The 247,530-nt window shown below is 47.4% G+C and overlaps 5 protein-coding genes and 1 non-coding gene across 7 annotated transcripts; 2 read left to right on the top strand and 4 right to left on the bottom strand.

Moving 5' to 3' along the window:
• Nucleotides 1–5,012: 5,012 nt before the first annotated feature.
• SGCA (sarcoglycan alpha) lies at nucleotides 5,013–27,313 on the bottom strand. Its single transcript, XM_056864618.1, has 9 exons — nucleotides 27,304–27,313; nucleotides 24,159–24,284; nucleotides 21,659–21,813; nucleotides 20,353–20,425; nucleotides 18,619–18,817; nucleotides 16,941–17,103; nucleotides 16,617–16,825; nucleotides 11,478–11,504; nucleotides 5,013–5,205 (listed from the first exon to the last, which is right to left on the bottom strand). The coding sequence occupies exons 1-9, from the start codon at nucleotides 27,311–27,313 to the stop codon at nucleotides 5,013–5,015; spliced, it is 1,155 nt and encodes a 384-aa protein (XP_056720596.1).
• A 22,409-nt stretch (nucleotides 27,314–49,722) lies between these two features.
• On the bottom strand, nucleotides 49,723–49,791 carry TRNAT-GGU (transfer RNA threonine (anticodon GGU)). Its single transcript has one exon. It is a non-coding gene; the product is annotated as a tRNA-Thr (tRNA).
• Nucleotides 49,792–60,799: 11,008 nt separating this feature from the next.
• Nucleotides 60,800–139,721, top strand: PPP1R9B (protein phosphatase 1 regulatory subunit 9B). The gene is made up of 10 exons (XM_056864758.1): nucleotides 60,800–62,233; nucleotides 109,286–109,418; nucleotides 110,497–110,617; nucleotides 114,158–114,262; nucleotides 121,546–121,681; nucleotides 124,012–124,164; nucleotides 132,503–132,556; nucleotides 133,365–133,594; nucleotides 136,184–136,280; nucleotides 139,654–139,721. The coding sequence occupies exons 1-10, from the start codon at nucleotides 60,800–60,802 to the stop codon at nucleotides 139,705–139,707; spliced, it is 2,517 nt and encodes an 838-aa protein (XP_056720736.1). The 3' UTR covers nucleotides 139,708–139,721.
• A 19,724-nt stretch (nucleotides 139,722–159,445) lies between these two features.
• SAMD14 (sterile alpha motif domain containing 14) lies at nucleotides 159,446–187,916 on the top strand. Its single transcript, XM_056864762.1, has 9 exons — nucleotides 159,446–159,497; nucleotides 169,741–169,898; nucleotides 172,475–172,784; nucleotides 174,686–174,773; nucleotides 176,044–176,118; nucleotides 181,097–181,256; nucleotides 182,900–183,019; nucleotides 185,835–185,990; nucleotides 187,704–187,916. The coding sequence occupies exons 1-9, from the start codon at nucleotides 159,455–159,457 to the stop codon at nucleotides 187,857–187,859; spliced, it is 1,266 nt and encodes a 421-aa protein (XP_056720740.1). The 5' UTR covers nucleotides 159,446–159,454; the 3' UTR covers nucleotides 187,860–187,916.
• A 9,812-nt stretch (nucleotides 187,917–197,728) lies between these two features.
• LOC130490811 (Golgi-associated RAB2 interactor protein 5A-like) lies at nucleotides 197,729–201,534 on the bottom strand. The gene is made up of 3 exons (XM_056864619.1): nucleotides 201,436–201,534; nucleotides 199,767–199,945; nucleotides 197,729–197,999 (listed from the first exon to the last, which is right to left on the bottom strand). Exons 1-3 carry the CDS (start codon nucleotides 201,532–201,534, stop codon nucleotides 197,729–197,731), a joined length of 549 nt encoding a protein of 182 aa, XP_056720597.1.
• Nucleotides 201,535–211,892: 10,358 nt separating this feature from the next.
• Nucleotides 211,893–238,652, bottom strand: PDK2 (pyruvate dehydrogenase kinase 2). Of its 2 annotated transcripts, XM_056864759.1 has the most exons (12): nucleotides 238,523–238,652; nucleotides 230,750–230,891; nucleotides 226,535–226,606; nucleotides 223,890–224,074; nucleotides 223,569–223,658; nucleotides 222,197–222,274; nucleotides 221,123–221,152; nucleotides 219,493–219,569; nucleotides 217,682–217,780; nucleotides 215,979–216,086; nucleotides 213,857–213,970; nucleotides 211,893–212,066 (listed from the first exon to the last, which is right to left on the bottom strand). In XM_056864759.1, the coding sequence occupies exons 1-12, from the start codon at nucleotides 238,641–238,643 to the stop codon at nucleotides 211,926–211,928; spliced, it is 1,257 nt and encodes a 418-aa protein (XP_056720737.1). In that variant the 5' UTR covers nucleotides 238,644–238,652; the 3' UTR covers nucleotides 211,893–211,925. The 2 variants fall into 2 exon arrangements, with proteins under 2 accessions (XP_056720737.1, XP_056720738.1); XM_056864760.1 differs by lacking the exon at nucleotides 221,123–221,152.
• Nucleotides 238,653–247,530: the final 8,878 nt, after the last annotated feature.

The following is a 247,530-nucleotide window of genomic DNA, read 5'->3' on the forward strand; positions in this document are numbered from 1 at the left end:
AGACGCAATATGTAAAATTGTCCTTTAATCAGTCCAACCCTGACGACGAGTCCTGTGGAACATGAAGGCTTGCTTGCACATATCTGCTCTGTTTGGATAACTGAAATAAAGAAATCCCTTTGCCTGTTTTGTATATTCTGTCTTTATAGATTAAAAAAATAGGGAATGTGGAGCTGGGGTGTTTGATGAAAAAGGGCTTCTCTTGTATTATTATGTAATAATATACAACATTATACACACTCACACACTTGGCAGTAAGCAAGAGCACTGAACGTTTGAAAGGACTCTTGGATTTGCACTCCTGTTCATCTAAGGAACGGCTGTGTCTGGCTTAGGTGTGTCCGTGGATACGGGTTGGATCCGACCATATTTTTCTGCTGGTGAAAAAAGTAAGGCTATGCTGAGAATCATGGAAACTACATGTACAAAAGCCATATGAAACGAGGGCTGTAGTGTGGAAGGGAATTAGGAAAGATTAAGTGAAAAAGCTGGCTGGATCCAGTCCTATGTGTTGATCAAAGGTGCCAACCAAGGCTTTCTTTCTGCTGGGGGAAGGGCCATAGATCCAGAGCTGCCATTTTTGTGTCTGTGTGAAAGACGAGGGTGTGGTACGGACACTGCATGTGCTAATGATGTGTGGATGATTTCTTCCATACCATTATGTGCCCATGTTGAAAGCTGTTGCTCTCTGAATATATATTTGTTTAAAATTATAGTAATGGCCGTGGCGCAGAGTGGTAAGCTGCAGTACTGCAGTCCAAGCTCTGCTCACGACCTGAGTTCGATCCCAACGGAAGTCGGTTTCAGGTAGCCGGCTCAAGGTTGACTCAGCCTTCCATCCTTCCGAGGTTGGTCAGATGAGTACCCAGCTTGCTGGGGGTAAAGGGAAGATGACTGGGGAAGGCACTGGCAAACCACCCCATAAACAAACTCTGCCTAGTAAACGTCGGGACGTGACGTCACCCCATGGGTCAGGAATGACCTGGTGCTTGCACGGGGGACCTTTACCTTTTAAATGGTGAATGTATAGGTTGAAGCTGTGTGTGTGCTAAATAGGAAAGCAATTATTTGAGGATACATGTGCCTGTTTGAGAAACATGAGACTGGCAAAAGGGTACATGATCATTGTTGCACCCACAGATAAACAGTTAACCTGGCTGTCAGCAAGACCTGTAAGTCAGCCAGACAGACATATCTATCACCCCTACTGCTGCATGCAGTCTTTCTCTAATTGTATATCAGGGTTTATATGTTGACAGAGGCAGCCTGTTTCTGCACACACATTAAGAACATAAGAAAAGCCCTGCTGGTGTGATTCCAGGGGATCTCCAGGTTATACCTGGAGGCTAGGCAACCCTAACCTTCTCTGTCATCTCCCTGTCTTCCTTTAACAATCCCTTCATGCCTGGTTCATGCAAAGGCCCAGCTGCCTCTCCAGCTGGTTTCCCACTCCACAGGTATTTAAAGAAATGTTTAAGGTTTGCCTTGATGTTTTCAGCAACCTACTTCTCAAATCCTCTTTTTGCATGCCTACTTATCGACTTACGAGCCCTGTGGTGCAGAGTGTTAAGCTGCAGTACTGCAGTCCAAACTCTGCTCACAACCTGAGTTCGATCCCAACGGAAGTCGGTTTCAGGTAGCCGGCTCAAGGTCGACTCAGCCTTCCATTCTTCCGAGGTTGGTAAAATGAGGACCCAGCTTGCTGGGGGTAAAGGGAAGATGACTGGGGAAGGCACTGGCAAACCACCCCGTAAAACAAAGTCTGCCTAGTAAACGTCGGGACGTGACGTCACCCCATGGGTCAGGAATGACCCGGTGCTTGCACAGGGGACCGTTACCTTTTTACTTATCAACTTACATTTCTTTTGCCAGAGCCTGTGGTCCCTTCTGGTCATTTCGTTGGGGCAGACTCACAAGAGGCAGCGTGCAGCTAGGAGAAGCAGCCCTAGGGTTGCCAGGTCCCTCTTCGCCACTTGTGGGAGGTTTTGGGGGCGAAGCCTGAGGAGGGCGGGGTTTGGCGAGGAGAGGGATTTCAGTGTCATAGAGTCCAATTGCCAAAGCGGCCATTTTCTCCAGGGGAACTGGCCTCTATTGGCTGGAGATCAGTTGAAATAGCAGGAGATCTCCAGCTACTACCTCGAGGTTGGCAACCCTACGCAACTCACCCAACTCACCCAAAGGGGAGGTGGTGCCCTGTCCACCCAAAGCCCACACAGCCTGGGAAAGGTGCTGCCCAGCCCACCCGTCCTGGGGGAGGCAGCAACCAGACCACCCAAAGCCTGTATGGTCCATGGAGGTGGCCCCAGCTTGCCCCTGGCCTACATATTATTGCTGTTTGCAAGTAGATATTTTGAAGCTGTGTTATTGAGGGCCTTCTACTAAATAATCTCATTTGTCTGTGCCTTGTGGGCAGCTACCGTGATGGTTCCTGCCATGTCTTGCATTTTTCCTTTATCAAGGAATCTGGTCATCTAAATCCTGTTCTTCCCAGCAGTTCAGGCCATTTATGCACGGGAGGTTTTTGCCTTGGATTTGCCTCTCTCTTAAATACACATTTTCCCCATCCGAATTCTCAGAATTCCAAAATAAGCCTTCATGCAGAGTTTTGAGAATTCAGATGGGGAAAACATGCATTTAGAGAGCGGCAAATCCAAGGCAGCCCTGACATGGATGGCCCAGGCTAGCCTGATCTCGTCAGCTCTCAGAAGCTAAGCAGGGTCAGCCCTGGTTAGTATTTGGATGGGAGACCACCAAGGAAGACCAGGGTGGCTGTGCAGAGGAAGGCACTGGCAAACCACCTGTTAGTCTCTTGCCATGAAAACCCCAAAAAGGGGTCACCATAAGTCAGCTGCGACTTGATGACACTTTACACACACACACAAATCCAAGGTAAAACCTCCCATGCATGTGGTTAGCTCACAGCCTATTCCTAGGAGCTATACCATTAAAGGAATCTGAATCCTGTTCACTGGGGAAAAAAAAGAAAAGAATACAGAAGAGAAGGTTCAACTTTTTTTAATCACTCCATGGTGCAAAATGGAAATCAAAAGGTATATACACTTGGGGAAAAAACTTCTGGAAGTTTTAACTGCCATGGCTTTACCTAAAGAATTTGGAGATTTGTAATTCTGTAATAGCTGGCTAGGAATCTCTGACATGTAGTGATATTGCATTAGTAGCTCCAAACTTCCTATTGTTCAGATGACTGGGAGTCACCTGAGTCAAAATGTTCGAGGGAACCAAAATATTCCAAGCCAATTTTACAAAGATATACAAAAAATGACCACATCAGTCCCTCCCATTCTTCACCCCAATCACTACAATTCTCAAAATGAAAATGTGGAACAAGGCAAAACCCACCATCCTCCGTTCTCATCCAAGCCAACAAAAATGATCGCGGTACTGAGATACAGGAAAATTCTCTTCAGTTACACTGGGATTGACCTATCGGAGAAGGGAGAGGAGAAAAAAATGAAGTTAGCACCAAAGTTCCTTTAATTAAAAATGGAGGGCATTACAGGGTTGCCTGGAACAGACCACGTCAGACTGTACATTGAAAAAAAGAAACAGACTCTGAAAAGGGCTCCTCTATATGCTACCTTGCAAGGCACTATCTCCTGATTCCAGGGATGTTTGAATTGGGGTGATTTTGGGGTGCAGCAAAGCAATCTAATTGGGTGTTGGAAGTGAAGGACTTTGCGCTGTCTCTTAACCTCAGACTCCAGAGGGGGACAAGACTAGTGAGTCAGAGAGATAGAGGGGACAAGACACTGGGGCATCCTTTCTCTACTGCTCTGACCTATACCTTTGATGTGTAGATTGCTACTCTGAAATTTCCTTCCTTCTTGCTTCTTCCTCACCTCCTCTCACACACTGGCACTCTTCTCCATCTTGCCACCATGAAAGAAGGACACATGTCCTGGATCTCCCTCCATCCTAGTTAGTTAGAATAGATAGGCAACTATATTCTACTCTATCCTATCCAGAAATGGATTTCCTAAATGAAATATATTAGTTAAATAGACAAAAGGCTCCTAGCAGTTTGTTCCTGGCACACACAGAGGTTTGGATGAGCTTCTCTGTGCACAACAGCCTTTGTGCACTCTGCTAATTTAACAGGGATTTGGGCATAACAAAGCCCTCATAATCCAACATTGGGGTGATTTTGGGGTGCAGCAGAGCAATCCAATGGGATGTGGGGGACACTCTGTTTTCGAGGGCTTTGCACAAAAAGCAAGTTTCAGGCCAGGCACTAGCTTATAGACCTTTGCAGGGCACTGTCTCTCATAATGAGTGAGGGTGGGCCAAAGCTTATTTTAGGGTGCAGAGCTATTTAAACCATCAATATTTGTGGTTGGAATGGAAAAACAAAGAACCAGGAACTGTAAATACGGAATTGGGAGCTGCCTTCAGCTTTATTAACAACAGAAATCTATAATTATGGGCAATGGAAGGTCAGAAAAAGTTATTCCTAGGCAGATTTGAAAACAACACCTTTTGGAAGCCTTCCCTTCCTTACTTCCACTTGACCCCCATCCATAGAAGAAGAAAAAGGAGGAGTTGGTTTTTATATGCCGACTTTTTATATCACTTAAGGAAGAATCAAACCGGCTTACAATTGCCTTCCCTTCCCCTCCCCACAACAGACACCCTGTGAGAGAGCTCTAAGAGAGCTGTGACCGGCCCAAGGTCACCCAGCTGGCTTCATGTGGAGGAGTGGGGAAACAAGTCCAGTTCACCAGATTAGCCTCCGCCTCTCATGTGGAGGAGTGGGGAATCAAAGCCGGTTCTCCAGATCAGAGTCCACCGCTCCAAACCACCGCTTTTAACCACTACACCAGGCTGGCTACACCATAGTCTTAATTACTGAGCTCCACCATCCCTCCGGTTCCCATCAATTACCCTGTGCAAGCACAGTAGGGGCCATCTTGCTTTTGTACAGTGCTTTGTGTGCTGCAAGCAGTAGATCGACATGATACTGCGGCAGTTGCCGTACAAACCTGAGCAGAGGTTCACTGTTGAGCCAGAATGAGAGGCACCTGGGCGCTGTCATGGCGGCTGCGCTGCATGGGGTTGATCCGCTCACCCGTATGGATGTTGAACATGGGCAAGGTGGAGAGGGGCCGGGGTACGTCCCGGCCCCTGGCCATTTCCCTCAGTTCCTCCGTATTGCCGTGGATCGTGTGGTGATGCACCATCTGGATGCTGAAGACCCCCCCAAAGGAAAGCAGAGAAAAAGCTGCTCAGAAGGAAGGAGGGGAAAAGGCAGCTCTGTGTGTGTGTGTGTGTGTGTGAAGTGCCTTCAAGTCGCAGCTGACTTACGGCGACCCCTTTTGGGGTTTTCATGGCAAGAGACGAACAGAGGTAGTTTGCCAGTGCCTTCCTCTGCACAGCAACCCTGGTCTTCCTTGGTGGTCTCCCATCCAAATACTAACCAGGGCTGACCCGGCTTAGCTTCTGAGATCTGACGAGATCAGGCTCGCCTGGGCCATCCAGGTCAGGGCTTAGGCTGGGTAGGAATCAATAAAAGGAAGATGACCTCGATTGTAGGACAATTCCCCACACACACATACACACACACAAACATGCATGCACAAAAATTATACACTCTTTTCTTAAACAAAGCATATACAAAGGTATAACTTACAAATTTAAAACACACTCTCTTTTTCTTGACAGCACATATGGAAAAAAACTTACCGCACAACGCTAACCGGGGTGGGGGGGAGGGAGAGATAGAAGGGGATAGTTCCATAATGTGGAATAAAAAAGGGCAATTCGATATCACTCGTCTCTTTTCGAAAGCCTGGCATAATTTTTTTTTAAAAGGAAAAGGGTTTAAACAAGAGGCCTCAGATCGATCAAAGACGAAGCCCTGTGGTTATCCTGCGGAAGAGGATTTCGAAGGGGAGGGCAGAAAAACTCCCCGGGGGGTTGTCAGTCTTATACTAGAGGCAGGCACCCGTTGCAAGATTCAGATTTATATGTGCAGGATTTTAAAAAGAAATACTTTCTGTATGGAACAGCAATCTATCGAGAGAATCCCAACCCAGCATCCGAAGCATCCTGACCCAGGCTTACCACCTCATTCTCCATCTGCAAGAACTATCCATCGGTCCTCTATAGCCGCTTTTTCTTCAGTTGATATATTTTTGTTTTTTGCTGAAGACTTTTTTGTACACGTTTGAATGACAGGCACTCAGTCAAATGCCTGAGTTCTGTCTACTGCCCCTCTCCCAAAGGAGCATGATTTGGGGGGGGCCCTTTTGGGGCGGTTGCAGGAAAGGGGTGCAAAGAAAGTTGCACTCCATGGCTGGAGGTCCTTGCAGCTGTTGAAACACTGAACTGGAGCCAACTCAAGTAGGGTTGCCAGCCCCTAGGTGGTGGCTGGAGATCTCCCGCTATTACAACTGATCTCCAGGTGACGTAAATCACTTGGAGAAAATGGCTGCTTTGGAAGGTACACTCTATGGCATTATACCTTGCAAAGTCCCTCCCCTCCACAAACCCCACCCTCCTCAGGCCCCACCTCCAAAATCTACAGGTATTTCCCAACCTGGAGGGTGCCGAGTTGTTTTCTGTTGCTCCAGAAGGTCGGACCAGAACCAACGGGTTGAAATTAAATCAAAAGAGTTTCCGTCTAGACATTAGGAAGAATTTTCTAAGTTAGAGCGGTTCCTCAGTGGAACAGGCTTCCTCAGGAGGTGTTAAGCGCTCCTTCCCTGGAGGTTTTTAAGTAAAGGCTAAATGGCCATCTGTCAGCAATGCTGATTCTGTGAACTTGGGCAGTTTATGGGAGGGAGGGCACCTTGGCCATCTTCTGGGCATGAAGTATGGGTCACTGGGGGTGTGGGGGGGGAGGTAGTTTGGAATTTCCTGCATTGTGCAGGGGGTTGGACAAGATGACCCTGGTGGTCCCTTCCAATTCTATGATTCTATGAAAGTCGCAGAAGGGGGACACTCTTAGGATTTTCTCAACTTTTCCAACTTGAGATGGCCATCTCAGATCCCAATAATCAGCACTCAAAACCAGATGTTTGAAATAAGACAATCACTTTATTATTTTTCTGACACAGAGCTTTGGAAATCTCATGACTCTTTGCAAGTCAGATAGTTAGCTTAGGTTTCCTGGGATTTCTGGCTGCAATCTGTGTCAGGTTGGGTCTTGCTTTTTCTCTTCTTTCAGTTGCTGCTCTTGCAGACTCTCTTTTTCTTGATATATCTCCTCCGCCGCCTCCGCCTCCTCCTCTTCTTCTTCTTCTTTCTCACTACCTTCAACATGAGCTTGCTAATTGCGTAGGAGCCTGTAAGTCCCTGGCCGGTAAGCTTCCTCAACAAACCCCTGGCCAGCAAGGCCCGCAAGACCCTCTTGAAGTAATTCTTCCGCTTCTCGAGGTCATAGCCGGTGGCCGCGATGTTCTTCTTAAGAGCCTGCAGGGATATGCCGGTGCGTTTGTCGGTGGAAGCTACCATCCTGAAGATCATCTTGGAGATGCCACGCTTCGGTAGCAGCAGTTTCCAGAGGAGGAAAGCGTTCACAGTGGTTTTAGCCTTCGACTTGGAGGCGAGCTTTGTCTTGGAGCTGAGGCCCGAGCCCGAACACGATGCCTGAGGGACGTCGGACTTCAACTTCTCTTGTGCTTGTGGGACAAAGGTTTCTGCACAGACGGAATTCAACTTCTCTCCACCGGGACGTTGTGCAGGATTGGGGGAGAGAACGACAGGTGTTCTGCGGCGCAGAGCCATTTTCTGACGGCAAAGCTGCGAGTTGCCACTTCCTCCTCCTAGCCTGAGTTTCAAAAGCTGGAGTCAACCTTGAAATCAAAGGCAAGATGGGCGCTTGATCACAGCAACTTAAGTGGGGGCTTCTTGAGGTAGACAGATCTCCATGTGAGGACAGGATCTTCCTCTGAATCATACAAGCCAAACCAGGTCCGAAGTTCTCAATAGCATTCACCAAGCTTGAAGAAGCGCCCCCGTATTTTAACCCTGACCACTTGCTTATGACCCTTGCTTGTCTTGGCTGCTCTTCGTTTAGTTGCTGAACCCTCCTGAGCTTAAGGAGTTTTGGTCCGATGGTTCTTCTGACGGCCCCTAGGCTGCTTGTCTCACAGCAAGATGTTGGGTGGGGCTCCTCTACCAAGCAGTTATGATCAGGCTGGTCACTTTGCCCCAGGTTTTGAAGGCCCAGGGGGAGGGGCTTGAACCAAAGGTTGCCGTGGGAACAGCTTGGAGGATTATGGGATCACAAAGTGCCCTGTGATGTCTCTGTGTGTATGTGTGTCCTTGTGTGATTGCCTGGGACAGAACAGGCCAATTCAGAACCGATCTTATCAAAAGACAGAATCCGTATGCTTAGGATCTGTTGAGGGCTCATTCACAAGTTACAAAGTATACATGTCCCTGTATGTCCTTGCTTTGACAGACAAGTTTTGGGCGTTTCCCAGTGGGAACTTAATTCCCAGGTGTGTGTGTGAGCTCGCTTCAGATCGGGAATATGGTACCCGGGGAAAAGAGGTATTCTTCCTAAATTTCCTGACCTAAAATGGCCCCAGGGAAGCTGCTATTTGCCTTTTGGGGGAACAGTCACATACTGATGGACTACACATACATTTCCACAATAGGGTGGACAACGGTTTCTTGGGGCCATTTCAGTTGGGATAGGCATTCTGGTGTACAAAGAAGAAGAGAAGAAGACCCTGCAGGGGTGGCAAGATGGCAGCTAGGTAGGATAGTGAGGTCAGCACCTTCTCTACTGTTGAATGTCATTCAGAAGAACATAAGAAAGGCCCTGCTGGATCAGACCAAGGCCCATCAAGTCCAGCAGTTTGTTCACACAGTGGCCAACCAGGTGTCTCTAGGAAGCCACAAACAAGACGACGGCAGCAGCACCATCCTGCCTGTTGTCCACAGCACCTAAGATAATAGGCATGCTCCTCTGATCCTGGAGAGAATAGGTATGCAGCATGACTAGTATCCATTTTAACTAATAGCCATGAATACCCCTTTCCTCCATGAATATGTCCACTCCCCTCATAAAGCCTTCCAAGTTGGCAGCCATCACCACATCCTGGGGCAGGGAGTTCCACAATTTAACTATGCATTGTGTGAAAAATACTTCCTTTTATCTGTTTTGAATCTGTCACCCTCCGGCTTCAACAGATGACCTCGTGTTCTAGTATTATGGGTGAGGAATGTCTTCATATTGCTACTCTCAGGGCAATGGACTGTTCCTTCTCGGAAGCCCTAGACTTTCACACATACTGTATAATGCACTTTCAATCCACTTTCAATGTACTTTAACAACAGTTTGCAAGTGGATTTTGCCATTTCACACAGTAAAATCTGGCTGCAAAGTGCATTAAAAGTGGATTGAAAGTGCATTATTTGGCATGTGTGAAAGCACCCAGAGTCTCTGTCTTGCAACTAGTGATGTAGTTAGGACACTGTCTCTGTCTCTCCTCTTCACTACCAAGTCTGTTAGTTCGTGAATAAAGCTTTTTCTAAACTTAATCAGGCTGTTCACCTTTTCTGTGTTAATTACTCTGCCGACAATTTCAAGTTGGGAAAATGGGACAGTGGGGAAGGCAGCATCCTGCCTGTGTTCCAAAGCACCTAATATAATAGGCATACTCATCTGATCCTGGAGAAAATAGGTATGCATCATGACTAGTATCCATTTTTACTAGTAGCCATGAATACCCCTCTCCTCCATGAACATGTCCACTCCCCTATAAGAACATAGAAAGGCCAGTTATAATAGTGGCCCAGATAACATCAGTAACTGTCCACGGTGCTCCAAAATGGCTGTCCCAGGAGGTGGAGCCAGTCTCAGAATGATTGCAATAGCTTTATTTCAGTCACACACTGAAGATTCGTGTGCCGTGGTGGCAGCGGCTGCCAAAGCAACATTTAAAAAAAAAACATGCACCGCCAATCAAACCTCCAACAGCCATTCAGAAGGCTTGCCAATCAAAAGCCCTACCTGGCCCTGCCTACTTCCTAAAAAAAACTTGGGGGTGCCAAAAAAAGGTGTTGGCACCCTTTTTATTGAATATCTATATTGACATGCTTATCAAACGGTTGTTGAGCTCAGACATTCACGCTCCAAAATTAGCAGAAAAAAATGCTACCAATACTTCTGTACACCGATGATGCTGTGATTCTTTCACAAACTAAGGTAGGACTAAAAAAAAGCCTTTGGGGTTTTGGCAGTGCATTGCTAGGAGGAACAGTTGGTTATTAACTATGCAAAAACTAAAATTATATGTTTTAATAATAGGGTCAAAAACTATGCTTGGGTTATTGATGAGCATCGAATAGAGCAGGTGAAATGTTTTAGATACTATATTTTAGTATAGTGTCCAGATCACGTGAAGTGATCGTATCGCTTTACTCTGCTCTGGTTAGACCTCACCTAGAGTATTGTGTTCAGTTTTGGGCACCACAATTTAAGAAAGATGTAGATAACCTGGAACGTGTCCAGAGGAGGGGAACAAAGATGGTGAGGGGTCTGGAGACCAAGTCCTATGAGGAAAGGTTGAAGTAGCTGGGTATGTTTAGCCTGAAGAAGAGAAGACTGAGAGGGGATATGATCACCATCTTCAAGTACTTGAAGGGCTGTCATATAGAGGAGGGTGGTGGCTGGAGATCTCGCGCTATTACAACTGATCTCCAGGCGACATAGATCACTTGGAGAAAATGGCTGCTTTGGAAGGTACACTCTATGGCATTATACCCTGAAAAGTCCCTCCCCTCCACAAACCCCGCCCTCCTCAGACCCCACCTCCAAAATCTCCAGGTTTTTCCCAACCTGGAGGGTGCCGAGTTGTTTTCTGTTGCTCCAGAAGGTCGGACCAGAACCAACGGGTTGAAACTAAATCAAAAGAGTTTCTGTCTAGACACTAGGAAGAAGTTTCTAACAGTTAGAGCGGTTCCTCAGTGGAACAGGCTTCCTCGGGAGGTGGTAAGCGCTCCTTCCCTGGAGGTTTTTAAGTAGAGGCTAAATGGCCATCTGTCAGCAATGCTGATTCTGTGAACTTGGGCAGTTCATGGGAGGGAGGGCATCTTGGCCATCTTCTGGGCACTGGGGGTGGGGGTGGGGGGAGGTAGTTGTGAATTTCCTGCATTGTGCAGGGAGTTGGACTAGATAATCTTGGTGGTCCCTTCCAACTCTATGATTCTATGATTCTACCTTGGTGTGGTTTTACAACATAACGGAAGGCAAATTGCTCATGTAAGTCATGTAGTTGATGTTGCCCAAAGAAGCTCAAAGGCCAAAAAAGGTGTTGGTGGGGCACCCCAGTTGCCCACGGCAACAAGGTGAGAACCCCTATAGTAGATGATTTAAAGGAGTGAGGAACGGAGAAGGGGAGGGGCTGAAGTGGTAGAAAAGGATTCATAAATAAAAATGACAGTTGCGCATTCCATGCAAGCGTGGGCTGTTCACAGAACAATAAGGGTCGCACATCACTTACTCTGAAGTCTTCATGTCTCTTCGTTGCCTACAATTAAAGGGGAAGAAAAGGGCAGGGTTTAGGTGCCGTTAGACAGACCGTTCGACTGTTGCTTTCGCACACATGCACTCTCGATGCGCTATAGCAGTCCTTTGCAATTGAACGTTGCTGGTTTCACAACCAAAAAAAGTGTGAAAGCAGAGTGTAATGTAGATAACAGGTGTCCATGCTTTCAGATTTTAACTAATCTAGAAATGGGAGATAAGGGGGGGAGAATTACACAGGGGCTTGTACAACTAAGCTCCCCTGTTTTCGCCATGCTGAAGAATCCTAGGAGAAAAGCAACCAAAGGCTGGTGATTCCCAAGTATTTGAAAAAGTCACCGAAAAGTCAGAGATGCAAATTTTATTTATTTAGCGCTTATTTGGTTTTTTATTTAGCACTTCATGAGAGCCAGCGTGGTGTAGAGGTTAAGAGCGGTGGTTTGGAGCAGTGGGCTCTGCTCTGGAGAACCGGGTTCGATTCCTCACTCCCCCACATGAGCAGCAGCTGGGTGACCTTGGGCTAGTCACAGCTCTCTTAGAGCTCTATCAGCCCCACCTACCTCACAGGGTGTCCATTGTGGGGAGGGGAAGGGAAGGTGATTGTCAGCCGGTTTGATTCTTCCTTAAGTGGGAGAGAAAGTCGGCATATAAAAACCAACTCTTCTTCTTTTTAAGCCCGTCTTCCTTCCAAGGAGCTCAGGGTCCCTATATATTGGGTTGAATCCAGCCAAGTTTTCCACTCTAGCTGGTGCGGTTCTCCTCCTTACTAAAGTTCCCCCCCCCACAACGCTTTTTTGTCCATGCAGGCCCCATGATTCCCAGCACAGCCTTTTTGGGTGGTCACAGAGGAACCCCCTCTTCTCCTTTTTGTTCACAGAAAAGCTGGCAAGATCCAACCCATTGTTCTCCCCCTTCCATTTTCTCCTAACAGCAACCCTGTGAGGTAGGCTAGGATGAGTGTGACCAGCTTCCCAATCCACCAACCAAGTTTCATGGCATAGTGGGCATCTGAACCTGGGTCACCCAGATCCCTGCCCGGTGCTCCAACCATGAGACCGCATTGGCTTTTCTTGAAGAACAGTTGCCCCTTGTGCTCGTGCCTAGCACAGACCACTGTTTTACTACCCTCAAATCGACCTTCCCAGAGCAGGTGGAACAACAGTATGAAAAAAGTGGGCTTGTTCTTGGGATGGCCTATTCATCATTCTAGTCCACAATGAACACCTGTTGGAGAAAGGCTGAACAAAATGCAGGCTTCAAGTAGGCCAGAAACACTGCACTCATGTAACTGCACTCCATGGTAAATAAACAGAAGCAAGAACACCTCGGAGAGCAATCATCCGAAGCATTGTTTCCATGCAATGGGTGTGTGTGTGTGTCTCTGTATGTGAGGGCACATAAAGCCAGAGCGGGTATCTTTTGAATTTTCATTACTGGCCTTGTATGCATGGGCTGCTTCAGTCGCAGTCACCCACCGACTACTTCGGGGCTTTGTTTTCATTATGCACGTTTTCTCCAACCTTTAAAAGTCGTCTCGCTTTCCCCCCTGCGTTTTCTGGGTGCTGTTTTAGCCCGAGTTTAAAGTCTGCCTCAATTCCAAATCGAAAGCCAGTCCTGTGCATACTTGTCAATTGGGGGTTTTCTCCCCACACCCATTCTCGCTTCTCCCTCCCACTTCTCTTTCCCTCTCATCTAACCCCTTCCCTTGAAGGTGGAATACTATGAGGCTGCTTATTTGGTCAATTTCATAGTGAGTGTTGATCAGTTTCAGACCTCCGGATGGAACAGAGCCCAGCTGATTTGCTGCCTTCCCTTTATACGGGTCCTCTTTAGGATAACCACAAAAGCCTTTTTTGTTTGTTTGTTTGTTTGTGAATGCAGGGCTGGTGATATAACACTGGAACAGTCACAGACAACCTATGAAGCTGCTTATTTGGTCAGTTTCACAGTGACTGTTGGTCAGTTTCAGACCCCTGTTCAGAGTGATTTGAGAATGCGACTGCAAATATTATGCATTGAAAGAGCAGCATATCCAATGGAAATAACCCGTGCATAAAAGGATTACGTGTGATCTTTCCAAGCTCATTTGGTTGCCACAGAGCTGTGTCATGTCCTATCTTCCCTTCCTAGAGTGATGGGTTTTATTAGTTTTCTGGTTTATTGCCTTTTTCCTGAATGAGATTTGTTTTATTTTGGTTTACTGCTCTCGATGACTTTATTGCTCCCCTGTGGATTCATCAACCCTTCTTGGCTGGTATGGGCTGGAAATGATTCTTTTAAACATCTTTTAATCGACTGGTCTTGTTTCCTGCGGTTCTGTTGGGGGTGGTTTATTGCATTTTAATTATGATGCTTTCCAAAATCTGTAGGCAGCCACCTCAAGAGCATACACTGATAGTGGAATATATGTTTGAACATGACCTTTTTAATCTCGATTTTTGGACCAGAATAAATTATGCAAATGTACACAATTTGCATAATTGATTCCCACCCTGTGATCTGGATTTCCTGGGGGATAAACAGTTTATAACAGATCCTTAATGCCTAGGGTTGCCAACAACCAAGAGAAAAATTGTCCTGCCCCTTTAATGGAGGTTTAATGACCTGGATAGTCCAGGCTCGACTGATGTCATCAGATCTCAGATGCTAAGCAGGGTCGACCCTGACAAGTATTTGGAGGGGAGACCTCCAAGGAATACCAGGGTCATGACATGGAGACAGGCAATGGCAAACCACCTCTGAATGTCTCTTGCCTTGAAAACCCCGCCAGGAGTGACCATGGTCTTTTATGCATGACTGTTTCCTTCGCCGTCAACCCTCCAATGACTGTGGGTCTTTGGATTATGCATGCCGTTTCCCACTGTCAGAGGTCACCTCTCTCTCCCCCTGTGTTTCCCCGCATTTTGCTCGTGTTTTCAAATTCGAGATAAAACAAGTCCCTCAAAATGTGGGGAAAATGCGGGGAAACACAGGGGGAGAGAGAGGTGACCTCTGACAGTGGGAAATGGCATGCATAATCCAAACAAAGACCTGAAGTAATCGGATGGGTGATGGTGAGTGAAACAGCCATGTATAAAACACCCATAAGTCAGATGTGACTTTACAGCATAAAAAATAATAAATGGGTAGAAACAGGCAGGTAAAGCTTTTCACGGCATTGGGTAAATAACTTCACCGGGTAAATAACATCCCATTTTCTCTAGGTTTGTGGCAACCCTATTAAATTGCTCTTTAAATTCTTAGTCCGGTCCTCTTCAGGTTTCATTTTGCGCTGGCAATTATGCCTTTATACAAAATATTCACATATAAATCGCAGCTCTTGCTGTGACTATAATCCTCAACAAGGGCTCAGGTCTTGCCAATCTGCCAATACCATATCCCTTCTGCACAGCCGCAGTCTACATACATAAGCCACATTCCAAAATAATGGCATCTTTGTGCATTTCGTATCATGATGCTATACGAATAACCAAGTTCTATCCATGAGCCGTTCATGATGCTTTACAGAATTTGATAACTGACAACTACCAAAATCTTTGCCCCCAAGGAATTTGTAGTATAAATTTGGACAGTGGGGAAGACAACAAAGGAAGGGGGGGAGGCGGGGGGGACTGGAACAACCTAAGAAAAATATGAGGAGGAGGAGGAGAAGAAGAGTTGGTTTTTATATGCTGACTTTCTCTATTACTTAAGGAAGAATCAAACCAGCTTACAATCACCTTCCCTTCCCCTCCCCACAACAGACACCCTGTAAGGTAGGTGGGGCTGAGAGAGCTCTAAAGAGCTGTGACTAGCCCAAGGTCACCCAGCTGGCTTCGTGTGTAGGAGTGGGGAAACAAATCCAGTTCATCAGATTAGCCTCCACCACTCATGTGGAGGAGTGGGGAATCAAACCCTGTTCTCCAGATCAGACTCCACCACTCCATACCACCGCTCTTAACCACTACACCATGCTGGCTCTCTGAGTAGATGCAGTTTCTGGTACTTGGGATTGAATGCAATTGGGGATCACATTTGGGGGAGGGGAGAATTAAGAAAGGCTACACTTACAAGGTATGCCCTGACCTGGATGGCCCATGCTAGCCTGTTCTCCTCAGATCTCAGAAGCTAAGCAGGGTCAAAATATTGTCGAAGGCTTTCACGGTCAGAGTTCATTGGTTCTTGTAGGTTATCCGGGCTGTGTAACCGTGGTCTTGGAATTTTCTTTCCTGACGTTTCGCCAGCAACTGTGGCAGGCATCTTCAGAGTAGTAACACTGAAGGACACTGTCCTTCAGTGTTACTACTCTGAAGATGCCTGCCACAGTTGCTGGCGAAACGTCAGGAAAGAAAATTCCAAGACCACGGTTACACAGCCCGGATAACCTACAAGAACTAAGCAGGGTCGTTCCTGGTTAGTACTTGGATGGGAAACAACCAAAGAATACCAGGGTCATTATGCAGAGGAAGACAATGGCAAACCACCTCTGTTAATCTCTGGACTTGAAAACCCTACAGGGTTGTCATATGTCGGCTGCAACATGACAGCACTTTACACACATATGTAGGACATTGATTTCCAAATCCAGAAAGTAACAGATGAATGCCCAGAGAGAAGATTTAATGGGATGAAGAAGTAGGACTATGGACGTGTCTTCAGACAGTGGTGTACACCATCTATTTCAGAGTTTTGGTTAAGTGTTGCCAGTAGTGTTCTGCTCACTACAAAGTGAAGGACAACTCCTGCTCTTGAAAGTACAGCTGACAACTCTGGGATATCATAGAATCATAGAGTTGGAAGGGACCACCAGGGTCATCTAGTTCAACCCCCTGCACAATGCAGGAAATTCACAACTACCCCCCCCCCACACACACACACACACGACATCACTGAATAAGACCTTACTTGTGGGGAAAAGAGAGGGGAAGTGTGAATAGAGTACCAACTATCCTGAGTAACCCCTACATAATGATGATCTTTGCTGGCATAAATACCCCTGGCTCACATAATTTTCTTGGGGTTTTTTTAAAATGTGGAGAATACATGAGAATTCTTTGTGGATTGTCTACCTGTCTCTACTAGAACTCACATATCTTACACGCATTCTGCTCCAACCCTAGGTAAATGCCCAACTTACACGCCTTCCCGCCGGCAGCACATGATGTAGGCCAGAATGAGACAGAGGAGAAGGCCCAAAATAAGAGGGAGAAGAAAGGTGAGCAAGAAGTCGTAGAAGAACACCCTATCGGGGGCATCGTCCGGAGGATTGAATTCTGGGCCAGGCTCGAGCACCCCGTCACCGTAGATGGGCACCATCTCTGTGGAGTTTACATCTGTGAGGTCTATCTAAAGGATGCAGAAATGAGAAGGACAGGAAATCAGGATTTCCTCATCTTGGTATGGCTACCCAAATATTCCTACATGCCATCCCCTCTATGTCCCATGCATCCCCACCTCTCACCAGGGTAAGATTGCACCAATCCACTTTGAATCTGGGGCTGAAGCTGTCGTAGCAGGTAATGACTGGCTGTTGCTCCAACTTACACCAGTAACGGTTTTCGAGGGACTTGGCTTCTGTCAAGCACTTGGTGAACGGATCCTTGGAACCCACCTTGATGTAAACGCTGAGAGGTGGAGGAGGAAAGGAAACCAACAGAGGAAAAGGAAGAAAGACTAATCCTGTAGAATCATGGAGTCAGTAAGCAACTCAAATGTCTTCCGGTCCAATACACACATGGTAGCGAGGCAAAATACTTGTTAGGGAACAGTGAGCTAGAACTTGGCCCTCCAAATACATGGAATTCCATAACTGGTATTCTAAACATGCTGTTTAAAGGTAAAGGTCCCCTGTGCCAGCACCAGGTCATTCCTGACCCATGGGATGATGTCACATCCCAACGTTTACTAGGCAGACTTTTGTTTTACGGGGTGGTTTGCCATTGCCTTCCCCAGTCATCTTCCCTTTACCCCCAGCAAACTGGGTACTAATTTTACTGACCTCGGAAGGATGGAAGTCAACCTTGAGCCGGCTACCTGAAACCAACTTCCATTGGGATCGAACTCAAGTCGTGAGCAGAGCTTGGACTGCTGTACTGCAGCTGACCACTCTGAGACACACGGCTTCTAACATGCTGTTTACCCCTAACAAAACCAACTGTAGAAAGAGAGGGTGGGATCCAACCAGCTTTTCCATAGGTGAAAAAGGGAGGGGTCCATTTGACAGAAGAAGAAGAAGAGTTGGTTTTTATATGCCAACTTTCTCTACAACTTAAGGGAGAATCAAACCGGCTTACAATCACCTTCCCTTCCCCTCCCCACAACAGACACCCTGTGAGGTAGGTGGGGCTGAGAGAGTGTTCCTACCCCAACAGAGGAAGGACCATCCCTTCCTACCTGCCCCCATGCACCAACTACAGTTCTCAGGAGACACCTGCTTCACATAGCCTGCCTGGCATTGACCAGAGCATGGGCATTTTCTGCCATAGCCCCCACCCTATGGATCAGGCTCTTTGAGTAGGTGGGATGCCGTCTCCGGAATTTTTAAAGAAGGCGCTCCAAAGCTATTTAATGGAGTGTAGACTGTGGGGTTGGGGGTACTGTATCATTTATGTTCTCAGTTTGGACTTCTAAGCCACCTTAATCCAAAAAGGAAAGAGTATAAATCTTTTAATTACATAAGAACATAAGAACAAAAGAAAGGCCAGGCTGGATCAAACCAAAGTCCATCAAGTCCAGCAGTCTGTTCACACAGTGGCCAACCAGGTGCCTGCTATTACAACTGATCTCCAGCCGATAGAGATCAGTTCACCTGGAGAAAATGGCCGCTTTGGCAATTAGACTCTATGGCATTGAAGCCTCTCCCCTCCCCAAACCCCACCCTCCTCAGGCTCTACCCAAAAAATCTCCAAGTATTGCCCAACCCAGAGCTGGAAACCCTATTTATACACCTTCACATTGCCATGTGAATGCTATTGGGTGAAGTCACCTTGTACATTTTGTTTTCACATTCAAAATGGTGTAACATATACTGAACTGGAACGGAATCCAGGGATAATGAGTGAGGGAGCCATCGTAGAAACATGGTCCTTGACAGTTGTCAGAATCATTTCCATGCTTCACAAGAGGCTCCGTTTCCTTACCCTTCCTTCCTGTTCTCAATCGGCAAAGGCACACGGCCTCCCCGGTCCAAGGCTGAGGAGATATTGACCATCACCAAGCCTTCTTGTTCCCACATGCTGTCCACGGCTTGCTGGAAAAGTTCGTGGACCTCTGTCGGTAGCACTTCCTCGACGTTCCAGTTCTTCACAAAGAAGTCCGCTTGATACGGCATCTCTCCGTCTGCAGAGAAGGGGGGGCAGGAAAGGGGTCATGGCGGGGACCATGCTAGGTCTCAAGGTTAGTGGCACTGGGTTCAGTTTGTGTATCTTCAACCAGGCCATTGTATCCCCAAACCAGGGTTACGCCCTTAACCCGAGAAAAGAGAAAGTGGGAACATACAGGCCCTCGATGCTGTCTGCCAATATGTGTGTCAATGTGACAATCAACTCAGGCAGGCTTGCTCATAGTAACCAAGCCATGCCTTTGTCTTATTTATTTTATTTTATTTTGGTACGCTGCCTCTCCAGACTCCAGTTCAGGCCAGCTTGATTGGTAGGGCTGCAGTGTCAACCTCCAAGTGGTGGCTGGAGATCTCCCGCTATTACAAGTGATCCCCAGGTGACAGAGATCCGTTCCCTTGGAGAAAATGGCCGCTTTGGCAATTGGACCCTATGGCATTGAAGCCCCTCCCCTCTCCAAACTCCGCCCTCCTCAGGCTCCGCCCCCAAAATCTCCAGGGATTTCCCAATCTGGAGCTGGCAACCCTACTGATTGGACTGTTCGGGAGAAGCAGCTCCCTCAAAAAGGGGCACTGCAGAAATCCCTGTGGTTGAAGGCAGTGGTAGGCTGCTAAATGAGGTAAGACATGTAATGGGTGGGGAGCCCCAGGTGTCGCCTACTACAAAAAATGTCAGCATAATTAGGATCCTCTCACTGCATCTGAGGAAGTGGATTCTAATCCAGGAAAGCGGATGCCGGAGTAATCTACACTCATCTTTAAGGAGTAGGGCATTCCAGTGACCAAAGTTGGGGGGCGGGGACAAGATCTTTGGCACAGTGCCAATGCGCAACATCACTTCTGGTACAAAACCTGAAGTGACTGCTGCAAGAATTTTAATAGCTAAAGTTTGGAAGCAAGTGAATAAACCTTCAATTTGGGACTGGAGAAATTATGGATGTATATGAGGATGGCCAAATTAACCGAATTCCTACATGGAAAAGATATGGAAGAATTTAAAAAAACTTGGGCAAAGGCCATCACATATTGGGATAAACTGGCAAAAATGGATTTTACTACTTTAATTAGTGAGTTATAGAAACTAGTCTTAATATCTTTATATTTTATTGTTAATAGATATTTTTAAAACTGTTAAGACACTTCTTCAGAAGTCGGTTGACGGGTCACATTTTTAAGGTGGGTGGAGGGGCAAAGGGGTATCTTTTTGGTCTTTATAACTTTGTAACTATGAATGTATTAATAAGTATATACAGATTTTGTATTTTGTATTTTCTTTTGTTATTTTTTTATATTATTTTTATTGTATCTTTTTGTTTTTTGTTTTATGTTATAAAAATTAATAAAAAATTATTTAAAAAAACAGAAGTGACGTTAGTGCTTTGGGGAGACACTCTAGGATTCCGCCAAAACTCTGTGGGAGTCCTGGCCTCTCGATTAAGGAGCCACACACCTCCTGTTTGTTTGTTGTGGCTGCCGTGTGTTGAGACGGCTACCCCTCTGGAATTAAAACCAGCAAAGAAACCCATGAAAGGTTTACCTGGAGATGGGACAATACTTATAACCATGGTTTGTCTCACAGTCTCATAGGTGTACCTATTATATGCCGTCACCTGTCGTAGAAAAAAGGAGAAAGAGATTTGGTTGCTTCCGTCCCTGTCTCAAGGAAGAAACAAAATGGCTGCTGGTCATGCCAAGGAAAAGCGCCGGGAGCGCAGAAATGCAGACTGCCGCAGGCTGACCGCTATCCCTAAAGGATGTGGTTCTTCAAATCTGGCACTGAGGTGTCTGGCGACAGCCAATCTGAACAGCAGGGTCTCAAATCTCATAAAGGACTCAAATGAGGGCTCCAACGTGTGCTTGTCGAAACGAGTCACCCGCACTACAAAAAAGTATACATTGCAACAGTTGCCGCCACAACACAGAAGTGTCTTTGCTGGGTATAAGTTGCAAGTACATCGGAATATTTAGGCAAAGTTTAACTTCATGCTTTAGAACAGGGCTTCTTAAAAATTTTCCATTCGCGACCCCTATCCGCCCGAGAAAGTTTTAAGCGACCCCGGATATATAGGTATATAAAATAGGTATACAAATCAAACATTTACTGATAATAAATCATAAAGAAATTTATTTTAAAACAATTATTTGGTATACATATATTTTTTTTAAAAAGGTAAAGGTCTCCTGTGCAAGCACCGGGTCATTCCTGACCCATGGGGTGACGTCACATCCCGACGTTTACTAGGCAGACTTTGTTTGTGGGGTGGTTTGCCAGTGCCTTCCCCAGTCATCTTCCCTGTACCCCCAGCAAGCTGGGTCCTCATTTTACCAACCTCGGAAGGATGGAAGGCTGAGTCAACCTTGAGCCGGCTACCTGAAACTGACTTCCGTCGGGATCGAACTCAGGTCGTGAGCAGAGCTTGGACTGGAGTACTGTAGCTTACCACTCTGCATTACAGGGCTCCATTGATTAAAGACACCTTTTATTAAAGAAACCTTTTACTGTTGCCAAATTTTTCACGACCCCACATTCAGTTACGCGACCCCATATGGTGTCGCGACCCACAGTTTAAGAAGCTTTGCTTTAAAACTAAAAAAAAAAGTCCTGGCTTTCCTCCTCATTGGAACAGGAGCTACTTCAGAGGACCCCAGAACGCATCACCTTTGGGTCTATCCGTTCAGAAATAGTTGCCCCCATCATAGGAGGATGCTGGGCTTTGGACCTCCCAACCTTTGCTTACTACCCTCATGGCAGCCTGCTACCTTTTCTCAAGGTTTCAGAAGTGCTCACAGTTTTTCTGCCCAGAAAGGAATGGGGGTTGTTGTTGTTCTTGTTTTAAACACACCTCAATTGTCTGTGTGCCAACTTCTTTGTCTGTGGCGGACCCATAGAGATAGCCCGTCTGGAAAGGAGTGCGTTGGGTGTAGCGTAGCCACTTGGGCAAGTCCGGATGATCCAGCAGGTTGGCGTGGAAGGTGACGGGGGGATCAGCCGTCGGCTCTGTAAGATTTCAGACTCAGAACAAACATTGTGATTTTGTGAGCAAAGAAAAAGCCATTGTGGTGTGTTGGGTAGAGTGTGGGACTAGGACTGAGGAAGCCTGGGTCCGAACCCCCACTTGCCATGAAACTGACCTTTGGCCAGTCAAATTCAAATTTATTAATGCGGTCGACTGACCGATCACGTGCCAACACATCAAAAGTTCCAGACACAATCGTTTTGCACTGCAGAATCACAGACTGCCCGTACCTATAAAGGTGTAAAGTCAATAAAAGCAACCCCTGGTTAAAATTATCATCTTAAAATTGTAAAACATTCTAATGACCATTCTCTAATAAAGTTCTGCATATTTTAATAGCAACAGCGCAGAACTTGGCAGTGTGGAGAGTAAGCGGAGGGTCGTCTCCTAATAGGAGCTGCTTTGCCAAAAGCTCAACTGACTCATCAGGGAATTTACCAGGCAGAGGGGAAATAAGCTTTGATCTGACTTCGTGGTAGAATGGGCAACATATCAGTGCATGTTTGACGGTTTCAGTGTTCCCTGACCTTTTGCCAATCATTTTCTCTCATTTTTTGTAATAAATTATATTTTCAAAAGAATAAAGGAATGAACATAAAAGAAAAAGGGATAAAAGGGATAAGGGGGGAATAGGGGATTACAACGTTTCAAACATCTTATACCTACTGTTCAATTATACACACATATATATATATACATACACACTGTTGTCCCAATTATGTCCCAATTTAATCTCTAACATTCTAAAATATAATATATTTATTACATTTTCTCTCAACCTACCCTACCTCACAGGAGTGAGGATAAAACAGAGGAAGGTAGAACTGTGTGTGGTGCCCTTGCAGGAAGGATGGGATAAAAATGTACTGAATAAGCAAGTCTTATTACAGGGGTGGGGAACCTTTTTTCCGCCAAGGGCCATTTGGTTATTTATAACCTCATTTGTGGGCCATACAAAATTATCAACTTAAAAATTAACCGACCAAGCCCCAAGCAAGCAGCTGCCCCGGATGACCCCCCCGGGGGGGGGGGGCACGGGCAAGCAGGCAGGCATCCAACCGGTGACATACTCACCCACCTGGTAGCACAGGATGGGCGAGTGCGGATCGCCAGTCTTAGATCCTTCAGAGGTAGAGATCTGTCAGGACCCACGGAGGGCCAGACCAAATGGTTTAGCGGAGCTTAAACGGCCCCCGGGCCTGATGTTCCCCATCCCTGTCTTATAATATTCACACCACAGAATCTGATCCTCAAAAGGCCAGTATGTATGCAGGCTCTCTCTGCAAAACCAAGGTGAAGAATGGAATCTGTGTATGAATCCTATGAGGAGCTGCTTGGATTTGATAGGCAGAATGACAAGTTTTGTTCCACTATTTATTTATTTTACCAGATTTACATCCCTCCTTTCTGCCCCCTCCCAAGGGCCACCAAGGCTGCTTGGTTTTTCTGACCATCTGTTACTCTCTGAGGGAGGAACGGGGTGGGGGGAGATCCAGATGGTGGCTCTGGTGTTGGGGAGGAGAGTTAACTCTTTCTTCCTTTGCTGTTTTCCTGATTTAAACCTGCCCTCCTCCCAGATTGCCCTGCAGAGGGAACCATACAAGAATTATACAGGGTTGGACTGAGAGACAGATAGTAAAACTGAAACAGATAGCTTAGTTCCAAGAAGACAGCTAAGAAATTAATTATGCACAGCGATGGCTGCATGGATATATGGCTGCTTTATGAAGAGAGACCAGGTTATTGTTTTAGGATTTATGGATGTGGAGTTTAATGGATGGATGGATGGATGGATGGATGGATGGATGGATGGATGGATGGATGGATGGATGGACGGGTGGGTGGATGAGTAGGCTTGCCAACCTCCAGGTAGCAGCTGGAGATCTCCTGCTATTACAACTGATCTCCAGCCAATAGATCAGTTCACCTGGAGAGGATGGCCGCTTTGGCAATTGGACTCCATGGCATTGGAGTCCCTCCCCTCCCCAAACTGCGCCCTCCTCAGGCTCCACCCCAAAAACCTCCCACTGGTGCCGAAGAGGGACCTGGCAACCCTACAGATGAGAGCTATTCCAGAGAGTCTGGGGTCAGTCTGTGCCTAGACAAAGGGAGAGTAGCCTGCTCATTGGGGCCTAAGTTGTTTTAGACTGTGTGTTTAATGTTTTGCATACAATGTTTTGCTTTATTAAATCATTTTGATTATTTTAAATTATTGTTACCTTCCTTGGGTCGCAGGATGCCTGGGAGAAAGGCGGGTTACAGAGGTATTTAAATAAACAAACACAATATTTTTTTTTAAAAAAAAAAAACACGGCAAATCCCTTACCCTGATGGTCAGTGAAGTAGTCCTGAAAGCCATCTCTTTCCAGTTCGTGGATGAAGATTTCCCCAACCACCGCACGCAGCTGCAGGATGGGTAGACTGGCAGCCAGGATCCCACTGAACAAAACCACTGGCAGGATATAAAGAGGACCTGGACTTAGACACCTGAACCCTGATTCCACTGCACTGAGAAGAAACTCTCTCTTCTACCCCTCATCTCTAGCATCCCGCAAGCTTCTTTTCCCACTCAGCCCGACCAAGTTTTACTTATTTATTTATCTATTGGATTAATTCATATTCCACCATCCTCTCCTAAAGGGGACCCAAAGCAGCTTACATCATTCTCATCTCCTCTGTTTTATCCTCATAACAACCCTGTGAGGTAGGTTAGGCTGAGAGACAGAGTATGACGGGCCAAAGGTCACCCAGCGAGTTTCCATGACACTAGTGGGGATTCGAACCTGGGTTTCCTAGAGATGAGTCTATCGCTCTTAACCACTACACTGCATCGGTTACAGCACATGGTTTCCTGGGGCAAGGCAAGACACATTGGAGATCGGTTATTCTAGAGCAGGTTTCTCCAACGGATAGCTTGTGAGCTACCGGTAACTTGCCAGGCACTGCGTGGTAGTTCAGGCATCCCCTAGGAGACCCAGCAAAAGATTTGCTCTAGGCCAGGAGTGTCAGACATAAGGCCTGTGGTCCAGATTCGGCCCCTTGAGCCCTCTTATCTGGCCCGCAAGCCAGCCACCCCCTCCTCCGGCCCTTGTAAGAACTGAGTTAAACCCCCCTGCTCTAGGCTTTTTAAAATTAATTAAAAAAAACTTTTTAAAAATACACTTTTATTTATAAGATTTTCCTCTGTGCTGCTGAACTGATGGCTTCATTTCCGGCGCTCTTCCTATAGCCCTATTTCTAGGACAGAATAAAAGTTGATAATGAGGGGGAGAGTAGTTTGAGATACTTTTCCATTACACAGAAGTAGGTCTCGTTAAAGAAAAAATTGGCGACCCCTAATCCAGAGAAGCGGCCAAGCCCAAATGGATGGAGAACAGAAAAAACTTTATTCCTAAAATCAGTTATGAACTGAAATGCTAACTCACACAGTACCAACTATAGTCATAACAATAAGGTAATAGTTAAAGATAGTCATTAAAGAGACCTCTTTCCCAGACATGCCAGCACCCAGTGTAGGATACTGTAGGATTAAGATCTGGGAGACCCCAGTTCAAATCCCCACTGGGCAGTGAAGATTACTGGGTGATCTTGGGCTAGTCACACCCTCTCAGCCTCACCTACTTTACAGGTGTGTTGTGAGGATAAAATGGGGAAGCAAGAAGACCATGAATGCTGACCTGAGCACCTTAAAGGAAGGAAGGGATAAAAATAAATTAGACAGATAGAATCCCACTCATGAAGCTTCCTGAGTCTTTAACTAGTCCTGGAATAAGAATCCGTCTGAGGTTCACATTCATACATGAATTTGTAAACCAAGCAGCAGCTGGAGGGAATGCAGTAGTTTACAGTACAGCATGATATAAAGCAGAGGTTCCCAAACTATTTGAGTCATGGAGCACTATTCAGTAGAGAAATTCATCACGGAGCACTAATTTTCACCTAGCGCCTATATACTAAACCAAATGACAGTAGTATTTTTCTTTCTAATCTCTTCACAGAGCATTAGGAGATGTTCCACGGAGCACCAAGTGCTCCACGGAGCACCATTTGGGAACCTCTGATTTAGAGTGTTGAATTAAGATCTGGGAAACTCAGGTCTGAATCCTCACTCTGATTACTCTCAGCTTAACCTACTCCGCAGGGTTGTTCTCAGGTTTGCCAGGTTCCCACTGCAGGCTTGCCAATCCCCCCTGCCCCTGTGGGGTTGGATGATGACTTGCCCCCCAGCTCCTGTTTCCCACTGATGATTCTGCAGGGTGGGAGAAAAATAATGAAAAAAGCCATTGGCAACAGTGTGACGTCACTTCCAGGGAAAATGCTAAAATTACAAATATATAAATTTTAATAAGGTGCACAATCAAGTTAAAAACATAAGGCCTCTAGCATAGGCAAGACTTACACATTCAATATATAAAAACATAAACACCTGCGATGTACAATCTTACATTGACCAAAGTAGGATCCAAAAAGGACCAAACGCGTTTCGCCCTAGAAGGCCTTCCTCAGCGGTCAGTCATAGAGTTATAATTTAGCACACATCCTAATAATATAATTGTGTCATACTGAACAGTAAAAAAAATGTATAAAAGCCCTTCTAGTATAGTGAAGCTCCCTGTAAGTTTATTTATTCCTTATATACTAGAACATGGCTTCCATGTCTCACCTTCTTTTACATGCCGGGCTCTTGAGGATGTGTATACATCAAGCAGTGTATTAGTTCAAATGGCAAACCCAACAGTGGCACCAGTCCTCTCTAGGAATTGCTGGAAACTCTGTTGGTTTACCATAGAGTTTCCGGGGATTCCTAGAGAGGCGTGACATCAATTCTGGGCTTTCCCTGAAAATGCCATCACGCCTTCACTGATGGCACCCCTCCTTGTCCCTGTCTCCCAACTGGCAACCCTAGGAGGAGAATATGATGTAGTACGCCACTTGGGGTCACCTCTGGATATAAAGGGCAGCCTTCCATCCTTCCGAGGTGGGTAAAATGAGTACCCAGCTTGCTGGGGGTAAAGGGAAGAAAACTGGGGAAGGCACTGGCAAACCACCCCGTAAACAAAGTCTGCCTAGTAAACGTTGGGATGTGACGTCACCCCATGGGTCAGGAATGACCCAATGCTTGCACAGGAGACCTTTACCTTTAGAAATCTAAAAATAAATACATAAATACGTAAAATAAATATAAATCTCACAATAGAAACAGGCCGTTAAAAGATCATAAATCGAGGCAACCTATTTGTGAAGGGAAGGAAGCTGAAGTTCAGCTCAATTTGTTTCCTCCCCCACCTTTAAAGCTCCAGATTTACCAAGGCAACCTGTTTTGCTTTATCTGCTTCTTTGCTTTCGAAAGGATCCCAAACGGTGTTACAGCCGTCTTCTCACCCTGGCTTGTTACATTTCAAAAAGTAGCACTTCCCACCCCCCTCTTTGCTTTTACTGCCTTCTCCCTGGAGGGAATTTGTCACACTTGCCTGGCACCATCAAGGCCTGTTTGTAATTTAATTAAGAAACGCCTCTGCCTGCTGCTTTGTCTTCAAACGGCTGCCCCATGAAGCTCAACACCTCCCAGCCAAACAATGCAACCGCCTAACGTCTAGCCTGCCTCCTCAAACAGACATCTGTCTCTATAAAGACAGAGAGCTACTTTCCACTGCCTGGTTACGTCAATCTTCCACTGGTGTTTGCTGCAGAAAACGCAGCAAATATGAGGCGGGAACATAAGAAAACCCCTGCTGGATCAAACCAAGGCCCATCAAGTCCAGCGGTCTGTTCACACAGTGGCCAACTGGATGCCTCCAGGAAGCCTACAAGCAAGACGATTGCAGCAGCAGCATCCTGCCTGTGTTCCATAGCACATACCGGTAATATAATAGGCATGCTCCTCTGATACTGGTAGGGTTGCCAACTGCAAGATAGTAGCAGGAGATCTCCTACTAATTCAACTGATCTCCAGCCAATAGAGATCAGTTCACCTGGAGAAAAATTGCCGCTTTGGCAATTGAACTCTATGGCGTTGAAGTCCCTCTCCTCCCCAAACCCCGCCCTCCTCAGGCTCTGCCCCAAAAATCTCCCACCCGTGGCAGAGGGACCTGGCAACCCTAGATACTGGAGAGAATAGGTATGCATCATGACTAGGAAGAAGAGATGAAGAGTCCCATGTTACTTAAAATCTTGCTTACAGAATTAATTACCTAGTAATTAAATGAACAACCTAACAAGTTAAATAACGCAACCTAACAGAGTGTTCTTCAATCTTTTCAGGCCCAAGACCCAAAAATATCAGAGCCACTGAGCTGCGAGCATCTGACAGGGAGTCATGGTACATCAAAATCATGTGACGGGAAGAGGAGGAACGCGAGTTATGACCTCACTGGTGCCAAGGCCAGGACTATGAGCTGTAAATGCAAGACAAGTGTCAGGAGCTCCACCATACAAGCCAAGGGTGAGAGACCTGGAGGCATCGTCTCCACCACTCAGTGACATCTTACTGTCGTGCTGCACCTCTCAACAGCTACATAAAAAGAGGCAGGACGCATGCAGCACACTTGCAATTTACATAGCAGGCTCTTCTGAGAAGCAGCCAGGAAAAAAAAAATTAACAGTTGATTAATTAACACAAGCTCACAAAAATGGCAGGTGGCAGTAGGGTTGCCAACCTCCAGGTGGTACAAAAAAGTGCAATTGACTATGCCGTCCATTTGGTGTGACTGACGCTGGATTCTCCACTTCATGGATGTGCATTTCGCACCAGTTTATGATTTTGAGTGGCAGACCACGACCAGGACCGAAGAAACCTCCGTGAAAAGGGACTTTTACTGGAACCCCTTCTCTTCGTTAGTTGGTCTCACTATGATTTTTTTCTACGTGCTTCTGCTTCCAATTCAGGATGTTTATATAGCGCTGAAACCTATTGGGTCACCGTTTGTACGCTTATGGACGTTGTCAGTGTCAATTGCAGTTTGCAAAGTTGTTTGCCATAATTTGTGTATGCTTGTGTGTTATTTGTTGTAGCCTTGCACAATAGCAAGTGTGATTTTCTAAGAGCACATATGTTGCATGATTATGACAAAATCAATATACACAATCGTGGTTTAGTTATAGAATCAGAATCAGATAACCTGATTCGAAGAGACATCTTATCCAGCTGTCCGTATATATATTGGGAAGGTACATTCCTTTGTCTTCTGAATGAAGCTACACGCACATGGAGGAATTTAAAGCTTGAAAGAAATCTCTATGAAATGGGAATTTCACTGGAAGCCCATTGCGCTATATTCTCGTCCTGTGCTTTTTTTTCTATATATGGACTTTCAGGATTTGTGAGCATTTTTACACCTTTTATACTCATTAACACCTCGAGTTTCTATTTATTGTAAAGTTTGGACTTGTGTCCTCTTGTTCTTCGCAACTGCGGTTGTCGCTTTGAGGTTTTCCTCACAATGTACTTATTATCAGCATTTCTACTGTGAATATTATTTATTTGCCTATTGGGGCTTGTTTGTACTGGTGCTTTGCTTTGATTTCTAACCGCCTGGAGGTTGGCAACCCTACCAATCAAGCTGGCCTGAACTGATGTCTGGAGAGGCAGCATACCAAAATAAATGTAAATGCAAATGTAGGCAGATTCAGTCAACTGACTCAAACTGATAGGGGGGAGATTCTTTTAATCAGGTGACCGTCTTGGTTACCTTACCTGCAGTTCCCTGTGCGGCTGGGCCCTCTTTTCCCTCTTGCCCTGACTCAGGATTCTGTGTAATTCAAAAGCCTGCATGCATTACACCAACAGCTATTACCCTACCTATTGCCGTAATCTCCAGTCCGCTGGAACAAACACGGCAACAGCTGACTCCACTCCAAGCAACAAACAAAAGGGAGGGCGGCCTCACGCTAAAATTAGAACGTGTCAGAGAGAGACGGGAAGAGATGAGGCTGCCTTTTCGATTCCCAGGAATCTCACCCTTGACTTGCTCAGAATGGTGCCAACGTAAATAAAGAGAGTGAGCATAAGAGCAGAGGGTCACTCCTCCCCTGAGTGGGGCAGTTTATAAAAGAATAAGTTAGAACTAACTTTAATAAGTTAGAGCTAACTTTGCACACACCAGATTTCGACCTCCCTCCCCCTTGCTTCTCTGGGTCTTGAAATCCCCCTTCTGCAACAGGGCCATCTTAACAGCATTATGGGCCCCTGGGCAAACCAGTGTGCTGGGGCCCCTGCGACAACCACTCACAGGAATAAAAAGTAAATGGTCGATAATAGTATTTATTTATGGCAAGTCACTTAACATACACAGATTAGCATAGAGCCCCTATGCTCGTGGGGCCCCCGGGGAAGTGCCCATCGGGCCCATGCATTAAGATGGCCCGCAACCTCCGCCCCCCCAGTTCATACAAGTGGCATGTACAGATGAAACGCACACACACACACATACACACCCGCTGTAGCGTACAATCCCACCCGCCCACGTAAAGCTGGAACAAACTTGCCTGCAAGGAAACAGCTCCCAGTCAGACCCTGCCCTGCCATCTTGCCATCGGACAGAAGTGATTGACAGAGGCAGGCTGGCATGAAAGCCTGTGGAAGGCAGCGGGCTGTGGGTGTGAGACTGTGCGTACGCACCCATATATAAATATACATACCAACTGAAGTTAGAATATGGCAGCTGAAGTTCACAAAGCAATGCGACGGCCTCACGGGGGCACTGCAAGCATGCAGAAAGAACCGACCGGGAGTCGCTCTGGTGAAGAATCTGTAGTGTTTTGGAACCCACACTGTTGCTGCCTGGATATGGCTTTGGTTCAGGGCCAGTTGGGGACAGGGGAAGGAGGACCCTTTGGCCTGGCTGGGCAGGGGGGCTCCAAATTTGTGAATTGTACGAATTTATTATGAATTTGTAGGGTTGCCAATCTCCAGGTGCTCAGCACAGGAGCGAATAATTATTGCAAATGTTCCCCTTCTTTTGTGGATGTCTCTTCTTGGCCCCTGGCTGAAGGCCTACAGTGAATAAGAGGAATACATAACCAGTACAGAGTTAGGATTTCTTACCTGTTTGGATGCTAATAAGCATTACATGGACTGAATCATAGCTGGATGCACGTTATACTTAATGGACTGATTCATATGGCATATTTGACTGTAGGTTGTATATTATTAGGACTGTATATTGTATGTATTTTGTAGCACCTTAATAGAGTTTTTGCACCTTTGCAATGATTATTCGCTCCTGTGCTGATTTTCTAATCTTTGTGATATGTGCACAGTGGTGTCTACTTTCTAGTTAATCTCCAGGTGGTGGCTGGAGATCTCCCACTATTACAACTGGATCTCCAGGCGATAGAGATCAGTTCCCTTGGAGAAAATAGCCGCTTTGGCAATTGGCCTCTCTGGACCCCTGAGCGGGCCGGATTACATCGAACGCTGAGGACTGTGTATCTCGACGAAGCCACAGAAACAAAACACGGATGCTGGCAGATCCCTGTGACATTGCCATTTGGGAGGAAAAATTCCAGAAGGGAAGTCCCTTGCAAGAAAGACCATCAAAAAGTATTGCGGCACCTTAAAGGTGAATAGATTTATTGCATCCGAAGCTTTTGGGGATTCATTTAGAGCAGGGGTGGGGAACCTTTTTTCCACCAAGGACCATTTGGATATTTATAACATCATTCGCGGGCCATACAAAATTATCAACTAAAAAATTAGCCGACCAAGCCCCAAGCAGGCAACTGCCCCAGATGACCTCCCCTCCGCACGGGCAAGCAGGCAGGCATCCAACCGGTGGCACACTCACCAACTTGGTGGCACAGGATGGTCTGTTGCACCAGCGGGGCGTAGCCGTCCAGCCGCACGCTGGAGTTGCTCCTGCTCTGCATGGTTGGGGCCAGATTCTACAGCCGGCTCCTGCTACCTCTGCCTGCAGGGATGAAATGAGGACACACTGGCTAAAAACTCCCCCCCCCCTGCATTCTGGCCCTGCCCCCTTTAACCCCTCCATTGTCACCATTTCTGCCCCAGTACAGAGGGAATACATTTCTCCACAGCCCGGGTGGTAAAAAAGGGGTAACACAATTTCTTGGGCGGTCCTAGCAGCTCCATAGCTAACAACTCTTCTGCAAGGGGGAAAAAGGGTTCCTTTTCTCTGCAAAACAAACTCACATCCTCCTTGAATAGAGGTTATTCCTGTGGGAGGGGGCAGATCGCCAGTCTTAGATCCTTCTGAGCTAGAGATCTGCCAGGACCCACGAAGGGCCAGATCAAATGATTTCGCAGGCCTTAAACGCCCCCCCTCCCGCCTGATGTTCCCCAACCCTGGTTTAGTATATGCTCATCAGAGGCACTGGACTCTGTGTATTTGCAGATGTGGACTCTGGTACGTGAAGGCTTCTAAATCAGGTTGCCAACTCATGGTTCGGAAATTCCTGGAGATTTGGGGAGTGGCCTGGGGAAGGGAGGGGAGAGACCTCAACTGGAGGGGGTTATCTCAGTTGCACAGAGGACCTCAGCAATTGCTAGAATCAGCCACTTTATTGGGGGTGGCGGCAATGCATTACACAAACCAGAATGTCTCGAGAGCTGAAAAACAAGATAGAAATGGGCAGATCATGTTTTTATTATTGTTATACTTGTTTAAAAAATCAAACCCAGGCAAGCATTTAATCGGCATTTACTATAGAACATAAACATGCTGCCCCCTGGGGTTAAAGATACAGGTCCCTGGTCTGGAAGGGTTGAAGACCACTGCTACAGTTTACACATGGAGGTACTATTAGGGAGAATGAGGGACTCCTTATGGGGGCTCTTCATATAGCCACTCCAATTTGCAGGATGGTAGCTGAAGAAAGGGTCTTTGCAATCATACAGATCATGGCAGCTACATAGAAAATGCCCACAGTTCTCTACAGAGCCAGCATGGCGTAGAGGTTAAGAGCGGCAGATTCTAATCTGGAGACACAGGTTTGATTCCCCACTCCGCCACATCAGCAGCAGACTCTAATCTGGAGAACCGGGTTCGATTCCCCACTCCTTCACATGAAGCCTGCTGGGTGACCTTGAGCCAGTCACGGTCCTCTCGGTTCTCTCTCAGCCCCACCTACCTCACAAGGTGTCTGTTGTGGGGAGGGGAAGGGAAGGCGATTGTAAACTGCTTTGAGACTCCTTAAAGGCAGAGAAAAAGCAGGGTATAAAAACAAACTCTTCTTCATCATCATCCGCACAAAGAGCTATGAGCCTGATGCCTTCGTCAGCTGTTCTAGGAGTGCCCTTACAGATAAAACAGACATCTTTCTCTGACTTATAAGCCTGTAAAGAGATGGATATCTGCCTGCGAGAGCAAAACACTTTGATATCAAGCACGTACCGGTGAGAAAGGAGTTGCAGTCTGACCTGGAGGAACATTACAATGGCTCCTTGCCTTTTGCGGTGGCCTTGGCGGAGGTCCTCATATGGTGCTGCGTTGTTCTATTGTATTACGACAAGAGCTAGAGAGGTCCCAGGCTGTGCTCAAGAGCTTTCACGCCGAGATAAGAGTTTTTGAAAGAAAGGGGGGGGGAGAGATAAAATTAGACAAGGTGACAGGTAAATCCAGCTGAACGAAAAGGACATGGCAAAAATTCAAGGGCATTCCAAGTATAATGAGAGAGGCAGGGAGCAAGGGGAGGGAGGAGTTGAAAAGATCTGGCTCAAATCTAGGACATCCCCGACAAGCAAGGGCATCTGAGGGATAAACCTGTGACGAACGTGTTTGGTGTTACTTCTTCTGATGTACATGTTAAGGCTCAGAATGGAGTACATCCACCGCCCGCACCCCATGAGAGCCCCTCTTGCAGCAACTTGCAAAAAAGTTAGAGCTTGCCCTAAATATTTCAAGCGCTCTGGCTAAATTCTTGTTCTTTAAAAAGGTTTTGGCCCTGGGAATCTTTTACAGCTCACCTCTTGGAATGCAGTGCCTCGGGGCTGAAGGGAAGGATCTCTGCATGTGTTCAGAGGCGTGCTTGTCATAACGTCATACGTTGTAGATTGAGGTGGTTGGTAGTAAAAAGATTCCGGGACGAACATCGAATGAGTCCAGGCTCAAAGGCAGCCATTTTTTATGGTGAGGGTGGGGGGTTGGATTTAGCCTCCTTCCCCATGCCCAGCCACTGCTACCTCCTAGGGCTGCCAACTCTGTAGGGTTGCCAACTGCCAGGTAGTAGCAGGAGATCTTCTAATTCAACTGATCTCCAGCCGATAGAGATCAGATCACCAGGAGAAAAATGTCCGCTTTGGCAATTGGACTCTATGGCATTGAAGTCCCTCCCCTCCCCAAACCCCGTCCTCCTCAGGCTCCGCCCCAAAAACCTCCCGCCGGTGGCAAAGGGGGACCTGGCAACCCTACAACTCTGGGTAGGGAAATTCCTGGAGATTTGGGGGTGGAAGAAAAAAAAAGGGGAATTAAACCCAACCTAAAAACAAAAGCTGGGTACCCGAGGTTGGGTGAGAGGAAGATTTATATAAGTCTATGCTTCACCAGGTTGATATCTGCTTCACCAGGTTGATATCTGCACCCAAAATATACGAGAGACTTATACTAACCAGTACTACAACAACAACCCAATATACCAGTTGTTTGAATAATTGAGAATAAACTTTACAACATATTCACTTACTTGGTTGGGTTTTAAACTGTTTGTATTTGCATTTGTTTACATCATTGTATTTCTATATATGTGTGCAGACTTAAGAAAAGATTTTAACTAACCACTGATGAAGGCCCTAGAGGCCGAAGCGCGTTTGGGTTTGTGGTTATAGATATCAACCTAAGTTTTGCCACTGTGCTATTTTAATGCTTTTAAAGAATTTAAAATTTTGCATAGCGCTTCTAATAAATTATATTTGTAATATTTCTACATAGACTTATATAAATCTTCCTCTCACCCAACCTCGGGTACCCAGATTTGGGGGTGGAGCCTGGGAAGGGCGGGATTTGAGGAAAGCAGGGACCTCAGAAGGTATAATGCCATAGGGCCTTATCCTCAAAGCGGCCATTTCCTCAAGGGAAACTGATCTCTGTCATCTGTAGCTCCAGGAGATCTCCAGGCCCTACCTGGAGGTGGGCAAACCCTCATCTTCCACCATGCAGTAACAAGTGCAAAGGGCTAGTGCTTTTCCTTCAGCGCTACCATAGCACCCCCACACACACACCCCTAACATCTGAGATGGCAAATTGGGAGGGAGGGTGATTTCACTTCTGGACAGGGTTGCCAGCCTCCAGGTGGGCCCTGGAGATCTTCCAGAATTACAACTCATCTCCAGACTACAAAGTTCAGTTCCCCCTGGAGAAAAAAGGCTGCCTTGGAGGGTGAACTCTTTGGCATTATAACCCGCTGAGGTCCCTCCCCTCCCCAAACTCCACCCTTCCAAGGCTGCACCTAGGGTTACCAACCTCCAGGTACTAGCTGGAGGTCTCTTACTGTTACAACTACAGCCTATAGAGATCCGTTCACCTGGAGAAAATGGTTGCTTCGGCAATTGGACTCTATGGCATTGAAGACCCTCCCCTCCCCAAACCCCGCCCTCCTCAGGCTCCACCCCAAAAACCTCCCGCCGATGGCAAAGAGGAACCTGGCAACCCTAGCTGCACCCCCAAATTAAGGAATTTCCAAATCTGGCGTTGGCAGCCCTAAATTCTGGAACAATGCTAAAGAGCAAGAAAATCTGGCTGAAGGTCCCAGGTTCAGTCCCCGGCATCTCCAGTTAAAGGGACTAGGCAAGTAGGTGATGTGAAAGACCTCTGCCTGAGACCCTGGAGAGCTGCCTGAGTAGACAATACTGACTTTGATGGACCGAGGGTCTGACTCAGTATAAGGCAGCTTCATGTGTTCATGTGTTCAAAATACAAATATATCTCTTAGAAAGGGATGGAATTCTGTGTGTGTGGGTGGGTGGGTGTGGGTGTGACGGATTGATTGTAGTTGGATTTATCAGATTTACACTATGAATAACTGATCTCCCTTCCCTTCACACCTCTCCCAGTGGAAACCGCAGTCTCCCCCCCACCCTTTTGCACCTTCCTTTACCGCAAGACATCTATATTTAGGTCAGCACATTTCCTCCCAACTGTTAAGGAGGAATGTCACTACCGGGCATACTTCAATGTAGCCAGGCCAAGCCCAGAAATGCCAATCTACCTTTACAGGAAGAGATCAAGGGAGGGGGCGTGCAGGGTCCTTCCTGCTGTCTGTGAGCAAGCCAGTAGATCTGCCAAAAAAAAAACACCCCAAAACACAATGCAAATGCCAACCTTTGTGCCTCTATCCTCTGGACACCAGAGGGCACCACTAGAAAATCACACACTATTTTTTTTGTGCAGTCTCAAAAAAATCTCTTGGATGGCTAAAGAAATGAAATCAAATTTGCCATCAACTGTACAGGCTTGGGCAGAGTTGAGTGTGCAAAGTCACTACCACGCTGTAGTCAGATGCACAAAATGCAAAGCAGGCCCTCTCCACACACACCAGCGTTATTCAAATCAGCGGATAGACAATGTCTTAAATGCCACCCATTTCAGCCCAGAGGGCACCAGATACTACTATGCAAGCCGGATCTCAGCCCGCTGCAAGCATGGGTAACAGACTGCCTGAGAAGCTCACGTCTAGAATGGGAAACAAATGCAACCAATAAAGAGAAAAACAAACAGACCCTGCCGTTGGCAAGAGAACTTTCTTTCATTGGAGGCCTTTTATCACAGCTACCTGGATCCCTATGGGTAGGGTTGCCAACCTCCAGGAGGTGGCTGGGGTGGAGAAATCCCACTATTACAACTGATCTCCAGCTGATAGAGATCAGTGCACCTGGAGAAAACGGCCGCTTTGGCAATTGGACTCCATGGCATTGAAGTCCCTCCCCAAACCTTGCCCTCCTCAGGCTCTGCCCCAAAAACCTCCCGCTGGTAGCGAAGAGGGTCCTAGGGACCTGGCAACCCTGTCTCTAAGATCAGAGTGGCATTGTTGGAGACAGAGGGGTGGAGTAGGTTGGCCTTTAGTGTGATTCAGAAGTAGGGTTGCCGTCCTGCAGGTGGGGTCTTGAGATCTCCCAGAATTACAACCAAACTCCAGACAACAGGTATCAGTTCCTGTAAGAAAAGTGACTACTTTGGAGGGTAGATTCTATGGCTTTATATCCCACTGAGGTCCCTTCCCTCCCCAAACCCCACTTTCCCAAGGTTTGACCCCCAAATCTCCCGGAATTTCCCAATTCAGAGCTGGCAACCCTATCGAGGAGAAGGAATGCTGAAAGGGATTTGACTAATGCTTTCATGGGCCGTGGCTGAGGTGGAATTTGAAACAGGTGACTAAAACAGAGGACGAGGGCACTTAAAAAAAAAGAGGAATAAAATGTGCACAACATTTGTGGGTGCTAATTTACTTTCCAAGATGCAAATGTACACATAATTACTATAATTTAAATCAAAATACAGCTCAGCGTAATCTGTCTGGAGCAGCAGAGCTCAGTTCCTTGAGTGACAGCATGTCACTCAAATGTTTCCCAAAAAGCTTCTTTAGCTGAAAAATAAATAACTAAAGATCATTTCTCTGATTTTTTCAGAACAGAACCGGAACCCTAACATTTCAGAGGACAAGGCTCAAAAAAGAACTCCAACCTCTGAAGAAAAGAAAATACATCTGGCCCCCCTATAAACTAAAATTCCATCCATTTGTTTTATTTACTTCATTTATGCCCTGTCTTTCTCCTCAATGGGGATCTGCCGCAGATTACATCGTTCTCCTCTCCTCCATTTTATCCTCACAACAGCCCTTTGAGGTAGTTTAACCTGAGAGTGTGTGACTGTCCCAGCAATCTTCCATGGCTTAGTGGGGATTTGAATCTGGGTCTTCCAGATCCTAGTTTGACAGACTAAACACTATACCACATAGGGCTGCCAAGTCTTCCCTGGGCCCTGCTGGGGGATGGAGGGGTAGGGTTGCTATCTCTAGGTTGGGAAACTCCTGGAGATTTGAGGATGGAGCCTGGGGAGGACAGGGACCTCAGCAGGTTCAGTACCATCGAGTGCACCCTCCAAACTAACCATTTTCTCCAGGGAAACCTATCTCTGTACAGCTCTGGAGATGAGCAGTAATTCTGGGAGATCCCCAGGCCCCACCTGGGGGCTGGCATCCCTACACACTATGAGAGTCCTGCATTCAAATTTCTAAAGTTCACCCTATACTGTTGGGCACATCACTTTCTCAGCCTATCCTTCCTTACATGGCTGTGATGCTGGTAAATATGCCCCTATGGGTATAATATATCCGTAAAGGTAAAGGTAGTCCGTAAAGGTAAAGCACTGGGTCATTCTTGACCCATGGGGTGACGTCACATCCCAATGTTTACTAGGCAGACTATGTTTATGGGGTGGTTTGCCTTCCCCAGTCATCTACACTTTACCCCCAGCAAGCTGGGTACTCATTTTGCCAACCTCGGAAGGATGGAAGGCTGAGTCAACCTCGAGCCGGCTACCTGAAACCAACTTCCGTTGGGATCGAACTCAGATCGTGAGCAGAGCTTTGGACTGCAGTCCTGCAGCTTACCACTCTGCGCCACGGGGCTCTTAATATATCCATGTAGACTGTATCTATCAAGCCACATACTTTCTGAGTGCTGGCATTCTCCCCGCACCCCCCTGATCCAGATTATTCATTTTCCCCGAGAACAGCAATGCGTAAGCAAGCCATTTGGAGCTGTTCTTTCCTCAAGCCTATTATTAAAAACACGACAGGACTGCTCTACAGAACCTGCCACCCCCTCTGTATTTTGCAGAGTGTCTCGTTTGGCTCATGGAGATTATAGGGGTGTCCGGAAAGCAAATGAGATCTGGGGTGGGTTTGACAAACCAAATGTCACGCAGGAATGTTTCACTGTGTTAGCGACACCCTTTCTCAGCCTACATCTGACCAGAGATGGTTTTCCCGGTAGACAAAAGCTCAGCACACAAGTCCTTAAAGGTCAATCTAAAACAGTATAACACTATAACAACCGGTTAAAATGTCCAGAACCAGAACCATTAAAAGAATACAAAAATTAAGAAATTAAAATACGCCCATTTGGCTCTATCTAGCTTTACCCCCTTTTGTGATTTGCTTTGCCCTGATTTTCTTGGCCACCGGGCCAAGTCCTTAAAGGTGAAGTCCTAACAAACTAGGGTTGCCAAGTCTCTCTTCGCCAACGGCAGGAGGTTTTTGGGGCAGAGCCTGAGGAGAGCGGGGTTTGGGGAGGGGAGAGACTTCAGTGCCATAAGAGTCCAATTGCCAAAGTGGCCATTTTCTCCAGGTGAACTGATCTCTATCGATTGGAGATCAGCTGTAATAACAGGAGATCTCCAGCTAGTACCTGGAGGTTGGCAACCCTATAACAAACCCTTCAAAAAAACTAGAGTCCTAGCAGCTATCCAACAGCATACAAAATCCTTCATTCTCACACTGAGTAGTAAACTAGAAGGATCTTCAGCTGGGAATAGGTAAAAAAATTAACAGTAATTTAGCTAATTTTCCGGCATGTGCATGCAATCGCAAAGCCAAATATCGGTGATCTCCTCTCAAGTTACTGCTCAAACATAAGAGCAGCCATCTTGGACAGTAATAGACCCATGCAAAAGGCATCATTCCAGTTGGGATGTTTAGGTTAAGTCTGACTGGTGTTTGTGGAGGCAAAGGGAATTTGGGAGCTTTTGGCAGCTGTCAGTCACCCTGTGGTCATGGGTGTTGAGTCTGGTTCTTTCCCCACGTCTAGCAAACTAAGCACATACAAGAAGACTGGCTTGATTCATACAGTGACACCAGCTTACAAAATGTGCCGTTTCCTGTCACAAATGGTGGTCATGTTATTGTTTGCTCACAGTGGATACAGTTCTGTTTTGTGACTGATCAGAAGGCAAAGGAAACATTATTTTTTTTAAAAAACTCTCGTGGCTGAAGTTTGAAGGCAATGCTCTGATTTAAACTTGACCAGTTTGGCATAAACCCTGACTTGGGTGCCCCGGGCTAGCCTGTTCTCATCTGGTTTTGGAACCTAAGCAGGGTTGGCCCTGCTTAGTCCTTAGATGAGAGACCACCGAGGAAGTCCAGGGTTGCTACACAGAGGCAGGCAATGGCAAACCACCTCTCATCGCCATTTGCCTTGAAAACCCTACAGGATCGCCATAGGTCGACGGCAAAAAATAAATGTAAGGCTGCTGTAAAATAGATTTTGAGAGACTTGAATGCTGACTGAGTCAACTGAAAGGAAGAAGGCGGGGGGGAAACAGAGGACCTGTCATTAGGGTTGCCAACCTCCAGGTACTAGCTGGAGATCTTCTATTACAACTGATCTCCTGCTATTATAACTGATCTCCAGCCGATAGAGATCAGTTCACCTGGAGAAAATGGCCACGTTGGCAACTGGACTCTGTGGCACTGAAGTCCCTCCCTTCCCCAAACCCTGCCCTCCTCAGGTTCCCCCCCCCCAAAAAAAAACACCGGTGGCAAAGAGGGACATGACAACCCTAACTGCAAAAGACATTTGTGTCCTCCTCTGTCTGGTAGCTCATATTCATGCTTCACAGAGGCACATAATACAGTACGGAGACCTCCCTTTTCATTCTTCCTCTGCCTCTTTTGCTGGCGGCTGCCAGCGTTTCATGCCCACTCATCAATGAAATCTCTGCCTTGCTGCTCACGCAGACTCCCATTCACCACTGTAATTCTAATACCCATTTTGGAAGCATGCAGCCTAAGTGGTTTCCCCTTTGGGCTGCTCAGCAAGTGTGCCAAGCAGACAGGGATATATGTTGTGTCAACCCCTGAAAGGCTGTTTTGCACATAACCTCTTTTCCTACATGGGTGCAGGAAAATGAAGCGCACATCTGTATGGACCTTCAAGTAGGAAAATAAAGCGCACCGCTGTACATCACACATCTATGTATGCCACCAAGCAGGAAAACTGCACCTATTATATTGCATGTACACATGGCTGAAATTCGCTATGTCTATTTTCCTTCCATACCCATGTGGGGCAAGTGTAGGGTTTCCAGGTCCCTCTTTGCCTTCCCATCCTGATGCTGTTTTCCCGTTCCAAAGTGGACACAACCTTCATGTACCAGTACATATGGAATCTAGGGTTGCCAACCGCCAGGAAGTGGCTGGAGATCTCACACTTTATACAGCGACAGAGATCAGTTCCCCTGGAGAAAATGGCCACTTTGGCAATTAGACTCTTTGGCATTGAAGTCTCTTCCCTCCCCAAACCCCGCCCTCCTCAGGCTCCACCCCCAAAATCTCCAGGTAATTCCCAATCCCGTGCTGGCAACCCTAGGAATAGATCTTCGTTGTCTGCTGATCAGTTGTAATGCTGGGGGGTGGCAGCCCTATGCCAGAATGCATGTGGGGGGAGGGTTCCCATTTTTGCATTGTCTACTGGCATGGTCATGGAAAAACCAGGCCTGAAGCTTTCCCCCAACTCCTAATTTTCTACACGATGGGCATTGCCTTTGTATAAAGGAGTGCTCCATTGCATAATCCCCTAACTTGTCTGAAGCGGCTGGTTCCCCTGTCAACTGCGGTTAATGGAAAGTAGGCCTTCTTCTGCAACTTGCTTGAATTCCTCCTGTAGAGTCAATTGCCTTTGGAATTCTTCATTTCCTGATTTCAGTCTACATGGTGGGGATGAGAAGGGAGCTATGGACAGAAGAGCCCTCCAGCCTGTTCATTTGTTAAAACTGTGTGTATAAAAGGAAAAAAAAAAACAATATGTTTTGTGCTCATGGAACCTAAGGCTATCTATTCCTTTTTACACTCCTTAGAGTTTGAATTATCTGAACCTGGCGTGAATGTATTTGGCCTGCAAAGATTCTGGTTTTTACTTGGGCAGGGAGCTGGAAAAACAAAATCACAGAGAGGAGTAGATGTAAAAGATATGGAGAATGGGCAGCGATGAAACAATTACTGGATCAGAGGACAGTGGCTGTAGGTAGGGTTGCCAAATCCAATTTGGAAAATACCTGGACATTTGGGGGTGGAGCCTGGTGATGGTGAGGTTGAGGAGGGAAGGGACCTCAGAGGGGTATAATGCCATACACTAGGGTTGCCAACTTCTAGGTACTAGCTGGAGATCTCCTGCTATTACATCTGATCTCCAGCCGATGGAAATCAGTTCACCTGGATAAAATGGCTGCTTTGGCAATTGGACTCTATGGCATTGAAGTCCCTCCTCTCCCCGAACCACGCCCTTCTCAGGCTCCGCCCCAAAAAATCTCCTGCTGGTAGCGAAGAGGGACCTGGCAACCCTACCATAGACTCCACCCTCCAAAGCAGCCATTTCCTCAAGGAGAACTGATATCTGAATACTGGAAATCAGTTTGAATTCCGGGCGATCTTCAGGCACCACGTGGAGACTGGCAACCCTAGTCTTGTGGCATCTTAAAGAATAACACATTACACAAGAACATGAGAAAGGCCATGCTGGATCAGATCAAGGTCCATCAAGTCCAGCAGTCTGTTCACACAGCGGCCAACCAGGAGCCTCTAGGAAGTCCACAAATGACGACTGCAGCAGCATTATCCTGCCTATGTTCCAATGCACCTAATATAATAGGCAGGCTCCTCTGATCCTTGAGAGAATAGGCATGCATCATGACTAGTATCCATTTTTACCAGGAGCCATGAATAGCCTTCTCCTCCATGAACATGTCCACTTCCCCTTAAGCTTTCCAAGATGGCAGCCAGCACCACATCCTGGGGCAGGGAGTTCCACAATTTATTTGATGATGACCCTTATGCGTATTGACTCTTTGGCTATCCTTACACAAGCCGGCACTTAAAAGTAAGAGGTATTGACCCTTAAAAACTTCACTTCTGGTGTTCAGTAATCTGGGATTACTGTCAGGACTTGATGTCCAGAGGCGCTAAAAGCCAGTGGCACCCTACGGGGACCAAAGTCTCATTTGTTTCTCCCCCTCCAGACCCCACCCCAGAACAGCAGGTTTTACACCACCAAACAATAATAAAGGGGCCCATTGCTGAATCTCTTGAAATCTGTTACCGAATTGGGCTGAGGTAGCACGGGCCATTTATGCAGGGCTGTTTCCCCACCGTCACCCCTGCCAAATTGCTTCAGGGCTAGGGTTGCGAGGTCCCTCTTTGTCACTGGCTGGAGGTTTTTGGGGCGGAGCCTGAGGAGGGCGGGGTTTGGGGAGGGGAGGGACTTCAATGCCATAGAGTCCAATTGCCAAAGCGGACGATTTCTCCAGGGGAGCTGATCTCTATCGGCTGGAGATCAGTTGTAACAGCAGGAGATCTCCAGCTAGTACCTGGAGGTTGGCAAACCCATTCAGGGCTTCCTTTTGATTATGCATGCCTTTCCTGACCATCAGAGGTCGCCTCACACTCCGTGCTTGTTTCAACACCTTTTGCCCATGTTTTCCGGATTCTGGCTACCGTGTCCGGTTGAGTCTCCCAGGACCAAACCAACTCTCTCCACTGTTCTGGACTTTCTCAGCGAGGTGCTGGCCAGAGGCACTCTTTCTTTGCTACCTTTCCAAAGGTGCAAGTTGCCAGGAATGTATTTTTTTCCCCTGGTCTTCGGGATGTCAAAATCAGAAGGTTCCTTTTTTTCAACAGACTCTCCTGGGCTAGAGGCAACACAATTTGGTCTTGGGGAATTAAGGATCTTTCGAACAGGAGGATTGGTGTCTCCCCGGTGAGGTGGGGGGGGGGGGAACTGTTGTGGCAGAGAAACGGTTGCAACTATTAATAACTAGTTTAATAATTAATCGCAGTCCGTCGCCGTTTATCTCAGCCCTTTCATCTCAGCATCCCCCCTGCCTAGCAAGCTGTCTTAACAAACTGTTTTGCATCCAAGGGATGTTCAATCTGTCTTTCGCTCCCCCCGCCCCGTGTGTGTCATTTCTCGTATCCTCCAGAGGGCCTTAATGACTGGTGTGGTTTCTGGGTGAAGACGCTGTAATCTCAGCGCGGAGTAGTTGGGGAAAATCTAGGACTGCGGTGGTAATCTTTTTTTCATCTCCCTTGCCAAAAAACTGGTTAGGAAAAATTAAACACTTGGTTAATTTTCAGTTTTGCTGTGTGAGACACAATACCACTACTAGAGACAATACCACTACTAGAGTTGCTTGCTCTAGATTGGGAAATACCTGGAGAATTTGGGGGTGGAGCCTGAGGAGGGCAGGGTTTGGGGAGGGACTTCCATTAGGGTATAATGCCTTAGAAACCACCTTCCAAAGAGGTCATTTTCTCCAGGTGAACTGATTTCTGTGTCCTGGAAATCAGTTGTAATAGCTGGCGATCTCCAGCCGCCACCTGGAGGTTGGCAACCCTACTACCACCCCGCTTTACCCGGCCTGTGTGTATTCTTTGATGATACCATGAATGTCAGTGTGGGATATGTGCAGTAGGGTTGCCAACCTCCAAGTGGTGGCTGGAGAGCTCCCACTATTACCACTGATCTCCAGCCGATAGAGATCAGTTCCCCTGGAGAAAATGGCTGCTTTGGCAATTGGCCTCTATGACACTGAAGTCCCTCCCCTCCCCAAACCCCGCCCTGCTCAGGCTCCACTGCAAAAGCCTCCTGCCAGTAGTGAAAAGGGACCTGGCAACCCTAATAAAACTGGTCCCTGAAAACATGGAAATAAGCCCCATTGAATAAAAGGCTTACTTCTGACTAAATATGCATAGGATTGTACTGTCAGCTCATGCACATTCACTTTTTTCACCTGCGCATGTGCGCCAGCCGATTCATGGATTACAGAGTATACAGGGTGGGGACCTCAGTCCCAACCTGCATATTCCATCACTTGTGGGTCATCTGAGTGCAGATGTAACAGGGGAAAAACGTGATCTGGGGTCTCAGCCCTGTGTAACAGTTAAACATGAGTTGGGAGTTCTCCTTGATTCCTGCATGTAAGGTGCCCAATTAGAATTGGGACCACAGCTGCATAGAGAAGGGGCTTCAGCATTCCCCCTGTGCTGTGCTATTAGGCTTGCGGGGAAACACAGTTATTCCCAGCATTCCAATGCATGACAAAGCAGGGGGGGGAGGAATAAAAGAAATGCTGGAATTATTTGTAGCACTGATTCACTGGAAGAATTTCAAACGCTGTGTAAGGCGGGACTGCTCTGATGTTATCGCACCGTTTCAAGTTCCAGTCCAGCAATCTCTGAGAGCTGCTGTGTGAACACAGAAACAGAGCCAAGCGCACAAGCTGCTATCGAAGGACCTCAAGGGACGATGTGGCCAGGGCGGTGTATAGGCGGTGCGAAATGACAAGAACAGCACAAATTGTGCGGTAAAGGAGTGTTTGATTTGGTAACTGGAATGTAGGGTTGCTAGTGTGATTGGGAAATTTCTGAAGATTTTGAGGGGTGGAGCCTGGGGAGGAAGAGAAGAAGAAGAAGAAGAAGAAGAAGAAGAAGAAGAAGAAGAAGAAGAAGAAGAAGAAGAAGAAGAAGAAGAAGAAGAAGAAGAAGAAGAGGAGGAGGAGGAGGAGGAGGAGGAGGAGGAGGAGGAGGAGGAGGAGGAGGAGGAGGAGGAGTTGTTGGTTTTTATATGCCGACTTTCTCTCCCACTTAAGGAAGAAGCAAACCGGCTTACAATTGCCTTCCCTTCCCCTCCCCACAACAGACACCCTGTGAGGTAGGTGGGGCTGACAGAGCTCGAAGAGAGGAGTGAGAAAACAAATCTAGTTCATCAGATTAGCCTCCACCGCTCATGGGGAGGAGTGGGGAATCAAACCCGGTTCTCCAGATCAGAGTCCACCGCTCTTAATCACTACACCACGAAGGCAGAGTTTATGGAGGGGAGGGGCCTCATCAAGGTAGAATACCATAGAGTCTACCATTCAAAGCAGCCATGTTCTCCAGGGGAACTGATCTCTGTCATCTGGAGATCAGTTGTAATTCTGGGGAATCTCCAGGCCACACCTGGAGGTTTGCAACCCGAGCGTCTGCCCCTCTTTGCAACACAGAGATCCTGGTTAACAGGACTGATTTGGGAGCAGCAACCCTTCCCCCCCACTAGGGTTGCCAACCTCCAGGTTCTAGCTGGATCTCCTGCTATTACAACTGATCTCCAGCCAATAGAGATCAGTTCACCTGGAGAAAATGGCCGCTATTGGACTCTATGGCATTGAAGTCCCTCCCTTCCCCAAACCCCACCCTCCTCAGGCTCCGCCCCAAAAACCTCCCGCCAGTGGCAAAGAGGGACCTGGCAACCCTAACCCCCCCCCCCCACTTCTCTCCTTCTTAAAATAAGAATAATCTTTACTTTGCCTGGCACAGCATGTGCAGCAAGCTCCATGGAGATTTTTTGTGTTTCAAATGTCTGTCCTCAACACAGATGGCTTGGGCAAGAATGTGAACAGTGTGTACTCTTGCACAGAGAACCTGGATGGTGGGTGATTCTGGGAGGGCATGTTCCTTTCCCCCATTGCTCTGGAAATGCCAGCAGCCCTCTGCAAAAATGTGGAAGCTCCTCTTCCAGTGAAGAATGCAGCTCGTGGCTTCCCTTCTTCCAAAGCCTTTCTTTCTGCAAAGTTTTGAAAACTTTCATCTGAGGAAACGCAGAGCGATACCCTTTGTGACAAGAAGAGCAATCCTGCTGATGTTTACTTAACATTCATCCCCCTAAACATTATTTACTTCCAGGTAAGTATTCACAGGATTGCAACTTTTAAAACTGTTGAAATACAAAAGAATTGAAGCTGACAAGGGTCACACAAAGTACCCCTCAAGGGACATCTTCATGCTGTATTTTTTTTTAAATTTAGGGAACATTTAACTGCATTCTCCAAAAAAGGGGACTTGCAGTTAGCAAAAGCAGAATGCAAACATAAAAACAAATCTCCTAAAATGACAAACACCTGCAAAACAATAAACAACCGAGTCAAAAACACCGATGCAATGAAAAGCAGCCAAGCACCAAAACTTTCTAAACAAGGGCACAGTATTCCAGCCGGCAAGATAAAAATATCAGAACATAATTCGACACAAAACATAATTGTCAGGCAGCTACCCAGAAAACCTTCCTGTGCCTTCCGGAAGCTGAATGACATTAGGGTTGCCAACAGGCCTGGAGAAAAGTTTCCTGTCCCTTTAATCGAGGCTGCCCGTGGAAAAGGGCAGTTGTAGCTTTTCATGGCATGGAGGTAAATTACATCCCACCAAGCCAATGCTTGATTTTGTTAATCAAACCCAGTTTCCTTTAAAATGGTAACAGTAGAACAGGCGAAGGAGCCCCGTGGCGCAGAGTGGTAAGCTGCAGTACTGCAGTCCAAAGCTCTGCTCACGACCTGAGTTCGAACTTGACAGAAGTCAGGTTCAGGTCGCTGGCTCAAGGTCGACTCAGGCTTCCATCCTTCCGAGGTTGTTAAAATGAGTAGCCAGCTTGCTGGGGGTAAAGGGAAGATGACTGGGGAAGGCACTGGCAAACCACCCCGTAAACAAAGTCTGCCTAGTAAACGTCAGGATGTGACATCAATCAACCCATGGGTCAGGAATGACCCGGTGCTTGCACAGGGGACCTTTACCTTTACATTTTAGAACAGGCGAATTGGTTTAGAATAGCAAAATGGAGTGGAAGCTGCAGGGTTAAAGCTCCTCTCTCTTCCCTGCACAGCCTCAAGGCATACCGAGGCTTTTTTATTACAGCTGATCTCCAGCAGATAGGGATCAGATCACCTGGAGAGGATGGCTGCTGTGGCACTTGGGTTCTATGGCGTTGAAGTCCCTCCCCTTCCCAAACCCCGCCCTCCTCAGACTCCGCCCCCAAAACTTCCCACCGGTGGCGAAGAGGGACCTAGCAACCCTAATGATGCATCCAGGGGCACCGTTGAAGCAAGAAATGTCCATTAAATTGGGTTGGGAAAAGGATCTTAGGTGGGCTCCATAATTGATATAGTCGTTGGAGCCATTCTGGGGCAAACTGGAAAGACAGCGCTTAGCCTTAAAGCCTGTTGTTCACCAGTTTAGTGGGAAAGGCAGCCATCGGAAGAGTGTTTGTGTACAGACTGATCCAGGTTTTGTCTTCTGGTGTACTACTGCTGAGCTTTAAGCCCTGCCTGTGTGGGGGCGGGGGCTTGGAGTATGAAAACAACCACAGGGAAAATGTAGGTAGGTTCCATTCTATTATGGAGAAGGGTTAATCCCCAATGTATTTTTAGATTTCATATTCTTCTGCAAATTGTTGTTCCAAGGTTCCAATTTCTGGATTTAAGTATTCACAGATTTGGGTATGTTGAGAATTAGATATACTGATAATGATAGGAAGGCTTTCTAGTTTGACAATAACATTCTAATGCTCAGGGGGTATTTTGCTTACCGTATTTTTTAAATAACTTTTTATTTTCAAATGACATAAAACAACACATACAATATACCCCACACATTCCATTACGTAATCAAAACTTCCTACCAACGACAAGATCTTCGTCTAATACCCTATAATGCGGAACTAAGTCAATTTATATTGTCTAACGCTAATCTTACAAATAGATAGATCTTTACCAGAACAATATATAAAATTGTACTCTAACAGTGGCCTTCGTACAAACGAACTACATTACAAAACTTAAATGATGTTATCTTATACTTATGTCATTTGCTAAGCCTCTCAACCACTAAATCTAGAAAATGGATAGCACTGCATATTTGTTTTAATTAATTCTAACTAGAATGTAAAGGTAAAGGTAGTCCCCTGTGCAAGCACCAGGTAATTCCTGAACCATGGGGTGACGTCGCATCCCAACCTTTACAAGGCAGACTTTGTTTATGGGATGGTTTGCCAGTGCCTTCCCCAGTCATGTTCCCTTTACCCCCAGCAAGCTGGGTGCTCATTTTACCAACCTCGGAAGGATGGAAGGCCGAGTCAATCTTGAGCCGGCGACCTGAAACCGACTTCCGTAGGGACTGAACTCAGGTTGTGAGCAGAGCTTTTGACTGCAGTACTGCAGCTTATCACTCTGCGCCACGGGGCTCCTAACTAGAATGTACCTGTGCATATATACCTATTAAAAATGCTCCATTTTGAAATCCAAATGTCATTTTTTTAATTCAGAGGGGTGTTTTTGTTTTTTTTGTAATTCCTTTCTCCAGATTTCATTCCATCTCTTGTTTATTCATACAAGTAGCCGTAGTAAAAATCCAAATAAGAATGTTTCAAGGACCGCCTGTGACAACCTGCGACGAACACACCGCTCATACCACACTGTGGTGGAAACGAGTTATAATTAAACTGTATTCTGGAACTTGGCGTGAAACTTTATTCTCCTTTTCCATTGCAAAATATCACTTTGGGTGGGTGGGAGCCAGGGTGTGAATCAGCACTGAGTCAACGCTTCGATTTGACTCCAGTCTTCCGGCCCCTTTCTTAAGGGTCTCTCTTCCTAACACGGACGGACCCAAATCACACTGACGAAGCTGTCTTGGCTGTAAAGCAGGTGTACAGCAGCTAGGGCTGGGTGGATGGGTCTCCTTATAGTATCATTCTATTCCAAGCCCGGATTAATACGCCTTAATCTGAACACCAAACACTTGCTATTCTAGGGACCTGTTTCCCAGGGCATTTCACTCTTGACCTAAAAGCCAATCTTGAGCCCATAATTCTGTCCGTCAACACACAACCACCCCAATTCAGAAGCAGCTAAAACCACATGCGTACTCTGTCTCATTCAGCCTGACTTCTTATTGATGTGGGAAATTCAGAGCAGCGTTTTAAAGCCCATATCAAGGTCACAAGAATACATGAAGCTGCCTTATACGGAGTAACACCCTTGGCCCAACAAAGTCAGCACTGTCTACTCAGACCGGCAGCGGCTCTCTAGGGTCTCAGGCAGAGAGAGGTCTTTCACATCACCTGCTTGCCTAGTCCCTTTAGCTGGAGATGCCAGGGATTGAACCTGGGACCTTCTGCTCACCAAGCAGATGCTCTACCACTGAGCTACGGCCCTTTCTTGAGGGTCTCTCTTCCTTCAGGTTAGAAGGCCTGGCAATTTCTTTCTCTCAGACATATGGTGGAAGGGCAAGTCAACTGCCATTTGGGACCACTGCAGTGTTTTGTTCCACATGCCCCCCCCCCAAAAAAAATATTGGGCAAAGCAGGGGTACCCACTAGGCCTCTGGGCTCATATAAACGTGTGGTTTTCCCAAAGGTACCAAAGTGAAAAGTGTGGCCAAGGTGTAACCTCCCCCCCATCATTCCAGAAAGGAAGAAAATTTCTGCATTACTCTATCTGTACATAGTTTCTGAGGGTAGCCATGTTGAACACATGAAGCTTCCTTCTACTGAATCAGCCCCTGGTCCATCAAAGTCAGTATTGTTTACTCAGACTGCAGCGGCTCTCCAGGGTCTCAGGCAGAGGTCTTTCCCATCACCTCCTTGCCTAGTCCCTTTAACTCAGGGATGGGGAACATAAGGCCCGAGGGCCATTTAAGGCCCACAAAGTCATTTGGTCTGGCCCTTCGTGGGTCCTGGCAGATCTCTAGCTCAGAAGGATCTAAGGCTGGAGATCCGCCCCCTCCCGCGGACAAGAATGGCCTCTATTCAAGGCGGATGTGAGTTTGTTTTGCTGAGAAAAGGAACCTCTTTCTTTCTTGCAGAAGAGTCGTTAGCTATGGAGCTGCTAGGACCGCCCAAGAAACTGTGTTAACCCTTTCCAGCCCTGGCCGTGCAGAAACATATTCCCTCTGTACTACAAGAGGGTTGGGGGTGGAAGTGACGACAATGGAGGGGTTAGAGGGGGCAGGGCCAGAATGGGCAGGGGGTGAGTTCTTCGCCAGTGTGTCCTCATTTCACCCCTGCAGGCAGAGGTAGCAGGAGCTGGCTGTAGAATCTGGCCCTGACCACGCGAAGCAGGAGCAACTCCAGCGTGCGGCTGGACGGCTACACCCGACTGGTGCAACAGACCATCCTGTGCCACCAGGTGGGCGAGTGCACCTCTGGTTGGATGCCTGTCTGCTTGCCCGTGCCGGGGGGGGGGGGGTCATCTGGGGTAGCTACCTGCTTGGAGCTTGGTTGGCTAGTTTTTAAGTTGATAATTTTGTATGGCCCACGAATGATGTTATAAATATCCAAATGGCCCTTGGCGGAAAAAAGGTTCCCCATCCCTGCTTTAACTGGTGATGCCGGGGATTGAACCTGGGGCCTTCTGCATGCTGAGCAGATGCTCGACCACTGAGCTGCGGCCCAGTGGTCTGCAACAGAACTTCTGGATATCCTGAAAACCTTGTTGGTCTCTAAAGTGCTGCTGGACTTGAATCTAGCTGCCCCAACTTTGGACAGAAATCTTCTGCAGTGATGGAATGCAGGACTTTATCTTCCCTGATAGCTCTGCCCCTTTCTTTGGAACCAAATTTATTGTTGTTGTTATTACCACTATTATTATTGCAAACATTTGTGTAAGAATTGAAACGTAACAGCAAAAGTTGTGGAGGCCTCTTGGGAGAGGAAGGGCAGATGGGAAATGCGTCTATGGGGAAAAGTAATCCGATAGTAGATAAGGGTTGCCAGGTCCCTCTTCACCTCCGGCTGGAGGTTTTTGGGCGCAGCCTGAGGAGGGCGGGGTTTGAGGAGGACAGGGACTCCAATGCCATAGAGTCCAATTGCCAAAGCGGCCATTTTCTCCAGGGGAACTGCTCTCTATCGGCTGGAGATCAGTTGTAATAGCAGGAGATCTCCAGCTAGTACCTGGAGGTTATATGCAAACAATTACCTATGCTGTAATAGAACTAGCTAGTAGGAAAAACAGCACAAAGGGCTCTATTAATAAACAAACCAAAAAACGTTATGAACTCTATATCCAAATTTATAAGTATATAATATACATCTATTACCCTAACCAAAAAATAACAATTGTTCAACAATATTGTTGACCGTTGGTTCTTGTAGGTTATCCGGACTGTGTGACCGTGGTCTTGGTATTTTCTTTCCTGACGTTTCGCCAGCAGCTGTGGCAGGCTTCAGAGGAGTAACAGAATGTTACTCCTCTGAAGATGCCTGCCACAGCTGCTGGCGAAACGTCAGGAAAGAAAATACCAAGACCATGGTCACACAGCCCGGATAACCTACAAGAACCAATGAACTCTGACCGTGAAAGCCTTCGACAATATTGTTGACCGATTGTTATTTTTAATATAGATGTATATTATATACTTATAAATTTGGATATAGAGTTCATAATGTTTTTTGGTTTGTTTATTAATAGAGCCCTTCCTGCTGTTCTTCCTGTTACCTGGAGGTTGGCAACCCGACGATCGATGTGCCAGAGGAAGCAATCATCAAAACTGCAGGCACGGTTTTTCCAGTTTCCACCTCAATAAGGAGCAGGTAGCCCTGACCTGGATGGCCCAGGCTAGCCTGATCTCGTCAGATCTCAGAAGCTAAGCAGGGTCAGCCCCGGCTAGTATTTGGATGGGAGACCACCAAGGAATACCAGGGTTGCTGTGCAGAGGAAGGCACTGGCAAACCACCTCTGTTAGTCTCTTGCCATGAAAATCCCAAAAAGGGGTCGCCATAAGTCGGCTGAGACTTGACGGCATTTTACACACACAACCCCGCCCTGAACGTCAGAATTCAGTCCTGGGGTGAAAACACATGGTCGCTTTATCCTCCTTTAATCCCTGTTTTAGCCAGGATCGAACGCACGTTAAGTGAAACGCATGCGTTCGATCCTGGCTGAATCCTGGCTGAAACAGGGATTGTGTGTGTGTTAAGTGCCGTCAAGTCGCAGCCGACTCATGGCGACCCTATGAATGAAAGTCCTCCAAAATGTCCTATCTTTGACAGCCTTGCTCAGATCTTGCAGATTGAAGGCTGTGGCTTCCTTTATTGAGTCAATCCATCTCTTGTTGGGTCTTTCTCTTTTCCTGCTCTGTGTGTGTGTGTGTGTGTGTATAAAGTGCCGTCAAGTTGCAGCCGACTCATGGCGACCCTATGAATGAAAGGCCTCCAAAACGTCCTATCTTTGACAGCCTTGTTCAGATCTTGCAGATTGAAGGCTGTGGCTTCCTTTATTGAGTCAATCCATCTCTTGTTGGGTCTTCCTCTTTTCCTGCTGTGTGTGTGTGTGTGTGTGTATAAAGTGCCGTCAAGTTGCAGCCGACTCATGGCAACCCTATGCATGAAAGTCCTCCAAAATGTCCTATCTTTGACAGCCTTGTTCAGACCTTGCAGATTGAAGGCTGTGGCTTCCTTTATTGAGTCCATCCCTCTCTTGTTGGGTCTTCCTCTCTTCCTGCTGCCCTCCACTTTTCCTGGGATTAAACAGGGATTAAAAGAGGATAAAGTGACCATGCGTTTTCACCCCTGGCGTTCATGCACAGGGCGAGGTCGCCCCCGAGCATGTGCAGAGCGCGCCTCTGCCGCAGATTCTCAGCCCAGCCAGCTCCCAGCGCATCCGGAGGAAGAGTAGGCTGATCCTCACCCTCCGTAATAGGTTTCGGCGTCCCTCTACCGGTCAGAGCCGCTGCCCTTCCTGCCGGAGAGGTTGCACCAGCAGCAGCATCGCAGCTGCAAAGAGGGAGGAGGGTATGGGGGGGGGGGGTTTCGGCTAGGGATGCTTTACGCACAGTCTGAAGATGCAGCAGGAAACCGCGTAGCCCAAAAGGGAACGCTTCGGGCAGGCCCGTTCCGCTGGGTCCTAGCGCCTTCCCTCGCTCTCCCCGCCTCCTCTGCAGCCTCGGGGCTGGGACGCCTCGCTGTGGCTGAACTGGAGTTTATTGGTTCTTGCAGGTTCTCCGGGCGGTGTGACCTGTGGTCTTGGTCTTTCCTTTCCCGAAAACAGGACACAGGGTCTTATTCCAAGGCACGGAAAGACTGGGCAATTCTACCAACTCTTTTGTCAGATTGCCCCACGAAGCCGTTGACATTCATAAACACCAGCACAACTTGAACAGAAAAGAAGAGAGTTTAAGAATGAATAAGGCTTGGCTTCCTGTCCTGGAAACCTCCAGTCTAACAAAGACTACAGTCCACAATAGCCATGCGGATTAGCTTTGGATTTCACACATTAACAGATCGCTTCAGGATACAATGGTTCCATATACCACACCCTCATTAGCATATTATCTTGATACTTACAAGACAATGATTAGTACATTACTTTTGATACTTTTTGCAGGACAATGATTCAGCTCAACCCCCCCCCTTTCTGACTATATATTACTCTTCCTACCTCCAGACTAACAAAGACTACAGTCCACAATAGCCATGCAGATTAGCTTTGGATTTCACACATTAACAGATCACTTCAGGATACAATGGTTCCATACTAACATACCACGCCCTCATTAGCACATTATCTTGATACTTACAGGACAATGATTTGCACATTACCTTTGATACTTTTTGCAGGACAATGATTCAGCTCAAACCCAACCCCTTTCTGACTATACATTACTCTTCCTACACACTTGACACTGAGAGACACTGTCCTTCAGTGTTACTCCTCTGAAGATGCCGGCCACAGATGCTGGCGAAACGTCAGGAAAGAAAATACCAAGACCACGGTCACACAGCCCAGATATCCTACAAGAACCAATGAACTCTGACCGTGAAAGCCTTCGACAATATTTTGAACTGGAGTTTATTTTCACCTGGAGGCGGGGGGGGGGGGAACCCCAATAAGCCTTTTTCTCTTTCTAGCGACCAAAGCTTTTGTGGTCGCTGTCCCCTCAACCCACCGCCACCATCAAGGATTGCCAACCTCCAGGTGCCAGCTGGAGATCTCCTGCTATTACAGCTGATCTCCAGCAGATAGGGATCAGATCACCTGGAGAGGATAGCTGCTGTGGCACTTGGATTCTATGGCGTTGAAGTCCCTCCCTTCCCCAAACCCCACCCTCCTAGACTCCGCCCCCAAAACCTCCTGCTGGTGGTGAAGAGGAACCTGGCAACCCTACCACCACTGCATGAAGCAATGGACCCAATTCAGAAGAAGAACTTCCATTTATGCGCGGGAGGTTTTGCCTTGGAGTTGCCTCTCTAGATGCACATTTCCCCCATCTAGGGTTGCCAACCTCCAGGTAGTAGCTGGGGAACTCCCGCTATTACAACTGATCTCCAGGCAACAGAGATCAGTTCACCTGGAGAAAATGGCCGCGTTGGCAATTGGACTCTATGGCATTGAAGTCCCTCCCCACCCCAAACCCCGTCCTCCTTCAGCTCTGCCTCCCAAAACCTCCCTCTGGTGGCGAAAAGGGACCTGGCAACCCAGTTCTCAAAACTTTGCATGGAGGCTTATTGTTGAGTTTTGAGAATTGGGATGGGGGAAAATGTGCATCTAGAGAGCGGCAAATCCAAGCCAAAACCTCCTATGCATAAATGGCCCAATGCCATTGAAGAGTTGGTTTCTCTACCCCGCTTTTCTCAACCTTTAAGACATCTCAAAGTGGCTTACAATGGCCTTCCCTTCCTCTCCCCACGACAGACACCCTGTGAGGTAGGTGGGGTGAGAGAGTTCGGAGAGAACTGTGACTAGCCCAAGGTCACCCAGCTGTCTCCGTGTGCAGGAGTGGGGCCAGGCCCTCCAAGGAGGATGAATCTTGCGTTGGTGCCATTGAGCTGTGTCCGCCTTGTGAACGAGCTGGGGGTGCTAGGGGAAGCACATGTTCGGCCAAGCCTACCTCACTGGGCTGTTGTGAGGATAATATAATGGACACAGAGCCATGCATGATAGGCAGGCAGGCAGGGAGGCAGAGATAGATAGATAGATAGATAGATAGATAGATAGATAGATAGATAGATAGATAGATAGATGCATGAACATGTTTCCAAAAAAGACTGCATTCTTTCTGCTAAGTTTGGACTACATTGCATTCCATTGGATTAGGGTGAACGTATGTGTATAAACTCCAAGAAGATTGATAGATGCCAACCACTAAGGAAGACAAAATCCCTAAGAGCAATGGAAGCAGCTGCCTCAAGAGGATTTAGAATCTCCCCCCTCGGAGGGTTTCTAAGGCCAAGGGACTTTAGGCAGCTGTGGAAAATGTAGAGTGTGAAAGCAAATATATGTTTGCAAACACACACATAAGCACACTTCTTAAGACCTTAGCAGATGTTACAATAACTTATACCAGGAGCCTACCCAACCACATGTTAACCAGAGCTCGTGTTATCCATCATCCTTCTGATATGCTCAGTCGGCATGTTGTGTGAGCAGGCTGAAAGCACGTAAGTACCACCGTCAGTATGCATGAATGTGAACTCCAAAAAACCCAGTTCATGAAGTACCAATCAGTGAACGCTCATGGTAAATACGCACATGGTCTCTGTCCTCATAACATGGGAATCACACATATCAGGAGGATCGTGGGTAGTTAACACATGATTGGTGAACTCCTAGTTCATGTTATAAAGGACTGGCTGCAAATTAACCTTGGGGCAAACCTGGTTTTGCTGCTGCGTAATGTAGTATAATAGAACAACCAAGGAGGATGCTTTTATATGAGAATAGGGTTGCTGTCTATTGTGATGTTTATTGTATGTATCATCCGGCTTTTCCTGTATGATCTTCCACCTTTGTAATCCGCTTTCTGCATCGCTTTACGGTACACCACGCCTCAGACCATTTCTTGCTTGCGCGGTTTCCTATTTCTGTAATCCTAGTCCTATTACATTGTTAATTGGGTGTTTTATGCTCTCTGAATGCCTTGATTTTAAAATTTTGTTATCCGCCCTGAGTCTCAGCGAGAAAGGCAGACTTATGGATAAAGGAACTTAATAACAAAATATGTAACTGATGCGTGAAGAGAACAGTCAAGTCCAAAGAGCATTCGGTTTTTGGAAAGGAGCCCTCTTCCACTTATTTTATTTATTTACTTTGTAGTCCTCCTTTTGCGGTGAGACTCAAGGTGGATCGCGGGTCCTCAAGCGATGCAGTCAGATGGAGTGCCTACTGTATGTAGCTGCCCTTCAGGGCAAGCAAACCAGAGAAAATATCAATGCTGGGGCAGGCTGGATAGCTCTTTTACCGAGGCACTGTTGCAAAATATGTCTTGGTATGGCCTCTCTCCTTGCCAGGGTATAGAACAAATGAAGCTGCCTTATATTGACACAGCCTATTGGTTAATCTAAGAGCCCCGTGGCGTAGAGTGGTAAACTGCAGTACTGTAGTCAAAAGCTCTGCTCACGACCTGAGTTCGATCCCGACGGAAGTCGGTTTCAGGTAGCCGGCTCAAGGTTGACTCAGCCTTCCATCCTTCCCAGGTCGGTAAAATGAGTACCCAGCTTGCTGGTGGTAAAGGGAAGATGACTGGGGAAGGCAATGGCAAACCACCCCATAAACACAGTCTGCCTAGGAAACGTCGGGATGTGACGTCACCCCATGGGTCAGGAATGACCCAGTGCTTGCACAGGGGACCTTTACCTTACCTATTGGTTAATCTAATTTTATAAACTAGGGTGGTGGAGTGATTAGAATCCCAGACGACAACCAAGTGGATCAGGGTTCAAATCACCACTTGATTATATAAGCTAGCTAGGTGACTTTAGCCCTGACCTGAATGGCCCAAGCTAGCCTGATCTTGTTAGATCTCAGAAGCTAAACAGCTAAATGTCCAGGTTAGCATTCAGATGCTTCTCAGCCTAGCCTTCCTCACAAGGTTGCTGAGAAGGTAAAATAGAGGAGATCAGTGTATCCCTGAGCTGTTTGCTTTCTCAGATCTTTTTACCGGAGATGCCAGGGATTGGATCTGGGATCTTCTCCATGAAAACCAGGCACCCTGTCTCAGGGGCTCTCAGGAAACAGAAAACTGCAGTACTGACACAACATCCATAGAATCATAGAGTTGGAAGGGACCAGCAGGGTCATCTAGTCCAACCCCCTGCACAATGCAGGAAACTCACAACTACCTCCCCCCCACACCCCCAGTGACCCCTACTCCATGCCAAGAAGATGGCCAAGATGCCCTCCCTCCCATGAACTGCCCATGGGTGCATTTTACAGGTCAAGCGGTTTGTGCAAAGCACTGCAAATGATAAGTAGTTACCGTTGTGTGACCACAGAGATACAACAGGGACGTTTAAAAAAAAACAATACTACAACACATCATTCTTTAGCTGTAATTCTTGTAATCTCTACAGTAGGTGTCAGATAGACAGGCAGACAGAACAATATGTTTTATAAATACTATGTATTCTCCATAATACATTAAAACACATTAAAATACATTAACACTTTCAAATGGTGGAATCGCCTTCTTTCTTTTATCTGTACAGCAACAGCCCTGTGAGGTAGGTTGGGCCATTGTCCTAAAATCTCATATTCCAATAGTCAAGAAATAAAATCCATTTTTGTAAGAACTTTTTGTCTGATTTTGAATCGGTCGCATATCTCAGTTCACCAAGGAGACTAGTTGGTTGCTAGAAGCTGTCATAGTCCAAGGACTTCCTTCTAGGGTTACAGCACAACCCTAGATCAATGGCCTTCATATATGATGAAGGGGAGCGTTGACTCTCAAAAGCCAATTCCCCGGAAATTTTGTTGGTTGTCTTAGGCACCAACAAAATTTCTGTGGTATTTGTTTTAGAATCTAAGGTGCTACTGGACTTGAATCTAAATAGCCTTTGAAGGGTTGTAACTCCGTTTAGGATTGCACTGCTAATGAGAGTGAATTAAATAATGGTTGGCAAATAATTTAAATGCCATAGAATAATTTAAATAATTTAAACACTATACACTAAAACTACCACAACAGCAGTGCAGTTCTAAGTTAGTGCTGCCAGCTCCAGGCTGGGAAATACCTGGAGATTTTGGGGCGGAGCCTGAGGAGGGCAGGGTTTAGGTAGGGAAGGGGCTTCAATGCCACAGAGTCCAATGGCCAAAGCGGCCATTTTCTCCAGGGGAACTGATCTTTCGCCTGGAGATAGTTGTAATAGCAGGAGATCTCCAGTCACCATCTGGAGGTTGGCAACCCTATTCTGAGGACACTTTCCTGGGAGTAAGCCCCATCAAACAGACACTAGTAACATTCTGTGTATACCTGCTTAGGACTGCGCTGCTAAATGATATCCAGGACTCGTCGCAAAGATACCCTGCACCATCCTTCGGCAAAGAGTCCTGGGGGATCCGAAAGCTTGAAGCAAGCTGGAACGTGTCCAGAGGAGGGCAACAAAGATGGTAAGGGGTCTGGAGACCAAGTCCTGTGAGGACAGGTTGAAGGAGCTGGGTATGTTTAGCCTGAAGAGGAGAAGACTGAGAGGGGATATGATCATCAGCCTTCAAGTACTTGAAGGGCTGTCATATAGAGGAGCGTGCTGAGTTGTTTTCTGTTGCCCCAGAAGGTCGGACCAGAACCAACAGGTTGAAATTAAATCAAAAGAGTTTCCGTCTAGACATTAGGCAGAATTTTCTAACAGAGCGGTTCCTCCATGGAACAGGCTTCCTCGGGAGGTGGTAAGCGCTCCTTCCCTGGAGGTTTTTAAGCAGAGGCTAGATGGCCATCTGTCAGCAATGCTGATTCTATGACCTTAGGCAGTTCATGAGAGGGACGGCACCTTGGCCATCTTCTGGGCATGGAGTAGGGGTCACTGGGGGTGTATGGGAGAGGTAGTTGTGAAATTCCTGCATTGTGCAGGGGGTTGGACTAGATGACCCTGGCGGTCTCTTCCAACTCTGGGCACTTTAGAATTAGAATCACAGAATCATGGGCACTTTCACACAGCCCGAATAATGCACTTTCAATCCACTTTCAGTGCACCTTAACGACCGTTTGCAAGTGAATTTTCCCAGTAAAGCCCACCTTCAACGGGCACTGAAAGTGGATTGAAAGTGGATTCTTTGAGGGGATTATATGGATGTTAATTTGATAGAGGAGGGGAGAGTCAGGAAAAAGTCAACATTGATTAGGCTGATTCGTTTGAAATTGTTTTATTTTATGTAACTCTGAAGATGACCACATTGAAATTGTATGTGACTTAACAATAAAAAAGAAAATAAAAAAGAAAAAAATAGAAAGTGCATTCTTTGAGCTGTGTGAAAGTGCCCGCGGCTCTATGATTCAAATTCACCATCGGCAGCCCCAAGAACAAAAGGCAGTTGTGGATTTTATTGTTCTCTTTGCACCTACGAAGTCCTGGTCCTCAATGCTCCCCCCCCCCGCCGCCTGCGATCCTGAGCCTTGTTTTGCGCTCGGAGGGGATCGGGTGTGTGTGTGGGCGCATCCGGCTTCCCCTTTCCCTCCCAGCCGCCGGCACGAGGAAAAGGTTGGGTTACATTGTTTTTGTCGTTGTTATTTTTTTAACAATCCCTCGGCCGGGGGGTTCCCTGCCTCCCTCCCCTCCCTTTAGCCATTGGGTTGACGCGTTCAGTGGGGGTTTCTGTTGTCTGCTGGGAGGGGAAGGGGGAGAGAGAAGAGAGCGAGGAAAGGAGACGCCCCCTGCCGCTCGCGCTCCCTTTTCCCCGGCGCGGCAGCAAAGAGGCTGGACCGGGAACCCGATCGCTTTAGGACCCGGCGGGATTTTCCCCGCCGATGCTCCCCCCCCACACCTCGATTTTCCTTTCCTCCTTTTTTTCCCCCCCTAGGCTGTTTGCAGAAGCGCTCGGTCTCTATCACCGAGTCTGCAAAAAAAAAAAGAGGGGAGAAAAGAGAGGAGGAGGAGGAGGAGGAAGGCGGTGCACATTGGTGGATCGCGGCCCACCAGCCTGCCGGAGTGGGCCCGACCGGATCGCAGCCCCCCCCCTCCCGGGAGCCTCCGCCTGCCGCCGGGTAAGCGAGCCCCGGAGCCCCCCTTTCCCCTCCCCCTTCTTCTCCTCCGCCCCCACCGACCGCATCTCTCTCTCCCCCTCTCATTTGACACAATGAAAGGCGCCTGGTAGCGCCCCCTTGGCCATCCTCGCGATGTGAGTCCCTCTGCAGGGTGCTGGTGGTGGGGGGCACCCAGGCGAGAGAGGCATTGGTTGGCGAGGAAGGGTGGGGGCTATGTGGTGTCCGCGACACCCCAAGATCCGCTGAACCATGATGAAGACCGAGCCCCATTCCAGTCCCAGTGGTGGCAGCAGCGGAGGTGGTGGCAGCAACGGCGGCGGAGGTGGTGGCAGCAACGGCAGCGGTGGCTTGAGGAGTGCCTCTCCTCACCGGAACGCCTATGAAGCCGGCATCCAAGCCTTGAAAGCCACAAAGGATGCCCTCGGCGACCCCGAGAGCGAGGAGGCCAAGAAAGCCGCCCGCCACAAGAAGTATGGCTCCAACGTCCACCGGATCAAGAACATGTTCCTGCAGATGGGGACGGCGGCCCCGCCGGCCGAGGTTGGGGCGGTGGAGCTGGCCAAGATGAAGGAGAAGCCCGTCCGCCTCTCCTTGCCCCGGGCCAGCAGCCTCAACGAGAACGTGGACCACAGCGCCCTGCTGAAGCTGGGCACCAGCGTCTCCGAGCGGGTCAGCCGCTTCGACTCCAAGCCGGACAAGCCCCTGTCCAAGCTCCAGGAGACCCGCAAGATCTTCGAGAGGAGCCTCCAGGAGAAGGAGACGACCAACAAGCTGCTGCTGAGGAAGGAGCGGGCCGGCTTCCAGGACAGGAAGCTGGACGTGGTGGTCCGCTTCAACGGCAGCACCGAGTCACTGGACAAGCTGGACGCCGAGGCCGTCTCACCCACTGTCAGCCAGCTCAGCGCCGTCTTCGAGAAGGCCGATCTGAGGAACAACCTCCACAAGGCCCCCAGCAAAGTTGGGCCCCTCAACTCCAAGATAGTCACCAAGAGGTCCAGGGTTTTCCTTCCGGCTCCGGAAGGGGCCAAGGTGGAAGGACGGGGTGGCGACGGGCCTACCCTTCAGGGAAGGGGCAGGTTGCCTGAGGGTGACAAAACACAGGCCAAACTTCCTGCCGGCGGATCAGCAGCTGTCAAGCCGGGTGACAAGGACGGTAACGCGGGCCTGCGTCCCCAGAAGGTCCAAGAGGTGCGGAAGATCAAGCCCGTGGAAGTGGAGGAGAGTGGGGATTCGGAGCAGGAGTTTGAGGCGGCAGAGGTGGCGGTTGCGGCGGCCGAGGAACGCGGCAAGGCCTCCAAAGGGTCTGATACCAACAGGGCCGAAGTGATCCAGGCCGAGGTCACGGTGCATGCGGCCTTGGAAAATGGCGGACAGGCTGGCGAGAGGCACCTAGAGACTCCGGACCTCTTGGCGGACACTTACGGTGAGGTCAAGGCTGAGGGACCAGAGGAAAACGACCTGGGTGAAGAGTCGAAAAAGGAGGACTTCTCTGAGGCTGACCTGGTGGACATTAGTGCCTACAGCGGGCTGGGGGAGGACTCGGGAGGGAGCGGGCTGGATGAAGACGAGGATGCCGATGGACTGTATGCGCCGGAATCCAGCTGCGTGGAGATCCCAGGGCTGTCGGAGGAGGAGGAATCGGCCCCCAATCGCAAGATCCATTTCAGCACGGCACCCATCCAGGTAAGCCTTTGGGTGTAATGTCACTAGCAGCACTGACCAACCAGCCTTGAGAGGAATGATTGTACGTTGGGGTCTGAACTGAGTTACCCCTTGGAGTAGTTATATTCTCCCTGGAAAAGGGGAGAAGTAAAAATAAGCAAAATCCACTCTAGCATCTTCCAACTTTGACCCGGTTCTCAGAATCAGCAGCCGATGGGGTAAAATTATGTCTGGACTGTACCACTTCAGGTGGGAACTCATGTGATAAAATGCTTCTCCCTACCAACAAATTCCCTTGCATGTAAATACCTCAATCATGGAGAAAGATTCTGATCTAATCTTCTCCCCGACTTGCTAGGTTTTGAGGTACAGGGTTTATTTTTTAATGAACAAACATTCAGTAATGGCAAGTCCATACCTGTAGCCTGAAATGGTACAGTCCAGGCACAGGTATACCAGCTCATCTGCTGCTGGTGAGATCTAGGCTTATCTCGCTACACAAGGAGAGGTCTCTTCTTCTGTCCCCTTCACAATAGGATTTCCTGTTGAGGCCTGGATTTCGCAAGGCCTCTGACAAATTTGCGCCTTCGCTCACGAGGCCTAGACAGAATGACAGGAAGGGAGCTCGAGTTGTGTTTTGTCTGCATTTCATTCTTTTTTCCGGCATTCACGGAAGGGATGAAGCAGCCTGCCGGAGAAGAGCGCTGCATATCTCCCCCACCCTAAAAGCAGGCGGGTGTGTGTTTGTGGGGGTGGGTTGGCTTTATGACAGGATGGGGCTTCTCACTGAAGCTGGGATTTGAACCCGTGAATCAAAGGAATGGAGAACCTGGGCAAATGGGTGCCTGACAGCAGCGGAGCAGCCGATGTCATAGCAGACAGCGCCAGCGTTTCGAGGCCCCCTCTCTGCTTTCTTTTTTTTTTTTTATTTCCAGTGCAAAATCCAGAAAAAGGAGGGAAAGGGTGGGGTTGCAAAAGATCATTGTCGTCCCCTCCACCTGACAATCCAGCAGCTGGAGAGATGCTGAGGTGGCTCGATTTTGTAAAAAAAGAAGAAAAAGAGGCAGTTCTCCATCCCTGCCTTTTTTCCTTATCCTGAAAGGCGTTGCTTTTACGAAAGCCGGAGGCGAGGGAGGGATTGTTAATGAATCCTTTTACAGCTGGCTGCTGGTAGTAAAGAGAACAGCACATCTGATGTGAATCTCAAATCTCAGTTTCCAACACGGCCATCCTGCCTCGGCTGGGGGCTGCAGGTCTCCCGGAAAAGGAAGAAGGAAAAAAAGATGTCTCCGACACAAATTAGGGAGAGATACTCGGTCGCCATCTGTTCTCCTCCAGCCCTTCCCCCTGCCTTCTGCCCTAGTGGAGCAGATTGGCCACCTTCCTGCCCCCCCCCCAAACACCTTGTAAGGATCAAAGACACCTTGGACACAAGTCCCAAGAGTTAGCTGTGAAAGGCCAGTTGCCCAAAGGACGGCACGTTTGAAAGCTCTCCCATCTTCCACAGGTGAAAAGGCAGTCATGAAGAGAAGCAAATCAGGCTTAGGGGAGATGCAACTGGGGGGCTATAGGTTCCTAGGCATCCAAGGAAATTTCATGATCACCTGGTTATTTTTATGTCCGCCAAAATGTAGTGACAAATTTTAGCTGTAATAACGCATCATCAGTGAAGCCAGTAACACCAACCCATCCCCCTGCCTGCTTTCCCACTGAGCAGCGACTACAGGCTTATGGTGCATTAAATACTAGTCAATTGGTACTACAGTCCCACCAGATTTGTCTACGTTTTTTAGTGGATGGTAGGACCCCCCTCCTTGAGCTCCAAATTTGGCATACTACCGTTCTTAAAGGCCCAACTAAAAATCAAAGGCTCATCTATTGTCCTGAGATCAGTTGAAAGCTTAAACTGCTCTTTTAGGGCAAGAAGATGATTGTTATCATTTGATGGCCCAGTTATTCCAACTTTGATCACCCAGTTAAATCTGTCCATGAGAACATTCTACACATACCAGCTCCCCTTGCCCATCAGTCCCCCTCTAGCCCATGTTATGTAGTGGCAGGAACGTTGGGGGTTTAGACTAGGGAGAGCCAGGATCCGATCGCCGCCCTGCCGCAAAGCTTGCCTTGTAACCTTGGCCTCATCGCCGTTTTTCAACCCAGCCTACCTTGCAGGGTTGCTCTGAGGATTAAAGAGGGGGAGCTCTGTGGAGGAAGGGCCTGGATACCAACGTAATCTAAAAATAAAAGAGATTAGAATGTGGGTTAGTATGCCATGGAGCAGATGGCGGGAGCCGACGAGGCGCCCCGGGCCAAAGGTCACATTTCCTTGACCTTTCGGCACACTCCCGTCCTCCTAGCAAACAATCTCGGATGGGGTGGGTGGGAAAGAGGTCACAGCTCTCCTTCCCCAACCCCCAGCAGGACTGGCTTAATGAGTATAGATTCCCAGGAGACATTACCCCCCCCCCCCATACAGGGTTCACAATACATTTCTCTCTTTATTCTGAGTAAGCTGGGTACCCAAGGTTGGGTGGGATAAACAAAATATATCGATAATGAAAATGTCATTTATTTAAAATGCTATGTCAAGACAAACATTATTTTAAAAAACGCATTAAAACAGCACAATGGCGTTTCCTAAGGTTGAGATCTGTAACCACAAGCCAGACGTGTTTCGGCCTGTTTGGCCTTCCTCAGTGGTCAATTGAAACCCATGTAAAACGTACACACATTTACAGATATATATACACATGTACAGACATTAAATATCAGACCAGGTATGTGTATTGTTTTACCAGGTTGAAAATTGCACACATTTTAAATGGGAGACATATATATATATATAGTTTATCCCACCCAACCTTGGGTACCCAGCATCTGTTTTCTAGGTTGGGTTTCATTCCCCTCTTTTTTCTTCTTTTCTTCTGAGTAAACCATTTCGACTTGCAGTCGGCAGGCTTGAAGGGTCGCATTTTTAAGAGCCTGCGATGATTCAAAACCACTCACCCTCGCTGGCTTGTCGCTGCCACCGCATGCACAGACTGCAATTTGCATGCCTGCGTACTGGCTTCCGGGTTGCAATGGCGGGGTCGGGAGACAGGCGCTCGTTCAGCTTGGCTTTATCTGTAGGCATTTGTGGGGAAAGGAGAACAGGCGAGGAGGAGGTGGGCGCCGGGTGATGTCAAGGGCATGGAGGGCTGCTGGAGCAAGTGACAGCACCCCGGGAGGTGGGAGTGCGCTTCCTTTTAGAGAGATCGGGTGGGTGAGGTGCCAAACCAGAAGGTGCAACGTATGCCATGTTTGAGGGAAAGCAGCCATAGGCCACAGGATGGATCCTACCAGCTTTCCTGCTTGCCCGATCCCCCTTCTCACTTCATCTCCCTCCCAAGTAGCGTTTGTTCATGCGGGATCCACGATCCCCAGCATGGTCCTTTTTCATGGCCCGAACTTTCCTCTCTCTTTCACCAGTAGAAAAGCAGGCTGGATCCCGTGACTCAAAGTGGGGCTGGGCTGACCTTCCTCTGAGAACGCAGCGCTTGGCTAACTTGCCAGCGCTTTAGATCCGCTGGCACTGTGTTCACCCTTCTTTACCAGATGTAGGTTAATCTGTCGGGTCGGGAGGGTGCGCTCTGGCTTCTGGAGGACCTCACCCTGGAACGAGGGCCTTCTGGTTCCAGCCTCTATGATTCTAGAACACCCTCTCCTCCATCCTCTCCCCCAAACACTAGTTATTATCACATCGCTGCTGATGCTGCATGTTCGACCCCTTCCACCCTGAATGGGAAATGCAATAGAGATTGTAGGACGAGGCCGTCTCGAAGAATGCTCAGCTCCTGCGCATCTTCTGCTATGGTTGAAGTTTACAGAATGCTGGATGGAGTCCCAGAAGGCAGAGCCAGAGTCTAGCTGAAGGAATGATGCCTTGCTGGGTTTCTTTCTTCGGCTAAGAAGAAGAAGTAGAGTTGGTTTTTATATGCTGACTTTCTCTACCACTTAAAGGAGAATCAAACTGGCTTACGATCGCCTTCCCTTCCCCTCCCCACTACAGATATCCTCTGAGGTAGGTGAGGCTGAGAGAGCTCTAAGAGAGCTGTGACTAGCCCAAGGTCACCCAGCTGGCTTCATGTGTAGGAGTGGGGAAACCAACCCAGCTCACCAGATTAGCCTCCGCCACTCATGTGGAGGAGTGGGGAATCGAACCCGGTTCTCCAGATTAGAGTCCACTGCTCCAAACCACCGCTCTTAACCAATACACCACACTAGCTCTAGCTAGCCATGGGGAGCTAGCAATGGGGAGAGTCAAGGCTTTATGAAGCTCCAGGCACCCCTTGGAAGCCACAGTGGTGAAGTGTTTAGAGTGTTTGATTAGGACGTGAGAGTCCCAGGTTTGAATCCCCACTCCTGCCATGGAAGCTTACTGGGTGAACTTGGGCCGGTCACTGTCTCTCAGCCTAACATACTTCACAGGGTTCTTGTTGAGCACAAAATGGAGAAGATCAGAACTGGGGTATGCCGCTCTGAGCTCCTTGAAGGAAGACTGGGATAAAAAGGTAGTCAATGAGGAGAGATGGAAAGGATGGATTCCTTGCCCAAAGTGATTATTGCAGGGGTGTCAGACATAAGGCCCTAGGGCTGGATCCAGCCGCTTGAGGGCTTTTACGTGGCCCGTGAGCCAGCCGAGGCAGCCGCCCACCCCACTCTCAATCTGGGTTGGCGAAGCATGGCCCGGCTTGACCAAGTGACTTTTATGTCATATCCGGCCCTCGTAACAATTGAGTTTGGCACTCTTAGAACATAAGAAAGGCCATGCTGGATCATACCAAGGTCCATCAAATCCAGCAGTCTGTTCACACAGAGGCCAACCAGGTGCCTTTAGGAAGCTCACAAGCAAGACATCTGCAGCAGCATCTTGCCTGTGCACCTAATATAATGGCCATGCTCCTCTGATCCTGGAGAGAATAGGTATGCATCATGACTAGTATCCATGTTGACTTGTAGCCATGGACTAAGTGTGGTGTAGTGGTTAAGAGCGGTGGTTTGGAGCGGTGGACTCTGATCTGGAGAACCAGGTTTGATTCCCCACTCCTCTACATGAGCTGCGGAGGCTAATCTGGTGAACTGGATTTGTTTGCCACTCCTACACATGAAGCCAGCTGGGTGACCTTGGGCTAGTTACACTCTCTCAGCCCCACCTACCTCACAGGGTATCTGTTGTGGGGAGGGGAAGGGAAGGTGATTTTAAGCTGGTTTGAGTCTCTCTTAAATGGTAGAGAAAGTCAGCATATAAAAACCAATTCTTCTTCTTCTTCTTCTTCTTCTTCCTCCCTTCCATGAACATGTCCACTCCCCTCTTAAAGCCTTCCAAGTTGGCAGCCCTCACCACATCCTGGGGCAGGGAGTTCCACAATTGAACTATGTGTCATGTGAAGAACCCCTGTATTTGTATCTACATTAGATGTGACAGGAGCACAAAAAACGGTGTCCAGTTTTTAAAAGAAGAGGTGCTGGGTTCCAAGTTGGCTAGAAACTCCTGTTCCTTGGTATCAGGTTTTTGCTTGTAATTATTAGAAGCGTGGGAGGCATACCTTTTTATTTATTTATTTATTTATTTATTTATTTATTTATTTATTACAGTTGTAGTCGGCTTTTCCCACTGAGACTCACGATCGGTTGCCCTGTAAATGGATGCTATCAGTAGGACGAGAGATCTGATAAACCATGTAATAGGACTAGGATTAGAGAAATCTGATGGAGTCTCTTTAGTTCAGCTGCCTTTCTCAATGGGTCTCTGGGGCAGATAAAGTCCTGCAATTGTTTGCCTTCTTCGAGGACAACCAGCAAACGGGCACTTCAGTGACAAGACCGCCCAGGAATCCCTGTTGAAAAATGTTCGGAAACGGAAAGAATGGTGCGATTGGTTTTTTCTGTCATGCACAACTCTGGCTCTCTGGTCTTGGAAGGCTTTAAGAGGGGAGCGGACACGTTCATGGAGGAGAGGGCTATCCATGACTACTAGTAAAAATGGATGCTAGTCATGATGCATACCTGTTCTCATCAGGATCAGAGGAGCAGGCCTATTGTATTAGGTGCTGTGGAACACAGGCAGAATAATGCTGCTGCAGTTGTCTTGTTTGTGGGCGTCCTAGAGACACCTGGTTGGCCGCTGTGTGAACAGACTGCTGGACTTGATGGGCCTTGGTCTGATCCAGCATGGTTTTTTCTTATATTCTTATGGAGGAGAGGGATGTTCATGGCTTCTAGTAAAAATGGATGCTGGTCATGATGCATACCTATTCTTTCCGGGATCAGAGGAGCAGGCCTATTATAGTAGGTGCTGGGGAACACAGGCAGGATGCTGCTGCAGTCGTCTTGTTTGGGGGCTTCCTGGAGGCACCTGGTGGGCCACTGTGTGAACAGACGGCTGGACTGGATGGGCCTTGGTCTGATCCAGCATGGCCTTTCTCATATTTGTATGGAGTAGAGGGCTATTTATGGCTACTAGTAAAAATGGATACTAGTCATGAGGCATACCTATTCTCTCCAGGATCAGAGGAGCATGCCTATTATATGAGGTGCTGTGGAACACAGGCAGGACAATGCTGCTGCCGTCGTCTTGTTTGTGGGCTTCCTAGAGAGACCTGGTTGGCCACTGTGTGAACAGACTGCTGGACTTGATGGACCTTGGTCTGATCCAGCAGGGCTTTTCTTATGTTCTTATGCGCCAACGAGAAGGGAGGTAATATACCTCCAAGGGGTGTGATGCTGGTGCCAGAACTATCCTGCAAAAAACATGACAGTGATAGGGGACTGCCAGTGAGGGCTGCTGTAAAATGACTTTTTTTTTCCAGTTTAAGAGACAAGGTAGAGTTAGGCATACTAACCTCTAGGTAGGGGCTGGTGATCTCCCAGAATTGCAACTGATCTCCCGACTACACAAATCGCTTATTTCTTTATTTCAAACATTTGAAGAAGAAGACGAGTTGGTTTTTATACCCCGCTTTTCTCTACCTTTAAGGAGTCTCAGACCGGTTTACAATCACCTTCCCTTCCCCTCCCCATGACAGGCATCTTGTGGGGTAGGTGGGGCTGAGAGAACTGTGGCTAGCCCAAGGTCACCCAGCAGGCTTCGTGTGGAGGGGTGGGGAATCAAGCCTGGTTCTCCAGATTACAGTCCGCCTCTCTTAACCACTACACCACGCTGGCTCTCAACCACTTGTACCACTTCCCCTGGAGAAAGTGACTGCTTTAGAAGGTTGACTGCATGGCGCTATGGCCTACCAAGGTCCCTCCCATCCCTAAACCCCATTCTCCCAGGCTGTACCGTCAAATCTCCAGGTACTTCCAAACCCAAAGTTGGCAACCCTGGTTAGAACTTGCTGTTAGAAGAAAACACTGCTTCTGTGTTTCGTTCACAGCATGGTATTTCCCCTTTAGTAGTTTCTGTTTCAGCCACAATGGGTATATGGGAGTATTCCTAAAGCAATAGTATGCCAGGGCCCAAAATGACTTTCCAAAGTTAAACAAGTTGAAGACCCATCAGTATGGTGGAAGAAGATGTGTTGACGATCAGCATTGTTCCAGCTAGGTGCTACTGAGTTCAGTTGCCTGGGCTGATTTGTACCTGTAGGAACGTCACATTCATTTTGCGCTGCAAGAGAAACGGCCTGGTGTCTTGAAATGCAAACGGAAAGGAAACACTATCTTTACATTCTTCTTGCTGCAGCCTTGACTGTGGAAAGAGGAAGTCAGCTTGTTTATGTATGTGCACCAGAGAGAGAGAGAGAGAGAGAGAGAGAAATCTACATAATGATGTACCTGTAAGTTAACACCACTTATGTACCAAAGTCATGTCAAGTCACAGCCGACATGGCAACCTTAGCAAGGGGCTTTCAAGGCCAGTGAGAAGCAGAGCTGGTTGGCCATCGCCTTCCTCTGCAGAGCCTCCCTTGGTGGTCTCCCATCTAAGGACCGACCCTGTCCGCTGATCAATTAGGGGAGCAAATTTTGACCTGTGATTAAAGCCCTAGTTGAAGAAGGTGCTGACGAAATCAGTTTAACCTTCCCAAATCAATCCTCATCCCAAAATTAAGAATCGTAGAGTTGGAAGGGGGCATGCAGGCCGTCTAGTCCAACCCCCTGTCTAATTCAGGATCAGCCTAGAGCATCCCTGGCAAGTGTTTGTCCAGCCTCTGCTTAAAGACTGCCAGTGAGGGGGAGCTCACCACCTCCCTAGGGAGCCGATTCCACTGTCGAACAGCTCTTACTGTGAAAATCTTTTTCCTAATATCCAGCCAGTACCTCTCCTCCTGCAATTTAAACCCATTATTGTGAGTCGTATCTTCTGCTGCCAACAGGATGAGTTCCCTGCCCTCCTCTAAGTGACAGCCCTTCAAATACTTAAAGAGAGCAATCGTGTCTTCTCCAGACGAAACATTCCCAACTCCCTCAACCTTTCCTCCTAGGGCTTGTTTTCCAGGCCCCTGATCATCCCCATCACTCTCCTCTACACCTGCTCGATTCTGTCCACATCCTTTTTGAAATGTGGCCTCCATTGTTGCACACAATACTCTAGGTGTGGCCTGACCAAGGCAGTGTACAGCGGAACGATGACATCTTGCGATTTGGATGTTATGCCTCTGTTGATGCACCCCAAGACCGCATTAGCTTTTTTTTGTCGCTGCATCACAACATCACCACAGACATCTTGTGAGGTAGGTGAGGCTGAGAGAGTTCAAAGAGAGCTGTGACCAGCCCAAGGTCACCCAGCTGGCTTCATGTGGAGGAGTGGGGAAACCAACCCAGTTCAGCAGATTAGAGTCTGCCGCTCATGTGGAGGAACTGGGAATGAAACCCGCTTCTCCAGATTAGAGTCCACTGCTCCTAACCACTACACCACGCTGGTCACTCGTGGCTCTTAGGGTTTCTCTGGACAACTCCTGCATTTATTGTTAGCATATTTTCAGAGGCCTACCAGCTAGCTGCCATTCCTGGAGCCAGCTCTTTCATAGCAGGGGCTATTGGATTTTCCCCGTATGCAAACTGCAACCTTGGGTCCACAGGAAACCCCGTGGTGCAGAGGGGTAAGCTGCAGTATTGCAGACAAAGCTCTGCTCACGACTTGAGTTCGATCCCAATGGAAGGAGGTTTCAGGTAGCTGGCTCAAGGTTGACTCAGCCTTCCATCCTTCCGAAGTTGGTAAAATGAGTAGTAGAAGAAGGTTGGTTTTTATATGCCGATTTTCTCTACCTTTTAAGGATAATCCAACTGGTTTACAATCTCCTTCCCTTCCTCTCCCCACAGCAGACACCTTGTGAGGTAGATGGTGCTGAGACAGCTCAAAGAGAAGTGTGACTAGCCCAAGGTCACCCTGCTGGCTTCATGTGTAGGAGTGGGGAATCGAACCCAGTTCTCCACACCACGCTGGCTCTCTCAGTATCCAGCTTGCTGGGGGTAGAGTGTAGACGACTGGGGAAGGCAATGGCAAACCACCCCATAAACATAGTCTATAAACGATAAACGTCGTTATGTGACGTCACCCCATGGGTCAGTAATGACCCGGTGTTTGCACAGGGGGACTACCTTTACCTTTTTACCACATTTCTGCAGAACACACAGAAGAGCAGGCAGAAGATCACAACACATAGTGTAGTAAGGTTTGTGTCACTGCTCCCATCGATGCCCTTGCTGATTTTGATAAATCTTTTGGTTTTTTAAAAACGTCTCTACAATATAATTTATTCACTTCTGCTAACCTATTATCTCTGCAGCAAAGCTATCTGTTCCCTTACACCACAGATAATTTATTAGATTTTTAAAAATGTACCTTTCCTCCAAGCAGCTCAGAGCGGTGCATATGGCACTCCTCCCCTTTTGTTGTTACCATGACCCTACAAGGTAGATTGGGTTGACAGACAATAACTGGCTCAAGGTCCCCCAGTATGTTTCATGGCACAGTGCGGGTTTGAACCTGGGTCTTGTCTGTCTGGTACTCTGGCTGTTATACCACACTGGTTCTTCAGTGAATGAACCAGGTGGGAGGAGCCGTGGCTCAGTGGTAGAGCATTGGATGGACCAAGGGTCTGATTCAGTATAAGGCAGCTTCATGGGTTCATGTGGATATATTGTTTAAATGGGACTGGTTTTTGGGGAGGGGCTGTGGCTCGGCGGTAGAGCATCTGCTTGGCATGCAGAAGGTCCTAGGTTCCATCCCCGGCATCTCCAGTTAAAGGAACCAGGCAAGTAGGTGATGTGAAAGACCTCTGCCTGAGACCCTGGACAATACTGACTTGGATGGACCAAGGTTCTGATTCAGTATAAGGCAGCTTCATGTGTTCATGTGATTTCCTTCACAGAACTAAGAGCGAGTGTGGCTAGAAGGTCAGTGTAGGATCATGGAGATATTATTTCAAATCCTGCCTCCTTCATGGAGCTGGATGGGTGAACATGGGTCAATCTTTCTCTAGGCCGAACCTGCCCCATAGGTAAGACCAGTTCTTCAGCCCAGCCACCTGTCTGCAGGGGCGGCACAGTGAGGAGGCCGCTGATTCTCCAGGGGGACTCAACTTCCTCTTGGCCATTGGTGCTGTAGGAGGCAAAAGGCATCATCTCATGGACCTGGCCTGTGCATTGCTCATGATAAAATATTAAACAAGGCCAGAGTGATCTACATCCTCAAGATATCAGAACGTAATCGACTTTGCATTACCAGACGTCCCTCCTCAGCTTCCCAAGGGGAGACCCAAAGCAGATTACATCATTCCTCCTTCCTCCATTTTATTCTCACAGCAGCCCTTTGAGGTCGGTTAGGCTGAGTGATAGTGTTTGGGCTACGGTCGGCCAGCAAGTGCCTGTGTCAAAGTAGGGATTTGAATCTGGGTCTCCCAGATCCTTGTCCGACACTTTAATCACTACACCACACTGGCCCTAATCTTCACGCGTCTCTATAAAGAATTTGTCTGCCCGTGTGTCTATCTGCTTGTGTATCCAGCCTTATAAAAATGTTGGATTACTATTTAGGACATCCTGTTCCCCTGTGTCCCTCACACTTGGGGATCCTGACTTATGATGTGCAGACCACTAAGCCCTTATTTCAGATTTTGGGGCAGAATTGTGTAAAGATGCAAAATAAAAATCTGCAAGAGGGCGAGCTGAAACACCCTGTGGTTCTTTATTTTTGTAGACAGTGTGGTTGGTTCTGTCGGGATAATAACTGTGGGAGAAGAAGACTTAGGCCTTTTAAGCAGGGACGCTTCCCCATAGTCACCCCCGCCGACTGCTTCGGGGCTTCCCTTTGATTATGCATGCCTTTTCTGCCCGTCAGAGGTCACCTTGCTCTCCCTGCGTGTTTTGCTGGCATTTTCCAGATTCTGGCTAAAACAGCATCTGGAAAATGCGGGCAAAACATGTGGGGAGAGCAGCCTTTGGAGGTGACCTCTGACAGGTGGAAATTGTGTGCATAATCAAAAGGAAGCCCCAAAGCAGTCGGCGGGGTTGACCGCAGGGAAACGGCCCTGCATAGAAGGCCTTAGTAAGTGGTCTCACAGCAACATGACAGGGTGCGGATGCAAACGTGGGTCTCCCAGATTCTAGTCAAGCACTCTAACCACTGAGCGCACTGGCTCTCAAGTTAGTCATGGATCTTTTTGCGGAACAAGACTGAATGCTCCCGTTTGAAAGGGAACTCTGGGAGAACAGTACGAATTTCTGGGCCTCTGGCAGGCCAGCCTCAAGGGCAGCATGCAGACCCCAACATGTGTGATCAGGTGAGAGTCCAGCCATGGGAGGGTGCCATGCATTCACGTGGACAAAATGCTTGTTCTGCTGTCTTGGCAAATTACCCCCTGGACAGTCTCTTTTGACGGTCAGTATATGCTTGTTTGTCATTTTTATTCGGGCATCTAGCCCCATATCTCTGGAAGGATGACAAGATGCTCATTAAAAAAACATTTGTAACAATGACTCTAAGTTTTAAATATTCCTCCTCCCCCGGCTTTCGCCAACACACACACTCCCTTAACCCCCCCCGCCTAACATCTGTCCCAAGAGCTTTTCTACACGCTTGAGCTAGAACTCTGGCGAATCTCCAGGAGAACGGAATTCCAGAAATCTAGAGCAGCTGCCAAGAATGCAGTGACAGGCTTGTTGCATTCCAACATGTGGCGTAAACAGTGTTGGCATTCTCCTCTGCATGCATCAGGGCATCATGCGCTGGAAGACGGGAGCGGGCACGTGAGCGGTTATCTACCTGCATGAGCATTCTGCAGTTGCAGCCAATGTTGCTCTGCATAGGAGGCATCAGAAAATTCCTCTGTGGCTGATGCTTCTTTTTAAAAAAATGGAATGATCTGTAGCCTAAAGGAGCCCCGTGGCGCAGAGTGGTAAGCTGCAGTACCGCAGTCCAAGCTCTGCTCACAACCTGAGTTCGATCCCAGCAGAAGTCGGTTTCAGGTTGCCGGCTCAAGGTTGACTCAGCCTTCCATCCTTCTGAAGTTGGTAAAATGAGTCTCCAGCTTGCTGGGGGTAAAGTGTAGATGGCTGGAGAAGGCGATGGCAAACCACCCCGTAAATACAGTCTGCCTAGGGAACGTCGGGATGTGGTGTCACCCCATGGGTCAAGAATGACCCGGTGCATGCACAGGGAACTACCTTTACCTGTAGCCTAAACAGGAGATTGTGAAGCACTAGAACCTCGATGGACAGCCAGAACAGACTTTTTTGATGTGCGTGGTGCCTATTTTAAACTATTCTCCTCCTCCCCCCTTTTTTTGATAAAGCTGTTCGATTTGGAGATGCCTCTTCTTTCCCCAATTCATGAGCAGCCAACCTAAAAATTTAGCCCAGCACCATGTGGGCTCGGTGCACATAGAATCATAGAGTTGGAAGGGACCACCAGGGTCATCTAGTCCCACCCCCTGCACAATGCAGGACATTCACAACTACTTTCCCCACCACACCCCCAGCAACCCCTACTCCATGCCCAGAAGATGGCCAAGATGCCCTTCCCTCATGATCTGCCTAAGATCATAGAATCAGCATTGCTGATCTTTCTCTGTTTCTGCTCAGCCAGCGTCTGCACACTTAGCCTCCACGGGGCTCTGCTGTATTGACACGTCTGCCAGTTCTGGTTGCTAGAAAAGCTGTACAAAGCTGTAGCGAGACCACACTTGGAAAACTGTGTACAGTTCTGGTTGCCATACCTTAAAAAAAAAAAAGGATATTGCAGAGCTTGAGAAGGTGCAAAATAGAGCAACCAAAATGATTAATTAAATTGTGGAACTCCCTGCCCCAGGATGTGGTGATGGCTGCCAACTTGGAAGACTTTAAGAGGGGAGTGGACATGTTCATGGAGGAGAGGGCTATCCATGGCTACTAGTCAAAATGGATGCTGGTCATGATGCATACCTATTCTCTCTGGTATCAGAGGAACATACCTGTTATACTAGGTGCTGTGGAACACAGGCAGGATAATGCTGCTGTGGTCGCCTTGTTTGGGGGCTTCCTAGAGGCACCTGGTTGGCCACTGTGTGAACAGACTGCTGGACTGGATGGACCTTAGTCTGATCCAGCATGGCTTTTCTTATGTTCTTAAATAATAAGAGGGAATACCTTGATACACTGTCAGAGCTGAAAGCAGTGCAGAACGTGCGCTTAAGAGCTTTTGCGCAAGCGGAAATGCAAAAACATAACAATAAAGACCTTGGTAGCCACCTGCCCTAACAGTGCAATCCTATGCAAAGGTAGTCCAGTCTAAGCCCACTGAAATGAATGGGCTTAGACTGGAGTGACCCTTGCATTTTTACTTGCATAAGATCTTAATCAATCAATTCATTTATTGCATTTATACATCCTGCCTTTCTCCCCAGCAGGGACCTGAAGCAGCTTAGGTCGTTCTCTTCCCTCCGTTATATTGTCACAACAACCTTGGGAGGTAGTTTAGGCGGAGAGCTTGGGACTGGCCCCTCATCACCCAGTGAGCTTCAGTGGCAGCGTATGGATTTAAATCTGGGTCTTCCAGATCCTAGCCTGGACATTCTGACCTCTACATCATACTGGTTCTCGAGTTTCTGGGTCCTATCATATGTAGGAGAGCCAGTGTGGTATAGTGGTTAAGGTTCCAGACTAGGGACTTGGAAACCCAGGTTCGAATCCCCACTCTGCCATGGAAACTTGCTTGGTGACCTCAGCCCTGTCAAACACTCTCAGGCTCGACCCTAGCAAATATTTGGATAGGAGACCTCCAAGGAATGCTAGGGGTATGTCTTGGAGGCAGGCAATGACACCACCTCTGAACGTCCCTTGCCTTGAAAACCCTACAGGGACGCCACAAATCAGCTGTGACTTGACACCATAAATCAACTGTGACAAAAAATATGTAGGGAGGAAGGCACAAGATCTTGTAGGTGTTGCACAATATCTTGTGCAAGCAGAACTGTGCTCAGTCTGTTTATGTTTCTGCTTGCACATCACTGGATCCAAGCCAGTAGGGATCCAAGCAGACACGGGGGTCAGTGATCTTTCCCCACCCCTTGGAATCTGTAACAATCGCAGAGAAAGTGGGCTTATCCCCATTTTTAGAAGAATAAAGGGGTACATAAGTGAAGAAGGAGTTGGTTTTTATATGCTGACTTTCTCTACCACTTAAGGAAGAATCAAACCGGCTTACAATCACCTACCCCTCCCTGCAACAGACACCCTGTGAAGAAATACCTGGAGATTTGGAGGGTGGGGTTTGGGGAGGGGAGGGACTTCAGTGCTATAGAGCCCACCTTCTGAAGTGGCCATTTTCCTCTAGGTGAACTGATCTCTGTCGCCTGGAGATCAGTTGTAATAGCAGGAGATCTCCACCCTCCACCTGGAGGCTGGCAACCCTACCTCCCTTCCATTATTGCCCTGAACAGAAGTAGTGTGGAAGGAACTGTGTGGCCCGTTGCAGAAGACCACATGGCCGCATGCTCATTTGCAACGGGTCAAATAAATCCCCCCCACGGACTGTTTCTGTTTGGGGTAAGATGGGGAGGAGAGGAGGATGGGGTTCCTTCTGCCCTGCACCTTCTTCCTGATCCAGAGCAGGAACAGGGCATGTGGGAAGACACCCCAACCAGCCCCCACTCCGTCGAGGATTAGCTTGAAGGATCTTCAGTGCAGAAAGACATCTGTTGCCTGCTGTCAGTCTGGAAGGGCCCCTAGCCCCAATGGCTCAATCGGAACCTCCACATTCAGGGGCAGTGAGCCTGTCACTTTCCACGTCACTTATTACAGACAACATAGTCCTTTCAAGCCATGAAATCCTGCCAGATACGATCTACCAGTGGCTTTCTGGCAGTCTTTGCAACAGCCCTGGATTTGCCGGAGGCTTACCAGGGGCTCTTCTAGGAGAAGATCAGTAAAGCTGGCCAGCCTTGCCTGAACGACAGCTGCTTTGCCATTGCTAATCTTCCTCTGCAGTGTGCTCTTGCGAGGGAATGTTGATATGTGTTCTAGGGCACGTTGCCAGTTCACAGTGAGTGGTACAGTGGTATAGTGGTTAGAGTGTTGGACTAGGCCAGGCAAGGCCCAGATTCTTCCAGCTACGTTCAAATCTAGTCGACATTCCCTCCTCAGCAGTGCCCGCAGGGATCTTGGAACTCCGCCCTACTCCCAGCAGCAGTGGCCCCTTATGGTATTTTGGGCCTTGGGGTTTGTCAGAGCCGTGTTATTGTCTTGCCTCCAGCCCCCCGCTGCTATAATCCTCCCAGCCCCCCTCCCCAGAAGAGGAAGCTCCTTGGTGGTCTCCATTGTCAGGCTGCTGGGCCATCTGCTCATCCCTCTCTCCAGCGCATCAGGTGGACTGTGCATGGAAGACAAGAGACAAACAAGGGAAATTATTAGATAATGCCCCTTTTTTGAGCCAGCTAAATGCAGGACGAGGTATTTTGGAGTGACACCCATCTTCTCTGCCTGTCCCTCCCGCCGTTCTCGAACACCCAGCCGCCTGGCTGCTCGGCTGGCCCGTGCCAGATGGCAGAGACGTGTGAATGAATGGGAGTTTGCTCTAGGAAGAAGAAGAAGAAGAGTTGTAGTGGTTAAGAGCGGTGGTTTGGAGCGATGGACTCTGATCTGGAGAACCAGGTTTGATTCCCCACTCCTCCACATGAGCGGCGAGGCTAATCTGGTGAACTGGATTTGTTTCCCCACTCCTCCACACAAAGCCAGCTGGGTGACTGTGGGCAAGTCACTCTCTCTCAGTCCCATCTACCTCACAGGGTGTTTGTTGTGGGGAGGGGAAGGGAAGGTGATTGTAAGCCAGTTTGAGTCTTCCTTAAGTGGTAGAGAAAGTCAGCATGTACAGACCAACTCCTCCTCCTCCTCCTCCTCCTCCTCCTCCTCCTCTTCTTCTTCTTCTTCTTCTTCTTCTTCTTCTTCCTTTCTCTACCACTTAAGGAAGAATCAAACCAGTTCACAATCACCTTCCCTTCCCCTTCCCACAACAGACACCCTCTGAGGGAGGTGAGGCTGAGAGTGTGACTAGCCCAAGGTCACCCAGCTGGCTTCATGTGTAGGAGCAGGAAAACTAATCCAGTTCACCAGATTAGCATCCGCCGCTCATGTAGAGGAGTGGGGAATCAAACCCGGTTCTTCAGAGCATTGGAGCATAGAGGTGGGAAGTCCAGGGTTCCAGAGTGCCTGGCCGCGGGGGCTGGTACCATGATTCAAACCACCTCCAAGCTGACGATGGGGATTCACAGTGATTGGCACAAGCAGCGAAGATGGTCTGCTTGGCAGTGCGGCACTAGCAAGTGGTTACAGATCTGACCAGAAATGTAGGGGAACATTTGCATGTCTTGACCCACAAGAACATGGCAGATGCATAGGGCCCCTTAAGTGCATTCTTATATCTGAATCAGGCCTGCAGAATTACCCAGAACTAAGAGATCAAGGGCAGTGATCCTGTACTTGGGAGTCCACTTGGCTAGTGGCTAGAGCCAGCGTGGTGTAGCGGTTAAGAGCTCAGGAGCCAAAGCAGATAACGTTCCTTTCTCCAGGTGGTGTTAAACATAGCAACCCAAGCCACGCACACCCAATCACATTTCCCCAGCTCTCCCCTACTGTACATTTGCAGCAACTTGGAAGGCTTTAAGAGGGAAGTGGACATGTTCATGGAGGAGAGGGCTATCCATTGCTACTAGTCAAAATGGATGGTAGTCATTATGCATACCTATTCTCTCCAGCATCAGAAGAGCATGCCTATTATATTAGGTGCTGTGGGACACAGGCAGGATAATGTTGCTGCAGTCGTCTTGTCTGGGGGCTTCTTAGAGGCACCTGGTTGGCCACTGTGTGAACAGACTGCTGGACTTGATGGGCCTTGGTCTGATCCAGCAGGACCTTTCTCTTGTTCTTAGCAAGTCATGCAGAATTTATGAATGGCTGGGGAACCAGGAGAGGAGGAGGAGGAGGAGGATGAGATGCTCTGGCTCCTGGGTGGGGAGGGGGAAGTGGAGCCGGGGGTGGTGGTGGCTGGGGGCAATGATAGTGGAAACAGAGTCGGCTGCTCCCCAGAACCCACCGCCTCAGGTCTTTGTATGGTTCAAATGGCCCTGTGATTTCATCTGCACTACAGCCCGGTTGGCGCTTGGATGCTAGTGATGCCGGCGTTCAATTATAGACAGTTTCTGGCATCCCAGAGAATCCAGGTCGACTGTTCAGGAGGAGTAGGGAGCTATTACTGACCTCCTGCCGGCCAGAAATGGAAGGATAATGGAACACCTTTTCCCAAGGCAGCTTCCTGTAGTCTGTATTCCCTTATGCAATCAGAGATAATGTAGGGGAGCTGCTACTCTTCTTCTCAGCTGGTGGGTCGCGCAAAGAGGAGCCCCTGTGGAAGTAATATGGAGTGGCCAAGTTGTACCAAAGGGCTTGCTTGGGGAATGTAAAGTGGTAATCTTCTACTGCTATCTGATCCTATGAACTGGAGATGCCTGCCTCTGCATAGCAACCCTGGCCTTCCCATTCAAGTACTATTCAGGTCCTACCCTGCTTATCTCCTGAAAGCAGACGAGATCAGGCTAGCCTGGGCAATCCAAGTCAGGGCAATAGAGGCTTAAAGGAATGTTATTTACCTACACGCCATGAAAACCTAGAAGAAGAAGATGAAGAGTTGGTTTTTATATGCCGACTTTCTCTACCACTTATGGAAGAATCAAACCGACTTACAATCACCTTCCCCTCCCCACAACAGACACTGGTGTAGTGGTTAAGAGCGGTGGTTTGGAGTGGTTGACACTATTCTGGAGAACTGGGTTTGATTCCCCACTCCTCCAAATGAGCGGTAGATGCTAATCTGGTGAGCTGGGTTGGTTTCCCCACTCCTACACATGAAGCCAGCTGGGTGACCTTGGGCTAGGCGCAGTTCCTTAGAGCTCCCTCAGCCCCATCTACCTCACAGGGTGTCTGTTGTGGGGAGGGGAAGGTGATTGTAAGCTGGTTTGATTCTTCCTTAAGTGGTAGAGAAAGCCGGCGTATAAAAACCAACTCTACACCATGCTTTCTGTAAAGTGCTGTCAAGTCGCAGCCGATTTATGGTAACCCAGCAGGGTTTTCAAGACAAGGAACTAACAGAGGTGGTTTGCCTTCCTCTGCATAATGACCCTGGTATTCCTCGGTGGTCTCCCATCGCACTACTAACCAGGACCAACCCTACTTAGCTTTTGAGATCTGACGAGATCAGGTTAGCCTGGGCCATCCAGGTCAGGGTGACCTGCCTATACTCTCTGCCATTTCACAGATGTAAATAGGGACACATGTATAGAAACGCTTTCATACTCCAAATAACTTCTTGATTTCTGCACCCACATGTGGTTAGACGCTGCTGAGGGCTTCGCTCTGCCTTCTTCATGCTTTATTCATTTACACCATGGCTGCCAGTTTTTATAGAATCATAGAATAATAATAGAATCATACAGTTGGAAGGGACCCCCAGGGTCATCTAGTCCAACCCCCTGTACAATGCAGGAAATTCCAAACTACATCCTCCCCACACACCCAGTGACCCCTGTTCCATGCCCAGAAGATGGCCAAGATGCCCTCCCTCTCATGATCTGCCTAAGGTCAGAGAATCAGCATTGCTGACATATGGCCATCTAGCCTCTGCTTACAAACCTCCAGGGAAGGAGAGCTTACCAGCTCCTGAAAAAGCCTGTTCCACTGAGGAACCGCTCTAACTTTTAGAAAATTCTTCCTAATGTCTACAGAAACTCTTTTGATTTAATTTCAACCCATTGGTTCTGGTCCGACCTTCAGGGGCCACAGAAAACAACTTGGCACCATCCTCTACACGACAGCCCTTTAAGTACTTGAAGATGGTTATCATATCGTATTTTCCACTGATTTAAAAGCCAGGAAGAGAAGTTCTTCGGGTTCAAGACATACCAGCAAAACGTAATGGTCCTACAGCAGGCTATCAGCGCTTCCATGGGTTTCTTGGGAGCCACAGAGTGTGATCTTTCAGTCTGTGCACTGAATGGTACCCTTGGGCTCATGCACAACGATTGGCCCTAGAGATGATTCATCCGGTCACCCACATTGCAGTTGAACATGCGGAGACCCTGGGGAGGAACCTGAACCCAGAAGGATGAGTATTCACGCTAAAAATAAACAGGACTCTTGCGGCACCTTAAAGGCGAATGCAAATTTATTCCAGCCTAAATTTGCATGGCCTTCCCCTCCTCCAGATGTGCTGAGTAGATTCTCACTGTGCAGACGTTTGAGGATCCACTCAGAGCATCAGAAGGAGTGGGCAGTAGACGGCCACGGAAGCATCTGCTGGAATAAAATTGTGTTAGCCTTTCAGGGCCTCAAGACTCTTGCGTATCATTGCGGCAACAGACAAATGTGGCTGTATTTCGAGAATTATTCACACTGAAAATTTTAACAAGCTGTCTCTGAAAGATAAATATGAGATGAAACGGGATTTACCTTTGGCTGGTACTAGGAAATAGTACTTATGTGTAACTTTTGGGACTAGCAGAGTAATGCCTGGTAGCCTAGGAGGACTCTGATCTGGAGAACCGGGTTTGATTCCCCACTCCTCCACATGAGCAGCAAAGGCTAATCTGGTGAAGTGGATTTGTTTCCCCACTCCTACACGTGAAGCCAGCTGGGTGACCTTGGGCTTGTCACACTCTCTCAGCCCCACCTACCTCACAGTGTGGATTCTTCCTTAAGTGATAGAGAAAGTCGGCATATAAAAACCACCTCTTCTTCTCCTCCTCCTCTTCCTCCTCCTCTTCCTTCTTCTAGGTAGCATGGTGGTTAGGCAGGTGTGCTACAGATCAGAGAGCCCCTAGATGGAATCTTATTCACTAGCAGGGTGGATAAAAATAAATGATTTTTTTTAAAAAAAAAATCGGATTTAAAAAAATTTAAATCAATTTTTTTATTTAAATTGGATTTTTAAAAAAAATAAAATGTGTTTTGTGGAAAAATCTATCTAAAGTTTTTTTTAAGTTACATTATAGTCCAAAGGTTATTCATCATGAAATAAGTATTAGTTTTTTTAATTAGGTAGCATGCGGCTGTATATTCATGCAATGTTTAAATTTTTTGGTAAATGAATTCCATTAATCCATTCACAGTGTCATACTCTTCCAGAGGTTTCTGTAAGATTATTTTGGGCAATTTTTCTATCTAGATTATCACAGATGCTTGGCTTGGTTTTGCAGTTCTCAAAATTATGCATTTGTGTCTGCAGAGATAACATGCCTCTCCTGCAAAAAAAAAGAAACATACAAAGTTCAGAAAAAGACCTTAATCTAGTATGGCCATTCTTTAAAAGGGGGTGTTATTGTTACTAGCTTGTATCCAATGAGATCTGCTTGCAGAGAGGACTTCAAGGATGTCCCTTTCCTGCTTTCCCCTCTGGCTTCAGCCCACTGAGCTCCCCCCACCCAATTTTGCTAACAGTAAACCAACCCTTAGGAACAGCATAGGGGGAAACTGGGAATCTGCAGTGGGAGGAGAGAATTGACAGAGATCATAACCCCCTATTTCTTTAAATCTTCCAAACTGGCCCTTGTTTCCTGAAATAACAGTGCAATCCTCAGCAGCGTTACTTTAGAACATAAGAACATAAGAAAGGCCATGCTGGATCAGACCAAGGCCCATCAAGTCCAGCAGTCTGTTCATACAGTGATCAACCAGATGCCTCTAGGAAGCCCACAAACAAGACCACTGCAGCAGCATTATCCTGCCTGTGTTCCCCCGCACCTAATATAATAGGCATGCTCCTCTGATCCTGGAGAGAATAGGTATGCATCATGACTAGTGTTCATTTTGACTAGTAGCCACGGATACTCTCCTCCATGAACATGCCCCCTCCCCTCTTAAAGCCTTCCAAGTTGGCAGCCATCACCATATCCTGGGGCAGAGAGTTCCACAATATAACTATACGCGGTGTGAAGAAATACTTCCTTTTATCTGTTTTGAATCTCTCACTGTAGTCTAAGCCTGTTAAAACCAATGGTTTTAGACTGGGGTAACGCTGCAGAGGATAGCACTGTGAGCCAACCATTTAAGGTCCCCCTCACCCAATTATTTATTTACGTTATTCATAGTCCCCCTTTCTCAGAGCTGATCGCACAGTGTAGGTCAAAAGAATCAATGGGATGAGACATCCAATAAACAATGCAATAAGAGTTGGACTGCAGAAATCCAGAGCCAAGCGAAGAAAGTGGGATGGCTGGGTGCATAAAAGACATGTGCTTTGCTACTAAGGCACACACTGCTGTCCACAGAGGGACTACTTGAAGACATGCGCGCGGGGGATGCTGACTTAGGTGGAGAGGGAGCACAGGGAGACCAGGTGGAGAATGGGGACTTCGGGGCCGCCTCTTTATTCAGTGTGTATTGGGGAGGAGGCCGTTAAGATGTATAAAACCATTTCTCTTTGTTGCCAGGAAAGCGGGGCAGGTGTTCCGCATGAATGAAGGTCGTTGCAAAGAGGAACGGCAACAATTGGAATACACAGAGGGAGAGGAGAGATAAGGAAGTGTTGAGGGGAGGGTGAGAAAAAGATCCCCGTCAAGGACTTTCGGCTTTCTTCTTCCAAACTGAGGGCAGATCTGTAATGAGGCCGCATGGCTTTCCTGGAAGCGCAGAAATGTAGGAAGAAACCACAAAGCAGTTCAGTTAACGAGCCCCTCCCCACACTTTGAATGACAGCGTGGTGTAGTGGTTAGTGTCAGATTAGGGTCAGGGAAACCCACGTTTGAACCCCCACTCTGCTGTGGAAGCTTGTTGAGTGACCTTGGGACAGTTGCGTCCCTGCAGCCTAACCTACCTCACGGGGTTGTTGTGAGGACAGAACAGAGGAGAGGAGGATGAGGTAAGCCTCTTCGGGGTCCCATTGGAGAGAAAGGCAATGAAGTGAAGTAAATTGAGATAACCATGGTGGAATCACTGCTGCTGGAAATGCAATGGGTTGGAAATCCACGCTGTCCCATCCTGTTTGTCTTAACTAGGGTTTTGTGTGATGTCTCAATGCAGACAACCTGGCTTGTTCTCTGGCAATATCCTTCCAGGCAACAGAGAGATGAAAATGCAAGCAGCATTTGTTGAGGCTGTGGGAGGAGCTCTGCTTGGCATGCAGAAGGTCCCAGGTTCAATCCCCGGCATCTCCAGTTAAAGGGACTAGGCAAGGAGGTGATGTGAAAGACCTCCGCCTGAGACCCTGGAGAGCCGCTGCTGGTCTGAGTAGACAATACTGACTTTGATGGACCAAGGGTCTGGTTCAGTATAAGGCAGCTTCATGTGTTCATATGTTTAAGGCAAGCCAGGATCTGAAGGATTGTCCCCAGACAGTATCTGTCAGTGAGTCAGTGAAATTTGATGGTAGGGAGCCCTGTGATGCAGAGTGGTAAGCTGCAGTAGTCAAAAGCTCTGCTCATGAGCTGAGTTGGATCCCCGTGGAAGCTGGTTTCAGGCAGCCAGCCCAAGGTTGACTCAGCCTTCCATCCTTCCAAGGTTGGTAAAATGAGCACCCAGCTTGCTGGGGGTAAAGTGTAGACGACTGGGGAAGGCGAACCACCCCATAAACATAGTCTGCCTAGTAAAAATATGGATTCGATGTCACCCCCTGGGTCACTAGTGACCCGGTGCTTGCACAGGAGACTACCTTTACCTTTTTAATTTGATGGTTAGTATAAGAGTTCTGGAGCCAGCGTGGCATAATGGTTAAGAGCGGCAAATTCTAATCTGGGGAACCAGGTCCGATTTCCCAGTCCTCCGCATGAAGCCTGCTGGGTGACCTTGGGCCAGTCACTATTCTTTCAAAACTCAGCCAACCCGGAGGAAGGCAATGGCAGCCCACCTCCGAACATCCCTTGCCTTGAAAACCCCAAGGGGTTGCCGTAAGTCAGCTGTGATTTGATGGCGCTTTCCACTCACATAGAAGTTCTGGGGCTCAGGGTGGAAGTCACACCCTCTATGCACTTTGGCTGAATCCAGTGAAAGGTCACGTGGAGATAAGCTCTGGGAGAAAGGAACTCTGCCTGTGCTCAGAATCCCTCTTTTTTTGGATTCTGATTTTGTATTTCACAGCTGACATTTAAAACAGGTTCTGCATCCAGCTCTGATGGCCAGTTTGTTTTTAGTGGGAGCTTCTGGGATCAGACCTTCCTTGCAAATCATGCCTATTAATCTGAAAGCCCCTTATCCTAGACCCAGGTGGTAAGAACATAAGAACATAAGAAAAGCCATGCTGGATGAGACCAAGGCCCATCAAGTCCAGCAGTCTGTTCACACAGTGGCCAACCAGGTGCCTCTAGGAAGCCCCCAAACAAGACAACTGCAGCAGCACCATCCTGCCTGTGTTCCACAGCACCTAATATAATAGGCATGCTCCTCTGATCCTAGAGATAATAGGTATGCATCATGACTAGCATCCATTTTAACTAGTAGCCATGGATAGCCCTCTCCTCCATGAACATGTCCTCTCCCCTCTTAAAGCCTTCCAAGTTGGCAGCCATCACCACATCCTGGGGCAGGGAGTTCCACAGGGAGTGAGGACTGTCTTGTGGATATCAAGGAAGTAAAGGCATTCCTCAGAGAGCTCATAGACCCCCTCTTTCTTGGCGAGTGGTCCCCTAAATGTGTCTTATCTCTGTTTCAAGTGTAGAACAATATTTTTGGGCTCGATAATCTTCGTTGGAGAGAGACCTCTGGGGTCCTTGCGGTCTGTTTCTTGACAAACGGGCATGCCGTTCTCACGAAACGACGGACCCTTGGAGTGGTTTCCAGATTAAAGGATGCCGCTGCTTCATCTTAAGCAGAAAGTTTCCCTGATTTGCTTGCAAGGGGTAGTGATGGGGAATTAGCTGTATTAGATGGGCGCACGTTGTAACAGCTGACTGAGATCAATACCCCCCACCCTGTCTTGTAACCTTTTGTCTGGGTTATGTGCAAAGCATCTGTCAAATCCAGCCCCGCTTCCCCCTCCCCATGTCGCCGGCACGCGTGTGTCCAATTCTGGCTCAGCTGTTTTAGGAGAGGGACGGCGCTCTCCCACCGACAAAAGCAGGCGTGGAGAAGGGGTGTGGAGGGGGCGTGTAAGGAAGGTCACGCAGCGGTCATCCGATGGGCTATCAAAGAACTCTTCACTCATCAAAACGCAAGGCCAGCAGTGTGGGCGCGCAGTGTTGTGTGGGAAGTGTGGCGGGTGGGTTCCCCCCCTCCCAACATCTCATCAGTCCTCGATAAACTAAAGCTACATCTTGCAAAGCGAAGCGACTTTCTTTGTGGGTGGTGACCTTCGAGATGTCGTTGCAGCCTCCGTTTGCAACAGACTGGGAGAAAGGGCATGAAAGGGATGCAGGACAGAGGACGTTGGAGGGGAGCGATCATTTTGGTCTGCGAAGGCACAGGCGGACATGCATGTGCAGGTTGAAGGGCCTGATCAGTGCATTTGGGGTCGGCGCATGATATCTTCACTATCAGTGTACGCAGCTTTGGTTGCATGTACGGATGACTGTTCCAGATAATGTAAATGTCCACTCTCTCGTTTTTTTTTTATTTAAAGAAGAAAACACAAAATAACAACATCAATACAACAACACCAACCGCCAACAAACAAACAAACAAACAAAAACTGAAAAAAACACAAAACATATACAGTTGAATCATTATTGATCAAGGGCTTAATATTTGATACATATTCTCGTATAATTTACAATTACCGATAGGAGAGGAATACATTAATGGCATAGGTGATTCGAAAGAGAGAGAGAGAAAAAAGAAAAATATTAAAATGAAAAACATAAGGGTGGGGGAAAGGATCGTTATATTTTTAACTTTAATTCCTCTCCCATAATCTGCGGAATGGCTTAGATGCATGCTGAATATCTTTCTCATTTGTATATGAAATAAAATCATGCCACTTTTCATAAAAATCTAATGTATTGGCTCTACCTTTGATTAAGCTGGGGTGTCAATTTTTTTCCAGTAGTGCTATTTGCCACAATTTGGAGTACCAGCAATGTAATGTTAAGGATTCTGCCACTCTCTTGTTTTAAACTACGCTTGCAGGAGCTCACATCCGGAATGCATGGTAGCCAGTGTCCGGAGGTCATGAATGACAGGAGGAAGGCTAAGCTCTGCTTCCCTTTTTTCCTTCCTGAGATGTACACTCCAGTACTAGAGAAGGAGGAACACACTTTGCAGAGGGGAAAGTAAACAGTGGGGCACAATGTATGGGGAAGCTGTGGCTCTCTCGGCTTTGCCACTTGTTTTTGACAAAGGGCTTCATTGTACATTTAAACCGCAGCATCCTGGTCCTATATATAGCCCCGATCGATGCTAGGGTTGCCAGCTTTCAGAATGGAACTTCAAGTCGTCCCTTTAAACGCCAGTTTGATCAGTCAGCAATTAGTCCACAACAATCTACAAAAGCTCTCAGTGAAGAAGAAGAACAAGTAGAAGAGTTGGTTTTTATATCCCACTTTTCTCTACCAAAAGGAGTCTCAAAGCGGCTTGTAATCACCTCCCTTTTCCCCCTGCACACACAACAGGTACCTTCTGAGGTAGGTGGGGTGAGAGAGAGCGGAGAGAACTGTGATTGGCCCAAGGTCACCCAGCAGGCTTCATGTGGAGGAGTGGGGAATCAAACCCAGTTCTCCAGATTAGAGTCCGCCACTCTTAACCACCACACCTCGCTGGGACAGGCTGTGAGATGAGCTGAGGCTTTGTAAGGGTTTCATGAAAATCAACTCAGCCAGGTGGACCTTAGAGAGGACGGGCCTTCAATTCCTGCAGTCGTTTCAGGGAGATCTGTTGGATTCCTTCTTTGTGCAGAGTAGGGGCTGTGGCTCAGTGGTAGAGCATCTACTTTGCATGCTTATGGTCCCAGGTTCAATCTGAAACATCTCCAGTTAAAGAGGTCAGATGGGAAAGACCTCTGCCTGCAGATTTTGGCGAGCCACCGCCTGTCAGACCGACAAGATTGTAGTTCAAGAGTCTGTCTTGCTATAAGGCAAATTCATATCCAGACAGCTGAAAAGGCATTCAGACACAGATATATTCTTGATCACTCATCCCCAGCTTTCTAACTCTTTCCCCTCCCCTGGGGGCATTCAGACTTTTCTGAATGGTGTGCTAGGGTCTACTTTAATATCTGATTGCTTGCATATTTGCTTTTGAATACTGGTACTCATCTACTGAGGGGAGGCAGCCTGGTATAGCCCAATCTCATCAGATCTTGGAAGCCAAGCAGGGTCAGTAGAATCATAGAGTTGGAAGGGACCACCAGGGTCATCTAGTCCAACCCCCTGCACAATGCAGGAATTTCACAACTATCTCCCCCCCACACACACACACCCAGTGACCCCTACTCCATGCCCACAAGATGGCCAAGATGCCCTCCCGCTCATGAACTGCCTAGGGTCAGAGAATCAGCATTGCTGACAGATAGCCATCTAGCCTCTGCTTAAAAACCTCCAAGGAAGGAGCTCTTACCATCTCCTGAGGAAGCCTGATCCACTGAGGAACCGCTCTGTTAGAAAATTCTTCCTAGTTTCTAGATGGAAACTCTTTTGATTTAATTTCAACCAGTTGGTTCTGTTCCAACCTTCTGGGGCAACAGGAAACAACTCGGCACCCTCCTCTATATGACATCCCTTCAAGTACTTGAAGATTATTATCACATCCCCTCTCAGTCTTCTCCTCTTCAGGCTAAACATACCCAGCTCCTTCAACCTTTCCTCATAGGACTTGGTCTCCAGACCCCTCACCACCTTCGTTGCCCTCCTCTGGACACGTTCCAGCTTGTCTACATCCTTCTTAAATTGTGGTGCCCAAAACTGAACACAATACTCTAGGTGAGGTCTAACCAGAGCAGAGTAAAGCGATACCATCACTTCATGTGATCTGGACAGGAGACTGTGGCTCAGTGGTAGAGCATCTGCTTGGCATGCAGAAGGTCCCAGGTTCAATCCCCGGCACCACCAGTTAAAGGGATGAGGCAAGTAAGTGATGTGAAAGTCCTCCGCCTGAGACCCTGGAGAGCCGCCGCTGGTCTGAGTAGACAATACTGACTTTGATGGGCCGAGGGTCTGGTTCAGTATAAGGCAGCTTCGTGTGTTCATGTGTACATAAGTGTACAAAGCATGGTATATCACTCTGCAGAGGAAGGAAATGGCAAACTACTTCTGCTTAATCACTTGCCCGGAAAACCCCTTGCTGGGGTCTCCATAAGTCAGCTGTGACTTGATGGCACTTTACACACACACACACACTGATCTTCCCTGGGTCATCTGTATAGGGTGGGATCAAAACCGAGGCCAATAAATAGCATCTGTTACTGCTGAGTCATCCACATCAAATGGGCAATTTGGTGCCTTGGCAGACCAGTTTCTATTTCTTGCGAGAGAGTTGCAGGTTTCAAACAGTGCAGTGGTGTTTCTCAGGATCCCAAAGGCTTTGTATTCAAAGGAGCAAGGCTATTTACTAATGAACACTGTTTGGTCACTTGGGAATACAAAAGAATCACACTGATATCGTGAATGAGCCAAATGTCAAGTGTGGGCGTCTGCCTGCTTTGAAGGCATTCAGACTAAATGCTTCATCAGACGGAGCGGGAAACTAACCGAGGCCAGACCACAGTTTTCCTTTCTAGTTGCAGCGCCAAAGGAGGCAGCCAGAAACCACAAAAGGGCAAAGATCCCACCTGTCCCCGAATGCACGTCAGTAATGCCCCACGCTCTTTATGGGAAGCCAGGAGGCCAGTGTGGGTTGAATTGATATGCGCGTCTAGTCTGCAAGACATTCGGAAATTGCGCCCCTTATGCTAGACGTGCCTTAATTCTCTACCTTACAAAGGCGGTGTTTAGTAGTGGGAGTGCTCTAGCCACTGGAGAGCAAAAGGGGCCAAGGGGGGTGACATTGAGGGAACCCGCACTCGACGCACCGGGTGATGAAAGCTGCCATCTTTAAACTGTGGAACCCTCCCCTAGAATTTAATGGTAGCCTTTCATTACAGGCCTACCGGTGGATTTGAATGGCTCATTTGTTGTGGAAAGCCTTTAAATAGACTTCTTTGTTCTCCTTGGGTTTTGCAGAATGGGCTGCCCTTTTAGATAGATAGATAGATAGATAGATAGATAGATAGATAGATAGATAGATAGATAGAGACAGAGACACAGAGACAGAGACACAGAGACACAGAGACAGAGACAGACCGACAGACAGTATATGTTGTAATTTTTGCAAGGCTTCTGGAGTGTGCTTTATAGATAAGAGAGGTGGGGTATAACCTTATTTAGATAAAAGAAATGGGTGAGTTGTTCTTCCTAAACCGAACCTGTGTGGATAAAGGAAGATGTTAAGGGTTGCTTTTTTTTAAGAGCTTCAGCGTGGCAGAATGGAAAAGCTGGCTCATACTCAGGTGAAATAAAGGATAATTGGTTATTTTGCTCACACAGATACTTTAACAAGTGTCTGAGAAACATCTTCCTATGTTCTAAGTATAGGGCCAAATCAAGGTAGTTTGTCTCCTCGAACGATGTACACTCATCGCCACAACAAAACCTAGAAACCTTCCACCAAAATTTGCCAGCATGGTGCCGTAGCTTGATCTATTGTCAATTAGTGAACAACACAGTTGAAGGGGCCCACCTCTAGCACCCCCCTGCTGCCCCCTTGCCTCTTAGTGCCCCTCTAGGTAATCCCAGGGGCCCCCATGGCGCAGAGTGGTCAGCTGCAGTACAAAAAGCTCTGCTCATGACCCGAGTTCGATCGCAAAGGAAGTTGGTTTCAGGTAGCCGGCTCAAGGTTGACTCAGCCTTCCATCCTTCCGAGGTCGGCAAAACGAGTACCTGACTTGCTGGGGGTAAAGGGAAGATGACTGGGGAAGGCACTGGCAAACCACCCCGTGAACAAAGTCTGCCTAGTAAACGTCGGGATGTGACGTCACCCCATGGGTCAGGAATGACCTGGTGCTTGCATAGGGGGCCTTTACCTTTAGGTAATCCCACCACCCCCCAGGGGGTGGTACTGCCCGCTTTGGGAACCACTGCTTGAGAGCATTGCCCAAGTAGATGGGGGTGACTTCCCAGGATGGAATTGTCGCTGGGCTCTGTCCCTCTGTCCCTGGTTGCTGGTGACCAGCTGCTTCTGGGGCAGGGGGGCTGTCTCTGCAAATCCTGGGAGGGGCCAGCTCCTTAAGTATCTCGAGTTATTTGTTTACGCCGTCGATATCGCCGTGCCTAGTCATCGCCAGCATCTGCGAGTGGGAGTGGGTCACACCCACGCTGACTGGAGCTTATTCATTTGGTTGGATTCGGCATTCGTTGGCGCTCTGCAGAGGGCTGTGACACATGTACTACTGTCTCTTGCGTCGCTCGCAATGTGAGCCTAACTTAAAAAAAAAAACACCCTCCCCTTTTCCCCCTTCTGTCTGTTCTTAGGGTGTACCCGTCTGTCTACCGAGGAGACTGCTTCTGACAAGGTGGGCTCTAGACACATGAAAGCTTGTGTGTGTGTGTAAAGTGCCGTCAAGTCGCAGCCGACTTATGGCGACCCCTTTTTGGGGTTTTCATGGCAAGAGACTAACAGAGGTGGTTTGCCAGTGCCTTCTACTGCACAGCAACCCTGGTCTTCCTTGGTGGTCTCCCATCCAAATACTAACCAGGGCTGACCCTGCTTAGCTTCTGAGTTCTGACGAGATCAGGCTAGCCTGGGCCATCCAGGTTTGACATGAAATTTGACATGAAAGCTTACGTCACATTAAATGTTAAGGAGCCGCAAGATGCTCCGCTGCTTTTCGTCCCAAACTAGGAGTGGTCCTGCTGTATCAGGCCACTGGTCCATCTAGTCGAGTGTTCTATTTCACAATAGAAGCCAAGACCTTCCTCTTGGAGCCAGCGTGGTGTAGTGGTCAAGAGCTAGGGTTGCCAGGTCCCTCTTCGCTACCGGCGGGAGATTTTGGGGGCGGAGCCTGAGGAAGGCGGGGTTTGGGGACTTCAATGCCGTAGCGTTCAGTTGCCAAAGCGGGCATTTTTCTCCAGGTGATCTGATCTCTATCGGCTGGAGATCAGTTGAATTAGCAGGAGATCTCCTGCTACTACCTGGCAGTTGGCAACCTTATCAAGAGCGGTGGTTTGGAGCGGTGGAGTCTGATCTGAGAACCGGGTTGGATTCCCCACTCCTCCACATGAGCGGTGGAGGCTAATCTGGTGAACTGGGTTGGTTTCCCCACTCCTCCACATGCAGCCAGCTGGGTGACTTTGGGCAAGTCATTCTCTCTCCTCCTCACCTACCTCACAGGGTGTCTGTTGTGGGGAGGGGAAGATGATTGTAAGCCGGTTCGAGTCTCCCTTAAGTGGTAGAGAAAGTCGGCATATAAAAACCAATACTGCTGCTTCTGCTTCTTCTTCTTCTTCTTCTTCTTCTTCTTCTTCTTCTTCTTCTTCTTCTTCTCCTCTGATATTGTCCCTTAGCACCGATGTTCAGATGTTTACTGCCTCTGAACATGTAGGTTTAGTTATCGTGTAAGCACCTCCTCCTGCTAAGGGGTGCCCATGAAGGCAAGGGGGGCAAAAACTGGCATAAGAGCAAGACACGGCTCCCCACAAAATGGACGCCTCTCTGAGAGTTCTGGGATCCATCTTGTGTGTCAAGCCTGGACAGGAAGGTGGTTGGCAATTGTATTTTTCCCCTGGCCCTAAGGTGTGCCTGGCTACACAATGGGGCTAGCTAATCTCCACTGTGTCACCCTAAGGTGATTTAATCAGCGCTCTGATCAGACCATTACTTACCCTATCTGCACCCATCCCAGCAAACAACCAGGATTTGAGAGAATAGTCCCGGCATTCTCTTGGGTCCTGACAACTCATCAAGCCTCTCCAATTTTATTGTTCGGACCCCTGGTAAAGCAATCAATTATTTGTTGCTGGTTTTCTGGTTTACCTCATACTGCCTCAGGGGTATAAATGTTGGTCCTTTGGCCATTCATACTGTGTGTGTTCTGGATCCATGCGCACACCCCCACTTGTGTGGGGGCTCTTCTTTTTGCTCCTGGAAATACTTGCCATTTTCCTCTTCAGTGCTGCTTTCCTTGGGCGTCCCCATCAAGACTGGTAACTATCACCCATCCCTGAAACCCTATCCAACTTCCTCCCTTTTCTCTTGTATGCTTTGTGTGCATTATGTTCATTGCTTAAAATATATTTCTTGTTTTACTATTTTTATTCTGTGATAAAACTAATTTTAATTGTTCCACCTCCTGCTCGTTTGAGAGTTTTCACCCAGGACTATCCTGGTGTGCGTAGGTTATCGATTCCAGTTATCCCCTCTCGCTCTGTCTCCCCAGCCAATTCCCCCAACTTAAGTGGAGACTGCTTGCTTAGGGTAACAGTCATGGCTCGCCACCATTGATGAACATCTCCTCCATGAATCCCCTTTTAAAGTCATTCTGCCTATTATATTAGGTCCTGTGGAACACAGGCAGGGTAATGCTGCTGCCACCTTGTTTGTGGGCTTCCTAGAAGCATCTGGTTGGCCACTGTGTGAACAGACTGCTGGACCTGATGGACCTGGGTCTGATCCAGCATGGACTTTCTTATGTTTTTTTTGTATGTTTCTTTCTTATGTTCTTATGTTCTTATCCTCTTTTAATGCCATCTGTGCTCATGGCCATCACAATGGCCACTGGCTGTGAATTCCACAGCTGAATGCGTTGAGTAGAGAAGTTCTTCCTTTCAACCATCCTGAATCTATTGCCTTTGACATTAACTTGGAGTCTTTCAGACCAGGAGGTGCCCACACCTGTTTGTTTGTTTGTTTTTAAGTGGGCAGCCAACCAGGAGCCTGGATAGCCTCATCCCTGTGTGTGTGTGAAGTGCTGACTTATGGCAACCCCCTCAAGGGGCTTTCAAGGCAAGTGAGCGGCAGAGGTGGTTTGCCATTGCCTTCCTCTGCAGAGTCTTCCTTGGTGGTCTCCCTTCCAAGCACTGACCCTGCTTAGCTTCTGAGAGCTGACGAGATCGGACTATGCTGTGCCGCCTTCCCTACCAGCCTCATCCCTGTGGGGGAAAGTGCCCTCAAGTCACAGCTGACTTATGGCGAACTCGTAGGGTTTCCAAGGCAAGAGGCCTTCAGAGGTGGTTTGCCATTGCCTGCCTTGCATCACGCCACTGGTATTCCTTGGAAGCATGCCTATTATATTAGGTGCTTTGGGACACAGTCAGGATAATGCTGCTGCAGTTGTCTTTTTTGTGGGCTTCCTAGAGGCACCTGGTTGTCCACTATGTGAACAGACTGCATGTATGGAGAGAGTGAACAGGGAGAAGCTTTTCTCCCTCTCTCATAATACTAGAATGCGGGGTCATCTGCTGAAGCTGGAGGGTGAGAGATTCAAAACAGATAAAAGGAAGTATTTCTTCACACAACATCCTGCCCCAGAATGTGGTGATGGCTGCTAACTTGGAAGGGTTTAAGAGGGAAGTGGACATGTTCATGGAGGAGAGGGGTATTCACAGCTACTAGTACAAATGGATGCTAGTCGTGATGCATACCTGTTTTCTCCAGGATCAGATGAGCATGCCTATTATATTAGGTGCTTTGGCACACAGGCAGGACAATGCTGCTGCCGTCATCTTGCTTGTGGGGCTTCCTAGAGGCAGCTGGTTGGCCGCTGTGTGAACAGTCTGCTGGACTGGATGGACCTTTGCCTGATCCAGCATGGCCTTTCTTATGTTCTTATGTATGTTCTTAAGTCTCCTATCCAAATCGTAGCCAGGGCTGACCCTGCTTAGCTTCCAAGATCTGACAAGATCGGGCTAGCTTGAGCTATCCAGATCGGGCTGAGCTCTCCTCAGATGCAAATCCAATCTTGTGCTGATGGCCTTTGCTCCTCAACCCAGAAGATTGGTTCAGTTGACTGGTCAGATCAGGGAAATGTCACTTCTTTTTGCAACATTAAAACCACTGATTTAAAATGACAATGTTTAATTACAAAAAAAGGAATTAATTTTCGGTACATTGGGGGCCTTCCTAGGTTCAGCTGGCTTGTCTTAGGTTCGGCTGGTTGGAGGGCCTTTTCTGCAATTTCCCTTCCTTTTTAAATTTTGTTTTATTTAATTTGATTTCTACACCATCCCTCAGTCCCTGTTCTAGCTGGCTTATCAGCGGCCAGAGTCAGGATATAGCATCTCTCAGGAACAGGGCTGGGGAAATTCAGAAGCAAAGTCAAACAGTCCGAGGCCAATAGGGAGCCAGCGGAGTTTCCAAAGCTGGTTATCAGTCCAAGGTCAGGTAAGTTCAGGAATCAATCACAATGGGTCAACAGGTTACACGTGTGGCGAACAAGTTGCAACCACACCCTGCAACTCCCTCCCGGGAGCTTTGTAGCTGATGGCTGCCTCTAGGAATCATCCTGCCAACACTCTTCATCCGAGCTTCCCCCATGTAGCTTATACCTGGCAGCCAATCTCGCACTGTGCCGGCGTTCCTGCATCTCTGTGCGTAGTCTTCTGCGGCGCCCTTCCACGAGGGCTGGTGACCCTGGAGAGCTGGGGCCAGGGTCTGGGGCTGCTGCCCCTGGGGTAGGAGGTGCCTCTGGGCTGCCTAGTGGCTGCACCTCCAAGAGTGTCTGGATCTGGTCTTCCTGCTGGCTCTCTGCAGACAGCCTTGGGCAGGGCCACACAGGGTCCCTCTTCCTCCGAGGAATCCTCACTACCATGGAGCGCAAGCTGGACAGTGACAGTCCCCAACCGAAGCCGGGCTCCGGGTGGGTTACAACAGTTCATTACAATAAAACAATTAAAATATATCATCTCTTTATTAAAATTAAAACAATAAGAATAATTTAGCCTAAATACAAAAATGGTGCTCAGTCAACAGCGCAGTTGCTGAATAATTCAAAAACCCACACCATCAAACCAAAAGTGTAGGGGAGACAGGGGGAGGAATTCCTTCTATGGAATACCCTGAGTGGGTATTCTTTGGAATTTTCTAGGTAGTTGTAAAGACCTGCATATTCCTGGGGCCTTTGACTTGGTTTAAGAGGTTTTTTTTTAAATGGATATTTATATTTTACAGCAGCATTGTAGGGAAGAGGCTTCACTGTTGGATATTTTAGAACTTTTAAAAAGTTCTCGTTTTTATGCTGATCGTTGTGTTCTTTAATCTGATATTACCTCGAGGACCTGTTTTGTTGGGCACCGGCTGGCTAATAAGTGCTTGAAATAAAATAAATATTAATTAAAGGTAAAGATGCAAGCCCTGGGTCATTCCTGACCCATGGGGTGACGTCACATCCTGATGTTTACTAGGCAGACAATGTTTATGGGGTGGTTTGCCATTGCCTTCCCCAGTCGTCTACACTTTACCCCCAGCAAGCTGAGTACTCATTTTACCGACCTCGGAAGGATGGAAGGCTGAGTCGACCTTGAGCTGGCTACCTGAAACCGACTTCCGTCAAGATCGAACTCAGGTCGTGAGCAGAGATTATATCAGCATGAAAAAGCTGGTTAGGGGCAGTGGGTTGTAACTCAGCGGTGGAGTGTCTGCTTCGAAGGTCTCAGGTTCAATCCCCAACATTTCCAGCTGAAGGGTAACAAGTGATGTGAAAGTCTGAAGACACAGGAGAGTTGCTGCCAGTCAGAGTAGACAGTACTGACCTTGATGCACCAATGGTATGACTCAGGATAAGGCAGCTACAGGTATGTGTTTACCTTTGTGGTAGTAAACCTGGCTGATCTTTACCTCCAATTAAATGCTTGATTCTCCTCCCTGAATCCAATCTATTCCAGATATGAAAATCCACCTCTGGATTATTATCTTCTATCTGGTAGAATCGCTTCCTTCAAACAGTTGTTTTGTTCTGTCATCTTGGAGGAGTTAGGCGGAAATCCTGGCTCGAATTTCTACAGATGTCCTGGCCTTGGCGTGACTTCCACCATATGTTTGCCTGCTGAATCATGCGCTGCTTGGTAGGTTAGCACACTCGTTCATGGGGCTTCGGCAGCTTGTGTGTGGGCAGAGTTCTCTGGTACAGCTCGGTTCAATTCTTAGTTCCTTGGTAGAATGGCAGGATAAATCAGCTGTTGGGGACAGGGGTTGAAGACAAGAGGGGTGGAAGACTAAGGACAATCCAGCTATCTCCAGGTCAAGTTGACCAGATGCAAAAGAGGCCAGGTCTTCCGTATCTTTCAGCCTGGTGTAGAAGAGGGAATTCCTGCGAGGACAGTTTTTCTCACCCTTGCGGGACAAGCTCCTCCTGGATTCAGAGAAGCTGTTCATGCTTCGCTTGAGAAAAGGTCCCAGGTTCAATCGCAGGTAAAGAATTTCAGGTAGCAGTAATTTGGAAAGAGACTGCAAACTGGTTTATTTCTCCTTAGAAGGTAGAGAAAGTCGGCATATAAAAACCAACTCTTCTTCTTCCTTTTCTTGCCTGCACGGGGGGGGGGGGGGTCATCTGGGGCAGCTGCCTGCTTGGGGCTTGGTCGGCTAGTTTTTAAATTGATAATTTTGTATGGCCAGCAAATGATGTTATAAATATCCAAATGGCCCTTGGCGGAAAAAAGGTTCCCCACCCCTACTCTAGACTGTGGTGGAAAGGAGGAGATAACAAGGTAGTGAACTCCCCTGCCCTCTCAGTTCTGGTTGGCCCTGCTGATGAGGGGCGCAGGGAATACAGGAAAATGGAAAGAGAGGCCATAGAGCCCCCCACCCCAACAAAGATTTGATCGGAAAAACCTATTGCAGGGGTGTGTTGAACTCATTTGTTAAGAGGGCCGGATATGTCATAAATGTCACTTGGTCGGGCCAGGCCATGCCTTGCCAGCCCAGATCGGGATTGGAGGGGGTGGCTGCCTCGGCTGGCTCCTGGGCCGGATAAAAGCTCTCAAGGGGCCGGAACTGGCCTGCAGGTATTATGTCTGACACCCCTGGCTTATTGCATAGGACTAGCATTCTGTATCCCTCTCTGCAACCCAGAATCCTGTTGAATGCCTCCAAGCATCTCAATGTGCATTCTCTGTTTGCATGGATATTATGCTTTCTTCCTAAGTACATGCACCAGTCCTGGATCACCTTGATTTGTGATTGAGTGAGATGGAGGCACATGACGTCCCTCTGCTCAGGCCATGGTAATGAGAATCAGGGCAGAAAGGAAACGGTACCTCTGCATTCTTAAAACAAGTTCTTTAAAGCAAGCTAAAATCAAAATATGAAAACGTTCATCGCTTTCAGGCTAATACCATCCTTGTTTGCCTCTAATAATTGCTTATAAGGAACTTCAGACACTAACCATGGATTGTGAAGATCAACTATAGTTTGGCCCGATATCTGGATTGATAAAACACGGCTTGCAAACAAGCACTGGTAACTGTGGTTTGACAAGGTTTTGCAAACCATGGTTTATGCTGAATGAGATTTGGTGTGATGTCTGAATTGGCAAACTGTGATTACTTCATTGCTCTGCTTCTGTGCGGTCTTTGCATGATGGATATGATCCCAGCACTTGCTTTTCAGAGGTCGACTGCCTCTGAACACAGAGGTTCCATTTAGAAGAAAAGGAAGAGGAAGAGTTGGTTTTTATATGCCGACTTTCTCTACCTTCTAAGGAGAAATAAACCAATTTGCAGTCTCCTCCCCTTCCTTTCCCCATGACAGACACCTTGTGAGATAGGTGGGGGCTGAGTGAGTTCAGAGAGAACTGTGACTGACCTAGGGTTGCCAACCTTCAGGTACTAGCTGGAGATCTCCTGCTATTACAACTGAATTCCAGCCGATAGAGATCAGTTCAGCTGGAGAAAATGGCTGCTTTGTCAATTGGACTCTATGGCATTGAAGTCCCTCCCCTCCCCAAGCCCCACCCTTCTCAGGCTCCGCCCCAAAAACCTCCTGCCAATGGCGAAGAGGGACCTGGCAATCCTAGACTGACCCAAGGTCACACAGCTGGTTTCATGTGTTGGAGTGGGGAAACCAACCTGGTTGACCAGATTGAAGTCCTCCACTCATGTGGAAGAGTGGGGAATCAAACCCGGTTCTCCAGATTAAGAGTCCACCGTTCTTAACCACTACACCACGCCGGCTGTCAATGCTGATAGTCTACCTCTGAAATGCTGGTGGTTTACCTCCATAATTTAACAGCTGCTTTTATGGGGCTGGCCCAGGCTAGCCCAATCTTGTCAGATCTCGGAAACTAAGGAGGGGGGGTCAGCCCTGGTATTTGGATGGGGAGACCACTAAGAAAGTCCAGAGTCACTACGCAGAAGCAGGCAGTGGTAAACCAACTCTGAAGTCTCTTGCCTTGAAAATCCTACGGGGTCACCTAAGGTTGCCAGGTTCGTCTTTGCCAGTGGCAGGAGCTTTTGGGGGCGGAGCCTGAGGAGGGCGGGGATGGGGAGAAGGACTTCAATGCCACAGAGTTCAATTGCCAAAGTGGCCAGTTTCTCCAGCTGAATTGATCTCTATTGGCTGGAGATCAGTTGTAATAGCAGGAGATCTCCAGCTAGTACCTGGAGGTTGGCAACCCTAGAGTCACCATAAGTCAACTGCAACTTAACAGCACTTTCCACCACCACCATGTGCCGTTAACAGCTCACGCCAGGGATCTGCCTGTTTGAGCTTTGTAACGTAAGAGGGAGGAAGTTAAGCAATTGCGCCAAGCGAGGAAGTCCTCCCTGCTCACAGAAGTGCGTGGCATTGCGCAAGTTTAATTGCACAGCTCCTGTGAGTAGACTGCAAGCATCAGCTGCTAAACGTACCCAGTAGTGAGTTAACCGAATGTAGAGAATGTCGTTGGGCTGCTCCGTCCAGCCTTGCCCAGGAAACTTTTTCCAATCTAAGAGCCAGCCCCAAAATTTAGAAGCCAGACTCCATTTTCCACTGACGGATGTCATGTTTCCATGACCCCATTTCCTAAAGCTTGCAAAACCTAATCCTATCGTTTCAGCACGGATTTTTTTGGGGTAAATGTGTTAATGCAAACAACAAAGTTCTGTCATAGGGGAGTGGGGCTGTTGGTCACCATTACAAAAAAAAAAGTTAACTTCTAATTCAGATCTCAAACACTTGTTTAGAAAAAACTGCAGAACTATAAAAAACAAAAACTCAAATAAGTCCGAGGAATTGACTAAAAACTACGCACAAGGAGCTGCGAGGATCTCGATAAAGCCGTTCTTGGGACAGAGATACTTCTTCAGGGACCCGGCTAACGGTTCTTAAGATGCATGAATGCCATAGGAATGTTAAATTATTACTAACCCCCCACACACACACACACCAATACCTTTTCTGGCACCCGCCAAGTGTTTTTAGGAACTGGGTGGGGTCAGGTAGGGCTCTTGCCCAGCAAGGCTTCTGATTGACTATTGGAGATTTGATTGGCTGTGCAGATTTTTAACAGTGTTGCTTTGGCAGCAGCTGCCTCCGCATCACGAGGATCGGTACTGTGTTACTGAGCTTAAACACACAAAGTGTTTGCATTTGTTGAAAACACTAGGCGCTGCTATGAGTTCTTTAGGTGCCAGTGTGGCCCGGCGCCTGGGATTTGTCCAGCCCAAGGATAAGCATGGCCTCAAATTCACCAGAGATTCAGCGGACAGGTCCCTTTGCCAGACCCAGCTTCCACAGCTTCATGCAGCATTGGTCAGACCACACTTGGAGTATTGTGTGCAGTTCTGGAGGCCTCACTTCAAAAAAGGATGCGGACAGAATGGAGCGGGTGCAGAGGAGAGTGACGAGGATGATCGGGGCCAGGAGACCCAGCCCTACGAGGAAAGGCTGAGAGAGTTGGGAATGTTTAGTCTGGAGAAGAGGAGGTTGAGGGGGGACATGATTGCTCTCTTGAAGCATTTGAAGGGCTGCCACTTAGAGGAGGGCAGGGAGCTGTTCCTGTTGGCAGCAGAGGATAGGACTCGCAATAATGGGTTGCGGGCGGAGAGGTACCAGCTGGGTATTAGGAAAAAATTTTTAGAATAAGAGTTGTTCGATAGTGGAATCAGCTACCTAGGGAGGTGGTGAGCTCCCCCTCACTGGAAGTCTTTAAGCAGAGGCCGGACAAGCACTTGTCAAGGATGCTCTAGACCAGGGGTGGGGCACCTTTTTTCCACCAAGGGCCATTTGGATATTTATAACATCATCATACAAAACTATCAACTTAAAAATTAGCCGACCAATATGCTTCTCCATGGCCCGGGTGGGAAAGGGTTAAAAAGGTTTTCTTGGGCGGTCCTAGCAGCTCCATAGCTAACGACTCTTCTGCAAGGGGGGGAAAGGTTCCTTTTCTCGGCAAAACAAACACACATCTGCCTTGAATAGAGGTTATTCCTGTCCGCGGGAGGGTGCGGATCACCAGTCTTAGATCCTTATGAGCTAGAGATCTGCCAGGACCCACGAAGGGCCAGACCAAATGATTTTGCGGGCCTTAAACGGCCCCCGGGCATGACGTTCCCCACCCCTGCTCTAGACCAGAGGTGTCAAACATAAGGCCCGCAGGCTGGATCCAGCTCCTTGAGAGCTCTTAACCGGCCCGCGAGCCAACTGAGGCTCTTCCACTCTCGATCTGGGCTGGCGAGGCATGGCCCGGCCCGACCAAGTGGCATTTATGTCATATCCGGCCCTCGTAACAAATGAGTCTGACACCCCAGCTCTAGACTGATCCTGCATTGAGCAGGAGGTTGGACTAGATGGCCTGTGTGGCCCCTTCCCGGTGTATGATTCTATGATTCTATCCTGTGGGATGGAATGTCTGCCAAATACATCCAGCCAATGTCGGCTGCAAGAAAAGCCTTGATACACAGTGTTGGGTCACAGCTACTTCATCCTGCTGTAAGCCAGCCATGTGCGTCTGCTGGCAGCGAGCAGGATCTGCTCCAGAAGCAGCGTCTGCAGCACCATGCCAAAAGCTGAATCCGGTAAGTCCTGGCAGATTCCGGGCAAACAGCTAGTGCAAGTCCCCCAGGACTCAACTTTGATGTTACTTCCTGAGCAGATCCCCCGACTAGCTCCCCCAGGATTGGAACCGACACACAACAACACAGGCAGGTCATTGTACTCTGATACGCTCACGAGAACCAAGCCCACTGAAGGTTTATGTGGAATACCTAGCCTCTTCCTCAGAATGGAAGAGGCCAACCCTAAGTGGTAGAGCTCTTGAAAGCCAGGGTGGAGTAGTGGTTAAGAGCGATGGACTCCAATCTGGAGAACCGAGTTTGATTCCCCACTTCTCCACATGAACTGTGGACTCTAATCTGGTGAATCGGGTTGGTTTCACCACTCCTACACATGAAGCCTGCTGGGTAACCTTGGGCTAGTCACAATTCTCTCTGACCTCTCTCAGCCTTACCTATTTCACAAGGTGTCTGTTATGGGGAGAGTAAGGGAAGGAGATTGTACACCGGTTTGATTCTCCTTAAAAGATAGAGAAAATTGGTATATAAAAGCCAGCTCTTCTTCTTCTTCTTCTTCTTCTTCTTCTTCTTCTTCTTCTTCTTCTTCTTCTTCTTCTTCTTCTTCTTCTTCTTCTGCTGCTGCTGCTTCTTCTTCTTCTTCTTCTTCTTCTTCTTCTTCTTCTTCTTCTTCTTCTTCTTCTTCTTCTTCTTCTTCCAGAGTGTTTCCCTTGCTGTCTCTGTTCACAAGCACTGCTGCATAACTTACATGCCGAGAAGCAGACAGAGACAGGCAGAGCAGATCAGTGTTTCTTGATGCCTTTTTTTATCTCAGAGAGACAGACTTCCTCAGAGGCTGACGATGGTCCATAGAATCATGGGGCTGGAAATGTAACCCCAACGTCATGTAGCTCAGCCCCATCCACTCCAAGGCTGGAGCATTCACGTACATTATGCAGATGATCTCTCGGCAGGATCAATCCACACAGTTTGTGCCCTGAGCCAAGAACGGGAGGGAAGAAGGAGTGTTTACACAGAGGTACCTACAGAGCAAAGAGGTGGCTCAAATGAGTGAGCCCAGTCACGCTCTTACCGAAAAAGAGAAGAACCGGAAGGGAGGGAAATCCTGGGGGGAGGGGAATCATTAGCTAATCTGGCCACGGAGAAATTCCCTTTCTGACCACAGCTCACCAATCAGGAGGGATGTGTTCTTATAATAAAAGGGAATGGACATTTTAGAAAGACTTTTTTCAGTACGCCACAGTCTACTTAGGAAAAGTAGGAAATCTTTGTGTGTGCGGGGAGGGGGAAAGAAATTACACATATTTATCTACCAAATGCTGCTTTCTTTTATTCTAGCTGCGTGATCGTGTCAAGGCGGTGTATAATTATTTTGGGGGGATTGTTTCCAGGCCCCAAGGACATATCCGGGCTTTGGTGCTGAGACTCGAATCAGTGGTGGAGGAAAAAGCATCATGATCTCAAACTTCCATTTCTTCCCACACACAAGATCCATAAAGAAAGCGGGTGCGCGGGGACGCGCTTCCCCATTTTGTGCCTTCAGCATTTCCAGTGGCTCCGTTTGAAGCGAGCATGTGGGGGGACCTGTACCCCTGTTCCTTTGCCAGGCTTCCCAGGTGGCGCCAAGGCAGGCGGGTGGCCACCCTGGCAGCTTAATTAGAGTCGTCAGGAGTTTCGGAGGGGGGGGCGCAGCATTTTCGTGCTTTGTTTCTCCGGCTGCGACAGGCTGAGTGGTTCGATTACAGGATAGAGTGAGCGTGAGAGACGGAGGGTGGGGGCGTAAGAGCTTAGCGCCTGCTTCTATGGATGCTGCACAGAGCAGGGGGGGGGGGAGAAGGCAGGATGCTGGAGCCGGGTGGGAGTGATTCTCCCAACAGGGGACGGGTACACGTGGGGGTGGCTGGTAAATCAGGACTTGGAAGGGGGGCAGGAATCAGGGGCAAGAGAGGGAAGCTTTCTGGGATCCAGAGAACGGGGACTGAAAGGGAGAGAGAAAGGATGGAGTCAAACAAAGAGGTGCCAGGGGTGGGGGTGGGGTCCGGTCTAAGAGACGAAGGAAGTGGAATCCAGAAGGAAACTCTGGCGGAGATCATTTGCTTTTTAAAGGGAAATGTGTATATTTGCAGAAGGTGTTTATTTAGATAAGAACGTAAGAAAGGCCCTGCTGGATCAGACCGAGGCCCATCAAGTCCAGCAGTCTGCTCACACAGTGGCCAACCAGGTGCCTCTCTAGGAAGCCCACCAACAAGACGATTGCAGCAGCACCATCCTGCATGTGTTCCACAGCACCTAATATAATAGGCATGCTCCTCTGATCCTGGAGAGAACAGGTATGCATCATAACTAGCATTCATTTTGAATAGATATGAACATAAGAGAAGCCCTGCTGGATCAAACCAAGGCCCATCAAGTCCAGCAGTCTGTTCGCACAGTGGCCAACCAGGTGCCTCTAGGAAGCCCACAAACAAGATGACATCTAGCAGCACCATCCTGCCTGTGTTCCACAGCACCTAATATAATGGGCATGCTCCTCTGATCCTGGAGAGAATAGGTATGCATCATGACTAGTATCCATTTTGACTAGGAGCCATGAATAGTCCTCCCCTCCATGAACATGTCCCCTCTTAAAGCCTTCCAAGTTGGCAGCCATCACCACATCCTAGGGCAGGGAGTTCCACAATTTAAGATATTTATACCCCACTTTTCTCCCCAGTGGAGACCCAGAACAGCTTACTGGCTCCCCTTTGTCCTCACAGCAACCATGCTGTGACTAGGGTTGCCAACCTCCAGGTGGTGGCTGGATATCTCCTGGGATTACAACTGATCTCCATGCGACAGGGATCAGTTCACCTGGAGAAAAACACCACTCTGGAAGGTGGACTGTATGGCATTATACCCCACTGAAGTCCCTCCCCTCGGCAAACTCCGCCCTCCTCAGGCTCCACTTCCAAAATCTCAAGCTTTTTCCCAGCCCACAGCTGGCAACCCTAGCTGTGGGGGGTAGGTTAAGCTGAGAGTGTGGGACTGACCCAAGGACACCCGGCAAGCTTCCGTAGAAGGGTGGATTCGAACCTGGGACTCCCAGCTGCTAGTGCAACACTCTACCCACTGTAACACGCTGGCTCAGGATAGATGGTAACCAAAATGGGGCCCCGGCAGCCACCTGTGCCTGCAAAGAAAGATGCAGAGTTGATGGATGCATGAAGAAAAGGAGAGGTTCAGAAGACAAGAGTGTGAGCCTTTGTGAAGAAGAGCTGGTTTTTATATGCCGACTTTCTCTACCACTTAAGGAAGAATCAAACCGGCTTACAATCACCTCCCCTTCCCCTCCCCACAACAGACACCCTGTGAGGTAGGTGGGGCTGAGAGAGTGTGACTAGCCCAAGGTCACCCAGCTGGCTTCATGTGTAGGAGTGGGGAAACAAACCCAGTTCACCAGATCAGCCTCCGCTGCTCATGTGGAGGAGTGGGGGAATCAAACCCAGTTCTCCAGATTAGAGTCCCTCTCCAAACCACCGCTCTTAAACCACAACACCACACTGGCTCTCACTGAAGGTGGGGCTGAGAGAGTGTGACTAGCCCAAGGCCACCCAGCTGGCTTCATGCGTAGGAGCGTGGAAACCAACCCGATTCACCAGATTAGAGTCCGCTGTTCATGTGCAGGAGTGGGGAATCAAACCCTGCTCTCCAAAGCACCAGAGTCCATCGCTCCAAACCACTGCTCTTAACCACTACACCACGTGGGAAGAGTGTTAGACTAGAATCGGGGAAACCCAGGTTCAAATCCCCACTCTGCCAAGAAGCTTAATAAATTAACTTGGGACAGTCTGTCTCTCTCTCTCACACACAGCCAGTATGGTATAGTGGTTAACTAGGATCTGGGAGACTCAAGCTCGAATCCCCGCCCTGCCATAAGAACTTGCTGGGAGACCACGGCCAGTCACACACGCTCAGCCTAACCCACCTCATAGGGTTGTTGCGAGGGTAAAATGCAGGAGGAGGAGAGTGACGTAAGCCGCTTTGTGTCCCCATTGGGGGGGAAAGGCAGGGTATAAACGAACTAAATTTTTTAAAATATTTTTTTTATTTTTTTTCTTAATTTCATTAACATATATATATAAACATCAGTTATTTAAGATCAAACATAGTAATAAAATGTAAATGATTATGGTAATTAAAATATAAAGCGACTCCCCCCTCACCCTCTTCCATCCTAAGCTGATTTTTATATACTTTTGCTAACAACTCTTTTGCTAACAAAGTATATAAAAATCTAAGTTGATTTTTATATACTTTTGCTATCCAGTTAACTCTTTATAGTTATCCTGACTTATCTCATCAAATTATTCATTCAATATCTTAATATTAATAAATTCATAATTCAAAGTTATCAAAGGGATTAAATCTAAGAATATCCTTTAAGCGGTCCCGTTAAAAATAAACGAAGTAAATTAACCGTTTTTAAAATTTATCTCATGAGGCTATTGGTGAGGATAAAACGACGAAGGCAAAACCTTGGCAGAAAGGTGGGATAAAAATGTATGCGGCAGCTTTCATGACCCTGTTGAGGAACTTGGACTCTACAGACAGGTCCACATGGACAAAGGGGTTTTCGCATGTGCTCATGTGTCGTACTTGAGCCCCACAAGTCACATGAAGCCCCACGAGCCCATGGAGAACTCACCTAATTCCCCCACAGCAAACCTAGAGGCACCTGGTTGGCTTCTGTATGGACAGACGGCTGGACTTGATGGACCTTGGTCTGATCCAGCGTGGCCTTTCTTACGTCCTTACGTTCCAACATCCACATGGGTGACATATTTTACCCAGAAAATATGACACAGATGGGGCATTCTTTTGCCTCTGGCTTCTGGCTGTACAACGAAGCGCCCAACCTTGGCCACAGGGACCCATCTTGTATTTCTTTGGAAATGTTCTCCTCACCATCACGTGGAGACTTCCACCTCTCTGCGTCCCGAGCTGCCGGCAGTCAGCGAAGCTGGCAGTACGCGTGGGAACAGACACGGAGGAAGCGCTGAGGGGGGCGAAGCCATTAGTTCGGTGTGGTAATTACAGGCATGTCAGCAAGCAAAGAGGAGACACCTTCTCCCTTATTCATGACTACGCGAAGGCTTTCCGGTAACCAGAGACCTGGCCATTCAAAGGTGGCTTGGTCAAAACCAATGGCTGCTGCTTCAGGGGAGACCTGGTGCCTTTTGAACCGAGTAACCCACCCCCAACACAAACACACACACGGGCTTTTAACTCAATCGGGCCAAAGTCTGAGGGGAAGTTGGCCGGAGTGGCAGCCATCTTGCCACATCCTGATAAGGGCGCTTCAGATTACTGCAATCCTATCAGATAGACAACAATCGACTTCGGCTACTTCTTTTTTTTTTTAATTACTTTTTATTATTTTTTCCATAATAACAATGAATCTTCTTCAGTATTTCATAAAGCTTATCATTCCATATGTTAGTAAGTAGCGATATATAGCTTAATGTATACCTTCAATGTTAAATACATCTAATAGTTTGGACTTCCCCCCCCCCCAGCTTCCTCTAACCTATTCATAATCTAGTCCTTCCTTTATAGTAAATATTATCTATTCTTACTAGACTAGTATATAATTATTTATAATTTTCCTATTTATTCCTAATGTCCATTATATACCCATTGTCTTATATAATCTAATCACCGATATTATCAATTAAAATTTAAAAAAAATTAAAAATGCTAATAGGTTACATAATAATTCCCAAAAAAAGGATAGATCTATAAATTCTTTACATTAATAAGGAAATTAAAAATTCATAGTTATTTCCCCACACCTCCCCTCTCTCCCATCATTTCAGTACCCTCCAACCCTTTAACCCTTCTTCTTGAACGACTTTTTCTGTCTAGGATTTCTGTTGGTTTTTTCTTGTTACTTCTGCTTCGAGGAGTTGGTTGCCAGTAAGGCGCTGTACAGCTGTGCTTATCAGATTTACAGAAAAAGACAGAGGTGTGGAGAAGGGATCAAGGGCTTAGAAAGGGTTGTGGGGAGGCCGCTATGGGGAGAAACTCTGATTATAACACGCAGGATGGATTCGTATGGCCAGGTTGCTGTGGTAACTGGCACGGAGTCCTCATGCTGTGTCTCATAGCGAGACAACAGATAATCTGAATATTCTAACACATCGTGCATACGTGGTGAGCTTGGGACTTGCCGCATGCTGGGAAATATATGCGGCCTGGATTGCGTCCAAGATCTCATATGTGGTGATCTTGCCTCCACATCTATGGCAGTGACAAGAGCCGTTCACGTTGCATTCAGTCGCTTTGCCGGATCTCCCCACGATGCCTTTGTTCCATCAGTTGCCATGTCAAAACTGGTTATCCCAAGATTCCCTTCCCTTTCTGGAAGGGACTCTGGCTGCATCCAAGTTTTATATACGTACAACAGGAAGGGAAACAAATTCCTCCTAGATGTTGTGCCGCTGATGAATTGTGTCCGGCAGTGGCAGTCAATGTTATTTGTTTAAACTAGCAAAAATGTCTTCTCCATCCTTCACGCTAGTCGGGATCTTGATGCTTCATACGAAATTGGCAAGGCAGCATCAGGTAAAATGCATTATGGTAATCTAACCTGAGTGTTAGCTACGTGCTCCAAACCGTGACCAGATTTTACTCCTCTCCTCTCTCTTTCCAGGTTTTCAGCACTTATTCCAATGAGGAATATGACCGGCGGAATGAAGATGTCGATCCGATGGCGGCCTCGGCAGAGTATGAACTTGAAAAGCGAGTGGAGAGGCTAGATCTCTTTCCTGTGGAGCTTGAGAAAGGTAACCTGTGTGTCTTTCCCCTGTGGAATATACAGCACGTGGTGCAAGATTTGGCTTGCAGGAAATGGGAAAGGGTTCAACACTCCACTGTGTTGTTTTTCCAAACTGGCAGACTGTCAATACTCCCCATAGCTGTATTTCACGTTGTTATTTGGGGGGGGGGGACAGGCAATGGGTTATGGACCACCCACCATAACTTATTGCTTGGGGTTTACCTGTAGTAATCAAGTGTATAGTAATAGCATGCATGCATGAACTGTGTTTGAGCAATATGGACATATAGCCATTTGTCAAACTGAATAGTTCACACAACTGAGAGCCAGCGTGGTATAGTGGTTAAGAGCAGTGGTTTGGAGCAGTGGACTCTGATCTGGAGAACCGGGTTTGATTCCCCACTCCTCCCCATGAGGCTAATCTGGTGAACTATATTTGTCTCCCCACTCCTACACACAAAGCCAGCCGGGTGACCTTGGACTAGTCACAGCTCTCTTAGAGCTCTCTCAGCCTCACCTACCTCACAGGGTGTCTGTTGTGGGGAGAGGAAGGGAAGGTGATAGTAGGCCGATTCTTGATTCTTCCTTAAGTGGTTGAGAAAGTTGGCATATAAAAACCAAATCCTCCTCCTCCTCCTCCTTCTATTTGTTCACTACAATCAGTATCAACTCTTCTGAATTCTCATTTCCTCTTCTTCCAACTCCTGCCTATCCAAAACACTCTTTCATTCACTTCTCTTTTTCAGATAGGCGGTCCTTCCCAGTTGCACATTAAATTCCCACACAATCATGCACCAATCATTTTCCTGCCATCTGTTTCCCCCCTGCCCCTGAGTATAAGTGTTCCTCTTCTCACCCACCTGGCTACGTGTTCTCTTTTTGTCCCCTGGGACTGGAAGCTGGAGATGTACCTTCCCTTCGGAGAACCGCCAGGGATTCCTTCAAATCCAGTGATGGATTTCCTGACACTTGGCACCAGATTCCAAAGGCAAAAATCCATGCTCAGACCCTGGTATCCTCCAAACAGCTTCAGACTGGATGCCATGCATTTTAACAAGCTCTGCCCTTCCCCTTCTTGTGCGCAGATTCTGAAGGACTCGGGATCAGCATCATCGGGATGGGGGCTGGGGCTGACATGGGCCTCGAAAAACTTGGCATCTTTGTCAAGACGGTGACGGAAGGAGGAGCAGCTCACCGAGACGGCAGGTCAGCCCTGTTAACGTCAAAACGTCATCAGAACAATTTTTGTTATTAATTATGCCTAACTTTCCCAGAAAAGACTCCCAGAGACAGGGAAAGCCCTTCTAGTTGAAGTATGCAAGAATACGTTTAGCTTTCTGTAGACTGGAGGTCTCCAACAGATAGCTCGTGACCTACCAGCAGGCTTGCCAGGTCCCTCTTCGCCACTGACGGAAGATTTTTGGGACGTAGCCTGACGAGGGCAGGGTTTGGTGAGGGGAGGGACTTCAGTGCTATAGAGTCCAATTGCCAAAGCGGCCATTTTCTCCAGGTGAACTGATCTCTATTGGCTGGAGATCAGTTGTAATAGCAGGAGATCTCTAGCTAGTACCTGGAGGTTGGCAACCCTAGCTACCAGTAGCTTGCCGGTTGATGCAGAGTAACTTACGCTTCCCCAGAAGGCCCAACAAAAGATCTCTAGGCTTTTTTTTTTAAGGAAGCTTTTATTTCATAGGGTTTTCCTCCATTCTCCATACCTGATAGCAATTTCTGATGCTCTTCCTAATCCAGTAACCAAATCAACAGCACAATGGCCAAACTATATTTTCCTAATCCACCATTGTTTCCAGGACAGAACAAAAATTTGGTAACATGCTGGGGGAAGGAGGAGAGGTGATTTCGGATATTTTTCATTACTCAGAAGTAGCTCTCATTAAAAAAAAAGGTTGGCCACCCCTGGTGTCGAAAGTGATCCGTTCTCTGCACTATGAAGAACACGGCTGGCAACAAGGAAGTAAGCAATGGTTTTAGCATGGTTAAGACGCTAATCCGGAGAACCAGGTTTGATTCCCCACTTCTCCACATGAGTGGCGAACTCTAATCTGGTGAACCAGGTTGGTTTCCCCACTCCCACACATGAAGCCGGCTGGGTGGCCTTGGGCTAGTCACAGTTCTCTCAGAACTCTCTGAGCCCCACATATGTCACAAGGTGTCTGTTGTGGGGAGGGGAAGGTGATTGTAAGCCACTTTGAGACTCTTTAAAGGTAGAGAAAAGTGGGTTATAAAAACCAACACCTTCTTCTATTAGATTCTGGCTATGTGTTGCATTTATCACATCGGGAATGTGGGGAGTTGTGGTATGTTCTTCCCAAAAACAGGCTGAAAAAACTAGTGGGGATTAAATCCACAAATTGAGAGTTCAAACAGATGGACAAAGCTTTCAAGAATACGTACCCTTTAAAAAAAAGTGCATCTTTTCCTTTAAAATGTGAACAGAGCGGAGCAGGGGAGCTGGTTTCAAATTGCAAAACTGAATGGAAGTTGAAGGGTTAAACCTCTCTTCCCTCCCTGAATGGCCCCGAGGCAAACTGAGGTTGCCTGGATCGTCATCTTCTCCTCTGATAGGAGAACTAGCTAATTTTCTCCAGGAATTGAGAAGGAGGATTAGCGGGGGAAATTAGCCACTAGGCAGAGAGATAAGGGGAGTCCAGAGCTGCTTCGTGGGTATCATTTCTACCCACTCCATTTTTTTTTCTGCCGGTGAGCCTCCTTAGCAGAGCAGCAGTTTGAACTGGTTCCCCAGATCTGAGTCTCACTTTGGCTCTTAATTCTCTAATAATTTTAATGTACTTTCACCCAACATGAGACTATATGATACGGTATAGTGTAAATTAGGATAAATAATCCACAGACATGATATTAACAGCCCTGACCTGGATGGCCCAGGCTAGCCTGATCTCGTCAGATCTCAGAAGCTAAGCAGGGTCAGCCCTGGTTAGTATTTGGATGGGAGACCACCAAGGAAGACCAGGGTTGCTGTGCAGAGGAAGGCACTGGCAAACCACCTCTGGTAGTCTCTTGCCATGAAAACCCCAAAAAGGGGTCGCCATAAGTCGGCTGCCACTTAACGGCACTTTACACTCACATGATATTAACAAATCTAATGTACCGTTGCCCATCTTTCAGATGGTGCTGGCCTTGCATTTAAACAAACTAGCCAACTCCGTCTCTTTGCTGGGCTCTTTGCTGGGGGGGGGGGACTGGAACGGAGCGCTTCAATGTTCTTTGTGCGTTTTCTTGGAGTTGAGATTTCCAAAAAGGAAGGTGGGGGAAGAAGCAACCCTGGTACGAAATGCCAGCAGGGCTGCTGCTTGCTACCATGGCAACCATCATGGCTCCCTGCCCAGCATCAGGGGCACCAGAGAAATATAAAACGGGCCTTTATGAGAGGAAAACTCAGTGGGATCACATAAACCTGCCACCTAGTTGCCTCTGGTGGGACAGGGTCTCTTCTACACCGAGGCGTCTTTACTGTTGGTCAAACCACCCTAGAGGAGCCACCTTCCCCCCCCCCACCTGCTCTCTTTTTCCCCTTTTTATCTTTTTTATAAATATTTTTTAATTGATTTTTGAAATTTTATGGATATACAGGAAGAGAAAAAGGGTAAGGGAAGGCATTAACAAAAAGAAAATACATTACTCCCTAATATAGTTTACAAAGTCATCATTTTTTTTAACAAACTTTATATAAACACCAGCATCATTTTCATAACATTTAAACGAATTGTTTACTGTTTTCTGGTTTTGATAAATTCCTGAATAGTTCATCATTTATCTTTATTTAAGTTTTAGATAAGTAAATAAAATATTTCTGTTGGATATTCTCATTTTTTTGATAAGCTATATTTAATCACTAGCTTTGTTTTCATAATAGAGGATTTTATTATTGTTTTCCCTTTTTATCTTGAGGGAAAAACATTGTCTTAGAAAGGAAGTCATCGTAACTGTGGCCTGCGGCCTCCTCCACAGAACTCTTTTAACTGAGGGCTCTCCCTCACAGCACACCCAAGAACACCCCAGTGGCATTTTAGTAGGGTTGCCAGCTCTGGGTTGGGAAATACCTGGCGATTTGGGGGGAGTGGAGCCTGGAGAGGGTGGGGTTGTGGAGGGGCACTGTGGAAGGTGGACTCTGTGGCCTTATACCTTATTGAAGTCCGTCCCCTTCCCAAACCCCACCCTCCTCAGGTTCCACCACCACCCCATTTTCAGGTATTTCCCAACCTGGAGCTGGCAACCCTACCGTCTCCTTTCAGCTCCAGTCCCACCTTGTTTTTTGTCCAGGTGGGTCCCACTCATCTCAGCATAGCCTTTTCAGGAGTCAAAAGGTACCCCTCCTCCCTTTTACGTAAGTGGGAAAGCTGCAGGGATCTGACTTATTGTATGTTTGAAACTGCTGTAGAAAGGGGAAATTTAAAAAAGTCACTGTATATGTCCAGTGTCTTTCCTTTCTCCATAAGTGGGAGTGTGGCCACTACTTTCCATGTGAACTGGGAATATGCCTAAAATATCCATAGTATAGGAGTGTTATCCAGTCATTATAGCATGCAAAATGTCCCCTGCTTTGTCTTTATAGTATACAAGCTTGACTTTATAGCTTACGTCAAAGGGGAAATCCAACTATCTTCTTCCTCCAACTCTGGGGGTTGGACTGGATGACCCTTGTGGACCCTTCAAATTCTATGATTCTATTCTATGATTCTTAACTTCCTCCTCTCTTTCGTTTTCCAGGATCCAAGTGAATGACCTTATCGTCGAGGTGGATGGCACCAGTTTGGTGGGCGTGACCCAAAGCTTTGCGGCCTCGGTGCTGAGGAACACCAAGGGTAGAGTCCGGTAGGGGAACGGTGTGCACCCCAACATTGTGATAGAATCAGAATACCTAGTCTGCCTGTCTGTCTGGAGACCGGCTGTAGAGAAGTAGGAAGAACTGCTTCATAGGGAGTCCACTTGCATGGTGGGAAAATAAGGTTATTAGGTTGCCCATCTCAGCGAGTGACGTCCTGTCCCCATGCTGCGGCCCCCACCCTCAATTAATGGAGCATGAGGAGCTAAATTGGGAAGGGGGTGACAGCGCGGGCGAGGCTGTGGTACCATTTCCGGGTGGGTACCTGGAAGTGGTATCACAGTGCCAGCAATGCTGTAGGAATTTCCCCAATCTCTGTGGTTTTTACAATAGAGATATGGAGGATTCCTAGAGCACTGGTGTTGCTGCCTCATTGTTTTCCCAGTCTCCACCCCTCAGATGCTCCCACTCTCCAAACGCTGTCAGCTGACAAACCTAAGTGAAGATGTTCTGTGCAAAGAGTCATTTTGTTTCCCCCAAGGTCATTGCGGAAGGAAGATGGCTGTCAGCCGTGTTTTGCTTATTCTGTTATCTAGAGATAAGCAGATACAGGGACCGTTGCCTTGATGAGTTCATTAGTTACGGGAGACTCTAGGGGCTACTGTCTTAAGGGTTCTCGAGCAGAACGTCTAGTGTCCCTGGCCACAGTTGATAGCATGCGCCACAACCAAGGCGAAAGCAGTGGCCATACGTAGGCATTCTTGTAAAAAGCAAATAAAACATGCCAACCCCCTCCGCCCCCCGCTGCAGCTTTTTGGGATGGCATTTTTGTTTTTTTTCTTGGCATGGTTTCTGTGCTTTGAGAGGCAGAAATTCAATAGAAGATGTAGCCATGAGAAAGGCTTCCTGTTGAGTGGATACACGTCACCTAAAGTTTTAAAAGCAGAATAAGGTCATTTCAGTACTCCTTTTCAGTGAAGTATTTCAAAGGCACTGTGGGCGGGGGGAGGGAGGGAGAGAGCTTCATAAGGTTACATAAAAAAAACCTGTACCTCCAAAAGCCACGTTATAAGCAGATATAAGCAGTTTTTCTCCTGTTGATGTGGATGGATGGATGTAGGCTGCACCTGTTGGATGTAAGCATGTTATATAACAGTCTTTAAAGGCATGGGAGATTTCCCCTGTTGAAGCCCAACACTGTACCTGAAATGTTGAAGCATCTTCTCATAAACAATATATGACACTGGAGTTCCACACCTGGAACCTCTGATATATTCTTTGGCCTTAGAAAGCAGCCATGACGAAGTCCTGAACTGGGACCATAGCACTGGGGGAAGAAAGGGTCACCTCCCTTCCTTGCTGTTTTTCTAACAGAAATAGCCCCCTCCCCTGTCTTCTTTAAGACCCAGCGGGGAGAAAAGTCACGTACCCCTAGGATTTCCAGGTCCCTCTTCACCACATGCAGGAGGCTTTTGGGGCAGAGCCTGAGGAGGACGGGGTTTGGGGAGGGGAGGGACTTCAATGCCATAGAGTCCAATGGCCAAAGTGGCCATTTTCTCCAGGGGAACTGATCTCTAGCGGCTGGAGATCAGTTGTAATAGCAGATCTCCAGCTAGTACCGGGAGGTTGGCAACCCAACATACCCTCCCATTGATGTTTAATGCTGTCCATGGTGGGGGGGGATCAGTTGGGGGAAATGGTGGAAGGGGGAAAGAGTCCCCCCCCCCAGTGCTGTGGCCTAGATCCAGATGACCACCACCGCAGTTGATTTTATAGGGCAAAAATAGCATCTCAATAGTTCTAATCATGGCATTCCAGCGTGTAATTTGGCCCACAGCAGGTCCTTGCATTGCGGTATAAAACCTGCTGCTTCGCTTCTGACAGATTGCAGGGAAAAACATGAGTCTCTTATATTGGCATTTTTGTGGCCAGATATGCCCTTTTCGTTTTGCGGATTCTTCCAGTTCTAACTGCCTGGTTCGGATCTCTACCCCCCCCACCCCAATCACTCCTTGGGGAAAGGGGCCTTCAAATTCTGCTGGTTGGGCAGCATTTCTCGGTGAGGCTCATTGAGCTTCCCTAATATCTATTCTTGGAAATTCTCATTTATTAAGAGGTGAAATCAAGCACACAAATGCATAGCCCGTTTTCTTCTTTCCCACCCTCGCCAACAGCTAAAGGGACCTTGTTTTCTTTTTAAAGACCTCAGATTCTACCCCAACAGTGACAAAAGAACTGGGGGTGGGGGAGAGGACAGGATTACTTAAGAGCAGTTCAGTAAAAAGGACCTTTCTATCCTCCCATCCCAGCTGCTGGTTTTACTTAGTGTTTTACTACGGTTTCAGGCCCAACACTGCTATGAAGCAATATCCAAACACTGCCAAGAAATATCCCCAAAATACCTTGCCAACCAATACCCACCCCTGCAGATACATAGCAAACTATTTAAGTATATGGTGACAGTGGCAAGAGTATAGGGCTGCCAACCTCCAGATACTAGCTGGAGATCTCCTGCTATTACAGCTGATCACCAGCTGACAGAGATGAGTTCACCTGGAGAAAATGTCCGCTTTGGCAATTAGACTCTATGGCATTGAAGTCCCTCCCCTCCCCAAACCCCGCCCTCCTCAGGCTCCACCCCAAAAACCTCTCACTGGTGGCGAAGAGGGAACTGACAACCCTACAAGAGTATGCAACAAAATGGAAGGTAGAGATATACCCAGATTTGACTGAATGGATGAATAAGCTAACAGAATATGCAACTATGGTAAAACTAACGTATTTTATACATAATTGACCAATTTCAGGAAAAATGGAATTTCTTTAATTATATAGCTAGGAATTAAAAATAGAATTAAATCAAAACAGATTAAGAAGGATTTAGGTAACACATTTTTATAATAAATATATTATCAGATATGAAGATATATTGAGAATATATAGTATTGTAATTCAAAGAAGATAATTATTAAAATGTAATTTCAAAAAAAGTGAGCTCTACAGTGAGGGGAAAAAGTATTTGATCCCCTGCTGAATTTGCCCGTTTGCCCTCTGATGAAGAAATGACCAATCCATAATTTTAATGGTAGGTTTATTGTAGCTGTGAGAGACAGAATAACAACAGGAAAACCCCCACAAACCCAGAAGACAAAAGTCAGAGATTGATGTGCATTATAATGAGTGAAATAAGTATTTGATCCCTTTGCAAAAGATGACTTAGTACTTGGTGGCAAAACCCTTGTTGGCAATTACAGAGGTCAGACGTTTCTTGTAGGTGGCCACCAGGTTTGCACACATCTCAGGAGGTATTTTGTCCCACTCCTCTTTGCAGATCCTCTCCAAGTCAGTAAGATTTCGAGGCTGATGTGTAGCTACTCGAACCTTCAGCTCCCTCCACAGATTTTCGATGGGATTAAGGTCTGGAGACTGGCTAGGCCACTCCAGGACCTTAATGTGCTTCTTCTTGAGCCACTCCTTTGTTGCCTTGGCCATGTGTTTTGGGTCATTGTCATGCTGGAATACCCATCCTCGACCCCTTTTCAATGCCCTGGCTGAGGGAAGGAGGTGCTCACCCAAGATTTGACGATACATGGTCCCGTCCATCGTCCCTTCGATGCGGTGAAGGTGTCCTGTCCCCTTAGCAGAAAAACACCCCCAAAGCATAATATGTCCCCCTCCATGTTTGACAGTGGGGATGGTGTTCTTGGGGTCATAGGCAGCATTCCTCCTCTTCCTAACACGGCGAGTTGAGTTGATGCCAAAGAGCTCGATTTTGGTCTCATCTGACCACAACACTTTCACCCAGTTCTCCTCTGGGTCATTCAGATGTGCATTGGCAAGAGAATGAATGATTTATAAAGTGTGGCACTTTCATAAAAGTTCATATTTTTTAAAAAAGTTTGCTGCATGTCCTTGGGTCAGTCACACTCTCTCAGCCTAGCCTACCTTACAGTGTCGTTATATGGATCAAATGAGGAAGGCACAGCCATGTATACAGCCTTAAGCTATGTTGCCCAGTGCTCCTTAAAGGAACAGCAGGATAAAAGTGTCCTGGATAAATAGACACACACACACCCAATAATGCCAACAAATTTCCACTGCCTGTGCAGACCTGTCTCTGTGTGTATGTGTTTTAAGGTATCTCTTTGAGTAGAGTGAGCTGTGAATAGTCGTGTCGCCAACCTCAAGGTGAGGCCTGGCTTTCTCCCAAAATTAAAACTGATCCCTAAACTACAGACATCCGCTCCCCTGTAGGAAACAGCTATATGGGACAGGGGACTCCATGGCATCACGTCCCTGCATAGCCACCTCCCCTTCCCAGGCACCACTCCAAAATCTCCAGGAATTTTCCCAGACTAGTGTTGGCAACCCTCGCGAGCAGGCATTTGGTTTGCCTGCGTAATAGGCGGCGACCAGGGCTGCCCAACAGTTCTGGAGAAGGGAAAAAAACCCCGCTCCCTTTAACATAAGAGGTTTAATGGGATGTTTCTCCAGGCCTGTTAGCAACCTGACCTTGGGCAAAAACGCACGGTCGCTTTAGCCTCCTTTATTCCCTGTTTCAGCCAGGATTCAGCCAGGATCGAATGCACGTTCAGTGAAACGCATGCGTTCGATCCTGGCTGAACCCTGGCTGAAACAGGGAATAAAGGAGGATAAAGCGACCATGCGTTTTCGCCCTTTGTCTTTTCAGTATGGCATTCTCAGTTTTGGTCCCGTTTTATAGAAGCAGTGTGACTACTGTGCCCCAATGCATCGTGGGGAAAGTGTTCAACACGCTCGCCCTTTCACTTCCTAAGAAATAAATGGAAGATTTTTGGACTGGGGTTGGGCGAAGGATGGAGGGGGGCTCAGAACTGGCAGGGTTTTTCCTGTCAGCTGTGGTTCCGTTTTGTCTTTTCTCCCATACAGCTGTCTCTTTGGCCTTTTAAAAATCTCACCAGAGGCATTTGGCCCTCCTTTCCCTGGCAGCATTAGGAACAAGAGGCTTGGCACTCCCCCAGAATCCGTCTTGTGGGGTTTTTTTAAACTCAAAATAATGGGCTGCTTGAAGACGGGTTTGCGACCAAGTAGATCCAGTACAAACACACATGCGCACGTCTGCGCCCAAATGTCCGCGGACAGAATGGCTTGTGGAATGTACAGGGTGAGGCCTAGAACTAGGGTTGCCAACCTCCAGGTAATGGGGGAGAAAAAGGCACCACTGTACTAATATCAAGGAGATAAGGAATTCAGTACAGAGGCAACATTATATGCAAAAGTGAAAACAGTATTTATATAGTGATAGCTTATACAATTGAAATACAAAATGACTATACAAAGAGAATAGTATTCCAATAATTACAAAATTCATAAAATAGTTGAAAATCTCATGAGAGTAAAGCCAGTCTTCAATTGCAACAAGTCCAAGAAGCGAAGAGGGATTTGTAATGAGGAGACGATCGTTTCGAGTTCCAACAGAGACTCTTCCTCAGTCCTACCTAATTATTATACAAAACATGTATTCCGGACTATGCATGCAATACACTCACATTACATATCAAAAATTATACAAGATAGAAGAGGTCCTTGTGAGTATATTTGTATAATTTTTGATATGTAATGTGAGTGTATTACATGCAAGCCACGGCATTCTGCAGCAGTTGGGAGTTTCCGAATTGATTTTGAGGGGAGACCAATGTACAGTGCATTACAGTAGTCTAGTCTCAATGTTACTGTGGCAGGGATCCAGGGGGCTAGATCAACCATATGAATTAAAGCCAGAGTGGTGTAGTGGTTAAGAACAGTGGTTTGGAGCGATGGACTCTGATCTAGAGAACCGGGTTTGATTCCCCACTCCTACACACGAAGCCAGCTGGGTGAACTTGGGCTAGTCACAGTTCTCTTAGAGCTCTCTCAGCCTCACCGATCTCACAGGGTATCTGGTGTGGGGAGAGGAAGGTGATTGTCATCCGGTTTGATTCTTCCTTAAGTGGTAGAGAAAGTCGGCATATAAAACCAACCTCTTCTTCTTATTCTAAGCACAACAGAGCTTGGCTTTTTGTTTCTGTGCTCCTGGGACAGCCGTGACCTGTTTATTTGAGCCTGCCTTTTCAGCTTGAAAACATGGCTCAGCACCTGGTGGGAGCTCAGAAAGACCAAGACGGGCTTCCACTCAGCAGAAGAAAGTCAAATTGGGAGGCTTCAGTTCTCAGCCCCGCTTTGCGGTGGGAGGGCAGCATATCAATGGAAATAAATAAACCAGTATACAGCCTCTTCTCCACAGCTGATAAAAGCATTTTTTAAAATTTAAAAATAAGCAAACACATGCACGTGTATTCAGCAGTCAGAATCTAGCTCTACTAGATGCAAATCTGAATTGTTTGGAGCACAGTACTCTTAAAGCCTGGGTTAATAATATGGCTATGCATTTGCATGCTAACTAATTGGAGCAGTATACAATTTTAACACCACTATAAGTAATCCGAACTGGAAAATGAACCCCGCTTGCTGATATTCAGAAACAGTCAAATCTGGATGTTCCAGTGCCATTCTAAGCAGAGTTAAACTTTTCTTATCCATTGAAGTTGATAGCTTTAGAAGGGTGTGACTCTGCTTAGGATGCCACTGTTATTCTTGTACCTGGCTGCCTGGCTTAGAGATCAAGAAGGAAATTAGGAAGGTCTGTAAACAAAAATTGAGTACCTGGATAAAGGGAGCTAAACTCTGCCATGTATAATTTATCCCTCCCTGCCTACTCTTTGAGCCAGAATTCCAGTTTCCAGTTTTTTAAAAAAGCATGCTGTTTTCCTGTCTGCTTTGGAAAATTGGCAGTTGGAAGATCTGAGGTTTCTAATTCGATAAGAATGTAAGAGCAGCCGTGTTGGATGTGATCAGTGGTCCATCGAACTCAGTATCCTGTTTCACACAAAGATCATCCAGTTGCTCCCGTAAGGCCTTTAAGCAGGGCACGGAGCCCAAATCCTCTCCTTGTTTTTGCCCTTTTCCCCCCACACTGGTTGTATTCAGAGGTATACTGCCTCCAAATTTGGAGGTTCTATTTCCAGCTGATAGCCACTGATGGATCTCCAAGGATTGAACCCCATTGGCATGGCAATGGGAGAGAGTTACAGCCCCATGATGTATTTCCCATTGAAACAAATAGAAGCAAATAACTGGTACAGTTCATTAAAACACATAATAAAGGAAACGAAAGAATAAAATGTTCAAAAACTAAAATAAATGGGAAATAGGGAGAAACAAAATATATACATTCCTCCTTTATAGAGCTCCTGGCATGTTACTCCATCTCTTCAAGATTCTGACTGTTGCTTTTGTTCCTTTTTGTTGTGTCTAGATTCCTGATCGGCAGGGAGAAGCCAGGAGAACAGAGTGAGGTGGCACAGCTGATCCAGCAGACCCTGGAACAAGAACGGTGGCAGCGGGAAATGATGGAACAGAGATACACTCAATACACCGAGGAGGACGAAGAAGTAAGTAGGATGCATTTCTCGTTGGTAAGGCAAGCGGGAGTCTGTCCCTTGTCGGTAGGCTAATCCAGTTCCTAGTCTGCCCCCTCTTCTCCCAGCTGTCCTCCTCCATCTCCCTTTCCATGCTTCCTTGTTTTCCTGGTCGAGCCATTCCCTCTTTTTGCCTTCAGCAGTGGAATCGGCTGCCTAGGGAGGTGGTGAGCTCCCCCTCTCTGGCAGTCTTCAATCAGCAGCTGGACGGACACTTGTCAGGGATGCTCTAGGCTGATCCTACACTGAGCAGGAGGTTGGACTAGATGGCCTGTGAGGACCCTTCCAACTCTATGATTCTGCATCGCTGTTTGTTAAAGGACCACAGATAGTACAAAAGATAACTGCACCTATTTAGTCTATGATCCCCTTTTTGGGTATATCACCTTTAAGATGACGTACACAAAGGAGTTACGGATTACAGAATCACAAAAATCACACAAGGTTGGAAGAGACCACAAGGGCCATCCAGTCCAACCCCCTGCCATGCAGGATCCCACAATCAAAGTTCTCCCAACAGATGGCCATCCAACCTCTGCTTGAAGACCTCCAAAGACGGGGACTCCACACACACACACCCCGAGGTAGCGCATTCCACCGTCGAACCGCCCTCACCGTCAGAAAGTTCTTCCTAATGTTTAGGTGGAATCGCTTTTCTCTTAGTTTAAATCCATTACTCCGTGTCCTAGTCTCTGAAGCAGCCGAGAACAAGCTAGTTCCCTCCTTAACATGGCATCCCTTCAGATATTTAAACATGGCTATCGTGTCACCCCTTAACCTTCTCTTCTCCAGACTAAACAAACCCAGCTCCTTAAGTTTCTCCTCATAGGGCATGGATTCCAGACCCTTGACCATTTTGGTCGCCCTTCTCTGGACACGCTCCAACTTGTCAACATCCTTCTTAAATTGTGGAGCCCAAAACTGGACACAGTATTCCAAGTGAGGTCTGACCAATGCAGAATACAGTGGTAGAATTACTTCCCTTGATCTAGATCTAGAATCATGACAAAATAGTATGCAGGTGAACAAAAATGCATCAAACCTGACCCAAGAATCTGGTAGCTTCCCTGTCTCCTCTACTTCAGACATTTCTGTAAGATGCCGAAGATACCACAAAGTTTCATTAGTTTCTGACCAACCCGGCTTAGCTGCATTGGCTCAGTTGGGATTTTCTCCAGTTGGTATCGTAATGCAAAAGTCATTTTCTCAATATCCTACATCAGTTCCTGCAAGCTGAATAAAGAGTCTTTCTGGAGCAGCCACGTCCTTTGCCACTGTTCACTGTTATTTGTAGCCATTGTGCTGTTTCATGCTATGGAACATAGGCAGGATGGTGCTGCTGCAGTCGCCTTGTTGGTTGGGCTTCCTAGAGGCACCTGGTTGGCCACTGTGTGAACAGACTGCTGGACTTGATGGGCCTTGGTCTGACCCAGCATGGCTTCTCTTATGTTCTTATGCTCAGCTCCTGATGTTCCAGGATCAAGCTGGGTCAAGCAGCCTCCCTAGAGCACTGGCATAGGAGCAATGATCAAGCAAAGGCTGAGGGAGTTGGGGATGTTCAGTCTGGAGAAGAGGAGGTTAAGGGGGGACATGATTGCTCTCTTTAAGCATTTGAAGGGCTGTCACTTAGAGGAGGGCAGGGAGCTGTTCCTGTTGGCAACAGAGGATAGGACTCACAATAATGGGTTTAAATTGTGGGAGGAAAAGTACCGGCTGGATATTAGGAAAAATATTTTAGACTAAGAGTTGTTCGACAGTGGAATCAGCTACCTAGGGAGGTGGTGAGCTCCCCCTCACTGGCAGTCTTTAAGCAGAGGCTGGACAAGCACTTTTATTCTAAGCATCATCACCATCAGCTTTATTACAGCCAAAGGCCAGCATAAAATATACATCCTATGATAAAACTATACAGGTCCTTCTATTCTAAGCTTAGGCCTCTGGTCAGGGCTGCAGACTGGGCCTGAGCTGAGCAGAGCCTTCTGCTTCTGTGGTGCCTACGGACATGACGGTGATGTAGGGCAAGAGGAAGCGTGATTAAGCTGCACTTCCTGTTTTCTCATGGCCGGAGAAGCATCGAAAACGCATAAGGTCTGGATGTGGAATGAGTGTATCTGTCTCCCACTCCCTTTATATTGTTTACTGAGAAAAACGGAAGGGTCGCTCACTCATACCTCCCCCCACCCCGTGTCTCAAGCTCTCGCCTCTTGAGCTATACGCCTCATTCTGTCTGTGCGGCACCGAGTATCCCGCGGCCCTAGCTTTCAGTTCCAAATAATAGAGCTGCCGTGCCTTGCAATTTGCAGACGGGTGAATACGCGACGGACGAAGACGAGGAGATGAGCCCCATGTTCCCCAGCAGCGAGATGGCCATCGAGGTCTTTGAGCTGGCCGAAAACGAAGACATGCTGTCTCCCGTTGAGATGGACCCAGAAAAACTTGTGCATAAATTTAAGGAGGTAAGTCAAGTGCTGCTTGGGAGATGGAAGCACCAGCAAGACCTTGTTCCTAAATTGATACAGCCAATATGTTCCCCTTTGCAGCCACCAAGGACTAGAAACCAGAAGCATGGCATATGGTGAAGGTGCCTGCAGAAACACTCAAGTGCGTGGGTTAATGATAATAAAATTAATATAATTTATTGCAGTCATAGACCAGTAAATATAATATTGCATTGCTATGCTACAAATCCAAAATCTCAAACTTTACATTTAAAAAACTGGTAACAAGACAAATAAAAAACAGATAAAATACTATTCGCAGTATAAAACTTGGAGCAGAGTTTCTATACTTATTAAATTTCCTTATCCTTTCTATTGGCACTTTTCTTTTTAAAAAAAATATTTTATTAAAATTTTCAGGAAAAAACAAACAAACAAATACACATACATTCACTCAGTTTATACTCCTTCGGGGAGTCTATTTCATCTTACATTTGAAAACATCTTGTACATTGTCATTATATTCTACATTTTAAGTACAAATTCCTTCTGTCCTAAGTAAAGAATCTAAATAGCAATCTATCTTTTTTGTTTAACATAATCCAAATAGCTTTCCCAATTCTGTTGGAATTCTTCAGTCGTCTTCTCTTTCAACATACTGGTCAATCTGGCCTTCACAACAAATTCATCCATTTTTTGTTGCCATTTATCTAAATCTGGAATGTCTCCTGTTTTCCAAAATGTTGCCAATACTTCTATTGGCCCTTTTCTTGTTCTGGGTTTTAACACCAGCTCAAAAACTGTCCACTTGTTTTGAGATCGTAGGGTTTTCGTCAATTAATAATTTATCCATCCATACCTGTCCTGGACTTTCTGCAAATTTAACTATTATAGGATGGACAAACTTAACTCTCAGACCACTATAATATGGGCATCGGAAAAAGACATGCTTCATTGTCTCCACCTCTCCCATGGAACATGGGCAGAGTCTCTCTAGAACTGTGTGGGTTGCGTTTTGCCTCTCTTAGAGGAAGGGGGTATACAAATTGAACATCACCTGGGGCTGTACGAATGCTGAGACTGCATCTAAAAGTGAAATTTTAGAGCAGCAGGAGAGGAAAAGGAGTCAGAAACCACAGAGGCTCAGGGTGTGTGTGGTAGGGCTCTGGCAACAGCTGGGCAGGCAGCTGATCCCCTCTTTCTTTTACGGCTCAGAGAATATTGTCTTGGGAAGCTGTGGACCACCTGCAGATTCCCACATTAAGGAATGCACAGGTTGGGTCGGGGCCCCCACCTCGCGTAACAGTTAAACAGGCGTTCCAGGTTCTCCTCCGTCTGATTTGGAAAACGGTATGGGGAAGGAATGTGGTGTTGGAGGAGAGTGTTAACAGATACCGTGGACTACCCAAAAACAACAACAAATCTGGGTTATAGATCAAATCAAGCCTGAACTGACCCTAGAAGCTAAAATGACTAAACTGAGGCTATCGTATTTTGGTCACATTATGAGAAGACAAGAGTCACTGGAAGAGACAATCATGCTAGGAAAAGTTGAGGGCAGCAGGAAAAGAGGAAGGCCCAACAAGAGATGGATGAACTCAATAAAGGAAGCCACAGCCCTCAATTTGCAAGACCTGAGCAAGGCTGTCAAAGACAGGACATTTTGGAGGACATTGATTCATAGGGTCGCCATGAGTCGGAAGCGACTTAATGGCACTTAACACACACATGTGGAAAAGGGGCGACATCCCTTCTTTAAGTGTAACATGGTCCCGATCCAACTCAGGCACCATGCATGCGGGAACGGAGAAAAACCGGCAACTCACATCTGACTGTTACGCAGAGCGGGGGTCCCAGGCCCAGTCTGCGTCCTCCATAATGTGTAAATTTGCCCCATGTCAGCACGTGGGAGTCCATCTGTCGGTTGAAGGCAACTTCTGGCTGAGCTGATAAATCTACAAGGAATAAAGAATAAAACTGCTGCTATCATACTGCCCTTGTACAAATCTATGGTGAGACCACAATTGGAATACTGTGTGCAGTTCTGGTCACCACACGTAGAAAAGGATATTGCAGAGCTTGAGAAGGTGCAGAAAAGAGCAACCAAAATGATCAGGAGGGCTAGAGCAACTATCCTATGAGGAGCAGTTAAAACGCTTAGGGCTGTTTAGCTTGGACAGAAGGCAGTTAAGGGGAGACATGATAGAGGTCTGTAAAATTATGCATTGTATGGAGCGAGTGGACAGGAAGAAGCTTTTCTCCCTTTCTCATAATACTAGAAAGCAGGGTCATCTGCTGAAGCTTGAGGGTGAGAGATTCAAGACAGGGAAAAGTATTTCTTCACACAACGCATAGTTACATTGTGGAACTTCCTGCTCCAGAATGTGGTGATTGGCTTTAAGAGGGGAGTGGACATGTTCTTGGAGGAGAGGGCTATCCATGACTATTAGTAAAAATGGGTACTAGTCATAATGCATACCTATTCTCTCCAGTATCAGAGAGAATAGGTATGCATCATGACTAGTATCCATTTTTACACCTAATATATTACACATAGATACTAATGATGCATGACTAGTATCCAATCCATGTGTAATAAATTAGGTGCTTTGGGACACAGGCAGGATAATGCTGCTGCAGTTGTCTTGCTTGTGGGCTTCTTAGAGGCACCTTGTTGGCCACTGTGTGAACAGACTGATGGACCTTGGTCTGATCCAGCATGGCCTTTCTTATGTTCTCTTGTGATCAGTACTGCATGGAAGGGAGGGAAGAGAAGCCACTGCCTGCTTCTTGAGATCTGGGGCTGTTACAAGAATTAGAGTGGACCAGATCCATACGAAGAAGTGAAGGAGCGCCAGGCCTCCTTCCTGCAGGCATCGATTTGGCCACCATAGGAAAGAGGATGCTGGAGTAGATGGACCTTTGATCCAAGATAGCTGGGCTCTGCTTAAGAAGAAGAGTTGGTTTTTATATGCCGACATTCTCTACCACTTAAGGGAGACTGAAGCTGGCTTACAATCACCTTCCCTTCCCCTCCCCACAACAGACACCCTGTGAGGTAGGTGGGGCTGAGAGAGCTCTAACAGAGCTGTGACTAGCCCAAGGTCACCCAGTTGGTTTCATGTGTAGGAGTGGGGAAACAAATCCAGTTCACCAGATTAGCCTCCGCCGCTCATGTGGAGGAGTGGGGAATCAAACCCGGTTCTCCAGATCAGAGTCCACCGCTCCAAATCACCGCTCTTAACCACTAACACCACGGTGGCTAACAGAAGCTAATGCGTAAAGATAGACAAAAGCATTAAAGAACTGATAGCCTTTCAGGCAGAGAGGAGGAAAAGGCACGTGAGGAAAGAAAGGGGTCAAGATGGAAGGGCCCATCTGCCAGGAAGCACCTTGCGCCTGCCAAGCATCCGTGCTTGTGCGTGGGCATCCCTGGTTTAGGCGGTGTGCCTTTGCTGACTCCTAGAGGCAGTCATGGCCCTCTGTTTCTAGGCGGTGGTGGAACAGTTCACTGGAGGGGGTGGACCAGCTCCTCTTTTAGCTCAGCTATGCAGAGGTTGTGACGGCCGGGCGAGGGTGGTGTGACACAAGCCTTCTAAATTTGCAAGGCCACACCCCTGCCAGGAGGAATAACCCTTCCCTTTTGGGCAGCTCCCTGGGGGCTGCTTCATGCATTACTACTGCCGGTGCTAAAAATGTACCATGTGTCGTCTCCTTTCTCTCCTGCAACATGTGACCCAGTAATATTAAAAAAAAAAAAAAAAAAAAAAAACCACCACGGGAAGATTGTGGAAATACTCTGCGAAGAGCTGCACCGGGCCCCAGCTCTCCTGCACACACTTCTCCTGCTTATTTTATTTTATTTCTACCCCTCTATTCCCAGCTCTTTTCTTAGAGGTGGCAGTGAAAATATACACACACCAAAGGTGTGCGCATGACAGACGGAAAAGCACTGCATGTTGAAAGTGTAGGTTTTTCTACTAGCTCAGGTGAAGCGGCATTCAGTCGCCCCCGGAGCAAGCGTTAAAAAAGCTTCTTGCCAAGCAACCCCAAAGATGCCACTTTAATGCTCGGTTACTGGCATTACATGCCAAATTCTGAGCATATGTCAATCTGCTTCCACACCATCTGGGAAGGTGTGTCTTCACCATCCTGTCCCCCTCCCCCTTCATGGGGGGAGGAGTGAGGAACTGAACCTGGTTCCCTAGAACATAATCCACCACTCATGTGGAGGAGCGGGAAACAAACCCGGCTCTCCAGATCTGTCAAGTCAAGTTTATTAATACAGTCGACTGACCAATCACGTGCCAACATATCAAAATTTCCAGACACAATAGTTTTGCACCGCAGAATCACAGACTGCCCATACATATAAAGGTGTAAAGTCAATAAAAGCAACCCCTGGTTAAAATTATCACGTTAAAATGGATAAAACTGTAAAAACATTCTAATAAAAATATTCTAATAAAGCTCTGCGTATTTTAATAGCAACAGCACAGAACTTGGCAGTTTGGAGCGTAAGCTGAGGGTCTTTCTCTACCACTTAAGGGAGACTCAAACCGGCTTACAATCACCTTCCCTTCCCTTCCCCACAACAGACACCCTGTGAGATTCATGGGGCTGAGAGAATGTGACTAGCCCAAGGTCACCCAGCTGGCTTCGAGTGTAGGAGTGGGGAATCAAACCCGGTTCTCCAGATAAGAATCCACCGCTCCAAACCAACGCTCTTAACCACTACACCATGCTGGAAAGCCACTTTGTCCTTTGCAGGGAAAATATCCTGCATCAGCAGACAAATGCAGGTTTCCCGTAAGGGCTCATAAAAGGCACAATAAAGCAACACGTGAGCCACTGTTTCTGGTTGGTCCTGTGAGCATGGGCAGGTCCGGTTACAGACAGGGATGTTCTTAAATCTACCCCAAAGAATTTCTGTTGGGAGGGTGTTCAGGCGAGCTGACTTATAATGATCCAATTTTGGGAAAGGGTATCGTAGGGCTAGAAGATCACTGCTCCAAACTTTGTCTCAGGAGGTTGTGGCCAGAACTTGCTCTAAATTTGGGTGGTCCCTGGCCTCGCTTGGGCCTCCCCATTCACGAATGGGTCACCTCACATAGAGGGAGAATGGGACTGAGCAGAGCACCGCTGCGAATGCACGGGCTGATCCTGCCCCATCTGCGCGTTTGATAAGAACAAAGGGGGCCCAGTCAACTGTGTAATGGGCGCAGAGAAATAAACTGCCAAACGAAGGATGATAAAATATGTTCTTGTGTCTTTAACACTGTGAATCCATCAAAGGTACATGTATCAAATCCTCAAGGAGAGTTGCATAAAAAACAAGCCTCCCACAAATGTGAAACCTACACAAATGTACAAATTGTATTAACAATTCAAACTGCAGACAAGGGATACAGTGTTATAATAATCATGGGAAAGTAGAACGGGAAAGACAACGGAAGGCGCTATCTTCTCGTTTTGTATGTCTTCATCAAGTCTCTCCTCGTACACAATGTTTTGCAAACAGCACTCTCTTATAAAGGCATAAAGGTAAATTAGCACACATACGGCATGGCTTGGTGTTGATAAACATATTACTGATTGACGGCCAAGTCTGACTTACCCCAGTACACATGGAGAAAAACTTGGAACATCTGACTGTTCTAAAGTCTGTCTTCTTGATAAATTAAACCTGCAACAAATTCATACTATTAAATAGAATCAAAAGCTGTTTTTTAAACCTAATTAGACTAAAAAAAACTTGCACTGACCAACATGGGTAACACCTCTACATGTTCCCCAGAATGCAGGCACAGTACCTTCTTGCGTGTGTACAAATTGCACTTTGCTCCCATTTCTCTCGTGCATTTGCAGTGGGCCCCGGTGACAGTTGGGCCCTGGCCAATGGCCATTTTTGCCCCTGGGTAAAGCAGTCCTGAGAACCAGCATGGTATAGTGGTTAAGAGCTGCATGCTTTGATCAGGAGAACGGGGTTCGATTCCCCACTCCTCCCCATGAAGCCTGTTGGGTGACCTTGGGCCAGTCACGGTCCAAACCCTCTCAGCCCAGGTAGAGGCAGGCAATGGCAAACCACCTGCCAACATCTCTTGACTTGAAAACCTTACGTGATTGCCGTTTCAATTTCTCGTAGACTCTAATGACTCGAATTAGATCTCCTATATAGAATCAAAAATTTGGTCTCTTGACATTACTATAGACTCCCTTCTTCTAGTTTCTGAATCTGCGGCCTTCTCAATTATAAGAGCTAAATTACTTCGATATAAGCGCCATTTATTATATGAGTCCGCTACTAAGACATGTTCACCTCTTTACCATGGAATATTTCCTAAATCTGGTGAAACTGCCATGTATTTACATCAACTGTATACTCCAGACGAACGCAGGGCTTTTTCTCTAGCCAGATTTAATGTACTACCGTCAGCCTTATTAACTGGTCGTTATACTGGTGTTCCCCTCCCCCACAGATTGTGCCCTTACTCTAATGAAGAGATTGAAACTATTCAACATGTTCTCCTTCGGTGCCCTTTTTATCCAATGTGACGATTAAAACTCCTAAATCCTATCCTGATTCAGATGGAGGGACTTTCTAATTATTAAAAAAGTTCTCACCCTTCTTAACAACCAGGACCTTAAAACCATAGAAATTGTAGCTAATTTTTTTGTTGGTGTGATGGCAATCCGCTCTTCCTTATAATAAGCTACGTTATCTGTTTAATGTACTTGGATAAATGTTGGATATGCCAATACAGGTATCTGAACTGAATTGTGGTTGCCGTAAGTCAGCTGTGATTTGAGGGCCCTTTCTACCACCACCATATGCCTTTGAGCATGTGCAGAGTGCTTATTGCTTGCTGCTGATTAAACGAAACCACCAGGTCAGACAGCCAGGTGATAGAGCTGAATGCCTCTTATTGTTAAAACAGAAGAGATAGAATAATTTTCGTAAGACTCAACTGAAAAGTCACAAAACAGCATGCAGCATCCTCTAAATCTTTTCATCATACTGGCAGCTCAATGCAAAGAACAAAAAAATTGGGAGGAGCTGTCTGGCGCATAGAGACAAGGACCTAAGTGGTGTAGTGGTTAAGAGCGGTGGACTCTAATCTGGAGAACCGGGTTCGATTCCCCACTCCTCCCCATGAAGCCTGCTGGGTGATCTTGGGTAGGCAATGGCAAACCACCTCCAAGCGTCTCTTGCCTTGAACACCCTTCAGGGTTGCCATAAGTCATCTGTGACTTGATGGCACTTTCCAACACAAAGCATCCCTGGTTGCGACTAAACAGAACACCACTCCTACTAGGCCTGGGATGCTTTGCCTTGTTGGGTGCTGGAGAGTCATCCCAAATTTAGTACAGAGCATGTGTTTCTTTTGAGAATTAGATAACCCCTTTTTTCTTGCTTCCTCTCTCGGCTGGTTGTTGGGGCTAGGTAAAGGTACATGGGTGATAGCATCCTCAATTCAGGCTAAATATTCCAGAAATTATGTTGCCAAAACAAACGCTTTTTCTGTGTGGCTGGGCAGAAGCTCACGGGATATCAGTGGCTACCAAACAGATAAAAAGGTGGAGAGAAGGCCAGCTTTGGCCCATGAGCTCGAGGTTCCCCATTCTTGACCAGCAGAGGGCAATATCCTCCCAAACTACTTGTGCTCACAAACACCACGCCAACACACTACTCATCTCTTAGGGTGTCTCACTGTGCCCCCCTTCATGATCCATAACTTTCTCAACTGCAGTCCTCAGCCATTCAAAGGAAGTTCAGTTTCTGCCCAGCTAACTGGTGGTTCTCGTGTGCATGTGTTAAGTGCTGTCAAGTCCCTTCCGACTCATGGCGGCCCTACGAATCAGTGTCCTTCCTCAGGTCTTGCAAATTGAGGGCCATGGCTTTCTTTATAGAGTCAATCCATCTCTTGTTGGGTCTTCCTCTTTTCCTGCTGCCCTCAACGTTTCCTAGTGACTCTTGTCTTCTCATAATGTGACCAAAGTATGATAGCCTCAGTTTAGTCATTTTAGCTTCTAGGATCAGTTCAGGCTTGATTTGATCTATAACCCATTTATTTATTTATTTATTGGCAGTCCACGGTATCCATAACACTCTCCTCCAACACCATATTTCAAAGGAATCTACTTACTTCCTATCAGCTGTCTTCATTGTCCAGCTTTCACACCCATACATAGTAATGGGGAATATGATGGCGTGAATTATCTTGATCTTGGTGGCCAGTGGAACATCCTTACACTTGAGAATCTTTTCTAGCTCCTTCATGGCTGCCCTTCCTAATCTCAGTATCCCTCTGATACAAAACCACAATGGCTTCTCTTCTTTTTCTCCCTTTGACAGCTCCAGATCAAGCATGCTGTGACCGAAGCAGAAATACAGCAGCTGAAAAGAAAGGTAAGTCGGAAAGTTGGATCAGAGAGGCCTTCTAGGGATGGGAGAGGCTTTAGCCTGGCAGCTGTGAAACTCCCTCCTCTTACACAGCACAACAATCTTCACTGTGTGACTGGAGGTCAAGCCTTGTCGCCATTTTGTGGCTGGCCCTGCCTTCTGTGGCAGCCATTTTGTGGCTGTGCCCACCACGCTATTTTAGAAGTCCAAAGGTGCCCACCCGCTCAAAAAGGTCAGGGACCCCTGCTCTAAGGTGTCCGCTGGACTCTAGTTTTATTCTGCTACCTCTCGGGAGTTCTCTCCAGTTACAGGGGATCAAGTAGCTGGTGTTGGGAAGAACTATTCTGTGCTGGAGAGCTGCCACCATTCTGGGTGGACGCCACTGAGTTAGTTGGACCAGTGGTCTCCCCTGGGATATGTCAGGTTCATATGACTTCAGCCAGCATGGTGTAGTGGATAACAGCAGTGGTTTGGAGCAGTGGAGTCTGATCTGGAGAACCTGGTTTGATTCCTCACTCCTCCACATGAGCGGCGGAGGCTAATCTGGTGAACTCCTACACATGAAGCCAGCTGGGTGACCTTGGGCTGGTCACTCTCTCTGAGCCTCACCTACCTCACAGGGTGTCTGTTGTGGGGAGGGGAAGGCGATTGTACGCCAGTCTCCCTTAAGTGGTAGAGAAAGTCAGCATATAAAAACCCACCCTTCTTCTTCTACTCTTCTTCATCACACTGGTCAGTATATGAGATGACAATCTGTGGCAAGGAAGACCTTTACTGATCCGGGGGGGCCCTCTCCTTCTGTTCTGTGCCTCAGCTGCAGTCCATCGAACAAGAGAAAGCCCGCTGGCGCCTCGAGAAAGCCCAGCTAGAGCAAAGTGTGGAGGAAAACAAGGAACGGATGGAGAAGCTGGAGGGCTACTGGATGGAGGCCCAGAACCTGTGCCAGGCTGTGGACGAGCACTTGAAAGAGACCCAGGCTCAATACCAGACCCTGGAGCGGAAGTACAGCAAAGCCAAGCGGCTCATCAAGGAGTACCAGCAGAAGTAAGCTTTCCCTCCGCGTTCCCCAAAAAAACCCTTGCCGCTTCTTTGTCCCATAAACAGGTCTTTCAAGCTTTCTCTGCATATCGCAAACCAAAAAAAAACAGCACATACAGTAGGGTCAAGATCAAAAAATATATAGGAGTAAAGCAATGCACACAACAACTAGAACACTACACGTAACAAATGGAACACAGTGCTCAACTAGCATAGCAGCAAATCCACAAGTGACCGTAAAGGCATCCAAAGAGTCCGTGGATACTCCTTTGTGATGAAAAGAAAAAGGCTTGTGGATATGACTCAAATGACGAGCCTTAACTAGCGGTCTCAACAGACTGAACGGACAATTCAAATCCAGCATGAAGGGACCATCTCTTTAGAGCCACAACAAGAGAAGTCACAGATGAGATGTGTTCTCTAGATGAAATTACATGTTTCGCCAAAGCTTCATTAGCCATTTCGTAAAGACCATCGAGGGTTCACAGATGAATGCTGCATCACATTTTCCTTGATGTGTGCTGTTTTTTGGTTTGTTACCCATTGGTCAGCATAGGGATTATCTTATTTCATTAGTTCCCTGCATATCAGGCTACCAGGATTGGCAGGATGGCATCCAGAAGAAGCCGCAGGTCCATGATGCGGGTCCCCAGGTTGTGGCGAGATGGAGGGAGAGTCTGTTCCCCTCATCATCATCCTTGTCTCCCATTTCTAAACGCACTTGAAGTGTACTAGATGCTGTACAATATTTGGAGCCAGTGTGATGGTGTACAGACTGGCCATGTTGGTCATCGGACTTCCTCTGGTGGGCCTACTCCCTGCCCTCCCGCCTGAGCTGGGCCAGCCCGGTGACCAGGAGGCTAATGTGAACTTGGGGTGCATCCACAGAGGCACAACATCCAGATCACAAGATGTCATCGTTCCGCTGTACACGGCATCAGTCAGGCCGCACCTGGAGTACTGTGTGCAGAGCTTCAGACTTTTTTGCCCCGATGTGGTAGCTTGTTTCTTTTCTTTTACTGGTGGTGTATTTTATCGTTTTATTCATTTAAACTCAGGTAAAATTTTAATTCTTAGATACTTAACACTCTTTTGGAATTGAACATTACAAAATACTTTGAATTCCAGACCTTTCTTCATTGGTTGTGTTGGGAGTTTCAGTTTTTATATTACCGTCATTTGACCAGAAAAAGGAACACATCTAATCAGAAGTAACATAAATTTGTAATAAAAACAGTATCAGCCAGACAGAGTCCACAAAATAAAATATATTACTAAAATCCCATATCTAAAGAGGCAAATAAGCTAGCTTCTAAAATATTTATCTATCAAATTTTACCTATTTGTAAATTGCATCCTGTTTATTCAATTTGTATCCTAAATAATAATTGGATAAGTCAATCTGTTGCTTGATCTCTGTTATTGATGTCTTTGGTTTCTGACAAATTAATACCCCATTGTCTGCAGAACTCCTAATTTTGTATTCCTCATCTTCATATTTAAGTCCTTTAATTTGGGGATTATATCTGATCTTATTGGCAAGCACTTCCACAGCTAAATTAAACAACAAAAGTGATAAAGGGCAGCCTTGTCTTTTTAGTATTTTTTAATTTTTTAAAAAATTTTATTAGAAACATTTATTCTCACAATAAAAGAAAAAGGAAAAAAAACCTAGATATATCATTACTTTGAAAAAAATCAAATACTGGTGATACAAATTATTTAAAAAAAACAAAACTAAAACAGCGCTAATATAACTAAAATATCCATAGCACTTAATCAAATAATACTCTATTTGTCTATTTAACTAAAACCCGCATTATTATTATATCACTCCCTCTCTACAATTTACACAGCCTTGTCTTGTTCCTTTTTCTATTTTAAAACTGTCGGTTAGCATCCCGTTAATCAATAATAATAAACTCGGGTAAAATTTTAAGGAAAAGTTGAGGGCAGCAGGAAAAGAGGAAGACCCAACAAGAGATGGATTGACTCAATAAAGGAAGCCACAGCCTTCAATTTGCAAGATCTGAGCAAGGCTGTCAAAGATAGGACATTTTGGAGGACTTTCATTCATAGGGTCGCCATGAGTCGGAAGCTACTTGATGGCACTTGACATACACACACAAAATTTTTTTTAAATGCCCTGACCTGGATGGCCCAGGCTAGCCTGATCTCATCAGACCTCAGAAGCTAAGCAGGGTCAGCTCTGTCTAGTATTTGGATGGGAGTCCTTCAGGGGATACCAGGGTGGCTATGCAGAGTAAGGCAATGGCAAACCACCTCTGGTAGCCTTTTGCCTTGAAAACCCTACTGGGTCGCCGTGAGTCAGCTGCAGCTTGATGGCACTTTACACACAGACAAACGTTTTTTAAAATGGCACCCCCACACACCTGCAGACAATTCCTCCAATATATCTGAGGGATTGTCTCACCCGTGCATGGGTAGACCAGCTCATAAGCGTTCCAGTAGCTCTAAAGCAGCATGCCACCCTGTCCACATACATACACACACACCATCAGTCTTATTCCTTCCTATCGGATATTTTCTGCAATTCTGACTAGCCCTTCTCCGTTCCCCCTCCCCCCCTCCCAGGGAGATCGAATTCCTCAAGAAAGAGACGGCTCAGCGGCGCGTCCAAGAGGAGTCAGAGCTGGCCCACAAGGAGGAAGTTGACAAGCTGCAAGAGAAGGTGGGCGCCAAGGATGGCACTGGGGGCTTGCCTTGAATCCCGAGCAGCAGAGAAAAGAGAGGCAAGAAGGGAAAGGAAGAAAAGAGAGGGCTTTGCTGTGACTGGAGAGGCCTTGAATTCTGCTCAGGGACAAGATGGGACTCATGCTCTTCATTTCCTGGCCCATAGGAACATGGGGAGGGGTCACACACAGGCGCACCAGTCTTGCTGAACTCGTTTAGAGATGGGCACGCATGCTTGAGTCTTGCAAGACCCAGAGTCAAGTACTGGACCACTAGTTCGACTGTAGATCCTGCAGCTGAAGGGCTGGGGGGTGGGAAGACCTGGATCCTTTGGCATCCCGTATAGAGGACTGAATCCTATGCCCAGGTCCCAATTGGATCATGTTTTGGAACATGGAGAACTTAGCTAGGTCTTGCGGAGTTCAGTGGATCCTCGCGTCGTGTATTGAGCCCACGCTGTACCTTCCCCCAGAGCCTGGGATAAAGAGAAACATACCGGATCCCCCCCCCCATCTTCACACGCCAGATCCCACCGTGATCTCTTAGGGTTCTATGGTTGGTTCTCTGGGTTGATGGATATTTTGCTCCCAGATTGGACACATGCACAGTGGATCCCCTCGGGATCCCGTATTGGACACTGGGTCTCATTTGATCCCGCAACAGATCTCATGGTTAAATGCTGTCAATCACCTCGCTGGGCTTTAGTAGGTCCTTCTCACCTCCTGGATCCTGTGTCAGATTGTTCCCATGAGTCTGTTGTGTTAAATGTGTGTGTATGTGTTGTGCGTATGTGAGCATCTGAGTTTCTGTGCTGGGGATATCTAAAATGAGAGCTACGAAGACCGGAAAATCCCACTAGATTAATATCCTTTTCAGCATCGCCCCCTGCAGGCTACTCCTAGCAGCATCACCCATAAGAGCCCAAACATGATAAAACACTAGGGCCATTTATGCAGAGCTGTTTCCCTGCGGTCACCCATGCTGGCTGCTCTGGTGCTTCGTTTTAATTATGCATGCCTTTCCCGACCATCAGAGGTTGCCTCGCTCTCCCCATGCATTTCTGTGCATTTTGCCCGCGTTTTCTGGATTCTCGCTAAAACAGCATCAAGAAAACGCGGGCAAAATGCATGGGGAGAGCGAGGCAACTTCTGATGGTCGGGAAAGGCACGCATAATCAAAATGAAGCACCGGAGCAGTCGGCAGGATGACCGCGGCCCAGGTTTCCTTCAGGGTGGACCTTCCCTTTGCTTGGCTCTCCCCCCAAACTGCCTCCCCGGGGCTGAGCATGCAAGCACATATTTATGTTTGTGTGCACATACTGCCCATGCTGGGGCACAGGTGAAGTGCCAGTTGCTTGAGGAAAGAGGAAGAATCACTGATGTGGGTCTCCAAGGCCACGTGCAAGCACCATTCCAGAGTTCCCCCACCCACCCAGGCTGCTTCGGGCAGGATTGTTATTGCTGCTCGTGAGAAGCTCACCATGACACAGAGAAATGCCACTGTTATGTACTAAACTGTCAACTAGCCATTTGCCGCAACTGGCTGGAGGGAGCAGTTTCCATGATCACCAGGTACATCCCAGTCCATGCATTCCAAGGACAGCGCGGGATGCTTATGCACGGGTGAATCTGCCCCTGTCCTAGAATGAGAGAAGCTCAGAGGTGGAAAAGAGTATCTGTAGGAAGGCGTGTACAGCAGGCAAATGGCTTAATGTGAGGGGCTGTGCTGGCTAGCTGCCAACGCTCAGGTTTCCACTTGCAGTTTCTCTGAGATACTGCTCCAGGCGGTTGGGAACAGTAGGAAGAGGGTAAAGCAGAGTCCAAAGAACAAGTCCGTTTGTCAAAGCCAGAAATCAGAGTCCAGTACTTGCCAGATCAGAGTTACAGTTCGTAGTCCAGGTAGCCAGTCCAAGGTCGAGGGTCACGGAGAGTCAGAGGCCCAAATAGCCAGTCCAAGGTCTAAAGGCACAGAGAGTTGTTCAGGCGTGGGAGGCAGCAGGTTGCTCAGGTATGCACTGTATTGCTTCCTTGACCCTGGGCTTTTCAGCTGAGGCTTTTCTGGCATCTGGCTTCTTTGTCAGTCCTCCTCCTGCGAGGACTCGCTGTTCTGCTGCTGTTCCAGCACACACCAGTAGGCTTCCAGCTGGGCACTATGTCTTTTAGTCTCCAGTGCCTTTCTCTGCTGCTGCCTCCACCTGTCAGCCTTTGCTGCCTTGGTAGCTTGAGGGCTCACAGCCGGGCCACTGGGCCCAGGCTTTGAGCAGGACGGGGTTGGTTCTGCCGTGACTTCTGACTGCAAGTCTCGTGCCTTCTCTGGAGAGTCACCAGCTTCAGGGCTGTCAGCCTCCTCGCCAGGCTGTGCTGAATCAGGCCCCACTTCAGGCCGGGAGGTCAGAGGCAGCACCATTGGGGCTGAATTCTCCTGGTAGAGTTCCTCCTCTGAGAAGGACCCATTCTCTAGGGACTGCCCCATGGCACCAGCAAAGGATGCTATGCACAGCAGAGAAAGCCGTAGCATGCCATCCCTGCTTCCCAAAGCAGAACTGAGGAGCCCTTTCACCATCTTCGACAATCAACCCAAGTTGCACTTTCCTCCAGTGAAATCTGTGCATCGCAAACGGGTCTCAGGGATGGTTCAGCTGCCTGATGGCTCTGGCTGTAACCCTGAGACCACTTTCCTGGGAGTAAGCCCCATTGAATAATATGGGACTTTCTTCTGAGTCGACCCTGCTTAGGCTTGCTCTCTCGATCCCCGCTCTGAAGGTCAGTCTAGGCAAGAGGCTAATGGCTTTGGCTGGCCTTGTTTTCTTAGTGGCCGCGCCGGAGATTTGCTCCTCGTTTCTGGCCATTAGTTCTTCTCCTTGCTGACTTCTTGGCCTGCTCTCTGTTCAGGCTTTCTGGTCATCATTTCCTTCTTCTGCATTAGCAAGCTGGGCCCAACTTTCAATTCAATTCAATTGGAAAAGTTGGCTTGGATTTGATTTGTGCAATGTGTCCTTGGGGGGAACTATTATGGCACACACAGCAGAGGCTTCTGGGAATTTTTGTTTCACAGGTGATGAAAGTGGCTTGAAATGGATGGGGAAACGAATCACTCAGAAGTTCCACGGCCCAGTCCTTAGCCATGCAAAGATATCTGACGCTCCCCTCAATTCCCGCTCTGCCCCACCATTTCCTCCACAGAAAGCCTTTCCTCCTTCTACCCCAACTATGAATCTGTGTCGCCATTTAGGTTACAGACCCCGCCCCCTTCCCCTACTTTTTCTGCCAGCCCCATACCTCCTTCCTGAGCCCTCTCCTCCCCAACCTTCCCTTCTGTAATTCTCTTCCGGGAGATATCCTTTTTACCCCTTTCTGTTGTGTGTTTTTCAGATCTCTGAACTGGAGGCGAAGCTGCAGACTTTGAAAAATTCCAACCCGACTTAAAAACAAAACAAAAAGAGCAGAGAAAACATATAAACAAACCAGAGCAATTAATTCTTCTTCTTCTTACTACTACTACTGTTATTTGCAAGGGACACCTGTAGACATTTGTCCCGTTCGTGCCCACTCTCTACTCTTCCCCTGCCCTTTGCCTGATGCCCCGTTTCCCTCCAGGGAGGTCAAACCCAACACAGCCTGAACCTCCACAGTGAGGCTTGCCATTCACCATACTTTATTGGGGAGGGTGCAGGAGAGCGAGTCCATGAAAGAGCAGGTGGGTGATCTTCATCCTGGGGGAGGGGGGACCGCAGAGCCACAACCCGGTGACCTCTCGAAGGTGGTGAATCATTCAGTTTCCATGTCCAGTGTGTGTCTTGTGTCGACCGGATGGAAGGACCATGGAGGGCGGGGAGGTGGCGATCTCGTCTGTCCAGCCATTCTGTGTCTCCTGTTCCATCCGCCTGATGAACATCCCACACCGCAAGATCAGGACTGAGATATGTCGCTGTCCCTCTAGCCCCTGACTTCCGCTCTGCTACAGGACTCCGCTGGCAAGAAGCGAGACCAGCTCTTTCCATTTCGTTTCCTGGATCTTAAATCTTTTTGGAGAAAGGGTGGGGAGACGGGGGCAGGGCAGTTGTTTGGGCTTGGGATTGGACGATCTTGCCTTTAATTTTCCATCCTTTTGGACAATATGGGATCCATAATTCTCTATGTTTCGTGCAATGGTGGGAAATATGTCTGTGTATTTTTATTTTATTTTATACGGAAGGGGGGTCAGGAGGAGATTTTGCCAGCTGCCATCTTTGGGACTGTGAAGAGGTTCAGACCTCCTGAACCCCTGCTAGCAACCGAATGGACTTTGGCGCCGGGAAGAGCACATTTTTTGCCTTCTTTTGTTTTCTCCATGTTGCATTTTCATTATGTCATCTGGGATGATTTTTCTGGGTGTTAAAATCTGGGAGATTTTATGAACTGGATGCTCCTGGGAGAGTTGAGCATTCGGACCATAGATCCGAGACCAACCACATGATAGCTGTAGCCACCAACTGAGACCTTTGAGCAAACACGGAACAGAGCAGAGAAGAACCTCTCTTTTCCTTGAGGGGAGGGAAGAACCGTCTCTGCCTGCAATAGCGAGCCAGCGGTGACCTTGTTTCTGCACCAGCTACTCTGCAGTTGACCGAAGGAGACCCACAAACCTTCTCCACAGTCTGCTGTCAGCACCAGGGTCTTCTGAGGAGGGGGCCGTTTTCAGCTGGGCAGCAGCAAAAAAAGAAAAATCCAGTTCCTCAGCGTCAAAGAGGGCGATGAATCTTGGGCCATTCAAACTGTCAAAGCCAACGCCTGCCATTCCTTCTTTCTGGAGCTTGGCCTTCGTTCCAGAACGAAGCAGGGGGTGTGATAACAGACGTCCCTTGTTTGACGTCACACACACCCAGATTCCAGGGACAGGTCCATCTCGTTTGGGACCAGGTGGTTGCAATTGGCCCGTGTCAAAGAGTTGTCTGTCCAGATTCCCTCTCTTTGGCCTCAGAGTCTTTCCTTTTCCAGAAGTGCAGCTGAGAGAATTGAGGTCCGCAGCATGACCTCTTCATGGCTACCTGAGTCATTGTAAAACGAGCTTTCGCAAGAAGTAGCCCAACCTCTGCCAGAGGCTGACAGCCGATCGGAAACACTGCCGTGGATCTCCAGCATGCCACTCTGCTTTCAGCCGTGGTCTTTTCCGGGCTCCCCCCTCACCTGTTTAATCAGACGACAAGGTTCCATGAGGGAAGTCCCCCAAATCCCACATCATTAGGCACCATTGGTAATCCTCGACGAAATTATTCTGGGCCAAGTCACAATTTGACACACGCACACAACATGGAGACTTGGCGAGGGGAAGAGAATGTAGAGTGGCGCATCACAAAACGGTGGCAGAAACTCTTGAAAGCTGCTTTTCCCCCATGGCTGGCATTAGTGGCAGGAGGAGTCCCCACAATCGTTCCAAGGGTCACGAGGAATGTGCAGTGGTGGTGTGGCGATTCCACATGACTATGGCCCAGGGATCACCCCCAAAGTGTAGGATTCGTGTTTGAATCAGCCCTCAGAGACCCAGTGAACAAGCTTACCCACTACTTGAAGTACGGCAAGGTGTGAACCCCCTCGACAAAAAGACATTAGAGTTCTTTCTGTTCTTACTCGTTTCTCCTACCAATTTCTACTGCTGCCTTCCTGGGGAATATTTTTTCCTCTCAGGACTCGTTCATGGGCAAATGGTTTCAGTGATCACCGGGTTTTGGAATTAGCATGGGTAGCCATGATCAGGACTGATAGCAGGAGACTCTTTCTCCAGACTGAGCCATTGGGAGATGGGAAGTGTCGACGTTGACCGATCTCTTTCAGCTGCTCTCTCTCACACATTAAAAGCAAAACGAAACTGGATGCTGTAAAAATGGGCGCAAAATCCGCCAGCGTTTCTCCCCCCTTCCAGCCTGCTGCTTCATTCCCATCCCCTTTTAACAGTATTTGCCGAGCCTCTCCTTTGCAGAGTCGAGTCTGAAATATATTTTGTAAAGTGATTGCTGGAAAAGTCACTTTTTCTCTCAAAAAGAGCCAAAACGATGCTTTTTCAAAAGCCTGTAAATTATTATTTTACCCCCTAACAGTGTTGTATTGGGAAAGGATTGTTCTTACATGTTTTTGTCACTAAACTGGAAAACGTGGAAAGTGTCTCTCTCTCCCACAAGCTTTCCATGTTGAGGGTGTATCTCTGACTAACTCGAGAGGTATGCCCCTCTTTTACTGTTTACTTCTTGTGGGGTGTACTATTAGGAGGCGCGGAGAAGAGACCTCCCTTTGAAATCTCACTATCTTCCGCTATGATTCCGACAGTAACTGGATGTGAGTTTAAGGGCCTGCATCTTGGAGATGCTTGTGGTCATTGGCCTGTTTTGGGAGGCGGGCTAACATTTCCCTCTTGCTCTTCATTCATGGCCCGGAAAGGTTGAGATCCCGTAATGAGAAACTAGAACTTCAGGAGAGAAATCTGCCGTGTTTCCTTAATATGTATCATAACTGCCAGGTATGCTTGTTTCCCCCCATGGAATTTTCACTTCCTCCTTGAGGAACTTGGAATTCAGATGTACAAAACCCACTGTTCTTTTTTGCTTTTGTTTCCCCCACCCCTGTCCAGTTTGGCTGCTTTATAATGGGGGGAATTGTTATCCACGCCCTGCCCCCCAGACGACAATGAGGCACAGGTGCCAAGCTCGAGGCCACTCCATGTGGGTTGTATCGCCTTTGTGTGCTTTTACTGGCCGGTTCTGCTCGCAGATTAATCCGGGGGACCAAAGGGTGGGACTGTTTTCCTGGGCATGCTTGTATGAGTGGACGGGGGACGAAGTGTTGTGATTGCTAAACAGGGAACCTGGCTGTGGCCGTTTATTCTGGATTAAATCGTCCAAAATTAAAAGGTGAGATGTTGTGCCCAAGGTGACTGTTCATTCTGTGGTTGGGTAAACTGCTTGGGATCGTCGAGAAGGACCGCTTCGTCGAGGACAGCAGTTCTGTTGAGTTACGAGTATGCAGATAAGCTTGTGTACCTGTCTCCGAGTACCACGCTGGCCCAGCAAATATTTATTTTTGCATCCCCTTGACATTTCAGTGGTCAAACTGTGTGTCATCCAGAAGCCCAGGTCTGCTTAAAGCACTGCCCGCTTAAGAAAGTTGAATTTGTTGTGTGGTGTCGGTGGAGGTTGCAAAACGCCAAGCCCATGGTTTGGAGACAGCAAAGTCAACCAGGGCAGGACTTTATCTCACTCCCTACCATGTGGGCAACACACTGCCACCATCTCCCATGGGACATGCAGAGCTTCCGGGTCATTCATGACTACAGAGGCAGGCAGGTAAAACTGTGGCTTACTGCCTGTAAGGTTGTGGGAATCCTCTTTCCCCTTTGAGGGACGCAGGAGTAGTTTGGAAGAGAAACCAGGTGCTCCTCTCCCCTCCCCTTAACCCAGGGTTTCGTGGATTAAAAAAAAAAAGATTTTCACCCAAGAAGATGGCCTAAGAGGTGTACAGTATACTGTAAACAGTAAATGGATGCAGGTGAGAAGGAAATATATTGGGGAGGGGGTCAAGATGTATTGTTCTGGAAAATGAATAAGAAATCATCTTAAATTTTAATTTAATTTCCTTTACACAGGTATAAATGTGTATGTATATAATATATATATATGTATGTATGTATGTACGTATTGTTCCTGGTTTTGTATTCCAATTGTCCTTTCATCCGGTCATATCAGATAAACAGCAGGTCTTTGTTTCCACCCTGTTCGGTTTTTCGAACGTTACTATGTTCTTGGGGGTGGGGGGTAAGCCCTTGTGCAATCATGCACCAGGAACATTGTTTGTCAGGGCAACTTTCGTAGCAGGGCAGGGAGAGAATTCCCCATAGACAAAATGGACGGGAGGAACCAGAGAGGGAAAGTATAAAAATCCTCTTGAACTGAGCGGCACTACTTAATTTAAAAAAAAAAATTAAAGCATCACTGAGCGACAACCAATGGGAATCTGACAACGAGATGCATTTACTTTATGTGTATTCCAATGAAAGATGGTTAATATAGCGTTCTAAGGCTATCCAGTTAGCATATATAAAGTCTTTTCTTTGCTGGGGCGGAAGATAAACATTAATAACTAGCACACTACCCATGCCAAATTGCAGGAGGACAGCCATAGCTAGTTGTTTTAGTGGGGGCAATGGTACGCACTTTGCTCCCAAGGAGGTAGATATTAGGATATCCAATCCACCCTTCAGCCTCCCTGGTCCCAGCCCTGGGACAGCCTCTGTTTTATATGATTGGAAGTCATCGAGCAGAATGTCCTTGGTGGCCCCGGTCTCCTGAAACAGAATGACATCAGAGTTCTGATGAAGAAAAAGATTGTCTGGACATCTAGACTTGCAGCAGAACCAGCCCACAATATTCCATGACATGGTTTTTTAGAAACCTTGGTGTTTCCTGCAACTTCAGTGTACAACTTTGTGATTGGTTGATCAGTATATCGCGTGCTGCAAGCCGTCAACAGTTGTTCGTTGAAGTCCTTCTCTCCCTGCCCCCCCCCCATCCCTTTTTGTTCAATGGCTTTTGTGTTCAACGACTTCGTTTTTCCATGTGGCGGAGGTGCCCATGAGAGGATTGAGGCAGATTAAAGATGCCAACGTGAAAACAAAGGCCTATTCAACTGTGGAAGCTTTGATGCGGGGTGGCCATGCTCACGGCCACGTGTGCAGGGAAGAACATTCAATCATTTCCCCCAAATATTCTAACATCTCAAGGTTTGTATTGCCCTTCCATCCTTTGCGTATGGTGGGGGTCCTTCCCGCCTCAGTGGAAGAGTTGGGGATGCATGCCTGGTGCGTGGGAGATGGGACCTTAAAGAGAACAGGAAGCCACTTGAACCAGATACCCATTTGGAAAGATTCTTACATGTTTTCTCTCCTTTTAACTTTCCCCGTGTTCACGCTGGGAGACCAGCTTGGTGAAGCAGTTAAGAATGGTGGTTTGGAACGGTGGTGTCTGATCTGGAGAACTGGGTTTGTTTCCCCACTCCTCCACATGAGCAGCGGAGGCTAATCTGATGTACTGGATTTGTTTCCCCACTCCTACACATGAAGCCAGCTGGGAGACCTTGGGCTAGTCACACTCAGCCCCACCTACGTCACAGGGTGTCTGTTGTGGGGAGGTGAAGGTGATTGTGAGCCGGTTTGAGCTTTCCTTAAATGGTAGAGAAAGTTGGCATATAAAAAAAACTTCTTCCGTTGGGCCTACCTCTGGAATACAGCCCTGCTTTGCAAAGGTGTGTCCCATGTACACCTCTGGAATGCAAACAATGAGGGGAGTAACCAAGAAGTGACTGATTTGTAATGAAAACCAAGTGTAAGGGTGGGTGACCAGGTTACAGTCAATGCCTAGTTACAGTCAGTGCCTAGTAAAAGAAGAAGGAGTTGTTTTTTATACCCCGGTTTTCTCTACCTTTAAGGAGTCTCAAACTGGCTTTCAGTCACCATCCCTTCCTCTCCCCACAACATTGTGTAAGGCAGCCTAGCAAAATGGCTGAAGTCCGGTCAAGGGCCAGTAATTCTGAGCTTTGTTTCTTTGCTGCTGTGCTGACATCCGGCCAAGCAGATCTGGCAATCAACCAATGCCACTGATATATAATAACGGGCTTCTATCCACCTGGGTCCTTATCCACCTCTGTCCTTGTTCCCTTGTGGGCTGTAGAAGGGCAAGAGGAACACAGGAAGCTGCCCTTTACTGAATAAGACCCTTGGCCTATCAACATCATTATTGTCTACTCAGACTGGCAGCAGCTCTCCAGGATCCTAGTCTAAGGTCTTTCACATCACCTATGGCCTGATCCTTATTGAGGATGGCGGAGATTGAACGTGGGGGTTCTGCATGCAAAGCCGGTGCTCTGCCACTAAGCCACAGCCCCTCCCTGAGCCGTAAGCACAAGATGTTACATCACTGACAATGGTAAGAAGACCCCCACACACAAACACACACTTCGGGTATCGAGGCCCAGTTGCTAGATCACAGTGTCTATCTCCCCACCCCCACCCTAGGACTTGGCTTTGTTTTGCTCTTAATGGGAAAAAATACTGATGGGTTTGAAATACTTGAGGATGCCTGAGTCAGGCCATTGGTCCATAACTCTTAAAGGTCCAGCACTTTCTTCCAAGATCTCACGCAGAGATTTTTCTAACTGGTGATGCTAGCAAGGATTGAATGCAAACTCTGCCTGCAGAGCAGGTGCACTACCTCCAGCTACAGCCACTGCTTTGCCAGAGGGGCAATTTAACTTCCTGGAATGAACGTGTTATTCCAACTGTGTGTTGCAAAAAAGCTTGGGGAAGGGATGGCTCAGGACCACAGTGTCAGGGTATGGGGATTACTCCACGCATGCATGTGCCATTTGCCCTCCCCCCCCCAGAAATGTCCTCCCCCCCCCCAGAAATGTCCTGCATAAGGCTGCTTTAAGCCCCACTGGGTGCGTGTAAAGTGCCATCAAGTCACAGCCGGCTTATGGCAACCCAGTAGGGTTTTCAAGGCAAGAGACTAACAGAAGTGGTTTTGTCATTGCCTGCCTCTGCATAGCGACCCTGGTATTCCCTGGTGGTCTCCCATCCAAGTACTAACCAGGACCAACCCTGCTTAGCTTCTGGGATCTGATGAGACTGGGCCAGCCTGGGCCACCCAGATGAGGATGTAAGCCCCATTAGGGGGAGAAGAGATCTCTGTTTTGTACTGTTGGTGGCAGTTCTGACCCTTGGCTTGATCCTTGCTACAGCGCACCTCCCATAGCTTGTCCTGGGCTTTCTTGCTCTGCTTGGCTTCCCCCTCTTCCTGTCACATGACTGTGATGACATATGCTTGCAGCTCCATGGGTCTGTGCTTCCTCCACGGGGTTCAAGGTGGGTTCTCAGTTTCGGAAGGAGAAGCATGGGTGCTCAGGGGAAAACTGGACACTCTTTGCCTACAGATGCCCCTGCGTCCATTCTGTCTGCCTTCTGGGGAGGACAAGATACCCCTCCCCCAATGTCCCCATGAATCCAAATAACATAGAATGATAGAGTCGGAAGGGGCCAGACAGGCCATCTAGTCAAAACCCCTGCTTAATGCAGGATCAGCCTAGAGCGTCTGAGCTCTGCCTTATTGGCCAAGGCTGGAAACCAAGTGCTGGAACTTTCCGCTGGTCCAGCAAAGCTTCTCTTATGTTCTGAGCAGAAAAAGAGCAGGGTGCTTATGAAATAGATCATTTAAGAGGTAGTAGGCATGGACTACCCTGACCTGCGTGGCCCAGGTTAGTCTGATCTTGTTCAAATCAAATCAGGTTTCTTTACGGTCAAAGACCAGCAACAGTTGACATAGTTCCAGCCATATTAAAATTATCGGATATCACCATTACAATAATACAGCACATCTCTGATCCAAGGTGATAAATCCTTAATCTAAATACATGACTATTGTACTCTACTCCATTCTACGGGCAAGGACATCTCCTCATCATACACACCTGCACACAATTTGTTAATATATACAGGATTAGCAAAAAGTACATTTAAAACACCTAAATCTCTATACATTAACTATAATTAATAAGAGTGTTTAAAATTTAAGCTACCTCTTTCTGTCTTATTGGCCATGCCAGTGTACAAAATTTTGCCACCATTGAAACAGTCGGCAAGAAGAAGGCCTGATCTTGTTAGATCATGGAAGCTAAGCAGAGTCGGCCCTGTTAGGACTCAGTTGGGATACCACCGAGGAAGACCAGGGTTGCTACGCAGAGGCAGGCAACGGCAAACCGCCTCTTGCCTTGAACACCCTATGGGGTCTCCATAAGTCGGATGCAATTTGACAGCGCTTCCCACCACCAGGAGGGAACTGAATGCAATATTCAAGGTATTTTGGTGTCACAGAGGAGGCTTGCTCTCAGCTGGTGGACAAACGCATGTGCACCTTCCTTCTTTGAAGGGTGGGTCAGTTCTATTTCAATCCAGTTAATGCTTCCTGTTTTTTTTTTTTTTAATCTGCTTCTACAAGCACACTGCAATATGGTTGTTCTTTCCTCTAGTCTAGTCAGTTTTAAAAGAGAGAGAAAAAAACACCCGGAGCTGTCCGTTCAGCACCAGCCGCTCTCCAGCCTCACGCACAAATTCTCGCCGCCTCTTCATTTCCTTCTCCTCTCCTCCAGCTTCCCACCTTGCCAAGGTAGTCCAGGCAAGACATGAGTTTGAATCTCGATTTGGTTGTGGGGAAGTCGGCATCTTTCCATTTCTGTCGCCTCCATCTGTAAGGAGAGAATCCTAGAGGAGATGTGTCTTTCGCAATTGCGTGTGATAAATCGAGCAACTAATTTCCCTGCTCAAGAGAGGGTTTTTCTAGATGTAACAACCTATTCACTCTGAACGCTGCAGGTGGTCAAAGAGTTAAGGAAAAGAGGGCCCCCTGAATAAGGGTTCCTGAATCACTTCCCCATCAGGAAAGACATCTGGGTGTGTTTGGGATTTTTTTTTAATTTGGGAGGGGGGTCTCTTCATGATACTACCCCCCTCTATGTCTTGAAGCTAAGCTGCTACACTGGGAGCTTGAGATTTTGTCTGTCTGTCTGTCTGTCTGTCTGTCTCTCTTTCTATCTGTCTGTCTGTCTGTCTGTCTGTCTGTCTGTCTGGGTGTGTGTGTGTATTCACACAGAATTAAAACAATCCTTGTCACCAAAATTTTGGATTCGCAGTGCAAGGGATGCCCAGTAAAATATTCTTTCTGATTCATTCCCACTCTTCTTTCACAGTTTTTACGTGTTTGAACCCCCAAGAGGTTCCCTGCTCTACCTCTCGGTCTCTACTTCTAGAAGTAAGGAAAAACCTGTCCAGTTTTGATGTATGCTTGGAACTGCAACCCCCTCTTATAAATGCAAGCAGGGCATTTGTGCATAGCCAGCAACAATTAACCTGCCGTCTGCAGCTCGCTTCCGTCTGTCCTGGTATTTACAGTCTGGTCTTGAGCTGACCGTGATGGAGCACGGGCCAAGCCTTAGTTTCCCAGTCTGAGAAAGGAGAATACTATGACCTGTCTCACGGTGATGGGGAGATCAAGTATAATAAGGAGTGGAATTCATTCTGTTGGCAAATGTTAGGTAGTAATTGTATCACTCCTTTAAGCAATGGTGCATGATCATGCATCAGAGATCCAGCCAATCTAGGCCAGCATCCTGTTTGACACAGAAGAAGAGTTGGTTTTTATACACCGATTTCCCCTACCATTTAAGGAGACTCGAACCGGCTTACAATCGCCTTCCTCTCCCCACAGCAGACACCTGGAGGGGCTCAGAGATTTCTGAGAGAACTGTGACTAGCCCAAGGTTACCCAGCTGGAGTGGGGAAACCAACCGGGTTCACCAGATTAGGATCCACCATTCATGTGGAGGAGTGGGGAATCAAACCCAGTTCTCCAGATTAGAGTCCACCGCTCTTAACCACTACACCACGCTGGCTCTCAACATGGAAGGCCTACATGGAGGGCACAGAGGCCAACCCCCCTCCCAGCTGTCCTCCCCTCAGTGCTCATTGGCATACTGTCTCTGAAGGTGGAGTTTCCATTTAGTCAATGTCGCTAACAGCCAGGATGGTGTTGTGGCTAGGCTAGGATCTGGGAGACGCGGGTTCAAATCCCCACTCTTGTCTCGGAAGCTTATTGGGTGAGCAGCCGCTTGCTCTCAGCTTGACCTACCTCACAGGGTTGTTGTAAGGATAAATTGGAGGCTGGGGCAATGTGGCAAGCCGCTGTAGGTCCCTATTGGCGAGCAAGACAGGGTACCAGTGAAACAAATCAATAGGTAGCTGTTGGGGGAGCATTCTGAGCAAATGCGCTTTTGGGTAGGAGCAGCTGCAGAGTGGTAAGCTGCAGTACTGCAGTCCAATCTACTCACGACCTGAGTTCGATCCCCACGGAAGTCACTTCCAGGTAGCCGGCTCAAGGTTGACTCAGCCTTCCATCCTTCTGAGGTTGGTAAAGTGAGTATCCAGCTTGCTGGGGGTAAAGTGTAGGTGACTGGGGAAGGCACTGGCAAACCACCTTGTAAACATGGTCTGCCTAGTAAACGTCAGGATGTGACGTCACCCCATGGGTCAGGAATTACCTGGTGCTTGCACCTTTACCTTTTTGAGTAACACACCCTGTAGGGCAAGGGACATTTACCCTTCTCCCTCCTTCTCCCCTCTTCAATCCCATAGCTATGGGCTGTGGCTCAGTGATAGTGCCTCTGCTTGGCACGCAGAAGGTCCCAGGTTCAATCCCCGGCATCTCCAGTTAAAGGGCCGAGGCAAGTAGGTGATATAAAAGACCCCTGCCTGAGACCCTGGAGAGCCGCTGCCAGTCTGAGTAGACGATTCTGTCTTTGATGGACTGAGGCTCTGATTCAGTATAAGGCAGCTTCATGTATTGCATGTGTACTCCCCACCCCCACCCCCAGGCTCATCCTCTGGAAGGACGCCTGGTGGGAGGCCAACAGCCAGATTGCATCTGGGGCTCGGGGAGGGGGGGGATCCAGGGAAGCCAAGCCAGGAGGGATAGACGATACTGACTTTGATGGACCAAGGGTCTGACTCAGTATAAGGCAGCTTCATGGGGCTAGGCCATGGCTCAGTGGTAGAGCATCCTCTTGACATGCAGAAGGTCCCAGGTTCAATCCTCGGCATCTCCAGTTAAAGGGACGAGGCAAGTTTGTGATGTGAAAGACCCCTGCCTGAGACCCTGGAGAGCTGCTGCCGGTCAGAGTAGACGATTCTGACTTTGATGGACCAAGGGTCTGACTCAGTATAAGGCAGCTTCATGGGGCTAGGCCATGGCTCAGTGGTAGAGGATCCTCTTGACATGCAGAAGGTCCCAGGTTCAATCCTCGGCATCTCCAGTTAAAGGGACGAGGCAAGTAGGTGACGGGAAAGACCCCTGCCTGAGACCCTGGAGAGCTGCTGCCGGTCTGAGTAGACGATTCTGACTTTGATGGACCGAGGCTCTGATTCAGTATAAGGCAGCTTCATGTATTGCATGTGTGCTCCCCAACCCCACCCCCAGGCTCATCCTCTGGAAGGACGCCTGGTGGGAGGCCAACAGCCAGATTGCATCTGGGGCTCGGAAAGGGGGGGATCCAGGGAAGCCAAGCCAGGAGGGGGGGGGATCCAGGGAAGCCAAGCCAAGCAGCCGCATCTGGGAGGGGATTCTGCCGCTGCTGACTCCCAGCCAAGGCGCTGCAGCTGCTTCCGGGTCCCAGTTAATCTCCGCCTCTCCCTCCTCCCTCCAACGGCCGGCGACCAGCCCAGCCCCACGCCGGCTCTTTCGGAGGTCAGCCGGAAAAGAAAGAGGGGGAAAGACCCCTCGCCGCCGCCCAGCTGCCATCTCCAGCCCGGGAGACCCGCCCGGGGCTTCGGTGGTCCGTCCCCCCCGCCTTTCTCCTGCCGCTGTAACCCCCCGACGCCTGGCAGCGCTGCAGAGGCCAGGAGGGGCGCGGAGGGCAGCGCCCCCGAGGAGATGCGCGGCCGGCGGCGGAGGATGCCCGCGGTAAGTGGCGCGCGCGCCGGGAGAGGAGGGGGCGCTCGCTCGCCCCGTCCCCTTTGCCCAGGGCCGCCGCAGGCATCGCAGCGAGGAATGGGAAGGAAGGCAAGCCTTTCTCCTAGAAAGGGAGGGTCTCTTCAGGAGGCTACCACCCCCCTGAAGCTACGCTGCTACACTGGGGACTTGAGGTGTCTCCCTGTCCTGTCCTCTATCTATCTCTCTATCTCTCTATCTCTCTGTCTCTCTATCTATCTCTGTCATCTGTCAGCTATCCTTTCTATTCTATTCTATTCTATCTGTCTGTATCTGTATCTGTCTGTCTATCTATTCTCTCTCTCTCTGTCTCTCTGTCTGTCTATGTATGTCATCTGTCAGCTATCCTTTCTATTATATTCTATTCTGTCTGTATCTGTATCTGTATCTCTCTATCTCTCTCTCTATCTCTCTATCTATCTCTGTCATCTGTCAGCTATCCTTTCTATTCTATTCTATTCTATTCTATTCTATTCTATTCTATTCTATTCTATTCTATTCTATCTGTCTGTATCTGTATCTGTCTGTCTATCTATTCTCTCTCTCTCTCTCTGTTTCTCTGTCTCTCTGTCTATGTATGTCATCTGTCAGCTATCCTTTCTATTATATTCTATTCTGTCTGTATCTGTATCTCTATCTCGCTGTCTCTCTATCTCTCTCTGTCATCTGTCAGCTATCCTTTCTATTCTATTCTATTCTATTCTATTCTATCTGTCTGTATCTGTATCTGTCTATCTATTCTCTCTCTCTCTCTCTCTCTGTCTCTCTGTCTCTCTGTCTATCTATGTCATCTGTCAGCTATCCTTTCTATTCTATTCTATTCTATTCTATTCTATTCTATTCTATCTGTCTGTATCTGTATCTGTCTGTCTATCTATTCTCTCTCTCTCTCTCTGTTTCTCTGTCTCTCTGTCTATGTATGTCATCTGTCAGCTATCCTTTCTATTATATTCTATTCTGTCTGTATCTGTATCTCTATCTCGCTGTCTCTCTATCTCTCTCTGTCATCTGTCAGCTATCCTTTCTATTCTATTCTATTCTATTCTATCTGTCTGTATCTGTATCTGTCTATCTATTCTCTCTCTCTCTCTCTCTGTCTCTCTGTCTCTCTGTCTATCTATGTCATCTGTCAGCTATCCTTTCTATTATATTCTATTCTGTCTGTATCTGTATCTCTATCTCTCTATCTCTCTATCTCTCTATCTCTCTCTGTCATCTGTCAGCTATCCTTTCTATTCTATTCTATTCTGTCTGTATCTGTATCTGTATCTCTCTCTCTCTCTCTCTCTATCTCTCTCTGTCATCTGTCAGCTATCCTTTCTATTCTATTCTATTCTATCTGTCTGTCTGCATCTGTCTGTCTATCTATCATCTATCTATCTCTCTATCCTTTCTTTCTATCCTAGCTCTCTCTCTTTCTATCTATCATTTCTATCTATCCTTTCTCTCTCCCCCCTCCCCCCTGCTCTCCTATCTATCTAGTCTGTCCATCTATGTATCTATCTTTCTGTCTATCTTTCCTTTCTGTCTATCTGTCCTTTCTATCTTTCCTTTCTGTCTGTCTATCCTTTCTATTCCATGGCCCCTCTATCCCTGTTAGATCTCTCCCCGCCCGCAACTCTCTTGTTTGTGTCTGATTCCATGGGGAAAGGGTGGCTGCCAGATTTCCCACAAGTCGGAGTGGGAAACAGGAAGGGAATTTCCAGTGGGCGAGGGAAGAGTTTCCGTCCTCTGGAGATACACAGAAATAGCTGGGGCTGGCAAGGTGATGGTGGGGAGTCAGAAGGCTCTTTTGCTTCATTGGAACATAGACCCCTCCCTGCCCCTGGGCCTTGCAGGCTTGCATATTATCAAATATTTTGCTAATCATGTCTAAAGCACCTTTGGTGTACATAGGAGTGGGGGGGTTTTGTTTAGGTTTCTGGCCTATCTCATTGTCTTGACCTAATTAGATCTGTGGTGCTCCTCAAAACAGAACCCCTTCCTGAAATACAGGCCGTGTTTTCCCAAGATTTACTTTCCTGCATGCAAAGAGGTTTTTGTTCCCCTTGCATCTTTATTTCCCACACTATGCCATCGCCTGCTCTTCCACTAGGAACAGAGCATTATGCTTTCCGCGTCTGGCAGCTCTGTTGAGACCTGTAGTCTCAAGACCACTGTGTTTTTAAACCTCTGCTTGTGGATAGATTCTCTCATCTTCCTCCTTCTCTGCTCCTGTTCTTTTGGTTTTCTCCAGCCTGGCAAGAAATACTGAGGGTCTCTCCCTCTCCATCCATCCCCAACCCCTGGGAGGCAACAAAGGTGCGGTGCAGTGGTTACACCATTGGGCCGGGCTAAGGACCGAACCAGCATCATCTCCCTGCGCTAGATATGAACCTCTCCCTCTCCCTCTCCATGTACAAACCAACTCTTCCTCTTCTTCCTCTTCTTCCTCTTCTTCCTCTTCTTCTTTTTCCTTCCCTTTTCCTTCCCTTTTCCTTCCTAACTGATCCTATTATGAATCCTACTTCTTTTCCTTGTTTTTTAATACAGCCCCCCCCCAAAAATCCTCTTTTTGTTCTCCACTGTTCCTGTCTTGAATTTCTCTTTCTAGGGGATGTCAGATGTCTGGGAATACTGAAGTCATGGAAGAGGGTGTGGACGCCTTCCTTTTCTCATCCACAGCTTCAAAAAAATAAATAAATACTGAGAAATGTGACATCTCCAGAAAGGAAAGCGTGGCCACACTGATCTGGCAAATGTGCACTGGTACATCTGCTCCCTCATGTGCCTTAGACAAGATGCTTGCTCTGTAGGGGACATGAGACCCTATCCAGCCATAATAATAATGCACGTGCAATTCCATGGGGACCTCCATGTGCCCTAGTTACATATGCTTGGCACCAATTCTCTGTGGAAGTATCAATGGGGGTTACCGCACTTTGTATTCCCAGCGATGTAGTAAGAGTTTGAAAATGTTATAAAAAACATCGCTTTAAAAGGGTTTTTAGATACCACGGCTTATAAATGGTTGGAAAACGTCTTCACAGCTAAAGGGGCCAAACAAAGTGCGAACAGTATTTTTTATAACGTTTTAAAACTCTTAATACATCGGTGGGAATACATAGAGAGTGCGAACAGTATTTTTTATAACATTTTCAAACTCTTAATACATCGCTGGGAATACAGGTGCGGTAACAGCCCACTTTAGGACAGCCTCAGGCTTCTCTCCTGGCTTTCTGGGACTGGTCTGAGGTGCAGTTATTTTATTGTTTCCTCCGAAGACAATGGAAATATCAGTGAAGATACTTGATAAAGATCCTGGAAGTAATCCCTCAATGTTGTGACATCCTTTATGGCTTAGAAGCAATATATACAATGAATAATATATATGTCCATATTGGTAGCTGCATCGAAGTATTAGATCTGGTTTGGTGGTGTTCTTGCTCAGAAGCAAAAGAAAGGGAAACGGATAGGATGTTAAAATGTACAATGTGTTATACGTTCCAGCTTTTCCTTTCCGGGGGTGGGGGCAGCCATTTTTTGTTCTGATGCTTTACATTTCTGGTTTAGTGAACCCCCTTTCTATGCCCTCTTTTCTAACACCACTTTTCCACCACCCCTTTCTTCTACAGATTGTGGGTCACTTCATTATACAGATTTCTTATATAGGTAATAGGTTGGGGAGGGGCTGTGGCTCAGTGGTAGAGTATCTGTTTGGCATGCAGAAGGCCCCAGGTTCAATCCCCAGCAACTCCAGTTAAAGGGGCTAGGCAAATAGGGGATGTGAAAAGGCCTCTGCCTGAGGCCCTGGAGAGCGCTGAATAGACAATACTGACTTTGATGGACCAGGGGTCTGATTCAGTATAAGGCAGCTTCATGTGTTCATTTTCTTGTAATCGCTCGAATGAGCGTGGCTTTTCCTCCCAGATTTGTTTGCTCTCTAGCAGTTCCCAACTGCCTTAGGAAATGCCCATCGCTTTCTTGTGCCAAGCCAGGGGGCCAGGGTTAAATGTGGGGTGGTGGTGGCAATCTACCCCCTCCCTAAGTGGGTTGGTGCCAGAGTGTTTGACTGGGCAGCGGGGGTCAGCCGTTGGCTGGGTGGGCAACTTCTGTTGAGGAAGCAATGCAAGAATTGGATCTGTGTGCACTCGAGGGACGGAGGCAGCCAAAGCTTGCAAGCCCATTAAGAGGGCTTATTCAAATGCATTTTGCTAATAAGTCTGTCTCCAGCTTTCTTCCTGTCTCCCTGCAGTTAGAAGTGGGAGAAACACTTAGACTCTGCGTGGTGGGTGGAGGGGAGAGGGAAATAATGGGTTGAGTAATTTGTAGTACAATTTGAGGCAAAAGTGTTACAGTCTAAGCCCACGGATTGGATTGGAGGGGCTCTGCATAGGATTCCACAGTTGAACATCTCAAAAAAAAAAAATACAGGCCCCTGAACTGCTAAAGCTGGCCTGATCCTGGGGGTGATTGAAAACCAGGAAGCAAATTTAGGGGAACCATGGATTTGTTTCCCCACTCCTCCACATGAAGCCAGCTGGGTGACCTTGGGCTAGTCATAGCTCTCTTAGAACTCTCTCAGCTGCACCTACCTCACAGGGTGTCTGTTGTGGGGAAGGGAAGGTGATTGTCAGCCGGTTTTAGTCTCCATTAAGTGTTTGAGAAAGGTGGCATATAAAAACCAACTCCTACTTCTTCTTCCCCTTTTCCTTCTCCTCCTCCTTCTCAAAATAATGCTGTCTTGAACAGACTAAGAAAAGCTGTGGTAGACTTGGCCTGGTGTGTTGCATGGGCAAAGAATTCCAAGAGCAAGAGAGCCACCACTGAGAAGGCCCTTCTTGCTGTAAGATTGCTGCCTGATTTCTACAGGCCAATGCAATGGCAGTAAGACCCCTTCTGAATGAGCATGCATTTCTGTTGATTGGACCAATGTACAAGCAATGGGGGACAGGGGGCAGCAGAGAGTCCTCATATTTTGCTCCTGTTCTTGTTTCCCTGTTTCTTGTGATAGAGAAGAGGGGAAAGATCTTTCTGAGAGACCGTCTCTAAACTGGTGAACCGGGTTTGTTTCCCCACTCTTACACATGAAGCCTGCTAAGTGACTTTGGGCTAGTCACAGTTCTCTCCGAACTCTCTCAGCCCCACCTACCTCACTGGGTGTCTGTTGTGGGGAGGGGAAGGGACGGCAATTGTAAGTCACTTAGAGTCTCCTTAAAGGTAGAGAAAATCAGGGTATAAAAACCAACTCTTCTTCTTTGTGAATGCATACTGTGAATGAGATCTGTGTATAGTTGCACACAAAGGACAAGGGGAATACAAAGACAGACAAAAGTGGGAGGTAAAGAAGGGCAACCTACCAAGGCTGTGATTCTCTGCTCTTACGTTACTGATCAATTACAACCAGTAACCAGCCAAAAGTCTGCCTATCATTGTGCTTAGTTATGGGTAGTGAAACAACATTATTTTTTCCTCGTTTCCCCGCCCCGTCTTATTTCTACAATTCCAGCCATGCCACTGAAATCTGAGCATGGGTAATCTCAGGACACACCAAACCTGCTCCCCAAATTGACCCAACCACATAGACATCACATACTGGCTCATTAGGGATCTGCACATTCAGACGAAAACTCCAGCTGTGTCTGCAGAAAGGACAAATATACTTTTCAAAAGAATAATGAAATCATAGAGTTGGAAGGGGCCATACAGGCCATCTAGTCCAACCCCCTGCTCAATGTAGGATCAGCCTAGAGCATCCCTGACAAGTGCTTGTCAAGCCTCTTCTTAGAGCAGTGGTTCTCAACCTGGGGGTCGGGACCCCCAAGGGGGTTGCGAAGTGTTTTCTGGGGGGTCGCCGCCACTGTCCTGGGACAGCCCCCATCCTGGGCTGTCCAGGACTAACCCAGACGCCCTGTAACCCTGATCTGTCCGTGAGGGCAGGGAAGACCCCAAGCAGAGAGGTGAGAAACTGGCCGACCAACAGCCAGAAGGAGCCGGGCTGCAGAGACGCGCCGGCGTGCCGCCGCACACCAGCTGTAGCCCCGCTGCCCAGCTGAGAGGCGGGCGGGCCAGCCCTGGGCGCGGTCGCACCTGCGCCGGGCGGATGATGCGGCAGGATGTGTGGGAGGCCGAGGAAACTCCCCTGGCTTGGCCAGTTCAGGTCTCGGAGGAGAAGAGGGCGGTCCCCCTTGAGGCCACTACAGCCACGTTGTTTTTACTTTTAGCCGCGCTCGGGTGGGGCGGGAGCTTCAGCCTGGAATCCAAGTGCGCATGTCTGTAGTGTGGCTTCGCTTTTCTGCTCTGAGTCATCAGTTCCGCTCTGGCAAGGCCAAGGGGGAGAGAGTCGGGGTGCATGCGCAGTTCGGGATTTCCCCCTCAAGCGCGCAGGTTCGGTGAGGTGCAGAAGGAGTGGTGACTGGCGGAGGGGAGAAAAAGGCACGAAAAGTCCGAGAGGGATAAGCGGCCCTCGGCTCTTTCCTGGCCCTTCGCTCTCGTGAGGTGATTAAACGGAGCTCAGCTTTGAGGGATAACTGCAGTTCTGTGCACAGTGTCCCAGTCACAAGAGAGGGGGTTTCCTCGCAAGAGCCCCGGCCTGCTTGGAAGAGTTTTTGGGGAGAGAGGGAAGGACAAGGAACGCAGTGCATGCTCAGAGGCACTCTTTCCTCCGTGCCAGGAAAGGTTGCCACGCCACACAGTCACAGCCGCTGCGCAACAGGTGGTAGTACCGTTTGCTTGTTTGTTTTAAACTTTAAAATTTAAAGTAATTATATATATGGATACCCTGGACTGCCAAAAAAACCAAATGTGTTTTCTTTATCCTATTGAAAATGTCATTTATGCAAATTTATGCAAATTTATGCAAATGTGACAAGGGTCACATGTTACTTGGCAATTGTAAAAGGGGGTCGCGACTCGAAAAAGGTTGAGAACCACTGTCTTAGAGACTGCCAGTGATGGGGAGCTCGCCACCTCCCTAGGTAGCTGTCGAACGACTCCTACTGTAAAAACAATTTTCCTAATATCCAGCCTTTCCGCCCACAATTTAAACCCAATTTAAACCACAATTTAAAGGCTGCGTTTCTAATAGAAACATTCCAGCCAAGTCGTGAGAAGCAATCGTTCCCCTCTGCTCCGTGCTACTCAGATCTCATCTGAAGTGCTGGATCTGGACAAAATCCTGGACTGAATAAATCCTTAAGAACGGATTTGCAGGAGCTCAAGGCTTGCCAGCTCCCGGCTGTTCTTCCTGTCCCCTAAAATAAGATTTATAAATAAGTCCTTCACAATGATGTGGTGTATTGGTTCGAGTGCCAAATCAGCACCTGGGAGACCCAGGTCTGAATCCCCACTCTGCCATGGAAGCTCTCTCTCTCAGCCTGGCCTACCTCACAAGGTTGTTGGGAGGTTAAAATAGAGGAGAGTGATGTAAGCCGCTTTGGGCCCCCACTGGAAGAAAGGTGGAGTATAAATGTAAATAAGTAAGTAAATAAATAAATCAGGATTTGGCTTTGGCTGCCTTGAAACAGAGGAGTGGCTGAGGAGTCTCTGGGAAGGGGTTCAGGAATTATTCTGCCCTCCTGACTTGGGTCTGGTTGACTCCCGTTTCTTTTGCTTTTCTCTCTCTCTTTCCAGATTGCTCCATGATGTCTTCCTCCAAACTCCAAGATGCAGATGAGGTTTTTGGTAAGCTCCATTTGCCTTTCTGGCCTCCCATCCTCACCCCACCCCATGGCTGTCCCCTAAGCAGAAGCATTTGCGCCTCTCCTTGGACTCTCCTGATTTCCAGAAAGAAAAGACCAAACATTTCTCAAGCCACCCTCCTTGGTTTGGAAATGCCCAATCTCAGATATTTGCATGTGGGGAAGGATACATTCTGTACATGCTCAGAGGCACTGGCTCATTTCAGACTTCGCCGTGAAACCATGGTTAACTTTTGCAATGGTTTGTTTGTGAAACCAGGATTGGACTCGCAGTCTCTCCGTTCATGGTAAGCCTGGGCAAAAGCCGGTTTCATTACCTTTGCTCTGTGGCCAGAGAGGGTGGTACCAGCAAACAAGCTGTCCTACGCTAGGATACATCATGCAAAAACACAGCTCAGACTACCTGGAGATAATAAACCATGATTTGAGGTTTTGCTGTGATGAACCATAACTAACCGCAGTTAGTGGAGTGGCCCACATTCAGGAAGTACAAAACACAGTCCGACCTTACATGTAAACTGAGCATTTGTGAACTAATTCACAAAGGGCTTCTATCTGTTAGCCTTCTTTACAAAGGCTTATTTTAGTGCCATCCAGAATTCAAGATTCTGGGGATTGAACCAGGGACCTTCTGCATACCAAGCAGATGCTCTGCCACTGAGCCATAGCCCCTCCCCTAAATATCACATGGACATACACAGGTATGAATTGTCTCCACATTGGGTAAGACATACACTTACTTGGGTAAGACATACACACACACACACAACAACAACAACAACAACCACCACCACCACCACCTTGGCCATGTGTTTTGCTCAGTACAGATTTTGAAATGGTTGGCATGGTGCCCGCTGCCTGCTGGGCATTTTCCATTTCTGTCCTTTTGAGTTGGCAAGCTTGTTCGAGGGTGGAGATGGAGAGGCGGGGGGAGGGGGGGAAGAGGCCATTCTAGCCATGCTTGCTGTCTAGGGTTTTTTATGGGGGGGAGGGGGAGGGATGTGTCTTGCTTTTAATCCAAACCACCTGGGGCCTTTCTGCACAAGATCAAAGCATGACCCAGCACCGTTTTCCCTTTGTGTGATACTCCCCTGTCTGTTTCCCATGCCGATTGCATCATGTCCTGTCCATTCTCCACAAACAGATGGAAAGCTGGTATGGTGTGGCGTAGTGGTTAGAGGGCTGAAAGCAAATCACGCACTCACAACCTAATCTGACCTCACAGGGTTCCTGTGGAGATACAGAGGAAAAGGGGAACACGTGAAACACCTTGGAGGAAGAGTGAGATTTAAAAAAAATGGATCAGATAAATAAAAGAGCCGATCCCATAAAATATGTTAAAAATCTGGCTAGATACACACTCTGGCATAGCATGGGGGTGGCAGACAATTTCTAAAAATATATATTTCTTTTGTTTAGAAGAAATAAATGTAAGCAAATGTTCCAGGAAGTGGTGTGATGATTAGGAAATAACCCAATTTGTTCAGTGCTTCAACAAGCCTGGAGAACACATGAATACCTGAAGCTGCCTTATACTGAATCAGACCCTTAGTCCATCGAAGTCAGTATTGTCTACTCAGACGGGCAGCGGCTCTCCAGGGTCGCAGGGAGAGGTCTTTCACATCACTTACTTGCCTGGTCCCTTTAACTGGAGATGCTGGGGATTGAACCTGGGACCTTCTGCATGCCGAGCAAATGCTTTACCACTGAGCCACAGCCCCTCCCCTCAGCTCACCAGGGTCTCAGGCAGGGGTCTTTCACATCACCCACTTGCCTAGTTCCTTTAACTGGAGATGCCAGGGATTGAACCTGGCACCTTCTGCATGCTAAGCAGATGCTCTACCACTGAGCCATTGCCCCTCCCCAAGTGAGAATTCCTGACTGGAGCTGTACAGAAAGAGAAAGGAAATTCAGGGAATTAAAACCATTTTTAGGTGTTTTTTTTTTAAATCACAAAATGGTGCAGATGATGCAATGAGAAGGAAAATGAATGAATCATACATTGGGGAACTAACTTGCTTGTGGTTTCTTGCAAGAGTACAGCTGAGGATGGGAGTAATTTGGAATAGAGAGGAGAAAGGGTTACGCAGACCTCCCTCCTTCTTTTTCTTACTATCTCTCCAAGCCCCCCACCCCTTAAATGACTTTCCATTAAAAAATGTATTGGAGGCTCACTTACAGATTGAATTTGGCTTCACATTGGAAAATGCAAATGGAATCTACAAATAGCTCAGAATGGTCTGGGAAACGCAAGCTTCAATTATGCACAGCAGCAGCAACAATAAAATTGCCAATACAATATCAATTTGTAATAGGGCCTGAATGCATGGAACGGGCCGTTAGCCACTCAGGAGTCCGGCATTTTTGCATTTACTCAGGCAGCCGTGTGTTTTAAAAAGTTGTTGACAGCCGGAACTGCCCATGTCAAATCCAGAAATGAAATCCATGCTGTGCCTTTTATGATGGCCAACCTGAATGACCCAAAACATTGTTCGAGCTTTCAAGCTCATCAGAACTTCAGCCTGATGGAGAGTTCTGATGAGCTCGAAATCTTGTCCGATATTTGGAGTTATTTGGGTTGGCCCTCATAAAAAGTATTATGTGGAGTTTGTTTCTTAGGTCTTTTACACATGGCTGTTTCACTCACCGACAACTTCGGGTCTTTGTTTGGACTATGCATGCCGTTTTTGACCGTCAGAGGCCGCCTCACTCTACCCACCTGCCTTTCCCTGTGCTTTGCCCACGTTTTCAAATTCGAGATAAAACAGGTCCCTGAAAATGCAGGGAAAGGCAGGGGGAGAGCGAGGTGACCTCTACCGGTCGGAAATAACATGCATAATCAGAACAAAGACCCAAAGTTATCACAGGGGAGATGGTGAGTGAAGCAGCCATGCTTAAAAGACCTTAAAAAGGTAAAGGTCCCTGTGTAAGCACCAGGTCATTATTGACGCATGGGGTGACATCACATCCCGACGTTTACTAGGCAGACTTTGTTTACGGGGTGGTTTGCCAGTGCCTTCCCCAGACATCTTCCCTTTACCCCCAGCAAGCCGGGTACTCATTTTACCATCCTCGGAAGGATGGAGGGCTGAGTCAACCTTGAGCGGCTACCTGAAACCGACTTCTGTTGGGATCGAACTCAGGTCATGAGCAGAGCTAGGACTGCAGTACTGCAGCTGACCACTCTGTGCCACGGGGCTCCTTAAAAGACTTTAGACTTGTAAAAAATCTGAGTTAGGATTAAATTAGCCTCTCAACCAGCTCAAAAAAGTTATACTAGGATTTTGGGATCCTTTGTAGCCAATGCCAGGCTGGTGGCCCCCTCCATACCCGTCCCGTTCCAGTACTCTTTAGATCTCAGTCTGCAGAAAGTGCCCACATCCTCTCATTTCCCTCCCCATTGAATCGAATAGCATCAAATAGAGATGCCAGCCTCCAGGTGGGACCTGGGGATCCCCCAGAATGGCAGCTCATCTCCAGACTACAGAGCTCAGTTTTACTTGAGAAAATGGGTGCTTAGAGGATGGACTATGGACTATGGCCCTGTACACCACTGAGGTCCCTATCCTCCCCAGGCTCCAGCCCCAAATCTCCAGGAGTTTCCCAACCTGGATCTGGCAACCCTACCTCCCCTCCCCCTGCTGGTGGCCAGAGGGAACCTGGCAACCCTAGCCAGAAGTCCAATTTAGAACTGTGTGCAATGCAATCTCCCTCACACACATGCATGCTCATTCAAGAACATTTCCCCTTGCTCTGCACACAGCGCCCACCTAGAAGGGCTGACTCAGCTTTTGTGCAATGTTTTCCCTTCCTTGTCAGATTCAATCACTGTTGTAGCAAGTTGGGTGTAGTGATCCAGGTTCCGGGGCCCAGCTTTTTTTCTCCTTCTGTTCACAGCGGATCCAGACGGAGCAAATGACATCTGCTTTGAATCTATTCTTAGACCTGTTTGTCCAGAAACAGCAGATTCTTCCTAGAATAGTCAATGGCTAGGGTTGCCAGCTTTGTCTTTGGGAATTCTTGGAGATACCAAGGAAGGATGCGGTACCAAGTAGGGTTGCCAACCTCCAGGTACCAGCTGGAGATCTCCTGCTATTACAACTGATCTCCAGCTGATAGAGATCAGTTCGCCTGGAGAAAAGGGCCGCTTTGGCAAATTGGACTCTATGGCATTGAAGACCCTCCCCAAACCCCTCCCTCCTTAGGCTCCGCCCCAAAAGCCTCCCGCCGGTGGACTTGGGTGAAGGGAAGGAACTTGGCAGGGCTGTGATGCCACTGAGTCCATTCTGCAAAGCTGCCACATGAACACATGAAGCTGCCATATACTGAATCAGACCCTTGGTCCATCAAAGTCAGTATTGTCTACTCAGACCAGCAGCAACTCTCCAGGGTCTCAGGCAGGGGTCTTTCACATCACCTACCTGCCTGGTCCCTTTAACTGGAGATGCCGGGGATTTTGCACCTGTGAGGTTGGGGGGTGCCTGACCCAGATAGCCCAGGCTAGCCCAATCTCATCAGATGAAGATTAGCAGGGTGGGCCCTGGTTGATATTTGGATGAGAGACCACTAAGGAAGTCCAGGGTCGCTATGCAGAGGCAGGCAGTGGCCAACCATCTCTGAACGTCTCTTGCTTTGAAAACCTTACAGGGTCGTCGTAAGTTGGCTGTGACTTGATGGCCAAAAAAAAGAGGTTGCAATGAATTTTTTTTTTTTTAGAAGTGTGTTATAGTGATTAGAATGTAAGACAAGGACTTGGGGAGACCTGGGTTCAAATCCTTACTCAGCCATGAAGCTTACTGTATACACTCGGGCTACTCACTCCGTCTTAAAGGTAAAAGTATTCCCCTCCTGTGCAAGCGCCAGGTCATTACTGACCCATGGGGTGACATCACATCATGACGTTTTCTAGGCAGACTTTGTTTATGAGGTGATTTGCCAGTGCCTTCCCCAGTCATCTTCCCTTTACCCCCAGCAAGCTGGGTACTCATTTGACCGACCTCGGAGGGATGGAAGGTTGAGTCGACCTTGAGCTGGCTACCTGAAACCGACTCCCGTCGAGATCGAACTCAGGACGTGAGCAGAGCTTTTGACTGCAATACTGCAGCTTACCCCTCTGCGCCTTGGGGCACTCTGTCTTCACCTAACCTATTTTGCAATATTGTTGTGAGAATGAAAGGAGAAAGGGGGAATTGTATATGCTGCCCTGAGTTGTTGTTGGTTTTTTTTTAAAGGACGGATAGGATAGAAATTTGAGATGGTATAGGTATAGAGCCGGTGTGCTGCAGCTGTATTGGAGAGGCCTGTGCTTCAATTACCTACCCTGCCATGAATCATTCTGGGCAGCCTTTATCCAGTCTCTCCCTGTGCCTCTCTCTCAGTGCAACTTCCTCACAGAGTTGCGGAGATAAAATGAAGGAGGCCGCACTGCCCTGACCTCCCAGAGGAAAAGTGGGGTTACAATGTGACAGACTGATCGATCTCTGAGCATGTGCAGAGTTCTTCTTTTCATCACCACTTACACCTGACGTGTGTGCATGTGTGTGTGTGTGTGTGTGTGTGTGTAGGGAAGGCCTGCCTGGCATCAAGCTGCCCAAATCCCCACATTTCTCCTTTCCAGTGTGCCTTACAATCCTCAGGAATATGGGTATCCAGGAAGCGCTGAAGTTGATTAATATGAGGGTGGTTGACCTTGACCGAGCTAGGACACTGAGTCGGGCAAGGAGAGCGGGCTCGACTTTTGCGCTAGGAATTTCTCCTCCAATTGCCCTCCCTTCATATTTGAAGTTCCTCACAATCCCTAGTCATAGGCACGCTTTTATGCACGCCAGATTAAATGTCCTGCCGACAGCAGAACTGAGGGGGCGATTGGATAAGATTCCATTCTCAGATCGCTTCTGTGGTTGCGTATCAAGGGTAACAGAGATAACAGATCACCTATTCTGTGATCAGTGGATTGCACCCAGGGCTATTTGGATTGCTCCTGTTTTATCTAGATATTGGCTTCCTGTTGAGCCACGGGCGGTATCACTATTGCTAGCAGACTCTGACCTGGAAATAACTAGATGCGTTGCAAAATATCTGGCAATAGCAGTTTCTTTAAAGTTGCGTTGAAATGATTTTATTGCTGATTATATACGAGTTGAATGGGTCTGTGTATTTATTTCCTTATGTGCTAACTGGAGTCCTTTCTAGTGTTTTACATCTGTGTGTGTGTGTGCGTGCACATACATCCCTGGTGCCGAATTTGCCAAACGGGCCTTGTAATATTTCATGCCCTTCCATATTGATGTTTTCCCTGTCCCTCTCTTGGCTCTTCCGTATAGTCAATTAAGCAGTGGCTGACTTTCAGCACCCGGGAGACTCTTGCCCGTGGCTGTACATGCACTCTCTAACTCACACACCCATACGTACATAGCACTAGGGTTGCCAACCTCCAGGTGGTGGCTGGAGATCTCCTGCTATTACAACTGATTCCCAGGCCACAGAGATCAGTTCCCCTGGAGAAAATGGCAGCTTTGGCAATTGGACTCTGTGGCATTGAAGTCCCCCCCCAAACCCCTCCCTCCTCAGGCTCCACCCCTAAAATCTCCAGGTATTTCCCAACTCGGAGCTTGCTATAGCCTCCATATAAATTTACAGGACCCTCTGCCCTCCATAATTTAAAATGTATCTTTGCAGGAGCATGACCAAAAAAAAGAGAGAGGGAGGAAGAGGGAGAACAAAATGTGTGTGTGACAGAGAGAGAGAGAGAAAGAGAAAGAGAGAGTGTGTGTCTGTGTGGTGCAATGATAGACAGTATCTGCTGACGAAGCTTGCTAGGCGACCTTGAGCCTGTCGCTCATCAGGTTGCCAACTTTTTCAATGAGTCCCTCTAGCTGTCCCTTTAATAGCTTGGTTGGTAAGCAGCGGTCAGAGGGTGTTATTTAACTTAGTGTCATGAAAAGCTTCCACTGTCCATTTCTACTCATTAAACCTCTATGAAAGGGACACCACTTTTCTCCCCCTGGCCAGTTGACAACCTTAGTCACTGTTGTTCAGCCTCGCAGGGTGGTTGTGAGGATAAAATGGAGGAGGGAAGAACAACATGGTAAGCTACTTGGGGTCCCCACTGGGGAGAAAAAGTGTGTTATAAATCTCTAAACAAGTAAAGGGTTTAAAACTTTGTGTGTGTGTGTTAAGTGCCATCAAGTCGCTTCCGACTCATGGCGACCCTATGAATGAAAGTCCTCCAGAATGTCCTATCTTTGACAGCCTTGCTCAGATCTTGCAAATTGAAGGCTGTGGCTTCCTTTATTGAGTCAATCCACCTCTTTAATTAAAACTTTAATTAAACAAAATAGAGTTAGTGTGATTGTCTGAATGCAGCCTCCCCATCTGTAATTAGTTGGGGTCCCTGTATTCGGGCTCTGAAGCCAGGATCTGAAACGTGGTTTTATTACCCACATTTACAGTGCCGTCCTAAGCAGAGTCACACCCTTCTATATCCATTGAAATCAATAGGATAAGAAAGGTATAAGCTAGGGTTGCCAGCTTTGGGATGGGAAATACTGGCGATTTTGGGCAAGGAGCCTGGGGAGGACAGGGACCTCATCAGGGTACAATGCCATATCCCACCCTCCAAAGCAGCCATTTTATTCAGGGGAACTGATCTCTGTTGTCTGGAGATCAACAGTAGTAGTGGGAGATCTCCAGGTCCCGCCTGGAGGTTGGCAGCCCTAGTATAACCCTATTTTGGATTGCACTGTTGGTCTCATGTATAGGGTTGCCAGGTCCCTCTTCACTACTGGCGGGAAGGTTTTTGGGGCGGAGCCTGGTGAGGGTGGGGTTTGGGGAGGGGAGGGACTTCAATGCCATAGAGTCCAATCACCATCACTCTTCCAGAACTCATTCTCTGGCTTGCTATTGTCACCTCTAGCCACATGTCTTGGACAATATTACTGTGGGGTTCACCTGGGGGGGACACAAGAGGACAGTGAAAGGAGAACTCTCATTAGGAGAAAATCCACATTCTGAGCTCCACCCTCTAGTCCTTTCAGGCTTCGTTTCCCCCATCCTTAAAAAAGAGAGAGCACAGATTCAATATGTACTGTGGATAGGGATGCCAGCTCTGGGTTGGGAAATACCTGAAGGTTTTGTGGGTGGAGCCTGAGGAGGGTGGGGTTTGGGGAGGGGTGGGACTTCAATGCCATAGAGTCCAATTGCCAAAGCTCCCATTTTCTCCAGGGGGACTGATCTCTATCGGCTGGAGATGTTGTAATAGCAGGAGACCTCTAGATAGTACCTGGAGGTTGGCAACCCTACTCAAGTATGCTTTCACTTGAAGCATGAAAACAGACGCTGGTTTAATCCAGAGAGTGGTGCGGATTTGTGCATCTGTGTGTGAGGAGGAAATGCATGGTTTAGAATGGAAACCAAAAAGGTTTGTGTGTGAAAGTTAAGCATCTATGGCCTGGCGTGAATTAGCATGTTGTTTGTTTGTGTAGCCTCTAGTATTTGACCATATTTGAACCAGACAGCGTTTGAGAACATTTGACAACTAATGTGTCAATGATCTGACAGATGCCTTGTGAGAGAGTTTAGTCCCTTGAGCTTTATTCGCTCATGTCATCAATTAAAAACAGGCATGTTTCAACCGCTGATATCAGGGTTTTTGTTTTCTCAAAATCTGAATGTCTCCAAACTTTCTCGGAACGGGTGGGTAGGCAGGGTAGACACTTCACAGACGAAGCTTCACAAATCTTCATGTCACTCAGAAATTATGTGTACGGTTAGTTCTTTTTCTAAAATATTACTGTCATGCTTCCCCACGCACTTGAGGAAGCTTACATGACAAGATAAACTCACAAACCCATAACCTCAAACACCATAAATGGGGAAAACAAAGCCTTCATGTGTCCCCACGGCAAGCTGTTGTGAGCGGGAGCTTAATCTGTGGGCGGTTTTCTCCTCACACCTTGGAAGAGCTGAAGGATGGGGAAACATTTGTAGTTTTGTGGAGGATGTAGCCAAGTCTGTCAGGGAGCTGATCCGTGCAAACGGCCTGCCGCATGGACAAATACACCGCTTGGAACAAATTGTGGTGGTCACCCAGTGACAGTAGCCATAATATGACTCGAAAACTGCATCCTACCATGTTGCTCAGCAAAGGTTGAAGCCTTCCTTCCATATAAGGAGGCTTCCGCCAATGTCAGTGGCTCTTCCTCTTGTGGAAAAGCCCTTCCTATGGGAGAAAAGCTCCTTAAACTGGAGGAGGGCTCCAGGAGATTTGGGAAGTGGTGCCTAGGATTTCAGGAGAAAGTGATGTCACTTCCGGGTAATCTCTAGGAATTTACCCTAATCTCTGTGGTAATGGCCATAGAGAACAGGGGAAATTCCTACAGCGTCACCATTGATGCCATGCCCTCCCTTTCCCCCTCCCACTTTTCAAATTAACAAGGATGGAAGATTGCCCACTGCCAGGAGGCACATGGCAAACCTAGGAAGGCTGTGGACTTTGCTGAATGGACTCACAGGTCTACTGTGCTTATTTGGGGCTAGGGTTGCCAGGTCCCCCCTTGCCACTGGGAGCTTCGTTGTGGTGGGGATGGGTGGGGGGGAACGTGGAAGTGACGGGGACGCTCTAGCACATTCCTCCAAAAACTCAGTGGAGACCATAGAGTTTTTGGAGGAATATGCTAGAGCGTCCCCGTCACTTCTGGGGTAAACCTGGAAGTGACGTTATTGCACTGTGCACCCCCTTCAGCTGGCCTGCTTCTGCCCGCCAGCCAGCTGAGGTATGGTGGGCAGCCCCATTAATTGCCGGGCAATTGCCTGCCATTACCGGGCATCTGGCAACCGTATTTGGGGCCAGGAGGTGGGAATCACATCCACTCTCTTATCACATTTTTTAAAAGGGTGATGCAGAATGTCAACGTGTACCTCTCTTCTCTGAACACTTTCTCTGTGTCTCCTCCCTTTCTAACCCCTCATTTCATCATCCCCTCCCTTCCGCCTCCATGACCCTCCTCCGGGGGTTTAATTTTAACCGCTCATTCTCCTTGCTTCCCGCATTATCTGCTTTATGTTGTCTCTCGTCGCATGCCCCGCTTCTTCTCCTCCCCTCCCTCCTGGTTCTCCTTGCTGCCGCCGGCTCCTCCATCTCCTTGCCGCTGTTGTGCCCTCCCTCTTGCCCGCCATCCCTCTGCCCTTCTCTGCCCCCCACTCCCGTTTCTCTCTTTCACTCCCAGATTTTAATGATGTGATTCCAGAGACCCAGAGGCTGGACAGCAGCTTGCAGAAGGCCCGAGCCCAGCTCTCCGGCAAGGGCAGGCGGCAGCGGCCCTCCCGGTCCCGCTTGAGAGACAGCGTCAGCTCCACAGAAGGAGAGGACATCTTGGAGAAGAAGGTCAGTGCTTGGAGCCCCCCCCCCCCCTTCCATGGATCACTCAAGTGATATGTCAGTTGCCAGCTGCGGGCAAGGAAATATTTGGAGATTTGGGGGTGGAGCCTGGGGAGGGTGGGTTTTGGAGGAGGGACTTCAGCAGGAAGAAAAGATTTTGAAGTTTAAGGATGTGTCACTGGCCACCAAGACTAGATGAATTCATGCCATCGTATTCCCTATTACTATGTATGGGTGTGAAAGCTGGACAGTGAAGAAAGCTGATAGGAAGAAAATAGATTCCTTTGAAATGTGGTGTTGGAGGAGAGGGTTACGGATTCCGTGGACTGCCAAAAAAACCAATCAGTGGGTTATAGATCAAATCAAGCTGAACTGACCCTAGAAGCTAAAATGACTAAACTGAGGCTATCGTATTTTGGTCACGTCATGAGACGACAAGAGTCACTGGAAAAGACAGTCATGCTAGGAAAAGTGGAGGGCAGCCGGAAAACAGGAAGACCCAACAAAAGATGGATTGACTCAATAAAGGAAGCCACAGCCTTCAATTTGCAAGATCTGAGCAAGGATGTCAAAGATGGGACATTTTGAAGGACTTTCATTCATAGGGTCTCCATGAGTCGGAAGCAACTTGACGGCACTTAACACACACACACACTTCAGCAGAGTACAATGCCATAGAGTTCATTGAGGTCTGGAGTTCTCCCGGAATTCCAACCGATCTACAAACTACAGAGGTTGGCTTCCCTAGAGGAAAGGACAGCTTTTGAGAGGCAACTCTATGGCGTGGTAGGCACAGAGGAGGATCCTCCTAGTAGGGTTGCCAAGTGCCCGGTGGTGGCAGGCAAAACCCCCACCAATCCACCCGGCTGCCCGCTGACAAGTTGAGGGTCAGCGGGCAAGCATGCACGCATGCACCCACGCCACACCACATCACTTCTGCTTTATACCCAGAACCACCGCATCACAACGGGCCTTTTACCACTCAGACTCCCAGTTTGAGTGGTAAAAGGCCCCTTGCGATGCGGCAATTCTGGGTGTAAACCAGAAGTGCCTCAATCGCATTGGCACGACCGCACACACATGCGATCTTTGCCTCAGCTCTGCCCCAAAAACCTCCCGCCAAAGGAGAGGGGGGATCTGGCAATCCTACCTCCTAGTGATATACCAGACAGCATCACATGGAGTCAGGGTCTCAATCCTAGTACCTGTGATGACTTTGCCAGCCCCTGACCCCAGTGTGTGTGTGTGTGTGTGTGTGTGTGTGTGTGTGTGTGTGTGTGTCTAGAGTGCTGCCAAATTGCAGTCGGCTTATGGCAACCCAGTATAGTTTTCAAGTCAAGAGATGAATAAAGGTGTTTTGCCATTGCCTTCCTCTGCACAGCAACCCTGGTATTCCTTGGTGGTCTCCCATCCAAGTACTAATCAGGGCCGACCTTGCTTAGCCTCTGAGATCTGATGAGGTGAGGCTAGTCTGGGCCATCCTGGTCAGGGCTTGACCTAAGGTTGCCAACCTCCAGGTAGTGGATGGAGATCTCCCGCTATTACAACTGATCTCCAGGCGCTAGAAATCAGTTTCCCTGGAGAAAATGGCTGCTATGGCAATTGGACTCTATGGCGTTGAAGTCCCTCCCCTCTCTAAATCCCACCCACCTCAGACTCCACGCCCCAAATATCCAGGTATTTCCCAACCCAGAACTGAGGACCCTAGACTGACCCCAGTACACCCTAATAACAATAAGCCATACTGTACCACGGATTCCATGGACTGCCAAAAAAACAAATCAGTGGGTTATAGATCAAATCAAGCCTGAACTGACCCTAGAAGCTAAAATGACTAAACTGAGGCTATCGTATTTTGGTCATGTCATGAGACGACAAGAATCACTGGAAAAGATAGTCATGCTAGGAAAGGTTGAGGGCAGCCGGAAAAGAGGAAGACCCAACAAGAGATGGATTAATTCAACAAAGGAAGCCACAGCCTTCAATGTGCAAGATCTGAGCAAGGCTGTCAAAGATGGGACATTTTGGAGGACTTTCATTCATAGGGTAGCCATGAGTCGGAAGCGACTTGATGGCACTTAACACACACACACCACATTTATAATGCTTGACCTCAAAAAAGATACCCCCCACTGTAGCACTTCACTTGCCCAAAAAGAGCATCCTTTCACTCGATACGTTTAAAGATGAAGAGCCCTCGGTTCAATTTTAAGTGTACGTTTAAAATGTTTCTATTTGTTTTAAATTTTAATCTGGCAAAAAAAAAACATTTCAAAAAAGAAAAAAGTGAAGCTCAGAATTTTTAAATAAAAAACGAAAAAATTCAAAAAGAAAAAAGTGAAGTTCAAAAAAAATTAAAAAATTAAAGGAAAAAAAAGCAAAAAAGCAAAGCTCAGAATTTTCAAATGAAATAATGAAAAAAATTCAAAAAGAAAAAAGTGAAGCTCAGAATTTTTTTAATTACAAAAGGAATAAATTAAAAATTTAAATTAAAAAGTAATTTAAAAATCAAGTTTTTATCTCTGTGCAAGGATCAGGGGGCACCTGGGTCAGAGCTCCCTATGTTCTGTTCCCCTCTGCAGGTGGGCGATGGCTACGGGAGCCCTCTCCAGCGCCTGAGGTCCCCCCTCCACGGCTCTCTCCAGGTCTCCTCTCCACTCTCCGGTACCTCGCCGTTCGCTCGCGGCACGGAGTTCTCCTTTGACACCGCGACCGTCCGGAGGACAACTGACCAGGAGGAACACCTCTCATCGCCCCTCATCCGTTACCGGCCCCTGACCAACACCTCCTCCCAGGAAGCCTTAGGGGGCACCCCCACCAGCTCCTCCCCCAAGTCCTGCCCCAGTTCCGATAGCTCGCCCATCTATGCACGCAGAGAGAGGCACAGTGAAGGTAACCAAGAGCTCGGGATGTTTGGGGCAAGGGAGGCCATGACCAAGCCACCAATCTTAGCATGGATTAGACCAGGGGATCTAGGGTTGCCAGGTCCCTCTTCGCCACCGGCACGAGGTTTTTGGGACGGAGCCTAAGGAGGCAGGGTTCAGAGAGGGGAGGGACTTCAATGCCATAGAGTCCAATTGCCAAAGCTGCCATTTTCTCCGAGTGGACTGATTTCTATCAGCTGGAGGTCAGTTGTAATAGCAGGAGATTTCCTGCCACCACCTGGAGGTTACTCCAAATCTAACACAGATCAACCATACAAAGTATAGCTAAACAACAGACTGCATTATACAATAACATTGACAAACGCATACAATAAGTCCTGTTTCTTAAGCATAAAGACACAAAGTCACAATATTTCAAGGTTTCCAAAATTCACTATCCTAAAGACAGACAAAAAGTCCAACAGATACCAATTCAAGGTTTTCTTCTTCTTTCAGGTGTGGATTCCAGGTAAGTATTACTCAGTCCCAAAGCAGGGGATCAAAAGTGAAGAGGAAGATGGCTGTTTCAGTTTTTCATCAGTTCCACTTCACCAACCTTATATCCCGTCTCTTATTTCATATTAAAGAATCCACATCCAAGAATCCTTCATAAGGTTCCTTCCCAGGATACCAACAATTTTATTTCTTAACAGTCTTCCTAACAGTCTTCCAACAGGTTCCTTCTCAGGATACCATGTATCCTGAGAAGGAACCTGTTGGATGTCTGTTAAGAAATAAAATTGTTGGTATCCTGCTGCCAAACAACCTGTCCTAGCAATCAAATCTCCAGTGCCCAGTCAGAAGCTTTGCTGGGCCCAAGCCCCGCACGCCCCACCTATTTCCTAAAAACACTGGTGAGCAGCAGGAAAGGTGTCTGCAGGCACCATCTGTAAACTCTCTGCAGATTGAACCATATGCGGAAGCAGCTGGGATTTTTCCATGCTTTTATTAGTTGTGTTAGGAGCTGATGCAGCTGTTCTCATGCCTGTGATGTGGTGTGGCCATGGCACAGTGGGAGATCAACTCCTCTGCACACAGAAGGTCCCAGATTCAATCTCCAGCATGGACACTTAAAAAAAAAAAGGATCAGGTAGGAGGCAGTGGGAAAGCCTCTACCCGAGACCCTGCAAAACTGCTGCCAGTAGGAGCAGACATTGCTGACCTTGATAAAGGCCCCTGTAGAGTTATTCATGGAGGACATGTGGGTTGCCCTATCGCCGTATCTGCTCTGCATGTGTGCATACATGTGCATGCACACAGGGAGCAGCTGTCAGCACATATTTGTGTGCAGACCTATTCCCCACATGGATTTTTAAAATGATAGTAGAACAGTGTGGCTGCCCCAGAAGGGTCCCATTCAAAAAATTTAATGGGTACTTCATAAACTGGATTTCAAACTCAGGCCCTAAATTTGACCTTGAGTCAATCACACACTCTCAGCCTAGCCTACCTCACACGGCTGTTGTGAGGATAAAATGGAGAAGAGAACGGTGTAAGCCCCCTCGGGCCTCCACTGGGGAGAAAGGCGGGGCCTAGGTTGTCAATAAATAAATAAATAAATATAGCTGCCTTCTACACTTTTGGTTTCCAAGGCTTGATTTTCATCCAGGATTTTTAGCATTAGCACTTGTTTCCAACTTCAGATCGTCTCTGTGGGACATGAGTGGAAATCGATGGTGCCCCTGAGTATGTGCAAAGTATTTTTCCTCTACAGAACCACGCCCCACTCCTGTGAGATGGGAAGGAAGCGCTGTTAGAAGCGGAGGCGGCTGTTCTCATGCCTGTGGTCATGTGGGTGGGCCATGGCACAGTGGTAGATTTTTGGTATGAATCTTATTTTTGTTTGTTTGTCCCCCCCCAACCCCCCAGATGACTGCCGGGATACGAGTCCTCCAGAGCCTGCCAGCCCCACTATTGGACTTGACAAGAAAACCAGGAGGAAATTTCTGGATTTAGGGTGAGTCCCTGAAGTTGGATATATTATAAAAAGAGTATAGCAGGGAGAAAACTGGATTAATTCTCCTCGTTTCCCCAGAGTTCAGTCCATGGCCATCTTGGGGCTCAACTGCAGGTTATGTTTTCCCCAGCTCTTTCCCAGACCTGTATGATCCACATAGGGTTGCCAGCTCCGGGCTGGGAAATACCTGGAGATTTGGGGGGCGGAGCCTGAGGAGGGTGGGGTTTGGAGAGGGGAGGGACTTCAATGCCATAGAGTCCAATTGCCAAAGCGGCCATTTTCTCCAGATGAACTGATCTCTATCGGCTGGAGAGAAATTATAATAGCAGGAGATCTTCAGCCACCACCTGGAGGTTGAACTGAGAGAAATATGCACAAGTACTACTACTACCACTACTACTACCACCTGGAGGTTGGCAACCCTAAGATCCACATGTGCTTCCAAGTTCGGCATTGGGAGCTCAATTCCCGGGTGTGCAGGGCCCAATTCAGATTGAGACCAGAACTTGAAAGGAGAAAGGTCTTTGGCCTCCCCACGAGGATGTTTTCTTCACCTGAAATGTCCCCAGGGGGCTGTTATTTGCCCCTTTGGGAGCTCCTTGTTTACTGATGGGGTACATGATGGATTCCACAATGAGGTGAGCAGTGTCTCCCCTTCCCCCCCCCCCGGGCCATTTCAGATTGGCAAATGACAGCGTCTGTAGTTTAGGTTTTGCTGGCACCCCAGGCTCAAGTGAGGACAGCAGAGTCAGCACACTTTGAATCAGTGCTATCTACGTTTATTTACAGGTGAAAAAAATACATACAAGCAAGTTCTGGCTTTCTCCGACAAAGTGCTTCGCCAGACACTCTATTACTAACAGAGCTAATACATACAATCTTTGTACAGCTATATACAATTCTGCCCAGTCTTTTAACAAATCAACTACAGTTGCTGAGCCATCATTTTGTACCTGTCCAGGCCAGTTCTGACTACATCTTTCTTACAGTCATGTGACTACAGCTGTCAGTAAACTGTCAAGTAGATTATTTCCATCTCCTTACTGTCTGCAGTCTTTCTGTACATACTACAGACATAGTACATGGTGAGCGGGGGAAGGCATGATTACTCTCTCCACATGTGCTTCAGTCCCAATACACAATTGGCCCTGTGCCCCTGGGAATTCACTTCCCGGCGGGGAACTTAAAAGGGACAGTCCCCATAGCAGATCTGGATCCACCCCAAGGAACTGTGTGTTGTGTTTCCTAACTTGTGCTTTCTCACCTTCAGAGTAACTCTCCGAAGAGCATCTTCTGGGAAAAGCAGGAAAGAGAAAGGGGGCAATCGGCTATCTATGGGCAACAGGTAAGCAATTTGAATGTCCTCAGAATTCTCCCAGTGGTAATTTACCTTTATGCCTTTATAACAGAGTGCTGTTTGTAAAACATTGTGTTTGAGGACAGACTCGATGAAGACGTAGGAAATGAGAAGATAGTGCCTTCCGTTGTCTTTCCCATTTTACTTTCCCATGATTATTATAACATTGTATCCCTTGTCTGTAGTTTGAATTGTTAATACAATTTGTATATTTGTGTAGGTCTCCCGTTTGTGGGAGGCTTGTTTTTTATGTAAGTCTCCTTGAGGATTTGATACATGTACCTTTGATGGATTCACAATGTTAAAGACACAAGAACATTTTTTATCATCCTTTGTTTGGCAGCTTATTTCTCTGTGCCCATTACACAATTGGCTGGGGCCCCTTTGTTCATATCAGTTATTGCTGAGTAACCCCTTTTTCTGTTTGAGAAGTGTGTTAGTGTATGAAACCAGGATTCAGTTTGCAGATAAACACTCATATGCTAGTGTGACTCAACAAATCCAGGTTTCGTTGGGTTTGCTGAGTAGTTGGGGAGAGCAATGCCATGGAATGAGCCAAGATTAAACTAGAATTAAGCCAGGATTTCTGCATTCTTTTCATAGGTAACAAAAGCCCTGTTCAGTTGTTGCAATTTTGGGGATCCAACCACATGTAAGGGGCAATCATGTTGTCCATGATCCTCTTGACATGTGTGGTTGCTGTTTTATGTGAACAAGACAACATGCATATTTTTCCAGTTTGAGTACATGCAATCAAAAATCCAGATTTTTTGATGGGCACATATTCACATGTACTGAAGTTGGAAAATACACGGGTTTGCCGGGCTAGTGTCTAATTGTGTGGGGCGCTCTAGCGGGACCCGGCCCATTAAGAGTGAGAACCCAGCCATACCCCAGCAGAGTGACCCAAAGATGACATACAACCAGCTTGGAGGAATGGCACAACTTTATTGTTTGCAGCAGCAAGGCATTGGCATGGCATGGGAGCGTTATCCTACCATCGGCCTGCCACCATTGCAGGCCGATGAAAATACCCAGCCATGCTGGGCCACTTTTGAGATGGCAGTTCCTGGGACACACGAGGGCGGCAGCCAGCTGTGTGGTCCCCCGCCACTTGGAAGGAGGCCATTTGACAGCACATGGCAAGGCATGCCCCCTGACAGCCCCCGCCGGGTTGTTCATGGCAGCCTTCCATCTTGGCCTGTCCCCTTCCGGCCTCCCCCAAAATCCCTTATTGGGATCCTCCCTGTTGGGGAAAAAGGCACGCAGGCCAGTTTCCCCCCCAAACTGGATCCGGCCCCCATGCCAAACCGCACAAAGTTGTGACGAAAGAGCAAGAACAAATTAAACAAACCTCAAATAGTATGATACAGCGATGGGTGGGAGGGACAATTGGAAGCCGACTGAGGGCTGCCCTGAGCGCGGCCTCTTTAAATGCCGGGAAGCCGGACCTGAGTGAAAACTCAGGTCCGGCTGCTCAGAAGCCAGCTCTTCCCCCCCCCCGTTGGGAGCCCGAGCCTGATTGGCTCGTTCAAACTGGCTCCCTCCAATGACGGGCGGGCAGGCACGCAGCTGCAAAAGCAGCGCATGGTACGACGCCACTTTCCCCCATCCAGCTGCCTGAGGAGTGGAGGAGCCCGCGCCGGCCAGAAGCCCCGGGCTCCCCCTGTTCAGCGGCCGCCCGCCCTCGGAGCGGGGGGGGGGGGCGGTTCGCTTGCACCCGCCACAGCCCAGCCCAGCAACCTTGGGCTCTGCGGGTAAGTCGGAGCCCCGTTTTCACACAAATCGGTGACTGTGTATATTGAGAGCATTGTACATAGTACAGTCTTCCCTTACATACAACCAGATCACCAAAATGGTAATGACTGAACAGGGCTAGAGCCAGGATTTCAGGTCCTTCAATCCACCTCTCTCTCTCTCTGCCACTGATTTCCCCTTTATGTCTTGCCCAAGACATTTATGAACAGCTCCTTCTCAAATGAAAACTAGATGACCACATGGGTGGGGGACATTAGTGGAGGGGTCTTTCAGCTAAATGAGCAGCCTACTAGCAGAAGTTCTTAATACACTCTCCTGGCTAACAAGAAATAGCTGTGTTGGTCCACCGAAAAATCCCAGAACTCATGACATACTTTTTTCAAAATTTATTAAGATCAACGCAAATATCACAAAACAGCAAGCAAGCTATTGAGTTCTCCAGAATCAGGCTGGATGTCCAGTGCAAAGAAAAATAATAATAATAATAAGGGGAGAGGGGGAAAGGAGAAAAGGAAGTTTTAAGGTCTGATGAATCACCCCCCGCCCCAGCCTACAGTTTGCAGTGTTTTAAGAATGGAACGCAGGGGATACAGTTACCAACTTAATAGGATTGTGCTGGCTGAAAACAGGCTGGTTGTGAAATGAAGAAGCAAAAAGTAAAATGATGGTTGCCATTTATTCACTTCTGTATTTCTATCCTGCTTGACTTACTAATGGGGACACCAAATGCTCCTGGTAATCTCGGGAGCATAGAGTAGTGGGGCCTGGGAAAGGGGAGCGTCATGCAATATGGTGGAGGCCATAGAGGTTGGGAAATTGCTAGAGTGTTGCAGAGGCAATGACTGGAAGGGACATCGACACCTCTATGACATCACCCTCCCTCTGTTTTCTTCTTCTGCGAGAACAGGCAGACGTTTAGCCGATTTGCCTTCGGATTCTCTGGTATGACATTGGTTGTGTCTCTGCATTGGTTTGCAGATCAGCTGGGATTCTCCGTTTTCACACTGGTTCTGTTGGACTTGTTGTTTCAGTTTGCATTGGGAGGCTTTTGACCAGTAGTTGCTTGCTCATGTGTTTTTGTCTATTGGCTTCTTTACCCTGGAGGAAAGCATGGGTTTTTTTCCCCCTCATAAGAAACAATGGAGACAAGCAGGATCATTAGGGGAACCTGGTTTGTGGCCTGTAGAATTAGACCCCTTGATCCAATCTACTCGAAACTTGGAGGGTTCTTTAGTGGACAGGCAGGACTAGGTTTCCTGCAATTTTGGTCTCATTTGATTGAAAAACAGCCGCCCAGAAAAAGTCTCCATGGGGAATAATGGACCTGAAAAATTTCTGAATCCTCCCCCTCCCAAAAAAATTAAAACTTGGAATACCAAAATAGTATTGGGGGACCCAAAGGTCAGTATTTATGTCCATCCCAAAACCCAAATCTAAAAAAATACTTTTTTATCAGGTACATATCCCTATCAGAGCCAGCATGGTGTAGTGGTTAAGAGCAGTGGTTTGGAGCGGTAGAGTCTGATCTGGAGAACCAGGTTTGATTCCCCACTCCTCCACATGAGCGGCGGAGGCTAATCTGGTGAACTGGATTTGTTTCCTCACTCCTTCACATGAAGCCAGCTGGGTGACCTTGGGCAAGTCACTCTCTCTCAGCCCCACCTACCTCACGGGGTGTCTGTTGTGGGGAGGGGAAGGGAAGGCGATTGTAAGCCGGTTTGAGTCTCCCTTAAGTGGTAGAGAAAATCGGCATATAAAAACCAACTCTTCTGCTTCTACCAGAGATCTAACCTGATAACCAGTTTCATCCAGCACCATTTTATATAGCCAGATCTGCCTGGCGTTCCATGCAGAGGGTTGACACAAGGCCTTAAAGTTTTGATAAGAACTCTCTCTTTTTTCTCCCCTCTCTTTTGTCTTGTTTTGTTTGAACTTCCAGCATGGTGAAGTGTTGTGGAGAACATAAAACCTTGCATCCTGTTATCTGAGCTGATCTTAAATGACATTTCTTGTTTTTGAACCTCAATAATGTTGGTTGCCTGGGTTTGCCCTAAAATATACAGCTCTAGAAGTGTAGGCAGCTGAAATTGATTTCCCAGTTGTATTGTAATATATACCTTGTGGCTGTTTTGCATATGACATGTTATTTCTGAGCTCAAAAGGAAAGAATCAAATCTTGTGTGGTTGTTATATAAATATTGCAAACCATCCTGTTTTAATAAATTCCCCCCCTTTTTTTTTACCCTATGGAAACATAGATCAGGGAAGACAGGATTTCCCAACCCACCCCAGGATGTCAAGCTTTAATCTATTTAAATGGTAGATTAATGAATCAAAGCTTTTATTTCAGATTAAAATCTCCCCCACCTCAAGCTAAGTGATGAGATGGAAGCAGGCAAGCCTCTCCCTCAAGGCCCTGCACACAGACAGAGTGGCTGCTTTTTCCCACTTCCCGATATGATGAAAGGAAAGCTTAAAAGAGGACCCCACCCACCACATCACATTTGAATCTACAGACCACAGACAGATTTTTAAAAATGCAATCCTATGCAGAGTAACACCAGTCTAAGTCCATGTAAAACAATGAGCTTCGCCTGGAGAAACTCTGCATAGGATTGCACCAAAAATACAGCCCTGTTCAGATGGTCATAGGATTGCCAACTGGTTTGTAGGGGGAGAAGTCCTGCCCCTTTAATAGAGGGTTAGTGCATGCAAATGGGCAGCTGAAGCTTTTCAGGGTTTGGAGGTAAATAAAATTAACTGATATTTGCTTACACCTCCCATTTATCCAATCTGGGTGGGAAATTACCATCCCCCCAGCCCAAATTTCCCATTCTCAAGGAACTGAGGAAAGGGAGAAAAATGATATCTTCATTCCCTCCAGGAATTTCCCCTAGACTCTGTGGTAAAGACCATAGAGATTAAGTGAGGCCGCCAAGAGCGTCACCCAGCGGTGACATCACACTAACCCCAAACTCTGCTCTCTCCAGGCATTGCTCCTAAATTTCCTGGCACTTTCCTAGACAATATTGGGAAGCCTGTATTTGCTGTAGATCAAACTGATATTAAAGAGACAGCTACCCATTTAAAAGTGGGAACCCTAGATGTGATGTCCATATGAACTAGGAGCTTGCTAGCTGCATGTACGTCGTGTCCCATAATCAGTTCACTAATCTCATTGTCGCTGTTTTCTTTCCCTCTTTTTCAGAGAACTGGTGGAGGGCTCCAGCCGTCCCTCAGTGTCCCCTTTCATGCCTTTCTCGTGGTTCACAGATAGTGGGAAAGGCTCTGCTTCCTCGGGCAGTACGGCCTCGCCCTCTTCTTCTCCCAAGAACGAGGCCTTCAGCCACAAGAAATCTGCCTCACAGGTGGTTGGGGCAAGGACTAAGAAAAGGGATTTCTCTCATTGAAAGTCCCCCCCTCCCAGCTGCTGCAGTCTAAAAGACAGGCACAGTATAGTACGGGAGGAGGCATCTTTATTGGGGAAATGTAGGATTGCCAGCTCCGGGTTGGGAAATACCTGGAGATTTGGGGGGTGGAGCCTGAGGAGGGCGGGATTAGGAGAGGGGATTCAATGTCATAGAGTCCAATTGCCAAAGTGGCCATTTTCTCCAGGGGAAGTGATCTCTGTCACCTGGAGATCAGTTGCAATAGCAGGAGATCTCCAGCCACCACCTGGAGGTTAAGACAAAGACAAGTTAGCTTGCTGTACAAGGGGATTGTAAGAAAGTAATATTCAAGGTTTGTCAAACGTGCATACGCATGTAGCGCAAAACATAACGAAATGGTCTACATAAACTGAACAACAATTCCACAAGGGGGAAGGACACACATAGCCCAATGGCCCAATAGAGCCAATGGCCCAAAATTCAACAAGAATATTGTATATGCTCCATAATGATGGCAAGTAGTGAAGACTTGTAAGGCATCTGCAGTAAGACAAGTGTGGTTCCAGTCGTCTGTATGTAGATAATCGGTACTACAATGATCCGGTATTATCACCTGTTTCGATTATAGGAAATATTCCTCAGGAACACTGATGGATATGATATTAAATATTAATAATTGTTCAATATCCTATAGGTTATACCTGAATATTGGATTGGTTTCTGGCTTTTGGCGTTTTGCTGTTACTTTCTTACAACCACCTGGAGGTTGGCAGCCCTAAGGAAATGGGGTAGGGGGAAGGAGTTCAACAACTCTTCCCACTGTGCTAAAACATTATTCTATACTCACCTCAAGTCCTTTATTGTAGAAAGGTGGCTTGAAATATCCAGAATAGATTCCTCAAGCTCTAAAATCTGATCTCCTGACTGTACCTTGATTCTGACCATTTCTACTTCCCTTGTGGTTTCCTAAACCACATGAGTCGTTAACTGAAAGCAAATTACCCCTAAGGTTACTTTCAGCCCAATCCTTGGGGTTGCCAACTCCGAGCCAGGAAGCACCTGGAGATTTTGGGGGTGGAGCCTGTGGGGTTTGGGGAGGGACTTCAACGGGGCATAATACCGTAGAGTCCACTTAGATTACACTTATAAAAGAGCATGACATGTTATTACAGGGAGGGGCTGTGGCTCAGTGGTAGAGTATCTTCTTGGCATGCAGAAGGTCCCAGGTTCAAACCCCGGCATCTCCAGTTAAAGGAACCAGGCAAGTAGGTGGTGTAGGAGACCTCTGCCTGAGACCCTGGAAAGCCGCTGCCGGTCTGCCTAGATTATTGGGGTCTGCTGAATTTGATGGACCAAGGATTATTGGGGTCTGCGTAGATTCTTGGGGTCTGCTGAATTTGATGGACCAAGGATCTGATCAGGTATAAGGCAGCTTCATGTGTTCATGTGTACTAATTAAGGAATAGTTCCTTATAATAAGTGGACGGCAAAGCCAGCCAGGGTCAGAAACCCTGAAGGCAAATGATTCCCAGCCAGAGATGAGCCCCAGTACCTATTCAATAAATATATTTTAAAAAACCTTCCCAATGATTGCAACTTCTCAATGACTGCTTCCTCGACAGGAATCCACCCTAAGCGACGACTCCACTCCCCCTAGCAGCAGTCCCAAGACCGTGAGCACGGCGCCCCCCGAGACCAAATGTTCCTACCCCTACCACACGCTATCACAGTCATCGGACGAGGTGAGTCACTTAGCAAACAGAGACCTGGCTCAGCTGGGTAATCTGGCAGCGATCCTTGCCTGGATATGAAGGAATCGGCCCTTTACTCTTCCTGAGGAGGAGAAAGTTGTGTTGGGTGTTACAGTGAGTTATATACTGCCACCAAGGACTTTTAAAAAAAATCAGCCCAGCAACCTCCTGTCCTTATTTAAATTTTATTTATTTAAAATATTTGGATGCCACCTTTTCACAAAACAGGCCCCCAAGGAGGCACACATGAAAACATTTGTACATTAAAACAGCATTTTAAATACCATGCAACGTAATTCGATTAAAACAAATAAGCACACATAACACCAAAACCAGGGAGAAGGCCAGTAAGAGTTATCGGGGTACTACTAGGAGAGCGCCCTGACCTGGATGGCCCAGGCTAGCCTGATCTCATCAGATCTTAGAAGCTAAGCAGGGTCAGCCCTGATTAGTATTTGGATGGGAGACCACCAAGGAAGACCAGGGTTGCTGTGCAGAGGAAGGCACTGGCAAACCACCTCTGTTAGTCTCTTGCCATGACACTCACCCCCCAAAAAAAAGGGGTCGCCATAAGTCGGCTGTGACTCAAAGGCACTTTACACACACACTAGGAGAGCATTTACTTTAGCTTGATGTTCGGCTATGCCCGCTGCAGCATTAGAAGGGACATTCAAAAAGACTACCTTCTCACAAAGGCTCTGTCCCTGCAACAGCGGTGAACCAGAAACATTGATCATGCCCTTCTTAGGTGCTGTTAGTCTAAGGGAGGAAAGGGAGAAATTCTTGGCCCTCTTTTAAGAGACAGCACTGGTTATCCTGAATTTGTTAGAGTTAACATCCTTCTTAAGGATGATTTTTTCTCAGGTTACAAAGTTAGTGGCCAGGTTTTGTAGAACAGTATTTAATTATAGGAAATCTAAATAGAAACTGAAATCTGTAGAGCGGATTGATTGTTTAATTTTACATCACTGACCAGTTTTTAAAGAGAGTAATATTTTGTATAGTGTTTTAACCAAAAAGGATTGGGTTATACTATCGGTTTGGGTAAGGCAATGTACTTGCAAACATTTTATGTTTGGTCTAAGGACCGTAAAATTGAATAAAATTGAAATTGAGTTATTGGGGTATGCCACACAAGACAGAAAAAGTCTTTGCCTGCTGGCTTTTCTGACCCTTTTATTTTCTTAAAATCCAACTTGATTAAGGGTATTCACAAAAAGGAAACCAGTCGCTGATTTAAGAGTAGCAATTCTCTTGCAAAGGGATTTCAAAGGGAGATTAGAAAGAGAGACTGCTGAATTACAACTAATAATGAAGCTCAAGACAATTTACTCTCCTGGGTAGAATAGGGACCTGGGATCCCTGTCTCGTCACCAATGCTGATTTCTCCATGCTTACTACCCCTCTGCATATCTCACCTAATCCAATCATGCCTGCTAATGTCATTTACTTGCTTTTGACATTTACACGCTATTGCCACTGGGTGTCCTAATTCACTCTTCTCTACTTGAGGATAGATGGATCTACATTCTAGCTGGATCTGAAGAAGTGAGCTGTGACTCACTAAAGCTCATACCCTGCCCGAAATATTGTTAGCCTTTAAGGTGCTACTGGGCTCTTGCTCTTTCCTTGCTTCCGTATGGCTTTCAGCTAGTGCGAAGAACGGAATTACTCCACTGTGAGTTTTGGATCTTCCTCCCCCCACCCCCAATAGACCTACAGGTCTCTCTTCAATGTGCAAGGCACTCTTTGGGGGTGCCAAAACTCACTTGGCCAGTTACTTGCTTAGCCTAGTAATGATTCTCAAGGCCTCATTGAAGCCTGAGCTGTCGCCAGCAACATGAAAACGTCCCTCACACTGTGCATCCGGAAGTGACATCAGTGCACTGCCAGGGGACACTCTGGCATTTGGGCAAAACGCTGTGGTTTAATCATAGAGTTTTGCCCAAATGCCAGAGTGTCCCCAGCATCCCCTGGTATCACTTTAGAGCACATGGCGAGTGACATCGGAGTGTTGGGATGCTGATGATGATGTCCCCCCCCATTCACCATCCTTTCACCCCACTCAGGTCAGCTGAGTGGTGCCAGGGAAGCACCCACTGATGGTGGGGGATCCCGATCCCAGCAACTGCTCTGGTGCCTCATCTGTTATCTCCATACACATTTTGGTTTTTTAATAATTTTATTAAAAAAGGGTACAGAACGGGGGGGGGAAGGGAAGGGGGGAAATAAAATAAAAGATACATCATCCTCCGAGCTTCTCAGACACATTTCAGTAAAGCCACCAAGTTTTCTTCTCCCTCCAGCCACACTCCACGGTGTCACCTAGATTCTTCCAAACCAAAGACCCCAGGATCTGTGCCTTGCCTGACAACTGAGGCTGTTACCTCACTAGGTATTCCCAACGATGTATTAAGAGTTTGAAAATGTTATAAAAAATACTCTTCGCACTTTCTATGTATTCCCAGCGATGTATTAAGAGTTTGAAACTGTTATAAAAAATGCTGTTCACACTTTGTTTGGGCCCTTTAGCTGTGAAGACGTCTTCCAACCATTTTTTAGCCGTGGCATCCAAAAACCCTTTTGAAGCGATGTTTTTTATAAAATTTCCAAACTCTTGATACATTGCTGGGAATACCTAGTGCTGTAACAGCCTGAGTTCCCACCCCCATTTTAATCCTGAGCGTTTTGTGGCGCCGACACGTCAGTCGCAGCATTACCGTAGGAACCCGATTGCTTTTCGAATTGGCCCAGCGGTCGGAGGCCCGTTTGACTCTTGTCTCCCTGTCCGTAATCCACTCTTTAGTTCTTGGACGAACCTCTGAGCGCAGCTTCGACGTGGAGCAGTCAGCAGGTGGGCCAGTGGCTGGAGAGCTTGAGCCTGGAGCAGTACATGGCGGAGTTCGCCGCACAAGATGTGGACGGTCAGCAGTTGCTACACCTTGATGGAGCCAAGCTGAAGGTAACCGAGGACAGGGGTGGCGTTTCCACTAGGGATGCCAACCTCCAGGTACTGGAATTCATAGCACGAGAAAAATACAACCTAACAATAAGGCAACAGAATCACTAGTATAGTGCTTTTAGGAAAATGTATTGAGGAATAACCTCACAGGAACAACTGCAGTTGTAAAGCAATACAGACAAGAAGTCCATTGTAAGCAAAATACAAAACCGCAAAAAGTGTTATCAAAGTCAAGACGCAACATAGAGCGTTCACAAGGTAAAAGTCCGTATACGAAGATTAATACAATGAAGCAACAGAGAATAGACATGCGCAATGGGCTTCCGGTAAAAATCCCATTTCATGGAGAATTTTTTCAAGCATTCAGTCCTTCCATATGCCTGAGAATTCATTAATGGATTAGAGGAGTGTACCTTCATTGTATATACTGACAGCTGGAAAAGACATCCATGAAACGGGATTTTTACCGGAAGCCCATTGTGCACGTCTATTCTCCATTGCTTCATTGTATTAATCTTTGTATACGGACTTTTACCTTGTGAACACTCTATGTTGCGTCTTGACTTTGATAACGCTTTTTGCAGTATTGTATTTTGCTTACAACGGACTTCTTGTCTGTATTGCTTTACAACTGCGGTTGTTCCTGTGAGGTTATTCCTCAATACATTTTCCTAAAAGCACTATACTAGTGATTCTATTGTCTTATTGTTAGGTTATTCACAGTGGGTAGCCGTGTTAGTCTGTCTGCAGTAGTAGAAAAGAGCAAGAGTCCAGTAGCACCTTAAAGACTAACAAAAATATTTTCTGGCAGGGTATGAGCTTTCGTGAGCCACAGCTCACTTCTTCAGATACAGCTAGAACTGTATCTGAAGAAGTGAGCTGTGGCTCACGAAAGCTCATACCCTGCCAGAAAATATTTTTGTTAGTCTTTAAGGTGCTACTGGACTCTTGCTCTTTTCTATTATTGTTAGGTTGTATTTTTCTCGTGCTATTTTTTTTTAATTCCATACTCCTGCTTAGCACTTGTGGCCCCTTCTTTGACAACCTCCAGGTACTGGCTGAAACCTGACGCCACAGCCAACCGCAAAGATCTTATCCAAATAATATGACCTTAGCAAGAAGTTTTAAAAGGTTACCATTTATCAATCTGAACGAACAACAGGTGATTCAAATATATAGTGACTGACTTATAACAATGAAGCATGCAGTCGTCCACAGAAATATCACAATGTCTACAACTTGAGGTAAGTGTAACAAAAAATGTAATGATTGGTAGTCTACAAATCATTACATTTTTTGTTATATATTTGAATTACCTGTTGTTCATTCAAATTGATAAATGGTAACCTTTTAAAACTTCTTGTTAATGTCATATCATTTGGATAAGATCTTTGCAGTTGGCTGCTGTGTCAGGTTTCAGCAATCAGTTGTACACAGTGGTGCTTATTTCCTACAACCTCCAGGTACTGGCTGGAGATCTCCTGCTATTACAACTCAGCTCCAGCCGATAAAGATCAGTTCCCCCGGATAAAATGGCCGCTTTGGCCATTGGACTCTATGGCATTGAATTCCCTCCCCAAACCCTGCCCTCCTCAGGCTCCGCCCCAAAAACCTCCCGCCGGTGGCAAAGAGGGACCTGGCAACCCTAAGGCTTGCATCCCCATGAAGTGTGACAATCCTGATTCTACCGCCACGTTCCTCTCACCTCCCCAGGCTCTTGGAGTCGGCAATTCTCACGACCGGTCTCTTCTGAAGCGGAAGCTGAAAGAGCTGAACGCGGCAGTGGAGAAAGAGAGGAAAGCTCAGGAAAAAGTGGAGAAGCAGAAGGAGAAACAAAAGAAGAAGGAGCAGGAACAGAAGAAGAGTTAGGCCAGCGGGAAAGGGGATGACTGTTTCCCACTGCACGTGGCTTACACCCCTACTCCCTTCGCCCCCCGGAGCATCTCGGGGCGGGCTGGACCATCTGCAACCAGGAAAGGGGGAACGAGAAGCAGGCAGGGCCCTGCTGAAGGTTACAGGTTTGGGTGGGATACACAGGGAGGCTGAACTTGCTCCGGGACCAGGCACGCTGGAAAGATGGCGGCAGAACCGCTGATGAACCCCCGAGGAAGGAGAGGGGCGGCGCCTCTGCAATCGGCACCCCTTGCAGTGCCTGGGCGGTCCAACCACACTTTCAGCGGGCCAGCAAACCACCCTGCCTGCTGTGCCGGGGGGGGCAGGGTGGTAAGGGGGCGGCACCGGCCCCGCGACTACCTTCAGACAACACCTCCTGACTTTCCTGTTGATGCAGCCCCCCCGCACATGATGCTGTTCGTTCCGGAGGGCTAGGTTGTGTTCACGCTCTGTGCCAATTCGGTGTCCCCACGCACCGTCCTGTTCCTTCGAGCCACTGGGGTACCACGGCTGTCTCACAGACACAAACCGCAGACACGCACATGCACACAGACACGCATAACGCATCCCTTCCCCCCCCCCATCTCCCGAAATGCAGCAGGCTGAGAAGAGTGCATGGTGGTACCCGGTACCTCTCCATCTCCTCTCCGAACGGATTCTGCTTCAGGTCTGATCGGGTCTGTCCCCCTCGACATCTCCCTGTCTGGAAGTCTTCACTGGGGGAGGGTGAATTGGGGGTGTGTGTGAAAGCCCCAGAAGTCTGGTGATACAAGAGGAGACGCCACCATGGAAGAAAAGCTTTAAATGGTTTCCAAAGTGCATGTTTCGCATTGTGGCGGGTATGGTGGGCTCTGACAGAATTTAAGGAGGAGGGTTCGCAATGTACTTTCTATTTGCCTCATTCTGATGGATTAAAAGAATGCCAAAAAAAAAAAAACACCCTTTTTTTTGGTCAGGACTGTCTGTTATAAGACCGGGGGCTGAGGCAGCACAGTGTTAAAAAGGTAAAGGTCCCCTGTGCAAGCAGCGGGGTCATTCCTGACCCATGGGGTGACGTCACATCCCAACGTTTCCTAGGCAGACTTTGTTTATGGGGTGGTTTGCCAGTGCCTTCCCCAGTCATCTTCCCTTTATACCCAGCAAGCTGGATACTCATTTTACCGACCTCGGAAGGATGGACGGCTGAGTCAACCTTGAGCCGGCTACCTGAAACCGACTTCCGTCGGGATCGAACTCAGGTTGTGAGCAGAGCTTGGATTGCAGTACTGCAGCTTACCAGCACAGTGTTAGGCTACGGCATTTTGAGGGAAATAAAAAAGAGACATACCATGAAACATTTTACCTCACAAATTGGGAAAGGCATTAAATACAGAAACAAGATCTTTATTATACAAAATCTCTCTCTATATATATATACATGAAATCTCTCTATCCAATGTACAATCTAAGGTAATGTCGAACATCCACATCTTTATCATGCTTAACCAGGTTTGGAGAACCGGGTTTGACTCCCCAATCCTCCACATGAGCGGCGGAGGCTAATCTGGTGAACTGGATTGGTCTCCCCACTCCTCCACATGAAGCCAGGTGGGTAACCTTGGGCCAGTCACAGCTCTCTCAGAGCTCTCTCAGCCTCACCTACCTCAGGGTGTCTGTTGTGGGGAGGGGAAGGGACAGAGATTGTAAGTTGGTTTGAGTTTCCCTTAAGTGGTAGAGAAAGTCGGCAGATATAAACCAACTCTCCTTCTCTTTCTTCTTTCTTCTTCTAATATCTGATGGCGCAGAGTGGTAAGCTGCAGTACCGCAGTCCAAGCTCTGCTCACGACCTGAGTTCGATCCCGACTGAAGTTGGTTTCAGGAAGCTGGCTCAAGGTTGACTCAGCCTTCCGTCCTTCCGAGGTGGGTCAAATTGAGTACCCAGCTTGCTGGGGGTAAAAGGAAGATGACTGGGGAAGGCAAACCACCCCGTAAACAAAGTCTGCCTAGTAAACGTCGGGATGTGATGTCACCCCATGGGTCAGGAATGACCCGGTGCTTGCACAGGGGACTACCTTTACCTTTTTAATATCTAATGTAGGCCTGCCCTCAAGAAGCTTACTTGTCACCACCTCATGTTCAGGGTGAATGGGGGACAAGGAAGCCTGGGCCACTTGTGGAAATATTGGGTTGGATCCAACCAGCTTTTCTGCTGGTGAAAAAGGAAGGAGCGGGGTCCTGCTACCCCACCAAAAAAGGCTATGCTTGGGATCATGAGGCCTGCATGAGCAAAAACCATGTGGGGTTGGGGGGGAGGCTGCAGTAAAGAAGTGGGGGAGATTGAGCTGGCTGGATCCAACCCGTAATGCTTAGGAGGGGAGCTGTTTTAGCTATCTACAAGCAGCAGCATTGCAGATTGTAGATCTGAAGTCAACAGCAGAGGGCAGAGTTTGCACAGGGATGGAGTCCCACCCGCTGCTGTTCTGTCAACTTTGGAATGCTTGAAAATTGTCCTGAGCAATAGAGAACCCCTCAACGTCACCTTAACGTAAATTACAGTGGAAACTGAGAAGATGCTTAACTCACACCTGTGACGTGTAAGGGAAGATCGGCATCTCTGAAAACCTGTCCACCATTACTGGTATTGTCATGGAAGAATCCCTTCCAAAGAGCCTCAGGATGGCCAACGCAGTTTGAATGTATTAGACAGAGCAAGCAGGGGACTATGAGAAGAAGAGTTGGTTTTTATACCCTGCTTTTCTCTACCTTTAAGGAGCCTCAAAGCAGCTTATGATCTCCTTCCCTTCCCCTCTCCAGAACAGGCACCTTGTGAGGTAGGTGGGGCTGAGAGAGTGCGGAGAGAACTGTGACCGGCCCAAGGTCACCTAGCAGGCTTCATGTGGAGTGGGGAAACGAACCTGGTTCACCAGATTAGAGTCCGCCGCTCGTGTGGAGGAGTTGGGGGATCAAACCCGGTTCTCCAGATTAGAGGCCACCGCTCCTAACCTCTACACCACGCTGGCTCACTTTCAGCAGACCTGAACTCCTTGTGAGCCCTTTCTATTTGACATGAGTGCCATCCACTTGCTTAAAAATTAAAAAAATACTCCTCTTGGCCCCAACAAGGATTCAAAAACTCATTTACAAAGAATGGCTACCATGGCAAGCAAGGACTGCTTCATTAATCACTTTGAGTCATGTCCCGAGCGTTCGTTGAATCAGACCCAAGAATAATTTCAGCAAACATTTTTTGAGTCCCCTGGGATCTTGATTGGTCTTCTCTGCCGCCGTGGGCACTGGAAACGGAGCTGCAGCCCGCAGAATAAAAGCATGCAATCCTGCCTGGTTTATTTTTAGAGCTGGAAATGTCAGATCGCCCTGCAATTTACATGTAATATTTAATATGCAATTAAAAATGGCTGTCGCCTGTCTAAGAGGGATGCCCACGACGCGCTCGTTGCTGAAGGAGCTCAATCACGGCAAACGCTTGAAGGAGAAGGGAGCGGGCTGAAACCAGAAACGTGGGACATCCCAAATGAGAAAGACCCTGTCAACTTCTGGGATTCTGCCCATCTGGACTGGTGCATATTGAACCCACCGTGTCTGCTGTAGAAAATGAATTGGCAGGAGATTCCCATGCCATGGGATAGATGAGCTGTTGTTGTTTTTCCTGGTCCAGCCAATGAATGATTACAGTAGTGCAATGTCATACAGAATCATAGAATCGTAGAGTTGGAAGGGACCACTATGGTCATCTAGTCTAACCCCCTGCACAATGCAGGAAATTCACAACTACCTCCCCCCCACACCCCCAGTGACCCCTACTCCATGCCCAGAAGATGGCCAAGGTACCCTCCCTCTCATGAACTGCCTAAGGTCATAGAATCAGCATTGCTGACAGATGGCCATCTTACCTCTTCTTAAAAACCTCCAGGGAAGGAGCACTTACCACCTCCCGAGGAAGCCTGTTCCACTGAGGAATTGCTCTAACAGTTAGAAAATTCTTCCTAATGTCTAGACGGAATGTCAAACACAACCGCTCCCTTCTCCTCTACAAAAGCAAGGGCGAGCTAGTCCAATATTTTACAGGGAAAGGTCACCGCAAGGAGAAACACAACCACATGAACCTCTTCCACTCATCAGCCAGATAGCATTTCACTTCATTTCCATATATACAACCCAAGGGCTTTAGAGTCACCTTGAAACGCCCATTGGCTTGCCTGAGGGGAAGAAACAGAAGCCAAATGTGTGTGTATGGGGGGGGGGGAGGCTCTGATCGAAGCAAGGGCACCAAGCACAGATGATTCAGACATACTTTTAGCATTGTCGGGCCTAAGAGGGGAGAAAACACAGCCCTTTCTTCAGGGTACCCTGTCTTAGATGTCTGCCTCGCGGAGTACATTTCAGTCTCAGAAAGAGGATAGGAAGAGCCTTCCAAGAGCCTTCCCAGAGCCTTGAAAACACAGCATCAAAACTTGTGCGTGAGTTAAGGAAGTGTGTCAAGAATGGGCACTTCACTACAACCCTGATGCAGGATAAGAAACAGAAGCAAGGGGGGAAATGCCCACGGCATGAGAAAGCTCTTAACCCAAGATCACATCACAGGACCATAGAATAATAGAGTGGGAAGGGGTCTTATAGGCCATCTAGTCCAACCCCCTGCTTAATGCAGGATCAGCCTTGAGCATCCCTGACAAGTGCTTGTCCAGCCTCTGCTTAAAGACTGCAAGTGAGGGGGAGCTCACCACCTCCCTAGGGAGCTGTGCAAGCACCGGGTCATTCCTGACCCATGGGGTGACGTCACATCCCAATGTTTACTAGGCAGACTTTGTTCACGGGATGGTTTGCCAGTGCCATCCCCGGTTGTCTACACTTTACCCCCAGCAAGCTGGGTCCTCATTTTACCGACCTCGGAAGGATGGAAGTATCAAATAAACTGCTTCTAACCCTGTTCTATTCCTTGGCTCCACCATCAACCAAAAGGGAGACTGCAGCCAAGAAATCAGAAGGAGATTGAGACTAGGAAGGGCAGCCATGAAGGAGCTAGAAAAGTTTTTGAAGTGTAAGGATGTGTCACTGGCCACCAAGACTAGATTAATTCATGCCATTGTATTCCCTATTACTATGTATGGGTGTGAAAGCTGGACTGTGAAGAAAGCTGATAGGAAGAAAATAGATTCCTTTGAAATGTGGTGTTGGAGGAGAGTGTTACGGATACCATGGACTGCCAAAAAAACAAATCAGTGGGTTATAGATCAAATCAAGCCTGAACTGACCCTAGAAGCTAAAATGACTAAACTGAGGCTGTCGTATTTTGGTCACGCCATGAGACGACAAGAGTCACTGGAAAAGACAGTCATGCTAGGAAAAGTGGAGGGCAGCCGGAAAAGAGGAAGACCCAACAAGAGATGGATTGACTCAATAAAGGAAGCCACAGCCCTCAATTCGCAAGATCTGAGCAAGGCTGTCAAAGATAGGACATATTGGACGACTTTCATTCATAGGGTCGCCATGAGTAGGAAGCGACTTGACGGCACTTAACACACACACAATTCTGTTCACGCCATGTTGCCTTTCCATGTCTAATATTCTCTGCTTTACCAGAGCCTTAGCCTAAAATATTGTTCCCGCACCTCAGGTAAAATGATGTTATTTGAAATGCTTTGGGGGCAATCAGAAATCAAGCGCCAGAATAAAGAAGTATTCTTGAGCTTCACTGCCTGATTAAGCTGTTTCCAAGCTAAGACTGTCGCCTCCTTCCTTTTACGATGGAGGAGCGATTTATAATGTTGTTTTTGTCTTTTCAATTCCACCTGTGACATCTCATCTGGATTACACCTATATCTCGCATAACTAACATGGAGGGCTCTCTTTAGTTTTGTACATTCATTGTCATACCATGATTTAGAGTATTCCTGTTTGGTTTTATAATTCATGTTTGAACTATTTAAAATCCTAAGTATTCCCCCTATTATTTGGTCATAATAATGTAAAGAGATGTCTATAATCTCTGTAGCTAAAGTTTTCATAATCCTATCCACTCTATCATTCCATTTTATTAAAAAAAATTCCTTTTCCCCTCCTATGATGATATATGCATTGGGATGAGTCTTTATTAGATGCCCTATATATGATTCCAATTCTGTCCAAGCTATTTCAATCTGAGGTTTCGTTTTAACTGGAGGGAGATAATCATTGATAATTAAACAGGAAGTTTTTGATAATGTACCACCGCCATTGCTAAATGTCTATAGGGGAATAACGCAACTATTTTAACAGTTAATGTTGTAGAAATTAAAATTCCCAACCCCCCTTTTGCCCTCTTATGTGTGGAGGCTTGTACTTCAACACCAAAAGTTTTATAACCATTCACTAAGGGGTCTGGCACCAGGTTTCTTGTATCAATAATATATCAAATTTAGACAAAAAATACAATTGGTAATCATCCCTCAGTCTATTCCATGATAATCTGAATAAGAAAAAAAGGACAGGATGCCAAGCATATGATAAACTCACCAAAACTGTATTATTTACACTATATAAACACAGTTATTGCATATAATACACATATGGTAAAGAGTGAAAACTCAGCAAAATATAGGATAGTTCTCAAATGTACAGTCCATATATAGGCCATGAAAGAATCTTCCAAAGAAAAGTGTAACTTGGATGTTCAAAACAACGATGGTTAATTCTAATTCAAGACGACCTCTGTATACAATGGTAAATATCCACACACCACAAGTCCACTGCGCAGACGGTGATCTAGAAACAATTGCTGTTTCATGGAGCCTTCCTCAGTATGCTGAGTAAACTTTGCAATACAAATACAGAATCACTATCTAGCACAAAAAAAGGCACCAATGTGCCTTTTTAAAAAAAATCAAAATGTGTGCAGAGAAAGGATTATTTCCCAAAATAAACATCTTTTCAAACCAAATCCAGGATAATAACATTCCACGATCATAAAGATCATAAAGATAGGCCTTGAGAATAATTTTCATAACTCCTTATTGTTGGCTTTGATAGTCAATCAGCAGTTATCAACTCGGAGTGTCCCAATGATTCCTGAAAAATGCACCCGTTGCTAGAAGTGGGTCTGTTCTTGATGATGAGTCCATCAAATGTTTCCATTCCATCATTTGTTAAGTGGCTAGTAAGGCATCCTTCATTATTTATATGATGTTCCTTAGAAACGGAACAGGAACAAAAGCACCATCATCAGCAGAACCACGAGAATTTTTTCCCCTCTGTGATTTGAAAATAATGATTCCTTGTTAATCTTTAATAACGTATTTCTTAGGTCCTCCAGTTATAGATATTTGTTCCACATCTGTAAGTGTTGGGAAGAATATAAAAGATCCACCTCTAATGAATTTTCAAGCTGGAGACATTCATCATTGGGATGTGACACTATAGCGGGATCAGGCCAAAAGGTTAAGGCTTCCCCCATCGCTCCCGGCCCTGCACGGCTGGGAGCTTGTGTGTTGTATATTCGTGTGTAGGTGTGTGTGTGTGTGGGGGAGCTGGAAAGGGTTCCCCCCCAATCGCTCCCGGCCAGACGCGGCCGGGACCATGCGTTTGTGTAGGAGTGTGTATGTGTGTGGGAGCTGGGAAGGCTTCTCTCCCCCCCCCCCATCGCTCCCGTCCAGGCACGGCCAGGACCATGCATTTCTGTATGAGTGTGTATTTGTGGGGGGGGGGGAGCTGGAAGGCTTCCCCCCACATCTCTTCCAGACAGGCGTTGCCGGGACCATGTGTTTGTGTAGGAGTGTATATGTGCGGGGGGTGTGTGCTGGGAAGGCAGGGGGGAGCTGGGAAGGCTCCCCCCCATCGCTCCCAGCCATGCGCGGCCGGGAGCATGCGTTTGTGTATGAGTGTGTATGTGCAGGGGGGGGAGCTGGGAAGGCTCCCCCCTCATCGCTCCCGGCCAGGTGTGGCCAGGAGCATGCGTTTGTGTATGTGCAGGGAGCCGGGAGCGTTCATTTGTTTATGAGTGTGTATGTATCTGTGGGGGAGCTGGGAAGGCTTCCCCCCAAAAAAACCACATTTAGGAGCTTGTGCAGCTTTCTATAGGAGCAGCTGTTGAAGTTCCTCTCCAGAAAAGGTCTGGAAACAGGAAGCACAAGTCACATGACAGATGCTCCCTATTTCATGTCCAATCCAGATTAAAGCTCCTTCCACCCAGGCTCAATCCTCTTTAGCTGCTTTTCTTGCCAGGTCAGGTCTCCAGGATATCTGTAATGCAGCGACCTGGCCCACTCTGTTCATTTTCTCCTGGCTTTATTCCATCACTGTGGATTCCAGGAGGGAAGCCGCTGCTGGGAGAGTATTATTCAGCACTGTTCATTGCCAACCCCACACCAGCCTCCATGTTAAGTGAGCTTGTTACTCGCCAATTATGATATCTAAAATGAACAGTCAAGATAAAGGAATCTGTTGGAAATGTGGAAAAGAAAGAGGAACTTATATGCATGTCTGGTGGACTTGTAAAAATTTTTTAAAAAAATTGGAAAAAAATAGTAAAAGAAACAAATAATCTGATTAATAGTAAAGTGAAAAGAAAACCATTATTTTGTTTACTGGGAATACCCACAAACGATATTCATGATCGGGATAGGATTATCTGCCAATATAGTTTTGCTGCTGCAAGGATTATGATAGCTAGAGTATGGAAACAAACAAGTAAACCCTCAATTATAGAATGGAGAGAGAAAGTGTGGTTATATATGAGGATGGCCAGATTAACGGAAATTCTGCATGGAAATGATTTGGAAGAATTTAAGTTAACATGGTTTAAGGCCACCTCATATTGGGATAAGTTGGCAAAAATGGATTTTACTTTGTTATTTAGTGAGCTATAGAAAATTATTTTTTAAGCAATATTAGAATTTAGATAATTAATAAATAAAGCTACCGGACACTTCTATGGAAGTCATGGTGATGGGTCACTTTTGGTGGGTGGGGGGAAAGGGTATTTTCTTTTGATGAATGTATTAAAAAATGAAATGTATTCAATATGTTATGTGAATACCCTTTTATATCTATATTTTTTTTTCTTTTTTCTTTTTTTCCCTTTTTTGTATTGTAAAATTCAATTTAAAAAAAAGTGAGCTTGTTACTCTCCCATGCGGGACTATACTGGAGACGTGGTGATGAAAACAAATCATGCATTCCTGAGCCTGGGGGCCGATTCTCCTTAGGAGGCGGCATGACCTCGCCACCAGCGAAAGTGCGTCTTCTGCCGTGATTAAACACACTTATGCTGGTGGTAAGGGCAGTTCCGTTGGCGCCTGTGCACCGTGGAGCTGCATGCCGCTCCTCCACCGGCGCAGTCTCCCCGTGGCACAGATCACAGCAGAGACTTACGGCACCGGTGTGTGTGTGGGGGGTGTTCCCGGGGTGGGCCAGGGGGAGGAGCCGCCGTTAGGAGCCGCGGCTTCCTGTCCCCTTTCACCCCATAATGCTGGCACCGAGAACAGCATTGCTGTGCCTGCTCAAAAGCAGGCTCAGCCTTGTTGTTCTCTATGGGGCGAAAAGGCCCCATTTAACAAAAAGAAAGCTGCAAAAAGGCTTTTTTTGGTTTCTTGGCGTAGGTGGAACTGCTTAGGAGGCGGCTCAACTGTGCCTTCTCCCTGCCATTCCCCTACGCCGATTCTCAGGAACGCACTGTAAGTTACACTTACCTGTAGCTGTTCATAGAGGGTCTTCTGTGCTTTTCGGTCACATCTCCGCGTGCCTGCACAGAAGTCCCTCGATGAACAACAGTTACAGGTAAGTGCAACTTTGTTTTCTTCATGGTTCTTCCTGTATATAAAGAGGGTGGCCTCCAGATGGTTTGATTCTTTGGAAGGGAAGCTGTGGCTCACCTATGACACTCTCCTGGAACTAGCAGGTACGGTGACCCTTGTGTACACCGGATTATAACCTGGGAACACCTGCAGATAACATATGGGGGCATCCATTCGATAAAAGTGCAGGCGGTAGATTAGTTGAACCCATTGCCCGAAGATGTAGTCCACCTTTTTAGGATGGGCAAGAAGTTGGAGGTAGAAGATACGGCCGCTGACAAGCTTGACTTTAAACTGGTAGCGGCTCTCATCATGGACATAGATCTTGACAAACTTCAAGGGCAGGAGCCTGGTGGGTAGGAGAGAATATCAATCAATCCATCGTTTATTTACGGCCCTTGGCCAGATTTTTTTTTAAAAAAAACATGGACTAAAATAATCTTGCAAAGAAAGATACGTCTGCCATTTGGGCTAAGAGACTACTCTATGGCGACATATTTCCATTGCTGCCATACAAAATTTTGCAAACTGCAAGGGGATTGAAGGATTATCCCCTTGTAAGATCTTTTCAGTCTTTTCTCTCACCCTATCGGGTCCCTAGGAGAGAATATGTGCGTGTAAATCAAGAGACCATAAAAAGCAAACGCCTCTCCCTCTTACCCAGTCTCGGTTTGTGACTGGGCTTTACAGCACTTCCTGCTGCCCTGTGAGGTTAATCCAGGGCTGGTGATGACCGAAAAGGGCCTACAAGGCCTGTGCTCAGCATGTCTAAGAGATCATCTCCCCCCATACGTAGGGTTACCAGCTCTGGGTTGGGAAATACCTGGAGCTTTTGGGGGAGGAGCCTGAGAAGGGCGGGGTTCAGAGAGGGGAGGGACTTCAATGCCATAGAGTCCAATTGCCAAAACGGCCATTTTCTCCAGGGGAACTGATGCCTGTCTCCTGGAATCAGTTGTGATAGTGGGAGATCCCCAGCCACAACCTGGAGGTTGGCAACCCTATCCATATGTTTACCGTGACTCCTTCCAACTATTGGCCAACCAATATCCACAAGAATACAAGGTTCTCTCAGCAGATGCTCCTAATTTGTGACATACCCTCCCCCCTGGAAACACAAAGCCAGAGGTCTCTCTAGAAGACACTTTAGTCAGGACTGTCTGTCACTTAGAGAAAGAGATCTTAGCTATTTAATCGTATGAATTCCAATCCATTAAATAATGTTGTTTATAAATGTGCATAGGGAAAAAATCGTCCTGAAGAAGTTTTTAGACGATGCACATCATGGGGCTGCATCCAGGCATCATTAGCCAACTGGAGCATGGACCTGATTTGTTACTGGACTCAAACCTGCCTGCCTCTTACACATGTGGCTTCTGGTTTGGGGGATCTTCTTTGATCTAACTCTGGTTTGTAGTGTGCTTCCAACACAGGCACTTCAACTAATTCGGGTTTCTTTCTGTCTGGGTAACCAACATTCTACAGCAAGGGCTGTATTCTAAATCTTAAATTCAGAATCCGAGTTACTGGGAAAATTTCTCGTTTGCTGAAGTGCTTGCAGTCAAATAAAGGCCATTTTTGCATGGTAACTGTGCTGGTCTATGACCATAACAATAAAACCTTCCTTCCTGCATGGTAATTAGCAGCGCGTTCCAGGCTGAATTTCCCCACATATTTTTTTTTTAATTTTGCACGCTGAAACGTCATTTCAGAAGTGACTGTGAAGTCGGCGCGTACCTGCTTCACATTACTAAAAAGCCCATTTAATGCGACCTTTGGTGTTTGCCACGAAGAATCCCCCTCAAGGAACAATGCAAAACCACACAGGCACGTTAGCTATGCATATGCGAGTAGCTATGCAAACAGGAACAAAGGAGCAGGTGAGCGGGGGGAGTGGAACTTCTCCTTTTGCGTCGGGACCGCAAAAAGGCATTTTTAAAAAGAGCCTTGTGCGAGCATCAAAATTGACTCTGCAAAAATGGCCAAAGACCGCCCCCATCCCTCCCTTCTAGGAAGGCTGCAGGTCATTCCAGGAGATTTCCAGACCCCACCTAGAAGTGGGCAATCCTACCCTTATGAGAGAAAAGTGTTACTGTGCCTGGCTATGTTGGGGACTTACTGGGTAAGTCGCAGCTGCTCTCTAGGGACAAACTTGGCCGTTGGATTCTCACACATGCACTCCTCTGTTGGGTATGGCACCGGTACTGCGAGCAACATGAGATCAGGAAGCTCCAAGCTTGGACTGCTGGCAGCCATAGCCATGGTGACCCTGTTGGCCACCTCCCCTGATCTCGTGACCTGGAAAGAGAGAACCATTCTGAAGGGCTTCTTCACATTAATAATAACGCCCGCTGGGGAAAACTCTTACCATAATAATCACATTGGCTGTTACAAGGCTAGGGAAAAAAAACACTACAGGCACCTTCCTGCCCAAACATCTCCTACTGGGAATGTGCTTGAGCATTCAGCTACATGGCACTCTACCGAACATAGAACTGATGATCCTCTCCACCCCCCACCCCCGTTTCAGATCAATGTTGTGTGTGTTCATGGGGGGGAGGATAAACCCCACTCCGATAGGGTTGCCAGGTCATTCTTCGCTATCGGTGAGAGATTTTTTTTTGGGGGGGGGTAAAGCCTGAGGAGGGCGGAGTTTGGGGAGGGGAGGGACTTAAATGCCCTAGAGTTCAATGGCCAAAGCGGCCATTTTCTCCAGGGGAACTGATCTCTATCGGCTGGAGAGAATGGTGACTGGCCCAAGGTCATCCCAGCAAGCTTTATGTGAAGATAAAAGGTAAAGGTCCCCTGTGCAAGCACCGGGTCATTCCTGACCCATGGGGTGAAGTCACATCCCGACGTTTACTAGGCAGACTTTGTTTGCGGGGTGGTTTGCCAGTGCCTTCCCCAGTCATCTTCCCTTTACCCCCAGCAAGCTGGGTCCTCATTGTACCAGCCACGGTGTCAGTCTTCAGTACCTCGTTGCATCAGTAATATTAAACCTCGCTCCAGACGCTTGCAGAGAGTTTAAAGTTTTTATTAAGAAAGCAAACGGGTCAGCTGGTCTATACAAACTTAAGGTTAGAATGAAGCTTGGGGGAATACAGGTCATCTTTATAGGGAACATACAATACAATTGATTACATCATTGATAAGACATGAAAGGGTGAGGTACAGCAGAGTTGTTTAGAATTTCAAAGGACACAAGGTGACAACAAGGAAGTGTTCGCCTGTGATTGCTCACAGTAAGACTCCTGGTGAAATTGGCAAGCAAACGATCGGGCGATCACTCGGGCTCCCAGGCAATGTTCCGCGGCGCCAGAGACCTTACAGCGGATCTCTATTGAAACGCAAATGCCTGGTGAACAAAGGAATGGGACCGGGGGTGGGAAGGAGCCGGGGCTCGTTTATCGGGGCTAGACTGGGCGCCCTTGCTGATACACAGAAGGAGGGAAGGCTGAGTCATCCTTGAGCCAGCTACTTGAAACCAACCTCCGTCGGGATCGAACTCAGGTCGTGAGCAGGGCTTGGACTGCAGTACTGCAGCTTACCATTCATAAACTCAGTTCACCAGTTAGAGCCCGCCGCTCAACCACTACACCATGCGGACTCAAGTCCAGCATGCTGGACTTGTTGGGCCACTGCTCTGATCTAGCGGGGCTCTTCTGTTTTTATGATCCCCAAAACTGCTTTGCTACAATATGGCCCCTTTGCTCTGCCTAAGGCTTGCATCAGCCTTGCCTGGGAACAAGGACTCTTGAGTTCTTTTCCCAGCTCCCCCTGTGCCTCACCTGTACAAAATTGCTTTCAAACAGGGGGTAGTCTTTTAGTTCCGGATATTCCCCGTTGGCGAGGTATCTTTGCAGATCCCCAACTCTATATATGGTCATTTCAGAGTTTGCTAATGAATCCTGGAATCTGTTGGAAGCAGCAGAGGGAAACGTGATGCCATGTTGTATTGGTCATGAACTTCCGCACTGGCCTGAGCATCCAGAAAAAGGTTAACGTCTCCTTGTAGAAGGCCACGACCTGCTCTGAATCATCTTGATGTCCTGGGAGGTGCATCTGCTCAGGTGTGAAATGCACAAAAATGGAGAAAATACCAAGACAATCTAGAAAACTAGAACATGAGTACAGAACACAGTGGAATTAGGTTGCTCAGATATTTCCAATTTTTAGTAAACATAAGTACTCGTGAAGACTAGAAGTGTTTTTAAAGAGAAAAATTAAAAGTGCTTGCCCTTTCCCTCTCAGAATTGAGAAATAAGAACAGGGGAGGGGCCACAATTCAGTGGTAGAGCATCTGCTTTATAAGTAGATAGTCCCAGGTTCAATCCCCAGCATCTGTCTTTAAAAGGATCAGGTAGGAGGTGATGTGAAAGACCACCATCTGAGACCCTGCAAAGCCACACTTAAGAGTAGACAATATTGACTTCGCGAGGACAATGGTCTAACTCAGGAGAAGGCAGATTCATGTGACATTTAGGAGAGGGGCGCTGGCTCAGTGGCAGAGCACTTGCTTTGCATGCAGAAAGTTCCAAGTTCAATCCCTGGCATCTCCAGTGAAAAGGGTAAAGCAGCAGGTGGTTTGAAAGACTCCTATCAAGGTGTGTTTCTGCCAGTCAGAGCAGACAATACTGACTTGGACAGATCTCTAGATAATCAATAGATAATCAATCCATCAGTAATTCACATCATAATAAATCTGAAATTCCTCCCCCAGGGGTAATGAATTGTTCTCCTTTTTAAACTCATAGTTAGCCAGTAGAAGCTAGAATCGCCTAAACTGTCCTTTAGATTCCATTCAGTCTTCCTCCACATGTAGTTTTAAGAAGTAGAAAGAAGAAGGGAGGAAGAAGGAGGAGGAAGAGGAGGAGGAAGAAGAAGAGAAGGAAGAAGAGGAAGAGGAAGAGTTGGTTTTTATATGCCGACTTTCTCTCCCACTTAAGGGAGACTCAAACCAGCTTACAATCACCTTCCCCTCCCCTCCCCACCCCACAACAGACACTACTGTGAGGTAGGTGGGGCTGAGAGAGCTGTGACCTAGCCCAAGGTCACCCAGCTGGCTTAATATGGAGGAATGGGGAAACAAATCCAGCTCACCAGATTAGCCTCCGCCGCTCATGTGGAGGAGTGGGGAATCAAACCCAGTTCTCCAGATCAGAATCCACTGCTCCAAACCACTACTCTTAACCACTACACCATGCTGGCTCCCTATGTCCATTAAGCATAAAAAGTTCAACAAGTATTACTAAATTCCATGGACAAAGCACCTAGTTTCAACCAGGGAGAAAAACAGAAATGTTAATAAGCCACTTAAATAGGGTTGCCAACTTCCAGGGGGCTGAAAAAATGGACACTTTGGAAGGTGGACTCTATGGCATTATACCCCCCTGATGTCCCTCCTCCCCCCCAAACCTCACTCTCCACAGGCTTTGCCCCCAAAATCTTCAGGCAACCCTACCCACTCTCCAAACTGCCACTTTCTCCAGCAGAACCCACCGCAGTGGTCTGGAGACCAGTTGGAATTCGGGCAGATCTCCAGGCCCCACCTGGGAATTGGCGAGCCCAAGGTCATGAAGCTCACCCCCCCAAAAAAATCTTGTTGTCCTCTAAGGGGCTACTGGACTCGAATCTAGCTGTTCTGCTGCAGAACAACATGGCTACCCTCGGAAACGATAAAAAAAACGGAAAAATAATAATTACAAATAGCAGTCTGCAGTCGGAAGAACAGTATTCCGATCCAACAAGTAAAAAATTTTCTGAGCTCCCCAAAAGACGTTTGGCTTTGAGGCTGCTGCAGCAGAAATGCTCTGTGAAGGGAGCTGGGACCACCAAAACCTTGCCCCTTACCTCTGGGAGTCTCTTAGCAACCAAGCCCCACCCAACAATGAACCAGCCAATCAGGAGGGGGGAGGGAGTGACAGGGAAATAGAAAATTAAATTGTCACATAGGGGTGGGTAATAGTGGTTAAGATATTGGGCTAGGGTCTGGGAAACCCATGTTCAAATCCCTACTCTGCTATGGAAACTTGCTGGGTGACCTTGGGCCAGTCACACACTATCAGCCTTGGCCTTGGCAAGTATTTGGAATTCTCCAAGGATTATGACACGGAGGCAAGCAATGGCAAACCACCTCTAAACGTCTCCCCCTGCTTTTACAGGATAAGTACCAGTCAACATGGCTAAAGACAGTCCTTAATAAAATGGCCTGCCTGGGCCTTTCTCCATCTACCCTGTTAGCTATGACCGTAGACCAAGCATCAAGTTTCATGAAGCAAAGGGTGGAAGACATTGAACGCCAGACAGACCTTGGAAAATTACCATTTTCCCTAGTACCTGATAAATCTAGATACTTAGTCTCACCTGAGGCTTATTTTTATCATCTTGAGTCTATTAATTATTGGAAGGCCTTCACCCTTGCCAGATGCCAGGCCCTACCATCGACTGTTTTAGAAGCGAAATATAAGAAGATCCCTAGATCAGAGAGGTTATGTCCATGTGGAAGAGGGAACGTTGAAATAATTGAACATGCACTGATATGTTGCCCATTCTACCATGAAGTTAGATCAAAGCTTATTTCCCCCCTGCTTGGTAAATTCCTTGAAGAGTCAGTTGAGCTTTTTGGCAAAGAAGCTCCTATTAGGAGAAGACCCTCAGCTTACGCTTCAAACTGCCAAGCTCTGCGCTGTTGCTATTAAAATACGCAGAACTTTATTAGAAAATGATTGTTAGAATATTTTACAATTTCATCAATTTTAAGATGATAATTTTAACCAGGGGTTGCTTTTATTCATCTTACATTTACATGTATGGGCAGTCTGCGATTCTGCGGTGCAAAACTATCGAGTCTGGAAATTTTGATGTATTGGCATGTGATTGGTCAGTCGACCGTATTAATAAATTTGAAATTTGACAGACCTCTAAACATCTCTTGCCTTGAAAACCCTACAGGATCTCCATAAGTCAGCTGTGACTTGACGGCGCACATACACACTCTGCACAAGAGGTCATAAATGAGTTACTAAAAATGGGAACACTCAGAACATATCAAGAGAACATCCCACTCTCCCATTTTTTTCATGACCACAATAAAGGACTGCTCACAGGATGTCATTTGCCACCAAAGGAATGTTTTCTGTGCCTTATTTCTCTTGCATTTCAGACTTTTCTCTTCGTTTGGAAGCTCATTTGCATGGACATCATGCAAAGCGACCCAGAAACGAAGGCAGAACTCAGACTTTGAGGCGCCAGCCTGGAATCGCCTCCTTCCGCCAGTCCTCAGCAAAACTGAACTTTTGAACCTGATGGACAGCTCGGTTCACAATTTTAATGTCTGGAGGATGTGGGGGACCCCTTTATGGGGCCCATAAAACTGGATCCCATCCCAAAGTTCACCAAACTGTGGTGACCATCTAAGGAGAGTCCCTTGCAGCCATGCTGCAAATTTGGGGACTCTACCTCCCAAAATGCCCCCCAGGAGCTTTCAAAAAAATCCCCATTGACTATCACAACACAGCAATCAGGTATCATGAACGGTGTGTAGCTTTCCTTAATGGCTGATTTGGGAGGGTTTTATCCAATTTTATTTATTTGTACTGTTTTATCCAAATGTTCTTCCAATAAAGGCTTGTGTTGTATCATGTGACTCTCCTTCCCTGGAGGTTTTTAAGCAGAGGCTAGATGGCCATCTGTCAGCAATGTTGATTCTATTAACTTGTTCGAACAAATCATCAAACAGCCAGTCCTTGAGCATTTAGAATGGATGGATCTGATCACTAAGAGCCAGCATGGGTTTCTCAAGAATAAGTCATGTCAGACTAATCTTATCTCCTTTTTTGAGAAAGTTACTACCTTGCTGGATCAGGGGAATGCTGTAGACATAGTTTATCTAGATTTCAGTAAGGCTTTTGATAAGGTTCCACATAGTATTCTAGTTGACAAATTGGGAAAATGTGGGTTAGATCCTATTATTGTTAGATGGATCTGCAACTGGTTGACAGATCATACCCAAAGAGTGCTAGTTAATGGCTCCTCGTCCACTTGGAGAGAAGTGACTAGTGGAGTTCCTCAGGGATCTGTGCTGGGCCCTGTGTTGTTCAATATCTTTATAAATGATTTGGATGAAGGAATAGAGGGGATGCTTATTAAATTTGCAGATGATACTAAATTGGGAGGGGTAGCAAATACGGTAGAAGACAGAACCAAGATGCAGGATGATCTTGACAGGCTGGAGAAATGGGCTAGAACTAATAAAATGCACTTCAACAAAGACAAATGTAAAGTTCTGCATTTAGGTAGGAAAACTCCAATGCATCATTATAGGATGGGGGAGACTTGTTTGAGCAGTAGTGTGTGTGAAAAGGATCTTGGGGTCTTAGTAGACCAAACACTGAATATGAGTCAGCAGTGTGATGCTGTAACTAAAAAGGCAAATGCAGTCTTGGGCTGCATCAAAAGTATAGTGTCCAGATCACGCGAAGTGATGGTATCGCTTTACTCTGCTCTGGTTAGACCTCAACTAGAGTACTGTGTTCAGTTTTGGACACCACAATTTAAGAAAGATATAGACAAGCTGGAACGGGTCCAGAGAAGGGCAACAAAGATGGTGAGGGGTCTGGAGACCAAGTCCTATGAGGAAAGGTTGAAGGAGCTGGGTATGTTTAGCCTGAAGAGAAGACTGAGAGGGGATATGATAACCATGTTCAAGTACTTGAAGGGCTGTCATATAGAGGAGGGTGCCGAGTTATTTTCTGTTGCTCCAGAAGGTCGGACCAGAACCAACTGGTTGAAATTAAATCAAAAGAGTTTCTGTCTAGACATTAGGAAGCATTTTCTAACAGTTAGAGTGGTTCCTCAATGGAACAGGCTTCCTCAGGAGGTGGTAAGCTCTCCTTCCCTGGAAGTTTTTAAGAAGAGGGTAGATGGCCATCTGTCAGCAATGCTGATTCTGTGACCTTAGACAGATGATGAGGGAGGGCATCTTGGCCATCTTCTGGTCACTAGGGGTTTGGAGGGGGGAGGTAGTTGTGACTTTCCTGCATTGTGCAGGGGGTTGAACTTGATGGCCCTGGTGGTCCCTTCCAACTCTGATTCTATGATTTTAACTTAGGCAGTTCATGAGAGGGAGAGCATCTTGGCCATCTTCTGGGCACTGTGTGTGTGTGAGAGAGAGAGAGGTAGTTGTGAATTTCCTGCATTGTGCAGGGGGTTGGACTAGATGATAGGGCTGTCAATTCGGTTCGGCCCGAACTGAAAATCAGCCGAATTTCCCTTGATTCGGCGGTTTTTAGTTCGGGACGAACCGAACTCAAAACTGGCGGGCAACCGGGGGGCCGAATTCAGCGAGTTCGGGAGTTCACGAATAAATTCGGCCAATTCGGGGCCGTCAGTAAGCAGCATAACCTTCAGTAAGCAGCATTCTCCTCCCCCGGCCAATCGGTGGCCAAGCTGGGTCTTCTTCTGGCCAATCAGTCAGGATTGAGTACTGGAGGAATCAGCTGATGTGCGGCCGGCCGGGGAAAGAGAGAGAGAGAGGGAAATCCTCATGTGTGTGTGAGGGGGTGCTTGTGCACATTCACTCCTTTCCGTGGCTGCAGGGGGCGCATTTTTTGGGGTACTGACCCCAAACTTTCAGGGGATATTCAGACAGGTTTTTTTAAGAGACCACCCAAGTTTTGTAAACATTGGGTCAAGGGGTCCCGAGATATGGGCTCCCCCCTTTTTCTTTCCATGGCTGCAGAGGGCGCATTTTTGGGTGTGCCGACCCCAAACTTTCAGTGGAGCATCAGACTAGGCTTCTTAAGATACCCCCCAAGTTTTGTAAACATTGGGTCAGGGCCCCCCGAGATATGGGCTCCACCCCTTTTTCCTCTCCCCCCTTTTCCATTTTCGTGGCTGCAGGGGGCGCTTTTTTGGGGGTGCAGCCGCCAAACTTTTGTCATAGCTTCAGAGAATCCCTCTTAAGAGACCACCCAAGTTTTGTAAAGATGGGTTCAGTGGGGGCTGAAATATTGGCTCCCCCCCTTTTCTCTTTCCATGGCTGCAGGGGGCGCATTTTTGGGTGTGCCGACCCCAGACTTTCAGCGGAGCTTCAGTCAAGGCTTTTTAAGATACCACCCAAGTTTTGTAAACATTGGGTCAGGGCCCCCCGAGATATGGGCTTTCCCCTTTCCCCTATTGGGATGAATGGATCACCCTCGAGAGATGCATACGTATGGATCTTATATTGGATACAAATGGAATCATATTGGATTACCCAGCCTCCCAGCCCCTCCTGCTGGAACAGAAGACAGCCACAGTAAGACCCCTTTGGGGGCTTTAATCTATATTTTTTCTTTTCTGTGTGTGTGTGGGGGGGAAAGCAGAGTCTGTGTGTGTGTGTGGGGAGGGAGCAGTTTCTGTGGGTGGGGGGGGGAAGCCAAAGGGGGCTTTTGCCGGTTCTGCCTGGGGTGTGCGTTCCCCCTTCAGTCTCTCTCTCCTTTGAGGGGGGGCTTCATTTTTATTCTTCAGGTTTTTCCTCATTCATAAGATCAGTTAGGTTATTTTGATGCTTGCTCAAAACTGGTTTTCAAATGGTGACTTAAAGAATGCATCTGCCTGGTCCCAAGTCCAATGCAAAAGGAGAAATTCCACCCCCTCCTGCTCATTATGCATAGCTAGCTGCCTCTGTCCCTTTCCATGGTATGCAAACTCCCAGGCATCAGGTGTTGCTATGCACTGTTGCAAAGGTGTTGCATTGCGTGCTTGTGTTGCTTTGTAGTTGTATTGTTTGGCAAAATTCTTCACACCTGCCCCGCCCTTTGCATGTTTGCAAAGGGGTTGCTCTGCCATTGTGTTGCTTTGCAAAGTTCTTAGCACCTGCCCCACCCTTGCTCTCATCAGCTGTTTGTCGGCCGGGAGCTTTGTGTGTGGGTGGCAAGCTCTGCAGAGAGATACACATTAAGGGTGGGGGGGACCCCTTTCAGGGCCCATATCTCAGCCCCCCCTGACCCAATCTTTACAAAACTTGGGGAGTCTTTCAATATACGTCCTTTGAAGCTCTGCTGAAAGTTTGGGACCTCTAAGCCCAAAAATGCCCTTCTCAGAGCTGCGGAAAGGCGCGGTTGTGTTTTTAATGGCTTTATTCGGCCGAATTTTTTTTCCGAACTTTGAATTCCCGCCGAATTGAACGGATCCGAAGTGGGGGAGTTCGGACTTCGGCACGTACCGAAGCCACAAGGGCCAAATTCGGCCGAATCCGAACTGTACCGAATTTTTTTTTTTTGACAGCCCTACTAGATGACCCTGGTGGTCCCTTCCAACTCTATGATTCTGTTATGTTGGGTGCATGAGGTTCATCAGGTTTCAAAATTTCCAGGGATTTAAAGGTAGGTTCTTTGGTCTGGGGTACGCTGAAGACTCACGAGCTTAGATGACCCAACCGTATTCCCTTTCTCTACAGTACAATTTCCCCAAGTGCTAGTGCACAACAAAACACAAAAACCTCCACAAATTCACAATGAAAGCCCAAAAACCTGCTGAAAGCAATTCACACTCACAACCAAGGCGGTATGGTTCATTTTATTTGTTTTTGTTTTTAAACAAGTTGATTTCATAAGGTTCCCCCCCCCCCAATTGATCAAAGGAGCTGAAGAATACTGTGGCAGCTTGTGCGTATGTCTTGGACACATCCGTGGTTTGACCCAGATAATAAAAATATATATATGATATATACACTGATGATCTCTAGACCATTCAGAAGCATGCCATGCAATGGGGACAAGGGAAGAGAGAGAGGCTTGGCTCTTAACTGCTTGGAGGGCAAAGAGGCTTTGGGGCAGAGGGAGCGCCTGCTTCGAAGAACCTGCTATGTGTGTGTTGGGCGTGAGGAGACTGAAAACAAGTCGCCCCCCCCCCCACAGTGGAAGCTACACCTGGACTTGCTCCCCTGTCCAAAAACACGCATTGCCCACCTGCCCTTCTAGTTCCACTTGACGAGGATTTTAAAAAAATTAGATCCTTGCATGAGTCACTGCAGAGAAAAGGTCCATGTAGGGAGGTGCAGCGGCAGGAGAAACGGGGAGCTAGCAGTCTCTGTGGGACACTGGAGAGAATATTCTAGGGAGAATGAGTGTGTGGGCTATGGAAATGGAACTACGGAGGTAGATCCCACTCCACTGACTTCAGTGCCTCCACTGGAAAGAGAGCCTAGACCTTAGATGCGTACAAGCCTACATGCATAGGGGGCTCTCTCTCCCCATGATCAGGAACCCTGTTTCTTCCTGACTCCCACTCTTGCAGAGAGGCGCTTAGGAAACATGCTTGCCCCCGACGTATCTCAATCAACACATGATGATGGGGGGGGGGAATCTTGCCACTGTACTCCTGCTCTACAACCCCACCTCCTGCCACACATTCATTCTCCCCTGAATGTCATCTGAAAAGATGTGGCAACAGCCCCTTTGGGCAATCCTTCCCACGTTTTGGAGGTGGCTCACTTAACTATCTGCCTCTTCCTGAATCCCTGCCCCTTTGACTGCCACAAAAGGAAACTCTAAACCCTTCATCTCACCTACACCTCAAGGAACCAGGCTCAATCTTGTCTAGTGGATTCTTCTCTCCACCCCACCCCCCTCGCCCAGCCCAACTGATATGCACTACTCACAGACGGAGTTCGCCACTGTAAGGGGACAATCTAAACAACCCCCTTCATTGGGGGAGACAAGCTCGCACACGGAGAGCACACAGACATCTTTATCAACACTAGCACAATCCTTGCTGGGGACTGACCATTAGGCAGGAGCCCCATTCCTGCCCATGGAAAACCAATGTGATAAGCAGGGAAACCACCAAAGGTCAGGAAAATGAAAATGGAGAACATTTGTTCAGCGCAGGAGTTACTAACTCTGCAAGCCTTGAAGTACCCAACAGCATATCTGAAATGCAGCCTTACAGACACTGGATTCCTCCCCCCACCTTCTCAAGATGACTGATTCTCAAGAATCTTTCCCCAACAGCTTGGAAAGTCATACGCTTGTTGGGGAAAGAATGCAACGCCAGAACTTCTGGGTGCCCTTTCTCCTCCAGATACCTAACAAGAACTCTGACACACGTAAGCTTGGCCTCGAGGACGTTGGATTCTATCGGTGTCACCCATCTCGCCCGGACGGGAGCCATCCCCTCCATCTCAGGAAACGTTATACATGGGCCAGCGCCTAGTCTGTTCCCTTTTATAGATCCCCAAGCCCCCTCTCAAAATGTTAATTGCCCAGCCGCTATAAGTGATGGTATCGCTTTACTCTGCTCTGGTTAGACCTCAACTAGAGTACTGTGTTCAGTTTTGGGCACCACAATTTAAGAAAGATGTAGACAAGCTGGAATGGGTCCAGAGAAGGGCAACAAAGATGGTGAGAGGGTCTGGAGACCAAGTCCTATGAGGAAAGGTTGAAGGAGCTGGGTATGTTTAGCCTGAAGGGAAGACTGAGAGGGGATATGATAACCATGTTCAAGTACTTGAAGGGCCGTCATATAGAGGAGGGTGCCGAGTTGTTTTCTGTTGCTCAAGAAGGTCGGACCAGAACCAACGGGTTGAAATTAAATCAAAAGTTTCCGTCTAGACATTAGGAAGAATTTTGTAACAGTTAGAGCGGTTCCTCAGTGGAACAGGCTTCCTCGGGAGGTGGTAAGCTCTCCTTCCCTGGAGGTTTTTAAGAAGAGGTTAGATGGCCATCTGTCAGCAATGCTGATTCTGTGACCTCAGGCAGATGATGAGAGGGAGGGCATCTTGGCCATCTTCTGGTCATTAGGGGTGTGGAGGGGGGAGGTAGTTGTGAATTTCCTGCATTGTGCAGGGGGTTGGACTTGATGGTCCCGGTGGTCCCTTCCAACTCTTATGATTCTATAATAAAGACGGCAGTGTGTCCAAACATCATATAGGATTTTTTTTTAAGGAAGAGAAACATGGAAGGCAAATTCCGATCCAGTAGATGGAAAGACAGGACAGTACGGGGAGGGATGGTTGGGTCAGCATCGAGGGCTCCATGCAGGGCTCCGGTGATACAGAGAAGGATCTATGCTAAGTGCTTCCTGAACTGAAGGAAGCAGTCAGGCTCCTGGCCGGCCAGCGTGTTGGCTGAGCTAGCCAATGGGAAGAGTGTCCGCTGAGGTCTCATACACAAAGGTGGGTTTGCGCTGGTGACGATCGCAGTCCGTTCCCTCCTTCCCCACGCATCAAAATCCGGCCTCTCCATCTTTGAGGCAAAGGGAGAGGCCCTCGCCACCGAGAAACAAAGGCGAGGCCTTAGGTCACCCGGTAGGTGGAAGTGTTTTTCGGTTCCGTGCTGGGCACGCACCAGTCGTCGGCCTCCTGGCTCGTTTGGTAGTGGCGCCACGCCGACTTGTTGTACACGGGCAGCCGCTCCACTGAGTCAGTCGACAAGGCCTGGAAAGGAAGGAGCAAAGTTGGGAATGAACTTGGCGATGGGTTACAGTAGGAACGGCTATGGTTTGTGCAGCGGCCCGTAGAATCCGCCAGACGCTGCTGAGAATCTCCTGTAACTGAGGACAGGAGATTCAAGGCACAGGGGTGGAAGGAGAATGGTGACGTAGTTTGAATAGTGACAGATGTTTTCCAAATACTGTCAGAAGCACAGGACGGGGAAGAATACCCAACGGCAAACCACTTAGCTATTTAATCAGGATATCATCACAATAATTTCAATTTTGAAATTAAATTGGGGAACATTAAACAAAAATTATTTTTTCCCCCTTCTGAACACGCAACTATCCTTTTGGCTTGAATTCCTTACAACATTCCCAGTGACCCATGCTTCACTACATAGGATTTTTTGTTTTTTTAACTGCCTTAAAATTTACCAACAAGACATATGGTCCAATCCAAAGCATGTTTACTCAATAGTAAAGTCCCTCCAAGACCAATGTTTTCTATTCTAAAGAAATACACACAGGAATGTAGTTTTGTTAGTATTAATGTTTACATTTAAAAACAACAATATGAACAATCATCAAAGTTTCTCGTTTGTTTGAAATTTTCTGTTTACATTCTCTTGAGTTATAGGAGACAGTGGCAGTAACAAAAAGTTAACCAACAATGCATTCAGACAGCTGCAACTGACTAGGTAAAGGTCCCCTGTGCAAGAACCGGGTCATTCCTGATCCATGGGGTGACGTCACATCCCAATGTTTACTAGGCAGACTTTTGTTTGCGGGGTGGTTTGCCAGTGCATTCCCCAGTCGTCTTCCCTTTACCCCCAGCAAGCTGGGTACTCATTTTACTGACCTCGGAAGGATGGAAGGCTGAGTCAACCTTGAGCCGGCTGCCTGAAACCAACTTCCATCAGGATAGAACTCAGGTCGTGAGCAGAGCTTGGACTGCAGTAGTGCAGCTTATCACTCTATGCCACGGGGCGCCTTTACTGACTAGCCAATCATAAAAGATTTTGAAACTGACTAGCCAATCATAAAAGATTTTGGGAAGCAGTGGTGTAAGGGATGGCAACCAATAGGAAGGCAGATTTCCCCAACCCTGGCTACTATAGGACAGCAGCCTGGCTGGAATCCCTGCCTTCATTTTTGTTAAAGACAAATGACCTCAGGAGCAGCAGCCTGACACTGAACTCAAGGTAGACTTTGCAACCTTGGCTCAAGTTAGCAACCTTTATAAAAATAGGATATTGGTCAGAACTGGACACCCGTGAGAGGCAAGCCTGTATGAAATAACAGTGTGGAACACGCGTCTCCGGACAAGGGGATAGGGTTGCCAGCTCCGGGTTGGGAACTACCTGGAGATTTGGGGGGTGGAGCCTGAGGAGGGTGGGGTTTGGAGAGGGGAGGGACTTCAGTGCCAGAGTTCAATTGCCAAAGCGGACATTTTTTTCCACGGGAAATTATCACTGTCACCTGGAGATCAGTTGTAATAGTGGGAGATCTCCAGCCACCACCAGGAGGTTGGCCACCCTACAAGTGGATGAAGGACCAACAGATACCTGGATCAGCAGACTGAGGGAGAGATTGCAGCTCAGCAGTGGATCATCTGCTTTCCACACGGACGGTCCCATGTTCAATCCCAGGTATTTCCAGTTCAAAGGATCAGGTGATGTGAAAGCCCACTCCCAGACCAATGACCTGACTCAGTAAAAAGCAGCTCTGTGTATTCATTCAAGTAGAAACTCCTATCCAGAGCTCAGGGGAGGAAAGTGGAAGCCGACTCACCTTCAAATAGATGACAGCATCTGTCCCAAAGCCTTCCATGGAGAAGAGCTGAAGATCACCTTGGAAATACTTGGCGTAGAGTCTGGAAATAGGGAGCCCGTAACCAAAGCCAGCCTGGTATTAGCAGGAGAGAAGGAGGAAGGAAAGAGACATGTGTTTCAACAACCCAGCTGGCATTCTTAGAGTTGAGAACGTAAGAGATGCCCTGCTGGACCAGACCAAGGCTCATCAAATCCAGCAGTCTGTTCACACAGTGACCAACCAGGTGCTTCTAGGAAGCCCACAAGCAAGACAACTGCAGCAGCGTTATCCTGCCTCTGTTCCACAGCACTTAATATAATAGGAATGCTCCTCTGATCCTGGAGAGAATAGGTATACATCATGACTAGTATTAATTTTAACTAGCAGCCATGAACATGTCCACTCCCCTCTTAAAGCCTTCCACGTTGGCAGCCATCACCACATCCTGGGGCAGGGAGTTCCTCAATTTAACTATGTGTTGTATGAAGAAATACTTCCTTTTATCTTTTTTGAATCTCTTACCCTCCAGCTTCAGCAGATGACCCCACATCCTAGTATTATGAGAGAGGGAGAAAAGCATCTCCCTGTCCACTCTCTCCATGCCATGCATAATTTTATAGTCTCCCCACCCCATGCATTCTTGCTGAGAGCCAGCCTGCAAAACTCACCCTGACACATTCTCCCCGTGATCCCTTCCACTGGCTCTCCCTCACACAGTTACCCTAAATAGGATTAGTCTCCAAGTGAGGGCGTATGTAACGATCCAAGATACACACAATGAATGGCCAAAGGACCAATATTTATACCCCAAAATAGTTCATGAGGCAGTATGAGGTAAGCTGGCAGAAAAGCCAGAGACAAAGAACTGATTGTTGGTTCTTGTAGGTTATCCGACCGTGGTCTTGGTATTTTCTTTCCTGACGTTTCGCCAGCAGCTGTGGCAGGCATCTTCAGAGGAGTAACACTGGACAGTGTCTCTCAGTGTCAAGTGTGTAGGAAGAGTAATATATAGTCAGAAAGGAGTTGGGTTTGAGCTGAATCATTGTCCTGTAAAAGGTATTAAAGGTAATGTGCTAATCATTGTCCTGTATGTATCAAGAGAATGTGCTAATGAGGGTGTGGTATGTTAATATGGAACTATTGTATCCTGAAGTGATCTGTTAACATGTGAAATCCAAAGCTAATCCGCATGGCTATTGTGGACTGTAGTCTTTGTTAGTCCGGAGGTTTTCAGACAGGAAGCCAAGCCTTATTCATTCTTAAACTCTCTTCTGTTAAAGTTGTGCTGATGTTTATGTATTTCAATGGCTTCTCTGTGCAATCTGACAAAATAGTTGGTAGAATTGTCCAGTCTTTCAGTGTCTTGGAAGACCCTGTGTCCTGTTTGGGTCAGTCCATGTTCAGCCACTGCTGATTTCTCAGGTTGGCCAAGTCTGCAGTATCTTTATGTTCTTTTTGTCCATTTTGTGTGGAGCCGTGCCCTGCTCTTATGCCAGTCTTTGGCTACCGTGCCTTCATAGGCACCCTTTAGCGGGAGGAGGGGTCCAACAACTTAAAGGTGCAACCATTGTGTCATTACTGTGCCATTGTGTCAATACTGACCCATGGGTCAGTAATGCAAGCATTGGATCATTACTTACCCAAGGGGTGACGTCACATCCCTACGTTTACTAGGCAGACTCTGTTTATGGGTTGTTGTTTTTTTGCCATTGCCTTCCCCATTCGTCTACACTTTACCCCCAGCAAGCAGCTTACACCACCCTTAGCTCTTTCTTCAGCCAGGAAGAAGATTGCTATGCTCTCCCACTTCCCACTCTGCTCCTCATTGCTTTTTCCAGGCCAGAGGAGGAAGAAATAGAAGCTGTAAGGTGACAACAAGTCTGCCTTCTACTCACATATGACCTGTAGAAGAAATGGCAGGGCATGTTTACACTCCAAAACTTAAGCCAGGACATCTCACTGTACACATCCCTGCCTGTCTCCCTAAGGGTGAAAAATAATTCCCAGGATTCCTTGCTTGGAAGCCATGACAGTTAAAAAGTCTTGAAATTTACTACAATGCTAGCCTGACTCTTCCCCCACTTCCCCATCTGTCACGTACCAGGGGCGTCCCACCGGTGCCCAGTTCTGGTTTGGGTGCTGTGGAATACATGTAGCTGAAGAGGCGTTCGATCTTGCGAAGAGGAACCCCGCCTCCTCGGTCGCTCATCTGAACCAGGGGAGAAGAAAAACACCGTTGGCCAGTTCAGACATAATGCAAAACACTGGTTCAATTCACCATGGTTAGTACAGTTGCAAGAAATGCAGACCGCTGCACCAACTAGACTTCGTTCGCATCCACCAAGCCGGGATATGAAACCAGGGCTTGGATCCCACTGAAAGTCCTTGCTGACATAAAGGTTTTCTGCCAGCAGAGCACAACTTCCCTGCCTCCCCCCCACCCTGCCCACTGCAGCCCTAAAATGCCCCCCCCCCACCAAATACTTCTCCTGGGGGTCGAGGCAGAGAATCAGGGGTCTGCAGCAGAAGGGGGTAGTATGGCAAAAAAAAATAGTTCCTACTTTGGAAAAGATTGGCGGGATTTAGGACCATATCCCAAGACAGCTTATTAACCATGGTTTTTCTCATCCATGTTTTCGCGTTATATACAAATACATTCTGTCTTCACCCTGGCTTACCTCCGCACTACCTATTACACTACCGACGCACACTTCCTGGCTACAGAGGAGCCAGGTGACCAAAAAAAGGATTCATCAAGGGTATGAGTGACTGGCTGCGAACCACATCCTGGCTAAAAACTAACCAGGGTTAAAATGAGTCATTGTCTTGCGTTACGTCACAACTGAGCCTACCTAAAGAGCTGGGATATGCCTGTCCTCCCAATGCAAGAGGTCCTCATTCCAACTCCACCCCTCCTTTCCCAATGGTCCACGGGGGGTTCTTAGCTCAGTAAAACTAACTGGACCCGATGCCACAAATGGGGAGGGTGGGGAGGGTGTGTAATGAAGTCAACAGAAGCATTAGATAATCCTGTCTTTCTCTCCAAACACTACCCATAATTAAATGGATAAGACCACAGCATCCAGTGTAACATTCAGAACAAACAACGCAGGCCGGTCGTAGGAAACAGCAAATGGAAACCTGAGGCATAACCAAACACCAAGCAGGTGGGAATGAACACATGAAGCTGCCTTATACTGAATCAGATCATTAAGGTCCATCAAAGTCAGTATTGTCTAGTCAGACCGGCAGCGGCTCTCCAGGGACTCTGGCTGAGGTCTTTCACATCACCTACTTGCCTAGTCCCTTTTAACTGGAGATGCCGGGGATTGAACCCGGGACCCTCTGCATGCCAAGCAGAGGCTCGACCACTGAGCCACGGCCCCTCCCCTTGCCATGTATAAAAGCCTATCAATTAACACCCAGGCCAAAGGCACGCTATGGCAACAAGGTCTTGACCTGGTGTCTGAAGGAGAGGGAGCCCGCCAGCCCTCCCTGGGCACTTCCATCTTGGCAGATCACACACTTTGCTGCTTTGCCAGCAAACTGGGCACGACATTGCAGATTCTGAACATTCCCAAAATATAACCAGAAAGCGAGAGTGAGAATATCCTGTGTTTGACTGGAAGGGCTGTGACTCAGCCCTTCAGTGTCTTCGCCAGCCCTTCTGGTCAAACGCAGAACTGTTTTGCCATTCTAGCCTCCCAGACCCCCATTCTAACCACTACACCACATTAGCTCGAACACCTACCTGCACCTGCTCCCTAGGGTACTTCCCTACTATCTCCTGCTGGGGCCTCTTACCCGGATAGAAAGATCCTCTTGCCCCAGGGACACCATCACCTTGATGGATGGCAACGTGAGGCTGGACTCGTGGCTTTCCACGGTGGCCCTCATGGCGTTCTGGGGAAGCAACAGCAGAGAATGAGAAGAGCATCAGAGCCCCGTCCGGTCCGCGTAACAGGGCATCCCGAAAACCACAATGGATGGCTGCTTTTGCCCCAGCCAAAAGACTGTTACTGAAAAGACATTTTGGAGGACACTGAGTCACAGGGTTGCCGTAAATTAGAAATGTCTTGGCGGCACTTAACACACACTAATGCCCCCCACTTCTCATTCTGAAAAGCAACCAATGCTGGCATGTCCTCATAAATACTTATGGCCTTTTACTAAGGCTTGGATATCACGGAAGAGGAAGCGCGCTCTACGGCAGAAGGCTTTTTAGAGCGCGGTGAACTTGTTCACAGGATCCAAGCTATTAAAACAACAACAGCATGGAAGGACGTGTGGGTTTTTCAGCATCACATCTGGTTTGGCCCCACTGATCTTCACTACAAGCATATGATCAATCTGTCAACATGGAGTGGTGGAGGAAGCAATGTAGGTTTGGCCTTAGGGTTTTTCCCTCTGTCTTATGGGAAAATCTGGGGGGGCATCTCACCTCCACAGCTCTCCTGTCCCTTCCTCCCTTTTCGCCACAAATTCTGAAAGACCCCACATAGGACTTTCTCCATTGGGAGGGATATGGGGAAGAATCAAAGGGATGGAAAGCTAGGGTTCAGGCATGGGGGGTGTAACTCCAAGCTTAATTTCATGGCAGAGGCTGGAAATGGCTGAAGAAGAAGAGTTGGTTTTTATACGCCGACTTTCTCTACCACGTAAGGGAGAATCAAACTGGCTTCCAATCACCTTCCCTTACCCTCCCCACAACAAACACCCTGTGAGGTAGGTGAGGCTGAGTGAGCTCTAAGAGAGCTGTGACTAGCCCAAGGTGTCCCAGCTGGCCTTATGTGTAGGAGTGGGGAAACCAACCGGGGAGATCACAGACAAAAGACACATGGGGCTGGAGGAACTAAGCGAGGAAACTGGGTACAATCAAGCAGAGAAGTTGGTGGGAAGCAACCCTTGGTATTTGTGTTTTGTTCAAAAGGTTATTTCATCAGCCATGACAACAACCCTCTCAGGTAGCTAAGTATTACCATGGCAGATGGGGGGGGGGGGAGAGCTGAAGCTATGGCAGCCTGGCTTGCCTAATGCATAATCTGAGCCAGGGACTTAGAATCATAGAGTTGAAAGGGAGCACCAGGGTCATCTAGTCCAACCCCCTGCACAATGCTGGAAATTCACAACTACCTTCCCCACCACACTCCCAGTGACCCCTACTCCATGCCCAGAAGATGGCCAAGATGCCCTCCCTCTCATCATCTGCTTAAGGTCACAGAACCAGCATTGCTGACAGATGGCCATCTAGCCTCTGCTTAAAAACCTCCAGGGAAGGAGAGCTTACTACCTCCCGAGGAAGCCTGTTCCACTGAGGAACTGCTCTGCTAGAAAATTATTCATAATGTCTAGATGGAAACTCTTTTGATTTAATTACAACCCGTTGGTTCTGGTCCGACCTTCTGGGGCAACAGAAAACAACTCAATGATTCTCAGCTTTTAGCCACCATACAATGCCAGCACCCATGTTTGGGAGTGGAGCTTTGGGTTGAGACAAGTCCCTTTGCTTCAGGGATGGAGAATTTCCTTCTCCTTGTTCAGCCCCAAACTAAGAGGCGCCGACTTCCAGACGGGGATGCACAGCCAGAAGCCGGGTGTGTGGGGGAAATAATTACCTTGAACAGCTCGAAGAGCATGTGGTACAAGTGAGAGGGGACATAGACCATGTGGATAGGCTGGTCGGGATGATTTGCTAGAAGTGGGAGAAACAGAGATGATTAAGAGCCATCCTGGTCACCGCTTTGTCATTCTGCTCCTTCTCTACAAGCCTGCCAAGTGCAAGGCATCTGTGCCTCCTTACCTTTGCACGACAGTACCGACAGCTGCTTTTAGGCACGGCATCGTCCACACGGATTGCAAGACCCATGTCCAGGACAAAGTGGAAAGTTCAAATGTGTGCTGGTTTCATCAGGAATCCTGCCTTAGATCAGACCATGCCCTCCGTGAGACACCCCCCCCCGCCCCATTCTTCGTGCCTACAGGCCGATGCTTCGGCCACTCAATAAGCGCAAGAAGGCCTCAGAAGCAGCAGAGCATCCTGTCCCTCTTGCCCATTTCCCAGCATCCAATGGGACTCCCTGCTTCACCTTCTGACTGGCAAACAGGGACTAGAGGGTCAGCTCCAATGCCAGTCTGAGACATTCGGCCAGCGACTCAGGACTGTGGGTTAGATCCTTCCAGGTTATCCGTTTGGTCTCATCCACTCTTAATGACAGCCTCCATCCCATTTGGTTTCTGTCTATGTAGAGGTCTCATAATCCCTGGCTCTTTCCAATAGTCAAAGAAGGTCCCCTGCCTCCTCCTTCCACCTGGTACGATCCAAGCCTTCTATTTCTCCTCTCCAAACACTATCCATAATGCCCTCCATGCAACATTTTTCACTACTGCAACCTCTAATGTTCTCCTCATTTCTCAGTTCCTTCAGAACCTTTGAAAGTGGTATAAATGAGGCAAAACAATGCAATTTTGCCACGTTTGTCCAAGGATGGAATGTAACTGTTTGCAGGTTTCACAGCATGTTTGGGTCTGGACACACTTATGTGTCTTATCTATTTAATTTATTTATTTAAATTCCACCCCGCCCTCAATCCCCAGCCAAAGCGAACTGAAACATTTTGACATTTTAGAACCATAGAGTTGGTAGGGGCCATAAAGGCTATCTAGCCCAACCCCCTGCTCAATGCAGGGCCAGCCCGGAGCATCCCTGACAAGTGTTCATCCAGCTGCTGCTTGAAGACTGCCAGAGAGGGGGAGCTCACCACCTCCCTAGGTGGCCAATTCCACTGTCGAACAACTCTTACTGTAAAAATTTTTCCTAATATCCAGCCGGTACCTCTCCACTGGCAATTTAAACCCATCATTGCGAGTCCTATCCTTTGCTGCCAACAGGAACAGCTCCCTGCCCTCCTCTAAGTGGCAGCCCTTCAAATATTTAAAGAGAGCAATCAGAGAGCAATTCTGAAGGGCTGTCACCTGCCCCAAACACTGACAAATGTGAGGGAAAGCCATCGGATCACCATGGACTTTGATTTCCCGTTCCTGCAAATTCACGATGCGCATTGACTTCTCCATGCTGCTATGCTGTTAAAGGCAGAGGAACCTTTGGTGGCTTGCTGCGATTGTTTTTTAAAGGCAAGGCAAGAAAAAGCTAGGCTGGGAAGAAGGAAGCCGGGATTCTAGCAAAGCTCTAGCTGCCAAGCCACAATGCCAACTCTACGACAGCCGCTTAATCAAATTGCTACTTACTGGGCCAAGAGTGAGGTCCTGTTCCTGTGTCTGAATTACGAGGGTGGGGGGAAAAAAAGAACAATGAGGCGAGCAGTCGCTCTAAAAGCTCAAGGGGTGGTGCTTTAACTAGACTTCTGAAAGCCCCCCCCCTCCCAACATATAATGAAAGAAAAACATCCGACCAACGCAAGAGGGACAGCAAAAGCCCAACGTAGACCACTCCGATGCAGTTTTCCCGGTTGATTGGAATGGGATCTATAGGACAGGCTGCTTTGGGGGCTTGCTTGCAGCGTGTGAGAAAGCAGCAAGGAAGAGCCAGCCCTCAGATTACACGCGGCCACTATGATTTGGACAAACAGATCCTGTTCCCATTGGCAGAAAAGAGACTACTGAAGATCTTGCTGAAAAGTAAAGCATCTCGGTTGCCAAATGCGACTCGGCCAGTTTTCATTCATTCGTATTCTCTTTCAAGTTCGCAAAATGGTCTAACCTTTGGGGCTCGCCGGCAGAAGCTGGCGCTTTAGCATTAAAGCTTTCTCAGCCATGCAGTCCGTTCCTATGCTTGTTTACTCAGAAGTTTAATCGCTGGGCTGGATCCAACCAAGTTTGCCAGTGGTGGAAAATGAAGAGGGAGAGTCCCTTTGCCCACTAAACAGGCTACCCTGAGGATCACGGGGTCTGCCAGGACAAAAGCCATGCGAGATGGGGCTGTAGTAAACAGGGGCGTATCCTCACACAGATTTCAGGATGATTTGAGAGTATGGCATAGTGATCAGAGTGTCAAAGAAACAGCTTGGAGACTGGAGTTAAAATCCTGGCTCTGCCCTGGAAGCTCACAGGGAGACCTTGGACGAGTCTTTCATGCTAAGCCTAATGTATCTCACAGTCTTCCTGTTTAAACAAAATGAGGGGGAAAGCAGAACCAAGCACACTGCTTGGAGCTCCTTGGGAGACGGGGGAAACAAAAATGGACTGGATGCCTCTATACTAGCCCCAGTACCTGTAATTTCCTTGCCTGACCAACTCCCTCCCTAGAGCATCCTTCTCTCTCTCTTCAGTCTACCGCCCTCCACTGGTCTCCAAAGGACTTACCATTCACTTCCTGGATCTCTAGCTCTGGAGATGCCAAGTAGTACTTGTCACAAAGGAGCTTGGCCATGTCATAAGCATCTAGAAAAAGCAAGGTGGGGCGGGGAGAGAGAGAAAAAAAACTTGGTTATGCACAAGAAGATGGTCTTCCCCCTCCTTGTTTGTACTGTCTGATCTTATTCAAGAGAGGTGGAACATGCAAGGCTGATAAGTGGTATTTTTTAACAAGTATTTCCCCCTACAGTTTGTCTTCACCTGGAGAATGTATTCAGCAGCTACAGATATCCAAACTACATCTCATACAAGGAAGAGCTCTATCTCCAACCCAAATGGAGATACCTTTACAGGGGATAGGTCCCTGTGCTTTAAAGGAAATTGAAACAAAAGAGCATGTCCTACTACGCTGTCCATTATACCAAGAGGTTCGTTCTAAGTTTATCTCCCCCTGGCTTAGTTGGCATTCCAGCCATTCAGGTCAGGAGCAAACAAAAATGTTGCTTATAGACGAAAATCCACAGGTTACAGTAGGAATGGCTAAGTTTTGGGCAGCGGCCTGTAGAATCCGCCAGACGCTGCTGAGAACGCTGGTGTGTCAATAATTTTAATGAGTAGTTTATATAGTTTTTATAGTGTGCAAAGAGTCCAAACAACTTTTTTACTATTTGTATTAACCTGTGGGTAGAGCGTAACACTAAGGGTTTTAATGGTAAATTGTGCTGTACTGGTCTATGACTGTTTTTAATAAAGATTCATTGATACCTTTACAGGGGCAGCATAAATCCCTGAAATACATCAGGGATAACCAAACAAGTAACAACTGTTGCTCCAAAAGGTTGGACCAGAACCAATGGGTTGAAATTAAATCAAAAGAGTTTCCGTCTAGACATTAGGAAGAATTTTTTAACAGTTAGAGCGGTTCCTCAGTGGAACAGGCTTCCTCGGGAGGTGGCAAGCTCTCCTTCTCTGGAGGTTTTTAAGCAGAGGCTAGATGGCCATCTGTCGGCAATGCTGACTCTATAACCTTAGGCAGATCATGAGAGGGAGGGCACCTTGGCCATCTTCTGGGCATGCAGTAGGGGTCACTGGGGGTGTGGGGGGGAGGTAGTTCAGAATCTCCTGCATTGAACAGGGGGTTGGACTAGATGACCCTGGTAATCCCTTCCAACTCTATGATTCTATGATTCCTCTACCAGCCTGGTCTCTCACATCTTCCCAATTTTTTTAATACACACCACCCTGTCTTTTATTTTTATAGGACTTCTTTGGTCCATCATGTGCAAACGGGCTCCCACCAAAGAGAGTGGCCGAGAATCATAAGAACACCAAAGGGAAAGGGATGGCTCCAGGGTAAACACACAAACAAGAGCCCACTGACCTCTGACCACCTCTGAGACGTTGCAGTGGGGATCGATGCTGCCGATGTGCTTGGGGTGGGCCGGGTTGGTGCTGCCGTCAAAAATCAAGGCTGTAGGGAAAAGGGGAAGATGGAAATGATGATGCAGGCATGCAGTTGGACAGGGTCAGCAGGGTGGATCCTCCAGTACATCAAAGGCGGAGGACATACATTGCCACACCCACTTATTTTCAAGGCAGTTATACACCAAGGTTTTGCAAACAGAAACCACTGGCGTAGCATTGCAGCCCGAGGGGGCGGGAAGAAATAAAGACTAAAGGCGAGCCGAAGCCAGCAACTCACTGTGTTGATTGATCAGCATGCGGATGGAGATTCGGCTAAGGTAGAAACGATCCAGGAAGTACTGGATGTTCTGGTTGGAGACTGGGTCGTCCCCATAAGCCTCCTTGTACTCGATCACACCTTGCGCCATAGTGGGAACCACGTCGTTGTGGCGGTTCCGGATGGTGACCAAGGCGTCCGTGAACCTAGGGGAACACAGGCCTTAAGAAGAAGAAAAAAAGCTCCCGCGCATGCAAGTGCTGCGAAATTGACATTCACGTGACCTTCCCGAACTGGCGCTCATACCCAGTCTGGGACTCGGTGGGTCAGTTCAGACAGAATGAGAAGCCATGGGTTATTTTAATTATAGTTGGTTTGTGAAACCAGGATTTGGCTCGCAGATGATGGCGCAAATCCTGGTTTGCTTCCACAAACGCCCTTCACATTTGGAAGGGCAGTGGGGCAGAAAGTCTGTTCAGACATCATGTGAAACTGTAGTTAAGAGGAACTGTGGTTAACAAACCAACTTCAGATCCTGGCTTGACAGATCTTAACTAGCCACATTCACTGCCTTCAGACAATCACACGAATCATATTTAGTTTCACTAAGCCATGGCTTCGCAAACGGCTGAACTGCACCATTGGAGACAAAAAAACAGCAATTGGTACAAGGGAAAAATATTTAATAATAAAATTGCCCCTACGCGTTTCGTAGGGGGATCTTTCTTAACTCAAACATCCCGAGCAAACAATGATTTTCATGATTGTTTCATTGCTTGCTCGGGGAGTTTGTGTTAAGATTCCCCGAGGAAGCATATGTGAAACGCGTAGGGGCAATTTCCCTAGGAGAGCCAGCATGGTGTAGTGGTGGACTCTAATCTAGAGAACCGGGTTCGATTCCCCACTCCTCCACATGAGCAGCGGACTCTAATCTGGTGAACCGGGTTGGTTCCCCGCTCCTACACATGAAGCCAGCTGGGTGACTTTAGGCTAGCCACAGCTCTCTTCCAGCTCTCTCAGCCCCACCTACCTCCCAGGGTGTCTGTTGTGGGGAGGGGAAGGGAAGGTGATTATAAGTTTGATTCTTCCTTCAGTGGTAGAAAAAGTCGGCATATAAAAACCAACTCTCTTCTTCTTCTAAATATTTTTCCCTTGCACCAATTGCATTTTTTGGTCTTTGTTTGGTTTGGTGCAGCCCTCTTTTCTTTTGTTTGAACTGTACCATTGCCAATAATAAGCACCGTACCCGTTGGGGGCTCTCAAGGGAATCCCCATTCACAGAATTTCTCTCTGAGCAGGGACCAGCGGAAGAGAGGAGTCCTTCTTCCACAACTATGAGCTTGGAGCCAGCCATGTTATGAAATACTGCCCTCGAGTGGATCTGCAGAACAAGATAGAATACGGTACCCTTTGGCCAGCGCACATAGTCAAGGATCAGACTCAAAACTGGAACATGCATGTCTTTTGAAGGACACTGATTCTGGTGGAAAGGACAGTTTGACTGGGGGACCCAGACATGGCAGAGAACCTCTCCTAGGGCTGGGATGAACTATTTTGATCCAAGGCTTAAAACAAAGTCTAACAAAATTGATCGGCATAATGTGCTGTCGCTTCCAACTTTGGGTGACCCTATGAATTAATGCCCTCCCAAACAGTCGTGCTTAGATCTTGCAAACTGAAGGCCGTGGCTTCCTTTATTGAGTCAATATATCTCGTGTTAAGTCTTCCTCTTTTCCTGCTGCCTTCCACTTTTCCTAGCATTATTGTCTTTTCCAGCGAGCCTTGTTGTCTTCTCATAATGGGACCAACGTACAATAACCTCAGTTTAGTCACTTTAGCTTCTAGGGAGAGTTCAGGATTGATTTGATCTAGAACTCGCTGATTTGTCTTTTTGGCAGTCCACGGTACCCACAAAACTCTCCTACAACACCACATTTCACATGAATCATCTTTTCCCCTGTCAACTTTCTTTGTTGTCCAACAAAATCAGAAACGACAATAAAACCTCGACAGCCAAGGAATATACAATAAAAGCAGTCCAAAACACATTTAAACAAACTTCAATAGCAGAGAGCAAAATTTAGCAGCCAAAACAGATAAAACTTTTAAGAGCATATAAGAGAGCCAGCGTGGTGTAGTGGTTAAGAGAGGTGGCTTGGAGCAGTGGACTTAGATCTGGAGAACCGGGTTTGATTCCCCACTCCTCCACATGAGCGGCGGAGGCTAATCTGGTGAACTGGATTAGTTTCCCCATTCCTACACACGAAGCCAGCTAGGTGACCTTGGGCTAGTCACAGCTCTCTTAGAGCTCTCTCAGCCCCACCCACCTCACAGGTTGTCTGTTGTGGGGAGGGGAAGGGAAGGTGATTGTAAGCCTGTTTGAGTCTCCCTGAAGTGGTAGAGAAAGTCAGCATATAAAAACCAATTCTTCTTCATCGTCTTCTTCTTCATCATCTCCATTATCTTCATCTTCTTCTTCTTCTTTGTAAAACAATAAGACTGTTGGGCCTTATAAAAGAGATAATATCACATTGTTGTTGCAGAGAAGCCAATTAATGAAATCAGTGCAGGAAAACAAAATCTGAGGGTGTGAAAGTCTAGAAGAGCCGATGAGCTGGGGATCCTTACAGGTTAGTTCTCAATGCCCCCCCCCAACCCAAACTCACTGTCCCAGTGTCCCTTGGTCCTCAGGGTCCTTATCCAGGAACACCATGATGTCCAGCAAGCTCTGCACATACCTGTGGGAAGAAGGCAAGGCAAGATCAACTGGCTGGCAACCCTAGGTTCTTACATGATTGAACACTCCACTATACATTAAAAAAAAACATGACAAAACCCTCCACATCAAGACAGCACTTGAGGGAGAACCATTATAACTAGATTTTCTCGGATAGGCTGGATTTCTAGGTGAAGGGTTTTTCCTCCCACGGAGAAGGTAAAGGTCCCCTGTGCAAGCACCGGGTCATTCCTGACCCATGGGGTGACATCACATCCCGACGTTTACTAGGCAGACTCTGTTTACGGGGTGGTTTGCCAGTGCCTTCCCCAGTCATCTTCCCTTTGCCCCCAGCAAGCTGGGTACTCATTTTACAGACCTCGGAAGGATGGAAGGCCGAGTCAACCTTGAGCCAGCTACCTGAAACTGACTTCCGTTGAGATCGAACTCAGGTCGTGAGCAGAGCTTGTACTGCAGCTTACCTCTCTGCGCCACAGGGCTCCTCCATGGAGAAGTACTCCACCAAATATTTACCTCCCCGCCCTATGCCAAAGTGGGGCAGCCACCTCCACGAGAATCAGACCTGACAATGCTTTCCGTGATTGGACGGTGGTGGAAAGTGCTGTCGAGTCGCAGCTGACGTACGACAAACCCTTTGGGTTTTCAAGGCGAGAGGCGAAGAGGGTGGCTTGCTATCACCGGCCTCTGCAGAGCACCTCTGGACAACCTTGGAGGTCAGCGAGGTATAGTGGTTAAGAGCAGCGGTTTGGAGCAGTGGACTCTGATCTGGAGAACCGGGTTTGATTCCCCACTCCTCCACATGAGCGGCGGAGGCTAATCTGGTGGACCGGGTTGGTTTCCCCACTCCTACACACGAAGCCAGCTGGGTGACCTTGGGCTAGTCACAGCTCTCTCAGATCTCTCTCAGCCCCACCTACCTCACAGGGTGTCTATTGTGGGGAGGGGAAGGGAAGGTGATTGTAAGCCGGTTTGATTCTCCCTTAAGTGGTAGAGAAAGTCGGCATATAAAAACCAACTTCTTTTTCTTCTGTTTAGCTTCTGAAATATGACAAGATCAGACTAGCCTGGGCCATCCAAGTCAGGGTAGTAATCAGACAGCGGGGGGTAAAGACACATGGAATAGAATTAATTCTGTGTTAACATGCTTTAAACTGATGTATATGGAAATATTTGTATTATTTTGTCACATATGACTTTGTGGTTATATATAGTTTTTGTAATCAAGACAGAATTGTAAAATTCTAATGAAATTAAGATAGAATTGTAGAATTCTAATGAAAAAATAGACAGTAAAATAGCCTGGGTTGCTTCATTTTTTATGATAAAGACACACCGGCATCGTGGCCATTGTGAATGGTACAGACGCCGCCCTTCACGAGAAGGCGCATGAAAGCTCCAGCACGTCACCGGTGTGCTGCTGGACAGGAAGAGCCAAACATCTGAAGCCCCGACTAGGGCGACAGGAAGTGCGGCCGCGGGCGAAGAGTTAACAGGCCGACCCCATCCTGCTGCAGAAGCTGCTTGTCAGAGAAACGGCCCAGTTCCAAAGCCTTCTTGGGGAAAGTGGGGGAGGGAAGAGGAAGAAATTGGGCTTTGTAACAATTAACTTGGCTCTTTGCACCGGTGAGCAGGGCGGTGCGGTGGTTCACAGCGTGAGTTTCCTATGCCACGTTGCTCAGCAACTGCAAAGGGACTGGGGAGGGGGGAATCCAGAGCCAAACAAACAAACCAGCTATCACATGCTTGTTCAAAATGGAGCAAAGGTCGGGCCCTTTACACATTTGGTGCACAGCGGCTCAGTAAGGGCTGCCTCTGGTTTCTCCTCCCTCCCCCCCTCTTAGAGACTGTTTCCCAGTGACCTTGGAACAGGCTGGAGGCCCTTTAAAGATTAACAAATTCTTCCAGCCGGTGTTAGTGTATTCACATATTAGGCAACTGTAACACGCATGAAAAGCTTACTTCTTAGGCTCGCCAGTTGTACCAATGCAATAGGCTACTGGTAAAACTAGCACAGCCAGTGTGGTGTAGTGGTTAAGAGCAGTGGACTCTAATCTGGGGAACTGGGTTTGATTCCCCACTCCTCCACATGAGTGGTATACTCTAATCTGGAGAACCGGGTTGGTTTCCCCACTCCTCCGCATGAGCAGCGGAGGCTAATCTGATGTACTGGATTTCCCCCCCCCCCATTCCTCCACATGAAGCCAGCTGGGTGACCTCGGGCTAGTCACAGTTTTCTCCGAACTCTCTCAGCCCCACCTCCCTCACAAGGTGTCTGTCGTGGGGAGAGGAAGGGAAGGAGATTGTAAGCCAGTTTGTTTCTCCTTAAAAAGGTAGAGAGAGTCGGTGCATAAAAACCTACTCTTCTTCCTGAGTCAGAGCTCACTTTGTCAGGGACATGAAGCACAGAACCTTCAAACTGTCGGTGACTGCTAACAGAGTCCAGGAAAGCGGAAGGGCAGGGAATTCACAACCCCCACCCCACCCCTCCAGGCTCAGACAAACAAATCATTCAGCATCTTTCACCTTTCCACCCCCCCCTTCCCACATGCTTGATCTCTTTTCAGGAGGGCCCAAGAGACCCTAGTGAGAGAAATGGAGCACCTTCTCGGCATGCAGAAGGTCTTAAATTCAATCCCCCAGCATCTCCAGTTAAAAGGATCAGGCAGTGGGGGAATTAAGTGAAAGACTTTGCCCCCAGACCCTGGACAGCAGTTGCAGGTCACAGGCGGCAACGCAGACCAATGGTCTGACTCAGCATAAGGCGTGCGTTCATTCGTTTCGGGGAGGGGCCGTGGCACAGAGGTCGAGCATCTACTCGGCATGCAGAAGGTCCCAGGTTCAATCCCAGGCATCATGAGTTAAGAAATGGCTGTCTTAGGTGGTAGTTGATTCCGTGAACTCAGGCAGATCATGGGAGGGAGGGCAGGAAGGGTCGTGCCAGCACTTGGCTCTCATGGGGGTTGGACTAGATGACCCTGGTGGTCCCTTCCAACTCTATGATTCTTACACGCCCAAGGAAATGCTGATCGCCACTTTGGGGTCAGGAAGCAATTTTCCTCCAGGCCAGTTTGGCCAGGGATTCTGGAGGGGTTTTTGTGCCATCTTTTGGGCATCGAGTAGGGGTCACTGGGTGTGTGTGTGTGTGGGGGGGGGTGGAAGTAGTTGTGAATTTCCTGCATTGTGCAGGGAGTGGGACTAGATGACCCTGGAGGTCCCTTCCAACTCTGCTTTTACAATTCTGTGACCTCCGCCTGAGACCTTGAAGAGCCACTGCCAGCCACAGCAAGCAATGCTCATCTTAACAGACCAGAAGCATGACTCAGCAGAAGGCACGTAACATGAGCATCTGACATGCAGTTAGCCCTTTGCAGCCTCTCTAAGGCTGTGGAAGGAGTGGGAGTGTTAAGAGGGCAGATGGTTCAGGGGATGGGGCAGGATTCCCTTGTCTAAGAAAGCAGGAGCCTGTTTAGGAGGGAACGGATTAAGGCTGACCTATGACATTCTGAAGCTTCACACCACACCAGGTGGAACTGCAAGTCCCATGATTTTTTCCTCCCATGTTCATCGTTATCCACTCCTCCGACGTCAGCCCCCTACACGATGTTCTGGGTCTCCATCTTTTTAAATGGCCTAATTTGTGATGATTCCTCATCCTGGCAGTCCTCAACTGCAGTCCGCAGTGATTCAAATCATACATGGGTTTTCCCCCTTATCGACGGTTTGTGAGAGCCAGGCCTAAAACGTTCTGTCTCAACAGCAGAGGAGGGAAGCTCCCTTCCACTCTAGAATGCTAAAGAACTGAACTTGACTGGATGTATTTCCAGAATCGGTCAGCAAAAGAGTGGCTCCGTCTCCCGCAATTCTCACGGCATGCTAACAGGACAGGGGGTGGGGTTGCCAGGTCCCTCTTTGCCATCAGTGGGAGGTTTTGGGGGGCGGAGCCTGAGGAGGGCGGGGTTTGGGGAGGGACTTCAATGCCATAGTGGCCATTTTCTCCAGGGGAGAAATTTCTCCAATTGCCAAAGTGGCCATTTTCTCCAGGGGAACTGACCTCTATCGTCTGGAGGTCAGTTGTAATAGCAGGAGCTCTCCAGCTAGTACATGGAAGTTGGCACCCGTAGGTGGGGGGAGGGTGGGAACTCACCAGCTCTGCACCAGCTGGACGGAGGGGGTGCTCAGCACGCGGTCCGGGAGGAGATTGATTTCCTTCATGATGTTGGCCAGCCGGACGGGGAGCTCCTGGCGCAGGAACGTGAAGGAGGTTTTCTCGCAAGCATTGCTGGATCCTAAGGGGAAAGAGCACTGTTAAACGATCTTGCACACTCCAAGGAAAGAACAGGAGTCCAGCTGTCTGTGAGCATTTCCTCACACACATTTGCCTATCTACTTCATCCAGTGGATGAAGGGTCTTGCCTACAAATGCTCAGGATGCATAAACAAGACTCCTTGCTGATTTTACTATGCGTCACGCCAACACACAATGCGAAGCAGCTGCAGGGGGACAAAACGTCAGTTTGCATGCTGGACGGCAAGTTGCTAGACCTCATGGCTGTCTAGAACAATGCTTCTTAAACTGTGGGTCGCGACCCCATATGGGGTCGCGTAACTGAATGTGGTGGTCGCAAAAAAATTGGCAACAGTAAAAAGTTTTTGCATCTATACCAAAGAATTGTTTTAAAATACATTTCTTCATGATTTATTATCAGTAAATGTTTTATTTGTATACCTATTTTATATACCTATATACCCAGGGTCACGTGAAAGTTTCTCAGGCAAAAAGGGGTCACGAGTGGAAAAAGTTTAAGAGGCTGAAATTAAATCAAGTTTCTGTCTAGACATTAGGAAGAATTTTTTAACAGAGCGGTTCCTCAGTGGAACAGGCTTTTTCAGAAGGTGGTAAGCTCTCCTTCCATGGAGGTTTTTAAGGAGAGGTTAGATAGCCATCTATCAGCAATGCTGATTCTGTGACCTTAGGCAGATGATGAGAGGGAGGGCATCTTGGCCATCTTCTGGTCACTAGGGGTGTATGTGGGGGGGAAGGTAGTTGTGAATTTCCTGCATTGTGCAGGGGGTTGGACTTGATGACCCTGGTGGTCCCTTCCAACTCTATGATTCTAAGCTCTGGTCCAGAGAATAACCTGAAAAGGGAGGGACAGGTTCGTTTTTGCTCACGATTTAGCAACCAAAACAAAAAGACTGAAAGGGGATTCCAGTGGTCAGAACTGAGAATTTCTGTATCCCAAAGACAGCCCCCCCCCCATCATGGCTGCCGCCATTCCACTGTCCCCATCCAGTTCCTACTGGGCAGGATTGAGAGCAGAAGACCGAAGGCCAGACTTCTGGGATGTCCCATTGTAATATACTAAATGCCACCTTCACACCATGAAAGAGAATACCAAATAGTTGTTACTTTGCAGCATGGGAGCAAACAGAGGTGGCTTAAACCCTCACACACAAATTAAGGCCTGGTTGCGGAACCTGTTTTTAACGCCAGGGCTCAGCTTTGGAATATGAGAAGTCTTATTTATTTGGGGTGTTTTGTTAATTTCGAAAGTTGTCCTGCTTATTTTACAAACCTCTTTACAAACAAAAACAAAAAGAAACCCTACTCAAGTGCATCTAAAAGGAGCCAGAGGGAAGGGAAAAAAAGTTACAACGCTAGTTTAACACACACATCCCAAATGCCAAGATTCTTCCCATGTGGCCCCACTACCTCTTTCTCCAGAAATATCTGCATGTTCCTGTGTGAATGCACCGTTCTTCCTATAAGTAAGGTAAAGGTCCCCTGTGCAAGCACCGGGTCATTCCTGACCCATGGGATGATGTCACATCCCGACATTTTCTAGGCAGACTTTGTTTTTACGGAGTGGTTTGCCAGTGCCTTCCCCAGTCATCTTCCCTTTACCCCCAGCAAGCTGGGTACTCAATTCAGCTGGGTACCGTTCTTCCTAACAAGGGCTATTAGCAGTACCTCCTTTTTTCAAAGACACATTTTCTCAGTAAACTTTTCACTGCAAGATTCCTTTTGGCCTGCAGCCACAGACCAATAACAGCTGCCCCTCTGTTAGAGAGCTGTACCGAAACCAGGGCAGTGATTTACCTACAACCGTTCACCACTAACTTTCCACCAAAGAAACCGAGCCAAGGTCGAGAGGCAGAGAGGTCACCTGAGTCGGGCCAGCGACCACTGGCAGGGATCAGAAACATGTGCTCACACTCTATTGTGGGTTTCTGTGCGTCAACCATACCCAGCAGGGATCCCAGAGTGCTTTATATAGCTCCGCTGTTCAAAAAGATCATAAGAGACAGTTGTCATGTTCTGAATAAAACACTGTAGGGGAGGGGGGTCAGAGAAGAGATGGTGGTTGGTAGTGGTTGGGGGGGGTCTTTCATCCCTCTTGAGATTCAGAATCTCACGGCTACCCCACCTGTCCTACACAATCGCCAAAGAAGAAGACGAAGAGTTGGTTGTTATATGCCGACTTTCTCTACCACTTAAGGCAGAATCAAACCGGCTTGCAAACTCCTTCCCTTCCCCTCCCCACAACAGACACCCTGTGAGGTAGGTGGGGCTGAGAGAGTGTGACCAGCCCAAGGTCACCCAGCTGGCTTCATATGTAGGAGTGAGGAAACAAATCCAGTTCACCAGATTAGAGTCCACCGTTCATGTGGAGTGAGGAATCAAACCCAGTTCTCCAGATCAGAGTTCACTGCTCCAAACCACTGCTCTTAACCACTACACCACACTGGCTTATCTTCCGCTCCATACACAACAGCATAAATAAGACATCACATTCTCTGAACAGTTTTCCTCCACTTCAGCAAATGAGGTTTTTTTTTAAACCTGCTTGTCCTTCTTTTGACTGCCTCCTTCCCATCACATCAAAATGCGGGGGTATTAAGCCCATGTCACTGGAGAGCAAATTCTGACTGTGTGGCTAACAGAAGTGGCTATCAAGAACAGCACCAGGTGCTCGGCTCCCAATCTTATAGAGGACAACTGCGCAGTGACACAGAAAGCTTGGGCTTATCTGCCAACACGGAGAGGACCACACAGCAGAAATAACCCAATTCAGCAAATGCAGCCCGTGTGCAAACAGGGTTCTGCAGACAGATCTACTGTACCAGCGTGGCGTAGTGGTTAAGAGCGACAGACACTAATCTGGAGAAGCGGGTTTGATTCCCCACTCCTCCACATGAAGCCTGCTGGGTGACCTTGGGCCAGTCACAGTTCTCTCCGGACTCTCTCAGCCCCACCTAACTCACAAGGTGTCTGTTATGGGGAGAGGAAGGGAAGGTGATTGTAAGCCACTGTGAAACTCCTTAAAGGTAAAGAAAAGTGGGGCATAAAAACCAACTCTTCTTCTTCAAGTGACTGGGAGGGGCACACCAACTCTCTGGGCCACAGATATTTATCATGAACTAAATAGCGTGTTAGAATAAGACATGGAAGAGGCAGGTTCAGATCCCCCCTCCATCACAAAGTCATCTGGATAGCCCTGGGGCCAGTCACACTCTCAGCCTAACTCACCTCACGGGGTTGTTGTGAGAACAGAACAAAGGAACGAGAACCATGGACACTGCCCTCTGCTCCCTGGAGGAACAGTGGACTAAACACATATTTGACAGTTCTGCTAACTAGGGATTCTCATGTCTTTCTTCCCTAAATAGGTGCACTGTGAATTTATTATTTACAGAGAGCTAAGCATACCCTTACATAGCTCTTAAGGGTCTCAGAACTGAAGCCCTGGGTGAGTAGGAATGGACCTGACTGGTAAGTTTTATTTAACCAAGCAATCGTTGGAAAACTGGACTAGATTGACAGCGGGTCTGGCACAGTTCCAACTGAAGATTGCATATCTATGTGGAATATGGCATATAGTTATCTACTAAAGAACATTTAATGACTTCTGGACTTTGAGTGTATCCACACATCCTTGGATATTTGGGTGATCCCAGCACATTTCCAACATAATTTTGACCAAACATAAAAAACCCATTGCTCACATCCAATGATGTGTAGATGCAGTTGTAGGTAAGCCAAAAGATCACATTATCTGGTAAAGGGAGGAGGATGGATGGGCTGGAAAGGAAGACATTTACTCAACGGCACAGAAATCAGAAAAGAGAACAGGGTAACAGCTTCGTGGATAACTGCTTTGTGGAGATCTGGAGAGGGAGGAACTCTTCCTGGGGATACTTCCCAGGTATTTCCCATGATGCACATAGATACGTCTATTGACTCTGTGTCCTAATCTTCTTCCAGGGACCTCAGGACAGGAAGCACAGGCCATGGCGGGAGGGGGGCGGCAGAACAGGTTGAGGGAGACCAACCGGTTCAGCCCCCAAGCAAATTCCACAGCTCAACAGGGGTTTGAAGCTGGGTGTCCCTGAGTTAACGGCAACACTACTGCCACTATACCACTCTGGCTCAGCTACAAAAAAAAGGGGAGATCGGTAGCATTTATTACAATATTTACACCCTCCTGTTCTCCCCTGCAGTGGAGGCCCAAAGCAGCATGCATCCTTCTCCCCTCCTCTATTTTATCCTCACAACCACCACCTGTTAAGCTACATTGGGCTGAGAGAGAGACTGGCTCAAGGTCATCCAGTGAGTTTCCATGGCAGAGTGGGGATTTGAACCCGTGTCTCTCAGATCCAACACCACTAAAGTCCACTTTGCAAGGAACTGACCACATCTGCATAAGGGTAAGCCAGGCACACAACCACCGTGCACTGCACCAGTTACCTTCCTTCCAAGAAACCTAAAAAGCACCATTAAGGGAAATCTTAAGTGAGGTGCACAGAGGTGTGCGTATGCACATGCGCATTTAGCTGCATGAATGGGGAAGAGGCTACGGCTGAGATTGTGGGACATTGAGCTGCACGAAAGGGAAAGAAGAGGCAATGGCTGAGATTGTGGGACACTGCTCCACAAATCAAAAAGGAACGGTTGCTCAGAGAGACAGGTTAAGATTCCTTTCCTTCACATATAAGTGTGGAAAAGAAGTGGGTAGATGCCAGAGAATAGCCAGCAGGTGAAGCCTGGACTTAGCGCGCCCATAGATCATGATGGGTAGCCATGTTAGTCTGTCTGTAGCAGTAGAAAAGAGCAAGAGGCCAGTAGCACCTTAAAGACTAACAAAATCTCTGGCAGGATATAAGCTTTCGAGAGTCACAGCTCACTTCTTCAGGTATTGGAAGTATCTGAAGGTATCAGGTATCTGAAGAAGTGACATGTGACTCAGAAAAGTTCATACCCTGTCAGAAATTTTGTTAGACTTCAGCACGCCCAGTTTGTAAACTTCCTTGGAGCATTGGTCTGGCCACTGTTGGAAACATGATGCCGGACTAGATAGATCCCTGGTCTCAAGCCAACAAGGTGACATTTGTGTTCTTATGTAGATAGGAAAAGGTGATGTGGGAAAAGGTGATGTGGTGGCTATCTCCGTGGATTACATACAACTCTATTCCCCAGGGTGTTGCAAACAAGAGGTCAGTTTGTCTGGAGGATGTCCAAGGACAGAAGGGCTTTTGCACAACTGAGGGAGCTAGAAAGGAGGGAGTAATAACCCAGGGTAGGAACACAATTTCTGCTTTACAGAGAGCTGTCCTGGGACCACAGTAGCAACACCTGTGCAAGCTTCACAGGCTACCATCTGCACATGGCTGGATAACTTTGCAATACAGCAACCATTTGCGACTGAGTAGTCTTGAACAAGCAGGAAAACCCTGTTGCAAACAGTTACTCCAGTGTGATGTAAGCCCACGCACGGACATAGCCACAGAGCAGAGATTTTAATCACTGTAGTAGACTAGTGAGAGCCAGCGTGGTGTAGTGGTAAAAATGTCGAAATAGGATTTGGGAAACCCAGGTTTGAATCCCCACTCTGACAAGGGAACTTGTTGGGTGACCTGGGGCCAGTCACACACTCAGCCTCAACCCTGGGAGTTTGGATGGGGCACCGAAGAATACCTCGGTCCTGACACGGAAGCAGGCAATGGCAAACCACCTCTGAATGTCTCTTGTCATGAAAACCCCACCAGGTGTTGCCATAAGTCATCTGTGACTTGATGGGAAAAAAGACAAGTGGGTTTTTTTTTGGGGGGGGAAATCTATTTTGTGGGATAGCCTGAACCAGCTTCATTAGATCTACACCAGACAACAAGGGAGATCAGACACCCCTTTGTTAGGTACAGATTGGATTAAGTTTGTTCAGGTTCACCTAACAGACACCCAAACATAATTGGAGGGCACGTCTACTCAGATGCAAGCCCCAAAGCGTGCAATGGGACTTACAATCATACAGCTCGATGGGGCCATTCAGACCATCTAGTCCAACCCCCTGCTCAATACAGGATCAGCCCTAGAGCATCCCTGACAAGTGCTTGTCCAGCCTCTGCTTAGAGCTTGCCTTTGAGGGGCAGCTCGCCACCCCCCTAGGTAGCCTATTCCACTGTCGAACAACTCTTACTGTAAAAATGTTTTTCCTAATATCCAGCTAGTATCTTTCCGCCCGCAATTTACCATAAACCCATTATTGCAAGTTTTTAGCAGAGGATAGGACTTACTACGGAGTAATTTTTTTGTAAAACTGTATGCTGGTCCTTAGCCAAAAAAAAAAAAAGACCCTAAATAAAAAGCCTATCAATGCATTTTACCCATCAAAATGACACAGCGCTGTGCTTCCTTTAAGGTCTTCCTTAAAAGGCATTGCAGGGCTATCCTCTTTTGGATCCTCCCAGGTCAGTGCATTCACAACCACAACCTTCACACTGGAACTGACTTCCCAACAGACACCTACAGGACTGATCTGTGCAGTGCCTGGACTTAGGCTGTTACCGCACTAGGTATTCCCAGCGATGTATCAAGAGTTTGGAAACGTTATAAAAAACATCGCTTTAAAAGGGTTTTCGGATGCCATGGCTAAAAAATGGTTGGAAGATGTCTTCACAGCTGAAGGGGCCAAACCAAGCGCGAACACTATTTTTTATAACACTTTCAAACTCTTAATACATCGGTGGGAATACATAGAAAGTGCGAACAGTATTTTTTATAACACTTTCAAACTCTTAATACATTGCTGGGAATACAAGTGCGGTAACCCCCAAAGGACAGCTGGACATATAAAGGGCCCCATTACCTTCAATAGCTTAGGGCCTCATCAAACCTACATCTCTTTTCTATACCAAAAGAGTTATTGATCATTACAGTGACGTGGGCTGTTACCGCACTAGGTATTCCCAGCGATGTATCAAGAGTTTGGAAACGTTATAAAAAAACATCGCTTTACAAGGGTTTTTGGAGGCCATGGCTAAAAAATGGTTGGAAGACGTCTTCACAGCTAAAGGGGCCAACAAAGCGCAAACAGTGCTTTTTATAACATTTTCAAACTCTTAATACATCGCTGGGAATATGAAGTGCGGTAACCCCCAACGTTATAAAAAACATCAGCTTTAAAAAGGGTTTTCGGAGGCCACGGCTAAAAAATGGTTGGAAGACGTCTTCACAGCTAGAGGGGCCAAACCAAGCGCGAACAGTGCTTTTTATAACAGTTTCAAACTCTTAATACATCGCTGGGAGTACCTAGTGCGGGAACAGCCTAAGATCTGCGACAGGCGGGTTCGAATCCCCGCTCTGCCAAGGAGGCCGGCGGGGTGACCTTGGGCCGGTCAGACTGCCGCAGCTCAGCCTACCTCGCAGGGTTGTTGTTGGGGGGGCGAGGGGAAAACCACTGTACTGTACTAAACAAACACACGTTGTTGTTGTTTTTTAGGTTTCCCCCCGCCCCCCCAACCGCGGCTCCTACGATCTTGGGGAGGATCAGAGGCGGGAGGGTCGTTGGCTCGGCTGAAGGCTCCCGAGGATCGCGCCCCCCTCCCCCTCCCCAACGGTCCCCAACGGTCTCCCACGCACCAAAGTCGAGGAACTGCTTCATGGAGAGCGGCGACGGCGAGAACTTGCTGAAGTGCTCGATGTACTTCGGCGCCCCGGCCAGCGCCGAGCGGCCCTTCAGGAGGCACCGCAGGAGACGCATCGCGGCCCCGCCAGGCCGGCCCAGGCCGCGCCGCTGCTGCCACCACCTCCACCCCCGCCTCAGGCCCTCCGCTCCCACCGGGAACCTCCGACGATCTAGGCCGCGACTAGCGGCGGCGCCGGCTTCCCTCGAAGGGAACGCCCCCTTAGCCGGCTCTGGGCCAATCTCCGGCGGGGCCCGCCCACTCCGGCGCCGACGAGCCAATCGCCGCTTTAAAAACAAGCCGCCGGCGGCCAATGGGAAGGGGCTGGCACCACGTGGCAAGGGGCGGGGCGGGGAGGAAGAAAACTCGGTGCCTATTCGTCCTTTGCCCTGACCTGGGTGGCCCCGGCTAGCCGGATCTCGTCCCATCTCAGAAGCTAAGCAGGGTGCAGCCCCGGTTAGTATTGGGATGGGAGACCACCCAGGAAGACCAGGGTTGCTGTGCAGAGGAAGGCAATGGCAAACCGCCTCTTAGGCCATTTATTCATGGAAGGTTTTGCATTGGATTTGTCACTCTATGTGTGTGTGTGTTAAGTGCCGTCAAGTCGCTTCCGACTCATGGCGACCCTATGAATGAAAGTCCTCCAAAATGTCCTGTCTTTGACAGCCTTGCTCAGATCTTGCAAACTGAAGGCTGTGGCTTCCTTTATTGAGTCCATCCATCTCTTGTTGGGTCTTCCTCTTTTCCTGCTGCCCTCCACTTTTCCTAGCATGACGGTCTTTTCCAGTGACTCTTGTCGTCTCATGACGTGACCAAAATACGACAGCCTCAGTTTAGTCATTTTAGCTTCTAGGGTCAGTTCAGGCCTGATTTGATCTAGAACCCACTGATTTGTTTTTTTGGCAGTCCACGGAATCCGCAGCACTCTCCTCCAACACCACATTTCAAAGGAATCTATTTTCTTCCTATCAGCTTTCTTCCTATCAGCTTTCTTCATTGTCACTCTATAGATGCACATTTTCCCAATCTGAATTCTCAAAACTCTGCATGGCGGCTTATTGTTGAGTTTTGAGAATATGGATAGGGAAAAAGTGCACCTAAAGAGTGGCAAATCCAAGGCAAAACCTTCCATGAATAAATGGCCTTAGTCTCATGCCATGAAAACCCCAAAAAGGGGTCGCCATGAGTCGGCTGCGACTTGAAGGCGCTTTACACACACACATTCGTCCTTTGGAGGCGCCCATTTAACTCCTCGCTGCCTGGGAGCTTCTGTTGTTAGAGTTGGCCGCTGTGATGTCGATGCTTGTTTGGGGTGCAGATGGTTTTTGGGTTGTTGTTTTTTAGTTATTTTTTATTTTATTTTAAGGTTTATTGTTGTGTGCGTGTAGTAAAAAAGGGCAAGAGTCCAGTAGCACCTTAAAGACTAACAAAAATATTTTCTGGTAGGGTATGAGCTTTTGTTGTTGTGTGTGTGCTAAGTGCCTTTAAGTCGCTTCCAACTCATGGCGACCCTATGAATCAACGTCCTCCAAAATGTCCTGTCTTTGACAGCCTTGCTCAGATCTTGCAAACTGAAGGCTGTGGCTTCCTTTATTGAGTCAACCCATCTCTTGTTGGGTCTTCCTCTTTTCCTGCTGCCCTCCACTTTTCCTAGCATGACTGTCTTTTTGTTGTCCTTGTGGCTAATAGATATCCCGGGAGGAACATGAAATAATGTAAGCAGCATGCCACACTACTGAGGCATTGCATAGAAATACATGCAGCTGGAAACTATAATCCAAGAAAGGACAAGAATAGAAAACAACCGAAGAAGTTATATATATGAAACGGCTTGAGTGCCTCTGGAGGAGAATCTCCCTCTTGTCATGAACGTTCTTTCTGGGCTTTTCATGAATGGACTTATTTTCATTTATTCCAGCCAAAGGCCGGCATAAAATGTAAAATATACATAAAATATACATCCTATAATCATGAATGGACTTTTGTTCTTGGACTGGTTTTGCATATTTCTGGACTGAGTTTGAGCAACTTTTAGGCATAATGTCACTAGGGATATTTGTATAAGATTTGTATAAGAATTGCGATGATGTGATATTAGGCTAGTATACAGCCAATAATGTATACATGTAATATTGTAGGTTATATGTAAGTGTGCACTAAGGGGTTGGCACAGGTGTGTCAGTTTGTGTGTATAAAGTTTTATCTATATTGAATATAAGATTTTGAATAATATATTGTGGCCATACTTTGTGAGTTATATATGGTTGATATAGCATAGATAGGTGTAGTTTCATGTTAATGCTTGTTTGGTGTGCAGGTAGTCTGGGTTTTTTTGTTTTTAAATTTTACGGTTTATTTTTGCCCTTGTGGTTAATAGAAGCGTCCAGCTTGCCGTATCTGAGAATGGCATTGGAGGTGTTTTAAAAGTAAAAATAGCTTTTAAAAGACTAATCAAATTTTATTATGATTGTGGTCCAGGTCACCAGGCGTGCAATTAGGGACTTTTCCAAACGGCACAGGATTGGCACGGTCCCTGGTGTCGCATGACAGAATTAGCCTTTGACATCAGCTACCTAATGATACAGGAAAGGATGTCCAGTGGTCCCTGATAGGGGGCCAGAAGTGATCAGCAAATAGAGGTAATCCGCAAGCCCTGCCCTTTTGAAAATGCTGACCAATTGACATTCCAAAGGAAAGGATGGGAGCCCATGCTGAGCAGACTGGCTGGCTCAGAACACCTCTGACATCCTATTGCAAAACTCTGTGAAGTTTGTGCGGCCAGTGGCACGAGATAAGACAACAGTGGGTCACCAAAAAGGTCTCTCTAAATAATACATCTTCTACTATCCTTCAGGGCCGATAGGCAGTGCAATCTTACGCAAAGTTACTCCCGTCTGTGCCCATTGATTTCAGTGGGCATAGACTGGAGCAATTCTGCATTGGATTGCACTGTAATTGGTGTCTTCTACATGAGTGCCGGGAAGGAAGGTGGCATCCAATATAGCCCAATCTCATCAGACGTTGGAAACTAAGCAGGGTCGGTACTTGCATGAGACACCACTGAGGAAGGCTTTACAAAGGAAGGCAACAGGAAACCACCTCTGCTTTTCATTTGCCTTGGAAGCCCCTTGCTGGGGTTGCCATGAATCAGTTGCAACTTGTTGGCCTATACACATATTTGAGTGTCTGTTAGAGTTGCCAAGCTCCAGGCGGCACCTGGAGATCTCCCACTATTACCATTGATCTCCAGGCGATCGAGATCAGTTTCCCTGAAAAATAAAGACTGCTTTGGACTCTATGGAATTATACCCTGCTGAAATCCCTCCACTCCCAATGGTGGTACTGTAAGAAAATTAGGAGATTTTGGAGATTAGTAATAAAAGAAACTAATAATTTGATTAGTACAAAACTAAAAAAAAGATCCTGCATTTTGTTTATTGGGAATTCCTAAAAAGAATAAGGACAAATATAATAAAGTTATATGCCAATATAGCTTTGCAGCAGCAAGAATTACAATAGCAAAAAAATGGAAACAAGTAAATAAACCTTCAATTAAGGACTGGAGAGAGAAACTGTGGATGTATATGCGGATGGCCAAACCTACAGATTCTTTACATGGTAAAGATATGGAAGAGTTAAAAAAAACTTGGCTAAAGGCCATCACATTTTGGGATGAACTGGCAAAAATGGATTTTACAAGTATAGTTAATGAATTATAGATAAAGTGTAATGTTGTTTATATAATAATAAGCATAAGGTAATTTTAAATACTGTCAGAATACTTCTCCGGAAGTCCATAGGTGGTGGGATACACATTTTAAGGTGGGTGGTGGGTATTTGGGCACAGTTTATTCTATAATATTATAATAGATGATGTAAAACTGTAATATAAGTGCTCGTTTTGTATTTTTGTATTTTTTGTGATTTATAATTTGTTATGTTTTTCTTATAAAATAAATAAATAAATAAAGAAAGAAAGAAAGAAAAGAAATCCCTCCACTCCCAAACTCTGCCCTCCACAGGCACAGCCCTAAAACCTCCAGGTATTTTTCCAAACCAGAGCTGGCAACCCTAGTGCCTGTGGCTCCCATTGATCTATAAGCTTGCAGACAGGAAGCATTTCTTGTGTTTTTACAAATTGGCGCTTCCTAAAGAGGGCTATGCCTGCCCTCCGCTAACAGCTGACCAGCAGGATTTCATCTTTTAAAAAAAGGGCTGCAGTGCCGGCCACTGCAATAGGCTTGGTAATCATGTGTGATTCCCCATCTGGTTGGGGATATCTAGAGAAGTTTGCTTTCACACATGTAAGACTCCTAGCTGCATTGTGCAGCCAAGCAATTAAAATCCAAATCCTGAAATGTTGTCAGCCTCTCATCACTGCCTAAACTGCTCATGCCCTGGCCTTACCTGAGTTGTTGACTCTGGCCACTATCTCGCTATAGTTGCTGATTTAGCCCTCAAATACAAACAGATCAGAGGCTGAAATGAGTCCAGGGGTATCGACATGCTTTCAACAAACTTTTCAATCTTCCTTAAATGAATACAGCAAATGTCAGCGGTTTCGTGAGTTCAGGGAATTACATTTAATTACATGTTGACTGGAGTGGGTTGTAGAGACCATTATCATACCAGCCTGGTTCCATCTACTCTGGCTCCCCGTTGGCTTCCCAGCCAAATTCAAGATGTTGGTATTGACCTTTGAAGCCCTATATTTAAGGACTGTCCACTCCTATATGAATAGGGTTGCCAACCTCCAGGTGCTGTTGCCCCACGCTTGCCATCTCCCGGGTTGGATGCACGGCAACCCCAGAAGCCGCTCATCCGGCATTACGAAAGTGACTCGCCCAGGCACAGCTGTTCGCGCCTTTGTTTAAACCACTGGTTCCCAACCAGGGGTCCGTGGACCCCCAGGGGTCCGCGAGAACTAAATTAAGGTCCGCAAAACAAAGTTATAAACCCATAATAAATTAATATTTTCAATTAAAGGTTCTCTATTATAATATATATATTGAAATATTATCCTAAGTTTAATGTTTAACTAACAGTTATGATTAAAGTTTATTTTCAAATTCTCAGAATTTTTATTTTGAACCTTGGGGTCCCTGCACCGAACAAAAAAGTTCTAGTGGTCCCTGGTCAAAAAAAGGTTGGGAACCACTGGTTTAAACCCATCAGCGATCGTCTCCAGACCCTCCCGGAATTGCACAAGCCATGGGTTTTAGCTTACCTGTCTCAACTGCCCCCCTGACACACCTTGGTAGCCGACCATTAAGGTTTCAAACACCTTTTGTCCACCATGGGAACCACGAGGGATAATCCCATCATCCCCCACCCCAAAAAGAGTATAATTGGAGTGACTCTCAGTCATAATTTACCTTTCCTTTTCCCCTCTTGTACTTGCTGTCACTTGGTGTGGGTTTTGCGCAGCCCAGCCACGATACTCTCCCGCCTCGCTGGCTGAGCCTCGGGAATCCCTTACCCCCGCTTTTCTTGCATTCTAGCCGCATGGAACCCCGGACGTCCGCTACTGGATCAGGTGTAGTATCGCCACATTGGCGACTGTCTCTATCCTACTACCTTTACTTCATAGGCCCTGATTGTGTGTTGTGTATATGTTATTGAATTGCAGTGTGCACATATTTTAAAGTGAACTTCTTAAAAGAAACCCTTGCTTCCGCCTCTTGTTTGAATCTTGGAACGGACTCCCGTAAACACAGGTTAGATCTTGAGGTTATGCCCCTTGCCGGTTATTGACTGCTAATTTCCCCATATAAATATTCACAACCGAGCAATTTGGCTAACGGTGCGACCTGGAGATCTCCCAGAATTATAATTCATTTCCAGATGACAAAGATCAGTTCCCCTGAAGAAAATGGCTGCTTGGGGTGGGGGGGACTCTATGTCATTATATCCTGCTGAGGTCCATATCCTCCCCAAACTCCACTCTCCAGATCTCCAAGAATTTCCCAGCCCAGAGTTGGCAACCCTACATATGAACTTGCCCACCACTCTGGTCGTCTTCAGAGGCCCCGCTTTGGGTGCCCCCACAATCTGAGGCTAGTTGAGCGACAACCCGAGAAAGGGCCTTCTTGGTCGTGGCTCCAAATCTACAGAACTCTCTCCCCAGGGAGATTCATCTATATTGTTGTCTTCCATCAGCAGACAAAGACATTTTTGTTTTGTGTGGCATTTGCTCACCGACTATCATTGGTCCGTCTCCCTGTTTTAATTGATTTACATATTTTAGATGTGTGTGTGTTTTAACATTGTTTTGATTGTGCGCTGCCTTGGGGACCCTAAATTGGGTGGAAAGGCAGCCTACAAATATTGAAAATAAATAAATATTAAAGTCACAAGTTACAAATGGGAATCATTTTTATTCATAAAATAATCACTCAAGCTTATTTACAACCAAGGCACAATGACTCAAGACCTCCAGTACCATAAACAGTGATAAATTCCAGTGAGCAACAAAAATATATATATATATTTATTTATATACACATAGCTATAGATAGATACAGTCTTAATAATTTAATACATACAGCTGGGAGAATGCCAGAGGGCAGATCTGGAGTGGGTTTTTTTTTTTTTTTACCTGTGGGACTAACAGCATGGTTAATGTAACTCTACCTGGGAAGCAGCAACAACAAAAAAACAACCCTCTTTGAAGGTTTGTTCCCTTTTTAAGGGAGGTTTTTCTACCGCTCAAACAGACCTGATATTAACTCATCAAGGGGCCAGTTTCGTGCAGCGTTTGGCACCAAAGCATGACGCAGAAGAATCGTGGCTGGGCAGAGGATAGGTGACCACCCTTCAGAAATCCAGAGTTTACTAATAGGTGTTCACTTGCAAGCCTTGATAACCGACACCCATAAGAACATAAAAAGAGAAGAAGAAGAAATATTGTCGAAGGCTTTCACGGTCAGAGTTCATTGGTTCTTGTAGGTTATCCGGGCTGTGTGACCGCGGTCTTGGTATTTTCTTTCCTGACGTTTCGCCAGCAGCTGTGGCAGGCATCTTCAGAGGAGTAACACTGAAGGACAGTGTCTCTATTCAGTGTTACTCCTCTGAAGATGCCTGCCACAGCTGCTGGCGAAACGTCAGGAAAGAAAATACCAAGACCACGGTCACACAGCCCGGATAACCTACAAGAACCAAAGAAGAAGAAGAGTTGGTTTTTATATGCCGACTTTCTCTACCACTTAAGGGAGAATCAAACCGGCTCACAATCGCCTTCCCCTCCCCACAGCAGACACCCTGTGAGGTAGGTGGGGCTGAGAGAGCTCTAAAGAGCTGTGACTTGCCCAGGGTCACCCAGCTGGCTTCGTGTGGAGGAGTGGGGAAACAAATCCAGTTCACCAGATTAGCCTCTGCCACTCATGTGGAGGAGTGGGGAATCAAACCCGGTTCTCCAGATCAGACTCCACCACTCCAAACCACCGCTCTTAACCACGACACCACACTGGCTCCCTGGAGAGCTCTGCTGGATCAGACCAATGGTCCATCTAGTCCACCATCCCGTCTCACACAATGGCCAACCTGTTACTCCGGAGGGCCAACAACAGGGCATAGAGGCCGAGGCCTTCCCTTGACGTTGCCCCCCTGCACTGGTATTCAGAGGTTTTTTTGCCTCTGAAGGCGGAGGTTCTCTTTAGTCACCATGGCTAGTAGCCGCTGATAGACCTATCCTCCATGAATCTGTATAACCCCCTTTTAAAGGTGTCTCTATGCCTATGGACATCACTCCACCCTCTGGCAGCAAATTCCACATTTTAATCCCTTGTTGAGTAAAGAAGCATTTCCTTTTGCCCATCCTGAATCTACTGCCCACCAGCTTCCATTTTCTGAGACCCCAAAATCTAAAGCAGGCTTCGGTATAATCTCCTGAGTCAGACCCCAGGGCTATTTTGAATTAAATAGTGGTAGGCAGCCATTCTTCCCAATCCCATTCATGAGAGGGAAAGGTTTCTTGGGAAAGCCAGGCACCACCCAGCTGAACTATTCACCCAAGTAGTCCTCCCAAAGCCAGTCCTTTCTGATATGAGTCCTGGGTAGGGTTGCCAACCTCCAGGTACTAGCTGGAGATCTGCTGTTACAACTGATCTCCAGCTGATAGAGATCCGTTCACCTGGAGAAAATGGCCGCCTTGACAATTGGACTCTACGGCATTGAAGACCCTCCCCAAACCCTGCCCTCCTCAGGCCCCGCCCCAAAACCTCTTGCCGGTGGTGAAGAGGGATCTGGTAACCATAGTCCTGGGGAATTGGAGGCCAACTTTTCTCAGTTCAAAATGACTGCCAGGAAGACAATGGATCCTTGTTCAGTCTTGCTTTCCTGCTTGGCTTGAACTGAAATTCACTCCTCAGCCACTGAAAACAGAGCTATCAGACCTCAACAGCCTGCCTGAGAGTCACACACTACGACCTGAACCCACCCTGATATACTTCTCTTGTGCCCCACCCCCTTTATGTATAGAATCATAGAGTCGGAAGGGACCACCAGGGTCATCAAGTCCAACCCCCTGCACAATGCAGGAAATTCACAACTACCTCCCCCCTCCACACCCCTAGTGACCAGAAGGTGGCCAAGATGCCCTCCCTCTCATCATCTGCCTAAGGTCACAGAATCAGCATTGCTGACAGATGGCCATCTAACCTCTTCTTAAAAACCTCCAGGGAAGGAGAGCTTACCACCTCCCGAGGAAGTCTGTTCCGCTGAGGAACCGCTCTAACTGTTACAAAAATTCTTCCTAATGTCTAGACGGAAACTCTTTTGATTTAATTTCAACCCGTTGGTTCTGGTCCAACCTTCTGGAGCAACAGAAAACAACTCGGCACCCTCCTCTATATGACAGCCCTTCAAGTACTTGACGATGGTTATCATATCCCCTCTCAGTCTTCTCCTCTTCAGGCTAAACATACCCAGCTCCTTCAACCTTTCCTCATAGGACTCGGTCTCCAG

The sequence above is a fragment of the Euleptes europaea genome, chromosome 18 (assembly GCF_029931775.1).
Source record: "Euleptes europaea isolate rEulEur1 chromosome 18, rEulEur1.hap1, whole genome shotgun sequence".
Lineage (NCBI taxonomy): Eukaryota > Metazoa > Chordata > Lepidosauria > Squamata > Sphaerodactylidae > Euleptes > Euleptes europaea.

Excerpts from the sequence above, each read along its gene's own strand:
- PDK2 (XM_056864759.1), bottom strand. The coding sequence starts at position 238,643 with ATGCGTCTCCTGCGGTGCCTCCTGAAGGGCCGCTCGGCGCTGGCCGGG. Across the intron at positions 226,607-230,749 it reads GTCCAGCTGGTGCAGAGCTG|GTATGTGCAGAGCTTGCTGG; the intron begins GTGAGTTCCCAC and ends TTCTTCCCACAG. Across the intron at positions 224,075-226,534 it reads GACCAAGGGACACTGGGACA|GTTCACGGACGCCTTGGTCA; the intron begins GTGAGTTTGGGT and ends GTGTTCCCCTAG.
- SAMD14 (XM_056864762.1), top strand. The coding sequence starts at position 159,455 with ATGATGTCTTCCTCCAAACTCCAAGATGCAGATGAGGTTTTTG. Across the intron at positions 169,899-172,474 it reads AGGACATCTTGGAGAAGAAG|GTGGGCGATGGCTACGGGAG; the intron begins GTCAGTGCTTGG and ends TCCCCTCTGCAG. Across the intron at positions 181,257-182,899 it reads ACAAGAAATCTGCCTCACAG|GAATCCACCCTAAGCGACGA; the intron begins GTGGTTGGGGCA and ends CTTCCTCGACAG.
- PPP1R9B (XM_056864758.1), top strand. The coding sequence starts at position 60,800 with ATGATGAAGACCGAGCCCCATTCCAGTCCCAGTGGTGGCAGCAGCGGA. Across the intron at positions 110,618-114,157 it reads GCAGCTCACCGAGACGGCAG|GATCCAAGTGAATGACCTTA; the intron begins GTCAGCCCTGTT and ends TTCGTTTTCCAG. Across the intron at positions 132,557-133,364 it reads TACAGCAGCTGAAAAGAAAG|CTGCAGTCCATCGAACAAGA; the intron begins GTAAGTCGGAAA and ends TCTGTGCCTCAG.
- LOC130490811 (XM_056864619.1), bottom strand. The coding sequence starts at position 201,534 with ATGACCATATATAGAGTTGGGGATCTGCAAAGATACCTCGCCAACGGG. Across the intron at positions 199,946-201,435 it reads TTGAAAGCAATTTTGTACAG|GTCACGAGATCAGGGGAGGT; the intron begins GTGAGGCACAGG and ends CTCTCTTTCCAG. Across the intron at positions 198,000-199,766 it reads GAGCAGCTGCGACTTACCCA|GCTCCTGCCCTTGAAGTTTG; the intron begins GTAAGTCCCCAA and ends CCTACCCACCAG.
- SGCA (XM_056864618.1), bottom strand. Across the intron at positions 20,426-21,658 it reads TTGGCACACAGACAATTGAG|GTGACGGCATATAATAGGTA; the intron begins GTGTGTTTAAAA and ends TTTCTACGACAG. Across the intron at positions 11,505-16,616 it reads TGCTGCCGGCGGGAAGGCGT|GCAACGAAGAGACATGAAGA; the intron begins GTAAGTTGGGCA and ends CTTTAATTGTAG.